The 243793-nt window shown below is 39.4% G+C and overlaps 1 protein-coding gene and 1 long non-coding RNA gene across 2 annotated transcripts; one reads left to right on the forward strand and one right to left on the reverse strand.

Moving 5' to 3' along the window:
- Positions 1 to 15958: 15958 nt before the first annotated feature.
- On the forward strand, positions 15959 to 152619 carry GDA (guanine deaminase). Its single transcript, XM_060100991.1, has 14 exons — positions 15959 to 16081; positions 71231 to 71319; positions 78718 to 78889; positions 91522 to 91609; positions 93362 to 93467; positions 94828 to 94855; positions 96002 to 96109; positions 99879 to 99986; positions 101464 to 101561; positions 107141 to 107208; positions 140163 to 140309; positions 143382 to 143512; positions 151765 to 151792; positions 152549 to 152619. The coding sequence occupies exons 1-14, from the start codon at positions 15959 to 15961 to the stop codon at positions 152617 to 152619; spliced, it is 1365 nt and encodes a 454-aa protein (XP_059956974.1).
- Positions 98167 to 224121, reverse strand: LOC132491930 (uncharacterized). The gene is made up of 5 exons (XR_009532770.1): positions 224032 to 224121; positions 220933 to 221003; positions 109087 to 109217; positions 99084 to 99190; positions 98167 to 98795 (listed from the first exon to the last, which is right to left on the reverse strand). It is a non-coding gene; the product is annotated as an uncharacterized LOC132491930 (long non-coding RNA).
- Between the last annotated feature and the right edge of the window lie 19672 nt (positions 224122 to 243793).

Below are 243793 nucleotides of genomic sequence, written 5' to 3' on the forward strand. Positions count from 1 at the left end.
TTTACATGAATTCTTTTCTATTTTAAAAATCAGTAATGTATATAGTTTAGATACTATTCGGACATCCCTTGTGTATTGTTCTTTGGGAACGTTGAGCTGAGAATGCTTGCTTTTATATTAGCCAAGTGACCTTAGCACACAAAGAAATTATTACTCATCATTTTTTTAACATCTTTATTGGAGTATATTTGCTTTACAATGTTGTATTAGTTTCTGCTGTATAATAAAGTGAGTCACCTATACCTATATCCTCATATCCCCTCCCTCTTGCGTCTTCCTCCCACCCTCCCTATCCCACCCCTCTAGGTGGTCACAAAGCACCAAGCTGATCTCCCTGTGCTATGTGGCTGCTTCCCACTCATCCATAAAAAGAAACAAAATTAGGTTATTTTTAGTGAGGTGGATGGACCTAGAGTCTGTCATACAGAGTGAAGTAAGTCAGAAAGAGAAAAACAAATACCGTATGCTAACACATATATATGGAATCTAAAAAAAAAAATGGTTCTGAAGAACCATCATTTGTTTTTAAACTCCGTGGCCTTACATCGTCCTATTTTCCATGGGTAGAATACATATTCACGTTGGTTGCAGTTTAAGGAGAGTTAAGAAAGCTCCCTTATTTTCTCTTAGACTGACTTTCTAGAAATATTCTCCCCCAAAGTGTTTTAAATTCCACTATAATCAACACTGTTGTACAATAATGCTATGAATGGGTCCAAAGTAGTCACTCTGCATAATGCAGTGCTGCTTTAATGCAAGGTTCAAGACATAAGCCCAGGGAGCCTGCTGGAAAGACTGAAGCCAATGCCAAACCCCATTACATTGGAATCTGAGCTATCACAGGACTGTGTTATCATCGTTTCATTCCATGTTTAGCAAACTGATCTCTGGTTACTCATTGAACTCTCCCTGTGTTTCTCATTTACTGCAGAAGAACCAATCAGATTCTCTCTTTACTCTTTGTCTAAAGAGTGGAAATCATTGATATAGTGGGGAGCAGGAAGACCATGAAAAAGAGAACAATAGGAGAACAAAGGGAAGGGATTCAGCAAATAGGTATAAACACCAGTTTGGGGCTGAAACAGTTTGCTCAAATAAAAGACCAAATAGGGTGATGGAAAGAATTTTGAGTTAATTGCCAGAGTTCTAAGGCTCTTAGAGAACCAGTGTTGCAGTCTTGGATATAGCAGTTAATGTTTGTTTATCTCAGTTACTTCATCTGTAAAATGCAAAGTACTATGCTTGCCTTGCCCATCTCCCTGGCTGATTGTGAAACCCAAGTTTATATTTCTGATAACTCTCTGTGAAACATACTGTGCTCTAGGAAGGCACTTGGTTTTTGTTATGGGTTTCTGAGTGTGTATAAATCATGCCTCAAAATCTATTGGGGGGCTTCCCTGGTGGCTCAGTGTTTGGGGGTCCACCTGCCGATGCAGGGGACGCGGGTTTGTGCCCCGGTCCGGGAGGATCCCACATGCTGCGGAGCGGCTGGGCCCGTGAGCCATGGCGGTTGGGCCTGCGCGTCCGGAGCCTGTGCTCCGCGGCGGGAGGGGCCACAACAGTGAGAGGCCCACATACCGCAAAAAAAAAAAAAAAATCTATTGGGAAAGTAGTTGGGTATAAAAGAGTACATAGAACTGAATTAATATTTATGAGACATATCAAGAATAGAGGAGCGTCTACTTGACAGTTTGCCTGGTTGCAATCCTGGTACTGCTATTATAGAGCTGAGGATGTCCCAGTTGACCAGCTTCCATTGGGGGAACTGTGGTTTTGGCGAAGAAGGTGGCTGGTCCAGATCACATCCAACTATGATATCCAGTAACTTGGGTTTATTGTTGGTTACTTCTCAGTTGAGTGATATTTCTCTGGAAGCACAAGATTCTACAGTTTAAGGAAGACAGTGTCAGCTAAAAAAGAATTCCTGCTCCATTTGCTTTGTTTTGTTTTTCTGTATCAGTATCCACAGTTAGCTATTCATTGGCAAGACTGACCCATTGACAGGACTGACCCATTGGCAGACTGACCCAAGACTACCCAGCATATCAAGTTCCATTTGATGTTTGAATGAGCATTATAAGAGCTATTATTGAGAGGCCCACAAGACTGAAATGATTACCATAATAGTTTTTCATAAAAATAATAAATTTTTACAATTTGAGGGGAAAATATTCCATTTTTAAGCAGTAAAAATGATAGCACAATGTGTGTTATATCTTGACTTCAGCAAGGTGCCAGACAGTATTTCATAATATTTTTGAGGGAGAATTGTAGAAGTATCATGTAAATGACAGTGTAATATGGAGAATTCAGAGCTGATTAAACCCATACATCAAAATGTATTGACTAATACAGTCAAGGTCAAGCTGGAGTGAGGTTCTGGAGGTGAGCCATTGGGCTCTGTCTTTACTCATGACCTACTCATCTCTTTTAACAGTGCCTTAGGTCATTGATTTGTTTAGCACATAACAAATCTGTGGATGGCATAAGACTTTGAGAAATAATTGACACATTGAATTAAACCAGGTCATTATCATTAAGGATAATGTAAAGCCTTTGATTTAGGTTCAGGAAGTCAACTACATTTGTATAGAATGATACTAATAATGGGCTAGAAAGATTTAAATATGTAGTATGTCTAGATAACAAAATATGTATGCTAATGGAGCAGGTGTTACCTTAGACTGAAATAATAGAAGTCTTATGTCCAGATCAATGAAGATAAGTTTCAGTGTATTTATTTCTGTACTTTAAAAAAATATTCTGACAGTTCCAGGTGTCTTCCTTGAAATGAGATATTGACCAGATAGAGGCAACAGAGACATTTATTGAGGACCTACTATGTACCAGATTATGTGCTAGATGTCATCCAAATCTCACAACATCTCTGTGAAACACTTTTAAAGAAGACGTAACAACTGAACCTCAGAGAGGTTAATAAATTGTTTGCAGTGAAGCTGAGATTTGATGTCAGGTTGATGTAACTCCAAAACTCATAGCCACACCACCACATCAGGCTCCCAGAGGGCTCTAACCTCTGAAGGGAGCAACCTGGGGGTGGGAATGAATGGAGGTAGCTACAAGTAGAGGAGAAGTGAATTAACATTTATTAGGCATCTACTATTTGCTAGACATTTTACATGCATAGTCTCAATTAATATAGTAACTCAACAAAATAGGTGTTATCACATACCCATTTTAATATGAGAAAACTGAGGATCAAATGGCTAAATACGACCTAGGCATTTTGAATGTATAGACATATTGAACCACTATGTTGTATAACAGGAACCAACATAGTGTTATAGGTCAGTTACATCAATACTTCAAAAACAAGCAAGCATGCAAACTCATAGAAAAAGAGATCAGATTTGTTATTAACAGAGGCAGGGGGTTAGGGTGGGAATTGGATGAAGGCAGTCAAAAGGTACAAATTTCCAGTTTAAAATAAATAAGTACTAGGGATATAATGTACCTGATAAATTAACACTGCTGAATGTTATCCATGAAAATTGTTGAGCATAAATCCTAAGAATTCTCACTGCAATGACAAAATACTTTTTTCTATTTCTTTAATTTTATATCTATATGAAATAATGGATGTTCACTAAACTTATTGTGGTAATCATTTCATGATGTATGTAAGTGAAATTATGTTGTATACCTTAAACTTATACAGTGTTGTATGTCAGTTATATCAAAATAAAACTGGAAGAAAAAAATAACTTACCTAAGGTCACCTAATAAATAAGTGGTAGAGTCAAGATCAGGCTACTCATCTGTTCGATTCTATGACCATGGTTTGCCATTAGTTCCCCAGTTTCAGATATAACACATGGCACCCATATTGATTTTGCCCAGTCTGTAAATCTGTGTTGTAATTAACTTTTTAGGAAAAAAAATCTCAATTTTTAAAACTTAAATTCAACTATTTTAAAAAATATTTATTTATTTATTTATTTATGGCTGCGTTGGGTCTTCGTTGCTGCACGTGGGCTTTCTCTAGTTGCGGCGAGTGGGGGCTACTCTTCGTTGCAGTGCGCGGGCTTCTCATTGCGGTGGCTTCTCGTTGTTGAGCACGGGCTCTAGGTGCGTGGGCTTCGGTAGTTGTGGCACATGGGCTTCAGTAGTTGTGGCGCACGGGCTTAGTTGCTCCACAGCATGTGGGATCTTCCAGGACCAGGGCTCAAACCCGTATCCCCTGCATTGGCAGGTGGATTTTTAACCATTGTGCCACCAGGGAAGTCCCTAAACTCAACTATTTAACTGGAAAATTGTATACAGAACCATAAATGAGAAGCCAGTTATGCCAAATCTATAAAAGGGAAACTAACACCCCTTTGCTATAAACAAGAAGAGACCATAAACATAAGAATGTTATAAGCAAAAGGATGTTGGATACTAGCTAGATATTGTTGCCTGCAGAAGGTTCTAACTCTGAGGTCCCCTTTCTCTTTGTTAGAAAGCGAAATTAGCATGGTTACTAAGCCATTTAGGTCCTGACCTGTAAAGAACTGAAGAATTCAAACAGAAGTAATTTTCTCACAATAATTATATGTAATTCAATGCTGTTTAATGCAATGTCTGAGATAGCTGAAATCATCTCTTGAACCATCTGAAGACATCTCAGCTTTCACCAGTTGTTCACATCCAATATTTTTGAATATACTCTTTACCATTCTTCTTAACTGCCTTGAAGAATAGTAGGATGATGAATCTGGTAGGGGGAAAAAAAGGCTTAGGACAATCACCACCATTTCAAATTCTGGAGGGCTGATATGTGGGAGATAGTACTTATTTCTTATTTTATCCTCAAGAAAGTCAAACAAGGACAAATTGTGTGACACTTTGAAACACAACTTTCAGTTCAATGTAATATACAATGTGAACATTAAAACTAACAAAATAAATGGCTATTGCTCAAAGGACTGAGTTCTTTGCTCATGAAAATTGATAGTGGACCATCTTCCAAGATTGATATAAAAGAAATGATTCTTTTGTTTGGGGGATTGAAGTCAAATTAAAGATCATTTAGAACTTTAAGATCATTTTCAACTCCATCGTTCTCTATGATTCCATGACGCTGCTAGGAGCTCAAAGATCACTGGACATTTAAGATCCTATAGCTGATGATCTTACCTAGACAAAGATTTTTCAACCTCAGCACTACTGACATTTTTTGACTAGAAAATTCTTTGTCCTCTGACTTGTAGGATGTTTATCAGCATTTCTGGCCTCTACCCACTAGATACTAGTAACACCTCCCCCGCCCAGTTGTGACAACCAAAAATGTCTCCAGGCATTACCAAATTTCCCTTAGGGAGCAGACCACTCTTGGTTGAGGATCACTGTTCGAGACCCACTTCCCTCTGTGCATATTTGCTCTTCTGAGATAGTAATCAGTAAGAAGTTTCTTAAATATTTATATCTTACACATACCTTTACCATTGCAATTAATGCATTTAACAAACATCTACAACATGCCAGATGCTGTGTTAAGCACTGTGGCTACAGTGGTAAAGGAGACAGAGCCAATCCACACAGAGCTCTGTGGTGGGTGGATGGGATTGCAGGGGTCGAGGGGAGAAGCGACAGACCTGTATATGGTTTATCACAGTTAACCTGTGTTACTGTCTGTTTCCACTATTATCTTGGGAGCTTCCTAAGGGTGAGAACCACGTCTTTGAAATCTTTGGGTTCCCAGGGCCTAGCTGAATGCCTGGAATATAGTAGGTGCTCGACAAACATTTGCTGACTAAATGAATGAGAGGGTAGAAGATTGGGTAAGGGCAGGAAATGGTAACATACCCAGCACATTAAACCACCACCACAACAAAATCAACCATGTTTAGTTGATTGGGGAAGGAGGAAAATTTATATAGTTTTTGTTAGGTCTTGTGGAAGATTAATATCATTGCATCTTTCCATAGTTTCATTTTTTTTAATCATAGAGTTTTACTAAAAGCCAGGAATAGAGAAATCTCAGAATGAGGGAAGTATACTTATAGGGGTATGGGTAGGGGAGAGGGAGGGGAACTTTGGCTCAGAGGATTTCCATACTTTCATTGTATATTGTTTTTATGAGCATTGTCCCTTATCCTAACACATCTAGGAATATAAAAGAAAGATGAATCAGGCATGACCGTCCACCCCTCTTTCAACACTTTACCTTAAGGTTGACAAGTAAAAATTTGACCCAGAGAAATGATCAAAGCAGTGCTTTTTGTTGTGGCTCATTTGAATTAGGCATTTTGGTGTATTTGGTCTAAGTGCAGATTTACTGAATTTCATTACCAATTTCAAGATGGCATGAGGGATAAGTAAGGATTGGGAAGATTAATGATCAAATTGACATTGCAATGCTATATGTTTTAAGTCATTAAACTATCTCTCCATTGAAATAACCACATCAATATGTCCCATATCTGGAAATGACATAATTTACATAAAGTAAGTACATGGCAAATAGAGAAATTCCTTATGGCACCAAAAATGTTAAATATCTTTCTTCTAAGTCATAATGGCTGAATCTCTGACCCAGATCTATGTATTTATGTCCTTCTAAGGGAAGAGCAGTCTGTAAATAAAAATTAAAAGAGTAGTTCACTCTGCACTTTATTTTTAAAAGGTCCCTTACACTTGTGATCCTTAGTGTGAGGACAGGAACTATTTCACACTTATTTTTATATCCCACACAACACACAGCACATTGTCTTACTCATAGGAGGCACAAAACAAAGTTTATTGAAGGAAAAAAGAAAGAATGTCGCAATATAATTATTTCATGTACCTCACGGATTCTGTCATACTTCACCAATATTTATACCTGTTATATAGTTGACCCTTGAACAATATGGGTTTGAACTGCTCAGGTCCACTTATTGTATATATATATATTTTTTTCAATAAATATATTGGAAAATTTTAATGGAGGTTTGAGACAATTTGATAAACTCTCAGATGAACCATGTAGCCTAGAAATATCAAAGAAATTAAGAAAAAGTTAAGTATGTGAAGAATGCATAAAATATATGTAGATGTTAATTGATCCTTACATAGGCATAAGGTGAATGATATTTAATATAAAACTAATAATGTGTTAGTTTTCTTAACTGTTTCATAATTTTGCTTTCAGAGAATTACATTACTGTTCACTATGCCTCCCTCTTTCATAATTGGTGAAACTGCATGCACATCAGTCTGTCATCACAGGTAAGTGATTTTTTTAAAAAAATGAAGTTTCCAATACTGTATTATGAATATGATTGTAATACTGTATGCCATAAAAATTTTATAATGATTCATTCATTAGTGTATAGGGTAGGCTATACAATCGATATGTGAAGGAATTGTATTGATTACACTAGGCTACCATATTGCTGCTGCTTTATTATCATTGCATGAATCGTTACACCTATAAATAAATATTAATTTCTTTTTCACGTTATCTTTTCATTTTTGATGTCTAGTGTTAATAATAACCTCTACAGTATTTTACATCATATAAGACAGTTTTGATATAGGTACTGACAGATGATTCATCTTGTAAACAGACAATTCAAACTTACTGTAATGATAAATACAATACTGTACTGTAAATGTATTTTTGCTTACTTATGGTTTGCTTAATAACATTTTCTTTTCTCTAGCTTACTTTATTGTAAGAATACAGTATATAACACATATAACATACCAACTATGTGTTAACTGTTTATGTTATCAGTAAGGCTTCTGGTCAACAGTGGGCTATTAGTAGTTAACTTTTGGGGGAGTCAGAAGTCAAACACAGATTTTTAACTGCTTGGGGGTCTGCACCCCTAACCCCCAAGTTGTTCAAGGCATCACATCTCACATTGCCCTCTATGGTGATTGTTGTGGGACCGGACATTGGTCCAGTTGGGGCAAATAAGGCAAAGAGCTGTCTGTTCTTGTTTTCCTGGAAATTTGGAGGAAGGTTGTTTGGTGCTTCCCTCAGTTGAGTTTGAGAGACTATGAAGTCTAGAGCTGTTGCTGCCATGTTGTAGCCATAAGGAGAGATATGCTAGAGAATTAAGTCTGTGTGAAGGAGGAATGGAGGAGGGGGGAGGGAGGGGGAGAGAGGGAGAGAGGGAGAGAGGGAGAGGAGAGGAACAACCAGGTGCTGTAGACATTGACAGAACCTTCAACCAAGCTGTGCCAGAAGCCAGTGAGATTATGTTTTTGGTTTCGTGAGACAGTATATTCTCCTTTGGCTTAAAAAGTTTGAACTGATCTTCTGCCACTTTCAACTCATAGTCTTTACTTACACATGCCCTAAACTCAAATTACATTTTCTTCATTTCACAGCATATTATAGTATTATACACACTATGGCAATTTTAATGCTGCGAGGGGGAGATGAGGGTGTCTGAGTCGGGGGTTTAGGGTATATCCTGTAACATTAATTCATCTAATATTTACTGAGTCCCTATTATATTCCATTGCACAAAGAATTCTGAAAAACAAACCAAACTTATAAAAGCAATTAGAAAAACTGCTTTTCTTAGATGTTTTTATTCTCCGATTAGGGCTAGATTTTTGTTATAAATATAATCAATGGTTTTGCATTTCATAAGGAAGAGTCTTCTGTAAATGGTAGGTTCCTTCATTTGTACATAATATTAAAAATGATCCCTTTAGAAGTATGCAGAGAGGAATTTTTGACATTTATTGTTTCCCAAATAAATTTAATTTTATGCATTCAAATAATACTATAAGAATTCCTCAGAACTCTTTTTTTTCCCTTTAAAAAGATCATTATTTTATCATTTAATTTGAGTTTCAGTTAGCCTTTAATTTCCATATCTGAAGAGGCTCTAATTGTATAGCTTTTCTAAGGATGGTAATACTTGGCTTTCTGCTGGCGTGGAGTCCAACCTTGACATGGCTTCTAGAAGCATGGACTCTATAGGCATGCAGTAGCTGTTATAATATATTGACTATCATGTCATTAGCTGGCGCCAGCATTTTCCCAACTTTGGAACCATGATTGCTCAAGCCACTTGAGTTGTGCATTGATATCCTTGAGGAAAACCAACCTTTCTCTGTGATCTCAAGAATTAACACCTAAGTAGTATTCACTTAATCCTCTAGGTCTCAGTCATTGATGTGGCATGATGGATATGTGTAAAATATACTCTTTTAGTTCAAGGCAGAAAATTAACAACTAATTCTCCAAAATGTGTGCAATCAGGTCAGTGATTCCCTATCCTAGTTTGATTTTTATCAACCTAGAGTCCCAGGATACTAAGGAGGATTATTCAACAAATTTAAAAACATATTCCTTAAGCTATTTCTAACATTTCACAAAGCCTAACAGAATTTGTCCAACTTGAGATAGATTGCATGGGCTACATGAAATGTTAGATCTGCTTTTGTTTTGAATTATGTTAACTCAGCCTACTGATACTAGACAGTTCATGTTGATCAGCAAAATTTGATTGGTAGTTAATTTGGTCTTTAATCAAAGATAGGGAAGTAATTTATTCAACAAAAATTTATGTCAAGGGCCTCCCTGGTGGCGCAGTGGTTGAGAGTCCGCCTGCCGATGCAGGGGACGTGGGTTCGTGCCCCGGTCTGGGAGGATCCCACATGCTGCGGAGCAGCATGGCCCATGAGCCATGGCCTCTGTGCCTGTGCGTCCGGAGCCTGTGCTCCACAACGGGAGAGGCCACAACAGTGAGAGGCCCGCGTACAGAAAAAAAAAAAAATTTATGTCAAGCATCTATCTTATCTTCTTGATGGATAAAGTGTTTTAAAACTTAAGATCTTAGCAGTCCTTGAGAGTAAAGAAGTATGGAGCCAGTGATAGTATGTGACCTTCCATCTTATAGATGGAGAAACCAAGCCAAAGAGGTGGAATGCCGTTCTCAAGGCACCACTGGCTAGTGGCTAAGCTGGAACAGGAGTCTATAGATATTGATTCTATCTGGTGCTTATCCTTTGATATTAAACATAGGAAAATATCTATGTTAGGGCAGAAATGTAGACAGAGTAACATCAGGTCAATAGTATTTGCTTTGAGCTTGCTGTCATGACATGGAAAGTGGCATGAGGTAATCTCTGCTCAGGTGCTATGTGATTCTAAGCATCAGCAGTGTGAGCAGGTGGAGACAGCTACTCACATGGTACTGAAAGCTTTCCAGCCAGGAAAAATATCTTCCTGCACCAGCCTGGCATAAAACCTAATTCAAGTTGAAACACAATCCTCTCATTTTCCATTCTTCATTAAAATTCAAGTGAAATATATGCCTTTTCCCAAATTTCTCCAAATTTAATTGCCGTTCTACAAAGTAGAGGTAGCTTCTCTCTAGCTTAGTTTTCCTTTCTACAAACTTCTAGGCTGTCTATTTTTTGTCTTTTCTATACTTGAACTTTTCTAAGAAAATCTCAAGGGTGCTAATGGCGATGATATATCTGCGTAGTGAGATATGAGTATTTTTTAAAATAGTCAAATCTTGAAAAATGAACATATATCAGTTTTACAAAAGTAATAAAGTAGCTACTTAAAAATACAGACTTCTTTAAAACAAATAATGTTAAAGAAATCACATAACCTCTGCATTGTTATCAACATGTGTCACTTCAGCCTTAGTCTTAAGTGCCTTTTATTATATTCATATAATTTACAATTTGATATGTAGTATATATGATAATATGCTATTTGCCAGTCATGCTAGGGAAATGTTATAATAACACTATGAAAACTAATCCTACTCCTAGAGGTGATGGAGAGAAAGAAGATTAGTATAAATTGCATATGGACAAGATAATATGTTTCATACACCGTTACATCCACAGAGCCTGGCAGAGTGCCTATCATAATATAGATTTCCAATAAATATTGGCTGAATGAACAAACAGAAGAAAATATAGAGGGACTAGTACCATATTCTCATAAAAATCGGCTCAGTGAGGTTTGAGCCATTTCTGTGTTGCCAGTAAATGCAGAAGTGAGATATTCACTGACATAACTACTGCTACACAGATAATTTTCGGGAGCCAAGGGTGCTCCTTTGATGGGTATGAAATCCTGTGTTCCCACTTAAGAAGCGGAAAAATCATGATCATTATGATTTGCCATCTATCAAGGCTTCCTACTCAGGAGCACACAGTTTTAAAAGAAATCAATTTATCCCATCTCAGATTTTTGGTGTGTGTGTGTTTTTTGCCTAAAGCATAACGAGCTTGTCAGAGTTTCCATGGTGAACGTGGGGCACCATGGAAACTGATAGATTTAGCTACACGAAAAGAATAAATAAAATAGGCAGGCATTTATTTCACTATGCAATGACAACTTCTCTGCCAGATAGGAGAGGAAAGTGGCTTCTCATTTAACCTGCCTGACCTTCACTCTCCGTGTCTCTTGAAAGTGTGAGTTATTCTCACTGGATCATTTTACTGACTTATGTTGATTGGATTGTTCTTCTCCTCGAGGTCCATCAGTCTTACTTTGGTTTTTCTTCAGGGTAGATCTGTATGTCACTGGCAACTGTTGAAAAACCATGTACAATGTGAAAACTGTAGATGACAACCCACAATGCGGTGACCAAATGAGTCATGGCAAAATTGAATGGAAATTCTTCACAGTCTACTGTGATGAGACAATGAGTGAGAATAACTGGAGTTAAAACCCAGGTCTATCCTATACTAATTGGATAGGCAAGCCAGCTGCCCTGAACCTCAGTTTCCCCATCTCTGAAATGGTTAAAATACATCCTCTTCCTACTTTATAGGGTTGTTGTGAGGTTCAAAATGAGATAGTAAAAGAGAAAGTTTTTTAAACAGTCAAGTTCTATCTAGCAGGAGAGATTGACCAGCTGTAGGTATAGTTACACTGATAAGGTGATCAAAATGTCAAAACTGGTCATGCTGTGGTCCTGTTCCTTGCTTCACACAATTAGAGGTTCAGCTTCTACTGGTCCCATCCAGTTGTTGTTGAGTTTGAGATCACGTGGCTCCATCTGAAGAACGGAAAAATGTGATCTTAAGAAATGAAGCTTTTCGGGCTTCCCTGGTGGTGCAGAGGTTGGGAGTCTGCCTGCCGATGCAGGGGATGCGGGTTCATGCCCCGGTCCGGGAGGATCCCGCATGCTGCGGAGCGGCTGGGCCCGTGAGCCGTGGCCACTGGGCCTGTGCGTCCGGAGCCTGTGCTCTGCAGCGGGAGAGGCCACAGCATTGAGAGGCCCGCGTACCGCAAAAAACAAACAAAAAAAATAACAAAAAAAAGAAATGAAGCTTTTCAACTTTTCTGCATGTTTGAAAATTCTCACAATAAAATGTTAGAAAACTAAATAAATGAAATAAAACTCTTCCTTAAGTTCTAGTCCCAGTGAATTGTTCACCATTAGCACACACCTGCTATTCTCTTCTTTTTTATTACTAAAATATAGACAATAGAGTCATCTCTTGAAATCCAGCATTTATATGTTTATTGAGCAGCTCCTACTGCTCAGATGCTGTGTTAAGCGGGTACAGAGAAAGAAGGGAAGGAAGAAAACATGGTCCTTAAGGAAACAGCAATCTTCTCAGGGAGACAGACTGATAAGGAATACTTATAGCAACCCCACAAACTCAGAGGAGGAGCACTTAACACCTGAGAGAGAGAGGAGGTGTAAAGATTTCCTGGAGGTGGGCGGGAGTGCACAATTAAGATGAGGGATTTAGCCAGGGGAGAGTGGGCAGTAAAATGAGGCAGGCGCAGTATAAAGTGGTATAAGGGCGCTGCAGGCAGAGAGATCGTGAGCAAAGCAGATGCATGGTATGTGGGATACTGGAAGAAAAGCCTGAAGAAGCAGCCAGGGCTTCAGGAAGCCTCTGTGACAAGGAGAGTCTCTTTTCTTCGGTAGGAAGTGATACGTAGGGGTAGGGCACTGAAAGTGCATACCACCGTTGGATTTCCTCTAGAGAAACTGAGTTGGTGAGGGTTGAAAGGAGCCATTATTGGCAGGGAACAGTGATCCTAGAAAATAGCAGTGAAATGCACATTGAATAATAATCTCTATGGGTCTTTCAGTTCTAATATTGCATGAATTTAAAATGGGCTACAGAAAGAGCTGATGAATACGAACAGGTATTTCCTTGAGACTTCGGAGGCACAATAAGCACCACTTGTCACATACTTTGCCCTGGTCAGAATAATTATACTAAACCAGAGGCTGGCTTGCGGTGTGCTTGAGCTGTGTTTCAAAGGTAAATATTAAAGCTCTGCACTCCTTTCTTCCTCCAAACCTCAGTAGCCTCCAGAACGTTTCCCTAGAGATAACAGGATGGCAGTCAAAATTGCAGGAGGACTAGGAATTTAACGGAGTCTCCACCGCTGAGGGTGGAGAACAGGTGAGAATAGTTGGGAAGCCAAGGTTTCTTGACATGTGGCTGAGCGGAGGGTACTGGATCCTGAGCGAGGTGCCTACACCTTGGCTGGGAATGGAAGTGAAATTGTGCCCTGCTTGGAAGAGCTGACACTTACCTGAGAAGTGCTAATGCCATGTCGCCTGGAGGCCCATGGCCATATCTTCTGTTTAAGAAGATCAGCTTTATTCAAAGCTACACAATGATTAGTCATTCCATAAGGCCACATGAAACAATGTCAATAAACATCAAAACAATTCCCCAGCAATTCCACTACCTCAACAGAATGACTGCCATTGTTTGGTACACTTTTTAAATTCTAGCCATTATGCCCTAGGCTTTTCCTGATTTTAACCATAGCATAAATGCCATTAAAAAAAAAAACAAAAAAAACTTGACATTTTATTATACATAATTCCTACAAGGTAACATATATCCTGTATTGTTTTCAATAACTGCATAATATTCTACTAAGTAACTAGATTCTAATTCACTGAACTAGACTCAATTGTTGGACATTTAGGTGGCTTTCATTAAAAATCTATTAGCTGTATTTATGCTAGGAAACCAATATATCTTTTAGAAATATTTAATTGATTCCTCTTTTACAGTGACAGCCAGACATTTTCTTCACTTTTCTTTCTGAGGTTTGTGTGTATACAAGCCTAGATCAAGAGGATGTTTTCAGTGTTCTGTCTCTTGCGACTGCAAGCAGGGAGTGTGGTCTGCATAATCAGAAGTAAGCGACAGGGAGAAAGGGCTGATGTCTCCCAGAGGCAAGTGCAAAGCTCTCAGTTTCCTAATCTCAGGGCTTCCTAATCTGAGTTCTTGGCAGGTGATCAACCAGCTTGGTGTGCCTGGGACTGAGGAGTTTCCTGCATTGTGAGACTTCCAGTGTTACAGCAAGGAAAGTCCCCGTGAGTTGGTCACCCTACACCTTGTTAAGGGGGAGGTGAAGGAACTGAGAAGGGAATGAATCATTTATATAAGCTACCCTTGTGTCATAAAAGCAGCAATTCAGAGAAAGCTTGCTCATGCACGGCAATGTGAAACCCTTATCCTTTACGTAGGAGCCAAAATAGATATTTATCTCAGGTTACTGCTCTGCTCCCAGAAAAACCATTCATTCATTCATTCAATATGTATGAAACACCAGGCCCTGTTCTAGGTATAAGACTCCTGTTCTTGTGGTGCTTCTATTACTCTGTGTGTGTGTATACTGGGGCAAGGGAAGCAGAAGTAAATGAAAAAGCATAAAATAAATGAGAATGGATATGATGAATGCAATAGCAGAAACAAAATAGTCTAATGCGATAGAAACTGCCAGGGATGGGGACGTGCTCTTAGCTTGCTGTTGGAGGGAGGTTACTCCCAAGAGCTGACATTTGAGGCCAACCAGTGATGAAAACCGCCAGAGTCACGTGAGTATCCACAGGAGGCGTTAGGGGCAGAAGGAGCAGCAGGCGCAAAGGCCCTGAGTGGAAACCGGTTTTTCTTCCTGGAGGCACTTAGTAAAGTACTTTGTGCACGTACTGTAGGGAAGGAATGCTGGCCTAGAATCAATCTTAGCAACCACCCAGTCCCAGTTCCAGTTCCATTTTCACAAACAAGGATAAGGATGCTGAGTCCCACCTGCACTGACCATAGTCTCTTGATGCCTAACCCAGGACTCTTTCCACCAAGCCATGCCACACTGCCATTTCTAGCTACTTGGCTTGAGTACTTAATTTTCTCCCCCTGTACAACTGGAAGTAAATCAAAGAGATTCATTTATTTTAGGTATGAGAAAAACTGGAATTGGAGTTGTTTGTGGGTGGACACAAGGGCCAAAACATTGGCCTCAGGTGAAGAGAGGAACTTTGGGGTCGAGATTAGCCTCCACTGGCGGGGCCCCCATAATTCTGTAAGACACGCTTTCGGAACATCAGGTTAGGACAAATTCTGCAGCCCACAGAAAATGAAAATGAAACTGGTTGGTAAAGTAGGCAGCCCTAACAGACCTGTCACCGTGGCACTGAACTTGTGCCCGTTCAGACCTTGTGGTTACTACAGGTTGAAGAGGTCCAGGGTTTGGCCACAAATAGTCCTAAGAGTTTAAAGGGCAGAGAAAGCAGATAGATGCAACTCTGGGCGTGCCAACTAAAGGAAGGTGGAGGAAGTTGGGGCCCGCCCGCGGCAAAAGCAAATTTAATGACCAGTTAAAGGTACAGGGATGGAATCCTGAATCCTCCAGCTCCTTCCTTCATCTCCCACCCCCTGGGTGGGTGACAACAACCAAGGCTTAAAAGAACCGCAGCGTGAACGGTGATTTTGGAAACTCAAAGCGTTAACGTATCAAAAACTAAAGCGGGGAGGAGAGACTGGAACCAACTCACTGGAGAAAAAATCCTATTGGCATCGAGGAGGCAGGGAGCCAGCCCCTGGGCGCGGTCTGCAGGGGGCAGGCGATCGCGCGGGGAAGCGGGGGCAGGACGAGGCCGGCGCTGGTGCCGGCTCGGCAGCTGCCCGCAGCCGCAGGGAGTCCTCGCCGCGCCTCCGCCCGGTGCGCCCTCCTTGGGCCGCGAACTCCGCACTGCGCTCCACCGCTGACATGTGTGCTGCCCGGATGCCGCCCCTGGCGCACATCTTCCGAGGGACGTTCGTCCACTCCACCTGGACCTGCCCCATGGAGGTGCTGCGGGATCACCTCCTTGGTGTGAGCGACAGCGGCAAAGTAAGCGGGTGCGGGGTCTGGCGCACCCTGACGGGCGGGCGGACAGGTGGAAGGAAGCTCGCCGCGTGAGCCGCGGAGCCCGGAGTTAGCTTCGTGTGGAGCGGGCGCCGAGGCGCTGGAGTTGAACTTGAGCGTTTTGGCTTTGGGAGAACGCCGGGAGAGCCCTGGAACTGGGTTCGTGGGCTGGACTGGGAGTAAAGTGTTCCCAGGTGCTGGGGAGCCGTGGAGTACGCACACCCACGATTGGTTCGACAGCCGTGCAGGCTGTGGTGGCAGGGAGCGAGGCTGTGCCCTGCCAAATCTTAAGAGATCATTAATAAACTAGCACCGCGCTTCATTCATTTTTGTATCTCAGGAGCCTGACACAGTGCCTGGCACCGCCTAGGCGCTCCGTAAATGTGATTGAATTTATTGTGAAAGAAATAACAGAAGGGTCATTTGACCAGTGTTGTTGAGCCCTTTCAGTGCATTGGAATAAGTAAAGAACTGAGTTAATTCACCTGATCATTCAGCAAACAATATATGAATGATTCAGACTAGACAACTTGTAATACTGGAAAGGATAGTCTGAGATAAATTACCCACCCAACCCCACCCCCCAGCTATTTGCATCAAAGCAAGCAGTTCCATTTTAAGGTTCAAAATGTCTTCTATGAGAGTATCTTTCACACTTACGTTTCCAAAATCAGGATTTCTGCAAACGACATAGGTAATTTGACTGTTCCATACACACCAGTGGTAACTCTATTGGCAGTGGCCTGGCCAGTTTCAGTGAAAGCCATTCCATTTTTAGGAGAAAAATTAAAGATAGAGATGGGTTATTTTTGAGCTTTTCCCCAGCTACCGGTTTAGTTAGCATAAGTACACATATTTGGAACTTGTCAGCTTGAAGATACTATTCCTGACTAAAGATGCTTCCGAGTCAGTGACAGTTTTGAATCGTGACTCTTACATTTGGGGATAACTAAACCCTGTTTTCTTTTGGTGCTTAAAAATCTATACTCCCTGTGTATATTCAGGGAGCCTGCTGTTGTGTTTCCAAGGTGATGAAACTCTCAGAGCTCTCCCAAATGGGGAGACTCAAGTAAACCCTGAGACTGATGAATTGTTGCCTTGGGTACTTGACCCTCAAGTTTCAGGGACGCCTTAGGCTTGGGACAAGTCCCAAGAAGCAAAGGAAGAGAGACTGCTAAACCAGGGCAAGATTGGAGGTATTTGCTTAATCACAAGGAATTGTTCAACAATTAGGTTTCTTTTTACAATTTAAATTTTCGTTTCCAAAATTTGAATTGGTAGGATAGCAGGTGAGAGAATTGACTAGGGGACTGGCTTTAACCAGTGGAGAGGAGGAAGAAAAGGAAGTAATTTATCTAAAAATTTACCTTTTCTGGGGGTTGTACAGAAGAAGAATAAAAGAGTGTCCTGAACATGAAATTAGTAGTTGAGTCAGGGAATCTGTTCATAACTAAGGAGCATATTGAAGTTATAAATTTAGAAAAATGCCATTCCCCCACAAGATAAAAGTAACTAGGAATCAGATACAAAGGTGAGTTAATCAACTGGATTAGATTTACAGTATACAATGTCCTAATCAGTGAAATGGTAACTGTTTTATCGCTCTCCTCCTAAGTGCAAGGCAGTTGATTCCTGACTGTGTGTAAAGGGTGGACATGTCATGTATATTTTAAGACTTGATTTCTTTCATTTTGAAAATGGGACTGCCTCACCTTTAGAGTTGCTGGGATAAATATATTATTAATTTAAAAATTTTCAAGGTTCTTACAGAAAATTATATTCCCATGAAGTAAATAAATATGCAGTTGATCTTTATATTTTTACTGAGCTCCCAAAGCTGTTCTCAAACCTTGGGATGAATCAAAAACATCTGGGGTGTTTGTTAAAATGCCAGTTCCTGGGTGTCATCTTCAGAGAATCTGAATCTGTAGGCCTGGAGTAGGTCCTAGGAAGTGGCATTCCAACAAAGGTCCCAGGAGATTCGGACACAGGTAGTGGATGGATTACATTTTGGGTAACCTCAGTATATAGGTTATGTGATGCAACCAGTTATGTGGGGTCTTGGGTGCTCAGTTCTCCGTTTCAAGCCCTGGGCTGGGGTAGCATCTTAGAGAGACAGGACATGATTTCCTCTGTCCTCTCTCTCCCTTCTAGACCTAATCTTTCATTTCATTTAGGCCCAGAGAATGGTAATGATGAACTGCTTTTAGTTCATTAATTAAAACTCATGCAAAATTAGGTTAATTAAAAAAAATTCTCTAGTCAATATTTTAGTATTGGGCATTTTGAATTCAGAGTTATTTTTTCTACTCAAGTGGCGTGTAGCTTTTTGAAAGAAAAACTCCAGCATGTGTAATTCATTTGCAGATAGGTAATTAATTGTGAGACACTGTGTGCTCAAAAATGACTAAATTATCTGATTCTTCCAGCAGGGTCAGGTTGACTCTAAAGATAGGTAAAGATGTCTTGGGTCTTTTAAGCACACTTAGCTGAAAGCAACAGCAAGGAAGAGAATCGTTTTGGAAGTAGTGCCCTGGGGTCGCAGGAGCAAGTCCTGTGGAGACCTGAGTTCAAGTCAGGTCTCCACCACTTACATGTTCAAAGTCCATGGGTGAGACCTTAACCTCTCTGAGCCTCAGTTTCCTCACTTGTAGAATCAGATACTTTTGCTAAGTAATTAAATGAGATAATGTATGAAAATGCCTGTCACTTAGTGGATACGCAACACATACCATGTTCATTTTGCCCCCTTCCTTCCCTCTGTGCCTAGCAAATCCTTAACCTCTTGTTCACTGTAGCATTTTTGCATATTTTCACATGGTGGCACCCATGCAGGCCAACAGGTAGAGAAGGAAGCCATGGCCTGGGATGAAATATGTGGGGGGGGGGAGGTCACTGGACCTCTGGTGTGCAGCCTCACTGCTCATGCCATTGACCCTCTGGGACACAAAGATGCATCTAGGAAGAAAGATCTAAACAGCATTTGCTGCCAGTTCCCTAGCACATCATTTTCAGTGTCTCTTTTAGTCTTCAGTGTGATTATTTCGTCTTAAAGTTGGGAAAGTTGAGACTTGAAAAATCATGCATCCAGAGATGGATTTTGAATTAACATGGCCAAAGCCCATATTCCCTCCCTCTCTCTCTCTCTCTCTCTCTCTCTCTCTCTCTCTCTCTCTAATTGGGGTATAGTTGCTTTACAATGCTGTGTCATATTCTGCTGTGGTCAACGCAGAGGACGGAGCTGAGCTCCCTGTGCTATACAGCAGGTTCCCACTAGCTATCTACTTTACACATGGTAGTGTATATATGTCAATCCTAATTTCCCAATTCATCCCACCCCCTTCCCCACCAGTGTCCACACATCCGTTTTCTACGTCTGCATCTCTGTTCCTGCCCTGCAAATTGGTTCACCTGTACCATTTTTCTAGAGTCCACATATATGCGTTAATATAAGATATTTGTTTTTCTCTTTCTAACTTACTTCACTCTGTATGACAGACTGTAGGTCCGTCCACATCTCTACAAATGACCCAATTTTGTTCCTTTTTCAAAATGGCCATCATGAAAAAATCTACAAACAATAAACGCTGGAGAGGGTGTGGAGAAAGGGGAACCCTCTCGCACTGTTGGTGGGAATGTAAATTGATACAGCTGCTGTGGAGAAGAGTGTGGCGGTTCCTTAAAAAACTAAAAATAGCACTACCATACGACCCAGCAATCCCACTACTGAGCATATACCCTGAGAAAACCATAATTCAAAAAGACACATGCACCCCAATGTTCATTGCAGCTCTATTTACAGTAGCTAGGACATGGAAGCCCATATTCTCTTTACTAGAGTAGCCCACCTCCCTGAGGCACAGTCCCTGACCTCAGTGAACTTGCACTTTTAGCAGGGGGGCTTAGAATTGTACCTGTAATAAAAGTGGATTGATTCCTGAACCAAAGACTGGGCTCATTGCTGGAGATACACTGATGAGTGAAATATGCAAACTCTGCCCTGCTCTTGTGAGGTTGATCATCTCATGATTAACAGAATCTGCTGTGACCTGACAGAAGCTGAACTAATCTGGGAGGTAGGGAAGAGCCTTCTAGGTAGAGGGAATAACCTGTGCAAAGGCCCTGGGGTAGGAAGCAATGAAAACATCAAGGTGGTTAGAATCTGAAGTTCTAGGAGAGGATAACACAGTGTAAGTCTTGAGAGGTAGGCAGGGCATAGGGAGTTGGGGGAGGGATTGTGCCATGACCAAATTTTGCATTTTTTTTTTAAAGATCATTTTAGCTTCAGGATATAAAGAATGCATTGGAGAGGAGTTGCCCCACAGGCAAGGAGATCAGATAGGATCCTGTTGCAGTAGTTTAGGTGAAATGGGATGAGGCTTAGAAGAGAGAGGCAGTGTAATGTATCAATTAAGAAATGAACTCTCAAGAGTACTTCTATCACTTATTACCTATGTGAATTTGAATAAGTTACTTAACAATTCTATTTCCAAGTTTCCTCATGTATCAAATGATTACTATAATCTACCTCACTGGGCTATTGAAAAGACTAAATGAATTAATAATTGTAAAGTGCATAGAATAATGCCTTGCAGCGTAGCACATGCCCAGTAAACATCAGCAGTTATTATCAGTGAAGGTGGAAAGAGGTGGACAGAATTGGTAACTATTTAGGCCAAATTAATTGGATTTGATGATAGGATTAGAAAGATGTTTGTGAATGTATTAAATAGTATGGTGGGATACAAATTGGTTGGTGGTAGGAAAAACTTGATGAAGGAAGCCAAAATTGAACTGGACATTAAAGAACACATAGGAGTTGAACATGCAGACGAGGGTTAAATAGCCCTGGTTAAGGGAAATAAGTCAATGTTCTGTAATTTCTAAAACTGCTAGGAGGAGCAAGAGTTGTGTTTCACCTGTGACTGCATCATCATCTTGCTTTACCAGGAGTTCTCATAGTCTGAATCACAAATCTTAGTGGTTGTGTGTCATCTTTTCCTTCTGCTTGGGCAGGTGAAGACCCATCTTCCTATAAGCTCAAGACCTCAGAATATCTTATCATTTTGAAGAGGGAATTTGGGATAAGCTATCCCTCCTGAGGCTGCTGAATCAGGGCTTCACTTTCATCAGAAACGTGTTCATGCTCAAGGATCACATTATCATCCTGTAAATTCCCATTTTCTGGAAGGCAGATTGCTTTGTTCAAAATGCTCATGGCAGACCCTGTTGGTTACCCACTCACTAGCCATAACCACTTCTTTGTTATTAACACTTTCTGAGTTTGATAGCCTGCAATATACTTGGCTCATGGATAGATCATGGTGTAAGCCAGTCATAGTAATCATAATCCTGTTTGCTGGATACTTATTTTTCCAGTTTCCTGGTAGCTAAGGGTGGCCAGCGATGACATTCCAGCATTCAGGAAGTCATCTCAGAGGCTTCTGGGAAATATTTTTTTCCCTAATAAATAGACACAGATGTGGGAAGAGAAGTCCTTCCTTTTTTGGATACTTTCCTGCGAGGAGTGGAGCTGCTGCCACCACTGTGTGAGACTATGAGGAAAAAGTTAAGAGGTTTTCAGAGGCATCAATCTAGTCCCTCTTTGAACATTATTGACTACATACGTGAATTACATCATTGAGTAGTTAACGGTCCCTGGAGCTGCCTACTACGTTGACTTCTTTTGCGAGATAATGAAATGTCTTTATTATCTACCCTTCTGTCAATTGCAGCTCAAAGCACCTCTGACAATTACGCCACTTTTTCAAAGAATCATATTATTTTTCAGAGGACTGCTAGCTGCCTTCTCCTTTTTCCATTTCTATCTTCTCCTTATTTGCCAAAAATGTCAGTGTCTTTCCAGGCACCCATATCAGTATTCAGGTCCCCCCAGTTATCCCCTGGGGTATCTTTGTGCACACCCCTTTCCAGTGTCATTGGCGCTGTCCAGCCTTCCATTGTCTCTTGCCTGAAGTATTACAGGAACCTCCTAACCGTTTTCTCTTCCCCCATTCTAATATCTCTTCCACATTACTGACAGTTACTTTCCTGGAGCATGGGTAGTGTCATGTACCTTCTCTTTTGTAACTACCTATGGCTCTCTATTGCCTCTAAGATCCACATGCCCCAGGAAGATATTTTAGACACGACATTTGGCCCTAACCTGCTTTCCTAATACTTCCTCCTGTTCCATCCTTCTCTCTTGCGAATAGCAGTAGGATTACCATGAGGCATCCACAAGCTGAGGGATATCTATCCATGCCAATTTCTCACTGTTTCCCAGCACATCATATCTTTTTACACCTCCACTTCGTTGGTGCCAATCCCTCAGCCTGGAATAGTCCTCTTTTATATAATCCCTTTTCCATTCCATCTCTGTCAAAATGAAATCTTGCTTTTCCTCCAAGGCCCAGTTCTGATGTCCCCTTCTTCCCAAAAGCTTCTCTGGCGACCATCCCCCAGTTGAAATAAATTACCTTTTGTTTTTCCATAAAATTTGCATATATATTCAAACCAGTGTTTTCCTGGTGGTTAAGAGCATGGCTTCTGGAGTCAGATTATGTGGATTCAAATCCCAGCTCTGCCACTTACTTGGAAACATTTCCTAACATATTTGAGCCTTGGTACCCTCACTTATAAAATGTGGACAACAGCACCCTGAAAAAGAGGTAAGGCAGATGAGATAGTGTGTGTAAAGCACTTGGCACATAGTAATTGCTCAATAAATACTGGCCATTGTTATTATTTTTCTCTCGCTAAAGTGATTATTTCACTTTTGCCTTTGATTATACTTAGGTTTATAGAATGTTCTCACTCACTGAACTGATTTAAAGTTCTTTGACAAATGGGAGGTGAACTGGAGAGAAGGTAACATTTATTAAGTCATAATTTGTGTCAGACACTCTGCCAGATTCTTTATACATCAACAGTTCTGAGATGAGACCACATCATCATCATCATCATCTTCCTCTTCATTATCCCTACTCTACAAATGAGCAAATGGAGGATCAGCTAGTTAGTTGACTTGACTGCAGTCACGGTGAGTAAGTGGCAAAACCAAGAACCACACCCAAGTCTGTCTGATTTCCAAGGTTCGTGCTCTTTCCAGGAGTTCCGGCTGCCTCCTGTCATGAGGAGGGCTGACACTCTATTGTCTTTAAGGCTCTTCAACATTGTCTTATTGTTTTAACACAAAGTAGGTGATCAGAAAAGTGTTTTGAAAGTGATGTGTAGTACAAAGACATTTGTGTATGACGATTAAAAAAAAAGACATTTCTAATTCCAGAGAGGTTTTTTTTTTTTTTTTTTTTTTAAGCACTATTTGACTTATTCTTCGAGGCCTTGAAGCAACACTGCTGGGCATGACTGGAGTTTGCCGCCCTTTGGGTTGTGTAAAGTTGTTTTTTAATTCCTGGAATTTCTTGGCAGTCTGGTTGATTCAGCGCTGTGGCTGTGAGGCAGCATAGGTGTTGGTGTATCTGACACATGGCTGACTGTCCGGGAGCTTCTGACAGGTGCAGAGGTGGTGGGCAGGATCTCCTGCAGGCCTATGGCATGCCCATTCACTTAATGGGCATTGATCTGACTATTTAGGGATAAAGGCCAGGTGGACATCCCTTACCTGCAAGAAGAGAATCCAGTCGGTCATGTGTTTACAATCCCCTTTTTGTAGAAAAGATTTAAGGCAGCTCTAGAGGGCACAGGCTAGTGGTGATGCTTTTATACATTTAAGGGAGAAGAGTCAGTTGTTGGCATAAAACAAAGCTAGGAATTAGATTTAAAATGCATCGTGAAATGCCCTACACTCTTATTGGCCTCTAACTTTCCTAGGTGCCAGCCATTAAAAGGACACGTGTTACCTAGTTGGCAATATCAGTACTAAAAGCAGTTGCTCAAGAGGAACACCCCTGTTCTTGATGCTGAGTTCAGATAGAAATTTCTCCTAGATGGACACTGTCTCTTATAATTATGCTTAACAACTTTCCAGTGCAAGGTAGCATTTCATAGGATTGCCTCTCTCTTTTTTTTTTTTTTTTGTGCGGAATGCGGGCCTCTTACTGTTGTGGCCTCTCCCATTGCAGAGCACAGGCTCCGGACGCGCAGGCTCAGTGGCCATGGCTCACGGGCCCAGCTGCTCCGTGGCATGTGGGATCCTCCCGGACCGGGGCACGAACCTGTGTCCCCTGCATTGGCAGGTGGACTCTCAACCACTGTGCCACCAGGGAAGCCCAGGATTGCCTCTCTTGAGCTGAAGATGTGAGGGGAAGAAGGGGGTCCATAAAACTATTCTGTAGGGCTGAAGCTGTGGGGAGGGGATAGTGGGAGGTGGTCCAGGTACCCAGGTCTTGGCCGATCTGAAATGTCCTAGAGATAGACTTCAGGATGTCAGAGGGGTGGCAGGACCCCATGTCTTCCAGGTACTCCTAAGAGTGGTCCTTTTGATGGGGTTATGATGAACACCGGGTGGAGGGGAGCCTCGTAGTTATTGGCATAAGCCTGGAGTGCAGTTTGTTTCGTGTTGCCAGTAAAATGCAGAACCACCTACCTTTACTGCTAATCCAGCTTTGTGGATGTTGAGGAGCCTCACAAGAGACTATTCAACAATTTCAAACCCATTTACATCGGTTAGAAATCCATTTCCATGGTGGCCGTGGCTGCCCTTTGTGACCACACGATGCTACACTTGAGTGCTAATCCCAGCCATCTGTCTGCCATTAATTACTATGCCGTTCTGTCCAGGCTGGAAAGGGCTTTCCTGTAGGTCAGCTCAGTGGCAACTCCACAACCCTGTGCTCTGTTTGTTCTAGAACAACTCATACAGACTGCTGTGGTCACACTGGTCTTAATATTTAGCTTCCCCTCTAGGAGAACAATGTGTTCTTCTTTCCTGGTGCATCCAAGGCACTAAGAAAACAAAATACAAGAGAAATTCTCAGTTGGTCCCTCAACTACAATGGTAGGTTTTAAAAATGAGTTCCATGGTATATTTAAATTATGATTTTAAAAGTTTGATCAATAAAGATATAAGTAGCACATTTGTTATATTAAGCAGATGTGCATTAAAATACTATAACATGAATAAAAAGGAAATAAATTTTGTGTGTAAGTCATCTTCTTACATTGCATTGGGTTTCTAGCCCATGACACTGGGTTATAAACCCGTAGACAGAAGGTACATGGATGGTGCTATTGCTTACGTTAACAACTACAATAATGTTGAACATTTATTAGACACTTGTTATGTGCTAGATTCTGTACTCAGTGCTTTGCAAAGCATAATTCTCCTGACTACTTTATGAGGTGAAACTATTACCGATTCCTGATTAGGTTCTTTCCTTACCTGGTTATTGTTCACATCAATAAGGTGAAATTACTTTTTTAGCAGCAAACAGAAACATCATTCATTGGCCAAAGAATGGAGAAGGAGGAGCTCATGCTCTAAAATCACCTTCTCCCCATTACAGGCAAGGCGAAATTCCTATAGAAAAAGGTGAAGGAGGCTACGGGGCACGGGGATCTTTTATTATCCTGACTTGTGGAAAGGGGTGGTGATATTCCAGAATGCAGCTCACGCCTATTTTCAGCCCTTGTATGGTCCTTCAGTGTCTGGGTCAGAAGTGGGTTTAACCAGTATGGCGCAGGTGGGAAGAGATCTTATTACAATGAGATGGTAATGAGCTGTAGAGAGACCTTTGTCCCAATTTTTAATTCGGCTAGCTTATGCCAGTTTCTTGTGGTTAAGCCCTCTTGTTCTAATTATGTAAAAACAACTAGAAGATACAGTCAGTTTTTGGTTTTCTGCAAGTTTGCCTGGAGTAGAGAGTTTACCAGAAGTGGGGCACTTCTTTGCCTCCTTGCCTAAGACAGGTGCACTTGTGCTTTACAGAGACAGTTTAGGTACAGATGAAGGACCCTTGACTTGATCCCCTGGGTGACAAAACTTTTCCTTATTTTATTGACAAGGAAACTGAGTGTTAATCCTAACTCTGAAATAAACATCTGATTACTATACATTGGATGACTTCTCTGTGCTAAAGCCACTGTGTAGTTCTTTGTTTTCAGATAGTCAAATGGCAAAGTTATAATAGCGTTCTGTACTTAAATTGTTAATACCAATTTAATCCCTAAGATTAAAGGTGAAGACAGATTCATCTCTTCTGATACATTTTTTAAGACTGAGCAATAGGGAATTTACTGGCAGTCCGGTGGTTAGCACTTTGCACTCTCACTGCCGAGGGCCCAGATTCATTCCCTGGTTGGGGATCTAAGATCCCACAGCTTGTAAAGCAGAAACTAATTTAAATAAATAAATAAATAATAAGATCCCACAGCCACAAGGCGTGGACAAAAAAAAAAAAAAAAAAAAGATTGAGCAATAAATGTTGATCATCTCCCTCAAAATATCTTACTTTGACATTATTTCCTACCTTCTAAAAAGCCTCACCCTTTTCCTTTATGAAAGCATTGTTTCATTGATGTTATTACATTGAATTATTGACTCTAAAGGATAAATTACATTAACTTTATTTTTTTTCTTTTTTAAAGTATCTCATATATTTTAAGCATCAAACAATATACTACATGCTGTGTTAGATATTTTATCTATTATCACATTAATACTCTACAATCATATGAGGTAGATTTTTTTTCTCTTATATTGGAGTAGAGTTGATTAACATTAACATTAACTTCTAATTGAGATCTGTTTTTCAAAATCTTTTGACTGTTGAAATTGGTGCCTTTGCTTGTGAAATGGTGATTTGTTTTTCATGAATTAGTTATTCATGCACTGTTACCTGAAACCGTTTCATAATAAATACCCTTCATGCCTTCTTTTCTCATCATGGTTCTGCTCAGGTTGGCATCACCATGAGACCTGCTTCTATAGTCACAATGCTTTTGCTCTTCTCAGCCTGTTACTGGGTTTTAAAAAATTATTTTGATAGAATGAACTTTCCTCAGTAACCTCCACCTGAAAACCCAGCTGTGCTGACCTCAATGGATCAACCAGCTATTGATTCGTGAGTTAAAAAAAACTTTGAAGGCTAAACAATTATAAGGTAATTCTAATTTAAAGTGAGTCCTTCTAGACTTACATATACTGATACAGGAATTTTAAGAACCCAAAGATTTCCCAATAGTTTAAATGGACAAAAAAGTGTATCGCATGACCATGCAACACTCTCCATTCACCCACACACTTATATACACACATATAAAACATATTTCTGGAAGGCAGTATTAAAATTAAAAACCTAAGTAACATTTAGTTTTGTAGAGTAGGAGTGGAGAGGTGGGGACGTGGAGAAGAATTTTCACATTCCACTTTATAACTTTCTGCATTATTAGTTTTTGTTTTATAATTTTCCATAAAATTCACCATTTTAAAGTGTACAGTTCAGTGTCATTTATCACATTCACAATGTTGTACAACCATCACCACTAACTAGTTCCAGAATATGTTCATCACCCCCAAAGGGAAACCCATTAACCATGAAGCAGTCACTCCCTATTCCTCCCCTTCTTCCCCTGAGCAACCACTAATTTGCTTTCTGTTTCTATAAATTTGCCTATTCTGGATACTTTATATAGATGGATACATATAATGTGTAACCTTTGTGTCTGGCTTTTTTCACTTAATGTTTTCAGGGTTCACTCATGTTGTGGCATGTGTCAGAACTCCTTTCCTTTTTATGGCTGATTAATCATTGTATAGATATACAACATTGTGTTTATTCATTCATCAGTTGATGGACATTTGAATTGTTTCCACCTTTTGCCTATTGTCAGCAGTGCTACTCTGAACATTCATGTGCAAGTTTTTAAAACCAATTTATTGTTTAAAGTTGTTTTATGGTTCCACATTGCTTAACTGTGGGATAATTCCTGGCCTAGCCTTACTAACTGATTGCCCCACCTTTCTTATTGTTTATGCCCTTGTGTCTTTGTTTATGCTCCTCCTTCACCTTCCTTCTGCTGGTTGAATGTACCTTAGAAACTAGTTTAAACGTTACTTCCTCAATGAGGTCATTGCTGACATTGCTCCCTGCCTTCTGTTTGCACGCAGAGCTGAACCTGGCTCCTTTGTGCCTCAGTTTCTGCTTGGCACCTCTTTGTGGCTCTTTATTTTGTGAGTCTCTCCTATAACCCAACCTTGAAGGCAGGGGCCATGACTTGATCACTTTTGTATTCACGACTCCTAGCACATGGTAGGTAGGCACTCAGATGAATATTTGTTAGATAAACGGTGCTTAGATTTTTTTTACTGCAGGATAACCAGGTTGGAAAAGTTCACTTTAGGATCACCAAAATGTACAGCCAACTAAAAATATCTTCCAACTAATTGTTTGAATAAGAACTCTGGGTTTTTCTAATCTGGATGTTTGATACAATGTACTTGGCCACTGGGAGCTATAATTAGTTTCATGGCCTAGTGAGTAATTAAGAACCCTGGAAGAGTAGATTCTGAATGGAACTCTGAGACCCCATAAAGTTTTCAAATGCCTTTAACTTGGACTGTGTTAAGGATCTGGAATAATGTAGATTATTTAGGCCTGCTTACTCCCTTTGGTTTTATATTATGGTTTAAGTGTTCACTTCTTCATAAAATGGTAATTTACTTGAAATGTTGCTTGTAAATTGCCACTTACAATTTACAGTCCTGGAACATGGTAGACCCTCCAAACACAATAGCTCTTATTATCCATCTCCTGCCCCTCACAGTACTTGGTGCTTTAGCACAAAATCAGCATTCAATAAATGCTTCTGAGCAAAAGAATGAACAGAATGGGCTGCTATACTCTGAGAGTACACTATTCCTTTTGACCCTCAGATAGACCTGGCTGTGTAGGCAGGAAATAGTTATCAACATGCTGATCTGATTGTAGCCAATATCTGTGAAGGTGCAACAGAAGAAGTAACATTGTTAATGCCTTCCAAGAGTGGGACAGATTTTTTCTTTGTGCTCTTTAACCTGGAAGTTGTTTCCCTCCTGCCATGTGGAGGGTGGTCTTATGTAAGCCCTAACTAGTTTTTGAAGTGCAAAACACAGGGAGAAGCTGTTCCAGCTCCCTGGGACATGAACCTTCAGCTCCAGCATGTGGACTCACTAGCCTGTGGAGTTAGTGCCCTTGGAGCTCGTAACAACTGATAATGGCTGATGAAGAGCAAAGACTTAAAGGGGTTCAGGATAAAATGGTGAGCAAAAGGAATGCAGATACTGCCTTATTTGTACTCATAGTCAATAATCAAATGAGCATGAATAAGTACATGATCTCTACAAAAGAAAAATGCAGAGTGCTATGGAAGTATGAAGCCAGAGGACCTGGCTTATTTTGAGGAGGTGTTTCAAGATGCATCCCTAGAGAAGTGACATTTGGTTGAGTCTGAAGTCTAAATGGAAGTTAACTAGGCAAAGGAAAGGAGGGGAAAGGCCGTGCAAAGACCCAGTGGGGTGGAGGAATTAGGAACCTGTGATGGAGGATGGGGGTGGAAATAGATGAAGCCAGAGAGATAAGCAGTAGCCATGGCAGTGTCTTTGTAGGCCTTTCCCTTTCTTTATTCCAAGGGCAATGGGAAGGCAATGAAGACGGTTAGAATGAAGAAGATAGATCAGATTTGCATTTTAAAAATATATAAACAGTCACACCTGTCAGAATGGCTAACATAAAAACCCCCAAAATAACAAATGTTGGCAAGGATGTGGAGAAAAGGGAAACCTAGTACACTGTTGGTGGGAATGTAAATTGGTGCAGCCACTATGGAAAACAGTATGGAGGTTCCTCAAAAAACTAGAAATAGAACTACCAGCAATTCCACCCTTAGGTCTATATCTGAAGAAAACGAAAACAGTAATTCGAAAAAAGGCATGCACCCCAATGTTCATGGCATCATTATTTATAATAGCCAAGATATGGAAGCAACCTAAGTGTCCATCAACAGATAAATGGATAAAGAAGATATATATAAATGAAAACAAACAAACCTACATATATGTGTGTATATATATATATATATATATATATATATATATATATATATATATATATGAATTGCAGGGTGGAGAACAGACTAGAGCAGAGCAGGAGTGGTTGCTGTAGGAGATGTGTTGGAAGGAATTGCAGTGAACCACGAAAGAGAGGTAGGTGGTGGTAGACTTGGAGAGAAGTAGGTCCATCTGTGAGACAATAAGGATGCAAAAAACTCAATGGGATTGGGTGACAGGTTGGATATGGGGTGGGGACAAGCCTCCCCTAGATTTCAGGCTTATACAACTGGATGGATGTGGTGGACATCATTGAGTTAGGGAACAGAGAAAGAGGTCAGACCCTGAGGTCTGTTTTGGTCATGCTGAGTTGAGGTGCCCTTGAGATATCTGAGTAGAAGATAGTTGAGTAAGGATTGAGCACCAGAAGGTGATGTCACAGAAGGCAAAAATGGGGATACTTCAAGATGGAGGGAGCAGAGCAAATGTCACATGTTACTGAGAAGTAGAGGAGGAATAATACTGGAAAAATGTCCAATGGATTTAGCAACATGAGATTATTGTTGAACTTACAAAGACTTATTCTGGTGGAGAGAGAGGGTGACAGTCATCTTGGTTTGGGTTTGAAATGGGTGAAAGATAGGGAAATACAGATAGTGATCATAGACAACTCTTCTGAGATAAGTGTGTAATATTTTTATTTATCATAAAGTGCCTCCAATAGTAATAAAATACAAATAAGTTATGTATGTTTTATTCCCCCAGTTAAGTTATTTGAGGGCTTTTCTACAAATGTTTTGTGCTTGTAAAAGTTACATAAGCACTAATATTGCCCATTTACAAATATTTGAGTGGACGCTAAAGCATTGGCAAACGTATATGTGCCAGAGTTTAGAATTAGTTACAGCCTTAATAATCATTTTACTATTTTATCTCAGAAATGTAATTTAGCACCTCAGAGTCACTGGAAATCTTGATATTCAGTCAGTATTTTTGTTTCAAAGTGTGGGATGCTACTAGTGAAGCTATTTTCATTTTATTAAGACCAAACAGGGAAGGCATAATTTTTCTATACATTTAAGGTTGTTTTGAAATTAAAACAAACAAAAGCAGGTAAGACAATCGAAGCAGATGTTTCCTGTATTTTAAATGCGCTTTGATCCTGGGGAAGCATTTTTGGACTCCTCCCTTCTCTAAGGGAATTAAGAAAACCTCACCTCCTCCCTCTCTCCTGGGTGGATGACTGTGCAAGAAAGATTTAATCCAGTTGAAAAAAACCACATATAAATGACTCACATTAGGAAGGAAAACTGCAACCCTTATGTGTATGAATGGAGGCTTAAACAATCATTCTTTTTTTCCTTCTCTGTCCAGACAATCAAGTAGGAAGGAGGAAAACAAGACTTACGCTAGATTTATGACAATTGAAATTAGAATAAGGAAAACTATCCGTGTAATCTTGACAGGATTGGATTCTTCAAAAATGCCAAATCATTGGGTACGTAGAGTGAGAAGACAGTTAAGAGGAAAATATGTGGAAAAGCAATGATGTGACAATTATGATAATATAAATACACATCAGTTTACATTTTTGTCATGTCTTTGGGCCTCCCCATCTTTGTGTCTTTCCCTGAATGCCCTAACCCCTCACTCTTCCCTACTTATAACTTATCCATCACTTCCTCCAAAACACAACCTGATTTTTCTTGTCCTCACTGATTTCTCCTTTCTATGAGTTTTCACAGCTCAGTTCATAAGGCCAATTTGGCTCTTAGAAACATGCCACTGTGCAGTGTTCTCAGTTTCCTATCTGCACATAAATTTTATTTCCTCTTCCAGAAAATAAACTTTCAAAAGGCCAGAATTATTTCTTATACATTTATCTGAATCCTTAACAGTTTGATGGGCATATGATGTACATTTAAACAATATGTGTTGCCTTGAATCATTACCAGGTAAAATGCGTTACTGAACATGACAAAAGGTAGGCCAAGGAGTATATTTTATACAACTTCCAGCCAAATCTTGGCATTTTTCCTCCTAGCCTCTGTACCTAATGATTTGTTTGCCATGCACCCTGTACCAGGCCCTTGGTGAGCACAGGTGTGACTTTCTCAGATGAATTTGGAAGGTGTTTGTAATTTAGTGGAGGTGTATGTCTGAATCCCTAAAGCTGCATGGTGGTGTACTGGTCAGTATCACTTAACCAGCCATTGAGCCCATCTTGTCCTCCAGCGTCAGCACCTCAGTATCATTTCTTGTCCTGTTTGTATATGCAGTAACTCTCACGAAGAAGGTGAAAAACAACCCACACTTAGCACATTTATAAAATGTTTCTATGTTCTTGAAAAATTGATGACCTCAGTGTTTGTAACAGTATTATTTACCATAGCCAAGATATGGAAGCAACCTAAGTGCCCATCAACAGATGAATGGATAAAGAGGATGTGGAAAAATATATACAGTGGACTATTATTTAGCTATAAAAAGAGTAAAATCTTGCCATTTGTGACAACTTGGATGGACCTGGAGGGTATTACGCCTAGTGAAGTAAGTCAAACAGAGAAAGACAAATACTGTATGTTTTCATTTATATGTGGAATCTAAAAAAGCAAAACAAAGAAATATAACAAAACAGAAACAGACTCACAGACATGAGAACAAGCTAGTAGCTGCCAGAAAAAGGGGAGTGGAGAGAGGGGGGTGAAATAGGTGAAGGGGATTAAGAGGTATAAGCTACCAGTTATAACATAAATAAGTCACAGGGATATGATCAATATGTTATAGTCAATATGTTACAGTAACTTTGGTGCATAATCTATAAAAATATTGAATCACTACTTGTACACTGCAAACTAATATAATATTGCAAGTCATCTATACTTCAGTTATTTAAAAAATGAGCAAGTGAAGATGTACTGCTATCAAAGCAGTTTCCTTTTACTAGCATTGCTGCTGCTGTAGATTATTAATTTCTCGAGGGCAAGGATTTATGTCTTACTCCTATCACATTCTCCAGGCTGGGCACATCATCTGGTAGATAGAATGTGCTCAGCAAATATTTGACGAATGAATAAGTAAGCAAATGATTAATTTCTAAAAAAGATAAAAGATTGTATAGCATTTATTGTGTGCCAGGCACTAGCCTGAGTCTTTTACATATATTAACTCATTTAATCATTACAACAACTCTGTGAATTAAGTACCATTATATCTCCATTTTGCAGATGAGGAAACTGAGTCACCAACAGTTTGAGTGCCTTGTTCAAGGTCACATAGCTGGAAACTGATGGAGTTAGGGTTTAAATCTACATGGTCTGGTTCTAAAATCTGTACTTTTAGCAGCTCTGATTTGGGAGAAATTAAATGCTGTATGGTAATCAAATATTTGGGGATATATGAAAACCTTAGGATATAGTCACCAGTCTCTGTTATAAAATTTTTGTTTGCTTTTGGCTTTTTGTCTTACCAGAGAAAACTCATAAGGCATTTTGGCAGTTTGTCAGTAAACTTTCTAAAGCAATTATGTGTCCTTTCCAAGATCACTAATTTGCTAATTCTTACTCAGGTTTTCAGGGACGCTGTTATGTCGTTACAGGTCAGAGCTTTGGAACCGGGGGCGTAGGCACTGGCCTTGGGAGTGGGGAAAAGTAAACTAGTGTCAGTGCTTGGCTCTGGCATCCTCATACAGGAGAGGGACTTGCAAGGCCAGTAGCGGGGCTTGTTCTGAATTTCTTTTATTAGCTTCAAGAGTTGAGTTTGTTGAGCTAATAAGCAGGCAGTTCGGTGAAACTCACAATATGTTGGCTGTGTGAAACCTAATGTCAGGTCTATCTAGAGCCACCACAAAGAAAAGAGAGACAAACAAGAGGGAGTATCAATCACATGGAATATTTCTGATTGGACTCAGATTTTATTTATTTTTTATTTTTATCTTTTTCACACACACACTGTATTTTATTTTTACAAGAGATAAATAAACTGGCACCAAGCATTGTAAATAGATGACCACAACAAAAACAACAATGATTGCAATTACCAAACACGGAACACACTCATACTATGTCATAATATTGACATTTAGTCCAGTAATCCTCCACTGTAACAGCTCCTTTACTTTGCAGTGAAAATTGATTTGTATATTTTTTGCCTCTGAGTCCTTGTGGGATTTTTTTTTTAATTCAAACAGAAAGTCACAAAAATTATAATCATCCTCATCAGTTCACTCAGTCCCATGTAATTAATTTTTTTTATCTTGATCTTTTGTTAGCACTTTTATGAATTCATCAGTTTTCCATTAGAGTTCTGAAAATGCTTATTCATTCAGTTCAGCAGTATAGTCAGTTACCAGAAACCTGTACTTGTCAGAGTCTTTTCCATGAATTCCTTGAAGATGAAACCCTTTTATAAGAACATATTTGCAAAAACATCAGAGTACACCCAGAACTGTCTGTAAATGACAAAAGACTTAAAAATGACCACGGTTAAAGATTTGATGAAAGTTAATAATAATGCAATTGACAAGGAAAGATTTTATTTTATTTTATTTATTTTTAATAAATTAATTTTATTTATTTATTTTTGGCTGTGTTGGGTCTTCGTTGCTGCACATGGCATTTCTCTAGTGTGGCGAGCGGGGGCTATTCTTTGTTGTGGTGCGCGGGCTCCTCATTACGGTGGCTTCTCTGTTGTGGAGCACGGGCTCTAGGCATGCAGCCTCGGTAGTTGTGGCACACAGGCTCAGTAGTTGTGGCACACGGGCTCTAGAGCACAGGCTCAGTAGTTGTGGAGCAAGGGCCCAGTTGCTCCGTGGCATGTGGGATCTTCCTGGACCAGGGCTTGAACCCGTGTCCCCTGTATTGGCAGGCGGATTCTTAACCACTGTGCCACCAGGGAAGTCCCAAGATTTTATTTTTAAAATCTACTCTTTTGGACATAGAGCCGCAATTTGACAAACCTTGGCTGCTCTGCATGCATATTCTCTAGATGGCCACCATGATTTCCATACATGTTCATATCTACTTTTAAGTAGGCTTTGTAAATCAAACCTTGGACTAATTGTCCTGATGTAACTTACTTAAAGAGCTACTCCCAGTCGCAGGTACAAAGTCTTGGGAGTTCTGTTTGGCAGAAACAAATGGAACCAAAATTTTGCTTTTCTACTTTCATCCAACTCCCTATATGTAGTCAATCTGATTAAAACAAACAAACAAACAAATAAACACCCAAAAAACAAACCTGGCTACTGAGTTCACACGGGAATTGGAAATTGTGAAACATTTGGTTTTCCAGGGGCACTAGGAAGGTCTTTGTAATTAATGTGATAGAAACAAAGAGGTTTTCAATTTCACCACATATGATAGAAAAAAATAGTAATTAAAAAAATGTATCTTCGGGTTTCCCTGGTGGCGCAGTGGTTGAGAGCCTGCCTGCCAATGCAGGGGACCACGGGTTTGTGCCCCGGTCCAGGAAGATCCCACATGCCGTGGAGCGCCTGGGCCCGTGAGCCATGGCCGCTGAGCCTGCGCATCCGGAGCCTGTGCTCTGCAACGGGAGAGGCCACAACAGTGAGAGGCCCACGTACCACTAAAAAAAAAAAAAAAAAAAAAAAAAGTATCTTCAAGCTCTGAGAGCAGGTAAAGGTCCCCTGAACCTCCAGTAGGAGGTGCTTTTGCTAATTCATACAGCTGTGTCCCAATGACCAAATGGGATGAAGAGAGATGAACTGTAAATTAAACAAACACAATGACGCATAAAGTTTTTTTCCTCCTTTAAAATTAGGGAATATGACATCAAATAGCATTCTCTGGTTGCCATAAAAATACAGCAGGAAAGTTGGATTAGAACCACAGTTTGCACTAACGAATGCTGTGCTCATGAAAACACATAATTGTCCCTGAGCTCTTGATGTGAACCAATTGCAGTAGCTTGGGTGAGGGGGCATTTGCACATATTAATTTTAAAGATAGAATACTGGTTGGCAAAAATGACTCTCCTAGTACTATATTAAAGGATACAGCAAGAAGCAAGGAATATACATAAAGACTGAAAGCAAAATAAAGCTCATTGCTGTTTTCATTGAGTACAGATTTCTTAGAACTTAATAACTGGATTTCTGTGGAACTGTATTTAAAGGAAATTTTATAGATTAAATATTGTGAAAAAATGTATTAGGCCATAAGTTGGGATACCTGAACTAGAGAAGGGATTCTGCTACTCATAGGATTGTGTGATCATGGGCTAGTCTGGATCCTTTGTGTGTCTTTCTTCCTCATCTGTGATGTGGGTTTGGGGATATGGTCCCCCAGAAAGGATTTTTATTTTCTTCTGTTGGGAGCTTGGGACCGTTGGGGTCACCGGGCACTTTGAGCTTACTGCTCATTGTTCCTCTTTCACCCTAGAGCCTCTTTTTAGTCTCTCTCTCTCTTTTTTTTTTTTTTTTAAACCTTGATACTTCCCCTGTGTCCTGCAAGCATTACCTAAAAAGTCTTATGCAGCATAGAGTTATTTGTACCTTTAGAGTATCTCACCCCTTATTTATGGAAGCAGAAATTGCTGGTGTTATTGAATACTTACTCTATGCCAGGCATTCTTTTGAGCATTTTACTTGTGCCATCTCATTTAATGCCAACAACAACTTTATGAGGAAGGTAGTATTTTTATTCTCATTTTATGAGCGAGGAGACAGAGGTCTAGTGAGATTAAGTAATGATTTGCCAATGTTACACAGCTGATAAATGCTGGAACTGGGATTTTAAAAAATACACCAAAAAAAAAAAATCCATGCACATGATAGGAAATTCCAAGTTTACAAAAGGATATATGTAGTGGCTAGCAGGTCCTGTTTCTCTTCCTGTCTCCTAGACATGACAGTGCCCCTCCCAAAAGACAACCACTATTACCAGTTTCTTATATATTTTTCTAGAGATAATGTACAACATATAGAAGCTAATATATATATTGTACGTATTCAAATACTTATATATTTTTATATATTCATTTTTTTCCCACAAATGGTGGTCCACTAAATGTTTAATGCTTTGCTGTATACTTTAAGCCCTCCATATGTTCAGGTTCTGCATCTGGGGGTACAAAGGGTCAACTCTGGGACTTGAGCATCCCTGGAGTTTGGCACCCTCACAAGTCCTGGAACCAATACCCCGTGGATACTGAGGGATGACTCTTTGACATCCTTGCATAACAGTAGATAAAGATTTGCCTCATTTTCTCACTTTTCCACAATTTTCCATTGCAGTGATGGGCCAGAATTTATTTCAGCATTCCCTATTGATGAGTATGTAAATTATTTCATCTGTTTTGTTATTACAAACAGCGTGCTGCTGGGATGTGAACTCAGATAATCTGACTCCTAATCCCTACTTCTTTGCCGACCTTCTCATGTGCTTTCTGCTAAGGAGTTTCCTCTGTACTCTGAAAATGATGATGAGAAACATTTTAAAATAGGGGAGTGACATGTCACCAGTGCTCTGTTGTTGAAAGAGACCTCTGGTGGCTGCAGGGAGGAGAGTCTAGATAGAGAGGAGTTTGGAAGCAAGGGTATTCTTTTTTCAGTAATTAACACCACTTTCCCCTTCACCATGTGGACAATGTGATCTCATATTCTTCCATCTCCAGGGACCTCCATCCTCCTTCCACTCCAGCCACCAGCATGGCCTCATGTGGAATCTTCGCAGCTCTGACCACGACCTGTCCCTTGCCTCGTTCCCAGCCCTCAATTTTCATGGGAGTGGGCCTTACCCTGTTCTCCTCTGTCTGGATTTGATAGAAAAATAGAAATAACAAAACTAGAAAGTAACATTTCTTGAATTCTTACTCCATCCCTGGCATTTCTCATTCATTACCTCTTATAATCTGAAGAATTATTAGTTTTATTTTAAAGGTGAGAAATTGAGCCTTAGGAAATTTAAGTAACTTGTCCAAGGATTTTCAGATAGTAAGAAGCAGAGCTTAGATGCAAACCCAGGTCTTCATGGTTCCTGAACCTGCACTCTCAGCCCTCAGATGATGCTATCTATGTTTTTTTCAGAGGGTTGGATGCCCTTAGTCCCCCTGTACTGGGTTAGGCTGAGGGTTAGAGTTAAGGCTGGAGCTAGGGTTCACCTTAGGATCGCCCCTCTATCTCTGATGCCCAGCCTGGATGTGGCCTGCCCCAGGCTGTTTGGGGATTGCTGGCTCCTGGGGGACATGGGGGCTGGCACGAAGCTCAGCCCTGCCCAGTTTCTCTACATTCATATTGTCAGTTTCGTGTTTAAGGATAAGCCTTTATCGGCCACTCTCTCTATTTTGAAACTCCCTCCCTCTTTTTTCTTCTTATTCTGATTCTTTTCTTTCAACCTTTCTATATTTGAGTTCCTTTGTGTGTCTACCACTTCGGTGCCAGAAATACCAAGGACCAAGAGCATCACTGTCTTTTGAGGAGGTTATACTTTAGTGGGGAGACAAATAGATGAACTCTAGATTATACTGCAGTGAGTTTAGTGCTTGTATCAATATTAGCTTCCTATGGTGTTACCACAGACTTGGTGGCTTATAACAACACACATTGATTCTCTTACATTTCTGGTCCAAAGTCTGAAATCCATTCCCCTGAGCCAAAATCAAGGCGTCAGTAGGGCCCTGCTCCCTCTGCAAGTTCTAAGGGAGAATCTATTTCCTTGCATCTTCCAGTTTCTAGAGCTACATGTCTTGCATCCTTGATTCCTGGGCCTTCCCTCCATCTTCAAAACCAGCATCTCTCTCCAGCGGTCACATTGCCTTCTGCTTCTGTGTCAAATCTCCCTCTCCCTCTGTCCACTAAGGACACTTATGATTGCATTTAGGGTCCACCCCGCTAGTCCAGAATAATCTCTCCATATCAAGATACTTAATTTAGCCACATCTGCAAAATGCCACATAAGGTAACATTCGCAGGTTCCAGGGATTAGGAACTGGATGTTTTTGGTGGCCATTATTCAGCCTACCACATTGCTGATGGCAGGTGCATGCAGACATTGCCAAAGAGCAATTTCTTTAGCTTGAGGGGTCAGGTCAAAAAAGGGCACCTGAGGAAGTGGTTGACCCTTCAGTGGAATTCTTAAGTAGATAGGAGTGAGCTTCCATTCATTCCATTCATTACTCCCCAGGCCTGTCTCCCTGACTTTACCTTTTCCAATTCCTTTCCTGGCTCCTCTCACCCTTCTAGACTTTAAAAATCAGCCACAAAACCCCAGGCTTCCCCTGTCAGCGCTTCTTACTCCATCTTCTCTTCCCCAGAAATGTCAGCCTCTTGCATGGGGTTCACATTCACCTCTGCACAGATGACTCCAATATCTATCTCCAGACCTGTGAGTTTCAGTCCTCTGCCCACACCTGCTGTTGGACAGCTCTGTCTGCAAGTCCTGCTCCCGTGCGTCATCTCCCCTCTACACCTCCAACTCACATCTCCTTTGGTTGTCATAGTTCTGTCGTTTCATCCTCATTCTCTCATTCAGAGACTTAGTATTTATATATATCCTCACTGTTTCTTCTGGATCCAGTGCACTACCAAGTTGTGTGTGTCCTTCCTTAACATTCTGCTCCCATGATACTTCTTCTCTGTCTGCTCCTTTCTACACTGGCCATTGCCTCTACCCAGCTGAACCATTCAAATGGTTGGCTAAGGGTTCTTCCTGTCTCTGAACTCTCCTCCTAACTTACCTTACGATCATTGCTCCGTTAATTTTCATCTGCGACCCTTGTTTAAAAACTTCTAGAGGAAAAATTCTAAACTCCTTTGTGTGACACATCAAGGTTCTTCAGAGGCCAGCCCTACATCACATTCATTTATTCATTCATCAGATGTTTAGTAGGCATCTCTCATGTGTTCCCCTCATGCCAGGAAGTGGAGGTATGATAACAAGTAAAAATAGACATCTCCACCTTTGTGGAATTTGTCATCTAATGGTAAAGACAGATATGAATAAAACAATAATTACGAATATGTGTGAAGTTGCAGCTGTCGTAAAACAGTAGTTCAGACTTATGTAATGTCTGTGATGTGTCTGTCACCAATCTAAGCATTTTACCTATGTTTCATTTAATCTTCACAACATGTTCATAACTATTATTCCCACATTACAGATGAGAACACAGGCACAGAGAGTTTAAGTAACTTGCCCAAATTTATACAACCGGAAAGGACTGAAGTCAGGCATCCTGCTTCTAGATTTGTGTATAGAATAACCACGATGTTGTATTTTCATAAAGAATAGGTGCCTGGTGCTTAGAGAGTTGTTAATTGGGGGTGGGATATGAATGAGGGGTGTTATGAGGAATTTGAGCTCATCAGGAAAGGCTTCCTAAGGAAGGACAGCTAAACTGAAATAGGAAAAATCAGTTGGGATTAATTGGGCAAGAGGAAAGAAAGGTGTTCCATGCAGGGGGGGGAAAAAGGCCCGATGGTGGGGAGAGCAGGCTGCTTACAGAGTCTGAAATGGGACCAGTGTGGTGGAGCAGAGAGAGAGGGGGAGGGAGGAACAAAGAGTGGGATTTGGCTGAGGTGGGATTAGGCTGGGAGGCAGGTAGATGCCAAACCACCCAGCACCCTACAGACCATGTTATGAATGTTTTTCTTGACCCTAAACACAGTGGGAAGCCATTGAGGTTTTAAGCAGGGGGTAAGAGAGATGTGACAAAGGTTTCTGGATTGTGCCCTGAAATGATGTGGTCTCATTTTCTAGAACAGAAACTCTGGAAAGGGACTCAGTTCAGGAATAAGATCATGGACTTTGTTTGGACATGTTGACTTTGAAGTGCTTTGTGAGAAATACTAATGAGATATCAAGGACAATGTCAGATATAGGAATCTGGAGTCCATATAGAAGTCTGGACTGGACCTTTAAGTTTGGGTGAGCAGATGGTGCCACACTGAAGGAAATGGTTCCTTCATTATATGAAGCATGGAAGGACGCAGCCTTATTTCATTGACCATTTGTGACAGAGAGATGAACTTGCTGAAGGAATTCTCTCCTGCTAAAGAGCACATTAAGACCTATTTGTGAGGTCTGTGTTAATCTTTTGCAGCAGATTTGAATGTGGGTTGATAATCAGCCAGAGTGGGAGGAATTAATTTTAGATTCCTTCTCTACTTTCTGCTTTTTACAACAGAATACTATTGGTAATCATTTATCCTTCAATGATAGGAACGAGTTTTTGGAAATTGTGGTTTGAGTGTATTAAAAGGAGACTGGCAGGAACAAAAGAAAGAATAAAAAAGCTCTGTGAGCAGGCTTCTTAAGATTACAATGTACCCTTAGTGTTCACATCAAAATGGATTGTATTTGTTAGCTATTGCTGCATAACAAATTACCCCAAAGCTTAGGGGCTTAAAGCAACAATTTATTATCCTTACAGATTCTTTGGGTCAGGGATTCAGGAGCAGTTTAGCTCAGGATGTCTCATGAGGTCTCAGTCAAGATGTTGGCCAGGGCTGAAGTCATCTGAAGGCTTGACTGGGGCTGAGGGATCCACTTCCAAGGTTCAAGTTCATTCACATGACAGTAAGCTGGTGCTTACAGTTGTGGACATCAATCCTTGGTTTCCCCCCATGAGAGCTTCTCCTAGGTCTTTTTAAGTATCCTCATGGCAAAACTGGAGGCTTCCTCCCATAATAATAATCCAAGAGTGAAAGAGCCAGATGGAAGCTGTCCTTTTTATCAGCTAGCCCAAGAAGTCACATAGCATCATGAGTGCTTTATTCCAAGCACATTATGAAGTTTGGTACACCTCAAGGCACCTTTTGAAGAGAGGAGTGTCGAAGAATTTGTGGACATGTTTTAAAGCTACCACATGGATGTTTAGAATCTGAACTGTGGATGGAGCCTCCATTCTCATCCTGTATAGGAACTAAATTCTGCTACAACATCCTTGACAGATGGTCACTCAGCCTCTGCTTAACACTTCCAACTATGAGGAGTTGTGCGTCAGTGAGTTCCATTTATATCCAGTTTTAATTGTTAGAAGCTTCTTCTGTTCATGAACTTGAAAACACTATTGCTGACTATTTCATTATTGAAGCTAGTTTTGCTGCTCTAGAATGGCACTTTTATGTCATGACTTTTCCATTATTTGCAATGATGGTAATCTTCTTGACTTCTCTCTTCCTCAGACAAAATACTGTCAGTTTCATTCAGAGTTTACTCTCATGTTTTGATTTCAGGGTCTTTCCACATTCTGGTCACTTTCCTATAAAAACATTTCAATTCAGTTCATCCCTCCACAACTGAAGATCAATTAGTCCTGTACCCCAAGCTAAGTGTAAAAGAACACCACAAGGTAGTCTTCACTTTGCATAATAATAAAGGACGAGAAAAAGGACACTGAAAGCTGAAATCATGCAAGTAATTTTAAGAATCAATGGGAAAAATTATGATTACTCTGAGACCTTTTAAAACTGTTAAAACATTAAAAACTTTCAGATCTAAATGCATGGGGAAATGAAATAAACAGTGAAACTAGTGTTCATTTAGTATACTGTAATTTAAAACATTAGAAACATAGATAAAGTGTTTCATTTCTTTGTTTTAAGAAAACTTAGCAAGAGTAGTTTGAACAGTGCTTGCCTTTTTCTTCTTATTATAAAACTGATAATACAGAGTAAGCATCTTTTGTTTGCCTTGCAAATTGTCATCCTGCTTTATAAATTTGGATCAGCTTCCAATATTTTATCTTTTGAGCTCTGAATGTCGTGTGAATATCTCTGAGACACATCTCAATGAATGAAGCTTTCTGCTCTGCTGCTGTTGTTTCTTTTGAGACATCTTCAATCACTATCCTCATTTGTGTCAATAAGTTCACCTCCACTAAGTTCCTGGGGCCATAGATCTAGAGTATCTTGAATGTGGGCAGTGCCAACATTCCCAACGATAAGCTGTTTTTTCCATAACTCCATTTATGTTAGATTCAAGTTTCACTGTTTGTGCTATCATTTTTCATTTCTTTGCTGCACTTTCATCTTCGTTGAGCAGTTTGCTCTTTCAATTATTCATTTTGTAAAATGCTGTGTGAGTTCATTGCTGGAAGACAAGGAGGCAACACAACTACATGCTTTTTTGTCTGTGTATTGAACTGATGCACAGTGACCAGTCACCACAGACTTTGGAAGAAGTGATGTGATTGGCTACTGATCATGATACACATCTGTTTATGTATATAATGATTTGTGGAATGGAGAGTGAGGAGCCACGTTTGCACTTCATTCAGTCACTCACAGTTAATGTACCATGGTAACTGATATTTGAACCATGTTGTTGGGGGCTGGTTTTATTTAACTGTCTCCATGAGATTTATGTATATGAGAATCATGCAAAGCGAGGACTGCCTATATTTATACAAATTTGACCTTAGAATCCGTTTCTATAGGCAACTATTCCATACCGCTGATTTTGAACTCATCATTCTTGCTCTTATTAGGTCTCATAATCTTTACCTCGTGCATTTGATTTTCCTTAAATATAAATGTTGGATTTTTACTTGTATTCCTGTTCAGCTTTGTCTTATTAGTCTTAGCCCGTGGCTATCTTTTAAAAACTTGATTGTGCTACCTAGGGAGCAAACTGTCCCTTCCAAATTGTCCTTTTCACATTTAAGCCATTGATAAGAACAGGGCTGGAGCAGAGCTCAGTGATACGTCTCTAGAGCTCTCCAGCCACGCTTCCCTCATCCTATTAATCAACCCTTTGAGTAGGAGTAGACAACCAGATATGAATTTCTCCAAATCTGCCTATTTTGAGCTTGTTCAACAAAGTTAACTTTCTGGTGCCTTTCTGAAATCAAAGCACACTGTGTCAGCAGTTGCCTCCTGAAATAACCCCTCCGGTTACCATGTCAAAAATCAACACTACTCATAATACCTTACGTTTATGGAGAACTTTTACAGTTCACAGTTACAGTTACAGTTACAGTTCTCCATTAAAAAATATTTGCCTTGATAGCATTGAAAGGAGATGTGGCAGATATTCTTACCATATTTTCAAACATGATGAGTCAGAAAGGTTAAGGGATTTGCTTTGTTCACAGAGATAGTAAATCCTGATTCTACCTAGATTTACTAGGTAGAATCTTGATTCTTTAGTTAAGTCTAGTGTATTTTTTGCCACCTCGGACTTCTCAGATGAAGTGCCTACAGTAAATACAAAAAGAGAGTTTCTGTAATGTTTTTCCTTTGTTGATTTATGAGACCAGTCTTATAATCCCCTGTCCCATAGAGTCTTGTATTGGTTTGCTAGGGTCGCCATAACAAAGCACCACAAGCTGGGTGGCTTAAACAATAGAAATTTATTGTCTTCCAGTTATGGAGGATAGAAGTCCAAGATCATAGTGTTGGCAGGGCTGGTTCTTTGTGAAAGCCATGAGGGAAGGATCTTTTCCAGGTCTCTTTTCCTTGGCTTGTTGATGGCCATTTTCTCCAGGTGTTTCTTCACATCATCTCTCTATTCACGTCTCTGTGTTGACATTTCCCCTTTTTGTATGGACACCGGTCATACTAAATTAGGGCGCACCCTAATGACTTCATTTTAACTTGATTCCTTCTGTAAAAACCTCATCTCTAAATATTCTGAGGTACTGAGCATTTAGGACTTCAACGTATGACTTTTGGGGAGACAGTTCAACTTATAGCAGGTCTCTAAGGCAGATTTTGTATTTGAAAATAATGATCAAAGGAGCAGGCTTGTGTAGCCAGTGTAGGTAGTACATGCCTGTATTTTCTTATCCATATCTATGCAGTCTGATGAGATAAACTTTACCATCAGTTGATATCCCCTTTCAGTTTCCAAAAGAGAGAGTGGGTGTTTTTCCTAAAGTCATTCTCAGTTGTCCACTTGCTGAATTTAGTCTCTGAAGATGTCTTTTGTAAGGCAGCTGCTGAAATTATTAGCTTGTTTAATGACTTCAGGATTCAGACGTGTCATTTAACCTTGGCTCTGAGATTTGTGGTGAACTTGGCTCAGTGCTTAGTTATGATTATACTCCCATCTAAGTAGATTCCTTATTCCACAAATTGGTTAAGGCGTCAAGGGATTCTTAATTTAGGGGACAAATAAATTAGAGAGTAACAATTTGTACCCCCAAAACATTCACAGCTATCAGGTGCATGTAAAGATTGTTTAGCACATTACTGACCTTTTGTAAGAAGAAGGGACAAATATAATATCCTTTTAGATTACTAGCATCAGCATCAGAATACTATAAATGTTTCACCTGTGTCACTCTGTTTTCCCATTGCCTCTACCCTCCTGTAGTTTTACTTCTTGGTCATTTGGGCGTTCCACAGAGCATTAATGCTCATACCAACGTGAGCATTTGATATGACACAGATTTTGCTGTTTAAAAAAAATTACATTTAGTGTGAGTGGAGAAATTTTTTTGCTCATATATTGGCTCACATAAAAAAAAAAACAGTTATAATGTTTCTGTAAGGTGTAATGAAGACATGGTGAACCCTTCTGTTATCTTTGACGCCTCCTATATCCCATTTTCTTCCCTTCTACTCTGGTGAAATCATTATCCTAAATTTTATGTTTATCATGTCCTTAACTTTTCCTTATACTTTAAGTATTTGCATTTCTAAACAAATATACTGTTTAAGTTTTGTAGTTAAAAATTTTAACTCCCCATCCCATTTTTTTCCCTTCTACTCTGGCAAACTCATTATCCTAAATTTTATGTTTATCATGTTCTTAACTTTTCCTTATACTTTAAGTATTTGTGTTTCTAAACAAATATACTGTTTAAGTTTTGTAGTTAAAAATTTTAAACTTTTTAAGTCATTGAGAAATTACTTAAATAGTTACAAGAGTAATATAAATAACTCTCATATAGCCTTCACCCATGTTCCCCAGTGTTAACATTTTACCATATTTGATTCACAGTTCTTCCCTACTCTCTCCAGATATATGTTTTTTCTGAGTAAGTTACACATATCCTTTTCCAGTTTAAATATTTCAGTTTGTATTTCCTAAACATAAGGATGCTGTCTTACGTAGTCATATGCAAAAATCTAGATCAGGAAATTAACATAGATATAATTCTACCACGTAATCCACAGATCCATTCAAACCTTGCCCATTGGTCCTATAATATCCTTGGTACCTTTTTTCCCCCTTCTGGTTCAGGATCCTCTCCAGAGTCACAACTGCATTTAATTGTCATGTTTCTTTAGTTGCCTTCCATCTGGAACAGGGATTCAGTCTTTCTTTCTCTTTCATGTCCCGTTAATTTTCAAGAATACAGAATAGTTTTTTCTAGGAGTATATCTCAATTTGGGTTCATCTGATGTTCCCTCATGTTATGCATTTTTTGGCAGAAATGATGCTATGTTCTTCTCAGTGCATTATACCAAGAGACACATGACCTTGATTTATCCCATTATTCTTTTTTTAACATCTTTATTGGAGTATAATTGGAGTATATACTCCAACTTATTGGAGTATAAAAGGCTTGTTGCTGTGGAACAGAGTAAACTGCTCCTTGGGCCATTGTGAAATAGCTTGGCCATCTAACAAAATAAGGTAATATATATTGCAACACAAAATCCACTCAGGCACAGTAATGGGAGATAAATCAGATAAAAATGTGAGGTCTCAATGATTTCTGAAGCTTTTGGACAGAGATGAAAATTGCCATATTAGCTCAATTCATATCAAACAGATTAATGGAAAAGATGAAGTGAGACTGCTTTTTAAAGGATAACTGTCAGCCTATAAAAGTAGAATCAAGTGAATTCATGTTACAAAGGCACCAAAGGGTAGCATGAAGGACTTAGATCTTCAGGTCCAATATTCTCATTTCACAGATGAAGAAAGAGACCAGGATATGTGACTTGTCCAGGGTCACCAGGCAAGGCAGGAGTATCTGCTGGACTTGACCGATCTTCCCTGAGATTCTTCTAGACCTCTGTGACTGCTTCTCTAACCGTATAAACCAAGAGTCAGCACACTTTCTTTTTTTTTAACATCTTTATTGGAGTATAATTGCTTTACAATGCTGTGTTAGTTTCTGCTTTATAACAAAGTGAACGAGTTATATACATACATATAACCCCATATCTCTTCCCTCTTGCATCTCCCTCCCTCCCACCCTCCCTATCCCACCCCTCTAGGTGGTCACAAAGCACTGAGCTGATCTCCCTGTGCTCTGCAGCTGCTTCCCACTAGCTAGCTATTTTACATTTGGTAGTGTATATATGTCCATGCCACTCTATCGCTTTGTCACAGCTTACCCTTCCCCCTCCCCATATCCTTTCTCTAGTAGGTCTGCATCTTTATTCCTGTCTTGCCCCTAGGTTCTTCATGACCTTTTTTTTTCTTAGATTCCATATGTATGTGTTAGCATATGGTATTTGTTTTTCTCTTTCTGACTTACTTCACTCTGTATGACAGTCTCTAGATCCATCCACCTCACTACAAATAACTCAGTTTCGTTTCTTTTTATGGCTGAGTAATATTCCATTGTATATATGTGCCACATCTTCTTTATCTATCCATCTGTTGATGGACATTTAGGTTGCTTCCGTGTCCTGGCTACTGTAAATACAGCTGCAACGAACATTGTGGTACATGATTCTTTTTTTTTTTTTTTGCAGTACGCAGGCCTCTCACTGTTGTGGCCTCTCCTGCTGTGGAGCACAGGCTCCGGACACACAGGCCCAGCAGCCACAGCTCACGGGCCCAGTGGGCTCAGCCGCTCCACGGCATGTGGGATCCTCCTGGACCGGGGCATGAACCAACGTCCCCTGCATCGGCAGGCAGACTCCCAACCACTGCACCACCAGGGAAGCCCCATGACTCTTTTTGAATTATGGTTTTCTCAGGGTATATGCCCAGTAGTGGGATTGCTGGGTCGTATGGTACTTCTATTTTTAGTTTTTTAAGGAACCTCCATACTGTTCTCCATAGTGGCTGTATCAATTTACATTCCCACCAACAGTGCAAGCGGGTTCCCTTTTCTCCACACACTCTCCAGCATTTACTGTTTGTAGATTTTTTGATGATGGCCATTCTGACTGGTGTGAGATGATATCTCATTGTAGTTTTGATTTACATTTCTCTAATGATTAATGATGTTGAGCATCCTTTCATGTGTTTGTTGGCAATCTGTGTATCTTCTTTGGAGAAATGTCTATTTAGGTCTTCTGCCCATTTTTGGATTGGGTTGTTTGTTTTTTTAATATTGAGCTGCATGAGCTGCTTGTATATTTTGGAGATTAATCCCTTGTCAGTTGCTTCATTTGCAAATATTTTCTCCCATTCTGAGGGTTGTCTTTTGGTCTTGTTTATGGTTTCCTTTGCTGTGCAAAAGCTTTTAAGTTTCATTAGGTCCCATTTGTTTATTGTTGCTTTTATTTTCATTTATCTAGGAGGTGGGTCAACATGGATCTTGCTGTGATTTGTGTCATAGAGTGTTCTGCCTATGTTTTCCTCTAAGAATTTTATAGTGTCTGGCTTTACATTTAGGTCTTTAATCCATTTTGGGTTTACTTTTTTGTATGGTGTTATCGAGTGTTCTAATTTCATTCTTTTACATGTAGCTGTCCAGTTTTCCCAGCACCATTTATTGAAGAAACTGTCTTTTCTCCGTTGTATATTCTTGCCTCCTTTATCAAAGATAAGGTGACGATATGTGTGTGGGTTTATCTCTGGGCTTTCTATCCTGTTCCATTGATCTATATTTCTGTTTTTGTGCCAGTACCATGTTGTCTTGATTACTGTAGCTTTGTAGTATAGTCTGAAGTCAGGGAGCCTGATTCCTCCAGCTCCGTTTTTCGTTCTCAAGATTGCTTTGGCTATTCAAGGTCTTTTGTGTTCCCATACAAATTGTGAAATTTTTTGTTCTAATTCTGTGAAAAATGCCATTGGTAGTTTGATAGGGATTGCATTGAATCTGTAGATTGCTTTGGGTAGTATAGTCATTTTCACAACGTTGATTCTTCCAATCCAAGAACATGGCATATCTCTCCACCTGTTGGTATCATCTTTAATTTCTTTCATCAGTGTCTTATAGTTTTCTGCATACAGGTCTTTTGTCTCCTTAGGTTGGTTTTTTCCTAGGTATTTTATTCTTTTTGTTGCAATGGTAAATGGGAGTGTTTCATTAATTTCTCTTTCAGATTTTTCATCATTAGTGTATAGTAATGCAAGAGTTTTCTGTGCATTAATTTTGTATCCTGTTACTTTACCAAATTCATTGATTATCTCTAGTAAGTTTCTGGTAGCATCTTTAAGAGTCTCTATGTATAGAGAATATACATATTCTCTATGTATATATCATCTGCAAACATTGACAGTTTTACTTCTTCTTTTCCAATTTGGATTCCTTTTATTTCTTCTTCTTCTCTGATAGCTCTGGCTAAAACATCCAAAACTATGTTGAATAATAATGGTGAGAATGGCCAGCCTTATCTTGTTCCTGATCTTAGTGGTTTCAGTTTTTCACCATTGAGAATGATGTTGGCTGTGGGTTTGTCATATGGCCTTTTTTATGTTGAGGGAAGTTCCCTCTATGCCTACTTTCTGGAGGGTTTTTATCATAAATAGGTCTTGAATTTTGTTGAAAGCTTTTTCTGCATCTCTTGACATTATCATATTGTTTTTATCCTTCAATTTATTAATATGGTTTATCACATTGATTGATTTGCATATATTGAAGAATCCTTGCCTTCATGTGATAAACCCCACTTGATCATGGTATATGGCCCTTTTAATGTGCTGTTAGATTCTGTTTGCTAGTATTTTGTTGAGGATTTTTTTTTTTGCTTTATAACAAATTTAATCAGTTATACATATACATATGTTTCTATATCCCCTCCCTTTTGCGTCTCCCTCCCACCCTCCCTATCCCACCCCTCCACGCGGTCACAAAGCACTGAGCTGATCTCCCTGTGCTATGCGGCTGCTTCCCACTAGCTATCTACCTTACGTTTGCTGGTGTATATATGTCCATGCCGCTCTTTCACTTTGTCACAGCTTACCCTTCACCCTCCCCATATCCTCAAGTCCATTCTCTAGTAGGTCTGTGTCTTTATTCCTGTCTTACCCCTATGCTCTTCATGACATTTTTTTTTCTTAAATTCCATATATATGTGTTAGCATACAGTATTTGTCTTTCTCTTTCTGACTTACTTCACTCTGTATGACAGACTCTAGGTCTATCCACCTCATTACAAATAGCTCAATTTCATTTCTTTTTATGGCTGAGTAATATTCCATTGTATATATGTGCCACATCTTCTTTATCCATTCATCCGATGATGGACACTTAGGTTGTTTCCATCTCCGGGCTATTGTAAATAGGGCTGCTATGAACATTTTGGTACATGTCTCTTTTTGAATTATGGTTTTCTCAGGGTATATGCCCAGTAGTGGGATTGCTGGGTCATATGGTAGTTCTATTTGTAGTTTTTTAAGGAACCTCCATACCGTTCTCCATAGTGGCTGTACCAATTCACATTCCCACCAGCAGTGCAAGAGCGTTCCCTTTTTTCCACACCCTTTCCAGCATTTATTGTTTCTAGATTTTTTGATGATGGCCATTCTGACTGGTGTGAGATGATATCTCATTGTAGTTTTGATTTGCATTTCTCTAATGAGTAAAGATGTGGAGCATCCTTTCATGTGTTTGTTGGCAGTCTGTATATCTTCTGTGGAGAAATGTCTATTTAGGTCTTCTGCCCATTTTTGGATTGGGTTGTTTGTTTTTTTGTTATTGAGCTGCATGAGCTGCTTATAAATTTTGGAAATTAATCCTTTGTCAGTTGCTTCATTTGCAAATATTTTCTCCCATTCTGAGGGTTGTCTTTTGGTCTTGTTTATGGTTTCCTTTGCTGTGCAAAAGCTTCTTAAGTTTCATTAGGTCCCATGTGTTTATTTTTGTCTTTATTTCCATTTCTCTAGGAGGTGGGTCAAAAAGGATCTTGCTGTGGTTTATGTCATAGAGTGTTCTGCCTATGTTTTCCTCTAAGAGTTTGATAGTGTCTGGCCTTACATTTAGGTCTTTAATCCATTTTGAGCTTATTTTTGTGTATGGTGTTAGGGAGTGATCTAATCTCATACTTTTACATGTCCCTGTCCAGTTTTCCCAGCACCACTTATTGAAGAGACTGTCATTTCTCCACTGTACATTCCTGCCTCCTTTATCAAAGATAAGGTGACCATATGTCCGTGGGTTTATCTCTGGGCTTTCTATCCTGTTCCATTGATCTATCTTTCTGTTTTTGTGCCAGTACCATACTGTCTTGATTACTGTAGCTTTGTAGTATAGTCTGAAGTCAGGGAGCCTGATTCCTCCAGCTCCGTTTTTCGTTCTCAAGATTGCTTTGGCTATTCGGGGTCTTTTGTGTTTCCATACAAATTTTGAAATTTTTTGTTCTAGTTCTGTGAAAAATGCCATTGGTAGTTTGATAGGGATTGCATTGAATCTGTAGATTGCTTTGGGTAGTATAGTCATTTTCACAACGTTGATTCTTCCAATCCAAGAACATGGCATATCTCTCCACCTGTTGGTATCATCTTTAATTTCTTTCATCAGTGTCTTATAATTTTCTGCATACAGGTCTTTTGTCTCCTTAAGTAGGTTTGTTCCTAGATATTTTATTCTTTTTGTTGCAATGGTAAATGGGAGTGTTTCCTTGATTTCACTTTCAGATTTTTCATCGTTAGTATATAGGAATGCCAGAGATTTCTGTGCATTAATTTTGTATCCTGCAACTTTACCAAATTCATTGATTAGCTCTAGTAGTTTTCTGGTAGCATCTTTAGGATTCTCTATTATAGTATCATGTCATCTGCAAACAGTGACAGCTTTACTTCTTCTTTTCCGATTTGGATTCCTTTTATTTCCTTTTCTTCTCTGATTGCTGTGGCTAAAACTTCCAAAACTAGGTTGAATAAGAGTGGTGAGAGTGGGCAACCTTGTCTTGTTCCTGATCTTAGTGGAAATGGTTTCAGTTTTTCACCATTGAGGACGATGCTGGCTGTGGGTTTGTCATATATGGCCTTTATTATGTTGAGGAAAGTTCCCTCTATGCCTACTTTCTGCAGGGTTTTTATCATAAATGGGTGTTGAATTTTGTCGAAAGCTTTCTCTGCATCTATTGAGATGATCATATGGTTTTTCTCCTTCAATTTGTTAATATGGTGTATCACGTTGATTGATTTGCGTATATTGAAGAATCCTTGCATTCCTGGAATAAACCCCACTTGATCATGGTGTATGATCCTTTTAATGTGCTGTTGGATTCTGTTGGCTAGTATTTTGTTGAGGATTTTTGCATCTATGTTCATCAGTGATATTGGCCTATAGTTTTCTTTCTTTGTGACATCCTTGTCTGGTTTTGGTATCAAGGTGATGGTGGCCTCGTAGAATGAGTTTGGGAGTGTTCCTCCCTCTGCTATATTTTGGAAGAGTTTGAGAAGGATAGGTGTTAGCTCTTCTCTAAATGCTTGATAGAATTCGCCTGTGAAGCCATCTGGTCCTGGGCTTTTGTTTGTTGGAAGATTTTTTATCACAGTTTCAATTTCAGTGCTTGTGATTGGTCTGTTCATATTTTCTATTTCTTCCTGATTCAGTCTTGGCAGGTTGTGCATTTCTAAGAATTTGTCCATTTCTTCCAGGTTGTCCATTTTATTGGCATAGAGTTGCTTATAGTAATCTCTCATGATCTTTTGTATTTCTGCAGTGTCAGTTGTTACTTCTCCTTTTTCATTTCTAATTCTATTGATTTGAGTCTTCTCCCTTTTTTTCTTGATGAGTCTGGCTAATGGTTTATCAATTTTGTTTATCTTCTCAAAGAACCAGCTTTTAGTTTTATTGATCTTTGCTATCATTTCCTTCATTTCTTTTTCATTTATTTCTGATCTGATTTTTATGATTTCTTTCCTTCTGCTAACTTTGGGATGTTTTTCTTCTTCTTTCTCTAATTGCTTTAGGTGCAAGGTTAGGTTGTTTATTCGAGATGTTTCCTGTTTCTTAAGGTGGGATTGTATTGCTATAAACTTCCCTCTTAGAACTGCTTTTGCTGCATCCCATAGGTTTTGGGTCGTCGTGTCTCCATTGTCATTTGTTTCTAGGTATTTTTTAGTTTCCTCTTTGATTTCTTCAGTGATCACTTCGTTATTAAGTAGTGTATTGTTTAGCCTCCATGTGTTTGTATTTTTTACAGCTCTTTTCCTGTAATTGATATCTAGTCTCATAGCATTGTGGTCGGAAAAGATACTTGATACAATTTCAATTTTCTTAAATTTACCAAGGCTTGATTTGTGACCCAAGATATGATGTATCCTGGAGAATGTTCCATGAGCACTTGAGAAAAATGTGTATTCTCTTTTTTTTGGATGGAATGTCCTATAAATATCAATTAAGTCCATCTTGTTTAATGTATCATTTAAAGCTTGTGTTTCCTTATTTATTTTCATTTTGGATGATCTGTCCATTGGTGAAAGTGGGGTGTTAAAGTCCCCTAGTATGATTGTGTTACTGTCGATTTTTGTTGAGGATTTTTGCATCTATGTTCATCAGTGATATTGGCCTGTAGTTTTCTTTCTTTGTGACATCTTTGTCTGGTTTTTGTATCAGGGTGATGGTGGCCTCGTAGAATGAGTTTGGGTGTGTTCCTCTCTCTGCTATATTTTGGAAGAGTTTGAAAAGGATAGGTGTTAGCTCTTCTCTAAATGTTTGATAGAATTCGCCTGTCAAGCCATCTTGTCCTGGGCTTTTGTTTGTTGGAAGATTTTTTATCACAGTTTCAATTTCAGTGCTTGTGATTGGTCTGTTCATATTTTCTATTTCTTCTTCTTCAGTCTTGGAAGGTTGTGCTTTTCTAAGAATTTGTCCATTTCTTCCAGGTTGTCCATTTTATTGGCATGTAGTTGCTTGTAGTAATCTCACATGATCCTTTGTATTTCTGCAGTTTCAGTGGTTACTTCTGCTTTTTCATTTGTAATTTGATTGATTTGAGTCTTCCTTTTTTCATTGATGAGTCTGGCTAATGGTTTATCAATTTTGTTTTTCTTCTCAAAGAACCAGCTTTTAGTTTTATTGATCTTTACTATCATTTCCTTCATTTCTTTTTCATTTGTTTCTGATCTGATCTTTATGATTTCCCTCCTTCTGCTGACTTTGGGGTTTTTTTGTTTTTCTTTCTCTAATTGCTTTAGGTGTAAGTCTGAGTTTTTTATTTGAGATGTTTCTTGTTTCTTGAGGTAGGATTGTATTTCTATAAACTTCCCTCTTAGAACTGCTTTTGCTGCATCCCATAGGTTTTGGGTTGTCATGTTTCTAGGTATTTTTTGATCTCCTCTTTGATCTCTTAAGTGATCTCTTGGTTATTTAGGAGTGTATTGTTTAGCCTCCATGTGTTTGTATTTTTTACAGATTTTCCTGTAATTGATATCTAGTCTCATAGCGTTGTGGTCGAAGAGATACCTGATACAATTTCAATTTTCTTAAATTTACCAAGGCTTGATTTGTGACCCAAGACATGAACTATCCTGGAGAATGTTACATGGGCAATTGAGAAGAAAGTGTATTCTGTTGTTTTGGATGGAATGTCCTATAAATGTCAATTAAGTCCATCTTGTTTAATATATCAATAAAAGCTTGTGTTTCCTTATTTATTTTCACTTTGGATTATCTGTCCATTGGTGAAAGTGGGGTGTTAAAGTCCCCTACTGTGATTGTGTTACTGTCCATTTCCCCTTTTATGGCTGTTAGCATTTGCCTTATGTATTGAGGTGCTCCTATGTTGGGTGCATAAATATTTACAATTGTTATATATTCTTGGATCGATCCCTTGATCAGTAGTGTCCTTCTTTGTCTCTTATAGTAGGCTTTATTTTTAACTCTCTTTTGTCTGATATGAGATCGCTACTCCAACTTTCCTTTGATTTCCATTGGCATGGAATACCTTTTTCCATCCCCTCACTTTCAGTCTGTATGTCTCCCTAGGTCTGAAGTGGGTCTCTTGTAGACTGCATATATACGGGTCTTGTTTTTGAATCCATTCAGCCAGTCTGTGTCTTTTGGTTGGTGCATTTAATCCATTTACATTTAAGGTAATTATTGACATGTATGTTCCTATTACCATTTTCTTAATTGTTTTGGGTTTGTTATTGTAGGTCTTTTCCTTCTCTTGTGTTTTCTGCCTAGAGAAGTTCCTTTAGCATTTCTTGTAAAGCTGGTTTGGTGGTGCTGAATTCTCTTAGCTTTTGCTTGTCTGTAAAGGTTTTAATTTCTCCATTGAATCTGAATGAGATCCTTGCTGGGTAGAGTAATCTTGGTTGTAGGTTTTTCCCTTTCATCACTTTAAATATGTCCTGCAACACCGTACTGGCTTTCAGAGTTTCTGCTGAGAAATCAGGTGTTAACCTTATGGGGATTCCCTTGTATGTTATTTATTCCTATCCTCTTGCTGCTTTTAATATTTTTTCTTTGTATTTAATTTTTGATAGTTTGATTAATATGTGTCTTGGCATGTTTCTCCTTGGATTTATCCTGTATGGGACTCTCTGCACTTCCTGGACTTGCTTGACTATTTCTTTTCCCATATTAGGTAAGTTTCCAACTATAATCTCTTCAAATATTTTCTCAGTCCCTTTCTTTGTCTCTTCTTCTTCTCAGACCCCTATAATTCGAATGTTGGTGCATTTAATGTTGTTCCAGACTTCTCTGAGACTGTCCTCAATTCTTTTCATTCTTTTTTCTTTATTCTGCTCTGCAATTGTTATTTCCACTATTTTATCTTGCAGGTCACTTATCTGTTCTTCTGCCTCAGTTATTCTGCTCTTGATTCCTTCTAGAGAATTTTAAAATTTCATTTACTGTGTTGTTCATCATTGTTTGTTTGCTCTTTAGTTCTTCTAGGTCTTTGTTAAACGTTTCTTGTATTTTCTACATTCTATTTCCAAGATTTTGGATCATCTTTACTATCATTACTCTGAATTCTTTTTCAGGTAGACTGCCTGTTTCCTCTCATTTGTTTGGTCTGGTGGGTTTTTACCTTGCTTCTTCATCTGCTGTGTATTTCTCTGTCTTCTCATTTTGCTTAACTAACTGTGTTTGGGGTTTCCTTTTTGCAGGCTGCAGGTTTGTAGTTCCTGTTGTTTTTGGTGTCTGCCCTCAGTGAGTAAGATTGTTACAGTGGGTTGTGGTTGGTCCCCTTCCTGGTGGAGGGGACTGGTGCCTGTGTTCTGGTGGATGAGGCTGGATCTTGTCTTTCTGTTGGTCAGGACCACATCTGGTGGTGTATTTTGGGGTGTCTGTGAACTTATTGTGATTTTAGGGAGGCTCTCAGCTAATGGGTGGGGCTGTGTTCCTGTCTTGCTGATTATTTGTTACGGGGTGTCAAGCACTATAGCTTGCTGGTCGTTGGGTGGAGCTGGGTCTTAGCATTGAGATGGAGATCTCTGTGAGAGCTTTTGCCATTTGATATTACATGGGGCTGGGGAATCTCTGGTGGTCCAATGTCCTGAGCTTGGCTCTCCCACCTCAGAGGCTCAGGCCTGACACCCAGTCAGAGCACCAAGACCCTGTCAGCCACATGGATCAGAAGAAAAGGGAGAAAAAAAAAAGAAAGAAAAATCAATAAATAAAATTCTTGAAATAAAAAATATTATTAAAGGGCTTCCCTGGTGGCGCAGTGGTTGAGAGTCCGCCTGCCGATGCAGGGGACATAGGTTCATGCCCCGGTCCGGGAAGATCCCACATGCCATGGAGCGGCTAGGCCCATGAGCCATGGCCACTGAGCCTGCGCGTCCGGAGACTGTGCTCCACAACGGGAGAGGCCACAACAGTGAGAGGCCCGCGTACTGCAATATATATATATATATATATATATATATATATATATATATATATATAATTAAAAATAAAAAAAATTAAAAGTAATTTAAAAAAAGAAAGAAGAGAGCAACCAAACCAATAAACAAATCTACCAATGATAACAAGTGTTAAATAGTATACCAAAAAAACCCAAAATGCACAGACAGAATCCTAGGACAAATGGTAAAAGCAAAGCTATATAGACAAAATCACACAAAGAAGCATACACATACACACTCACAAAAAGAAAAAAAGGAAAAATATATATATACACACAAAACGAAGAGAGCAACCAACTCAATAAACAAATCTGCCAATGATAATAAGTTGTAAATACTAAACTAAGATAAACATAAAACCAGAAACAAATTAGATGCAGAAAGCAAACCCCAAGTCTACAGTTGCTCCCAAAGTCCACCGCCTCAATTTTGGTATGATTCGTTGTCTATTCAGGTATTCCACAGATGCAGGGTACATCAAGTTGATTGTAGAGATTTAATCCGCTGCTCCTGAGGCTGCTGGGAGGAATTTCCCTTTCTGTTCTTTGTTCACACAGCTCCTGGGGTTCAGCTTTAGATTTGGCCCTGCCTCTGCATGTGGGTTGTCTGAGGGCATCTGTTCTTCACTCAGACAGGATGGGGTTAAAGTAGCAGCTGATAAGGGGGCTCTGGCTCACTCAGGCCGGGGGGAGGGTGGGGTATGGAATGTGGGGTGAGCTTGTGGCAGCAGAGGCTGGTGTGACGTTGCACCAGCCTGAGGCACACCATGTGTTCTTCCAGGGAAGTCGTCCCTGGATCACGGGACCCTGGCAGTGGTGGGGTGCACAGGCTCCTGGGAGGGGAGGTGTGGATAGTGACCTGTGCTCGCACACAGGCTTCTTGGTGGCTGCAGCAACAGCCTTAGCGTCTCATGCCCGTCTCTGGTGTCCGTGCTTTTAGCCGCGGCTCGCGCCCGTCTCTGGAGCTCCTTTAAGCAGCGCTCTTAATCCCCTCTCCTCGCGCACCAGGAAACAAAGAGGGAAGAAAAAGTCTCTTGCCTCTTCGGCAGGTCCAGACATTTTCCCGGACTCCCTCCCGGCTAGCCGTGGTGCACTAACCCCCTGCAGGCTGTGTTCACGCCACCAACCCCAGTCCTCTCCCTGCGCTCCGACAGAAGCCCGAGCCTCAGCTCCCAGCCCCGCCCGACCCGGTGGGTGAGCAGACAAGCCTCTCGGGCTGGTGAGTGCTGGTCGGCACCGCTCCTCTGTGCGGGAATCTCTCCGCTTTGCCCTCCGCTCCCCTGTTGCTGTGCTCTCCTCCGCTACTCCGAAGCTTTCCCCCTTTGCCACCCACGGTCTCCGCCCGTGAAGGGGCTTCTAGTGTGTGGAAACTTTTCCTCCTTCACGGCTCCCTCCCACTGGTGCAGGTCCCGTCCCTATTCTTTTGTCTCTGTTTTTCCTTTTTTCTTTTGCCCTACCCAGGTTCGTGGGGAGTTTCTTGCTTTTCGGGAAGATTGAGGTCTTCTGCCAGCGTTCAGTAGTTGTTCTGTAGGAGCTGTTCCACATGTAGATGTATTTTTGATGTATTTGTGGGGAGGAAGGTGATCTCCACATCTTACTCCTCTGCCATCTTGAAGGTCCCCTGTCCCATTATTCTTGATGTTAACTTTGTTCACTTGGTTAAGGTGGTATTTACTAGGTTTCTCCAACATAAAGTTACTGTTTTTCTCTGTAAGCTAAATTTTGTGAGAGATATTTTGAAATTATGTAAATATCCTGTTCCTTAACAAATTTTCACCCACTAGTTTTAACATTCATTGATGATTTTTTGCATGAATCATTTATTACAATGATGGTTGCCAAATGCTCATTTTCTAATTTTGTCATTCCATCCACATGTATTAAGTGGTATTCTACTGTAGGGAAGAACACTCTGTTATTCGTTCATTCATTTATTTAGACTCAAGGATTCCTATTTTATTTACTGGGGTTTAATTCATTATTATTATTATTATTTATTTTGATGCTCAAATTGGCCTATATTTGGGTAGCAGGAGCTTCTTCAAGAGGGTTCCTAGGTGTTTTTTACCACTTTCCAATCGCATCTTTAGCATTTCCTCACTTTTGACACTTCTATTCCAGACTTATGTTGTACTTTCTGTGCTCCACCTGTAGTGTCATTCTGGTTCTTTCTAGTGGAGAATGATACGTAGAAACCAAGATCTGAGCATTAGGGGTGCTGATTAATACAGGGTGTCATTGTTTCTAGGCCCTTTTAGCAAATAGAGCTAGGAAGGATAGACATAGACACACACACACACACACATATTTTTCTTCTTGGTCATTTGGGTGTTCCACAGATTACCAGTGTGAGCATTTCCTATAATATGGATTGTGATGTTTTTAAAAAATAACATTTACCGTAAGCAGAGCCCACGTGTATGTGCACATGCATACACCTGTGCACGTATATGTATGTGTATATCCTTCTTAGCTCTATCTGCATATGTGTGTGCATACATGCACTTACTCGTTTATTTATTGATCTACCTAAGTTAAAAGCCATGAGTTGACACAAATACCTCCAATTCAAATCCAGTGTGACAGAGTTTGTTTTAGCCTTTCCCCTTTCCATTTTTGAAACTCCTTTCTGAGAAGCCTGGCTCTCATTATTCACAATATTTTTACATACTTGCCTGTTACCCTCATGTGTAATCACCATGGTGGCTGTCTCCTTAGCCACATCTCTGCACATTTAACTTGCCTCTTTGACTCTGTACTTCTCCAGTCCCAGTGCCCTTGGCACTATTAGCCTTCTCAGTCTTGACCATCCCCTTTCCCCAACTGTCTCCATATGCCTGGCCCTAGCAGGCCCACCAACCTGGGCTGTATTAAGGGAAGGGAAGGAAGAGGAAAGACACTAAGAAATATATTATAAAGAAAAAGAAACAAAAGGGGAGAGCTGTTTTATTTATTTCTGTGTGAAATGCTGTTTTAAAAATATATAATAGTGTTTAGTAGCCCTTACGTTGAGGCTGACTGTGGTTCAAATTCTAAATTTACCACCTACCAGGTGTGTAATCTTGGGCAAGGTACTTAATATCTCTGTGCCTCAGTTTTCTCACATGTAAAATGGGGCTAGTAATAATACCTGTCTCATAGGGTTCTGGTGAGGTTTAAGTGAATTAATATGTTTAAAGTGTCTTGCACACAGTATTTTTATTATCAGACAACCTATCATTGTGAAATATGTTGTTTTTTTCTAATAAAAAATTACTAAATACCAATGAATCATTAGTGATGTCTTCAGTAGAGATAAGAAAAATTACTATGGTTACTTTTTCATCTATCAAAAAGTATATGTTTTCTACAGGAAAATAAGGCAGCCAGAATTGGTACTTTTCCAAGAGTTTTTTTTTTTTTTAATCAGGCTCTGAAGTTAAAGGAAAAATCATTAAAAGTTATCGCCAATTAGAGATATTAGTGTAAGCCACTGGGATGGTTTTCAGATTATACAGTTTTAATTGCATGCATCTTTTTAGGAGTGTGCATCAGAAGTTGGCAGTCTGTGGCCCACAGGTCAAATCTAGCCCACTGCCTGGTTTTTATATGGCCAGTGAGCTAAGTGTGGTTTTTATATTTTTTAAAAACTTGTTTATTTTTATTGAAGTACTGTTGATTTACAGTGATGTGTCAGTTTCTGGTGTACAGCAAAGTGATTCAGTTTCATATATATATATATATATATTTTTTCATATTCTTTTCCACCATGGCTTATTATATGATATTGAATATTTCCTATGCTATATAGTAGGACCTTGTTTTTTAAATCTATTTTATATGTAGTAGTTTGTATCTTCTAATCCCAAACTCCTAATTTTTCCCTCCCCCACCCCCTTTCCCCTTTAGTAACCATAAGTTTGTGTTCTATGTCTGTGAATCTGTTTCAAAAGTAAGTTCATTTGTGTCATATTTTAGATTCTACATATAAGTGATATCATATGGTATTTGTCTTTCTCTTTCTGACTTACTTCACTTAGTATGATAACCTCTAGGTCCATTCATGTTGCTGCAAATGGCATTATTTCATTCTTTTTTATGGCTGAGTAGTATTCCATTGTGCATATATACTACATCTTCTTTATCCATTCATCTGTCAGTGGACATTTAGGTTGCTTCCATGTCTTGGCTATTGTAAATAGTGCTGCAGTGAACACTGGGATGCATGTATCTTTTCTAATTATAGTTTTGTCTGGATATATGCGTAGAGGTGAAATTGCTGGATCATATGGCAACTCTGTTTTTAGTTTTGTAAGGAGGCTCCACACTGTTTCCACAGCGGCTGCACCAATTTACATTCCCAACAATTCCCAACACCCTCTCCAGCATTTGTTATTTGTAGCCTTTTTAATAATGGCCATTCTGACTGGTGTGAGGTGGTACTTCACTGTAGTTTTGACTTGTATTTCTCTAATAATTAGCAATGTTGAGCATTTTTTTCATGTGCCTATTGGTCATCTGTGTGTCTTCTTTGGAGAAATGTCTATTTAGGTCTTCTGCCCATTTTTACATTTTTAAATGGTTTTAAAAATAAGAATATTTTATGAAAAGTGAAAATTATGTAAAATACAAATTTCGTTTTCTATAAGTAAAGTTTATTGGAGCATAGCCACACCTATTTGTGTATATCTTATCTATGGCTGATCTTGCTCTACAGTGACAGGATTGAATAGTTACAACAGAGACAATATGATCCACAAAGTCTAAAATACTTAATGTATGGCCCACTCTCACCACTATTATTCAACATAGTTTTGGAAGTTTTAGCCACAGCATTCAGAGCAGAAAAAGAAATAAAAGGAATCCAAATCGGAAAAGAAGAAGTAAAGCTGTCACTGTTTGCAGATGACGTGATACTATACATAGAGTATCCTAAAGATGCCACCAGAAAACTACTAGAGCTAATCAATGAATGTGGTAAAGTAGCAGGATACAAAATTAATGCACAGAAATCTCTTGCATTCCTATACACTAATGATGAAATATCTGAAAGTGAAATTAAGAAAACACTCCCATTTACCACTGCAACAAAAAGAATAAAATATCTAGGAAAAAAACTACCTAAGGAGACAAAAGACCTGTATGCAGAAAATTATAAGACACCAATGAAAGAAATTAAAGATGATACAAATAGATGTAGAGATATACCATGTTCTTGGATTGGAAGAATCAACACTGTGAAAATGACTCTACTACCCAAAGCAATCTACAGATTCAGTGCAATCCCTATCAAATTACCAATGGCAGTTTTTACGGAACTAGAGCAAAAAATCTTAAAATTTGTATGGAGACACAAAAGACCCCGAATAGCCAAAGCAGTCTTGAGGGAAAAAAACAGAGCTGGAGGAATCAGGCTCCCTGACTTCAGACTATACTACAAAGCTACAGTAATCAAGACAATATGGTACTGGCACAAAAACAGAAACATAGATCAATGGAACAAGATAGAAAGCCCAGAGATAAACCCAGGCACCTTTGGTCAACTAATCTATGACAAAGGAGGCAAGGATATACAATGGAGAAAAGACAGTCTCTTCAATAAGTGGTGCTGGCAAAACTGGACAGCTACATGTAAAAGAAGGAAATTAGAACACTCCCTAACACCATACACAAAAATAAACTCAAAATGGAATAAAGACCTAAATGTAAGGCCAGACACTATTAAACTGTTAGAGGAAAACATAGGCAGAACACTCCATGGCATAAATCACAGCAAGATCCTTTTTGACCCACCTCCTAGAGAAATGGAAATAAAAACAAAAATAAACAAATGGGACCTAATGAAACTTAAAAGCTTTTGCACAGCAGAGGAAACCATAAACAAGACAAAAAGACAACCCTCAGAATGGGAGAAAATATTTGCAAACGAAGCAACTGACAAAGGATAAATCTCCAAAATTTACAAGCAGCTCATGCAGCTCAATATAAAAAAAAAAACCACCCTATCCAAAAATGGCCAGAAGACCTAAATAGACATTTCTCTGAAGAAGATATACAGATTGCCAACAAACACCTGAAAGAATGCTCAACATCATTAATCATTAGAGAAATGCAAATCAAAACTACAATGAGATATCATCTCACACCAGTCAGAATGGCCATCATCAAAAAATCTACAGGGCCTCCCTGGTGGCGCAGTGGTTGAGAGTCCGCCTGCTGATGCAGGGGATACGGGTTCGTGCCCCGGTCTGGGAGGATCCCATATGCCGTGGAGCGGCTGGGCCCGTGAGCCGTGGCCGCTGGGCCTGCGCGTCCGGAGCCTGCGCTCCGCAACGGGAGGGGCCACAGCAGTGAGAGGCCCGCATACCGCAAAAAAAAAAAAAAAAAATCTACAAACAATAAATGCTGGAGAGGGTGAGGAGAAAAGGGAACCCTCTTGCACTGTTGGTGGGAATGTAAATTGATACAGCCACTATGGAGAACAGTATAGAGGTTCCTTAAAAAACTAAAAATAGAACTACCATATGACCCAGCAATCCCATTACTGGGCATATACCCTGAGAAAACCATAATTCAAAAAAGAGTCATGTACCACAATGTTCATTGCAGCTTATTTACAGTAGCCAGGACACGGAAGCAACCTAAGTGTCCATCAACAGATGGTGGATAAAGAAGATGTGGCACATATATACAATGGAATATTACTCAGTCATAAAAAGAAACGAAATTGAGTTATTTGTAGTGAGGTGGATGGACCTAGAGACTGTCATACAGAGTGAAGTAAGTCAGAAAGTGAAAAACAAATACCGTATGCTAACACATATATATAGAATCTAGGGGAAAAAAAAGTCATGAAGAACCTAGGGGCAAGATGGGAATAAAGACACAGACCTACTAGAGAATGGACTTGAGGATATGGGGAGGGGAAAGGGTAAGCTGTGACAAAGCGATAGAGTGGCATGGACATACATACACTACCAAATGTAAAATAGCTAGCTAGTGGGAAGCAGCTGCAGAGCACAGGGAGATCAGCTCAGTGCTTTGTGACCACCTAGAGGGGTGGGATAGGGAGGGTGGGAGGGAGACTCAAGAGGGAAGAGATATAGGGATATATGTATATGTATAACTGGTTCACTTTGTTATAAAGCAGAAACTAACACAGCATTGTAAAGCAATTATACTCCAATAAAGATGTTAAAAAAAAAAAGAAAGTGTGCTGACTCTTTGTTTATACTGTTAGAGAAGCAGTCACAGAGGTCTGGAAGAATCTCAGGGAAGATGCGTCAAGTCCAGCAGATACTCCTGCCTTGCCTGGTGACCCTGGACAAGTCACATATCCTGTTCTGTTTCCTCATCTGTGAAATGAGAACATTGGACCTCAAGATCTAAGTCCTTCATGCTACCCTTTGGTGCCTTTGTAACATGAATTCACTCGATTCTACTTTTATAGGCTGACAGTTTATTTTAAAAAGCAGTCTCACTTTATCTTTTCTATTAATCTGTTTGATATGAATTGAGCTAATATAGCAATTTTCATCTCCATCCAGAAGCTTCAGAAATCATTGAGAGCTCACATTTTTATCTGTTTGTCTCCCATTACTGTGCCTGAGTGGATTTTGTGTTGTAATATATATTACCTTATTTTGTTAGATGGCCAAGCTATTTCACAATGGCCCAAAGAGCAGTTTATTCTGTTCCATAGCAACAAGCCTTTTGCCCACATTTGCCATCTGGTGTTTGAAGCTGTATCTTGTGGAGATTTTTTTCATTAGCTGACAGTCATTACTCATCTGCTTTTGGCTTTAGTATATTTGACATTCTCATTATTTCTCATCCTAAATAGTCTCTGTTTTAAGTAAGAGAGCACTTGGAGTTGTTTGCTTAATAGAAGGGATTCAATTTCCTCATCTGGAAAACAAGGGCGTTGAATGAGGTTCCTGCCAGTTGGCACCATCTATGATTTTATGAAACTTGGGTTTTAATGACTTATGTATGTGATTGACAGCCCACCTAGACTGTGGTCTGTGAAGAGGAAGGCCATGCCATAATAGGCTCTCTTGATGATGAATAACTGAGTAAGTGAATGAATGGCCACATAAGCCCAGGTAACATCAAGATGAGAGAGCCATTGCCCCATAAAGGCAATATCAATGGTATTTTGTAATTTTCCACATTCATTTTCCACAGTATTTTTAGAGGTTTCCTAAAAATAAATCTCAAGGCCATGACCTACAAAGCCCCTTGCTACCTCCTCCATCTGATTTTTTACTACACTTTCTTCTAGTCTTTATACTATATCCCCACTGGTCGTCCTGGTATTTCAAAACATGCCAAGCATCTAATTTAAGTTTAATTTAAATATACGTATCAGGGTCCTTGTACTGGCTCTTTCCTTTGCCTGGAATGCTCTTCCAAGAATATGCAAGTGGTTTATTCCCTTCATGCAAATCTGTGCTCAAACATCATCTCTCAGAGAGACTATCACATCCCACATCTTATTGTATCCATTTACTTTGCTTTATTTTTCATCATAGCACTCACTAATATATGCAATGTGTCTTATATTCATCTATCAATTTATTGTTCCTAGCCCCTGGAATAGTGCTTTGCACACAGGAGTCACTTAAGCAGTAATTGTTGAGTGAATACGTGAATGAGAAGAAGAAAAAAATATCTATTAAGTACTTCATTTGTGAATTAAGGTTCTCTCCAACTCCACTGTTAACGTACACACCTGTCTATAACACAACTTGTAGTTTTTTTGCCGCTATGCCTCTGCACCTATCATTATTTACCCCTTCTATCCCTTTCCCTCTAATTCTGGATACTTGTAAGTCCCAAATCCTACCCATCATTGTCTGAGTTCTGTCTTTTCTTTGAAACCTTCACTGACCAGGCCCACTATCTCTTCATCTGAACTGGTGGGACCAATGGCACTCTGTCATCATGCCCTCCCCCATCTGATTCATTATCTGTCTCTGCGTATCTTAACTCCCCAACCATAGGTCTATGAGTAGAGATTATTTTTATGTATTTCTATTTTGTTTTACTTTACATTTTCATGTATATTTTAAATGGAATTGACTTTATTGTTTTAGATAGAATAAAACATTTACTATTAACAATTTTGAATCTGCAAAGATATAAAGATGAAAGCAAAAATTACCCCCAAATTCTACTGTAAAGAGAAAATAACCACTGTGAACATTTAGACACAGCAGCCCCCTCACACACACCATATTCTTATAAAAAATTGGATACCATATATGTTATCTAGTACCTTAATTTTTTTTTGCATTTTTTTAAAAAAACCTTAAGATTATATCAAGGATAATTCAGTAAATTTGTCTTCACTGATACTTTTAATTGCTGCAATTTCATCATATTTAACCAATCCCTTATTTGACTGACTCTGAAATTATCTGCAATTTTTAGCTATTGCAAATGTTTGATGTATATTTTTGGGGTAAGCGGGATGAGAGATTTGAAGAGAGGGTAGACTTGAAATCATCATGGTGGAGGGATGGAACATGAATTGACTAGAGAAATACTCTTCACATTTGTTTTTACTAATGTGCCCCCTAAAAGAATTTTGAAAAATTCTGTTTGGTTTTGCATTTTTAGAAGTTGGTATGTATAGTTTTTATTAAATTTTAAAATGTTTAAAGCTTATAATTTCTGGCAAATTGTAAATATATACATGTTAAAATTAAGCTATGCTATTACTTTTTAAAAGATGTCTGATGGAATCAAAATATAGTGGTTTGATATCTACCTTAATCTATTTTTCAAAAAATCATGAACTAGCTCCTTATTAATGATCTGAAATGGTATACAGTTCCTTTTTCTTCTAGAATTACTAATTCTATTCTCCTTTTCTTACAGAGTTTGTGCTAATACAGTATAGTTTTACACTTCAAAGCCTTTTACTGGTCAACAATTGCAATGAAATTTGTGTGCATAAATTTAAATATTTAAAATTTCCTGGGACCACAAGGAAATTTTAAAATGTGTATTACACATTTTGAAAAGTAATTTGTTAAATGTATTAATAAAATAAAAAAGCTGTTTTTCTCTTCCAACTAGGTAATGTATCTATGGATGAGTGTTACTTGTTGGTAGAATTAAATAGGAGCAGTATCAGTTTTTTTCTTATTTTTCATTTTTATAGATGTAAGTGCTGAGAAACATTTTCACATTAATCAAGTAGATGGGAAAGGGCAGAGTTTTGTTATAGCAATTTTCCTCAATCCTTTGAACTCCTTTTGAGTTACTTGATAAAAAAATTGTGTATAAATTTATTACCAAAAAATACTTCTAATGATCTGTCAGTGGATAAGCAATTAGGCCTCCTGTCAATTTTATTGACAGTAAAGACAGGGCTGGAGAAATGTCTTAGGGGGCCAGGCACAGACATTGGCTGGAGCATCTTTGAACTTGATGACTATGGATATTCTGTCTACTGTGTGGTGTGCTTGCCCCAGTTCTGCCTGGCTCCTCAGGTGCAGCCCAGAGAAGCAGGGCTGGGTTTCATCAGGGTTGAAAGTTCAGCACATGTGTGTTAACTAAAAGATATAAGAAATATGAAAAAATAGCTGGTGGAATCCAGGCTGGACAAGGAAAGTGGTGAAAGATGGACTGGGGGAAAGCAGAGAGGAGAAAGTAAAGGGAGGGCTCTTTAAGGTGTGGCAAACAGGAAAAAGAAGAAATGGTGGTCAGTTGTGTGATTCCGTAGTTTTAGAGGTAGAACAGTTATGGGTCGTGAACATGCCCAAGGTGTGGCCATGACGTGAAGTTCATAAACTTCATTTGTTCATAAACAGATCACATGAAGATGAGTTCATGGAAGTAGGTGCTATGATCTCAAAAGGGTTGTCCATGTTTATATGATAAGGAGTGAAGGCAGGGCTTGCAGTGGAGAGATAGAGTGTGGGGCAGGCGTCAACAGATTTGAACAATGAGAGAAGGCTGGTAAAGCAGAACAACAAAGAAAGAGGAAGAATGCCTTGAAAGCTGAAAGGAGTGGGTCTTAAGGGAGCTTTCCATGTTTACAAGAAGCTGCAGGAAAAATGGTTTAGAATTGGCCATGGTGGGTATGGAAACTCATTGCCTGACCCTGATGTATGAATACCTGTCATTTGAGAAGGGTAGGGAAGGCCATGTCCTCAGGGAAGAGCCCCAGTTATCAGGAGGGAGAAACTCAGAGCAGATATTGAAGACACAGGGAAATTTGCTGTTGACGGATGGGCAGTAACAAGAGGTCACAGTGAAGTGGAGAGTGGTAGGAGCAGGTCAGGAACAAGAAAGTAGCACAGAGCTTTTTGAAGAGAATGTTACAGATCAAGATCCCTGCTGTGTATTTGAGGAGCAGGTGAATTCTAGTTTTCATGTTGACTGAAGAAAACAGAAAAGAAGGCAGGTAGATTTAGTCCAGTGGTCTCTGAGGAGTAGGGCCTTTGCCCAACTACTCAACATCAGCTTTAAGTTCATTGAAGATGTGTCTTGCTTGGTTGAAATAATTGAGGCTTACATGCTGCAGACATGCTGAATTATTATTTTAACGTATTTTTGCTTTTTATTGCCAGTATATCATTGGGATTATTTTTGCGCCTGTATTTATTATTAATTATTTATTTAATAATTACATTACAAAAGGCATTGGCTTATATTATAATTTTTATTCTCTGTATATCTGTGTTTATGTATATTGTATATTTTGTCAGGTTTTGGTATGAGGATTATGGTAGTTTTAAGAAACAGAGAGGTGTCCATTGTTTTCCATGCTCTGGAGCTCTTAGCACAGACATTTTCTGTTCTTTGTAAGCTAGAAAGAACTTTGCTATAAAATTCTCTGAATGTGTGCTATCTAATATGGCATAATAAGCACCTGAAATGCGGCTAATATGACTGAGGAACTGAATTTTTAAATTTATTATTTTTATTTTAAATTTAATTTCTCATTTAAAAATTGATACTCATCTCAGTGTTTCAGTGTTTTGGGGACAAACTGGTTATGTGAGTCTATGTTTTGTAGATTATGTAAAGTCTAAATATACAGATGAAGTATTTCTAATGAAAATTTACCAGCCAGATTGAAATGTACTTTAAATGCAAAATATACCCTGGATTTTAAAGACTAAGAAAAAGTAAAATTAATAACTTTTATTGATTTTATGTTGACATGATAATTTTTTGTCATAGCCACCTATGTTGTTAAATAAAAGATGTTATTGAAATTAATTTTACTGTTCCTTTTTACACTTTGTGTGGTTATTAGAAAATTTAAAATTATAAATGTGGCTTGCATTTGTGACAGGCATTATATTTCAATTAGACAGCATGGTTCTGAACCATGAGCTTTTCTAAAAGGTAGTAAAACTTCCTCAGTTTCTTTTTTTTAAATTTTCATATCTGCTTTTATTTATTTTAAATTAATTTTTATTGGAGTATAGTTGATTTACAATGTTGTGTTAGTTTCTACTGTACAGCAAAGTGAATCAGTTATACATATACATATATCCACTCTTTTCTAGATTCTTTTTCCATTTAGGTTATTACAGAGTATTGAGTAGAGTTCCCTGTGCTATGCAGCAGTTCCTTATTAGTTATATATAGTAGTGTGTATTTGTCAATCCCAATCTCCCAATTTATCCCTCTCCTCATTTTCTTATAGAGTTACTGGTTCATTCAGTTTTCCTATCCAGAGTAAATTTTGATCATTTATATCTTCCTCAAAAGTATTTATTTCAAATGTATGAATCTAGTACTTTACAAATATTTCCTTTCTTCCTCCCTCCCTCCCTCCCTCCCTTCCTTTCAGTAATGGTAAATGTTAAATCAGCTCTAAGATACATTGATAAAATTCTGTTTTTGTGATTTTCAATTAATTTTGTATCTGCTTTGACATTTATTGATTCAAATATATTTTTAGAATCATCCAATTACTTTTCTTTATTTGTAGGAATTACATTTTTATTTTCTCTTCTGATAAAAATTGCTGTTTTTATTTATTTTTATTTTTTTTATTTTTTTTCTTTTTGCGGTATGTGGGCCTCTCACTGTTGTGGCCTCTCCCGTTGCGGAGCACAGGCTCCGGATGCGCAGGCCCAGCGGCCATGGCTCACGGGCCCAGCCGCTCCGCGGCATATGGGATCCTCCCAGACCGGGGCACGAACCCGTATCCCCTGCATCGGCAGGCGGACTCTTAACCACTTGCGCCACCAGGGAGGCCCAAAATTGCTGTTTTTAAAAAAGGATATCAATGAATAGAGAAGTCAATATTTATTTTATTTTATTTTCTGTTCCACAAACTATTTTTCCTGCAGTATATTGCCTTCTAATTGTTTAGATAAATTTTATATAAAAGTTTTCTTTCAATATTTCATGTTCCATGAAACATTTATTTTTACAATATTGCATTTAAAAATGAAACAGGATATGTCCTGCACATATATTTCATTTTTCTTTGTCCTTTCTTGCTTTGCAATCCACTTTTACAGAGAAAGCAATCACACTGAACTTAAAAAGAATCAACAATAGATGCAATGTATCTACCATTTAAATGTTCCAGGGATGTGCTAACTTCTTAATTGAAATTACTATATTTAGCCTTCACAGTAGCTCTGTGAAGTATGTACTGATGGTATCCTCAGTTTGCAGATGAGGAAACCAGACCAAGAGGGATTGGAACCCATCCAGGGTTTCCCACCTATTGCCCACAGACTCACACTCTCCATGGGAGAGATCATTCTGTTAGTTTCTCATGCACACTACTAGAAAAATATAGCAGACCTCTTTATAGCAGATGTCTAGCATCAGAACATCAACATAGTTCATGCTAAGATTCCATTGTCAGGCAATTATTACATGCAGTTATGTTCAGTGTTAATAAATTGTCCCATGGTATACTACTACTGTGTTCTGGACTTGGGATCCTATAACAGCCTAACAAAAATCTTTCATTCATCTGCAGTGAGGTACACTTTCTATAAACAATTGTTTCCTTTAATCATTTGGGGGGTGGGGAGAAATAGATACCAATTAGCCATTTTTAATACTGTGTATCTTCAAATTAGAATTTTTGAAGTCTTACTTATATCTATAGAATGGCAGAAAAGGAGAAACTTCATACAGTTTACTTCTTTGGGCAAGCAAAGGCAAATCCCTGTCTTTTTCCCTCTGAACTCTATCCCATTTGCTGTCAAATACCTTTTAAAATTAATTTAGCTATGGTATAGTCTCTTTTAAGATTTAGATATTTAATAACAACAAATGACTATGGTTCATTAATTTGTGATTCTTTTCTTTCTTTTTTTTAAAGATAGTGTTTTTGGAAGAAGCGTCCCAACAAGAAAAGCTGGCCAAAGAATGGTGTTTCAAGCCATGTGAAATAAGAGAACTGAGCCACCAGTAAGTCAGAGCCAACATTTTTCCCTTTTACTTGATGCTGTTAAATAGTCTCAGATGATAAGAACCTGTCTTGAGAGACAGAGAGGCTTTTTTTTTTTTTTTTTTTTTTTTTTTTTTAAGGATGAGGTGGGAAAGAGAAGGTAAATAGAGAACATGGAGCTGAAAGACAGAAACTTTGAAAACTAGAGGCTGCCATCACTCATTTACTTCTTCAGCAAATATTTGTTGAGCTTATTATGTGTTGTGTAAGAATAGGATCTGGAGGTGAAAATGATCTACAGAGCCTTGGTTCTCACTGGGTTTACGGCCCATGGGAGACAGGGAGCATAAACAAGTGCACAGATATGTAAGCATGACAGTGATGCCTTCTATAAAGGAAGTAACGAGGGAGCATGATAGAGATAAACTAGTGCTGTGGAGGGGAGTTTGGGGAGGAATAACTCTGACAGTGTGCTTAGGGAAGACCTATCTCCAAAAGTAGCATTTGAGCTACAATTTTATGTTCCAGTTACTTTAGTGGTTAATATTTGTGCCAAATGTGTTTCCTGTTGATTGGTCTACTCTCTTCATAGCCTGGGTGATTTGTCTTATAGAAATGGGCATACTTCTTTTAAACTCAAAGATTTTGTCTGGTTTCAGGCCAAGTATGTTTCCAAAGTCAATGAAAGTTCCAAAGTCAACTGAAATCGTTTTCATTCTAAAAACACTTTTATAACTTGGGAAGTGGCTTTAGAGTAATGTAGTGAGAACACTGAATTAGGAATTAGAACACCTGCCACGAATCCTCACCCTACAGCTCTGTAGCTGTTAGATGGAAAGCAAGCCACTTCCCCTGTTTGACCTCGTCTCCTGGGCTGTTGGCAAAGGATTGTCCTCGATTGTGGTAGACACCTTGCCCACTGCAGGAGGACTGTGAATTGTGTTCCCCCTTAGTCTTTGAGGCAGAGGAGCTGGCCACAGTCCAGAGAGATGGGGTGACTGACCCTAAAGTTTTGTTGCATTTATACTCACATCTCCTCCTCCTTCCCTTTCTGTGCTGCCTCCCTGTTGGCTTAGAAGCATGTGGCCAATGGGCATGCAGATGAGTCCAATGGGCATGGAGGTCATTTTAGGCACCTCTGCTGTTGCCATCTGTTTCCTCTGCTAGATTTTCTTGAGAATATAGGTTGAGGAATAACTGGCATTTATAAGTCACCTTCTTGCATTGCTTTGTCATGAAAGATTAGAAGGTGGCTTGCGAGTGGATGAGATGGAGGTTGGGAGAGGGTGGGAGGATGGTGGAGTGGCTGGAGGATGGGCAGTGAGGTGAACACATCTGTGGGTCTTCATATCCTTTTGTCCCTCTTTATGAGGCTGCTTTTGGAGTTAAATCCATCTAACAAATGCATATTCCAGGAGACCTATAAGCACTACACACAGAAAAGTGAGAAGGTAAGAAAAATTGTGAACTTTGGTGGAAGACTAAAATCTTTGAAGAAAAATTATATTTAAAATGCAAAGTAATTTTTATATCAAACCTATAAGATAGGTACAGTTGTATTTCTTCAAGTCAGGATTAAAATACATGATGTCTCTGACAGACTGTTTAATAGAGTCAATGTACCTACAGGTATCTCACCACCATGTGGATTTTTTTTTAAATGAAAATTACAGCTGGAGCACTCTGAGCCGTGCTTTGATAGGAGTGGATCAGACTATGACCATGGACCAGAGAGAGGTTGACAGGGCCAGGATTAGGGTGAGGCAAGTGAGGCATTCACCTTGAGCACAGAATTTAAGGATTTGGGGGAGGGCAAAAAACTTACTAATCAAGATAAATAATACTTTAATGCAGTTTAATGCAGTATTTTTAAAAATCAAAATTAATGCAAAAACCCCACAATGAACAAAATACCAAAATTTTTAATAAGGACAAGATGTTGTTGTTTGTTTCACACCCTTGCATTTTTGTGCAATGAAAGAGTGGTTTTCAAACAGCCCAGGATTCCCAGGCCCTTGGGACCATCGCATCCCCAGCAGTGCATGTTGATGAGGGTTGCTAATAGTGTGCAAGCAGACTGAGTAACTTAGGCTGTTCTATAGAAGTTCATGTGTTTTGATTGTAGGGCTTTTTCTAGCATTTTCCACTTGGTTAAAAGACAGGTGGGTGTTCTGACAAGTGTATACAGGGGCACATATTGTTCTTTCTCTTTTTTTACCAGGTTCTGGTACAGCCTAGGCAGCACTGCAAGTTTGGGATGTGAAGTTGATGGTTTTTATCTGGGGAAAGTTGAGATTTTCTGAGGAAGTTAGGATAGTGATTAAGTAAAGTGAAAAGAGCAAAGTGGAAAAGCAGAAGGAGAAAGGAGAGCATTTTCACCTTCTCCTGCTTCAGCCTTCAAGCCCCCCTGCTTTGCCTGCAGTTTGACTTTTGATAGCAACCATTTAGCTGCAAGTGGTATCTTTTATTTTTTTTTTTGCGGTACGCGGGCCTCTCACTACTGTGGCCTCTCCCATTGCAGAGCACAGGCTCCGGACGTGCAGGCCCAGCGGCCGTGGCCCACGGGCCCAGCCGCTCTGCAGTATGTGGGATCTTCCCGGACCGGGGCACGAACCCGTGTCCCCTGCATCGGCAGGCAGACTCTCAACCACTGCGCCACCAGGGAAGCCCTGCAAATGATATCTTGAGGGGAGTTCTAAGCCTGGCTGGGCCACTAATCATCCTCAAGCTTCCTTTGATCTTTCCATAGAATGAGTAGCTGGGCCAGTGACCGCTAATCTCACGTGCAGCTCTGACCGTCCACACACTCCTGCATGTACTGCTATCTGTAGTAATCCTGGAATATAACTTTCATTATGTGAATGTTTCTATTAATAAGCATTTCATAATACTTCCTGTTTCCTAAAAAGGATTACTAGGCTTTCTGGGTGAAAGTTAAACTTCTGATACAGTAAATCCTTGCTCCCTGTCGCCTCTGAAGACTTTGTACCTGTGTTATCTCCTTGAGTTCTTTCATCTCTGGTACCTTCAGAATATGCTCAGGTTTCTCCTACATGGAAAACAAAAAGTGACTTTCACTCTTCCCCTACATTACCATTCTAACTTTCACTACCGAATAGTTTTTGCCCAGTACTTTCTCTACACCTGTCTTTCCTGTTCATGGCTCTCTCCTCAGCACCTAGGACAGTAACTAAAACATACTAGGACTGGGTAAGTACTTAGATAATAAAGGACTGCATCCATGTGAAATCAGGTGTCATTGTATGGAAATGAAAGCTCGCAGGGTCTGGACTCTTGCAGTTTTTAACACTGGTCACTGTCCTGCACTCCTTCCCCAAATTGCTGTCCTCAGCAACTCTCTGTCATAGGTGTCTATCTTCCTGACAATGATTCTGTCTAGATTGAGCACGACCTCTTCCTCAATCCTACTCTTTAAGTGGAGGCTACTGCTCAAGGTTTAGTTTCATTCTTTCTTCCACAGAAATCTCCGGCACCACCAACTTCTAGGGTTACCTAATCAGGGGAGACTGTCAAATCTGAATGCCATCTTTAACTCTGTGACCTCTTATCCCATGTGTTCAATTGCTTTTTGGAGACTTGCAGGTCATACTTTGACTGTAGGCTTAGTATGACATTGTCCCTCCCTCAAAATGGACTTTCCTTTTAAATTCTCTGTACTTTATGTCATTTATTCAGCATCACATGCTCAGAAACTTACTCTGACTCTTTCCTCTGCTAACTAGAGCTAATAAAAATCAAGTTCTTTCTCTCATATTTATCCTTTTCCTTTATTCAGAAGTGCTCTCATGCTTGAGAGATTGAAAGAGTGTCCCCACACGTGCCTGCCACCACCAGATTCAACTTCCTAAACCTGGGGTTCAATATGTCACAGTTCTGCCAAAGAAGATAAAAAACAAAGGATCAAATATTCTCATGATCCCCTCCTTCTTGGCTACAGAATAACAAATACATGTTAATTCACTAAATTGAGTATTCAAGACCCTTTCTTTTTTTTTTTTTTTTTTTTTTGCGGTATGCGGGCCTCTCACTGTTGTGGCCTCCCCCGTTGCGGAGCACAGGCTCCGGACACGCAGGCTCCGGACGCGCAGGCTCAGCGGCCATGGCTCACGGGCCCAGCCGCTCCGCAGCATATGGGATCCTCCCAGACCGGGGCACGAACCCGTATCCCCTGCATCGGCAGGCGGACTCTCAACCACTTGCGCCACCAGGGAGGCCCAAGACCCTTTCTTAAAAAATTTTTTTGTAGTTGTTTTTTAGGAAACATTTTTTATATAGTAAAGTGCACAGATCTTATATAATTTGATAAACTTTGACAAATATATATTTGTCAAACATACCAATCAAGATATAAAACATTCCTGTCATCCTAGAAAGTTCCCCTGTGCTGCTTCCAGTCACTGTCCAGCCCCTTATCAGCAGCTACTGTTTGATTTCTATCACTTAGATTAATTTTGCCTGTTTTTGAACATCACATAAATGTAATAACTCAATATGTACTCTTCTGTGTCTGGATTCTTCCATTCAAAATAATGTTTTTGAGATTCACCCATATTGTTATGTATACTAGTAGTCCAATCTTTTTCATTGCGAATAGTGTTTCATTGTATCAATAGACCAGTTTGTTTATCTATGTTCCTGTGGCATTTGGATTGTTCCCCCCCCCCGCCCTTTTGTTATTGGTGTATAATTGCTTTACAATGTTGTGTTAGTTTCTGCTGTACTAACTAATGAAGTGAATCGGCTATATGTGTATATCTGTCCTCTCCCTCTTGGACCTCCCTCCCACCCCACCCACCTTCCCACCCGTCTAGGTCATCACAGAGCACCGAGCTGAGCTTCCTGTGCTTTACAGCAGGTTCCCACTAGCTATCTATTTTACACACGGTAGTGTACATAATCTCCCTAATCTCCCAATCTCAATCATAATTTCCCAGTTCTTCCCACCCTCCCCTTCCCCCCATGTCCACATGTCCATTCTCTACATTTACGTCTCTATTCCTGCCCTGGAAGTGGGTTCATCTGTACCATTTTTCTGGATTCCACATATATGCATTAGTATACAATATTTTTTCTTCTCTTTCTGACTTACTTCACTCTGTATGACAGACTCTAGGTCCATCCACATCTCTACAAATGACCCAATTTCATTCATTTGTATGGCTGAGTAATATTCCATTGTATATATGTACCACATCTTCCTTATCCATTCATCTGTCATTGGACATTTAGGTTGTTTCCATGTCCTGGCTATTGTAAATTTGAGGTTAGTATGAATAAATCCCCCATAAAGTCTTATATGATCCTTTTTGTAAACATATGTTTTATTTCACTTGGGTAAATTACTAGGAGTGAAATTGCTCCTTCTGTCTCTCTGTGTTTGTCTCTCTTACACACACACATACACACGTACACACATCCTCTCTCACCCCTGATGTCCTCAACTAGATTATAATCTCTTTGAGGACAAGAAGATGTCTTATTTTTCTTTGGACTCAAGGTGTAGCACAGTTTCTTAAACATAGTAGATACTTGGGAAATATTATTTGATTGAACAATTCAACTACATGAAGAAGTCACACTGCCATTCCATGTTATGATGATGGGGACAGTAAAAGCCCCCAGGACTGAAGTGTTCTGAAGAGGTCAGTGACTGACGCCAAAGAGGAATCTGTATTTCCTTCTCCCTCTCTGCATGCCCCCTCGTTGTAGGCCCACTTACTGCAGCCTTCTTGAAGTGCTTGTAGGTTGCCACTGCTTTTCATTTCCAGAGTGAATGAAAAATTCAGAGTGTAGTGACGAAGAATACTGAGGCTACTGCCTGGGTTTGAGTCTAGGCTCTAGAGCTGAAGTTGAATGATTACTCTTTTCAAGCTATTTAAATTTCCTGAGCTTGAGTTTACTCTTGTGAAGATGGGGATTACAATACTACTTCTTAAGTTTGTTGTGAGCATTACATCATCATCACAACTAATTTTTTTGGTGCTTTCCGTTATCTAGGCACTGTTTTTGCAAATATTAACTCAATCCTCACAACAGCCCTACGGTGAAACTCTATCTCTGTTTTATGTAAGGGGAAACTGAGTCACAGAACAGTTAAAGAATATCCCACTGCTGGTTTATGGTGGGGCATAAATTCAAAATCAGGCAGTATCAGTCAAGAATGTGTATACTCAAACCTTATAATAAACTGCTTTCCACAAATAAGATGATGTACGTAGAATGCTGTGCCCAGTGCCCAGTACATGTCCGACTTCAGTAAACATTACCTGCTGTCACCATCATCCTTATCATCATCACCACCATTCCTAGTTCTCATTTTTAAAAAATAAAGCATTTATAGATACCCGTGGCTTTATTTGTCTTCCATTTAAGTGGTATACATTTTGAATTGGTACCATATGGGATTCTTTATTATGTCCAATTCTGAGTTCAAGTTCCTTATGTATATAAAAATGTAACTAATATTTCCTTGCGGTGATGGTGGTGGTGGTGGTGCATACTGTATTTTAACAAATATCTGCTTGGATGCAATTAGACAATAGACACCAGTGAACCAGATTATTTCTTTAGAAAAGCTTTAAGTGTCTATTAGCATTGGGCTGCCTCAATTCTGTGGGCAGTGCCTCTGAAAACTCTAAAAAACATCGTTCTAGGACTCGCTGTTATAAGAGTTAATAGAAATAGGAAAATTGATGGGTGGAACAGTGGAGTGATCAGAAACATGTGGAGCATGGTTGTCATAGCATTGCACCTGTATCTTCACTTAACTATTTATACCACTCACCCACTGACACTCTCGTCTTCTCAGATTGCCCTTCCCTAACCAGCCTCAGTTTGCTTTTGTTGCTTCTGTTTCAGAACTCAGCCCCTCCATCACATGGGACAGGACTAGATTTCTTGCAGTCAGCCAAGGTCAAGGTGACCATTGGGACTAAAATTGTGGCCATTCTGTTTCTCATCATCAGTCATCCTTAGTGACTTGTGTGTAATTCCTCATCATGGCTCTAGAAGTTTTGACCTCCTCTCTCATCTTTGCCCTCTGTCCTACAACCCCCAATTGTGAGAACAAAGTCATACGATTAAACTGTAGCTTCACACATTTCTTGTGCAACGACTGCTTTGCTTCTGCTCAGTGCTGTGCTTTTTCCTCCTTTCATGATCTCTGGTAAACTTTATACCAAGACATTCCAATTTAGGACTGTTACCTCTCCTAGCAGAGTTTCATTTTTATTTTCTGATCTCTAAATAATAGAATAATTTACATTCATCTGATTGCATTGACTCTAAACCTGGGTGGAGTAAACAGTTAAATCACTGTATAGAGAAAATGTGATTTAAAGATATGGAAAATGACTAAAGATGTTATTAAATTCTTTTCTCCTTATCTTAATTTCCAGTGAGTTCTTCATGCCTGGGCTGGTTGATACACACATCCATGCCCCTCAGTACTGTTTGGCCGGGAGTAACGTAGACCTCCCACTTTTGGAGTGGCTGACCAAGTACACATTTCCTACAGAACACAAATTCCAGAGCATCGACTTTGCTGAAGAAGTATATACCAGAGTTGTTGTAAGTATCCTGCTTATGAGTATTGGTGCATTGTGTTCAGTCATCTATAGAAACATCCATTTCTTGGGGGCAGATTTAAGTTATTAAAAATAGGCAGTTAAGGCTATAATAGACTGTACAGACTTTTTCAGTTCTTTCACAGCTCAGTGAGTTTCTGACCACTTCACCTGCATAGCTAGCCACTAGCAAAGAGACAGCTTGAATCTAAATCCTCAAATCCCCTGGGTTCTCATCACTCTCACTTCTCATTTTACTTTACTAAATTTGGGTTTAATGCATATGTGTGTCCCTTTACTCTTGCCAATCCACAGTGCTGTTCTAGGTACCATATGGAATAGCTGTGTAACCTTTAGAAAGTTCTGTGACTCATTTTCCCCATTTGTAAAAAAACAGAGATAATGATAGTACCTACTTGTTAGGATTGTTATGATAATTAAGGGAGTTAATATTTGTTAAGCTCTTAAAATAGTGCCTGACATATGTATTTGCTTTACAAAATTCCCAAGGAAATCTAAAATTAAACTTTCAAGTTATAGTGAGAAGGGTATCACATTATTTTGGTAGCTTGGAAAGGAAGGAAAATAGGATGGTCCCCTCTTGCAGGGCCTGCGGGAATGTGATGAGCATTAACCCAGTAGAGGGAGCTATGGAGCTAGTTCAGTCAGAGAACAGTGGCTGTGGTGTGTGCCAACTAAAGGCCCTGAAATGTCCTTCCTTCCACTCTATCAGGAAAATCAGTTCCCTTTATTCTACTCCAACCCTATGCCCAGTCCACTCAGCAGCCAGAAATAACTTCTGCAGCTGAGAATTAAAGCTGCAAATATCCTATCTGACCGCTAACTCTTGTTATCTAGCATACTTAGTCTGAACATTCCTGCATTTTTATTGGACCCACTGATGGTTTTTCTCTTAAAGTAATGGTGTGAGGGTGATAATATTATAAGCCTTATACAGTGACCTAGCCACCCTGCCAGGTTCCCAGATCTTGCATCATCCAAGCCTTAAAGAGTAAAAGCAAGTGCTATCATTTATATACTTGCCTTGCTTAGTTATAAATTCAGTGTAATTGTGGACTTTACATATTTAGCACGGATCCACATGACACCAGGAAAACTGAGAAGGACTAAGCCTGTGTTGGAAGTTGCTAGTGCATTGTGTTAATGAATTGTGTTAACCACATCAAATCTTTTTATTCTCAAAATTTATTTATACCTTGCATTGTTCTGAAAAGGGTTAGAGATATCTTAAAATTGCATTGTATACAAGAGAAGAAAATGAGTCATGAAATCACAGCAAAGGAAAAAAAAGGAGGAGGAAAAATAAAATAAAGCCAAGAGGTAAATGTATACCATGGGGGTCCATGCACTTGTTAGGATTTGTCACACATTTGGCTTTAACTGACCCAGAGAGGGAAATCAAAGTATTTGATGTCAGTGAGTACAAAATAGGTGTTATTCTCTACAAGTATTTTCGGCGTACACATCCTCTGTTTCTGATTATGAGCAGGCCCATAGACTTTAAGAGCTGGATGAGCTGAGAGTATAATTGACATTTGTTTAAGAAAGTTGAGATTTGTTAACTAGAACCTGTCCCTAAGGCTGAAGACTGCCTGTGGCAATGCAAAGGGGGTGCTAAGGCAGTACCCATGAACCAAGACATTTTTTGTTTTGTTTTTTATTTTCTGCCTCAGAAAACAGTCCTGGATCTATTCTTCAAGAAATGGGCAAGCCAGACCCCAGAATTTTGCACCACAGATTTTGACAGTGATTATTTAATCTGAAAGTAATTTAAAGTATATATTAGCAAACATCTCCTAAGATTGTTAAGAAAAAAATCCCAGTAAGTCAGTCCTGGAATATCACCCTTTAAACATTGCAAACTGGGTGAGAGATTGCAGTTTCAAATTGGACTTTGGACTGGAATGAACCAAAAAGACTCGAAAGTTCAGGAATCTGTATATTATATAGATTATAGTCAAGGGACTGGAGAGTGAGATTCTTGGTAAATATGCCAAGACAAACTGGTTGCAAATATTCTCCTGGATAATAGAATGAATATGCTTACTCTATGGGGTTGTCAAATTCAGCAGATAAATTCAACTAATTCCAAAGAGGTGTCAGGTCATTAAAGTACAGGTGAAAAGACAAGGATTCAGGCCACTCTTTTCCCCTGTTTTAGCTCATGGAAATTGTTAAGGGGCCTGTTGATACTGGCGCTGAAGCTCAGTAGTAGTTTGCAATCTATTTTGAGCTCAAAAGGCTTGGTCTCAAGAATTGACAATTCTTATCAAGAATTGAAAGCAGGGGAAAGGTTGGGAAGCACAGCCAATATTTTGATGTTATTCCTGATAGATTTCTTTATAAATTGGAAAGTCATCATTAATGGAAAAGCCCTCTCAAAAGCTTATGAGAAACTAGGGTGGAGCAGATGCCCGGGAACCCAAACATATAACATGCGAAGAAGAAAAGTAGCTGCATTTTAGACGGCTTACCTAGTAAGATTTTTCAGCCAAATTCTTTCCTTACTTTTTATTTTTTTTATTTTTTATTTTTTTACGGTACGCGGGCCTCTCCCTGTTGTGGCCTCTCCCATTGTGGAACACAGGCTCCGGACTCACAGGCTCAGCGGCCATGGCTCACGGGCCCAGCCGCTCCGCGGCATGTGGGATCCTCCCGGACCGGGGCACGAACCCACATCCCCTGCATGGGCAGGCGGACTCCCAACCACCACGCCACCAGGGAAGCCCCTTTCCTTACTTTTTTAACTACATAAGTCACACACATGTGGCTGAACGCAGTGGGAACCAACAGGAGTAGCTTTGGGGTTCTTTCTTCTCCCCCTCCTTCCCTCTCTTCCTTCCTTTTTTTCCCCTCCTCTATGGGCTCTCCCTGTCCTGTCCCTTAAATGTAATTTGGGCCGATTCTTGAACTTTCTATTCTTTTAGTTTGTTCCAGTCCAATTTGAAACTGCAGTTTCTCATCTAGAAGCTTTTCTGTATGAGAAGTGTTTTCCCCACTGACTCAGAGGAAGGACTTGCTGTTGGTGGCTGGGTAGTACTTCCATTGTCATTGTTGCTAATTAGCTGAAATTTTCCATTTTGATCTCCTTCTTCAAGCCCCTGTTTTAGAAAGGTGTTTAAAGTGTTGAGAATTTAGAAAATGTCAGATTACACTTCTGTTTTAATTTTGAGTTTCATTTTATTTTGCTTAGTAAATGTAACGTGTGTGGTTAATTTTCTTGGGAATTAGTTTACTGTTATTTTATGACCCAATAAAAGGTCAATTTTTATGATTATTCTACACATTTTTAAACAGACTGTGTTTTCTCTGTCAATATGACTTTTTAAAATATCTGCTAGATTAGGTTGTTAAAAGTGTTAAACAAGTCTTGTATCATTTTCCTCTATAGTCTCCCACATAATAAGACAAGAAACTTAAATAGTCTTCCCTTCAAGATGCAGCCCCCTCACCATGTCCTGTGTTACATCACGTGAAATTTTAGTTCCTTGTTTTTTTTCTTTGCCATCTACATACATTTAATTTAAAATGTTTTTTTAAATTTAATTTAATTTTTTTATACAGCAGGTTCTTATTAGTTATCAGTTTTATACACTTCAGTGTATACATATCAATCCCAATCTCCCAATTCATCACACCACCACCCCCTGGCCACTTCCCCCCCTTGGTGTCCATATGTTTGTCCTCTACTTCTTTGTCTCAATTTCTGCCCTGCAAACCAGTTCATCTGTACCATTTTTCTAGGTTCCACATATATGCGTTAATATACGATATTTGTTTTTCTCTTTCTGACTTACTTCACTCTGTATGACAGTTTCTAGATCCATCCATGTCTCAACACATGACCCAGTTTCGTTCCTTTCTATGGCTGAGTAATATTCCACTGTATATATGTACCACTTCTTCTTTATCCATTCGTCTGTTGATGGGCATTTAGGTTGCCTCCATGACCTGGCTATTGTAAATAGTGCTGCAGTGAACATTGGGGTGCATGTGTCTTTGAATTATGGTTTGCTCTGGGTATATGCCCAGTAGTGGAATTGCTGGATCATATGGTAATTTTATTTTTATTTTTTTAAGGAACCTCCATACTGTTCTCCATAATGGCTGTATCAATTTACATTCCCACCAGCAGTGCAAGAGGGTTCCCTTTTCTCCACACCCTCTCCAGCATTTGTTGCTTGTAGATTCTCTGATGATGCCCATTCTAACTGGTGTGAGGTGGTACCTCATTGTAGTTTTGATTTGCATTTCGCTAATAATTAGTGATGTTGAGCAGCTTTTCATGTGCCTCTTGGCCATCTGTATGTCTTCTTCGGAGAAATGTCTATTTAGGTCTTCTGCCCATTTTTGGATTGGGTTGTTTTTTTAATATTGAGCTGCATGAGCTGTTTATATATTTTGAAGATTAATCCTTTGTCCATTGATTCATTTGCAAATATTTTCTCCCATTTTGACGATTGTCTTTTCGTCTTGTTTATGGTTTCCTTTGCTGTGCAAAAGCTTTGGAGTTTCATTAGGTCCCATTTGTCTATTTTTGTTTTTATCTCCATTTCTCTAGGAGGTGGATCAAAAAAGATCTTGCTCTGATTTATGTCAAAGAGTGTTCTTCCTATGTTTTCCTGTAAGAGTTTTAGTGTCCTGTCTTACATTTAGGTCTCTAATCCACTTTGAGTTGATTTTTGTGTATGGTGTTAGGGAGTGTTCTAATTTCCTTCTTTTACATGTAGCTGTCCAGTTTTCCCAGCACCACTTATTGAAGAGACTGTCTTTTCTCCATTGTATATCCTTGCCTCCTTTGTCATAGATTAGTTGACCAAAGGTGCCTGGGTTTATCTCTGGGCTTTCTATCTTGTTCCATTGATCTATGTTTCTGTTTTTGTGCCGGTATCATATTGTCTTGATTACTGTAGCTTTGTAGCATAGTCTGAAGTCAGGGAGTCTGATTCCTCCAGCTCTGTTTTTTTTCCCTCAAGACTACTTTGGCTATTCAGGGTCTTTTGTGTCTCCATACACATTTTAAGATTTTTTGCTCTAGTTCTGTAAAAAATGCCATTGGTAATTTGATAGGGATTGCATTGAATCTGTAGATTGCTTTGGGTAGTATAGTCATTTTCACAATATTGATTCTTCCAATCCAAGAACATGGTATATCTCTCCATCTGTTGGTATCATCTTTAATTTCTTTCATCAGTGTCTTATAATTTTCTGCATACAGGTCTTTTGTCTCCTTAGGTAGGTTTATTCCTAGGTATTTTATTCTTTTTGTTGCAGTGGTAAATGGGAGTGTTTCCTTAATTTCTCTTTCAGATTTTTCATCATTAGTGTATAGGAATGCAAGAGATTTCTGTGCATTAATTTTGTATCCTGCAACTTTACCAAATTCATTGATTAGCTCTAGTAGTTTTCTGGTGGCATCTTTAGGATTCTCTATGTATAGTATCATGTTATCTGCAAAGAGTGACAGTTTTACTTCTTCTTTTCCAATTTGTATTCCTTTTATTTCTTTTTCTTCTCTGATTGCCGTGGCTAGGACTTCCAAAACTATGTTGAATAATAGTGGTGAGAGTGGGCATCCTTGTCTTGTTCCTGATTTAGAGGAAATTTTTCAATTTTTCACCATTGAGAATGATGTTTGCTGTGGGTTTGTTGTATATGGCCTTTATTATGTTGAGGTAGGTTCCCTCTGTGCCCACTTTCTGGAGAGTTTTTATCATAAATGGGTGTTGAATTTTGTCAAAAGCTTTTTCTGCATCTACTGAGATGATCATATGGTTTTTATTCTTCAATTTGTTAATATGGTGTATCACATTGACTGATTTGCATATATTGAAGAATCCTTGCATTATTGGGATAAATCCCACTTGATCATGTTGTATGATCCTTTTAATGTGTTGTTAGATTCTGTTTGCTAGTGTTTTGTTGAGGATTTTTGCGTCTATATTCATCAGTGATATTGGTCTGTAATTTTCTTTTTTTGTAGTATCTTTGTCTGGTTTTGGTATCAGGGTTATGGTGGCCTTATAGAATGAGTTTGGGTGTGTTTCTTCCTCCGCAATTTTTTGGAAGAGTTTGAGAAGGATGGGTGTTAAGTCTTCTCTAAATGTTTCATAGAGTTCACCTGTGAAGCCATCTGGTCCTGGACTTTTGTTTGTTGGAAGATTTTTTTTTTTGGAAGATTTTTAATCAGTTTCAATTTCATTACTTGTGATTAGTCTGTTCATATTTTCTATTTCTTCCTGGTTCAGTCTTGGAAGTTTATACCTTTCTAAGAATGTGTCCATTTCTTCCAGGTTGTCCATTTTATTGGCATAGAGTTGCTTGTAGTAGTCTCTTAGGATGCTTTATATTTCTGCAGTGTCTGTTGTAACTTCTCCTTTTTCATTTCTAATTTTATGGATTTGAATCCTCTCCCTCTTTTTCTTGATGAGTCTGGCTAATGGTTTATCAATTTTGTTTATCTTCTCAAAGAATGAGCTTTTAGTTTTATTGATCTTTGCTATTATTTTCTTTGTTTCTATATCATTTATTTCTGCTCTGATCTTTATGATTTCTTTCCTTCTGCTAACTTTGGGTTTTGCTTGTTCTCCTTTCTCTAGTTCCTTCAGGTGTAAGGTTAGATTGTTGATTTGAGATTTTTCTTGTTTCTTGAGGTAGGCTTGTATAGCTATAAACTTCCCTCTTAGAACTGCTTTTGCTTCATTGCATAGGTTTTGGATCGTCTTGTTTTCATTGTCATTTGTCTCTAGGTATTTTTTGATTTCCTCTTTGATTTCTTCAGTGATCTCTTCGTTATTTAGTAACGTATTGTTTAGCCTCCATGTGTTTGTGTTTTTTTATGGTTTTTTTCCTCGTAATTCATTTCTAATCTCATAGTGTTGTGGTCAGAAATGATGCTTGATATGATTTCAATTTTCTTAATTTACTGAGGCTTGATTTGTGACCCAAGACGTGATCTATCCTGAAGAATGTTCCATGAGCATTTGAGAAGAAAGTGTAATCTGCTGTTTTTGGATGGAATGTCCTATAAATATCAATTAAATCTATCTGGTCTATTGTGTCATTTAAAGCTTCTGTTTCCTTATTTATTTTCATTTTGGATGATCTGTCGATTGGGGTAAGTGAGGTGTTAAAAGTCCCCCACTATTATTATGTTACTGTCAATTTTCTTTTATAGCTGTTAGCAGTTGCCTTATGTATTGAGGTGCTCCTATGTTGGGTACATAAATATTTATAATTGTTATATCTTCTTGGATTGATCCCTTGATCATTATGTAGTGTCCTTCCTTGTCTCTTGTAACATTCTTTATTTTAAAGTCTATTTTATCTGATATGAGTATTGCTACTCCAGCTTTGATTTCCATTTGCATGGAATACCTTTTCCATCCCGTCACTTTCGGTCTGTATGTGTCCCTAGGTCTAAAGTGGGTCTCTTGTAGACAGCATATATATGGGTCTTGTTTTTTTTTTTTTTTTTTTTTTTTCTTTTTGCGGTATGTGGGCCTCTCACTGTTGTGGCCTCTCCCGTTGCGGAGCACAGGCTCCGGACGTGCAGGCCCAGCGGCCATGGCTCACGGGCCCAGCCGCTCCGCGGCATATGGGATCCTCCCAGACCGTGGCACGAACCCGTATCCCCTGCATCGGCAGGCGGACTCTCAACCACTTGCGCCACCAGGGAGGCCCGGGGTCTTGTTTTTATATCCATTCAGCAAGCTTGTGTCTTTTAGTTGGAGCATTTAATCCATTCACATTTAAGGTAATTATCGATATGTATGTTCCTATGACCATCTTCTTAATTGTTTTGGGTTTGTTTTTGTAGGTCATTTTCTTCTCTTGTGTTTCCTACTTAGAGAAGTTCCTTTAGCATTTGTTGTAGAGCTGTTTTGGTGGTGGTGAATTCTCTTAGCTTTTGCTTGTCTGTAAAGCTTTTGATTTCTCCATCGAATCTGAATGAGATCCTTGCTGGGTAGAGTAATCTTGGTTGTAGGTTCTTCCCTTTCATCACTTTACCATGCCACTCCCTTCTGGCTTGTAGAGTTTGTGGTGAGAAACCAGCTGTTAACCTTATGGGAGTTCCCTTGTATGTTATTTGTCATTTTTCCCATGCTGCTTTCAGTAATTTTTCTTTGTCTTTAATTTTTGCCAATTTGATTACTATGTGTCTCGGTGTGTTCCTCCTTGGGTTTATCCTGTGTGGGACTCTCTGCGCGTCCTAGACTTGGGTGGCTATTTTCTTTCCCACGTTAGGGAAGTTTTTGACTATAATCTCTTCAGATATTTTCTCGGGTCCTTTCTCTCTCTCTTCTCCTTCTGGGACCACTATAATGCGAATGGTGTTGCGTTTAATGTTGTCCCAGAGGTCTCTTAGGCTGTCTTCATTTCTTTTCCTTCTTTTTTCTTTATTCTGTTCTGCAGGAGTGAATTCCACCATTCTGTCTTCCAGGTCACTTATCCATTCTTCTGCCTCAGTTATTCTGCTATTGATTCCTTCTAGTGTATTTTTCATTTCAGTTATTGTATTGTTCATCTCTGTTTGTTTGTTCTTTAATTCTTCTAGGTCTGTGTTAAAAATTTCTTGCATCTTCTCCATCTTTGCCTCCATTCTTTTTCCAAGGTCCTGGATCATCTTCACTATCATTATTCTGATTCTTTTTCTGAAAGGTTGCCTATCTCCACTTCATTTAGTTGTTTTTTGGGGTTTTATCTTGTTTCTTCATCTGGTACATAGCCCTCTGCCTTTTCATCTTGTCTATCTTTCTGTGAATGTGGTTTTTGTTCCACAGGCTGCAGGATTGTAGTTCTTCTTGCTTCTACTGTCTGCCCTCTGGTGGATGTCTAAAATGTTTTCAATTTGGATCCTCTTTGTTTTGGATTTATTTTCTTAGATGATGATAATCTTTTCCAATAAGGTGGGTGACAAACAACCCAAATCCTTGAACTACCAAAAATGGTTTTAGTTTTTTCTGACTCTTGAATGATGCACTTCAGCTACAGAGAGAATTCTCTTTAAAATGATTTTCCCACCAGCATCCAGTGTGCTGATGTCAATCTCATTCTCATTCCCTTCTAGCTAATTTGCTGGCCTTCAGGATTTTCTTCATTGTTGAGGTTCTGAAATTTCACTTATAGATATGTTTTTGTTTTTTTCAGTCCATTTTCTTTAATATAGTATTACTTCTGTTCTGGAAAATGAATTTCCTTCTCTCTCTCTCTTTCTTGTGCATGCATGCTCATTTATTTTCTCTGCCACCCCCCCCACCCCATTTCCCATGCTCTTAGTATATTCTTCCCTCCAATCTGTTCTTTCTTTCAGCAACTCTTCTTAGAAAAATAGTGAAACTTCTGTGTATACTTTTGCACTACATTCTTAGAGAATGCCAGTGGCCCAAATTGGCAAGTTATTAATTCACTCTCACTGTTACAGTAGCCTGTTCCTCTGTCAAGGATACAATGTCCTATTCTATGCACGTAACAATGCTTATTTTAGATCATTTTATGCCTCTTGTTGCTTTAGTAAGTCTGATTCCTCATGTTTTCATTCAACAATATTTACTAGGCACACATGAGGATCCAGGCACTTTTCTGGTTGCTGGAGATTGAATTTGATGCCTCTGTCATGGTGTTAACTTTTCTCTTGGGTGTGTGATTATGGTAGCAAGCTAGCACATCCTTTTCTATAGGTGACAGGCTATATAAACATCCTTTACTTGCAGCCAGAAATATTTTTTTTTCATGTGCAAAGTGTCTTAACATTTGAAAAGATTGACATAAAAATCCAGTTTTCCTAATTCTCTTGCCCTTCATTACTAATTGACATCACTGGTGTCTCTTTTTTGTTGTTGTTTTTTTAACAGTTGGCTGAAGCCGAATAGAGGCTGCTAGGATACGGCATGTTCTTCCCTATTACTTTAAGTCCAAATTATTTTCCTTCTGCAGATGTTCACGTTTCTAATACAACCCCATTCTAGTCAAGAGTCCTCTTATTTCACAAATGAGGAAACTGATGTTGAGAATGTAAAGCAACTTTCTCAAGGTCACACAGGTCATAATATGCAAGAAGCAAGAACTCCAGTGCAGTTTTTCCTCTGCACATTAAAAAGCTTCTGCTGTGTGTGGGGGCTGGGGGCATATGGGAAATCTCTGTACCTTCCTCTCAATTTTGCTGTGAACCTAAAACTGCTCTTTAAAAATGTCTTAAAATTTTAAAAGAGAAGAAGAAGAAGAAGCTTCTGCTTAAGACAGACCCCGCTCAGGTCAATCAGTACTCTTCCAAGTGCTCAGAGAAGTCAGGCAATATCAGTTCTGATTTCTTTCTCAAAATCTTCCCACTGCCTTCTATTCCTTTGTTTCACTCTGGTCGGGATTGTCTCTGGCACTGCTATAATCTGGGCATTCCCTTTGGTTCTCCTCTGTGTTTAATTCCCATTTTCTGGACCTAAGAAGTTCTTTTTCTTTGCATTACTCTCACATTTTTAAAAACACATCTTCTAGGAGCTTACTAAGCTCTTAAAGGAGAAAAACATTCAAGATTTTGTGTATCTAATCATATCTCTATTCTATTTTCACACTTGACTGATAATTTACCAGGGTATAAAATTCTACTTTAAAATAACTTCCCTCCTTAAATCAACTATACTTCAATAAAATAAATTTTTTAAAAATTAAAAAAAACTTTCCTCCAGAATTTTAAAGCCATTGTTCTGTTTTCAGCATCACTGGTGATAACGCCAGTGCTATTGTGATTCCTGCCATTTGTCTATGACTGGTTTTCTTTCTCTGGAACCTTTCAGAATCTTCACTTTACTTGTAGACTTAGTATCTCACAATTATATGCCTTACTTGGCTTCTGTTTTTCATGCACTGAACTGAGCGTTCTATGAGGATTTTCAGTTTGGAGAGACTAGTATTATTTCTCAGACAATTTCACCCTCTCCATGTTCTTTAAAAAAAATTTTTTTTTAGAACTTTAATTCTAAATGTTAGATCTCTTAGATTGAGCATAATTTTCTTATCTTTTCATCCTTGACTTTCACCTTTCTTCTCTGAGAAATTGTCTTCTAATTTAACCTTCTGTTGACTCCCATATTTCATTTTTAACATTTTTACTTTTGGAGAGCTCTTTTTTTTTTTTTTTTTTTTTTTGCGGTATGCAGGCCTCTCACTGTTGTGACCTTTCCGGTTGAGGAGCACAGGCTCCGGATGCGCAGGCTCAGCGGCCATGGCTCATGGGCCTAGCCACTCCGTGGCATGTGGGATCTTCCTGGACCGGGGCATGAACCTGTGTCCCCTGCATCGGCAGGCGGACTCCCAACCACTGCACCACCAGGGAAGCCCATGGAGAGCTCTTATTCTCTGATTTCCACAGCATTCTGTTCTTTTTTTGTGGATACAATATCTTCTTTTATTTCTTTGAGATTGTTAATCATAGTGTTGTTTTTTTTTTAAATCAAGCTTCCTTCTGACCTACAGATTGCCTGTTTCTTCCAATATTTTATCCATATTCTTTCTTCCTTCCCCTCTCCCCTTTTTTATAGTAGCTTTCCTCCAGTGTCCGTTGAACCTTAAATGTACATTCATATTTAAGTGTGATGCTCCAAGATGCTGATTAGAAGATCTGGGTGGGGTAGCATTTGTTGACTGGTAAACTTCATTATATGATGAACAGTGAAGGTAGTAAACAGCCCTTTAAATTGTGGGTCCCAAAAGTCATTGTGAGGACATCTTCCTTCTAGAGCCATTCATCTTCTCTCAGAAGAAGTCCTTCAGTCCTGCCAGGACTGGTGGAAACAGTACATGTGGCATTTTGGGGAAGATGACCAAGGGTCCCAGAGGTCAGCCAGATGTCCACTTAAACCTCTTCTTTTCAGCCTATGCCTCACCTTGTCCTTTTGGACTTGTACCCTCTAAATACTATCCAATTTCTATAGAGGGTAAATCTGTTCTGCAAGAAGCAGGTTAGGGGTGGTTGGCTGATTTCAGCAGGAAAAAGAGTCCTGCCAAGGTTTAATTATCTGTATACAGACTTTCAGCCAATTCCCTGTTAACAACCACATGCTCCTCTCTCTTTCCAAGTTGCCTCCGGGTTCTTATACTTGTTTTTTCTTCTGAGAAGATGTTGAAATACTTCCGCTGCTCATGTCTCCTCTCTGCTTATGGTTTAATAAATGTTATACTCCTTTACTGTATTTTAGTAGAGATTTGCTGAGGAAGAGAGATGGATACATGTTATCAATCTGCTAGGATGAACTAAAAATCTGGCTGAATAACTGTATCCTGTAATCGCTAGAAAAATCTCATTTATTCACTCCCAGATGCAATAAAGTTTGCATATTCTTAAACAGTCCTAAAAAAATAAGGAATTAATTAGTATCACATTTTATAAATTCTGCAACACAGAACTGTGTGAATCTAGGAAATCGAAAGCATCAACTTCTCTAGCTAACACTTTTAAAATATAAATACTTTTACCATTTGCCTTAACTACATTTCATATTGAGATGGCATGCCTTTAAATAAAACATCTTAAAATTGAAAACTAAAATCCATTTTCATCTGTATATACCATGTGACTCTTCTGGGCACAGGCGATTCATGGTTTTTGTGATTTATTTTTAGAGGAGAACACTAAAGAATGGAACAACCACAGCTTGTTACTTTGCAACAATTCATACTGACTCATCGCTGCTCCTTGCCGAAATTACAGGTGAGGAGATGAAAGGATGATTTACGGACACGTGAAGTATGTCCAGATCATGCTGGCAGTGACTTATACTTGTGAGCAGTCCTGCCTTTTAATTGCTAGAATTTATCACTGCATTTCTTGCAAGTAATTAGGTATTTGTGTATCACTGTGGCCCTTGAACTTTTTCTGTTGTTTAAGTAATTTGATTATTTACTTTTAGTTTTTGGCTGCAGAATGATGTAAATGGGTCTGAATTTTGTGTATTAATTTAGGGCTTTTTGGAACAGGTTTACTAATTCTAGCAATAGCAACAGTTTATCTATCAGCAGATAGATCTTAGCTGTTGGCTAGACTCAGGGCACTATGCTAGATGCTGGGAACATAGTAAAACGGAAAATAGTCTCTGCCCTTGAGGAACCAGACAGGATTAACTGATTAATAGGTACGTGCACTGATTAATGACTTTAATAATAGCTGTACTGCTTTTACTAGATGCCTGGTATTGTGCAAAGAACTCTACGTGGATTAGTTCAGCTCAGTTGCAGACAGCCTTCTGGAGCAGTTATTCAGGTCCTTGTGTTACAGATGGATAAACTGATCCTCAGAGAGGTTATGTAACATGCCCAAGTCACACAGCTAGTAAGCAGAGCTGAGACTGGATTTACACTGATGATTCCAAAACTTGTACACAGTACAGTGCCTAGCACATAGCAGGTGCTCAGTAAATACTGTTGACTGATGTGCTGACACTACTGCTTGCTGGCCAAGGTAGTTTATACCAAAGACCTCAAGGGTGACACTGAAAGTAAATATTGCAAATTTTGGAGGAGACAGAATGAACCCAGAATTGGATCACCTGGGAAGATTTCATTGAAGGGATCTTTAAATTGGGTTTTGAAGGGAAGATAAAATGAGGAGAGAGGAAAATGCCTTTCAGATAGGAAAGATGACATGGGGGTATGGGGACAGGAACGTTCATAGTGGATATACAGGAGGCAAGGTACAGAGTAGCTGAATTAAAGGGAAGGATTCATGGCATGGTGGGATGGGAGAGGTTGGGCAGAGGGGATGGTTCAGTCTCTGGAGAGATTCAAATATGCATCAGACTCAAAAAAGTTTTCAGCGAGATGAGGTATGTGATGAAGGTGGTGTTTTAAGGAAGAATAATCTAATGGCCAGGTATTACAGTGAATTACAGGGGAAAGAGAGAGATAGAAAGACTTCTGAAAGACTCAAGACAGAGGTGGAGACATTGTTGAAAAAATGAACATTGCCTCATGTAGCATCAACTTTCTAGCTGAAATAGAATTCCTCTAGAACCTTTGATAAGCACGAGGTTCTTCAGTGCTGAGAACTGCTGGTAGGAGTAAGTAAAATCCCCCACAGATAATGATATTGGCACTGCTACACTTAAGAATAGCAACAGTATCTTTTCTAAGCCCATGTGCCAGCCACTTTACATACATTATTGGGTATAGTCCTCATAACCCTGCACATAGCGGAGGACACTGGGCACATCTGGGTTTAGACCTTAAGCAAATAATATCCTTCATTCTGGGAGTAATCAGAGGAGTAAGGTGCTAATGGGAGAACCTTTACTACTTACAGAATTGATCGAGTTCTTGTTATTGTTCTTAAATGGTGTGATGATCTTTTACATTCTCACTTATGTTTTTAAAACGATTTTAATTTAAGATGTTTTAAAGAGGCTTAGTAAAGGTACAGTTTGGGAAAGAAACATGACTTTAGATTCTTTTTGTGTGTGTCTCACAGATAAATTCGGGCAGCGGGCATTTGTGGGGAAAGTCTGCATGGATTTGAATGACACTGTTCCAGAATACAAGGAAACCACTGAGGAATCGATCAAGGAAACAGAGAGGTATGTTTGTCTTGATTTGTCTTATGGAGTTGGAGATGGGAAAAAGAAACCTCTTTAACCCAGGCAGAATGTGCACATATATCACTGCCTGGATTTGCCTAACTTCATGAAATTGATCTGATCCTAAGGAAAATGTTGCATGTCAGTACTATTTTTGTATATCAAATCGTATGTTAAAGCCTCTGGGAACTTGTTATAGGACTCCTAGGGCAAATCCCTTTATAAAATGAAGGATTTTTTAAAAAGTAAATGATTTACCCACTCCTTGTCCTTCGTTATAGACTGGGGCTTCTCCTGTAGCTTAAACTTATTTTACATGGGGATATGCTAGTGATACCATAGGTACTTTTTCTATATTTCTTTAATGGCTTTTCCATGGTGCCTTGAGGATTTGACAAGGAATTCTGTTGTATGACACTCAACATCAAAGAGATATAGAAGAAAATTCTTTAGGTTTAAATCTTGCCTAAGACCAAACATATCCTGATGCAAGTGTGAGAAGTCCAGCTTTTCTCCATTCCCCAGGCCTCCTTCACCTTAAGTGTGTCCTCTGTAAAGCGTGACTTAGGTGCTGCTATGTTCCCTTAGAGAGAAGGAAGCACACACTTTCCCTTTAACATTTGGCCATATGCTCAACTTTTCTATGAATCTGTGTTTGTGGGAATAGTGAACCCTGATTCACATTTTATTCTTAAAGAAAGGATTACCAGAAAGCAGGAAGCTATAGCTCACAAATATTTCCAGCCAGGGCAGAAACAGTTATTTCATAGGCCCTACAGATACCACCATCCCTGCAGATATATTTGGTAAGATCACCATCCCTGTCACTACCCATTTCACAACCATGTCTGGCCTATTCCTTCTGCTTTACTCCAACATCCATGCCCAGTAGCATTCAGCCTTTGAAAATAAATGATGCTATTGTGATTTTGTGAGCAAGCAGCTTCCACTTTAGGGAAACTGGGAGTAGAGAGCCCCATGGCTTCTAAACACCTCCAGATACACAGGACTCCATGACTCTGATATCCATGGAACATAACATACTGCAGTATTCCCCCAAACAGAGCTTAAGCTAGTAGAATGTCTTGAGTGCTGTGGGAATACTTGTGAACAGCCTGGCTGACGTTAGATGATAAAATTGCATTTCCCTGTGATTTTGCACTCCATCGCTCTGGCTGCAAATGAGAAAGCAGGGTAATTACTACTTGTTAATCCTTAATCAGTGGTGGTGAAACATGTGCAGCATTAGAAATGTTTACATGGAAATCAGGACATGTAAGGGTCATGTTTTCGTGCTTTTAAAAATTTAATTTGAAAAATGCCTAAATTTTCTAACTTCCCGTTTGTTGCTTTATTTCAGATTTGTGTCAGAAGTACTCCAAAGGAATGTAAGTAAACTTGTTCCCAGCTCGTTTTTTAATTGCCTTCCTGTTAGTTGTAGGATTTGTTATTAAGCTGTTTGGTAGAGGTTAGCCTGTATACGTTTGGCTTATTCCATGCATGCAGAAGTATTTTCCTAAAGCCTTAAATTGTTTTCATGGTGGATGCATCAACTCAGCTCAGGAAGGTCGGGCGTTTTTTACTTTCTCAGTGGTTTTCCCTCCCTCTCCTCTGGGACCTTCTAATTTCATAGGACAGGCCAGTAGGGAGGCAGGAGAGGGCTTCATGCATGTAGACAGATTGGTGGCAACTGGATGTTGTGGCATGGTTTGTTGGCTACATCACCATTGGCTCTGGCCTCTTGTACCCCCTGATCTGGTCTGAAACACAGGTGGTGTCCAGTCCTGATGCCCCAGCCAGACTGCCTTGGTCCATAGATGTGTGCATGTCGTGTGGCCTGCAGGCACTCAGCCAGGCACCCCGTTCCACAGTGCCCTGGTGTTGGTGATCCTGTGAAGACAGTGCTGTTTTCTGTCCCACCCCCAGCAGGCTGGTCTATGGCTCTGCTGCGCAGTGTCTTAGATTTGCAAACCAGACTTGAGGCCTCACCATTTTTTAAGGTCTGATTGGAAGCCACAGAAAACCTCAGTATTTCTTTCAGTCTAATCTTGGGAGACCTAGGTGCAGCTTTGTGGATCGTTATCCTTGCCGCTCTTCTATGAATCCTTCTCTACTGCTCAGCCTCAAAGGTGACATCAGAGCCATGCCTGCAACTAATTAACAGTCCTCAGGGAGGCCATGGCCAGCATACCACCCCAAGATGTCGAAAGGGGAACAGGCCACCACTTCATTCTTAATCTTCCCAGCACTCTCCCTTAAAACGTCTCCTCTGCCTCCTAATCCTCTTCATAAAAGCCACCCAGTCTAGGCCTGGTCTGAGCCTTCATGTGCCTTGCATTTGAGATGGGATCTTCTTCTACTGAACTTGGTGCTACAGAATATACCCTTCCTTGTTCTCATCCATGAGCCATTTCCATGAAACCCAGCGCTTCTATCCACTCCTGGAATGAAGGACTATCCCTAGAGATGAAGACATAAAATCATTTTGTGGTATGATATGCATTTCCTTACCAAGTGTTTTTGATTATTTCCAGTATTCTAGAGTGCAGCCCATAGTGACACCACGTTTTTCCCTTTCCTGCTCTGAGACTTTGTTGGGTGAACTTGGAAACATCGCGAAGACCCGTGATTTGCACATTCAGGTGGGCACTTTTCTCCTATTTGCCTCTGTCTAGACCTGCAAGACTTCTCTGTACCCTAAATTCTGGCAGTAATCTCGTAATCTCCAATTCTTTTACTGAGGTTATGGAGGAGGTGGGTTTCCCCTTTTCTCTTTTAGTTCTTTTGGTTGGCAATTAACGTGACATAAAGCAGATTAACAGGAGAAAATCAAATTTATTATGTGCATACAGGAAATCCACATAAGTATGAAGAATTCCAAAGACAGAAAGGCAAGGTGAGGTATATATATATTCTGGACTAAGTAGAAGGAAGCAGGGGTCTGAGGTTTCAAGGGGAAATAAGGTAATTCACTGGAAGATAAAAAGAGTTAATATTTGGTAAACAAAAGTTTGCTGAACCATTCAAAGACAATGGGACACAGACAAGTTTGTTCAAATGGGCTTTGCTAGGTCCCTCTTGTCTACCATGCCTAATACCTTACTACGGTTATCTATGGTAATAGCTCCTTCCTGGGACAGGCCTCCTATCTTAAATTCTTTTAGGTGGTAAGGAGGGAGTTCAAAGGTTCTTCCTAAGTCTTTTGGACCTTGATTGGTTTTTAACTCAAAATAATCTACATGGGCTTCCCTGGTGGCACAGTGGTTGGGAGTCTGCCTGCCGATGAGGGGGGCGCGGGTTCGTGCCCCGGTCCGGGAGGATCCCACGTGCCGCGGAGCGGCTGGGCCCGTGAGCCATGGCCGCTGGGCCTGCGCGTCTGGAGCCTGTGCTCCGCGGCGGGAGAGGCCGCAGCGGTGGGAGGCCCATGTACCGCAAATAATAATAATAATAATGTAAGGTCGGATCTTAACAAATGGCATCGCGAAACAGAGGAAAGCTTCAAGTGAGCTTTATTAGGGGGCGCTCCCGGGCGAGGTTCACTGGTCTGAGAGAAAAGGGCCAGAGAAGTCGCACCTGGGCGAGGGTTGGGCAAGATTTTATAGGGCAAGAAGGGAAAGGGGTGTGGTGAGTCTGGGGGGGCACAGGGTATTCCTTATTTGGTGGTCTCTTCGGGTATCGTGGCAATATCTGGTGCCGGTTGCATCAGTCTTGGGACCGTTAGTCCCGCCCCTCGAGGCGGGAAGGCTGGGCTGGGTGGAAAGTCCCCAGGTCAGTACCTGGAACTGGGTGGTCCGGAATGTCTCCAGGTCAGTTTCTGGAACTGGGTGGTCCGGAATGTCTCCAGGTCAGTTTCTGGAACTGGGTGGTCCGGAGAGTTTCAGTCTGATGCAACCTGTGAATCTGATTGCGTTACCCTGCCTCTGGCCAGTTGGCCTTACAAATAATAATCTACATGCCAGAGTGGCACATCTTGGGGGCGGCCTGCCTTTAGCCCCATAAGATCTCAAGATACAGCATCATAGGACATAAGGTCCCTTACAGATATCACCTAAATCTAGTTCTTTAATTTTTTAGTTAAAAAAAGTTAAGAAACCTGAAGTTCCTTTTGCCTTCAATCTTCTCTGATCTGGCTCCGAGAGATGAGGACATCTTAAGTAACCAAGCAAGATCAATGGCAAACTGGTTACCTGGTCTCTGTAGGATACATTTAATGCATTTCTTTCCTGCTCTCTTTTATTTGATACTTTCTCAGTGTTCTAGTCCTTCCTTTTTGGAGGAACCATCTATTATTTGAAAAGCAAAAAGAACCTAATTTCCACCTTACCCAAACGGATTTAAAAGCCCTTTTGTTCCAAGTTTCTTAATTTAAAATCAGGAACAAAACAGTATATCTTACTTTGTCATTAAGCGGTTGCAATTTAGGAATAAAACACTTTCTAAATCTTCCAGCTGGGTTAAAATTGGGAGCTCCCCTGCCCCCATACTGCACTAAAATTCTCCCTCTTAAGAGCTATCTTAAAACAAAGGGCATATCGGGGAAAGGCAACACATAGATCCTTTATCATTTTTTAGGGTGGAAGTTTTTTTTTTTTTTAAGTTTATCTTGTTAGGACTCATTACTATTTTCATTCCCCCCCCTTTTTTTGATGGGCTATGATATTCAATCCCACACAATTACAGGGGAGGAAAAAGTTATCCTTGACCTATTTAGGGTCCCTGGCTGGGCCTGAAAGCTAAACTGACAAAGCTAAACAGGAGAAAAGCATACAAATTTATTTCATATAAGGTTTACATGGCACAGGAGCCTTTATAAGGAAACAAAGACACAAAGAAACAGACCTGAGTATTTTTATGTTAGGTGTGGTGACAAATGTACAGTCCTGGAGGAACATAAGTTAAGGAGTACGAGGTAAGTATAGTAAACTGGGGGAAACTTAGCAAGGCCTTTTTCTTCTTGGTTCCCTTTGTCTTCAGAGATAAAGATGCTCCTTTCCTCTATGTATAGGGCAGGCGCCTCTCATTTACAAGTTTTTTGACCCGTTTCAGGGGAAAAGGGTGGGGGCAAAATCAGAGTGACCTTCCTGCTTCTGCCATTTTCTCAAACTCCTTTGGCATAAAGTATTCAGTATTCCAAGGTGGCACATTTTGGGTTCGTGTGTCCTGAATCCCAGAAACACACAACAAAATCAAGTATATACTTACTGGCGTTGTATATATGTGTATAACTGCATATACTCAAATCTACCAAAATGACACAAATCTCTTCTGATGCCCATGCCCATTTCTTCAGTGGTCTGGAGTTCCTCAAGGCCAAGGATAGAACTCATTCTGCAGGTAGAACATTCTGTTTTTAGTCCATTGCTGTTGTTTTATTTATTTGGTTATGCATACTCTACCTCAAGGAGAAAGGGAAATGGCATTGCTGTTCTTGGAAGTGGTAACTTGCTCATGAGTTATTTCCCATTAATATATGGTCATCACCAGTTGGTCAGAAATGATTTTTGTTTTAAGTGCGGGGTTGGGATGGTTACACTTACGTTGTGTCTCCAAAACACTTTATGCTGTCTCAGGTTTGTGATGCCCTGGAGAAAGGACAGTGCGGGGGCCAGGACTCACTTGTTTTGCTTGCATGTGGATTCTTATAGGCTCTTTCTTGACGACCGCAGGACTGCCTAGCTCTGTTATTTTCAAACTGTTTCCTGCAGAAGAACTCATCCTGGAAGCTGACAAAGGGGATAGAATGGGGACGGGGTCCCAGAGTCCTAACCCTGCTTCATCCTGCGTAGCAACTTGTTTATGCTGTTTACATATTGAATTTCTATGATTTTTTAAAATAAGAATAACACATCTAAAGCTAAAAGAATTTGGAAAATCACTCATCTATCCCAACCCTTTTATTTGAGAGGTGAGAAAATGGAGGCCCAAAGAAAACAATGGGCTCAACCCTAAGACACATAACTAGGGTCAGAACTTGGGCTAAAATTCAGCTTTTTAATTCAAATTTCAGCTTTCTATGAGTGAACCATGATCTGTCCTTTTGATGGCCAATGAACTCTTCTTAAACGGCCAACACCAGAAGAAGTAGGTGACCATGAGTAGCTAGGCTCTTGACTCTCTTCAAGGAGTAGTTTTTATTTTTACTTATTCTTGCTATAGTTTGGAATTCGAAAAGACTTTGTCAGAAAAACATTACATGGGTTAGGGTTAGGATATTACATGTTCATATAATTACATTTTCATAGTTTCTTTGTCATATATATCTTATATAATAAGAATTGTTTCAAATAAAATACACAAGAATCATTTTTTTTACATAGGCAAGTAGGAACCATCCATATCATTTGGGGGTAGGAAGTATAATTTCTAATGGTATTTTACATTAAAAAATTGAAAATACTTCTTTTCTTTTAGAGCCATATAAGTGAAAATCGTGATGAAGTTAAAGCTGTGAAAAACTTATACCCTGGTTATAAAAACTACACAGATGTGTATGATAAAAACAACCTTCTGACAAATAAGGTAAGTTGTACATCATGATATAATCTATATGAAGCAGGGCATATTTATCTAAATTTTAAAATCTCAGTAGTAATCTTCAGACTTCTATAATACACGTGCTTTTGCCAAACTAAAGTACAGAGTGTGCATATGCATGTGTGTGCAGAATTAAAAATGGGCCTGAAGTTTCATCCCTAATGAATAAATCATTAAATTTATTGGTAAATAAATCTAAAAGCTTCTTTGAGGTGGGAATGTCATGTGGTCCAAGGACATTTTGTCAGTATCCATTAGAATGTAAATGTGCATTCCTTTGAGTTAGAAAATGTATTTCTGAAGATCCATTCTGTAAGGACTATGAATAGGGATGTTAATTACATATGAAAGTTTAAAAATGGCTATCAGTGGGAAATTGTTTAAATCACAGAACATAATTAGAATTTTATCCAACATTCACAAAGAATGAAGTATACAGACTTACTTACAAGGAAGAGTGTTTGTACAGTATTGTTTGATATGTGTGTATACGTGCGGGTGCGTGCTCACTTAGCAAACACTGTCTGGAAGACACACATTGAACGTTAAAAGTGATTCTTCCTGAGGGAGAAAGCAGAGGACTTTTTACATTTTATTTTTAAACACTCTAAGATTGCTTTGTAAAAGAAATGAGTATTACTACATTTATAATTAAACAATTTTAAGTTAAAAAAATTAATATGAGGGCCTCCCTGGTGGCGCAGTGGTTGAGAGTCCGCCTGCCGATGCAGGGGATACGGGTTCGTGCCCCGGTCTGGAAGGATCCCATATGCCGCAGAGCGGCTGGGCCCGTGAGCCATGGCCGCTGGGCCTGCGCATCCGGAGCCTGTGCTCCGCAACGGGAGAGGCCACAACAGTGAGAGGCCCGCATACCGCAAAAAGGAAAAAAAAAAAAAAAGAAAAAAAAAATTAATACGAGTGAGGAGAGACCTCATTACAACAATATACCCCCTGGCCTTGGCATTTAATGAAATGTATGAACTGCATGGAGAGTTTAACTATTACAGCAAATAAATTCTTAGGGACTTTGTGCTCAGAGATCTGAATGTGACTGATTTGAAAGGTTAATACTCTGCATAGATCTTGTTTATGCTACATCATAATTTTCATCCTTCTCTACATATATTTCTATATAATTAATAAATTAGCCTTCAATTTGCATGTTAATTTTACTTGCATAGAGGTCAACTGGACCAACCCTCATTTATTTTATAGATTAAAAAAGAGAGAAAAAGATCCACAAATGGGTGGGACTTTCATAATCCAATGTTTTCACAGGCCTTTTCTGAGGTGTAATTTGTACACAGTGATTTTATACATACAGGTAATCATCAATGTTCTTGTGAAGATGATAACAGATAAGTCACAGCTTTTATGTGCACCTATAATATCTTGTTGTGAGTGAGGACTGACTTAAGCATTTTTGAGTGGTAGACTCCATATAGGATGCTCTTCTCTCCAGACAGTGATGGCACATGGCTGCTACCTTTCTGAAGAAGAACTGGATGTATTCAGGGAACGAGGAGCATCCATCTCGCATTGTCCCAATTCTAACTTATCGTAAGTAGGCAATTATTGATTAGTAGATTATGAACGTTTGGGTTGCAAAGTAGCAGCCAAATACCTTTGTTTTCTCAGTCATTCCTCCAGTATCTCTCTTCCGTAGTTATGTTCAATTGGGATGTGAACTAGATAGAAGGATACCTACCTATACTGTACTGGGGAGACAGCACTTAAAAGAGGCTATTTTTTGCAGAGTATGCATTTGAAGAGCACCACATCTCTTAAAATTTCTGAGTTTGCACAAAACAGAACAATAGGAAACAGAGTTCAAAACCAATAGCACTGAGAACTTAGAGCTAAGGACCGAAAGAGTGGATGTGCCAACCAGGTGTTCCAGAGAGAGTGTACTGACCTCATACTACTTTGTGTTGTACAAACTACTAGAAATGTGCACATTATCAGAAATGGTGCAATGCTACTAGAAGCCAGCACCCTTCAGTAAATGTCATGCATGCTGCTATATCTGATGAGGTGCACTTAGGAGGGGCCTTGTCCTACTGTAATTCGCCCAAACAAAATATTTATACCTGGTTCTTAACCTTTGAAAGGTTATAGATGCATAAGGGAATCAGATGAAACTTGTGGTCTGGATCTTCAGAAAAAAAAGCCCATAGACACAAAAATGCTGCATCTAATGGCAGGGAATTCAAAGATTCCATAATGCCAATCCTTGGATGCTAGGCTAAGAATTCATGCTCCGTGATTAGATACAGAAAGGATTTCTCATTTCTTGTGTTAGTTGGCCCAGAACGGAGCTAGAGGCAGGTTGGGGTGGATTATTCATATATTCATTCAATAAATTTATTAGCTTCTGCTAGATTTTTTTTAAACATCTTTATTGGAGTATAATTGCTTTACAATGGTGTGTTAGTTTCTGCTGTAAGACAAAGTGAATCAGCTATATGTATGCATATATCCCCATATCTCTTCCCTCTTGCATCTCCCTCCTTCCCACCTTCCCTATCCCACCCCTCTAGGTGGTCATAAAGCACCAAGCTGATCTCCCTGTGCTGTGCGGCTGCTTCCCACTAGCTGTTTTATGTTTGGTAGTGTATATATGTCCATGCCACTCTCTCACTTTGTCACAGCTTACCCTTCCCCCTCCCCATATCCTCAAGTCCATTCTCTAGTAGGTCTGCGTCTTTATTCCCATATTGCCTTTAGGTTCTTCATGACCTTTTTTTTTTTTTTCTTCTTAGATTCCATATATATGTGTTAGCATACGGTATTTTTTTTTTACATCTTTATTGGAGTATAATTGCTTTACAATGGTGTTAGTTTCTGTTTTATAACAAAGCGAATCAGTTATACATATACATATGTTCCCATATCTCCTCCCTCTTGCATCTCCCTCCCTCCCACCCTCCCTATCCCACCCATCCAGGTGGTCACAAAGCACCGAGCTGATCTCCATGTGCTATGTGGCTGCTTCCCACTAGCTATCTATTTTATGTTTGGTAGTGTATATATGTCCATGCCACTCTCTCACTTTGTCCCACCTTACCCTTCCCCCTCCCCATATCCTCATGTCCATTCTCTAGTAGGTCTGTGTCTTTACTCCTGTCTTACCCCTAGGTTCTTCATGACATTTTTTTATTTCTTAGATTCCATATATATGTGTTAGCATATGGTATTTGTCTTTCTCTTTCTGACTTACTTCACTCTGTATGACAGACTCTAGGTCCATCCACCTCATTACAAATAGCTCAATTTCGTTTCTTTTTATGGCTGAGTAATATTCCATTGTATACATGTGCCACATCTTTATCCATTCATCTGTCAATGGACACTTAGGTTGCTTCCATGTCCTGGCTGTTGTAAAGAGTGCTGCAATGAACATTGTGGTATGTGACTCTTTTTGAATTATAGTTTTCTCAGGGTATATGCCCAGTAGTGGGATTGCTGGGTCATATGGTAGTTCTATTTTTAGTTTTTTAAGGAACCTCCATACTGTTCTCCATAGTGGCTGTATCAATTTACATTCCCACCAACAGTGCAAGAGGGTTCCCTTTTCCCAACACCCTCTCCAGCATTTATTGTTTGTAGATTTTTTGATGATGGCCATTCTGACCAGTGTGAGATGATACCTCATTGTAGTTTTGATTTGCATTTCTCTAATGATTAAAGAGGTTGAGCATTCTTTCATGTGTTTGTTGGCAATCTGTATATCTTCTTTGGAGAAATGTCTATTTAGGTCTTCTGCCCATTTTTGGATTGGGTTGTTTTGGGTTTTTTTTATATTGAGCTGCATGAGCTGCTTGTAAATTTTGGAGATTAATCTTTTGTCAGTTACTTCATTTGCAAATATTTTCTCCCATTCTGAGGGTTGTCTTTTCATCTTGTTTATGGTTTCCTCTGCTGTGCAAAAGCTTTTAAGTTTCATTAGGTCCCATTTGTTTCTTTTTGTTTTTATTTCAATTTCTCTAGGAGGTGGGTCAAAAAGGACCTTGCTGTGATTTATGTCATGGAGTGTTCTGCCTATGTTTTCCTCTAAGAGTTTAATAGTGTCTGGCCTTACATTTAGGTCTTTAATCCATTTTCAGTTTATTTTTGTGTATGGTGTTAGAGAGTGTTCTAATTTCATTCTTTTACATGTAGCTACCCAGTTTTCCCAGCACCACTTATCAAAGAGGCTGTCTTTTCTCCACTGTATATTCTTGTCTCCTTTATCAAAGATAAGGTGACCATATGTTCGTGGGTTTATCTCTGGGCTTTCTATCCTGTTCCATTGATCTATCTTCCTGTTTCTGTGCCAGTACCATACAGTCTTGATTACTGTAGCTTTTAGTATAGTCTGAAGTCAGGGAGCCTAATTCCTCCAGCTCCGTTTTTCTTTCTCAAGATAGCTTTGGCTATTCGGGGTCTTTTGTGTTTCCATACAAATTGTGAAATTTTTTGTTCTAGTTCTGTGAAAAATGCCAGTGGTAGTTTGATAGGGATTGCATTGAATCTGTAGATTGCTTTGGGTAGTAGAGTCATTTTCACAATGTTGATTCTTCCAATCCAACAACATGGTATATCTCTCCATCTATTTGTATCATCTTTAATTTCTTTCATTGGTGTCTTATAATTTTCTGCATACAGGTCTTTTGTCTCCTTAGGTAGGTTTATTCCTAGGTATTTCATTCTTTTTGTTGCAGTGGTAAATGGGAGTGTTTTCTTAATTTCACTTTCAGATTTTTCATCATTAGTGTATAGGAATGCAAGAGATTTCTGTGCATTAATTTTGTATTCTGCTACTTTACCAAATTCATTGATTAGCTCTAGTAGTTTTCTGGTAGCATCTTTAGGATTCTCTATGTATAGTATCATGTCATCTGCAAACAGTGACAGCTTTACTTCTTTTCCAGTTCGGATTCCTCTTATTTCTTTTTCTTCTCTGATTGCTGTGGCTAAAAGTTCCAAAACTATGTTGAATAACAGTGGTGAGAGTGGACAACCTTGTCTTGTTCCTGATCTTAGAGGAAATGTTTTCAGTTTTTCACCGTTGAGGATGATGTTGGCTGTGGGTGTGTCATATATGGCCTTTATTATGTTGAGGAAAGTTCCCTCTATGCCTACTTTCTGGAGGGTTTTTATCATAAATGGGTGTTTAATTTTGTCAAAAGTTTTCTCTGCATCTATTGAGATGATCATATGGTTTTTATCCTTCAATTTGTTAATATGGTGTATTACATTGATTGTGTATATTGAAGAATCCTTGCCTTCATGGGATAAACCCCACTTGATCATGGTGTATGATCCTTTTAATGTGTGGTTGGATTCTGTTTGCCAGTATTTTGTTAAGGATTTTTGCATCTATGTTCATCAGTGATATTGGCCTGTAGTTTTTAGATTTTCATATTTTGAGGATTACTTCATATCCTTACTTGTTTTAGAGTTCTTGCAGAAGCAGAACATGATGTGAGGATTTATGTACAAGTAATTTATTTGGGAGGTGATCCTAGAAGCACCTTTATGGGGTGAGACAGAGAAGGGAAGGAAGACAGTAAAGAGCATGTCACCAAGCTAGTTACCACCATGGGTTCCTGGAATTTAATCCTTCCAGAAAACTCAGGGAGCCAGTGTACAAAGCAGACCTCAAAGACAACCTGCCCAAGGGGTGGGGGAGCTGGAGTAATTATACCTAAACTTATCAGTTATTGGTGGAGGGCTGCTGGGTGGGTACGAAGTGGCATGAAGTCCCTGCAACTTTGGACCTTCCCCAATCAAGGGCAGAGCAGGCTCTAGCCGAGTGAAAGAGCCTCCAGGCAAAGAACAGGAGGTGCCAGCAGTCAGAAGTCTAGGAACTTTGCAAATGAAAATGTTCTACATCAGTGGCAGTATGGGAAAGGCATGAGAGCCACAGCAATGTGTTTCTGGAGTGTTTGTTTTGAGAGGTTCCAGAGGCTTTTAGTTTTCAGACATAAAGTGGCCATACGTAACAGGGAATCTTGCCTGTGTACAGCTTAGTGACCATAATTATGGTCTAGTGACCAGTTAGGGGAAGGGTTTAACATCCTGTGGGTTTAGTTACACAACATCTAAATTAAAACATGACCCAGTTTTGCAAACTGAGGTTTGAAGTTAAATTTCTTTATGGCTAATATTTTGGTTTGAATGGTCACTGTTATTCTTTCTCCAACCACTTTGAGATTTATTGCATGTGCACTGGCAGTTTGAAAATGATAATTATGTGGATTTTCAAGCAGACTTTGACCTTTGCATCTTCTCAGACTTTTAAGGATTGCTTTAGTTTTTCTTTGTCTCTTTAGAAAGGTGGCACATCTACTGAGTCAGGGTCACGAGCTCTGGAATTCAGTCCAGGAACCATCTCTCCTAGTTGCTGCTGTCCTCAGAAGTAGCATTTGAACCACCAGGCCCTGACTTACAACCTGCACCCCCTCTTCCAGCTATACCCCTCTTTCTTTGATCTTGGAAGTCGCTACTCATTCAGGGCAACAAATGTTCCCAGGAAGAAGAGGAAAGGCAACACTTTATAATTTCTACTTCCTAGCATAGAAGGATGGGTTGGTTAAAAAAAAAATTAAAGACCTATAGTTGATAACACCATATTGTATAACTGAAATTTGCTAAGAGAGTAGAACTTGTATGTTCTCACAAATAAAAAAGGTAAATATGTGAGGTGATAGACGTGCTGGTCGACTCAGCGGGGGGAAATCCTCTCGCAATGTATACATATATCAAATCATCATGTTGTACACTTTAAATATCTTACAATTTTGTCATTTGTATCTTAAGCTGAAAAGATATTTAAAATTGCAAAAATTTTTGAACTAGTTGCAAGATTTAATTTCTTCATTTATTTTTCCTTACAAATGATCCCCTGCTCTCCCTTCTAATTCTTGCTGCTTTGTACCCTCCTGATATTAACCTCTGCTCAATGGTTCAAACTCCTTCATGATCCTTTTTTACTCCAGGACTCGGATGGTCTGATTTGACTAAGTGTTTGTGTCAGCATTAGAGCTGAGATGGGAATCATAATTTTCAGTGATATCACCATCATTTTTGTTAGTGCCCTTCTCTTGTTGGACCCACGTGGGTCTCCTTGTTCTGACTGTCTCCTCTCTCTACAGGCTCAGCAGTGGCCTTCTCAATGTGCCAGAGGTCCTGAAACATGGAGTGAAGATAGGGCTGGGTACAGGTTAGTAGTTTCCCATGAGGAACCATGGCAAAGTGGTTAAGTGCATAACTTTCAAATGTGACTAATTTTCAATTAATAGTTCTGTGTTTTAAAAGACTTAGTTTTATTTTCTGGTAGTCATATCCAGAGCTAATAAAATAATGAGGTTGGAAGCAGTAAGAAAGTGTATGCGAAGGGAAAAGTTTTGATGACATTAACCTCTTGAAAGCCATTAACCATGTTTACTATTCAGACATGGGGCTAAAAAGGATAAGTCCTTCTCAAGTGTTTTAGAGATTCTTTTTGAAAAGTCCTTGTTTTTTTTGTTGTTGTTGTTTTGTCCTTCCTGCTAAATTTCAATGGTTTGGATTTGTATGTTTTTGGTTTTCAATAGTTGTGTCATCACAAATACTGTCTCAAAAGAAAATTATTCAACTTTGCCAGTAGTGAGCACAAATTCAGTCTATGCCATAACGGAGAACTCTAAGATATAGATATGTTAAAAAGCACGCTTTGCTTTTAAGCAGTTTTTAACAAAATGAGATTCTAATTCCCAAAGGCAGTCTGATGTTTGCTAGGCTGAAGGACAGTCTAGGTGGCTGATGAATTAGTGATGTCTCCTTTTTTTTCACAGTACATTTGAATTGTTTTTCTTGAGTGTGTATAGTGCTGCTCACTTTAGAAGTGTCAGTCAGGCCCAAATGTTTAGGCATCCGCTGTGAACCTTTCTTTTTAATCACTGTGTGTGAATGAACTAAAAAAAAAATTTTTTTAAAAGGCTGTGGGGCACAAGGTCTTATTTTTCATTCTTGATGCATTTGTCTTCCTGATATGTAAGAGCACCAGAATGTCTGCATATTGACAATAATGGTTTTTATCATTTTCTGCAATAACTCAAGTCTCAGTTAATTTTTATACCAAGCAATATTGGTAAGACATACAATAATACAAAGTGATTTATCTATAATTTTAAAGAGGTGTGCTAGATTAGAAGTTTTTCTCAATTTTACATGAATCAGAGCAATTAAAATTCTTAAAATTTTGAATTTAAGCCTTGAATCATTGAGATTGTGTAGTACCTGGATATAGTCTCAGGTATTAAGGCAGGAAACCAGTTATTTCTAACTTCACAGAAAAGCTTTAATCAATAAGAAAAAAGTGGCCAAAAGTTTTTGTCAATTAATGGAAAATTTGGTAGAAATGCAAAAATCAGATGTACTGCTTTCAAATTTTCTAGGATTTTGGTCTCCATGATTTAAGTTCATCACATGATTTCCAGTTCTTGATTTTGGGTTGTATAGTGTTGGTCTAAAATGATTAGGTAAAGGTATGTCACTTATTAGCTGTAAGACCTTGAGCAAATTACCTTAATTTTCTAAGGCTTTGTTTCCTAATTTCTATAACAAGAACAACAATAATTATAATAATGTCTATGTTACAACCTTGTTTTGAGGCTTAAATGAAAAAAAAATGTGTGTGAGGTGGTTAGCACATACCTGGCATGTTGCAGTGGTTAACAAAGATTGGCTTAAAGGGAAAAAGTAATGTTGGTTTCTTGATTAAAGGTTTGATTAAATATGATATATTATCATATTAACTTGGAGAATGTTGTTGCATTTTACATAGTCTCTGTTGTAACAGCCATCCTATGCACCAGTATTACCTAAACATGACCTTTATGTATAAACTTGTCCTTCTGCTTTGGACTTCAGTAGATTATTTAACTTATACTGTGGACAGAGAGCAGGTCCAAGAATGGATCATTCACCATGTCTATAAGAAATAGAGGCAGATCTGGACTTTCTCAAATATTAAATAGCAGAAACCCTCATGAAGCTTCACAAAAATATTGCAAAACAAGAGAAAGAAGTATCAAAAAGAATAAGAAGATGAACATACCTCTGAAAAGCATCTACTTCAGGATCCAGAATGAGTTCAGAAAATTGCTATCATCCGTAGAGTGCAAGAAGACATGGCAGTATGAAAAGACCGTGAGTTTTGATGGAAAATTTGAAAATGAAAGAAGAAAACTGAAAAAGAAAAGAAAAAAAGAATAAGAAGCATGTAGATAGACCCTCATACACTACTGCAGGGAGATTAAATGGTACAACCGATGAAGAGGACTGTTTGGCAGTTTCTTATAAAGTTAAATATATATCAGTAATTCCATGTTGGGTATTTATCCTAGAGAAATGGACACACATATTTGCACAAATAGTTGTACAAGAATATTTATAATATCTTTATTCATAATAGCCCCAAACTGGAAATAGTCCAAACACCTTCCAATAGGAGGACAGATAGACAAATGTGGCATATTTATACAATTAAATATTATTCAGCATTCTAAAAACAGAATGCAGAATATGGATAAATCTCAAAAATATTTTGTTAAAAATGCTGGAGATGGTGTGAAGAAAAGGGAATGCTCCTACCCTATTGGTGGGAATGTAAATTAGTGCAGCCACTATGGAAAACTGGAGCTTCCTTAACTGAAAACAGAGTTGCCATATAATCCAGCAATCCTACTCCTAGGCATATATTTGGACAAAACTCTAATTCAAAAAGATACATGCACCCCTGTGTTCACAGCAGCATTATTTACAATAGCCAAGACATGGAAGCAACCTAAATGTCCATCAACAGAGGAATGGAAAAAGAAGATGTGGTATAGAAGATTTAGATGCCTAGAGGAGACAAGATGGCAGAATGGAAAGACTAGAGCTCACCTCCTCTCACGAAAACACCACAATCACAACTGATTGCTGAACAACCATTGACAAAAAAGACTTGAACCTACCAAAAAAGATATTCTGCATCCAAAGACAAAGAAGGAGCCACAACGAGATGGCAGGACGGGTGCTTTCACCATATAATAAAATCTCATACTTGCCAGGTAGGTGACCCGCAAACTGGAAAATAATTATATCGCAGAGGTTCTCCCACAGGAGTGAGAGTTCTGAGCCCCATGTCATGCTCCCCAGCCTGGGGGTCTGGCATCAGGAGGAGGAGCCCCCAGAGCATTTGGCTTTGAAGGCCAGTGGGGCTTGAATGCAGGAGCTCCACAGGACGGGGAAATTTGAGGAAGCACACAAGATTTCACAGGAACTGGAACCCAGAGCAAAGCAGTGACTCCATAAGAGGCTGGGCCAGACCTATCTTCAAGTCTTGGAGGGTCTTCTGGGGAGGTAGGGGTTGGCTGTGGCTCACTCTGGGGGCAAGGACATTGGTGGCGGATGCCCCAGAGAATACTCATAGGCATTAACTCTCCTGGAGATAGCTATTTTGGCACTGAGAACTGGCCTCACCCAACAGGTTGCAGGCTTCAGTGCTGGAATGCCTCAGGCCAAACAACAGACAGGGTGGGAACACAGCCCCACCCATCAGCAGACAGGCTGCCTAAAGTCATCCTGAGCCAAAAGCTGCCTATAAACACACCCCTTGACATAGCCCTGCCCACCAGAGGGACAAGACCCAGCTCCACCCACCAGTGGGCAGGCATCAGTTCCTCCCACCAGGAAGCCAGCAGAAGCCCCCAGACCAATCTCACCCACCACAGGGCACACACCAGAAGCAAGAAGAATTACAGTCCTGCAGCCTGATGAATGGAGACGGCAAACACAGAAAGTTAGACAAAATGAGACAGCAGAAAAATAGGAAGGAACAAGATAAAAACCCAAAAGAACAAATAAGTGAAGTTGAGATAGACAATCTACATGAAAAAGAATTCATAGTAATGATAGTAAATATGATTCAAGATCTTGGAAAAAGAATGGAGGCACAGACTGAGAGGATACAAGAAATGTTTAATAAAGAGCTAGAATCTTTAGAACAAACAGATGAACAATAAAATCACTGAAATGAAAAACATACTAGAAGGAATCAATAGCAGAATAAATTAGGCAGAAAAACGAATAAGTGAGCTGGAAGACAGATTGGTGGAAACCACTGCTGCAGAACAAAGAAAGAAGAATGAAAAGAAATGAGGACAGTCTAAGAGACCTCTGGGACAACATTAAACACACCAACATTTGCATTATAGGGGTCCCAGAAGGAGAAGAGAGAGAGAAAGGGCCTGAGAAAATACGTGAAGAGATAGTAGTCGAAAATGTCCCTAACATGGGAAGGAAACACTCACTCAAGTACAGGAAGCACAGAGTCCCATACAGGATAAACCCAAGGAGGAACACATCAAGACACATATTAATCAAACTGACAAAAATTAAAGACAAGGAGAAAACATTAAAAGCAACAAGAGAAAAGCAATAAGTAACCTTATGGGAGTTCCCTTGTATGCTGTCAGCTGATTTTTCAGCAGAAACTATGCAGGACAGAAGGCAGTGACATGATATATTTAAAGTGATGAAAGGGAAAAACCTATAACCAAGAATACTCTACCTAGCATGGCTCTCATTCAAATTTGACAGAGAAATCAAAAGCTTTACAGACAAGCAAAAGCTAACAGAATTCAGGACCACCAAACCAGCTTTACAGTAAATGCTAAAGGAACTTTTCTAGGCAGAAAAGAAAAGGCCACAACTAGAAACAAGAAAATTATGAAATGGGAAAGCTCACCAGTAAAGGCAAACATATAGTAAACATAGGAAATCATCCACACACAAATATATCAAAACCAGCAAACATGAGGAGAGTACAAGTGCAGGATATTGGAAATGCATTTGAAATTGAGACCAACAGCTTAAAACAAACTTGCATATGTATATAGACTAATCTATCAAAACCTCATGGTAACTGCAAACCAAAAATCTACAATAGATACACACACAAAAGAAAAGAGAATTCAAACACAACATTAAAGTTAGACATCAAATCACAAAACAAAAGAGGAAGGGAAGAAAAAAGATCTGCAAAAACAAACCCAAAACAATTAACAAAATGGCAATAAGAACATACATATCGATAATTACCTTAAGTGTAAATGGATTAAATGCTCCAACCAAAAGACATAGAATGGCAGAATAGATACAAAAATAAGACCCATATATATGCTATCTACAAGCAACCCACTTCAGATCTAGGGACACATACAGACTGAAAATGAGGGGATGGAAAAAGGTATCCCCTGCAAATGGAAATCAAAAGAAAGCTGGAATAGGAATACTCATATCAGACAAAATGAACTTTAAAATAAACACTGTTACAAGAGACAAAGAAGGACACTGAATAATGATAAAGGGATCAATCCAAGAAGATGTAACAATTGTAAACATATAGGCACCCAACATAGGAGCACCTCAATAATATTAAGATAAATGCTAACAGCCATAAAAGGAGAAATTGACAGTAACAGGGTAATAATGGGGGCCTTTAACACCCAACTTTCATCAATGGACAGACCATCCAGAAATAAAATCAATAAGGAAATACAGACCTTAAATGACACATGAGAGCAGATGGACTTAATTGATATTTATGAAGCATTCCATCCAAAGGCAGCAGAAAAAACACATTCTTCTGAAGTGCACATGCAACATTCTCTAGGATAGAACACCTGCTGGGCCACAATGCAAACCTCAGTAAACTTAAGAAAACTGAAATCAAGCATTTTCTCCAACCACAACACTATGAGATTAGAAATCAACTACAAGAAAAAAATGGAAAAAAACAACAACACGTGGAGGCTAAACTATATGTTACTAAACAACTGATGGATCACTGAAGAAATCAAAGAGGAAATAAAAGAATACCTAGAGACAAATGAAAATGAAAACACAACAATCCAAAACCTATGGGACACAGCAAAAGCAGTTCTAAGAGGAAAGTTTATAGCTCTACAATCTTATCTCAGGAAACAAGAAAAATCTCAATCTAAACTTATACCCAAAGAACCGAGAGAAAGAAGAACAAAGAAAATCCAAAGTTAGTAGAAGGAAAGAAGTCATAAATATCAGAGCAGAAATAAATGAAAGAGAAATGAAAAAAAGAAAAGATCAATGAACATAAAAGCTGGTTCTTTGGGGAAAATAAACAAAAGTGATAAACCTTTAGCCAGACTCATCAAGAAAAAAAGGGAGAGGGCTCAAATCAATAAAATTAGAAATGAAAAAGGTGAAGTTACAGTTGACACTACAGAAATACAAAGGATCATAAGAGACTACTACAAGCAACTATATGCCAATGAAATGGAAAACCAGAAGAAATGGACTAATTCTTAGAAAGGTACAATCTTCCAAGACTGAACCAGAAACAAATAGAAAATATGAAGAGACCAATCACAAGTACTGAAATTGAAACTGTGATGAAAAAGCTTCCAACAAACAAAAGTCCAGGACTAGATAGCTTCCAGGCGAATTCTATCAAACATTTAGAGAAGAGTTAATAACTATCCTTTTGCAGAGGAAGGAACACTCCCAAATTCATTCTAGGAAGCCACCAACACCCTGATACGAAAACCAGCCGATACCATGAGAAAAGTGAATTACAGGCCAATATCACTGATGAACATAGACTCAAAAATCCTCAACCAAATACTAGCAAACCAAATCCAACAATACATTAAAAGGATGACACACCATGATCAACTAGGATTTATCCCAGGGATGCAAGGACTTTTCAGTATCTGCAAATCAATCACTGTGATACACTACATTAACACTGAAGAATAAAAACCATATGATCATCTCAATAGATGCAGAAAAAGCTTTTGACCAAATTCAACAACCATCTATGATAAAAACTCTCCAGAAAGTGGGCATAGAGGGAACCTACCTCAACATAATAAAGGCCATATATGACAAACCCACAGCTAACATCATACTCAGTGGGGAAAAGCTGAAACCATTTCCTCTATGATCAGGAACAAGATAAGGATGTCTGCAATCACCTTTTTTTTTTTTTTGCAGTACACGGGCTTCTCACTGTTGTGGCCTCTCCCATCACGGAGCACAGGCTCCAGATGCGCAGGCCCAGTGGCCATGGCTCACGTGCCTAGCCACTTCGCAGCATGTGGGATCTTCCCGGACTGGGGCGCGAACCCGTGTCCCCTGCGTTGGCAGACGGACTCTCAACCACTGCGCCACGAGGGAAGCCCCAAGCAATCACCACTTTTATTCAACATAGTTTTAGAAGTCCTAGCCACGGCAATCAGAGAAGAAGAAAAGGAATCCAAATTGGAAAAGAAATAAAACTGTCATTGTTTTCATATGACATGATACTATACATAGAAAATCCTAAAGATGCTACAGAAAAGTACTAGAGCTCATCAATGAATTCAGTAAGGCTGCAGGATACAAAATTAATACACAGAAATCTATTGCATTTCTATACACTAACAACGAAAGGTCAGAAAGAGAAATTATGGAAACAATCCCATTTACCATCGCATAAAAAAGAATAAAATACCTAGGAATAAATGTACCTAAGGAGGTTAAAGACCTGTATTGTGAAAGCTATAAGATGCTGATGAAAGAAATAAAAGATAACACAAACAGATAGAAAGATATTCCATGTTCTTGTATTGGAAGTATCAATATTGTCAAAATGACTGTACTACCCAAGGCAATCTACAGATTCAATGCAATCCCTGTTATTACCAATGACATTTTTCACAGAAATAGAACAAAAAAATTTTTAATTTATGTGGAAACACAAAAGACAACAGAGCCAAAGCAAACCTGAGAAAGAAAAATGGAGCTGAAGGAATCAGGCTCCCTGACTTCAGACTATACTACAAAGCTACAGTAATCAAAACAGTATGGTACTGGAACAAAAACAGAAATATAGATCAATGGAACAGGATAGAAAGCCCAGAAATAAACCCATGCACCTATGGTCAATCAGTCTATTATAAAGGAGGCAAGAATATAGAATAGAGAAAAGACAGTCTCCTCAGTAAGTGTCGCTGGGAAAACTGGACAGCTACACATAAAAGAATCAAATTAGAACATTCTCTAACTCCATTCACAAAAATAAACTCAAAATGGATTAAAGACCGCAATGTAAGACCAGATACTATAAAATTCTTAGAGGAAAAACACAGGCAGAACACTCTTTGACATAAATTGTAGCAAGATCTTTTTGGATCCACCTCCTAGAGTAACGAAAATAAAACAAAAATAAACAAATGGGACCTAATGAAACTTAAAAGCTTCTGCACAGCAAACCATAAACAAATGAAAAGACAACCCATAGAATGGGAGAAAAATATTTGCAAATCAATCTCCAAAATAAACAAACAGCTCATGCAGCTCAATATCAAAAAAACCCACAACCCAATCAAAAAATGGGCAGAAGATCTAAATAGACATTTCTCCAAAGAAGACATACAGAGGGAATTCCCTGGCAGTCCAGTGGTTAGGACTGAGCGCTTTCACTGCCATGGCCCAGGTTCAATCCCTAGGTCAGGGAACCTGCAAGCTGCGTGGTACAGCTAAAAAAAAAAAACGAAAAGATAAAGACCAAAAAAGCACATGAAAAGATGCTCAACATCACTAGTTATTAGGGAAATTCAAATCAAAACTACAGTGAGGGGCTTCCCTGATGGCGCGGTGGTTGAACGTCCACCTGCTGATGCAGGGGACATGGGTTCGTGCCCCGGTCCGGAAGGATCCCACATGCCGCAGAGCGGCTTGGCCCGTGAGTCATGGCCGCTGGGCCTGCACGTCCGGAGCCTGTGTTCCGCAACGGGAGAGGCCCCGACAGTGAGAGGCCCGCATACTGCAAAAAAAACCCAAAAAAAACCCCAAAAAAACTACAGTGAGGTATCACTTTACATCAGTCAGAATGGCCATCATCAAAAAGCCTACAAACAATAAATGCTGGAGGGGGTGTGGAGAAAAGGGAACCCTCTTATACTGTTGGTGGGAATGTAAACTGGTACAGCCATTGTGGAGAAGAGTATGGAGGATCCTTAGAAAACTAAAAATAGAACTACCATATGATCCAGGGATCCTACTCCTGGGCATGTATCCACAGAATAACATACTTTGAAAAGATACATGCACCCCAATATTCATTGTAGCACTATATACAATAGCAAAGACTTAGAAGCAACCTAAATGTCCACTGACAGAGGAATGGATAAAGAAGATGTGGTACATATATATATACAAGGGAACATTATTCAGCCATTAAAATGAGTGAAATACTGCCATTGGCAGCAACATGGATGGACCTAAAGATTATCACACTAAATGAAGTAAATCAGACAGAGAAAAACAAATATCATATGATATCACTTATATGTGGAATCTAAAAAATGATACAAATGAACTTATTTACAAAACAGAAATAGACCCACAGACATAGAAACCAAACTTATGGTTACCAGGGCCTCCCTGGTGGCGCAAGTGGTTGAGAGTCCGCCTGCTGATGCAGGGGATACGGGTTCGTGCCCCGGTCTGGGAGGATCCCATATGCCGCGGAGCGGCTGGGCCCGTGAGCCATGGCCGCTGAGCCTGCGCGTCCGGAGCCTGTGCTCCGCAACGGGGGAGGCCACAACAGTGAGAGGCCCGCATACCGCAAAAAAAAATAAATAAATAAATAAACAAACTTATGGTTACCAAAGGGGATAGGGGGAGGAAGAAATTAGGAATTTGGGATTAACAGGTACACATTACTATATATAAAATAAACAAACAAGGATCTACTGTATAGCACAGGGAACTATATTCAACATCTTGTAATAATATATTCAATATCTTCTAATACCCTCCAATGGAAAAGAATCTGAAAAAGAATTATATATATATATATATATATATATATGTAACTTTTTTTTTTTTTTTTTTTTTTGCGGTACGCGGGCCTCTCACTGTCGCGGCCTCTCCCGTTGTGGAGCACAGGCTCCGACGCGCAGGCTCAGCGGCCATGGCTCACGGGCCCAGCCGCTCCGCAGCACGTGGGATCATCCCGGACCGGGGCACGAACCCGTGTCCCCTGCATCGGCAGGCGGACCCCCAACCACTGCGCCACCAGGGAAGCCCCGTAACTTTTTAATAGAGTTTTATATATGTAACTGAATCACTTTGCTTTATACCTGAAACATGTAAATCAACTATACTTCAATTTAAAAAAAATCCTTAAGCATTCCCTCCCATTACCAACAGTGTCAAGTCTAAATTCCTTAGAGAAGTACAGATATCAGGCACCACCTGGTCCTCCTGTCCTTCCCACTCATCTCTTCCTGTATCTACAGAACAGAAACAAACTCATAGACATAGAGAACAGACTTATGGTTGCCAAGGGGGAGGAAGTTTGGGGGAGGGATGGATTGGGAGTTTGGGGTTAGCAGATGCAAACTATTATATATAGGATGAATAAACAACAAGGTCCTACTGTATAGCACAGGAGACTATGTTCAATATCCTGTGATAAACCATAACGTAAAAGAATATGAAAAAGAATATATATATATAATATAGTTTATATATATATATAACTAAATTACTTTGCTCTACAGCAGAAACTAACACAACAATATAAATCAACTATACTTCAATAAAATAAATTTTAAAAAGGGGTCCAATCAAGACAGCAGAGCAGAAGGACGTGGAGCTCACCTCCCACAAATACAGCAAACACTTCTTACAGAATACCTACTGAACGCTGGCAGAAGACCTCAGATAACAGAAAACTATCTGAGAAATTTCTCCACCTTAACTGGGTAGGATGAAAGAAGAAGGAAAAAAAGGAAGCAGGCTGGGACCTGTGTCCCTGGGAGGGAGCTGAAAAAGAGGAAAGGTTCCTGCAACCCAGGAAGCCCTCTCTCTGGTGGGGGACAGAAAGCAAGCTTCAGAGGCTTGGAGGAAAGCACAACATTTGGTTTGTGGCTGGCAGAACAGAGAAAGAGCTTCCCAGAAGGTCTGTGCCACTGCCCTGCACTCCCCAGCCTGAGACGTGTCTGCTGTTGCAGGTGGGGGCTGGGGGCTGAAACTTGAGCTTTAGAGGACAGACTTAGGGAGAGACCTGGGGTTGGCTGTGGGGACACAGCCTGAATGGGCTGGAGTGTGGTACGGCCACAACCTGGGATGTACATAGAAGAAGCCCAGGCCCACCACAGAAGTGGAGCACCATTAAGGGGCACGTGAAGGGAGTGGCAGGGCCCATCATAGCAGCCTTTTTCTCCGTGCTCGCTCAGGCGGCACAGCACCGCCTCTGTGAGCTCTGGGAGCACGAAAGCCAGTGGGTTGCCCACACACAGGTGGGGCTGAAATCAGAGCTGAGCCCCAGGGGTTGCACAACTTAGGAAGCAGGGCTGAAATCTCTCCCTGTGGCTGCACAATACACGGATTTACACCACTGCCACTGGCTTTGTAAACTCAGTGCCTGTGAGTCATCAGAGTGGATGGTGGGTTCTCCCGTGGCTGGGACAGGTCTGGCCTTAGCAGCTGTGGGCTTTTTGGGTATGTTCATGTGGAGGCTGGGCCAGGCCAGGGTCTGGGCTGTCTCCATAGCTTCCATGGTGAGCCCAGGTGTGAGACTGCTGCAGTCCTGGGATCTGACTTCAGTGGATCTGTGCCTACAGATCTCTGCTGGTGGCTTTGTGATAACAATGCCTGAGGGACACCGGCAATTGCTGGCATTCCCACGGTGGAGGCAGAGCCAAGGGCAGTGCTAACCTCAGTGTACTTTGTGAGCCTGTACAATGGGTGACAGGTGACACACCAAAGCACACTCCCAGGTGGACAGCTTTGGTGAAGGAATACTCCGTGGCTCCTCTCCCAGTGGGAGTGCTCCAACCCTGCTTACCTCACACCACAGCTCAGAAATGGATAAGGGGCTTCTACTCCAACCACTAGGGAGCAGACCCTGCCCCCACAAGGCTGTGACAACCACAGAGCAAAGAGGAGGCCCCACTCAACATCCAGTACCAGCTCTGATCACCACAACACCAGTCAAACCCCCCATCAAGAGGATAATGGCCAGCAGACACTGAGGAAAGAGGCAGCAGGCATCCATATTAAAAATAGCACTTGTACCAAATATATTAAACCTACACAGGCTAATTAGGGATGCTCCCACATAAAAATAGCCCTGCAAGACCACAGTAGATAATTGTTTCTCCTAAACTCATAGAGTAAGATAAACATAAGAAAAATGAAGAAGCAGAGGAACCACTCCCAGTTAAAAGATCAAGAGAATTCCCCTGAAAGAACAATTAACCAGACCTCTCCAGCCTAACAGACACTGAATTCAAAAAGGAGAAAATCAAAATCCTGAAGGAATTTAAAAAGGCTATCAATAGAAAGGCAGATTACTGTAAAAGGGAAGTAGAAACTATAAAGAGGAACCAAGAAAAATAAGAAAACTCATTTGTTGAGATGAAAGCTGAGTCAAAGGCAATGTATAGCAGATTGAATAATGCAGTAGAACGAATAAGTGATCTGGAAGACAGAATAATGCTAATCACTCAAACAGAACAGCAGACAGAAAGCCAAATGAAACAAAAATGAAAGCAATATAAGAGACCTATGGAATTATATGAAGCATGTCAATCTATGCATAATAGGGATTCCAGAAGAAGAAGAAAGATAAAAGGGGATCGAAAGTGTATTTGAATAAATTATGTCTGGAAACTTCCCAAACCTAAAGAAGGAAACAGATATGCAGGTACAAGAAGCACAGGGCGCCCCCAACAAGATGAACTCAAACAGATTACACCAAGACATATTATAATTGAAATGGCAAAAGTTAAAGATAGGGCTTCCCCGGTGGCGCAGTGGTTGAGAGTCCGCCTGCTGATGCAGGGGACACAGGTTCATGCCCTGGTCCGGGAAGATCCCACATGCCACGGAACGGCTGGGCCCGTGAGCCATGGCCACTGAGCCTGTGCATCCAGAGCCTGTGCTCCGCAACGGGAGAGGCCACAACAGTGAGAGGCCCACGTACCACAAAAAAAAAAAAAAAAAAAAAAAAAGGTTAAAGATAAAGAGGGGGATTCTAAAGACAGCAAGAGAAAAACAGAGTTAATTATAAAGAAACCCCCATAAGACTATCAGCTAATTTCTTGACAGAAATGTTGCAGGCCAGAAGGGAGTGGCAAGATATATTCAAAGTCCTAAAAGGGAAAAATCTGCAAACTGGGTTACTCTACCCAGCAAGATTATCATTTAGAATAGAAGGAGAGAAAAAGAATTTCTCAAGACAAGCAAAAGCTAAAAAAAAAACCCCACAGCAATACTAAACCTATCCTAAAAGAAATATTGAAAGGTCTTCTCTAAATAGAAAAGAAGCAAGAATCTATAGGAAAGAGAAAATCACAACTGGAAATAAGTCACTTAAATAAGCCAGTATACAGATTAAAAAAAAATCAAAAAATGTTTGTGAAAGTGATGATAACCACAATGAACAGTAAAAAGATAAACATGGGGCTTCCCTGGTGGCTCAGTGGTTGAGAATCTGCCTGCCAATGCAGGGGACACGGGTTTGAGCCCTGGTCTGGGAAGATCCCACATACTGTGGAGCAACTGGGCCCGTGAGCCACAGTTACTGAGCCTGAGTGTCTGGAGCCTGTGCTACACAACAAGGGAGGCTGTGACAGTGAGAGGCCCGCGCACCGCGATGAAGAGTGGCCCCCGCTCGCCGCAACTAGAGAAAGCCCTCGCACAGAAACGAAGACCCAACACAGCCCAAAATAAATAAATAAATAAATAATTTTTTAAAAAAGATAAACATGAAGATGTAAAAGAGGGCATCAAAATCATAAAATGTGGAGTAGGAGAGTAAGAAAATGTAGATTCTTTTTTTTTTTAGAATGTGTTTGATCCTATATGACTATCAGTCTAAAGCAAGTATATATAGGAAGGGGTTAACATACTTGAACAACGTGGTAACAACGAATAAAAAACATACAATAGATTCACAAAAACCAAAGAAAACAGAACACAAATGTAATATAAAAGGAAATCATCAAACCATAAAAGGAAAAACAAAAAATATAAAAATAAAAGGGACAAAGAAGATATACAAAATCAACTGGAAAACAAGGTTTAAAATAGCAATGAATATCTATCAATAATTATGTTAAATGTCAGTGGATTAAATGCTCCAATCAAAAGACACAGAGTGGCAGATTAGTTAAAAAAAACAAGTGCCTACAATATGCTGCTTACAAGAGACCCACTTTAGGGCAAAGAACACACATAGATAGAAAGTGAGGGGATGGAAAAAGATATTTCATCTTTTGGGGACTGCAATACTAATATCATACAAAATAGACTTTAAAACAAAGGCCATAAAGAAAAAGAAGGACACTATATAATGATAAACGGATCAATACAAGATCAATACACTTATCAACATAATACGCACCCCACATAGGAGCACCCAACTACATAAAACAAATAGTAACAGACATAAAGGGAAAAACTGATGGGAATCCAATAATAGTATGAGACTCTAACACTCTATTCACATCAATGGACAGATCTTCTAGACAGAAAATCAATAAGGCATATTGAGATCCTAAATGATACAACAGAATAGACTTAATTGATATCTTCAGGACATTACATCCAAAAAAAAAAAAACCACAATACATATTCTTTTCAAGTGCACATGGAACATTCTCTAGGATTTACCACATACTAGGACACAAAACAAGCCACAATAAATTTAAGAGTGTAGAAATTTTTTCAAGCATCTTTTCTGACCACAATGACATGAAACTAGGAATCAACCAGAGGAAAGAAATGAGAATAAAACGATTACATGGAGACTAAACAACATGCTACTGAAAAACCAGTGGGTCAACAATGAATACAAAGAGGAAATTTAAAAATACCTTGAGGCAAATGACAATGAAAACATAACCATATAAAATCTACGGGATGCTGCAAAAGCAGTTATTAGAGGGTAGTTCATAGCAATACAGACATTCCTCAGAAAACAAGAAAAATCTCATACAACCTAACCTACCGCCTAAAAGAACTAGAAAAAGAAGAACAAAAGCTAAAGTCAACAGAAAGAAGGAAATAATAAAGATCAGAGAGGAAATAAATAAAATAGAGATTAAAAATTAGAAAAAAAAAGATCAATAAAACCAAGAGCTGGTTCTTCAAAAGGGTAAATAAAATTGACAAACCTTTGGCCAGGCTCACCAAGAAGAAAAGGGAACCCAAATAAACAAAATAAGAAATGAAAAAGGAGAAGTAAAATCCAATACCACAGAAATACAAAAAACCATAAGAGAATACTATGAATAATTATATGCCAACAAATTCAACAACCTGGAAGAATGGACTGGTTTCTAGAAACATAGAGCCCACCAAAACTGAATAAAGAAGGAATAGATAATTTGAACAGACCGATCACTAGAAGTGAAATAGAATCTGTAATTTTAAAAAACTCCCTATAATACAAAAGTCTAGGACCAGATGGCTTCACAGGCGAAATCTACCAAACATACAAAGAACTTATACCAATCTTTCTCAAACTCTTCCAAAAGATTGAAGAGGAGGGAACACTCTCAAAGACATTCTATGAAGCCACCTGATAGCAAAACCAGACAAAGACACCAGCAAAAAGAAAATTACAGGCCAATATCTTTGATGAATATAGACGCAAAAATTCTCAGCAAAATATTAGTAAACCGAATCCAACAACACATAAAAGAGATCGTACATCACAACCAAGTTGTATTTATCCCAGGGTCACAAGGATGGTTCAACATATGCAAATCAATCAAAGTGATACACCACATCTACAAAAGTAAAGACAAAAATCACAAGATGATCTCAGTAGATGCAGAAAAAGCATTTCATAAAATTCAACATCCATTCATGATAAAAACTCTTACCAAAGTGGGTAGAGAGGGAACATATCTCAACATAGTAAAAGCTATTTATGACAAACCCACAGCCAGTATAATACTCGATGGTGAAATGCTGAAAGCTTTCCCACTAAAATCTGGAACAAGACAGGATGCCCACTCTCACCACTTCTATTCAACACAGTATTGGAAGTCCTAGCCACAGCAATCAGACAAGAAAAAGAAGTAAAAGGTATCCAAATTATAAGGAAAGAGGTAAAATTGTCATTACATGCAGATGACAAGATATTATGTATAGAAAACCCTTAAGACTCCACACAAAAACTAATAGAACTGATAAATTCAGCAAGGTAGCAGGATACAAGATCAACTTAAAGAAATCAGTTGCACTTCTTCATACTCAAAATAAGAGAAACGGAATGTAAAAAAACAATCCCTTTTAAAATTCCATCAAAAAAATAAAATACTTAGGAATAAACCTGACCAAGAAGGTGAAAGACTTACATGCTGAGAATGATAAAACATTAGTAAAGGAAATTGAAGATGATTCAAAGAAATGGAAATATATCCCATGCTCTTGAATTGGAAGAATTAATATTGTTAAAATGGCCATACTACCCAAAGCAATCTACAGATTTAATGTGATCCCTATCAAATTACCCATGACATTTTTCACATAACAAATAATCCTAAAATTTATATGGAACCATAAAAGACCCAGAATTGCCAAAGCAATCCTGAGGAAGAACAACAAAAGAGGAGGCATAACCCTCCCAGACTTCAGACAATACTACAAAGTTACAGTAATCAAAACAGCACAGCATTGGCACAAAAACAGACATATGTATCAATGGAACAGAAAAGAGAGCACAGAAATAAACCCACAGACCTGCAGTCAATTAATCTTTGACAGAGGGGGCAAGAATATACAATGGAAAAAATACAGTCTCTTCACCAAGTAGTACTGGGAAAGTTGGACAGCCACATGTAACCCAATGAAGTTAGAACACACCCTTACACCATACACAAAAATAAACTCAAAATGGCTTAAAGACTTAAATATAAGACATGACACCATAAAACTTCTAGGAGAGAACATAGGCAAAACATTCTCTGACATAAGTTGTACCAATGTTTTCTTAGTCAATAGAAATAGAAAGCAAATATTAATAGAAATAAAAACAAGGCCAATAAAAATAAAAGGCAATAGGAATAAAAGCAAAATAAAAATAAAAGCAAAAATAAACAAATGGGACCTAATCAAACTTACAAGCTTTTGTACAGCAATGGAAACCATGAACACAATGAAAAGACAACCTACAGACTGGGAGAAAACATTTGCAAATGATGCTACCAACAAGGGCTTAATTTCCAAAATATATAAACAGCTCATATAACTCAACAACACACACACAAACAACCCAATCAAAAAATGGGCAGAAGACCTTAATAGACATTTCTCCAAAGAAGACATACAGATGACCAACAGGCACATGAAAAGATACTCAACATCACTAATTATTAGAAAATGCAAATCAAAACTACAATGAGGTACCACCTCACACCAGTTAGAATGGGCATCATCAGAAAATATACAAACAACAAATGCTGGAGAGGGTGTGGAGAAAAGGGAACCTTCCTTCACTATTGGTAGGGATGTAAAGTGCAGCCACTATGGAGAACAGTATGGAGGTTTCTCAAAAAACTAAAAATAGAGTTGGCATATGATACAGCAGTCCCACTCCTGGGCATATATCCAGGTAAAACTATAATTCGAAAAGATACATGCACCCCTATGTTCATAGCAGCGCTGTTTGCAATAGCCAAGACATGGAAGCAACCTAAAAGTCCATCGACAGATGAATGGATAAAGAAGATGTGGTACATATATACAATGGAATACAATTCATCCATAAAAAAGACTGAAATAATGCCATTTGGCATTGCCTAGAGATTATCATACCAAGTGAAGTAAGTCAGAAGGAGAAAGACAAATACCATATGATATCACTTATGTGTGGAATCTAAAATATGATACAAATGAACCTATCTACAAAACAGAAACAGACTCACAGACATAGAGAACAGACTTGTGGTTGCTGAGGAGGGTGGGAGGGAGAGGGATGGACTGGGAGTTTGGGGTTAGTAGATGCAAACTATTACATTTAGAATGGATAAACAACAAGGTTGTAGTGTATAGCACAGGGAACTCTATTCAATATCCTGTGATAAACCATAATAGAAAAGAATATGAAAAACAATGTGTATATATATATATATATATATATAAACTGAATTACTTTGCTGTATAGCAGAAATTAACACATTGTGAATCAACTATACTTCAATAAAATAATTTTTTTAATTAATTAATTTAAAATTAATTTTGTTAAGTAAAAAAAGCCAGGCACAAAAGAGCACACAACTGTATGGTTTGTTCCCTATGTATGAAATCCACAGATCAACAGAGCTAACCTACATTGACAGAAATCAGAAAGTGGTTGCCAAGGCTTGGGGGTGGGTGTGGGGAGGGGAATTGACTGGAAAGGGCCATAAGGGACCTTGCTGGAGTGATGGAAATGTTTAATATCTTGTTTTCTTGAAAGGTAGTTAAATGCCTATATACAATTGTTAACATTCATCAAACTGAACACAAGTTCTGTGCATTTTATAATATCTTAATTATCCTTCAGTTAAAAAACAAGAAACAAGCCATATAGAAAGCTATGAGATGTAGAGTTATTGTTCCAGAAAATTAAACCAGTGGTGTGGAGAACAAAGTTGACCAAAGATCAAAGGGGGTGCTTGAGCATGATCCACATGGAGGGCAGAGAGCACAGCACCAGCACATGGGATTTTCCTGACCAAGGTTCCAGAACTAATGGAACAGAAACAATAATAAGAGCTCTGAAGGATAAATCTTTTCTGAGGTTAAGAAAGAACCAAGTATCATATTGCAAGAACTTACCCTGTTCTAGGCTAAACCATAATTGAACTCATTATGGCAAAATATTTGAATTATAAAGAAAAAGAAAAAAAGTTCTAAAACATTGAGGCAGGGGGAAAAGTCAGTTATCAATAAAACAAAAACCAATTTGGTTGCAGTTGTTTTTGTTGGCCCACAAAATATCAAGAACAGGAGTTTGGAGACAACGTGGTTGTTATTCAAGAATATTATACTGGACCACATTCTCCCTCATGTGTGAAGGCAACAAAATTCTCAGATGTACAAAGGTTTGGAAAATATTCTCCCCATGAACCCTTTGAAGAAATTAGTTGAAAATCTTTCTCATTCAATGAGTAATGAGGCAAAATGAAGGATCATGGTATAGAGGAGTAATGGTACAACAGGATGTCAGGGAAGGCTAAAATCATTTAAAACAGGAATAAGAAAAAAATTGTAAAGGAGTTTAAAAAATGATAGTAAAAGTCAATGTATTTCAAGAGAGAATACACACAATGTTAAAAGTAATATCCTTGGGCTTCCCTGGTAGCGCAGTGGTTGAGAGTCCGCCTGCTGATGTAGGGGACATGGGTTCGTTCCCCAGTCTGGGAAGATCCCACATGCCACGGAGCGGCTAGGCCCGTGAGCCATGGCCGCTGAGCCTGCGCTCCGCAACGGGAGAGGCCACAACAGTGAGAGGCCCACGTACCGCAAAAAAAAAAAAAAAAAAAAAAAGTAATATCCTTTTAAAAAAACTATCAGACTGTGAGTCTTAAACTGCTCTAAAAACAAAGTCTTAATAAACAACAACAACAAAACATTTAAATAAATCAAAATGGCAACATAAATCAAGGTGTTTCCCTCTGTTTGGGCAGAGGTTCCTGGGACCTGAATATATGATGCTTTTTAAAAAAATTTTTTTATTGGAGTATAGTTGATTTATAATGTTGTGCTGGTTTCAGGTGTACAGCAAAGTGAATCAGTTTTACATATATCCACTTTTTCAGATTCTTTTCCCATATAGGCTATTAGAGCATTGAGTAGAGTTCCCTTTGCTATACAGTAGGTCCTTATTAGTTATCTATTTTATATATAGTACTGTGTATGTATGATGCTATTTTTGAAACTGCATGTCAGGTCCTTCCGTTTTGGTATTTTCCCTATATCATTTGAACATCTTCAATATTTTATCATAAAATTTTAAAATAATATACGGGCTACAAGAAGAACCTTCCAAGTACTAAAAATTATTCTACTTTCTGATTTTCTTAACAGAAACTGAGAAGTTGTGGTTTATGTGTAAGGTTGAGAGGATGAAGATATATTTGGCAAGTGGGAGCAAAATTATAAGTGTATAAAATTCTTTGTCTCAGAAAAAAAAAAGGACATAACAAATTAACAAAAAAACAGTAACCTGAAAAAAAAAATGCAACAAGTCTACCAAACGTAAGGTAGATAGCTAGTGGGAAGCAGCCGCATAGCACAGGGAGATCAGCTCTGTGCTTTGTGACCGCCTGGAGGGGTGGGATAGGGAGGGTGGGAGGGAGGGAGATGCAAGAGGGAAGAGATATGGGAACATATGTATAACTGATTCACTTTGTTATAAAGCAGAAACTGACACACCATTGTGAAGCAATTATACTCCAATAAAGATGTAAAAAAAAAGGACCTACAAATTCATCAAAACAACATACATGGAGCCAGGATTCCACTTGCTAGGGACAAATTCCTATCCTTCTAACTTACTTCAATTAATCCCAAAGCAACATTCTTTGATGAACTTGTAGACTCCAATCCAATGTTTACCTGCGATTTCACAATCCATTATTCCCTTCCTAATTTAAGTATCTTAGATGCCAGAGTACTCACTATAATCATTCCCTTGGAACTTCCTTGTTTCTCATGCCCCTCTTGTTTTCTTTGTATTTACTTTCGAAAAGTCCAACCCCCTTAGTTGTCTCAACTATTTCCCTTCTCAGTGTTTACAGCTGAGCAGCTGGAAAAAAATTTTCTAGTGGTTTCATTTTAAATGTTGCTCTCAAATCTTAAGTGGCCCTTAGCCCTACCCAAATAGACAATCATGTTCCTCTAATATGTCCCCATATTCCAAGACAGACTTATCTCATTTCTTCCTAAACATTTAATCCCAAATCATACTCTCCTCACTTCCAGCTAATGGCTTTATCTCATAAGTCTTTGAGAAAATAGAAACAATCAGAAGCCCTACCTACATGTTCCCCACCACCGAATTTACATACCTTCCTCCATCTGCTTCCATTTTCTCTTCTTTTCCTTGCTATAGCTGAAAAAATTTCTCTTCAAATCTAAGGCGAAAACTAAAATACTCTGAGGTGTGTTCTGTACTTTCTCCTCTCCCATGATCTCAATAAATTAATTCCACTGGTCACTAACTCTCCTGCATCATTGTTATCTCCTCCCTACCGGATCATTCCTTCAGGATACAAACATTCTCTAGTATCTCCTGATCTTTTAAGCAAAGACATGAAGAAAACCACTCTCTTAATTAGACATCCTCTTCTGGCTCCTGCCCCACCTCTCTATTCCCCTTCACAGCAAAACCTCTTCGATGAGTGGGTACCCACACTGCTACCACTTCCTAGGCACTCTTTCATTCCTCCACCCACTTCAGCCTGGCTTCTTACCACCCTCCATCGTAACGAACCTTGTCCTTTCTCCCCTGAGCTGTTACCACTGTGATCTCTTTTGCTGCCAACTCCAAAGGACACCAGTCTGTCCTTAACACACTGGACTTCTCCTTGTCCCAACAATCTTACCTTGGATTCAGTGAAACCACACTGTTTTAGGTTCTCTTCTTCCTCTCTTGCCTGCCCTTCTTCATCTTCTCTAAAAGCCCCTTCTCTTCCTGGCTATTCAAAAGCTTTCCTCAAGGCTCAGTCCTAGGCTCTCTCCTGTTTTCACTTTCTTCTTAGGAGTTATCATCTGCAACCATGGCTTTACATGATTACATATATGCAGATGACTCAGATTTTTATATCCAGCCCAGACTCCTCTTTGAATTCCAAACCTGTATTTTCAATTGCTTACTTTCTCCTTTATCTTTGACCCCTCCTCATAGAATCCCCAAACTTCATTATACCCTCAAACACATTTAAGCCTGGTTCTCTTAAATATGTCTCTGTCTCAGAGAATTCAATTTCTCAAAGTAAAACCTTGGGCATTGTTTTGGGGACCTTCTCCCTCACCCCTTCCCCATGTTTAAGCCAGTACAATATCCAGCCTCATGACTTCTTAATATCTCCTGAATCCATCCTCTTTTCCCATATTAGCTACCACCACCTGATGCAAGCTGCCATTACTTCCTGAACTCCTGCATTAGCTTCCTAATCAGTCTCATATTCATCCTGGGCCCTTCTAATCCAGTCTCCTGTCTTCAAAAGTATCGCAATGAAAATATGACCATTTCACTCCCTCCTGATTACCACCTTCAGTGGGATTTTGAATATGCAAACCTCTTTACAAGGCCACAAAGTCTTGCATGCTGTGACACCTCTCCATCTCCCAGCCTCACCTCGCACTACTCTTTCCTCCCTACAGTGCTATCTTTTAATCCCCTGCATGAATCACACTCCCTTCTGCGAAAAGACCTTTGTGCCTTCTGTTCCTCAGCCTGGAATACCCTTTACGTCTCTCTAAACATGGCTGAGTTCTCATTTTCGTCCAGGTTTAAATGTCATTGACTTAACAAGGTCTTCTCTGACCATCCTGACTAAATGAGCTTTCTGGAGGACCTTCAAGATGGTGGAGGAGTAAGACGTGGAGATCACCTTCCTCCCCACAAATACATCAAAAATATATCTACATGTGGAACAACTTCTACAGAACACCTTCTGAATGCTGGCAGAAGACCTCAGACCTCCCAAAAGGCAAGAAACTCCCCACGTACCTGGATAGGGCAAAAAAAAAAGAAACACCAGAGACAAAAGAATAGGGATGGGACCTGCACCTCTGGGAGAGAGCTGTGAAGGAGGAAAAGTTTCCACACACTAGGAAGCCCCTTCACTGGAGGAGACGGGGGGTGGGTGGGCAGGGGGAAGCTTCGGAGCCGCGGAGGAGAGCGCAGCAACAGGGGTGCGGAGGGCAAAGCAGAGAGATTCCCACACAGAGGATCAGTGCTGACCAGCACTCACCAGCACGAGGGCTTGTCTGCTCACCCACCGGGGTGGGTGGGGCTTGGGCTTTGGAGGTCAGAGCCCAGGGAGAGGACTGGGGTTGGCTGTGTGAACACAGCCTGAGGTGGGGGCTAGTGCGACACAGCTAGCCAGGAGGGAGTCGGGGAAAATGTCTGGACCTGCCTAAGAGGCAAGAGACTGTTGTTTTGGGGTGTGTGAGGAGAGGGGATTCCTTCCCTGTCTGCCCACAGAAGGCAGAGCACCCCCTAAATGAGCTCCAGAGATGGGTGCAAGCTGCGGCTATCAGCATGGACACCAGCGATGGGCATGAAATGCGAAGGCTGCTGCTGCAGCCACCAGGAATCCTGTGTGCAAGCACAGGTCACTGTCCACACCTCCCCTCCCGGGAGCCTGTGCAGCTTGCCACTGCCAGGTTCCTGTGATCCAGGGACAACTTCCCCGGGAGAACACACGGCGCGCCTCAGGCTGGTGCAACGTCATGCTGGCCTCTGCCGCCACAGGCTTGCCCCACATTCCGTCCCCCTCCCTCCCCTGGCCTGAGTGAGCCAGAGCCCCCCAGTGAGCCGCTCCTTTAACCCCCTCCTGTCTGGGTGAAGAACAGATACCAGAGGGTGACATACATGCAGAGGCGGGGCCAAATCCAAAGCTGAATGCCAGGAGCTGTGCGAACAAACAAGAGAAAGGGAACTCTCTCCCAGCAGCCTCAGGAGCAGCGGATTAAATCTCCACAGTCAACTTGATGTACCCTGCACCTGAACAATGCCAGAATAGACAACAAATCATCCCAACACTGAGGCAGTGGACTTTGGGAGCAACTGTAGACTTGGGGTTTGCTGTATGAGTCAGACTAATTTCTGATTTTTATGTTTATCTTAGTATAATTTTTAGTGCTTGTTATCATTGGTGGACTTGTTTACTGGTTTGGTTGCTCTTTTTTATTACGTTAAAACTTTTTAAATTTTAATATATTTTTATTTTAATAACTTTCTTTTCTTCTCTTCTTCTCTCTTGCACACTCCCTCTCTCTCCCTCTCTCTCTCTCTTTTCTCACTTTTCTTCTGAACCGTGTACCTAGCAGGGTCATGGTGCTCCAGCCAGGTGTCAGGCCTGGGCCTCTGAGGTGGGAGAGCTGAGTTCAGCACACTGGACCACCAGAGGCCTCACAGCTCCACATAATATCAATTGACAAGAGCTCTCCCAGAGCTCCGTCTCAATGTTAAGACCCAGCTCCACTCAACAACCAGCAAGCTCCAGTGCTGGACACTCCATGCAAAACAACTAGTAAGACAGGAACACAACACAACCCATTAGCATAGAGACTGCCTAAAATCATAATAAGGTCACAAACACCCCAAAACACACCACCGGACACAGTCCTGCCCACCAGAAAGACAAGATCCAGCCTCATTGACTGGAACACAGGCACCAGTCCCCTCCACCAGGAAGCACAGACAACCAACAGAACCAACCTTACCAACTGGGGGCAGACACCAAAAAACGGGGAACTACAAACCTGCAGCCTGCGAAAAGGAGACCCCAAACATAGTTAAGCAAAATGAGAAGACAAAGAAATACATAGAAGATGAAGGAGCAAGGTAAAAACCCACCAAACCAAACAAATGATGAGGAAATAGGCAGTCTACCTGAAAAAGAATTCAGAGTAATGATAGTAAAGATGATCAAAAATCCTGCAAATAGAATGGAGAAAATACAAGAAACGTTTAACAAGAACCTAGAAGAACTAAAGAACAAACAAACATTGTGTTGTGATGAACAACACAATAAATGAAATTTAAAATTCTCTAGAAGGAATCAATAGCTGAATAACTGAGGAAGAGAAACGGATAAGTGACCTGGAAGATAAAATAGTGGAAATAACTACCGCAGAGCAGAATAAAGAAAAAAGAATGAAAAGAATTGTGGACAGTCTCAGAGACCTCTGGGACAACACTAAATGCACCAACATTCGAATTATAGGGGTCCCAGAAAAAGAGGAGAAAAAGAAAGGGACTGAGAAAATATATGAAAAGATTACAGTTGAAAACTTCCCTAATATGGGAAAAGAAATAGTCAACTCCAGGAAGTGCAGAGAGTCCCATACAGGATAAATCCAAGGAGAAACATGCCAAGACACATATTAATCAAACTATCAAAAATTAAATACAAAGAAAAAATATTAAAAGCAGCAAGGGAAAAGCAAAAAAATAATATACAAGGGAATCCCATAAGCGTAACAGCTGATTTTTCAGCAGAAACTCTGCAAGCCAGAAGGGAGTGGCAGGACATATTTAAAGTGATGAAAAGGGAAAATCTACAACCAATATTACCCAGAAAGGATCTCATTCAGATTTGACGGAGAAATTAAAACCTTTACAGACAAGCAAAAGCTAAGAGAATTCAGCACCACCAAACCAGCTTTACAACAAATGCTAAAGGAACTTCTCTAGGCAGGAAACACAAGAGAAGGAAAAGACCTACAAAAACAAACCTAAAACAATTAAGAAAGTGGTAATAGGAACATACATATTGAAAATTACCATAAATGTAAATGGATTAAATGCTCCAACCAAAAGACACAGACTGGCTGAATGGATACAAAAACAAGACCCATATATATGCTGTCTAAAAGAGACCCACTTCAAACCTAGGGACACATACACACTGAAAATGAGGGGATGGAAAAAGATATTCTATGCAAATGGAAATCAAAAGAAAACTGAAGTAGCAATTCTCATATCAGACATAACAGACTTCAAAATAAAGACTATTACAAGAGACAAAGAAAAACACTATATAATGATCAAAAGATCAATCCAAGAAGAAGATATAACAATTGTAAATATTTACGCACCCAACATAGGAGCACCTCAATACTTAAGGCAAATGCTAACAGCCATAAAAGGGGAAATCAACAGTAACACAAACATAGTTGGGGACTTTAACACCCCACTTTCACCAATGAACAGATCATCCAAGATTAAATAAGGAAACACAAGTTTTTAATGATACATTAAACAAGATGGACTTACTTGATATTTATAGGACATTCCATCCCCAAACAACAGAATACACTTTCTTCTCAAGTGCTCATGGAACATTCTCCAGGATAGATCATATCCTGGGTCGCAAATCAAGCCTTGGCAAATTAAAGGAAATTGAAAGTGTATCAAGTATCTTTTCTGACCACAATGCTACTAGACTAGATATGAATTACAGAAAAAAATCTGTAAAAGATACAAACACATGGAGGCTAAACATTACACTAGTAAATAACCAAGTGATCACTGAATAAACCAAAGAGGAAATCAAAAAAAACCTAGGAACAAATGACAATGAAAACACGATGACCCAAAACCTATGGGATGCAGCAAAAGCAGTTCTAAGAGGGAAGTTTTTAGCAATATATCCCTACCTTAAGAGACAAGAAATATCTCAAATAAACAACCTAACCTTACACCTAAAGCAATTAGAGAAAGAAGAACAAAAGAAAACCCCAAGTTAGCAGAAGGAAAAAAATCATAAAGATCATATCAGAAATAAATGAAAAAGAAGGAAACAATAGCAAAATGACTAATGATAAGCCATTAGTCATACTCATCAAGAAAAAAAGGGAGAAGACTCAAATCAACAGAACTAGAAATGAAAAAACAGAAGTAACACCTGACACTGCAGAAATACAAAGGATCATGAGAGATTCCTACAACGAACTATATGCCAATAAAGTAGACAACCTGGAGGAAATAGACAATTTCTTAGAAGAGCACAACTTTTGGAGACTGTACCTGGAAGAAATAGAAAATATAAACAGACCAATCGCAAGCACTGAAATTGAAACTGTGATTAAAAATCTTCCAACAAACAAAAGCCCAGGACCAGATGGCTTCCTTCACAGGCAAATTCTATCAAACATTTAGAGAAGAGCTAACACCTATCCTTCTCAAACTCTTCCAAAATATAGCAGAGGGAGGAAACTCTCAAACTTATTCTACGAGGCCACCATCACCCTGATACAAAACTGGACAAAGATCACAAAAAAAGAAAAATGCAGGCCAATATCACTGATGAACATAGATGCAAAAATCCTCAACAAAATACTAGCAAACAGAATCCAGCAGCACATTAAAAGGATCATACACCATGATCAAGTGGGGTTTATCCCAGGATTGCAAGGATTCTTCAATATACGCAAATCAATCAATGTAATACACCATATTAACAAATTGAAGAAAAACCATATGATCATCTCAATAGATGCAGAAAAAGCTTTCAACAAAATTCAACACCCATTTATGATAAAAATCCTCAAGAAAGTAGGCATAGAGGGAACTTACCTCAATGTAATAAAGGCCATATATGACAAACCCACAGCCAACATGGTTCTCAATGGTGAAAAACTGAAACCATGTCCACTAAGATCAGTAACAAGACAAGGTTGCCCAGTCTCACCACTGTTATTCAACATAGTTTTGGAAGTTTTAGACACAGCAATCAGAGAAGAAAAAGAAATAAAAGGAATCCAAATCAGAAAAGGAGTAAAGCTGTCACTGTTTGCAGATGACATGATACTATACATAGAGAATCCTAAAGATGCTACCAGAAAACTACTAGAGCTAATCAATGAATTTGGTAAAGTAGCAGGATACAAAATTAATGCACAGAAATGTCTTGCATTCTATACACTAATGATGAAAACTCTGAAAAAGAAATTAAAAAAACACTCCCATTGGGCTTCCCTGGTGGCGCAGTGGTTGAGAGTCTGCCTGCCGATGCAGGGGACACAGGTTCGTGTCCCACTCCAGGAGGATCCCACATACCACGGAGCAGCTGGGCCCGTGAGCCATGGCTACTGGGCCTGCGCGTCCGGAGCCTGTGCTCCGCAACGGGAGAGGCCACAGCACGGAGAGGCCCGCGTACTGCAAAAAAAAAAACAAAACAAACAAACTCCCATTTACCATTGCAACAAAAACAATAAAATACCTAGGAATAAACCTACCTAGGCAGACAAAAGACCTGTATGCAGAAAACTATAAGACACTGATGAAAGAAATTAAAGATGATACAAACAGATGGAGAGATATATCAAGTTCTTGGATTGCAAGAATCAATATTGTGAAAATGACTATACTATCCAAAGCAATCTACAGATTCAGTGCAATCCCTATCAAATTACCAATGGCATTTTTCACAGAACTAGAACAAAAATTTTCACAATTTGTATGGAAACACAAAAGACCCAAATAGCCAAAGCAATCTTGAGAAACAAATTGAAGCTGGAGGAATCAGGCTCCCAGACTTCAGACTATACTACAAAGCTACAGTAATCAAGATAGTATGGTACTGGCACAAAAACAGAAATATAGATCAATGGAACAGGATACAAAGATAAATCCACACACATGTGGTCACCTTATCTTGGATAAAAGAGAATATACAATGGAGAGAATACGGTCTCTTCAGTAAGTGGTGCTGGGAAAAGTGGACAGCTACATGTAAAAGAAGAAAATTAGAATACTTCCTAACACTATACACAAAAATAAACTCAAAATGGATGAAGGACCTAAATGTAAGGCCAGAGAGTATAAAATTCTTAGAGGAAAACACAGGCAGAACACGCTATGACATAAATCACAGCAAGAATCTTTTTGACCCACCACCTAGAGAAATGGAAATAAAAACAAACAAATGGGACCTAATGAAACTTAAAAGCTTTTGTACAGCAAAGGAAACCATAAACAAGACCAAAAGACAACCCTCAGAATGGGAGAAAGTTTTTGCAAATGAAGCAACTGACAAGGGATTAATCTCCAAAATATACAAGCAGCTCATGCAGCTCAATATAAAAAAAGCCCAAACAACTCAATCCAAAAATGGGCAGAAGACCTAAATAGACATTTCTCCAAAAAAGATATACAGATTGCCAACAAACACATGAAAGGATGCTCAACATCACTAATCATTCAAGAAATGCAAATCAAAACCACAATGAGGTATCACCTCACATTTGTCAGAATGGACATCATCAAAAAATCTACAAACCATAAATGCTGGAGAAGGTGTGGAGAAAAGTAAACCCTCTTACACTGTTGGTGGGAATGTAAATTGATACAGCCACTATGGAGAACAGTATGGAGGGTCCTTAGAAAACTAAAATAGAACTACCGTATGACCCAGCAATCCCACTATTGGGCATATACCCTGAGAAAACCATAATTCAAAAAGAGTCATGTACCACAATGTTCATTGCAGCACTATTTACAATAGCCAGGACATGGAAGCAACCTAAGTGTTTGTCGACAGATGAATGGATAAAGAAGATGTGGGACATATATACAATGGAATATTACCCAGCCATAAAAAGAAATGAAATTGCGTTATTTGTAGTGAGGTGGATGGACCTAGAGTCTGTCATACAGTGTGAAGTAAGTCAGAAAGAGAAAAATACCGTATGCTAACACATATATATGGAATCTAAAAAAAAAAAAAAAAACGTTCTGAAGATCCTAGGGGCAGGACAGGAATAAAGACGCAGATGTAGAGAATGGACTTGAGGACATGGGGTGGGGGAAGGGTAAGCTGGGACAAAGTGAGAGAGTAGCATTGATATATATATACTACCAAGTGTAAAATAGATAGCTAGTGGGAAGCAGCTGCATGGCACAGGGAGATCAGCTCGGTGCTTTGTGACCACCTAGAGGGGTGGGATAGGGAGGGTGGGAGGGAGGCTCAAGAGGGAGGAGATATGGGGACATGTGTATGCATATAGCTGATTCACTTTGTTGTACAGCAGAAACTAATACAACATTGTATAGCAATTATACTCCAATAAAGATGTTGAAGAAAAAAAAAGAATTACTCTAGAAAATAAAATTTGTTTATTTACCTATTTGACAATAAGTAAATAAATGGGCTTTCTACCTCCATTTTCTTTATCACTAACTGAACACAGTTTATAGTTAATATTTGTTTGTTTATGTCTCTTTTCCTTCTCCTCCACTAGATAGTAAGCTCATGTGGAACCTGTAACTTTCATTTATGAGTGCTTAAATAAATCAGGCACATAGAAGGTGCTTAGTAAATTTGTCAGTAAATGGATGAATGCATAAGATGAACACACACATATAAAATTACTTCCTTTTATTTTTCTATTGCCCTGTTGCTCAAGTTTTTACTCTTATACAGTTTTCTTAGCTTCTTCTTGTAATAAATAATATCCTTATATTGATTCTGGCAAGGACGTGATAGTGCCACTCTTTTTCACTATAGTAGAGGTGGCATGGGGTTAGGGAACAGATTTTCTGAGAAAAAGCACCCATTTTCTTCCCTCCACCATTCTCCCATGCAATTTCTACCCTTTGGTCCTCATTCCCCAGCACTTATGTTATTTAACTGGATTTTCTCAGCAAATGTTAAGATAAATGATGTTATTTCTATTTTCTGAGAAAACTGAGGGTCATAAGTACTGAGTAACAATCAAAGGTCAACAAAGCAAAAAACAGTCCAAATCCACAGTTTAAAACCAGGTCGGTAAAATGTGGAAGTTCACCGTTTCTTTTTCCAGCCTATCACTCTGTCTCTTGTTACAGATAAAGTGCGGATTCTACCTACATTACATGTGCTGTAGAGGGAAGAAGAAGCCTCCCGGGCTTAGTTCACTGGGCAGGGCAGGGATCGGGAAGTTAGTATCATGCTGGAAATTCTTCGAAGAAAAGCTTGACTCTTACACATACGGTTCTGACTAAATATCGTTTATGTGGTCCAGGGTTCATTCTTTCATCTGCCCAGTATTGTTCCATGTTGGAAGCTACTTCATTAACAACATCCAGAAGAATAAAGGATGATTAAGTCATCTTATAAGTCAGCAACATAAGATGGCTCTCAAAATTTTCTGAATAAATTACATAGCATTATTTCCTAATCTATCCTTATTCTTTCTAAATGGATAGTTCTGGTTAGATACTGAGGAAAAGACTACTTTCTGTCATATTTTATAAAACCTGTTTTTATAACTGCAAGTATTTAAATCTTCCATGTTCACACCATCCTAACAGCATTGCTTTTGTTTTTCTGTTTCATTCCACTCTTCACCCACATATTTTGAAATATATATTCAATCTTTACATATTTCCATACCATGTAGTGATAGCATTTTATTCTGCTTTTATTTATTTATTTATTTTTTCTTTTTTTTTTTTCTTTTTGCGGTATGCAGGCCTCTCACTGTTGTGGCCTCTCCCGTTGCGGAGCACAGGCTCCGGATGCGCAGGCCCAGCGGCCATGGCTCACGGGCCCAGCCGCTCCGCGGCATATGGGATCCTCCCAGACTGGGGCACGAACCCGTATCCCCTGCATCGGCAGGCGGACTCTCAACCACTGCGCCACCAGGGAGGCCCTATTCTGCTTTTAGACTGAACATTTTCTTTGTTCTGGTAATAAAGAATCAGTAGACAAAGTATTTCAAAGCTTAATGTGCATTATTCCCAAATTGTATTTGTTTTCTTAGTTTGATGCTATGATAAAATGAAAGGCTAATTGATGGTTACTGTATATTAAAGTGGACAAGCTAAGTAGATGAATAAAAGTTGTCAAGGAACTGGATGATCTTCTGGCAATACTATTCTGGCTAAAGAAAAGTATTAAAAAAAAAAAAAATCATACGGCCTTCCCTGGTGGCACAGTGGTTGAGAGTCCGCCTGCCGATGCAGGGGACATGGGTTCGTACCCCGGTCCAGGAAGATCCTACATGCCGCAGAGCGGCTGGGCCCGTGAGCCATGGCTGCTGAGCCTGTGCGTCTGGAGCCTGTGCTCTGCAACGGGAGAGGCCACAACAGTGAGAGGCCCGTGTACCAAAATAATAATAATAATAATAATACAAGTTTATCTAAAGACATGTAAGACAGTTGAACATAAAATTAAACTGCAATCTAGGATTATTAATAGGCTATTATTTTTTATCTTTGCAATATATATAGGCACTAACAATTATATATGTCTTCCTAGACATGACAGAAGGAACCCTTGAAATATAAAGTGTATTTTATAAGCTATAAATGTACTTTTCCTCTAATAAAACATGTAAACTTACTTGACATTTATTTATACAAACTCATTAAATAACTTCTATATTCATTCTTGTCAAAGGTAGTATTTCAATTTAATTATTAGGGACTTATTTAAATCACTATAAAAATCTCATTCCTCATCTAATGATGCCAGTGACAAATATAAAGCTGTCTATATCAGCATTGCTCATTTATTACACCAATTTTCCAGAATATATAGGTCATTCTAAAAGCTCTCCCTGAAAAAAATATAAAGTAGCTTTTTAATTCTCAAAGTTCTCATCAGAATTAAAATAGAGTTAGGTCAAGTTTTTAGAGCACAGAGCTGTGAGATTATCTTACATTATTTTTATTTATTTGAGTTTAGGGAATATTCTGAGATGTTTTTTCTCTTAACTTTATTAAACATTTGGGCATTGTACTGGGTTGAACTGTGCTCCCCCTACCACCTCCCCAAAAAAGAGATGTCTACCAGGAACATGTAAATGTAGCCTTATTTGGAATAAAGGTCTTTGCAGATGTAATTAAGGTAAGGATCTCAAGATGAAGTCATTCTGAATTAAGGTGAATCCAATAACAAATGTCCTTATAAAAGACAGACAATGAGAGGTACATAAAGACACAGAGGGAAGAAGGCCATTTAAAGATGGAGGCAGACATTGGAGTTATACTGCCACAAGCCAAGGAACACCAGGAGCTGCCAGAAACTGGACGAAACTAGGAAAGATTCTTCCCTAGAGCCTTTGTAGGGTTGGTGGCCCTGCCAACACTTTAAGACTTCTGCCCTCCAAAACTGTGCGAGAATGAATTTCTGCTGTTTTAAACTACCACATCTGTGGTAATTTGTTGCAGCAGCCCTAGAAAACTAATAAAAGTATACATTTGATACTAACTACAGGTTTTGAATTCCTTTAAATGTTAGTCTGTGTATATTCTGTGTTTATATATAAGATCTTTTCTTTGAAGTATATTAAAGAATGAATGTCATTAAAAATAGAAAAAATCCTATACACCTAACATTCCATTTATCTCATAAAGTTACTGTTTTGGCTTTATTTTATCTACCACAGATGTGGCTGGTGGTTATTCATCTTCCATGCTTGATGCGATCAGAAGAGCAGTGATGGTTTCCAACATGCTTTCAATTAATAAGATAAATGAGAAAAGCCTCACCCTCAAAGAGGTCTTCAGACTAGCTACTCTTGGAGGCAGCCAAGGTAATGAGCATTTTATTTCTCACACGATGTACAACCATGCCAATCTGTGTCCTTCACTGCAGTGTGAAGGCTCGTGATAGTGGCATCAGCAGGCACCCCCATATTCATGACTGTTGCATCTCATATAATATAACCAAAACTTAGCAAGTACACGTTCAAGCATGTGATGGAGGCATCATTCTTTTAACAAGTTCCCTGTTTTTGGCAGAAGAGATGTTCAGTATGCAATTATCATATTAATTGTTTTAACGGATACTTGCATATGAGTTCTTTAAAATAATCAGTTTTTTTCCATTGAGTCAAGTAACATGCTCTCTATTGGCCTAATTAGTAATAATAATAATAATAACCAAGACTTATTGGGCCCTTACCATGTGATAGGCACTATGCAACATGCTTTATGGATGCTGCTATTTAATCCTCAGAACCACTATTAATTCCATTTTACCAACAAGGTACCTGAGTGAGACTTACACAACTGTCAAGCTACAGTGTGCCATGATTTGAATCCGAAAATCTGATGCGAGAGTGCAGGGTGTTACCCACTGCCTTCCACTGCAATATCTTCCTGTATAAATCTTAGCTTAGACTATGTATTTTGTTTATATACTTAAGTACACTAATTACCCAAGCCTCTTTCAAAGGAGAAAGATGGAGAAGTATAGTTGATTGATATGCAAATATTGTTCATCTCCTTTTCCCAGTTCTCATATGTAACTGTATTTTTACTGAAAAAATAGAAATTGGTTACTGTATTGCTTTCTGTCACTTTAAGTATTATAGTATAATCTGGATGGATGATAGTGAACATATCATGAAACCTTAGGTAGCTAGTGAGAAAAACACAGATCTTGAGACAGGTGTATATTTTTAATATATTTTAATATTTTTATATTTATGATATATACCCTAGATCTTATAAATGAAGTATGATGGAGGCCAGGGTATCCTGGGAAGAGAAACTTCCTGGCTCTTCTCTGAATGTTCTGGGCTATGATGAATGCCATAAAGAACATTTCAAGAAAGAAAGCAAAGGTCATGCACTTTGCATTTCCCCCAGTCTTATGATTTCATTTTCTAAAGTTCCAAGTTTTAAAAGTTCTGTTCTTTTAACAAGTGTGACACTCCCTACCCCACCCCCGTTTTCACATCTGAGTTGTCCTACCATCTGATTTTCATGGTGCAAATGACTTGTATTTAAATAGTTCTTTTTTTATTCTAGGCTCTCTGTGAGTTGTTTCATCAGGATCCTGTATGCAACCAGGGCGGCATGGGGTGCTTACCAAATCATTTCTACCTTACTGTATAGCTTTCAAATCTATTTTCTGGGCCGCTGTTATGAAATTTCTTCTCCTTAGCTTGTGTCTCTACAAGAGTCTGAGTGAATGAGATGAATGCATCCGTGTTTAAAGTTGGCATCTTCCCCGCTTTACATTCACTCTCAAGATCAAGATGTGCATAAATCACCTTCACAGAGCCAACATTTGCTCCAAAGACAGTAAAACTGCATTTCCTAAAATGCATTTGAGTTGCTTACCAGCCCAGCTAGGCCCCTCTGAAATAATGTGAATTTAGATCAATTTACAATTCACTGACAGTAGTTGTGTTGTTTTTGGTTAGTTCATACCTGAACTCCCCAGGTTCTAACAAGTAGTCCAGTTAATTTATATATATATATATAATACCATCAATTCCTGGCAAATGAACCTGGTTATCTGGCCTATTAAACACACAGTTTTATGTTGAATACAGTCAAAAACTCATGTTCGTCATGCTGTTTGTCAAGGGAAAAACGAAGTAGAGTGTAATCGATGAAGGAGGAGAAAATTTCCAGTGATTTTCTATTACGTTCAGTTCTTCCCCCCACAATCAGTGGAAGTCACCTAACCACTTTTAACGTTTCTAATTATGTTTGCACCTGTTTAAGAACTCTTTAGCTAAAAAAATCTTTTTCTTTTCTGAGAATAAAAGAGTTGCCCTTTAACCATTTAAGAACAAGCAAGATTTCTAAATCTGTGCTTAGAGCATTGCCAGAAGACTTCTGGATATCCATACCTAGAAACATAACGTAGTGGGTATTGTCTAATAGGAATATGGTGTCTAATATTTTCACATAGGACTGTATTCTGACAGTGACAGAATACAGCAAATACATGTAAAAATTCAAATAAGTAATGCTGCACTCCAGTTGACCTTTCTTTCATGCATGCTTCTATTTGGAACACTCTATCCAGATTCTGGCTTTAAGGAGCTTTAAATTCAATACCTTCATTGACCAGGAAAACCAACTACCCTCATCTTCTGAAACTAAACCATAAAAATGAGAGATGTTCTTCCTCGACATCCACTATTCATGGAATAAGAATTCTAGCTGGGAGATGGATCAAGTCAATAGACATTATTGACCTATGCCCTATTTTAGAGAACCATTCTTCTCTGGCAACGAGAAAATCTTTAAGGTTACAGAGAAATTAGTCTGCTTTCAAAAGCATTGGGACTCTTGAGTTATGAAAATCTATTTACTTTCAGAAGTGAATTTTTTCTATTCAAAGGATTTAAACTAAGGAACTTAGGATAAATATGCCTGCATTGAAAAATATGCAAAAAGATAATTTTTTTTTACTTACTTGAAGTTCATTTCACTGCCACAAAAATAGATCTTGTCAGCTATTTCATAGAACAAAAAGGGCAAGGAAAGGAGTTGGAATGTTGGAAGGAGAATAGGAGGGAAACAGAAAGATATTATGTCCATCATCATGTTTCTTAGAGAGGTGAATGGAAATCACAGACCAGTTGGACTGTGAAGGGAACTGATAGAGCTGAAACAGAGAGACAACATCAGAATTATGATCATGGTGTTGAAGAGAACTCTTTTTATTCTCAGATTTTGCTTTCCCTGTGCTTACTCTGCCTTCTGTAAGTCAAAGTCTTGTGACCTATTGGAATGCTTCACTATTACGATACTAATTTTTTTCTAGTGACACACTGGCAGATTCTGTCCTTGCAAATTGGGATATTTGCATGGTCTGATGGCTAAAAATACTAACTTTATTAATTTATTCCATCCTGTAGCCCTGGGGCTGGATAGACAGATTGGAAACTTTGAAGTGGGCAAGGAATTTGATGCCCTCCTGATCAACCCCAAAGCATCTGACTCTCCCATTGACCTGTTTTATGGGGATTTTGTTGGTGATATTTCTGAGGTACGTAAAAGGAAGTTGATCAAAAAGCATTAATTTCATGAACTAGTCAGTCACAACAGCTTCCCTATAGAAAAAAAATAGACACTGAAACATTTATTGGAATGCAGGAGAATCTTATAAGGGAAGCTAGATCCTTTTTTTTAACATATTAATTCGAGTATAATTGCTTTACATTGATGTGTTAGTTGCTGCTGTATAACAAAGTGAATCAGCTATACGTATACATATATCCCCATATCCCCTCCCTCTTGCGTCTCCCTCCCACCGTACCCATCCCACCCCTCCAGGTGGTCACAAAGCATGAGCTGATCTCCCTGTGCTATGCGGCAGCTTCCCACTACCTATCTATCCCACGCCTGGTAGTGTACACAAGTCACTGCCACTCTCTCACTTCGTCTCATCTTACCCCTCCCATCCCCGTGTCCTCAAGTCCATTCTCTACATCTGCGTCTCTGTTTCTGTCCTGCCCCTAGGTTCTTCAGAACCGTTTTTTTTTTTTTTTAGATTCCATATATATGTGTTAGCATATGGTATTTGTTTTTCTCTTTCTGACTTACTTCACTCTGTATGACCACCTCACTACTAATAACTCAATTACTAATTGAGTAATTAGTAATTACTACTAATAAACCTCACTACTAATAACCTCACTACTACTAGTAATTACTACTAATAACCTCACTGCTAATAACTCAATTTCGTTTCTTTTTATGGCTGAGTAATATTCCATTGTATACATGTGCCACATCTTCTTTATCCATTCATCTGTCGATGGATACGTAGGTTGCTACCCTGTCCTGGCTGTTTTATTTATTTATTTTTTCCTTTTTTTTTTTATTAGTTTCTGCTTTATAACAAAGTGAATCAGTCATACATATACATCTGTTTCCACATCCCTTCCCTCATGCATCTCCCTCCCTCCCACCCTCCCCATCCCACCCCTCCAGGCGGTCACAAAGCACCGAGCTGATCTCCCTGCTGGCTGTTTTAAATAGTGCTGCAGTGAACACTGTGGTACATGACTCTTTTTGAATTATGGTTTTCTCAGGGTATATGCCCAGTAGTGGGATTGCTGGGTCATATGGTAGCTCTATTTTTAGTTTTTTGAGGAACCTCCACAGTGTTCTCCGTAGTGGCTGTATCAATTTACATTCCCATCAACAGTGCAAGAGGGTTCCCTTATCTCCACACCCTCTCCACCATTTATTGTTTGTAGATTTTTTGATGATTCCCATTCTAGCGGGTGTGAGGTGATACCACATTGTAGTTTTGATTTGCGTTTCTCTAATGATTAGTGATGTGGAGCATCCTTTCAAATGTTTCTTGGCAATCTGTATATCTTCTTTGGAGGAATGTCTATTTAGGTCTTCTGCCCATTTTTGGATGGTTGTTTTTTTGATATTGAACTGCATGAGCTGCTTGTATATTTTGGAGATTAATCCTTTGTCAGTTGCTTTGTTTGCAAATATTTTCTCCCACTGTGAGGGCTGTCTTTTTGTCTTGGTTATGGTTTCCTTTGCTGTGCAAAAGCTTTTAAGTTTCATTAGGTCCCATTTGTTTATCTTTGCTTTTATTTCCATCTCTCTAGGAGGTGGGTCAAAAAGGATCTTGCTATGATTTATGTCATAGAGTATTCTGCCTGTGTTTTCCTCTAAGAGTTTTATAGTGTCCGGCCTTACATTTAGGTCTTTAATCTATTTTGAGTTTATTTTTGTGTATGGTGTTAGGGAGTGTTCTAATTTCATTCTTTTACATGTAGCTGTCCAGTTTTCCCAGCACCACTTATTGAAGAGGCTGTCTTTACTCCATTGTATATTCTCCTTTATCAGAGATAAGGTGACCATATGTGCATGGATTTATCTCTGGGATTTCTGTCCTGTTCCATTAATCTGTATTTCTGTTTTTGTGCCAGTACCATACTATCTTGATTACTGTAGCTTTGTAGTATAGTCTGAAGTCCGGGAGCCTGATTCCTCCAGCTCCGTTTTTCTTTCTCAAGATTCTGTTGGCTATTCCGGGTCTCTTGTGTTTCCATACAAATTGTGAAATTTTTTGTTCTAGTTCTGTGGAAAATGCCATTGGTAGTTTGATAGGGATTGCAATGAATCTGTAGATTGCTTTGGGTAGTATAATCATTTTCACAATGTTGGTTCTTCAAATCCAAGAACATGGGGTATCTCTCCATCTGTTTGTATCATCTTTAATTTCTTTCATCAGTGTATTATAGTTTTCTGCATACAGGTCTTTTGTCTCCTTAGGTAGGTTTATTCCTAGGTATTTTATTCTTTTTGTTGCAATGGTAAATGGGAGTGTTTCCTTAATTTCTCTCTCAGATTTTTCATCATTAGTGTATAGGAATGCAAGAGACTTCTGTGCATTAATTTTGTATCCTGCTACTTTACCAAATTCATTGATTAGCTCTAGTAGTTTTCTGGTAGCATCTTTAGGATTCTCTATGATAGTATCATGTCATCTGCAAACAGTGACAGTTTTACTTCTGTTCTGATTTGGATTCCTTTTATTTTTCTTTTCTGATTGCTATGGCTAAAACTTACAAAACTAGGTTGAATAATAGTGGTGAGAATGGGCAACCTTGTCTTGTTCCTCATCTTAGTGGACATGGTTTCAGTTTTTCGCCATTGAGAATGATGTTGGCTGTGGGTTTGTCATATATGGCCTTTATTATATTGAGGTAAGTTCCCTCTATGCCTACTTTCTGGAGGGTTTTTATCATAAATGGGTGTTGAATTTTGTTGAAAACTTTTTCTGCATCTATTATCATATGGTTTTTATCCTTCAATTTGTTAATATGGTGTATCACACTGATTGATTTGCATATATTGAGGAATCCTTGCATTCCTGGGATAAACCCCACTTGATCATGGTGTATGATCCTTTTAATATGCTGCTGGATTCTGTTTGCTAGTATTTTGTTGAGGATTTTTGCATCTGCGTTCATCAGTGATACTGGCCTGTAGTTTTCTTTTTTTGTGACATATTTGTCTGGTTTTGTATCAGGGTGTTGGTGGCCTCGTAGAATGAGTTTGGGAGTGTTCCTCCCTCTGCTATATTTTGGAAGAGTTTGAGAAGTAAGGGTGTTAGCTCTTCTCTAAATGTTTGATAGCATTTGCCTGTGAAGCCATCTGGTTCTGGGCTTTTGTTTGTTGGAAGATTTTTAATCACAGCTGCAATTTCAGTGCTTGTGATTGGTCTGTTTATATTTTCTATTTCTTCCTGGTTCAGTCTTGGAAAGTTGTGCTTTTCTAAGAAATTGTCCATTTCTTCCAGGTTGTCCAGTTTATTGGCATATAGTTGCTTGTAGTAATCTCTCATGATCCTTTGTATTTCTGCAGTGTCAGTTGTTACTTCTGCTTTTTCATTTCTAATCCTGTTGATTTGAGTTTTCTCCCTTTTTTTCTTGAAGAATCTGGCTAATGGTTTATCAATTTTGTTTATCTTCTCAAAGAACCAGGTTTTAGTTTTATTGATCTTTGCTATTGTTTCCTTCCTTTCTTTTCCATTTATTTCTGATCTGATCTTTATGATTTCTTTCCTTCTGCTAACTTTGGGATGTTTTTCTTCTTCTTTCTCTAATTGCTTTAGGTGCAAGGTTAGGTTGTTTATTCGAGATGTTTCCTGTTTCTTAAGGTGGGATTGTATTGCTATAAACTTCCCTCTTAGAACTGCTTTTGCTGCATCCCATAGGTTTTGGGTCGTCGTGTTTTCATTGTCATTTGTTTCTAGGTATTTTTTTGTTTCCTCTTTGATTTATTCAGTGATCTCTTGGTTATTTAGTAGTGTATTGTTTAGCTTCCATGTGTTTGTATTTTTTACATTTTTTTCCTTGATATCTAGTCTTATAGCGTTGTGGTTGGAGAAAATACTTGATACTATTTCAATTTTCTTAAATTTACCAAAGCTTAATTTGCGGCCCAGGATATGATCTATCCTGGAGAATGTTCCATGAGCACTTGAGAAGAAAATGTATTCTGTTTTTTTTGGATGGAATGTCATATAAATATCAATTAAGTCCATCTTGTTCAATGTGTCATTTAAAGCTTGTGTTTCCTTGTTTATTTTCATTTTGGATGAATTGTCCATTGGTGAAAGTGAGGTGTTACAGTCCCCTACTATTATTGTGTTACTGTTGATTTCCCCTTTTATGGCTGTTAGCATTTGCCTTAAGTGTTGAGGTGCTCCTCTGTTGGGTACATAAATATTTACAATTGCTGTATCTTCTTCTTGGATTGATCCCTTGATTATTATGTAGTGTTCTTCCTTGTCTCTTGTAATAGACTTTAGTTTAAAGTCTCTTTTGTCTGATATGAGAATTGCTACTCCAGCTTTCTTTTGATATCCATTTGCATGGAATATCTTTTTCCATCCCCTCACTTTCAGTGTGTATGTGTTCCTAGGTCTGAAGTGGGTCTCTCGTAGACAGCATATATACGAGTCTTGTTTTTGTATCCATTCAGCCAGTCTGTGTCTTTTGGTTGGAGCATTTAATCCATTTACATTTAAGGTAATTATCGATATGTATGTTCCTATTACCATTTTTCTTAATTGTTTTGGGTTTGTTATTGTAGGTCTTTTCCTTCTCTTGTGTTTCCTGCCTACAGAGGTTCCTTTAGCATTTGTTGTAAAGCTGGTTTGGTGGTGCTGAACTCTCTTAGCTTCTGCTTGTCTCTAAAGGTTTTAATTTCTGTGTCAAATCTGAATGAGATCCTTGCTGGGTAGAGTAATCTTGGTTGTAGGTTTTCCCCTTTCATCACTTGAAATATGTCCTGCCAGTCCCTTCTGGCTTGCAGAGTTTCTGCTGAAAAATCAGCTGTTAAGCTTATGGGTTTCCCTTGTATATTATTTGTTGCTTTTCCCTTGCTGTTTTTAATATTTTTTCTTTGTATTTAATTTTTGATAGTTTGATTAATTTGTGTCTTGGCATGTTTCTCTTTGGATTTATCCTGTATGGGACTGTCTGCACTTCCTGGACTTGATTATTTCCTTTCCCATATTAGGGAAGTTTTCAACTATAATCTCTTCAAATATTTTCTCAGTTCCTTTCTCTTTCTCTGGGACCCCTAGAATTCAAATGTTGGTGCATTTAGTGTTGTCCCAGAGGTCTCTGAGACTGTCCTCGATTCTTATTCTTTTTTCTTTACTCTGCTCTGTGGTAGTTATTTCCACTGTTTCATCTTCCAGGTCACTTATCCGTTCTTCTGCCTCAGTTATTCTGCTATTGATTCCTTCTAGAGAATTTTTAATTTCATTTATTGTGTTGTTCATCATTGTGTATTTGCTCTTTAGTTCTTCTAGTTCCTTGTTATATGTTTCTTGTACTTTCTCCATTCTATTTCCAAGATTTTGGATCATCTTTACTATCATTACTCTGAATTCTTTTTCAGGTAGACTGCCTATTTCCTCTTCATTTCTTTGGTCTCGTGGGTTTTTACTTTGCTCCTTCATCTGCTGCGTATTTCTCTGTCTTCTCATTTTGCTTAACTTACTGTATTTGGGGTCTCCTTTTCTCAGGCTACAGGTTCATAGTTCTTGTTGTTTTTGATGTCTGCCCCCAGTGGGTAAGGTTTGTTCTGTGGTTTGTGTAGGCTTCCTGGTGGAGGGCACTGGTGCCTGTGTTCTGGTGGATGAGGCTGCATCTTGTCTTTCTGGTGGGCAGGACTGTGTCCGGTGGTGTGTTTTGGGTTGTCTGTGACCTTATTATGATTTTAGGCAGCCTCTCTGCTGATGGGTGGGGTTGTGTTCCTTTCTTGCTACTTGTTTGGCATAGGGTGTCCAGCACTGGAGCTTGCTGGTTGTTGAATGGAGCTGGGTCTTAGCGGTGAGATGGTGATCTCTGGGAGAGCTCTTGCTGATTGATTATTATATGAGGCCAGGAGGTCTCTGGTGGTCCAATGTCCTGAACTCGGCTCTCCCACCTCAGAGACCCAGGCCTGACACCCGGCTGGAGCACCAGACCCTGTCAGCCACACAGCTGGAGTGCCCTCAGAGTTAGAGAAGCTGGCCTACAGTGGCTCTCCTTCTGCGCTGCACATTAGAATCACCTGCTTCTTCCTTGTTTTGCCCCAAAGGCAGTGTTCCACAGAGAAAAATAGTCCCCTTGAAAATAGTCACAGCTCTGAGATGGCTTTTTTTTTTTTTACTTTGTGCTTAGTCAGGTTTCACTTGCTCACAGGGGGTCATGTGCAGAGGCCTCGCACCCGGTTTTTCCTACTGGGGTTCCTAGTTTGGAATCTAGATCCTTTTCCGTTATTATAATTTCATGACAATAATGGTATTAAAGAAACATTTGTATTTTGAATATATTTGTATATTTGAAGGTATTTGGCTATAAGAAGCCATAATATAGCTACCACTTATTGAACACACTTGCTGTGTGCTAGATGGCATGGGATTAATACATCATTTTTGTTTAATTATCAAAACAACTATTATGAGAGCCAGATGCTATTAATATTACCATGTCGTTTATGGGGCAGTGAGGCTTAAGGGAGGCTAAATGGTTTACCTAAAAACTCATGGCTAGTAATTAGTAGACAGAGTTTGGATTCCATCCCAGGACTTTCTGACTTCTGGAGTCTGGGCTCTTGATCACAATGCTACATGGATTCTCTTAATTATAAGAAAATGTGTTTTATTACTTTGTTCCTCTTATCATGTTTTTCTATGTATAAAATAAACTAGTTCTTCTTACTTTAATAACAATTCTTTTTGAGACAGTTTTCTTTAAAAATTAACTGTTGCCATTTATAAATTGATCCATTTATGAGAGTAAATGTGATACTAAATGTAACATACTGAGGTTTTTTTTTTTTTTTTTTTTTTTTTTTTTGTGGTACGCGGGCTTCTCACTGCTGTGGCCTCTCCCGTTGCGGAGCACAGGCTCCGGATGCGCAGGCTCAGCGGCCATGGCGCACGGACCCAGCCGCTCCGCGGCATGTGGGATCCTCCCAAACCGGGGCACGAACCCGTGTCCCCTGCATTGGCAGGCGGACTCTCAACCACTGCGCCACCAGGGAAGCCCCATACTGAGGTTTTTTGAAGAAAGGTGCTGGATTATTTGAAGTTGATACCATTAGTTATTTACATATTACTTATTCTTTTACTTTTTTATTAGAGTGAGTTTCTGGGAATAGGGCTCAGACCCATTCATCCAGTCATTCTTCTTGTATTATACACCTCTTGAAATCTTTAAATTATTATATTAAATTAAATTTTTTTTTTTTTTTTGTGGTACGTGGGCTTCTCACTGTTGTGGCCTCTCCCATTGCGGAGCACAGGCTCCGGATGTGCAGGCCCAGCGGCCATGGCTCATGGGCCCAGCCGCTCTGCAGCACGTGGGACCTTCCTGGACCGGGGCACGAACCTGTGTCCCCTGCATCGGCAGGCGGACTCTCAACCACTACGCCACCAGGGAAGCCCTAAATTAAATTTTTTATTTTTGTTAACACTTTCCTCTGAAGATTTCAAGGTTCTATGTTAAGAACTTTCAGGCAATGGGAAACATTTGTTAATAGTCAGTACTTTCTTTTTTAGGCAAAAGACCATTTCTTTTTCATTAATAAAAGTAGATTTTGGGATGTTCAGTTGATGCCAGCTTAGGTGAGACAGTGATTGTTAGCCATAAAAGTCAACTCCTATGAGTAGAGTTAGGTCTTTTGGGCCATAGTTTAGCATTTTGACTTGGGATACTGGATTGTTGGTGACAAATAATGCTTCCCCTTTACGCTTCCTGCCTAACTCTGTTATTGGAATAGCCATCAGTGTATCCATTTCCGGGACCAAGTTCCAGCCAGGCTAATGTACACAACAGAGAGAAATACCTTTTAAATGGATGGATTACGTGTCTTATCTCAAGACCTTTTTCAGGTTTAAATTCAAAATATTTTCACTGTAACTCTTTGATATGGAATGCAAGACTAAAGAAATTCACATGTGGAAATGTAAACAGACATTGATTAATCAAGGTAGCATCCTTTATGTAAATATATAAATAAGTTTCGGCACTGAAATGTACAACTAACACATTTTTCTCCTCTGTGGGTTTAGCCATAATTTTGGTAATACATATATTTACGAAAGAAAAAGTCTGTGTTTAGAAAAAAATAAAAACAGATTTTTGCCATTGAGAAATAAATTTATATTTCTAGATTTTGCCAACCACTGTTGGCTGTGAATTTGCTTTTCTAAATGCACAAAATATTCTTTCTTCTTCTTATTATTATTTTTCATTTTAGGCTATTATCCAGAAGTTCCTCTATCTAGGTAGGTATATATGTCTCTATGCTAAATAAAATCTTTCTTTGTCTCTTGGGTATGCTCTCTGCATTTATTGTACCATATGTTAAGCCTTATGTGTGATCATTTGCTTTGATTCATTATATTTTTTAACATTCCTTGGCATTGAGCCCATTTATGGCACAATCTTTAAAGGCACTATTTGAAATGAATACGCTCCTCTAGAACACAGTCATAAATCCTAAACTGAGGAATGGCAGGCCAAGGAGAAGAGATGATCCTGTACCTTCTTCCTACACTCGTTCTGTGACCCCAAGTCTGCCCTAGCACATTGTATTTGTGATTGTGGTGGAGTCTTGCCACACATGCTTTTTAACATACTCACGTTCAATTCTATTCACTGAGAGAGAGAAATAAATAGTGCAGAAGATTATACTCTTCTTCCCACTCCGTTGAGTGAGCTCTGAGTTCTGAGTGAATTTGGGGTGGGAGAGACACATGTGGTATTTCTTTAAAAAGCTCAGTTCTTGCAGGCCCTTCATCTCACCATGCTGCGTATGATTCTGGGGTGTAAAGATAAGTATTTCTTTTACACTTGGGGCTGGAAAAGGAAACCACTCACTTCAGCTCAAAGAACGGTGATTGGGGGTTGATTCAATTTTATGTGAATTCTGCTTTAGGCGTGTATTTCAGACTCTAATCCTCAGATTAGGTACAGCGTCTTCTTTTGGTCATATCTACCTGTTCAGATTATAAACAATGATTCCTTGATTTTTCTTTCAGGAGATGACCGAAATATTGAAGAGGTGTATGTGGGTGGAAAGCAGGTGGTTCCCTTTTCGAGCTCAGTGTAAGACCCTCTGCATCTAAGAGTTCTCCTGGCGTAACACAGTTCTGTGTTTTCTTGTGCCCAGGCGGAGTTAGGAAGTCAAAAACCAGTACCTTGTTCTTGGGATGACTATCTCCTTCTGTGTCTAGTTACAGTATTCACTTGACAAATCATTCAAAGGAAGTTGCACTAATTCTCAACTCTCTGGTTGGGAGGATTAAAAATTTCGCCTTTTTGAGCTGTTTAGATTTACTTTAAAGCTCAAACATAAGGGAATGTTATTACTGGTGGTGTTCTTATTATGAGATTTAAATAAAATCTATTTCACATTTGGACATGTGGAGAGAAAAGATATTCTTATAAGGTTAGATATTTTGAGCTAGTAAATGTGAAAATTAGAAAACAGAAAATGAAACAATGAGTATATTTTTGAGGGAGAAAAAATTAGACTATGAACACGCGTTGGAAAATGACTTCAGATTGTGTATGAAAATTATATACTGAGCATACTAATTTAAAAAAGAGAACTTGTTGAATTTTAAAATGTGTTTCTTGATTGACCTTGTGTTCTGGAAATATGCACTTAATGGAATTTGCATTTTAGAGATATGTTATTGTTGTGCTTTGCCTTCTTTGGGGATGAAATGTCAGAAATTGAATGCCACATACTTTCTTAATATAGTTCTGTGCTTCAAAGTGTTTGACAGAAGTTGGGTATTAAAGATTTAAAGTTTCTTAGGAATATTATTCATATAACTACATGGCATAAATAGCTATACTTTTGTGTACTTTAAAATCACCTTAATGTATAATTGTGTGATGCTATTATTGCTTCATTTTTATTAGAAGAGAAACAAATTTCATACTCCACTGTTGTGTAGATTGGAGTCTTTCATATATTGGGGCAAGTGCTGGGCATCCAGGAGCTGTCAGTACTAAAAGGAAGGGTTTCATTGCAATGACCCGTTCTCCCAAAGAACTATTCCATAGTTGCTGGAAATTTCATACTCAGATATCAATCTGTTAGAACTTTAAATGAAGGGCAAATCCTACTAGATAAATATTATTAAAAATCTTTAAACCTTGCATATTGCAAGTACTCTATTTTTCAATTTTATCTTGTCTTTTTCATTCCTAATAATTTTCAGGACATTAGAATTTTAGCATAATGAGAAATATTTAGATGTCCCACTACTGTTTATATATTAATAGGACTTAATCTGTACTAGACATCTAGAAACATTAAAGAAAGCAAAGAGTGTTTTTATGCTTCCTAATAGTGTGCTTTCCCATAACCTGGAATTAAAAACAAATTATGACTTCATGATAAATCCTTAAGAAATATTGATATGAATATTATTTAAATATTATGGTTTTCTCAGTTAACTCCAAATCCTATAAACCAACAAGGAAAAGGAGTAGTTTTCTTAATATATCATAACACTCATACCTAGGTCTTAAGGCTTAGTGCTTAGGGCTGACTCCTTATTATCACCTTATAGTAAAGAACTTTATGTAATATAGCTAACTCCATATCTGCAGAATGAAGAAGAAAATTTGTTCTCTGGTACTATAAATTTTATTCTTATATACTCATGCTAATTCAGCAGTAATTTGCTCAGTCTCTGGCCCCTCACCCCTGGAGAAACACTTCTAGACTTGGGTATACCCTACACCTAAAAATAGAACAAATATTTGGTCTTATTTAAAAAGCAGAAACAAAAAATAGAGTTTGTGTTGTGAGGTATTAAGTAATTCAGTAAACCCAGTTTCCAGTCTCAGTCTCTGTATTTCTAGAATTCCTAGTTCCTGAGCCATGTCAAAGATGCCCCACCAAATCTCTTTCCATTTCTCTATAGTGCCGGTAGGTATTTTCTGCTCTATCCCCCAGTCCCTGCCAAAGGAACTTGGTTACCTAGTTTCTAACCCACATGAGTGGGCTTAGGAATCTGGAATGACATGTGCAAGATCCAGTAATAGGCAGAAGCTGTTCTTAGCTTTTGCAAGATCCTACACTTTTACCTTCCGTAAGGGTGTACATTTTGATGTTGAACATCAACTTTCATTTAGATTTAGGGCTTACATGCAGTAAATATAAATAAGTGTGGCATCAGAAGCAGGAATAATGGCCATATACAACCAATCTGTCAAATATTAAGTTTAGCCCTGATAATATGTTAAGACCTGAATATCTTTTCTAGTACGAATAGAATGTGTTGAAATGTTTACATGTACTTTGATCTCCCTGCATTACTTATAACTTATGTGTTTTATTTCCCAGAGTGCAGTGTTGCTGAATGTTGCACATGCTTTTTGCGGTACTGCAGGCATTAGCCATACACGTGCCCAGATGTTCTGCACTTTGAAATGTTGCCTTTGCTTAATGTGGGTTGACTTTCTGAATTGCGGGAAGGCAGTATTCCAAGCCAATCCTATTTGTCACTTTATGTTTGAATATTTTGCTCTCTGACAGGAAAGGAAGAATTAAAACATCTTCTCAGCCCCCTCACCCTACTCTGCACTATTTGCTTCAGGTTTCGTGACATTTTTAATGGAATACACTTTAACAGGTAAAAACATATTCAATAGTAGTGACTATCATACATTTTAAATTATTTTTGCAACCAGAACACAAAAGCAGGCTAATCAGCCAACATTAATTTAATTTTCAAAAAAGACTAAAATGTAGGATTAGAACAGGAAAGGTTGTCCTAGTAATTGTAAACTGAGACCAAGGAAACTCTGTCCCCTTACTTATTCTCCCAGCTTCTTCTGATTTGTCAAAGGTTTTAGAATCCAAGAGAATATCTTGGAATAAGCTTCCTTCATGCTAGGAGGAGGTCTTTCTAAATTAATATTATGAGCATTGAACCCCATTGCATCTCTTTTAATTTTTGTGAGAATTCTGCACGGTCAAGAAAGGAAGGCAGTGGGGAAACACCCCTGTTATGCTTAGCTGATTTGAAGTGCACCCTTGAATATCCCTGTTGGCAGCTACAGTTGAGATCTCAGAAGGGAAACAATGGCTGTGAGATCCAGCAATGTATTTTGAATCTTCATTCCCTTCCAGACTCTTCCTATTTTTAATTTTTTCACCTCAGAACCAGACATATGGAAAGCTTTAAAGACAAGCTGGAAGGCACATTGTATCAATTCTACATGTGTGCTATACATGGAAGATATCCCGAGTTGGATGCTCCTGTAGCCTGCTGGACAGAGGTGATGATGCCGGAAGCAATCACATGCTTTTGTTTTTCTTTTCTTTTAAAGAGTGTTCTGAGTTATTAAAAGGTAGACTACAAAATATGTTATGGGCAATGTCTTGAAGAAATTTTTAAACTGGTGGATTTTTGTGAATTTTTAAGTTTTTTTTTTCTTTGCAATTTCAGATCTACTTAGCCACTTTAGGTATGACTTTGGACCCTGACACTTTTTTAATGTCTCTAAAGCATGGAAAGAAGTGCAGAAATGAACAGACACGTATTAGAAACCCTGGCATTGGTCCCATGCATGTTTTCACGCCCAGTCCCTCCTTCCTTTCCCTCCTACAGTCCTGAGTGTGAGAGATCAAGAAGGTGAGGAGTTAATCTGTAAATCTGGTACAAATTGAGTGAAATGCAAGTTGAACAGGCCAATGGTGAAACTAAATGTAAATTCCAAGATGGTTTCCACAGTCCACCGGATTCAAGTGACTTGAGTAACAGCCATTATGTGGCAGTGATTGATGTGTTCACTTCCTACTCAAAAGCCTGTCAGAAAGCATTCTTTATTGAAAACCACCTTACATTGTGTTAAACTTCTGATCGCTGCTCTTAAGAATATATATACATATGTATTCATGGGAACATTTTTTCTCAATTATTTGTATGATTTGCTTATTGTTCCTGTGCTGAGCTCCTTTGTGCTTCAGACAAAAATAAACGAGATTTTGTGTTTATGTGTTTTTGTTGTTGTGAGTTCTATCAATCTGATAGAAGGGGGATTAATCTTAAAGTGGTTTCTCCTTTTAACGTGAATTTTAAGATTGAAGAGGGTCAACTGTCTGGTGATGGATGGAAACTAAAATTTTTGGTGGTGAGCATGCTGTAGTGTATACAGAAGTAGAAATATAATGTTGTACACATGAAACATATAATGTTATAAACCAATGCTAGCTCAATAAGAAAAAAAGAAATATCATAAGACTGGAAAAAAATAGAATATTTAGCTGTGGGCCAACATGTATCTTCTATCCTATAATAGTCACTATACACAACTTTTAAAAATTAAGCTATAGCTATAATGTTCAGCTCTTTAGAATCAGATTACTGTTGCCTTTGATTTAAGCAGAGTTGATATTTCTTATTTTTTCAGCCACAACCCAGAGTGAGACATGCACTTTAACATCAAGAATTAGTTCACACATACACATGTGCATGAGCATTTAAAACAAACGTCTCACAAAATGATATTTTCCCTATCTGTGATACCCTGGGCTATTTCTCATTCTGTTCTATTCTCTATAATTTTTTAAATGCTGATAGCGAATTTCCCACTTGATTTCTTGAACCTCTAATGGGTTATCACCAGCAGTGAGGAAGCAGTTTCCAGTGTCATTTGAGCTGTATACTTTAAGTCTCCATGACTTCATTCTGTGATTTGGCCATGACATGAGGGCCTGCCTTAGAATCATGAGGATTAAATAAAATAATACATAGCCAGCACTTAAGATAGCAGCTGGGGGGCTTCCCTGGTGGCGCAGTGGTTGAGAATCTGCCTGCCAATGCGGGGGATGCGGGTTCGTGCCCTGGTCCGGGAGGATCCCACATGCCGCTGAGCGGCTGGGCCCGTGAGCCATGGCCGCTGGGCCTGTGCGTCTGGAGCCTGTGCTCTGCAACGGGAGAGGCCACAACAGTGAGATGCCCGTGAACCGCAAAAAAAAAAAACAACAAAAAAAACCAAACAGATAGCAGCTGGAACAAAGTGAGTGCTCACTGTATGGTAGTAATTATTTTTAAAATGAATACAAACTGAACAGAAATAAAAATAATTTAAAATGTGTTTTTCTCAGTTTAGTTTTTAGAATTGAAATCAAGTGGTGTTAAGGATCTCTCTGTACATAAAAATATTCTGTAAGGATTAAATCTGATTTTTTCTGGCACTATTCAGCACTATGTTCATTATTTTTTATTTATAACAAGAAGCCTATGAGAGTAGTAGATTTGGTCTATAAATTCTCCCTCAATGTTCTGAGCAACTTACTAAGCATCTTTTTTTTTCTCCTAAGGAACAACTTAGTCAAAATACCCAGAAGAGAATGTTCATGTGCATTGTGTATAGCAATAAAGTCTGCCTAATTTAATTTGCACATTGTAGGCCAGAGTTCTGTAATGGGTACTTAACAGACAAAAACAAATTACTCCATGGTACTCAATTCAGGATTTAAATAAAATTATACATGAAATATATATAACTGCCATTTAGACATGAAACATATATAACTGCCAGTAGCAAAAAGGGCCTGTAGTAGGGTATTTTAAGACTCCATGAAAAGGCACTCAAAGGAACTGGGCCCACAAGCAGTTAGTTGTCACTAACAAGGAGTAGGGTTATTTTTTCAAACCCTGTTTTTAAATGGGATAAGTGAAGTATTCTCTGTTCTTTGAAATGACAGAACATTATTTTAAAGTATAATTAACTTTTTTTCACTAATTCAGACTCATCTCCTTTTACCATCAAGGCTGCCTACACTATCATTGTAAAGTTACATTACATTAAATTTGTCATACTCCTTGAATTTTTTCATGCTTCTATATTAGTAAGATCTATATTTCAGCCTGGAAAGAGAGAGAGAGGTGGCTAAAAAAGCATTCTCTAGGGCTTCCCTGATGGCACAGTGGTTTGGAGTCCTCCTGCCGCGGGAGGGGGCACGGGTTCATGCCCCGGTCCGGGAGGATCCCACGTGCCTCAGAGCGGCTGGGCCCATGGGCCATGGCCACTGGGCCTGTGCGTCCGGAGCCTGTGCTCCATAGCAGGAGGGGCCACGGCAGTGAGAGGCCCGTGTACCGCAAAAAAAAAAAAAAAAAAAAAAAAAAAAAGCATTCTCTATGGCAAAAACTTTGTAGAGAAATTTTTCAGTGGTAACTCAGAAAAAATAAAACATTTTTGCCCCAAGGTAAAAAGTGCTAAAATATGAACAGATATCATGGAACTTCTCAAGTCACTGGGGCCCTCCCCAATTGCCTAGCTTCTGCTCACCCTGTAGGGAATTAAACAAACATTTGTTTCCCTATTTGTAGAAAGAAAGCTCAAAGTCATAACAGTAAAATCTAACATAAGAGAAATAAAGGCCCTAGAAAGATTACCATTTATTCAGATGATAAGAGGTTCTCATGCACTTGATTAAAAACCTAAACTTGAAGCTTCACTGTGAAGTTAATTTCTGTCCTTTTAATCCTGGATAGTCTCCACATCACACTTTTGTTTTACTGCTGTCAAATAAAGCCACGATCCATAAATGAGTAAACCAAGGAAGAATTTTACTCTTGATTTTTTTCATGACTAAATTTGCTTCCTGGAGCACTTGAGAGACCTTAAAGAGCTTTGATGTTTTCTTTCTCTTTCTGCAAGAGTTGATTCCATCCACACCTGAGCTGGGGAATAAATGCAGAGATGTCTTTGTGCTTGGAAAGCACTTTGAAAACACTGACTGAAGCACATGAACAGATAAAGACATGAGAGGCTTTTGTTATTTCAAAGGATAACTTAAGAGGCTCAGAAAAAGCAGCACACATACTTCTTTCAATTCATGAACACTTTCCTCCTGGCTGAACTATGAAAGATGAATCAGGCTTTGAAAATTATGTATTCTGGATTAATTCATATGACCACAACAAACCCTTCAGTATCACAAACATGTCCCAGCCTGGTGCAATGGCACAGTATGCACTCAGTAAAATCTCATGGCAAAGTTTTCATAGTGTGCATGTAAAAGAGAAGCTATGGAGTTTGGGTTGTTTGTGGTTGCTGTTTTAAGCTCAGTGATAGATCTGTTGATGTCCAGGACAATTGCACAATCTCTTTTGAGTGGATTATTTACTGTAACTTATAGAGGGAAAAAGACACCATTATGAAAAAAACCTATACAATATCTTCATGTTCCCTATAAAATTAATGCCCAGGTAAGAAAGAAGTCAACATAAAGGCATATACAACCTTCATTTAATGTCATTTGTGGTACTGCAGACCATTTAACATGGCATAATTGATTCTAAAGGAAATCAGAATTGGCTCACCTCCTCTCATGAGCACACCAAAATCACAACTGCTGAACAACCATCAATAAAAAAAGACTGGAACCTACTAAAAAAAGATATTCTACATCCAAAGACATAAAGAAGAAACCACAGGAGACGCAATATGATCAAATCCCATACCACCCGGGTGGGTGACCCACAAACTGGGGAATAATTATATTGCAGAATATCTCCCACAGGACTGACAGCTCTGAGTCCCACATTAGGATCCCCAGCCGAGGGGTCCGGCATTGGGAGGAGGAGCCCCCAGAGCATTTGGCTTTGAAGGCCAGTGGGGCTTGATTATAGGAGCTCCACAGGACTGGGGGAAACAGAGACTCCACTCAAGGAGGGTGCACACAAGGTCTCGTGCACATCAGGACCCAGAGCAAAAGCAGTTACTTCATAGGAGCCTGGGCCAGACTTATCTGCTGGTCTTGCAGGGCCTGCTGGGGAGGTGGGGTCGGGGGGCGGCCGTGGATCTCTCTGGGGTCATAAAATATGGTGGCGGAAATAGCAGGGAGTGCACATCTACTTGAACTCTTCCTAGAGGCAGACATACTGCTTGGATCTTTAGCAACAAGACCTGGCCTCATGCAATGGCCTGTAGGCTCCAGTGCTGGGACGCCTCAGGCCAAACAATCAACAGGACAGGAACACAGACCCACCCATCAGCAGACAGGCTGCCTAACACTAAAGACAGTCATCAAATCACAGAGAACAAAAGAGGAAAGGGAAAAAATGACCTACAGAAACAAACAGCAATAAGAACATACATATCAATAATTACCTTAAACATAAACGGATTAAATGCTCCAATGAAAAGACACAGACTGGCTGAATAGATACAAGAACAAGACCCATATATATGCTGTCTACAAGAAACCCACTTCAGAGCTAGGGACACATACAGACTGAAAGTGAGGGGATGGAAAAGGTATTCCATGCAAATGGAAACCAAAAGAAAGCTGGAATAGCAATACACATATCAGACAAAATAGACTTTAAACACTGTTAACAAAAGACAAAGAAGGACATTACATAATGATCAAGGAATCAATCTAAGAAGAAGATATAACAATTGTAATTATACACGCACCCAACATAGGAGCACCTCAATACATAAGGCAAATGCTAACAGCCATAAAAGGAGAAACTGAGAGTAAGACAATAATAGTGAGGGACTTTAACACCCCACTTTCAAAATGGACAGATCATCCAGACAGAATATCAATAAGGAAACACAGGCCTCAAGTGACACATTAGATCAGATGGACTTAATTGATATTTACAGAGCATTCCATCCAAAAACAGCAGAATACACATTCTTTTCAATTGCACATGGAACACTCTCCAGGACAAATCACAGGCTGGGCCACAAAACAAGTCTTGGTAATTTAAGAAAATTGAAATCATATCAAGCATATTTTCCAAACACAACAGTATGAAATTAGAAATCAACTACAAGAAAAAAACACTGTAAACACACACACACACAGAAACGTGGAGGCTAAAGAACATGCTACTAAACAACCAGTGAATCATTGAAGAAATCAAAGAGAAAATCAAAAATACCTAGAGACAAATGAAAATGAAAACAGGACAATCCAAAACCTACGGGATGCAGCAAAATCAGTTCTAAGAGGAAAGTTTATAGTAATACAAGCTTGCCTCAGGAAACAAGAAAAATCTCAAATAAATGACCTAATCTTACATCTAAAGAACAAACAAAACCCAAAGTTAGTAGAAAGAAATAATAAAAAATCAGAGCAGAAATAAATGAAATAGAGATGAAGAAAACAATAGAAAAGATCAATGAAACTAAAATCTGGGTCTTTGAAAAGATAAACAAAATTGATAAACCTCTAGCCAGACTCATCAAGAAAAAAAAGGGAGAGGGCCCAAATCAATAAAATTAGAAATGAAAAAAAGTTACAACCAACACCACAGAAATACAAAGGACCATAAGAGACTACTACAAGTAACTATATGCCAATAAAATGGACAACCTAGAAGAAATGGACAAATTCTTAGAAAGGTACAATCTCCCAAGACTGAACCAGGAAGAAACAGAAAATATGAATAGACCAATCACAAGTACTGAAATTGAGTCTGTGATTTAAAAACTCCCAACAAAAGTCCAGGACCAGAGGCTTCACAGGTGAATGCTACCAAACATTTAAGAAGAATTAACACCTATCATTCTGAAACTATTCCAAAAAACTGCAGAGGAAGGAACACTTGCGAACTCATTCTATGAGGCCACCATCACTTTGATGCCAAAACCTGACAAAGATACCACAAAAAAAGAAAAATACAGGCCAATATCAGTGATGAATATAGACGCAAAAATCCTCAACAAAATACTCGCAAATCGAATCCAAGAATACATTAAAAGGATCATACACCATGATCAAGTGGGATTTATCTCAGGGTTGCGAGAATTTTTCAATATCCACAGATCAATCAGTGTGATACACCACATTAACAAATTAAAGAATAAAAACCAGGGCTTCCCTGGTGGTGCAGTGGTTGAGAGTCCGCCTGCCGATGCAGGGGACACGGGTTCCTGCCCTGGTCCTGGAGGATCCCACATGCTGCAGAGCGGCTGGGCCCGTGAGCCATGGCCGCTGAGCCTACGCGTCTGGAGCCTGTGCTTCGCAACGGGAAAGGCCACAACGGTGAGAGGCCCGCATACAGCAAAAAAAAAAAAAAAAAAAAAAAGAATAAAAACCATAAGATCATCTCAATAGATGCAGAAAAAGCCACTGATAAAATTTCACATCCATTTATGATAAAAACTCTCTAGAGTGGGAACAGAGGGAACATACCTCAACATAATAAAGGCCATATATGACAAACCTACAGCCAACATCGTTCTCAATGGTGAAAAGCTGAAAGCATTTCCTCTAAGATCAGGAACAAGACAAGGACATCCACTCTCACCAGTTTTATTCAACATAGTTTTGGAAGTCCTAGCTACAGCAATCAGAGAAGAAAAAGGAATAAAAGGAATCCAAATTGGAAAAGAAGACATAAAACTGTCACTATTTGCAGATGACATGACACTATACAGAGAAAATCCTAAAGATGTTACCAGAAAACTACTAGAGCTCATCAATGAATTTGGTAAGGTTGCAGGATACAAAATTAATATGCAGAAATCTGTTGCATTTCTATATACTAACAATGAAAGATCAGAAAGAGAAATTAAGGAAATAATCCCATTTACCACTGCATCAAAAAGAATAAAATACCTCTGAATAAATCTCCCTAAGGAGCCACTTTGAAAACTACACAATGCTGAGGAAGAAATTGAAGATGACACAAACAGATGGAAATATATACCGTGTTCTTGGATTGGAAGAGTCAATACTGTCAAAATGACTATACTACCCAAAACAATCTACAGATTTAATGCAATCCCTGTCAAACTGCCAAAGACATTTTTCACAGAACTAGAACAAAAAAATTTTTAATGTGTATGGAGACACAAACGACCCTAAGTAGCCAAAGCAATCCTGAGAAAGAAAAACAGAGCTGGAGGAATCAGGCTCCCTGACTTCAGACTATACTACAATGCTGTAGCCATCAAAACAGTATGGTGCTGGCACAAAAACAAATACCGATCAATGGAACAGGATAGAAAGCCCAGAAATAAACCCACACCCCCACCGTAAATTAATGTATGACAAAGGTGGCAAGAATACAGAATGGAGAAAAGACAGCCTCTTCAATAAGTGTTGCTGGGAAAACTGGACAGCTACATGTAAAAGAATGAAATTAGAACACTCTCTAACCCCATGCACAAAAATAAACTCAAAATGGATTAAAAACCTCAATGTAAGGCCAGATATTATAAAACTTTCAGAGGAAAACATAGGCAGAACACTCTTTGACATAAATCACAGCAATATCTTTTTGGATCCACCTCCTAGAGTAATGAAAATAAAAACAAAAATAAACAAGTAGGACCTAATAAAATGTAAAAGCTTTTGCACAGCAAAGGAAGCCAAAAACAAAATGAAAAGACAACCCACAGAATGGGAGAAAATATTTGCAAATGATGCAACTGACAAAGGATTAATTTCCCAAATATACAAACAGCACATGCAGCTCAATATCAAAAATAAATAAATAAACAACCCAATCAAAAAATAGGCAGAAGACCTAAATAGACATTTCTCCAAAGAAGATATACAGATTGCCAAAAAGCTCATGAAAAGATGCTCAACATCATTAATTATTAGAGAAATGCAAATCAAAACTGCAATGAGGTATCACCTCACACTGGTCAGAATCGCCATCATTAAAAAGTCTACAAACAATAAATGCTGGAGAGGGTGTAGAGAAAAGGGAACCCTCCTACACTGTTGGTGGGAATGTAAATTGGTACAGCCACTACGTAGAACAGAATGAAGGTTCCTTAAAAAACTAAAAATACAAAAAAAAAAAAAAACCCAAAACTAAAAATACAGCTGGGTGTATATCCAGAGAAAACCATAATTTGAAAGGATGCATGCACCCTGATGTTCACTGCAGCACTATTTACAATAGCCAGGACATGGAAACAACCTAAATGCCCATCGACAGATGAATGGATAAAGAAGGTGTGGTACGGGCCTCCCTGGTGGCGCAAGTGGTTGAGAGTCCGCCTGCCGATGCAGGGGATACGGGTTCGTGCCCCGGTCTGGGAGGATCCCATATGCCGCGGAGCGGCTGGGCCCGTGAGCCATGGCCGCTGAGCCTGCGCGTCCGGAGCCTGCGCGTCCGGAGCCTGTGCTCCGCAACGGGGGAGGCCACAACAGTGAGAGGCCCGCATACCGCCAAAAAAAAAAAAAAAAAAAAAAAAAAAAAAAAAAGAAGGTGTGGTACATATATACAATGGAATATTACTCAGCCATTGCAAAGAATGAAATAATGCCATTTGCAGCAACATGGATGGACCTAGAGATTATCATACTAAGTGAAGTAAAACAAAGAAAGACAAATATCATATGATATTGCTTATATGTGGAATCTAAAGAGATGGTATTAATGGACTGACTTACACAACAGTAACAGACTCCCAGACTTCGATAACAAACTTATTGTTACCAAAGGAGAAAGGTGTGTGTGGGGGGGGGGAATAAATTAGCAGTTTGGGATTACAAGATACACAACCCTATATATAAAATAGATAATCAACAAGGACCTACTGTATAGCACAGGGAACTCCACTCAATATTCTGTAATAACCTATATGGGAAAAGAATCTGAAAAAGAATCATTGTATGTATATGTATAACTGAGCCACTTTGCTGTACACCTGAAACTAACAACATTGTAAATCAACTATACCCCAATATAAAATAAAAATTCAATTAAAAAAAATAAGTGAATGGTGGCACATTCCTCCCAAAGAAGGACCTGCTCCCTCTGCAGAGGCAGCCACACTTTGATTCCATGGATTGGAGACCAACTGCAGGACAACCTTGGGAGCCATGAGCTGAATATGGCAGGGTCATGTGACAGAAGGAGCCTGGGTCACAAGTCAGCAGTGGAAGAGAGTGTCCCCAGTCTGGGAGTACATGGATTGAAAGAGGACGAACTGGCCCCACAGAAAATCCATGAAGTGTTAAGACACTGCCATTCAGATAGTGAAATCCAGATCTGTTAGTTTATACCTTGGCTGAGTCCTTTCAGTGCTCTCCCCTCTGCGCTACTGGACAGACCAAACACCAAGCAGGGGCAGCAGGAGGGGGGCCTCCAGGCGAGAAAGAGCCCTGTGACCTTTGCAGGCAGGATCAGGCTTCCCTGCTGCTGAAGGAAACTTAAACTTAGGAGAATGAGTCGAGTCCTCTACCACAGCGTGCATTACTCCCTGACCTGCTCATGGGCAGAGAATAGGTAGTGGCATGGCACTGCTTTGATCTCCTAGTCTTCCTGGCACCGGGTCAGAGTGGTCAGAGCTCAGGCTGGTTTCCTCTGACTGCAATCAGTGTTTCCACTTGCCCAATGCACTGGATACATAATTAAACTTTCTGTTTGTGCAGAATCATGAGCAGAGCCAAGTTAGAGACACTGTTTTATAGAACCCAACCCCCAGCCTACTGATGATCTGTCTTGTTTGCCAGGCACTTGTTTGGATTAGCAGGGAGACACTCCACAGGGTTCCTTGTGGTCAGTTGTGGCCCACAGGTATTGGCAACTGGAGAACGAGTGGTGGTCCCTTTGGAGTCATGGAAGGCCTGATGACGGCCACAAAAATGTCTGCCCAGCCTGTTCTGGAGGTGCTGTTCAGTGCTCTGGTGATGGTATATGAATGCTTGAGCCAAGGCCTGGGTCTCTGTGGGTCTCTGGAAGATTCTGGTATATGCTATCCTGATTGTTGTTATAAAAAGAGTCAACATACTTTAAGGAGCTAGTAAAAAGAGCTAACAAAAGATTTTTTGCTCGTGTTGAAGAATGTTGTAACGTCCATGAGAGGATCAGACTGATTCCACAAACCGATGGAGCCCTCAAGTCACCTGGAGAGGAGGCCAGTCCTCTGAATCACACACTGAATTTGGCAGCATTTAGTAAATATCCAAACAGGTTCACGTCTTTATTTGAGGACACTGTAGACCTTCTCCAAAAAGAACAGAAAAGCGAACCCCCTAAACTTCCATTTCATGGAGTAATGATGGCTGGACTTCAAGGACAGACAAAACCACTTGAAGATGCATTAAAATCCTGTCGCTCCCTGGTGACTGATGCCAAAAACATCTTAAAAGCATCTCAGAAGAATGCAGAGCAATTTCGGAGGGAAATCATGGATGGTCTGGATAAAAATACTAATTTTCAGGAAGGCCTGTAACTGCTTTTCCAAAGAGCTGCCAGGTGGAAGGAAAGAGTGCAAGAATTGAAGGAACAGGAAAAATATATATGAGGACTCGAATACCTGAATGAAACAAGTTTTAAACGATAAGGAGAGCCAGTCAAAATATCTAAAACTACACACAGAAAGCATTTTATGTTGGCAACTTGATATTAGACTAAAACAGTAAATCAGAAAATGGAGATCACCTAGACTATGAATCAGTTGATTTGAAGAAACTCATTGATGCTGTTTACTTAAAAAGGCTTGAAAGACAAAGTCAAGGACACATTTTTGAATTCTGTGAAGATAATCAATTGAATAAAGAGCACATGGTCAAATTAAAAGTCATCAGCTTGGGCTTCCCTGGTGGCGCAGTGGTTGAGAGTCCACCTGCCGATGCAGGGGACATGGGTTCGTGCCCCGGTCCGGGAGGATCCCACATGCTGCGGAGCAGCTGGGCCCGTGAGCCACGGCCGCCGAGCCTGCGCGTCCGGAGCCTGTGCTCCGCAACGGGAGAGGCCACAACAGTGAGAGGCCCGCATACCACAAAAAACAACAACAACAACAACAACAACAACAAAAAAGTCATCAGCTTGAGGAAGCAAATTTACAGCTTAAAAATTCACACCTTCGAAATGAAATCTAAAAGCTTCAGCTGAAACTTCAAATACTCCTTGAACTACCCCAAGAACGTAATGTAACTTCACAGAAAATCAACTGAGGAGGGAGTTTAACACTTAATAGAGAAGAAACTTCCCAAAGTGAAAGAAAACATCAGCTATCTACATCAGAAGTGTGACTCCTACAGGCAGACAGCAGCAGACTTGGAGAACGAATCAAAAAGAACCATTTCCTTCCATCAAAGATGGATTATTAATCATGAGGGAAAAAAGCACAAGGAGGTTGGTTGGTAGCTGTCGACTGAGAGAAAGTTCAATGAGCTAAGCAAAGAATATGGTCACAAGGGACAAAAATTGGCTGATGCCGAGTTTAGATCCCAGCTTTTGCCCAGTGGCTCCCCCACTGTTCCACATGCAGCCCTGGACAGAGGCCTGAGAGGGTCAGAGAATCCCCTGGACCATCAGGTCCCTGAAAAGGAGAATTAAGCTGTGAGGACTCAGGGATCTGGGTCACCTGCAGATTTGATTCAGGTTTGCAGCAGGTGATCCCCAAATATCTACAACCACAATCTGACTGTTTCCTCTCTTTGAGAAGAATTTTGATTTACCTTTTTAGTTTAACTGCTGTTATTTAATTAATGCTACATTTGTTCTTACTGCCGAAAACAGTGTTTTCCAAATATAGACAGTTTAAATATAATTCTTATGGATACTGTATTCCCACTTCAATTTTATTTCCCCTAGAATCAGATGGTGTAAGTATTTTATTTTGATTGAAATTAAAAGTCCACTATACTAAACCATAATTGAGGGAGGTCTGACATCACTGGATGAAGACATTTGAAACAATAAAGATCACTTCTATATGCTATGAGTTTTTAATAAATATAAAAGTTACTTAATATTTATTTCAATAAGTTTTAATTGGTTTTAAAAACAATGAAAAAAAAACCCACAAAAGACCTAAATAACAACACCCCCAGCTAAACTTAGCAATATTTTTATTAGTTTAATCCTAAATTTACTGGTTATTTTAGGGGAGTTAACATTTTGCAACCATTTGTTTCTCTTGTAACTTTTCTAACTTTTCCTAGCCTTTATTTTGCTTAAGATATTCTTTGCTGTTTAAATACTTCTAAATTTTATGCAGTCAAAAAAGTCTTCATTTACGAAAAAAAAAAATTGCATGTGCTCTCCTGCCAGCAGGCAGTCATTGTTGAACTGTCCCTTACAAAAGATGACAGTCCTTTCCTCCACACAGGATGCTCTACTGTGATACCCCATCCCCACCATCACAGATGATTGGCCAAGTATTTGTATTTGATCCAACCTATATCAATCCAATGATCTCTCCCTAGAATTAGAATTCAAGACCTAAATAAGCTAAGTGGGTTTGTCACTGGAACCATAATGGTATTATATTCAGAGGCTGAGTATATATTCCCATTTGGGAACAGATGTTTAAAGCCATCAATGAGCCAGATGAGTAAGCAGGTTCAGCCTGTAGAGAGAAGCAGAGCAGGGCAGACCTGTGCAGAGAAGCAAAGACAAGAGACCACATGGCCCCAGAAGACAGCAGCTGTGTTGGCCCCTTGATATCTTTTTTTCAACCTCAATTAAGGCTCCCAAAACGCCTGTGTACACTTCCTTGTCATTGTATTAAATCCTCTTTGGCTTTTTTTTTTTTTGGTAATCACACAACTTTTTTTTTTTTTTTGGCATAAACAAGAAGCATTTATTTCTTACAGTTCTGGACACTGGAAGTCCAAGATCAGAGTGCCATCATAGTCGGGTTCTGGTGAGAACCCTTCTGAGTTACAGACAGCTAATTTCTCATTGTATCTTTTTTTAACATCTTTATTGGAGTATAATTGCTTTACGATGGTGTGTTAGTTTCTCCTGTATAACAAAGTGAATCACCTATACGTATACATATATCCCCATATCTCCTCCCTCTTGCGTCTCCCTCCCACCCTCCCTATCCCACCCATCTAGGTGGTCACAAAGCTGATCTCCCTGTGCTATGCGGCTGCTTCCCACTAGCTATCTGTTTTACATTTGGTAGTATATATATGTGCATGTCACTCTCTCACTTCGTCCCAGCTTACCTTTCCCCCTCCCCGTGTCCTCAAGTCCATTCTCTACGTCTGCATCTTTATTCCTGTCCTACACCTAGGTTCATCAGAACTTTTTTTTTTTTTTAGATTCCATATATATGTGTTAGAATAGGGTATTTGTTTTTCCCTTTCTGACTTACATCACTCTGTATGACAGACACTAGGTCCATCCACCTCACTACAAATAACTCAATTTCGTTTCTTTTTATGGTTGAGTAATATTCATTGTATATATGTGCCACATCTTCTTTATCCATTCATCTGTCGATGGACACTTAGGTTGCTTCCATGTCCTGGCTATTGTAAACAGAGCTGCAACGAACAATGTGGTACATGATTCTTTTTGAATTATGGTTTTCTCAGGGTATATGCCCAGTAGTGGGATTGCTGGGTCATATGGTAGTTCTACTTTTAGGTTTTTAAGGAACCGCCATACTGTTCTCCACAGTGGCTGTATCAATTTACATTCCCACCAACAGTGCAAGAGGGTTCCCTTTTCTCCACACCCTCTCCAGCATTTATTGTTTGTAGATTTTTTGATGATGGCCATTCTGACTGGTGTGAGGGGATACTTCATTGTAGTTTTGATTTGCATTTCTCTAGTGATTAGTGATGTTGAGCATCCTTTCATGTGTTTGTTGGCAAACTGTATATCTTCTTTGGAAAAATGTCTATTTAGATCTTCTGCCCATTTTTGGATTGGGTTGTTGTATCTTTACACAGCACAAAAAGCAAGAGAGTTCTTTGGGGTCCTTTTTTTTTTTTAAAGAGTATTAATTCCATTCATGAGGTTGGCACCCTCATGACCCCTAATCATCTCCCAAAGGCCCCACCTCCTAATACCATCACACTGGAGAGTAGGATTTCAACATATGAAATTTGAGGAATGCAAAACTTCAGTCAATAACAATATGGTTGATCAGTCTGACTCAAAATATCAACTTTTTGTGGTAAATGATTACAAGGTAGCTCAAAAGTCCAGCTTTAGTATAAAAGAAGATCTAACACTGTAGCCCAGAGGTTATCTCTTTTCAATCTTTTTTTTTTGAATTTTATTTTATTTATTTACTTTTTATACAGCAGGTTCTTATTAGTCATCTGTTTTATACATATTAGTGTATATATACAACTCTTGAATAAAGACCTGCCTGCCATTACAATGGGCTTTTTAAATTCCTTCTGAGGCAACTGTTATGCTGGCACACATTTCTTAAGGCCAGTGAGGGGGTTGAGGGGTGGGGGTGGGGTGTAATCAGGGGTTTCTTCTGCCATTTTGGCAAGTTAGAGTTAACAGTCTTCACTGTTAAGGTGAAATAAGCTTCTGTTACCACAGTCAGTCGGTCTGATTACCCTATTAGTATTCTTTATGTTTCCACCTATGAAATAAGCCTCTGCACTTAAATAGCTGCCACCTCTTGCCTACTTCTCAGTTACACAACAATAGTAGCTGAATATCTCTTAACAGTTTATAAGGGGAGGGAACAAGTGACTTATGCAGTGGACTCTGCAGTCCTTGATAGGGTGGCACCAGTTGCCCAGAGGTAGGACACCCCAACCAGATATACTCCCCACTCTGAGGAGGAACAGATTTTTCTGACTTCCTCTCCTACTTTTCTTTTAAAAGTGAAAAGTAAAACTAAGATTGAGTTAACAGCAATAGCAAACAGTGTTTGCTTTGCTGGGAAGGAAGAAATTTTCCTCTACTGTTCTGGCTGGTCTAGGAATTAAATTGATATGAGAGAGATTAACAGGAGAAAATCAAACAAAAATTCAATAACATGTATACATGGGAGAGAGCCAGAAAAACTGAGTAACTCACCAAAATGCAAGAATACATACGATTATTTCAAAGTGAATGAAACTGGCTTTTTGGTACAAGATGTAAATTGGTATTTTTCGAGTACAAGTTGAGACTGCAAGCGATCCAGGAAGATGGAGATACTGTTTAAGCAGTGTACCATCTAGTGGCCAAAGCTTGAACAGATTGCTCTGTGAAACAATCAAGGTCTCCCTCCAAAAGGGCCAAGGTGCAGAGGAAAAAAGAGGCTAAATTAATTTTATCGTGATACCCAGAAGAATAGAAATTCATAATTTTAATAAAGGCTAAAACAATAAAAGAAAATTTAGAGTATTATTTTTCTAGTAGGAAGTTAGACTTTCTTTTTTCCTATACAAAGAAATTAATAAATAATTTCTTAGGTTGAACCCAGACTCTATAATAGACCATGCATAAAGAAAATTATATATATATATATATATATATTTTTTTTTTTTTTTGCGGTATGCGAGCCTCTCACTGCTGTGGCCTCTCCCGCTGCAGAGCACAGGCTTCTGATGCGCAGGCTCAGCAGCCATGACTCACGGGCCCAGCCGCTCTGTGGCATGTGGGATCTTCCTGGACCGGGGCACGAACCCGTGTCCCCTGCATCAGCAGGCAGACTCTCAACCACTGCGCCACCAGGGAAGCCGAAAATTATATTCTTGATGCAAACAAATATCATTTACTTACTGTCCTTAATGAAGACAATTTCACAAGGAAAAAAAAGGAAACAAAATCATGATATCCCAAATTGCTTGCCTGAATCACTTTAGTACTTAGAAGATAAAAGGCAAAGATTTGTCCATCAAAAGGAATCTTCCTTGTGGAAATACTGCAAAATGATGAACTTCCATGGTCATCTTGAAGTTGGCTTAGGAAGTAAGGATGTAGTAAAAACTGTTTTACACATTCACGATAATAAAATTCAAAAACACTGCCTAGAATTTGCTCAATTATTTTAGATACACGATTCAAACCATAACGTTTCTCCTAGCTTATGCAAACCAACTACCAGTTAAAGACATCAGCCTTTCAGGCAGGATTACACAGTCAAATGAAATAATCATCAGGGAAATGGGGAAATGGTGCTGTAAGGCTCCCAAGAAGGATGTTAAGAATCAAGTCTTAGAAACTTAGAATCTCAGATTTGGAAGGAAACTTTAAAGATCATCTTGTCTGAGCTAAGGACATTGGTCCACCAGAGACCTCCCGGCTCCACGTAATATCAAACAGCAAAAGCTCTCCCAGAGATCTCCATCTCAATGCTAAGACCCAGCTCCACTCAACGACCAGCAAGCTACAGTGCTGGACACCCCACGCCAAACAACTAGCAAGACAGGAACACAACCCCACCCATTAGCAGAGACGCTGCCTAAAATCATAATAAGGTCACAGACACCCCAAAACACACCACCAGATGCAGTCCTGCCCACCAGAAAGACAGGATCCAGCCTCATCCACCAAAACACAGGCACTAGTCCCCTCCACCAGGAAGCCTACACAACCCACTGAACGAACCTTAGCCACTGGGGGCAGACACCAAAAACAATGGGAACTACAAACCTGCAGCATGTGAAAAGGAGACCCCAAACACAGTAAGTGAGGCAAAATGGGAAGACAGAGAAGCACACAGAGATGAAGAAGCAAGGTAAAAACCCACCAGGCCAAACAAATGAAGAGAAAATAGGCAGGCTACCCGAAAAAGAATTCAGAGTAATGACAGTGAAGATGATCCAAAATCTTGGAAATCAAATGGAGAAACACAAGAAACGTTTAAAAAGTACCTAGAAGAACTAAAGAGCAAACAAACAATGATGAACAACAGAATAAATGAAATTTAAAATTCTCTAGAAGGAATCAATAGCAGAATAACTGAGGCAGAAGAACGGATCAGTGACCTGGAAGATAAAATAGTGGAAATAACCACTGTAGAGCAGAATAAAGAAAAAAGAATGAAAAGAATTGAGGACAGTCTCAGAGACCTCTGGGACAACATTAAACGCACCAACATTTGAATTATAGGGGTTCCAGAAGAAGAAGAGACAAAGAAAGGAACTGAGAAAATATTTGAAGAGATTACAGTTGAAAACTTCCCTAATATGTGAAAGGAAATAGTTAATCAAGTTCAGGAAGCACAGAGAGTCCCATACAGGATAAATTCAAGGAGAAACGTGCCAAGACACATACTAATCAAAATGTCAAAAATTAAATACAAAGAAAACATATTAAAAGCAGCAAGGGAAAAACAACAAATAACATACAAGGAAATCCCCATAAGGTTAACAGCTGATCTTTCAGCAGAAACTCTGCAAGCCAGAAGGGAGTGGCAGCATATATTTAAAATGATGAAAGGCAAAACCCTACAACAAAGATTACTCTACCCAGCAAGGATCTCATTTAGATTCGACGAAGAAATTACAACCTTTATAGACAAGCAAAAGCTAAGAGAATTCAGCACCACCAAACCAGCTTTACAACAAATGCTAAAGGAACTTCCCTAGGCAGGAAAAACAAGAAAAGGAAAAGACCTACAATAACAAACCCAAAACGATTAAGAAAGTGGTAATAGGAACATACATATCAATAATTAGCTTAAATGTAAATGGATTAAATGCTCCCACCAAAAGACACAGACTGGCTGAATGGATACAGAAACAAGACCCGTACATATGCTGTCTACAAGAGACCCACTTCCGACCTAGGGACACTTACAGACTGCAAGTGAGGGGATGGAAAAAGATATTCCATGCAAGTGGAAATCAAAAGAAAGCTAAGTAGCAATTCTCGTATCAGGCAAAAGAGACTTTAAAATAAACACTATTACAAGAGAAAAAGAAGGACACTATATAATAATCAAGGGATCAATCCAAGAAGAAGATATAACAATTGTAAATATTTACGCACCCAACATAGGAGCAGCTCAATACATAAGGCAAATGCTAACAGCCATGAGAGGGGAAATCAACAGTAACACAATCATAGTAGGGGACTTTAACACTCCACTTTCACCAATGGACAGATCATCCAAAATGAAAATAAATAAGGAAACACAAGCTTTAAATGATACATTAAACAAGATAGACTTAATTGATATTTATAGGACATTCCATCCAAAAACAACAGAATACACTTTCTTCTCAAGTGCTCATGGAACATTCCCCAGGATAGATCGTATCTTGGGTCACAAATCAAGCCTTGGTAAATTTAAGAAAATTGAAATCTTCTCAAGTATCTTTTCCCACCACAACACTATGAGATTAGATATCAATTACAGGAAAAAATCTGTAAAAAAAAAACAAACGCATGGAGGCTAAACGATACACTACTTAATAACCAAAACATCACTGAAGAAATAAAAAAGGAAATCAAAAAATACCTTGAAACAAATGACAAAACAAAACGACCCAAAACCGATGGGATGCAGCAAAAGCAGTTCTAAGAGGGAAGTTTACAGAAATACAATCCAACGTCAGGAAACAAGAAAAATTTCAAACAACCTAACCTTACACCTAAAGCAATTAGAGAAAGAAGGACGAAAAAGACCCAAATTTAGCAGAAGGAAAGAAATCATAAATATCAGATCTGAAATAAAGGAAACAATAGCAAAGATCAATAAAACGAAAAGCTGGTTCTTTGAGAAGATAAACAAAATTGATAAACCATTAGCCAGACTCATCAAGAAAAAAAGGGAGAAGACTCAAATCAACAGAATTAGAAATGAAAGAGAAGAAACAAATGACACTGCAGAAATACAAGGATCATGAGAGATTACCAGAAGCAACTATATGTCAATAAAATGGAAAACCTGGAAGAAATGGACACATTCTTAGAAAAGCACAACCTCCCAAGACTGAACCAGGAAGAAGTAGAAAATATGAAGAGAACATCACAGGCACTGAAATTGAGACTGTGATTAAAAACTTTACAACAAACCAAAGCCCAGGACCAGATGGCTTCACAGGCGAATTCCATCAAACATTTAGAGAAGAGCTAACACCTGTCCTTCTCAAACTCTTCCAAAATATAGCAGAAGGAGGAACACTCCCAAACTCATTCTACGAGGCCACCGTCACCCTGATACCAAAACCATAGATGTCACAAAAAAAGAAAACTACAGGCCAATATCACTGATGAACATAGATGCAAAAATCCTCAACAAAATACTAGCAAAGACAATCCAACAGCACATTAAAAGGATCATACACTATGATCAAGTGCAGTTTATCCCAGGAATGCAAGGATTCTTCAATATATGCAAATCAATCAATGTGATAAACCATATTGACAAAATGAAGCAGAAAAACCATATGATCATCTCAATAGATGCAGAAAAAGCTTTCGACAAAATTCAACACCCATTTATGATATAAACCCTCCAGGAAGCAGGCATAGAGGGAACTTACCTCAACATAATAAAGGCTATATATAACAAACCCACAGCCAACATCGTCCTCAATGGTGAAAAACTGAAACCATGTCCACTAAGACCAGGAATAAGACAAGCGTGCCCACTCTCACCATTATTATTCAACATAGTTTGGAAGTTTTAGCCACAGCATTCAGAGCAGAAAAAGAAATAAAAGGAATTCAAATTGGAAAAGAAGAAGTAAAGCTGTCACTGTTTGCAGATGACATGATACTATACATAAAGAATCCTAAAGATGTTACCAGAAAACTATTAGAGCTAATCAAGAATTTGGTAAAGTAGCAGGATACAAAATTAATGCACAGAAATCTCTTGCATTCCTATACACTAATGATGAAAAATTTGAGAAAGAAATTAAGGAAACACTCTCATTTACCATTGCAACAAAGAGAATAAAATACCTAGGAATAAACTTACCTAAGGAGACAAAAGACCTGTTTGCAGAAAACGATAAGACACTGATGAAAGAAATTAAAGATGATACAAACAGATGGAGAGATATACCATGTTCTTGGATTGGAAAAATCAACATTGTGCAAATGATTATACTACCCAAAGCAATCTACAGATTCAATGCAATCCCTATCAAACTACCACTGGCATTTTTCACAGAACTAGAACTAAAATTTCACAATTTGTATGGAAACACAAAGACCCCGAATAGCCAAAGCAATCTTGAGAAAGAAAAACGGAGCTGGAGGTATCAGGCTCCTGGACTTCAGACTCTACTACAAAGCTACAGTAATCAAGAGAGTATGGTACTGGCACAAAAACAGAAATATAGACCAATGGAACAGGATAGAAAGCCCAGAGATGAACCACGAACATATGGTCACGTTATTTTTGATAAAGCAGGCAAGAATATACAACGGAGAAAAGACAGCCTCTTTGATAAGTGGTGCTGGGACAGCTACATGTAAAAGAATGAAATTAGAACACTCCCTAACACCATACATAAAAATAAACTCAAAATGGATGAAAGACCTAAATGTAAGGCCAGACACTATAAAACTCTTAGAGGAAAACGTAGGCAGAACACTCTATGACATAAATCACAGCAAGATCCTTTTTTACCCACCTCCTAGCAAAATGGAAATAAAAACAAAAATAAACAAATGGGACCTAATGAAATTTAAAAGCTTTTGCACAGCAAAGGAAACCATAAACAAGACGAAAAGACAACCCTCAGAATGGGAGAAAATATTTGCAAATGAAGCAACTGACAAAGGATTAATCTCCAAAATTTACAAGCAGCTCATGCAGCTCAATATCAAAAAAACAAACAACCGAATCCAAAAATGGGCAGAAAACCTAAATAGACATTTTTCCAAAGAAGATATACAGATTGCCAACAAACATTTGAAAGGATACTCAACATCACTAATCATTAGAGAAGTGCAAATTAAAACTACAATGAGGTATCACCTCATACCATTCAGAATGATCATCATGAAAAAATCTACAAACAATAAACGCTGGAGAGGGTGTGGAGAAAAGGGAACCCTCTTGCACTGTTGGTGGGAATGTAAATTGATACAGCCACTACGGAGAACTGTATGGAGGTTCCTTAAAAAACTACAAATAGAACTACCATACGACCCAGCAATCCCACTACTGGGCATATACCCTGAGAAAACCATAATTCAAAAAGAGTCATGTATCACAATGTTCATTGCAGCTCTATTTACAATAACCAGGACATGGAAGCAACCTAAGTGTCCATCGACAGACAAAGGATAAAAAAGTTATGGCATGTATATACAATGGAATATTACTCAGCCATAAAAATAAACGAAATTGAGTTATTTGTAGTGAGGTGGATGGACCTAGAGTTTGTCATACAGAGTGAAGTAAATCAGAAAGAGAAAAACACATACCGTATACTAACACATACATATGGAATCTTAAGGGAAAAAAAAAGGTTCTGAAGAACCTAGGGGCTGTACAGGAATAAAGACGCAGATGTAGAGAATGGACTTGAGGACACGGGGAGGGGGAAGGGTAAGCTGGGACGAAGTGAGAGAGTGGTGTGAACTTATATATACTACCAAATGTAAAATAGATAGCTAGTGGGAAGCAGCTGCATAGCACAGGGAGATCAGCTCGCTGCTTTGTGACCAGCTAGAGGGGTGGGATAGGAAGTCTGGGAGAGAGACAAAGAGGGAGGAGATATGGGGATATATGTATATGTATAGGTGATTCACTTTGTTATAAAGCAGAAACTAACACACCATTGTAAAGCAATTATACTCCCAAAAGATGTTTAAAAAAAATAAAAAAATAAAGATCTTGTCTGGCCAGATGGCTGATGCCTGAATCCCTTCTTTAACATTTCCAACAATGAATACCCAACTTTGTTTAAGTCCTGAGAGTGATGGGGAGCTCAAGGCTATGTCTCAAAGCTCTTTCCATTCTTGAACCACCAAACTGGAAAATCCTTTCTTGAAGAGACAAAATCTTACAACCTCTTACCCTATCCCATCCCACTGTTAACCCTTACAAGAACAAGTCTACTCCATCTGCATGTGACAGTCTTCACATATTTGAAGATACCTACTATGTCCCACTGAAGCACTTTCTTCTCCAGATGAAGCATCCCCAGTACTTTATATCTCATTGTTCTTCATCTTTTCATCATTAAGACCTCTTCTCCCCGAACAATACCCAGATAGTCCATTACTCCCTTTAAATATGTTGCCATGGATTAAAGGTAAGTTTTTAAACTTGGGTGGCCAGCAAAGAAAGATACAAATCCTTAATTGTGGACCAATGTTTCTCAAAGTATGTTCCCCAGAATATAGGTTCTGGGAGACGTCTCATGAAAAAAAAAGAGTTTCTATGGCCAAAAAAATTTGGGAAATATTGCATCCTTTTTCCATATCCCCCTTTCCCTGAAGATTCACTATTTATAGTAGCACACTATTGATTTTGAGGAGTTCTTCAACATGGTTGAAAGGTGATTCTGTGGCCTAATAATTTTGTCTAGCTTTGTTTTACACATTGTTTCCAAAATTATTGGGCTCCAGAACCACCTTCCAGTCATTTTCCACCAAAAGATACCTATTAATATCCCACTAATATTTGGGGACTTTTTGTAAAAAAGTTTTTTAGATACAGGACTTTAATCCATGGGGGCTGACCACTTTTTGGTATTTGACCACATGACACTATACATGCATATTGAGCTTTATTATCTACCTACACTTTTCATTCTCTTTCAAACTGCTCTGTTACATCATATGTCTTCTCATCATCAATTTTTTTTTTTCCACTGGAGTTTTAGATCCAGCTGCTGGACTTTTCCTCAACCCCTACTGAACTGCATGGTGCTTGAGTCAGTACACCTTTTCAACCTTTTAGTCTTTGGATCCAGAATTTACTATGCATACCAGTTTTATACCATCTTCAAACTGATGAGCCTGCTTCCTTTCATCCAGAGCAGGCAGTCACCAGAGATTTTCCCATGACTTATTTCATCTTTACAACCTTGTTACTAGGTGATGATGCTTCGAAAGTGATGATAATTGAGAGTCAGGCAATATTAATCTCATTTATAAAAAAAAAATAATAAGGTGGCCAAGCTAGTTTCCAAAGGTGGACCTTAATGAACCATGCCTCCCTGTATTCATGCCTTTGTATAGTACTCTTATATACCGTCTGGGCTGGACCTTTGACTCACTTTGATCAACAAAATTCAGCAGAAGTGATGGTGTGCTCGTTCTGGGCATAAGCCTTATGGAAGCCTGGAAACTTCTGCTTTTGTGCTTTTTGGGAGCTCTGTGCCACAATTTAAGAAGTCTGCTAAAGCAGCCATTTGGAATGACCACACAGAGAGGGCACATGGAGATAAAGAAGTCCTAAGATTACATGGAGAGAGTAAGAGAGAGAGACTTAGCTTTTCCAGCATCCCAGTTGAGCCTTCCAGTCATCTCTGCCAGATGCCAAAAACATGTAAGCAAACCACCTTGGCTGTTCTAGCCCAGGTGAGCCTCCAGATGACCATAGCCCAGATGCCATCACAGAATAGGAGAACTCCCCAGCTGAGCCTCATTAACCCTCAGAATCATGAGAGAAAATAAAAAGATGGTTCTTTTAAGCCATTCTATCTGGGAATATTTTTTTACAGTCCAACAGATAACTCAAATAGGCAGGGTAATACGTACAGTGTCATGGCAGTTATCAATTTGTTGCCTGTCAACCTTAAATTCATCTTTTGTTGCCTGATCTATAAGAATGCAACTGGCCCTTTAAACATTCTTCCTTTGGCAGCTGACATAATATTAAGCTTCATCGGTAGAGGGCACTGGAGAGACATTCTAAGAGGGAGGGTTCCCCAGTTCCTCACTAGAGGAATTTCTTTCCAGAGCTAGACGCCTGTGGGGCACAACTCTCCCCACAGTTGGGACCAATTATTTTCTCCAGCTCTTGACTCAGGCTGTGGTGATGTGGCTAGCAGTCCCAGACAGTGCAGATCTACATCCCAGCCTGGGCTGCTTCCCACATGCTTTCCTCAGACCCACAGCTTATGTATATATACATATATACATATATGTGTATATATATATAGAGAGAGACACACACACACACATGTTGTGAATATTTGCTTACTTCAAGGAAGGAAGATCGGAGGGCAGACAGGTTGGTTACTGAATTTTACTTTATATGCTTCTGTATTGTTTGAATTGCTGGTAGGCAGCAGTGAACACCCTGATTTGGGCTTCAAACTGATCCAAAATTTCAAGGCCTCTCTTTGGCTTATCACTGACACATGTTTCTGTAGATTTTTGTTTTTATGATCACATATAAGCTGTTCATTAGAGATCATACACAAATCCATATTCTATTACTAAATCAGATATACATAATCCTCCATACATACTAATTTAATAGAGAGAACGCAGAGTGACACTTCCCAATGTGTCTTATACTGTGTTCCCTGAAAGGAAGGAACAATTAGAATAACTACGACCAAGGGTCTTTTGCCCAAGCTAAGTAGGCCACAGTTAAAAATTCTGATATTTCAATTGTCTAAGTTGAGCATGATTCATTATTACCCTTTGGGTCAAATTATTCAGCTGATAATGAATGTAACTAATGTCCTCCTGTCTAAGAAACAATTGACACAAAACTAAATAGTTATGTGAATGAGGTAGAATTGGAAAGTATGTTGTGGGCAAAAATGCAAATCAGAGCACATCAGATGTTTTATTCAATTGGGATATAATCCAATGCTCAACCCAAAAAGTGAATAAAGCATATTAAGTTGATTTGTCTCTGTGAATTTTAAAGTGTATGACTAGCTTTGTACATATCTCAAGTGTCATTAACAGTGTTACTCAGTCTAATTATAAGAATTTCACAGGCATCTGTTGTGACAATAACTGAAAACAATGTCAACTACTTCACTTTCCTAAGATTACTGTACCCTCAGTTCAATAAAAATGTTTTCACATTTGCTAATTCATATTTTTTTTCCAGCCATGAAGAGAAGACTTTGATACATATAGTCAGCCCTTTGTATCTGAGGATGTGGAACCCCAGGGATACAGGGGGCCAAATGTACTAGCCATTTTATATAAGCGACTTGAGCATCCATGAGTTTTGGCATCTGTGGGGGTCATGGAACCAATACCTTTAGATACAAGGGACAACTGTATACTATTTACTTATTGTAATGGAAACTGCTCAATACATTTCGAGGCTTGATAATCTCGGAAAGGATTTGTCTTTAAGGGAAAAAAGAAAATGTACCTGATCTGTGTTTTAAGACTTTGAGGACAGATGTGGGTTTGCCTAGAGATGTAGACATTTACAACTTCTGGATCAAAAAGAGACTATGACATTTGTATCGATCAGGATTCTTTGTTGTGAGCAACAGAAACTGACCTGGGCTAATTTAAGAATGGCTGCTTAAAAAATCATCGTGGAGGCTGAAGAATCAGGCTTAGAAATCAGGCACTGTCCTATGTGAGTCTGACTTGCTGGAATCACAATCAAATAGGAGCAGTCTGTTCAGGGCCCTGCTGACACCACTTTCAGTGGACAATGCCAATGCTGAACACTACTGGGTGCTTTTGCCATTGTGGAACACCACCAAGGTGAATGATGCTAACTGCCCTTCTACTTTGTTCCTGGGCATTTGATGGGCCAGCTTGGGTCATGTGCCCCTACCTCTCCAAGGGGCATAAGTAGGAAGACTTCATCCTGAGTTTCCTCAGTGAGGTTGGGGTACACCACACCGAATGAAGGATTCTTGCAAATAAAAATGGGAGTTAGATGTGGGGACAGTCTGGATAAAGTAAAAACTGCCTACAATATTTATTTCTACGGTACAGGCAAGTTCTGACTACAAGTCCCACTAAAGTTCTTATCTCCCAGAGCAATATTTTTATTCCTCATATCAAAAGCCCTGCCTCAGTTCCTGCTTTCTGCCTAAGCCTCAGAACTCCTGATCCACCAGTAGTTTTATGTCCCCCCCCACCAAAATCACTATCATTTCCTTCCATTTTATGTTAGATCTTTCTTCCCAGGTCACGAGAGACACTCCTCACTAGTGTTTGAAGAAGGATAAACAAAAATGGGAGGAGGCAGAGGCAGAAGGTCATTTGCCCAGGACGGTCCTTGTTCTCACTGTCAGAGCTGCAGCAGGAGTGATGTGTGTTCTGATACCCATTGTTAGAAATCTGAATGCATGTGTTATACAAATGGGCTAAAGGTGAGCTCTGCACATTGGCCCTGTGTTTACTTCTTCACAGCAGTTTAGGACTATTAGCCCAAAGCCCACCAGCACCAAACTCAAACATTTACACATCCAATTGCTTTAAATATAGCCCAACTAAGAATGGAGACAAGATGGCAGTGTAGAAGGACGTGAGCTCAACTTTTCTTACAAAAACACCAAAATCACAATTAACTGCTGAACAAACATTGATTTAAAAAAATGCTGGAACCTACCAAAAAAGACACCCTACAACCAGAGACAAAGAAGAAGCCATGATGAGATAGTTGGAGGGGCGCAATGCAACAAAATCAAATCCCACACCCCTCAGGTGGGCAATCCACAAACTGGTAAGTAATTATACCACAGAAGTTCTCCCACAGGAGTGAATGTTCTGAGCCCTGTGGCAGGCTCCCCAGCCCGGGGAGTCTGGAACAGGAGGAGAAGCCCCCACAGAATCAGACTTTGAAAGCCAGCAGGTTTTGATTACAGGAATTCCACAGGACTGGGGGAAACAGAGATTCTACTCTTAAAGGGCACACACAAGGTCTTGTGTACACCAGGACCCAGGGGAAAAAGCAGTGACCTCATAAGAACCTGGGCCAGACCTATCTGCTAGTATTGGAGGGTCTCCTGTGGAGGTGGGGGGCAGCTGTGGCTTACTGCAGGGACAAAGGCACTGGCAGCGGTAGTTCTGGGGAGTGCTCATTGGCATGAGCCCTCCTGGAGGCCACCATCTTCTCATCAAGACCTGGCCCCACCCAACAGCCTATAGGCTCCAGTGCTGGGATGCTTCAGGCCAAACAACCACAAGGCAGGAACACAGCCCCATGCATCAGCAGACAGGCTGCTTAAAGTCTTCCTGAGCACACAGTGGCCTGGTAAACACAATCCTTGTCACTGCCCTGCCCACCAGAGGGACAAAACCCAGCTCCACCCACCAGTGGGCAGACGCCAGTCCCTCCCACCAGGAAGCCTGCACAAGTTTCTTAGACAGCCTCGTCCACCAGGGAGCAGAGAGAAGAAGGAAGAAGAACTACAACTCTACAGCCTGTGGAATGGAAACTGCAACCACAGAAAGTCAGACAAAATGAGACAGCAAAGGAATATGTCCCCAATGAAGGAACAAGATGAAACCCCAGAAGAACAACTAAGTGAAGTGAAGACAGGCAATCTACCTGAAAAAGAATTCAGAGTAATGATAGTAAAGATGATCCAAGACCTCAGAAAAAAGAATGGAGGCACAGATTGAGAAGATAGAAGAAATGTTTAACAAAGACTTAGAAGAACTAAAGAAAAAACAGAGATGAACAATACAATAACTGAAATGAAAAATACACTAGAAGGAATCAATAGCAGAATAACTGAGGCAGAAGAATGGATAAGTGAGCTGGAAGACAGCATGGTGGAAATCACTGCCATGGAACAGAATAAAAAAGAAGAATGAAAAGAAATGAGGACAGCCTAAGAGACCTCTGGGACAACATTAAATGCACCAACATTCACATTACAGGGGTCCCAGAAGGAGAAGAGAGAGGGAAAGGACCTGAGAAAAGATTTGAAGAGATAATAGCTGACAACTTCCCTAACATGAGAAAGGAAACAGTCACCCAAGTCCAGGAAGCACAGAGAGTCCCAGTCAGGATAAACCCAAGGAGGAACATGCCTAGACACATAGTAATAAAACTGAAAAGAATTAAAGACAAAGAGAAAATATTCAAAGCAACAAGGGAAAAGCTATAAATAACATATAAAGGAATTCCCATAAGGTTATTAGCTGATGTCTCAGCAGAAACTCTGCAGGCCAGCAGGGAGTGGTATGATATATTTAAAGTGATGAAAGGGAATAACCTACAACCAAGAATACTCTACCCAGCAAGGCTCTCATTTATATTCAACAGAGAAATCAAAAGCTTTGAAAAGTTAGACATCAAATCACAAGAGAAAACAAAAAATGAGGAAGGAAAGAAAAAAGACCTACAAAAACAAATCTTAAACAATTAACAAAATGGCAATAAGAACATACACAACAATAATTACCTTAAACATAAATGGATTAAATGCTCCAACAAAGACACAGATTGGCTGAACGGACACAAAAACGAGACCCATATATATATGCTGTCTACAAGAGACCCACTTCAGATCTAGGGACACATACAGACTGAAAGTGAGAGGATGGAAAAAGATATTCCATGCAAATGGAAATCAAAAGAAAGCTAGAGTAGCAATACTCATATCAGACAAAATAGACTTCAAAATAAAGACGGTTACAAGAGACAAAGAAGGACACTACATAATGATGAAGGGAGCAATCCAATAAGAAGATATAGCAATTGTACACATATATGCACCCAATATAAGGCAAATGCTAACAGCCATAAAAGGAGAAACTGACAGTAACACAATAATAGTGGGGGACTTTAACACCCCACTTTCATCAATGGACAGATCGTCCAGGCAGAAAATCAATAAGGAAACAGAGGCCTTAAATGACACATTAGACCACATGAACTTACTTGATATTTATAGAGCATTCCATCCAAAAGCAGCAGAATACACATTCTTTTCAAGTGCACATGGAACATTCTCCAGGACAGATCATATCCTGGGCCACAAAGCAAAGCTCAGTAAATTTAAGAAAACTGAAATTATATCAAGCATCTTTTCTGACACAAAGCTATAAGATTCGAAATCAACTACAAGAAAAAAAAACTGTAAAAAAAAAAAAACATTTGGAGGCTAAACAGTATGCTACTAAGCAACCAATGGATCAATGAAAAAAATCAAAGAGAAAGTCAAAAAATACCTAGAGACAAATGAAAATGAAAGCACAATGATCCTAAATCTATGGGATGCAGCAAAAGCAGTTCTAAGACAGAAGTTTATAGTGACACAATCTTACCTCAGAAAACAAGAAAAATCTCAAAAAAACCTTACCAAGGAGGGCAGAGTCAAGATGGCATACTAGGAGGATGCACAATTCGCGCCTCCTCACAACTAGAGCACCTACCAGGCACCTGTGGGGGACCACGGACACCTAAGGGGATGGAAGGAACCCCTAGTCACCGGGTAGGACGTGGGGTGTGGGGAGAGTGAATGGGGAAGAGAAGTGGAGGCAGGATGGGACTGGCGACCCTGAGGGGTGGCTAGGGGATGGGAAGGGATCCCACATCTGAAGGGGTAACTTGGGGATCCACTGGGAGGGCAGAGGATCAAAAGGGAGCATGGCCAGGATTCCCCTGCCCACTTGGGCACCCAGGAACCTGCTGAGATCCCGGGCCTGATCCTCTGCCCACCTAGGCACCCTCCAGCTGTGCAGGTCCTGAGGGAGTGGGAAGGAGGGAAGGGGGAGCAAAAGTAAAGGCCGGACTTCTGGGACTGGAGAAGGGAGGAATTCCTACACCCAGCGGGACCCACCCATGGTTAGGGGTCCAGCGGCGATGGGGGAGACCATGGGAGAGACGGTGGGGGAGTGGCACAAAGGAATGGAAGGGAACAGGGCCAGTGCTTTCCCTGTCCACTTAGGCACCGGGAAGCCTGCTGGGCTCCCGGGCCTAATTCTCTGCCCTCAGAGCCTCCCTCCTGCCATGCAGAGCCCAAGCCCCGCACCTACCCCACACCCAGGGCCCTACCTCTACACTCGGAGACCCCCTCCAATGAGCTGGACCTAAACCCCACCCATACACCCTCACTCAGGGCCCTACCTCCAAACTCCAGAACTCCACACTCCAGAGGCCCTCCTTTCAATGTGCTGCCTCTCCCCTTCCATGCAGGTCCTAAGCAGAGGCCCCACCCCATGCTTGAATGTCACCCCGCCTTGGTCCCGCCCGAAGCTCAAACGTCACCCCCAACCTTCCTAGGTCCCACCCCACACCTCCTAAGTTCCACCCCTGCCTAAATTCCATTCACATAGCCAAGGCTTGTTTTTTTTTCTCTTTTCCTCTTTGAGATGGGGATTCTGTTTTACCTTGTTGATTCATTGTTGTTGATTCTTTTATATTTTTATTATTCCTAATAAATCTTTTATTTTTCTAATTTTATTTTATTATTTATACTTTGTTATTGTTCTCTCCTTTAGTCTTGGCCCACCCTACTTCTTTTCCTTTTTTCTGTTGTGGTTTTATTTTACCTTGTTGAAGTTGTCTCAATTAGTTTTATTTTTCCTAACATATTTTTTATCTTTCCAATTTTATTTTGTTTTTTATTCTTTGATATTGTACTTCTTTCTTTTTTCATTTTTTTTCTTTTTTTTTTTTTTTTTTTTACCGTGCCACAAGGCTTTCGGGATCCTGGTTCCCAGGCCGTAGGTGTGGCCCGAGCTCCTATGGTGGGAGCTCTGAGTCCAAACCTCTAGACTAACAGAGAACCTCAGACACCAGGGAATATCAATCAGAGTAAAGTCTCCCAGAGTTCCTCACCTCAGCCCCAAGACCCAGCTCTATCCAGCTGCCTGCAAACTCTAGTGCTGGACGTCCCAAGCCAAACAACCAGTAAGACAGGAATACAGCTCCACCTTTACAGACGAAGGAGTAAAGTAAAAACTTACAAGACCAAATAAATGAAGACGAAGTACGCAACCTACCTGAAAAAGAACTCAGAGTAATGATAGTAAAGATGATCCAAAAATCTCGGAAACAGAATGGAGAAAACACAAGAAACATTCAACAAGGATCCAGAAGAATTAAAGAGCAAACAAACAGTGATGAATAGCACAAATACTGAAATTAAAAATACTCTACAAGGAATCAATAAGAGAATAACTGAGGCAGAAAAATGGATAAGTGACCTGGAAGATAAAATGGTGGAAATAACTGTCAGAGAGCAGAAGAAAAAAAATGAAAAGAATTGAGGACAGTCTCAGAGACCTCTGGGACAACATTAAATGCACCAACATTCGAATTATAGGGGTCCCAGAAGAAGAGAAAAAGAAAGGGACTGAGAAAATACCTGAAGAGATTATAGTTGAAAACTTCCCTAACATGGGAAAGGAGAGTCATTCAAGTCCAGGAAGCACAGAGAGTACCACACAGGATAAACCCAAAGAGAAACACACCGAGACACACATTAATCAAACTATCAAAAATTAAATACAAAGAAAAAATATTAAAAGCAGCAAGGGAAAAGCAACAAATAACATACAATGGAATCCCCATAAGGTTAACAGCTGATCTTTTAGCAGAAACTCTGCAAGCCAGAAGGGAGTGGCAGCACATATTTAAAATGATGAAAAAGAAAAAACAACAACCAAGATTACTCTACCCAGCAAGGATCTATTCAGATTCGATGAAGAAATTAAAACCTTTACAGATAAGCAAAAGTTAAGATAATTCAGCACCAATAAACAAGCTTTAAAACAAATGCTAAAGGAACTTCTCTAGGCAGGAAACACAAGAGAAGGAAAAAACCTACAAAAACAAACGCGAAACAATGAAGAAAATGGTAACAGGAACATACATATCGATAATTATCTTAAATGTAAATGGATTAAATGTTCCAACCAAAAGACATAGACTGTCAGAATGGATCCAAAAACAAGACCCGTACATATGCTGTCTACAAGAGACCCACTTCAAACCGAGGGACACGTACAGACTGAAAGTGAGGGGATAGAAAAAGATATTCCATGCAAATGAAACCAAAAGAAAGCTGGAGTAGCAATTCTCATATCAGACAAAAGAGACTTTAAAATAAAGACCATTACAAGAGACAAAGAAGCACACTACATAATGATCAAGGGATCAATCCAAGAAGAAGATATAACAATTGTAAATATTTATGCACCCAACAGAGGAGCACCTCAATACATAAGGCAAATGCTAAAAGCCATAAAAGGGGAAATCAACAGTAACACACTCATAGTAGGGGACTTTAACACCCCACTTTCACCAATGAACAGATCAAACAAAATGAAAATAAATAAGGAAAAACAAGCTTTAAATGACACATTAAACAAGATGGACTTAATTGATATTTATAGGACATTCCATCCAAAAACAACAGAATACACTTTCTTCTCAAGTGCTCATGGAACATTCTCCAGGATAGACTATATCTTGGGTCACAAATCAAGTCTTGGTAAATTTAAGAAAACTGAAATGTTATCAAGTATCTTTTCCAACCAGAACACTATGAGACTAGATATCAATTACAGGAAAAAAAAATGTAAAAAATACAAACACATGGAGGCTAAACAATACACTACTAAATAATCAAGAGATCACTGTAGAAATCAAAGAGGAAATCAAAAAATACCTAGAAACAAATGACAGTGAAAACATGACGACCCAAAACCTATGGGATGCAGCAAAAACAGTTCTAAGGGGGAAGTTTATAGCAATACATTCCTACGTTAAGAAACAAGAAACATCTCAAATAAACAACCTAACCTTAAACCTAAAGCAATTAGAGAAAGAGGAACAAAAAAAACGCAGAGAGCAGAAGAAAATAAATCATAAAGATGAGATCAGAAATAAAAGAAAAAGAAATGAAGCAAACAATAGCAAAGATAAATAAAACTAAAAGCCAGTTCTTTGAGAAAATAAACAAAATTGATAAACCATTAGACAGACTCATCAAGAAAAAAAAGGAGAAGACTCAAATCAACAGAATTAAGAATGAAAAAGCAGAAGTAACAACTGACACTGCAGAAATACAAAGGATCATGAGAGATTACTACAAGCAACTATATGCCAATAAAATGGACAACCTGGAAGAAATGGACAAATTCTTACACAAGTACAACTGTCCAAGGCTGAACCAGGAAAAAGTAGAAAATATGAACAATCACAAACTTGAAATTGAGACTGTGATAAAAAATCTTCCAACAAAAAAAGCCCAGGACCAGATGGCTTCACAGGCGAATTCTATCAAACATTTAGAGAAGAGCTAAAACCTATCCCTCTCAAACTCTTCCAAAATATAGCAGAGTCATGAACACTCCCAAACTCATTCTAAGAAGTCACCATCACCCTGATACCAAAACCAGAGAAAGATGTCACAAAGAAAGAAAACTACAGGCCAATATCTCTGATGAGCATAGATGCAAAACTCCTCAACAAAATACTAGCAAGCAGAATCCAACAGCATATTAAAAGGATCATACACCATGAATAAGTGGGGTTTATCCCAGGAATGCAAGGATTCTTCAATATATGCAGTGTGATACACCATATTAACAAACTGAAGGACAAAAACCATATGATAATCTCAATAGATGCAGAAAAAGCTTCTGACAAAATTCAACACCAATTTATGATAAAACTCTCCAGAAGTAGGCATAGAGGGAACCGACCTCAACATAATGAAGGCCATATATGACAAACAACAGCCAACATTGTTCTCAATGGTGAAAAACTGGAACCATTTCCTCTATGATCAGGAACAATACAAGGGTGCCCACTCTCACCACTGTTATTCAACATAGTTTTGGAAGTCCTAGCCACGGCAATCAGAGAAGAAAAAGAAATAAAAGGAATCCAAATCAGAAAAGAAGAAGTAAAGCTGTTTGCAGATGACATGATACTATACATAGAGAATCCTAAAGATGCTACCAGAAAAATACTAGAGCTAATCAATGAATCTGGTAAAGCAGCAGGATACAAAACTAATGCACAGAAATCTCTTGCATCCTTATACACTAATGAGGAAAAGTCTGAAAGAGAAATTAAGAAAACACTCCCATTTACCATTGCAACAAAAAGAATAAAATACCTATGAATAAACCTACCTAGGGAGACAAAAGACCTGTAGGCAGAAAACTATAATACACTGATGAATAAAATTAAAGATGATACAAACAGATGGACAGATATACCATGTTCTTGGACTGGAAGAATCAACATTGTGAAACTGATTATACTACCCAAAGCAATCTACAGATTCAATGCAATCCCTATCAACAACCAATGGCATTTTTCACAGAAGTAGAACAAAAAATTTCACAATTTGTATGGAAACACAAGAGACCCCGAACAGCCAAAGCAATCTTGAGAAAGAAAAACGGAGCTGGAGGAATCAGGCTCCCAGACTTCAGACTATACTACAAAGCTACAGTAATGAAGATAGTATGGTACTGGCACAAAAACAGAAATACAGATTAATGGAACAGGACAGAAATCCCAGAGGTAAATCCACACACATATGGTCACCTTATCTCAGATAAAGGAGAATATACGATGAAGTAAGGACAGCCTCCTCAATAAGTGGTGCTGGGAAAACTGGACAGCTCCATGTAAAAGAATGAAATTAGAACACTCCCTAACCATACACAAAAATAAACTCAAAATGGATTAAAGACCTAAATGTAAGGCCGGACACTATAAAACTCTTGGAGGAAAACATAGGCAGAACACTCTATGACATAAATCACAGCAAGATCCTTTCTCACCCACCTTCTCGAGAAATAGAATTTGAAAAAAAAAAGGGGGGGACCTAATGAAAGTTAAAAGCTTTTGCACAGGAAAGGAAACCATAAACAAGACAAAAAGACACCCCTCAGAATGGGAGAAAATATTTGCAAATGAAGCAGCTGACAAAGGATTAATCTCCAAAATATACAAGTAGCTCATGCAGCTCAATATCAAAAAGCTAAACAACCCAATCCAAAAATGGGCAGAAGACCTAAATAGACATTTCTCCAAAGAAGATATACAGATTGCCAAAAAACACATGAAAAGATGCTTAACATGGGACTTCACTGGTGGCGCAGTGGTTAAGAATATGCCTGCCAATGCAGGGGACACAGGTTCGAGCCCTGCTCCGGGAAGATCCCACATGCCGCGGAGCAACTAATCCCGTGCACCACAACTACTGAGCCTGTGTTCTAGAGCCTGCGAGTCACAACTACTGAAGCCCATGTGCCACAACTACTGAAGTCCATGCAACTAGAGCCCGTGCTCTGCAACAAGGGAAGCCACCACAATGAGAAGCCCCGTGCACCACAAAGAAGAGTAGCCCCCGCTCACCACAACTAGAGAAAGCCCGCGTGTAGCAATGAAGACCCAATGCAACCATAAATAAATAAATAAATAGATAGATAGATACCAAAAAAAAAAAAGATGCTCAACATCACTAATCATTAGAGAAATGCAAATCAAAACTACAATGAGGTATCACCTCACACCGGTCAGAATGGCCATCATCAAAAAATCTACAAAAAATAAATGCTGGAGAGGGTGTGGAGAAAAGGGAACCCTCTTGCACTGTTGGTGGAAATGTAAATTGATACAGCCACTATGGAGAACAGTATGGAGTTTCCTTAAAAAACTAAAAATAGTACTACCATATGACCCAGCAATCCCACTACTGGGCATAAACCCTGAAAAAACCATAATTCAAAGAGTCATGTACCTCAACTGTTCACTTCAGCACTATTTACAATAGCCAGGACATGGAAGCAACCTAAGTGTCCATCAAGACATGAATGGATAAAGAAGATGTGGCACATATATACAATGGAATATTACTCAGCCATAAAAAGAAATGAAATTGAGTTGTTTGTAGTGAGGTGGATGGACCTAGAGACTGTCACACAGAGTGAAGTTAGTCAGAAAGAGAAAAACAAATACTGTATGTTAACACATATATATGGAATCAAAAAAAAAAGTTTCTGATGAACCTAGGGGCAGGACAGGAATAAAGATGTAGACGTAGAAAATGGACTTGAGGACATGGAGACAGGGAAGGGTAAGCTGGGATGAAGTGAAAAAGTAGCATTAACATTTATACACTTCCAAATGTAAAATAGATAGCTAGTGGGAAGCAGCTGCATAGCAGAGGGAGATCAGCTCGGTGCTTTGCAATCACCTGGAGGGGTGGGATAAGGAGGGTGGGAGGGAGATGCAAGAGGGAGGGGATTTGGGAATATACGTATGCATATAGCTGATTCACTTTGTTATACAGGAGAAACTAACACAAAAATGTAAAGCAATTATACTCCATTAAAGCTGTGGAAGGAAGGAAGGAAGGAAGGAAGGGAGGAAGGGAGGGAGGGAGGAAGGAAGGGAGGGAGGGAGGAAGGAAGACACACACAAAAAAACCTTAGCTTACACCTAAAGCAACTAGAAAAAGAACAAACAAAACCCAAAGTTAGTACAAGGAAAGAAATCATAAAGATCAGAGCAGCAACAAATGACATAGAGATGAAGAAAAGAGAAAAAGAGAAAAGATTAATGAAACTAAAAGCTGGTTCTTTGAAAAGTTAAACAAAATTGATAAACCTTTAGTCAGAGTCATCAAGAAAAAGAGAGGGCTGAAATCAATAAAATTAGAAATGAAAAAGAAGAAGTTATAATGGACACCACAGAAATACAAAGGATCATTAGAGACTACTACAAGCAACTATATCCCAAATAAAATGGACAACCTGGAAGAAATGGACAAATTCTTAGAAAGGTACAGTCTCCCAAGTCTGAACCAGAAAGAAACAGAAAATATGAACAGACCAATCACAAGCACTGAAATTGAATCTGTGATTTAAAAACTCCCAACAAACAAAAGTCCAAGACCAGATGGCTTCACAGGTGAATTCTATCAAATATTTTGAGAGGAGTTAACACCTATCCTTCTGAAACTATTCCAAAAAACTGTAGAGAAAGGACCACTCCTGAACCCACTCTATTAAGCCACAATCACCTTGATACCAAAACCCGACAAAGATACCACAAAAAAAAGAAAATTATAGGCTAATATCACTGATGAACATAGACGTAAAAATCCTCAACAAAAATTTGCACAAACCAAACCCAACAATACATTAGAAGGATCATACATCATGATCAAGTGGGATTTATCCCAGGGATGCAAGTATTTTTCAACATCCACAAATCAATCAGTGTGATATACCATGTCAACAAATTGAAGAATAAAAACCATATTATCATCTTAATAGATGCAGAAAAAGCTTTTGACCAAATTCAATATGCATTCATGATAAAATCTCTCCAGAAAGTGGGCATAGAGGGAACAAAACTCAACATAATAAAGGTCATAGATGACAAACCTACAGCTAGCATCATACTCAATACGGAAAGCTGAAAGTATTTCCTCTAAGGTCAGGAGCAAGTCAAGGATGTCCACTCTCACCACTTTTATTCAACATAGTTTTGAAAGTCCTAGCTATGGCAATCAGAGAAGAAAAATAAATAAAAGGAATTCAAATTGGAAATGAAGCAGTAAAATTGGCACTATTTGCAGATGACATAACACTATACATAAAAAATTGTAAAGATGCTACCAGAAAACTATTAGAGCTCATCAATGAATTCAGTAAAGTTGCAGGATAAAAATTAATACACAAAAATCTGTTGCATTTCTATACAATAACAACAAAAGATCAGAAGGAGAAATTAAGGAAACAATCCCATTTACCATCACATCAAAACCAATAAAATACTTAGGAATAAACCTCCCTAAGGAGGCAAAAGACCTGTACTCTGAAAACTGTTAAGATGCTGATGATAGAAATTGAAGATGACACAAAGAGACACAAAGATATACCATGTTCGTGGACTGGAAGAATCAATAGTGTCAAAATGACTATGCTACCCAAGGTGATCCACAGATTCAGTACAATCCCTATCAAATTACCAATGAGATTTTTCACAGAACTAGAACAGAAAAATTTTTAATTTGTATGGAAACACAAAGGATTCCAAATAGCCAAAACAATCCCGAGAAAGAAAAACAGACCTGGAGGAATCAGGCTCCCTGACTTCAGACTATACTACAAAGCTGCAGTCATCAAAACAGTATGGTACTGGCACAGAAACAGACATTTAGATCAGTGGAACAGGACAGAAAGCCCAGAAATAAACCCACGTACCTATGGTGAATTATTCTATGACAAAGGAGGCAAGACTATACAATGGAGAAAACATAGTCTCTTCAATAAATGGTGCTGGGAAAACTGGACAGCTACATGTTAAAAAAATGAAATTAGAACATTTTTTAATGTCATACACAAAAATAAGCTCAAAATGGATTGAAGACCTAAATGTAAGACCAGATACTATTAAACTTTTAGAGGAAAACATAGGCAGAACACACTTTGACATTAATCGCAGCAATATCTTTTCCAATCCACCTCCTACAGTAATGGAAATAAAGCAAAAATAAACAAATGGGACCTAATTAAATTCAAAAGCTTTTGCACAGCAAAGAAAATCATAAAAAAATGAAAAGACAACCCATAGAATGGGAGAAAATATTTGGAAACGAAGCGACTGACAAGGGATTAATCTCCAAAATTTACAAACAGCTCATGTGGCTCAATATAAAAAAACCCAACAACCCAATCAAAAAATGGGCCGAAGACCTAAATAGACTTTTCCCCAAACAAGATATACAGATGGCCAAGAGGCCCATGAAAGATGCTCGACCTCACTAATTATTAGAGAAATGCAAATCAAAACTACAATGAGGGCCTCCCTGGTGGTGCAGTGGTTAAGAGTCCGCCTGCCGATGCAGGGGATACGGGTTCGTGCCCCGGTCTGGGAGGATCCCATATGCCGCGGAGCGGCTGGGCCCGTGAGCCGTGGCCACTGGGCCTGCGCATCCGGAGCCTGTGCTCCGCAACAGGAGAGGCCACAACAGTGAGAGGCCCGCATACAGCAAAAAGAAAAAAAAAAAAAAAAAACTACAATGAGATATCACTTCACACCAGTCAGAAAGGCCATCATCAAAAAGTCTACAAACAATAAATGCTGGAGAGGGTGTGGAGAAAAGGTAACCCTCCTACACTGTTGGTGGGAATTTAAATTGGTATAGCCACTATGGGGAACAGTATGGAGGTTCCTTAAAAAACTAAAAATAGAACTACCATATGATTCAGCAATCCCACTCCTGGCATATATCTGGAGAAAACCATGGTTCCAAAGGATACATTCACCCCAATGTTCACTGCAGTGCTGTTTACAATAGCCAAGACATGGAAGCAACTTAAATGTCTCCATCAACAGATGAATAGATAAAGAAGGTGTGGTACATATATACAATGGAATATTACTCAGCCATTAAAAAGAATGAAATAATGCCATTTGCAGCACCATGGATGGACCTGGAGATTATCAGACTAAGTAAAGTAAGTCAGACAGAGAAAGACAAATTTCATATATATCACTTATACGCAGAATTTTTAAAAAATGATACAGATGAACTTTACAAAACAGAAAAAGACTCACAGACTTAGGGAACGAACTTATGGTTACCAGGGGGAAAGGTGCAGGGGATAGATTGGGAGGTTGGGATTGACATGTACACACTGCTATATTTAAAACAGATAACCAACAAGGGCCTACTCTATAGCACAAGGAACTCTGCTCAAGATTCTGTAATAATCTAAATAGGAAAAGAACTTGAAAAAGAATAGATACATGTATACGTATAACTGAATCACTTTGCTGTACACCTGAAACTAACAGAACATTGTTAATCAACTATACTCCAATATAAAATAAAAAAGTTTTAAAAGTCACATAGTTAAGAAAACATAAAATAAGTTTTAAAAAGTGTGTGTGTGTGTGTGTGTGTGTGTGTGTGTGTAGCCCAACTAAGCCTATTTTTGCAATCTAGAACCTGCCTGCTTTGCATACCTCATGAAACTGCACCATACACAGTGCTAACCACATAGAGGATAAAACCCACAGCTATAAAAGATTCCAAACGGTCTTGGTCTCTGCTGCCCTTCAGAGCTCTCTGACCCAGAGATCCCTGCCTTGCTGCTGAGTGACACAGCCTAGACACATAGCCCCTTCTCCAATTCCCTTCTCCCCGAGAGTTCCCTGGTCCTTTCCCCTTCTGGGTGGTGGCCCTGCACCACTGTCTCTGGAAGATCTTCTACTGTTAGGGACGTCCTCTCTCATGTAGCCCTGTCCTATAACTGCCCAACAAGCATATTTTCCAATACTACCATCTCCTGGTCTTGGCTTTTCCTTGATCAGCCCTGAAATTTTCAGACACACAATAGCACCTTACCTTATCTTATCCATTATTCAGAACTCCTCTAAGATCAGGACTAAATTTCAACTCTACCAAGGGTTAAATAGGCTTCTGTGTACTAATCTGGAATCATAACCATCAGAAATAAGTAACCAGTTGCCTTGGTTTCCCAGGACTGAGAGTGTTCCTAGGATGTGGAACTATCAGTGCTAAAACTGGAAAAGCCCTCAGCTAACCTCAATTAGTGGATCACCCTAAGAATAGCTGTTTCTATGGGAAAATACATTCTACACTCCAAACAAGTAATTTCAAATTACCTTAGTGAATACAATCTCTGGTACCAGCCTGTTGGAAACTATTTGGTTCATCTATACAGTGTGATCTGGCTTGTAAATAGGGCAGACATGGATATTTTAATATGATTTTCTGACAGCTTTCGCTGGAAGTCTTAATGTTCAGGAATATTTTATAGAGGCCAAACCTAGGGTACCAAGGATATAAGAGAATATCCATAACTTGGCTGAGTCAAAGGAATATTTTATAGTGGCTTAAGAAAAGAGCCAACAAATGGTTAGTGTCTTTCTTTAGAAATTTTTCACTAAAAGTTTAATTATTTCTGGGGACTTCCCTGGTGGCACAGTGGTTAAGAATCCACCTGCCAATGCAGGGGACATGGGTTCGATCCCTGGTCTGGGAAGATCCCACATGCCGCGGAGCAACTAAGCCTGTGCGCCACAACTACTGAGCCTGCGCTCTAGAGCCTGTGAGCCACAGCTACTGAAGCCTGCACACCTAGAGCCCGTGCTCTGCAACAAGAGAAGCCACCACAATGAGAAGCCCCGCAACGAAGAGTAGCCCCCACTCACCACAAGTAGAGAAAGCCTGCATGCAGCAGTGAAGACACAATGCAGCCAAAAATAAATAAATTAATTAAATAAATTTATTTTTTTTTAAGTTTGATTATTTCTGGTTCCTGGTCAAAATTCATTGCAAGCAGGCTGGTGAGACAATGCTGGCCAAGAGCCTGGTTGGCAGGGCAGCTGCCCTTAAAGTCTTGTGGGAAATTTTGTCACCAACAAAATTTCAACGTCAGCTCTGCAGGTGGGAAAGACTCATGGCTGGAAACTGCTAACACTAATGAAATCAAACTCAAAGCCTTCTGAGTCATGCAAATCAATTTGGGGGAAGGTTCATATTTTCAGGAATTCCTGAATCTATTTTCTTTCTGACTAGAAAAAATAAAAACAAAACCCAAAAACCCCAGCTCTATGAGCGAAGAGTACTTCTTCCCTACATTCCTACATTTAAACTCCTTGCTTAATATGTTTTTAATAGAACATAATTTGAATCTGTAGAAGCCAAGCTCATCATGATGTTTGTGTACGTTTGGGTTTTCCCTAAAAACAGAGCCTGAGAAAAGAACATGGGTATAAGAAGTTTATTGAAAAGTGACCCAGGAAGCAGAAGGAACTAGAAGTGTGAGTGTGAGAGGGAAGGGAGAAAAGCAAATATAAGGGTGCATTATCAAGGTTACTATCATGAGCAGTGTGGGCTCAGTCCTGTTGGGAACACTGAAAAGCATCCAGTTTCTGTGGATAGGGAAGCTGGGAGCAGCTTGCCTGGGCTGTTCTGGCTGGCAGTCTTTCGTAAGGTTGCCATTAGATGTCAGTTGAGGCTCTCCACAGGGCTGCTTGAGCATACCCACAGCATGGCAGCTGGCTTCTCCAAAGCAAGTGATCCAAGAGACCAAAATGGAATGTGCGGTATGTTTCATGATGTAGCCTTGATGTACTTTTGGGGATAATGTGATGGAGAGATTGCTTGTTGCTTTTCTCCCGCCACTCACTATCAGGAATTGTATTTGCTTTCCCGTTATTTGGCCATGGCTGTGCTTGTTTTGACATCCAGTAAAAGCCTTTAGCCTAGAGCAGTGGTTCTCAACCCTGTCTGTTCATTAGAATTGTCTGAAAGCGTTTAGAAATCCCAATACCTTGGCTGTACCCCAGACCAATTACATAAGGATCTCTGGGCATGGAACCCAGGCATCAGTATTTTTTCCAGGTTCCTAGGTTGACTCCAATATGCAGCCAAGGTTAAGAGCATTGATTCTCAAACTTTTTAACCTCAGAACCTTATCATTCTTCACCATTACTGGGACCCCTGAAGTGTCTTGTTTATGTGGATTTTTATCTGTAGATATTTGTTGTGTTAGAAATTAAAATATAAAAATTTTATGTATTAATTTACTTAAAAATAACAGCAGTAATAAGCCCATTATATGTTAACATAAATAACATTTTTATGAAAAATAGCTGTATTTTCAAAAATAAAAAAAATTAGAAGAGTAGCACATGTTTGCAGATCTTTTTAATGTCCAGCTTAATAGAAGACAGTAAGATTCTCAAATCTGCTTCTGTATTCAATCTGTTGAGACTTCAGTATGTCATGCAGCCCCTGGAAATTTCCTCTCTATGCTCATACAAGAACGAGAGTAAAAAAGGCAAATTTTTATGAAAACAGTTTTGACTTCATGGACCCCCTCAGGGTCGCCAAGCCACACTTCGAGAACTACTGCTCTAGAAGCCTATAGAGTATGTGACAACCCCTCCCCCCCCCCCCCCCCCCCCCGCCGCGGGTTAGTTAACAAGCCCTTTCTACCACTTCACCCTCTTTCCTCTTCACTTTCAATTACCAATCTGTTCTCTTTGCCTTTATTACTATTGGCCTCTAGAGGGTGCCCAAGCCCGTTTACTCCAATACGATCAGGTGTGCTCGTCAAGTTGAAGAACATGTTGGAGCTTATAAGATTAGGGCAGGGAGATCTTGGTGGGCTGTGAAAGAAAAAAAGTAAACATTTTGACTTCTATCACAGTCTTTCTCATGTTTCATTCATGGTGACTGTGACAGACCTCGGATGTAAGTTAAGCCAGAACCGTATACGTGGTTGGATTTGCAGGCAGTGAGTATCCTCCCTGGTGAGAGTTCAAGCGTTTGCTGGGCATGCTGCACTATCTTCCATCCCTATGCCTGCACAGTCTTTAGAGCCTTGTGCTCAGAGTGTGGTCCCAGGACCAGCAGCTGGGAGCTTCCTGAAAATGCAGAATCTCAGGCTTCTTCTGTTAGGAGAAGGATAGGGGTTTATTCATCTTTGCGGGCCTTGCACATGGCAAACCCTCAGTATATGCTGACTTGAAGTAGTTTACAGAACTAGTTAAAGAAAGGAGAAGCAGTGATTGTAGCAGGAGACAGTAAGCTGAGATGTCAGGATGGGGATCTTGGAGGAGCTATAAAGCAGTAGAAGACTCAAAACAGTTTTGGAAATAAACGTGATCTACTTCTCTCTTTTGCCTTGAGCTCATCAGGGTCTCCATCCAATACTACTGCTTACGGCTGGCCCCACAGGCCCCACCAGGTAAGGTCAAATTACCAGTTTGTCAAGATGTGGACTGATGAATATCCACCCTGTGGCAGGGTCAGGACCCAGTCCCTCTGCTCTCAGGTATCTCTCCTATACTCAGAACTGTTGCCCTTCCTTATCCTGGATTAGTTAGCTACTGCTGCATAACAAATTAGTTAAAAGTTTAATGGCCTAAAACAATAACAAACATTTATTATCTCACATACTTTCTACGGATCAGGAATCCAAGAGCAGCTTAGCTGGGTGATTTTGGTTCAGGTCTCTTCAAAATGTCTCCTTGGGCTTTCATCATCTTGACTGGTTAGAGAATCTGCTTCCAAGATTTTCACTCACATGGTTGTTGGCAGGAGGCCTCAGTTCCTCACCACATGGACAGCTTCATAAGCTGCTTGAGTATCTTCATGATACAGCAGTAAGTTTCCCTCAGAGCCAGGGATCCAAGAGAGAGTAATGCAGAAGCTGCAATGTCTCCTATGACGTAGTTTCAGAAGTCACACTCCATAATTTCTACAATATCCTATTGGTTACACAAATCAGCCCTATTCAATGTGTGAGAAGACTACACAAGGGCATGAATACAGAGAGGTGGGACCACTGAGGGCCATCTTGAGGGCTGGCGACCACATGCCCTTAGACTCCGATGTTTCACTTTCGTCATTAAGACAGACTTCTTCTCCAACACGTGTCTACATATGTAAACAGTATGCTGAACAAGCCTGGGTCATGGCACAATCAAAACACAACTTTATTTAACTCGCCTGCATTCCTGCAAGATTATTCCATGGGGGTGATTGTCCCTAGTTCCTGCCAGGACCATGCCTTCACAGCTCACTCTTAAGCAACAATTAGACCCACTGTCATTCAGAAGCCAAACCTACTCTTGATTCAGAAATTAGAATATCTAGTTCAAAGTATAAATTCGAATACTGAACTTGATTTAACTTTGAGATATTATATGTAACCTGAGTTGATAAAATCTTCATCAACTCTCAGCGAATTCTCAGGCCCATGCAAGTGGAAAACCACATGTAAAAGAATGAAGTTGAACCCCTTAACTTACACAACATACAACAATTAACTCAAATTGGATCCTAGACTGAAATGAAAGTGCTAAAACTATAAATTGTCCTTTTTCAATACTGTTTTGCCTATACTGGGTCCCCTAATTTCCATACAAATTTTAGGATCAGTTCATCAATTTCTGCAAAAAATGCAGCTAGGATTTTGATGGGGATTGCATTGAATCTGTAGATCAGTTTGGAAAGCATTGCCATCTTAACAGTAAGTCTTCCAATCTAAGAACATGGGATATGTTTACATTTATTTCCATTTATTGGGACCTATTAATACTTTAATTCCTCTCAACAATATTTTGTAGTTTTCAGTGTACAAGTCTTGCAACTTTTTGGTTAAATTTATCCCTATATATTTTACTCTTTTTGGTCCTATTGTAAATGAAGTTATTTTTTTCATATTGTTCATTGCTAATATTTAGGAATACAACTGCATTTTGCATATGGATCTCATATCCTGCAACCTTGATGAACTTGTTGATTAGGTCTAATAGTTTTGTGTGTGTGTCTATTACTCATGATTTTTAATATAAAAGATCATTTCTTTTGCAAATTGAGATAGTTTTATTTTTTCCTTTCCAAACTAGATGCCCTTTATTTCTTTCTCTTGGCTAGAACTGCAAGTACAATGTTAAAAAATTGGTGATACAGGACAGCATTGTCATGTTCCTGATCTTAGGAGGAAAACATCTACTCTTTCCCCATTGAGTGTGATGTTAACTGTAAGCTTTTCACAGATGCCTTTTATCAGGTTTAGGAGTTCCCTTGTATTTCTAGTCTGTGGAGTGTTCTTATCATGAAGTGGTGTTGAATTTTGTCAAATACTTTTTCTGTATCTATTGAGATGATTGTGTGATTTTTGTCCTTTATTATATCAATATGGTATATTACAAGATTGATTTTCAGATGTTACATCAATGTTGCATTCCTGGGGGAAAAAATCACAATTAGTCATGGTGTATAATCCTTTTTATATGTTGCTGGTTTCAGTTTGTATTTTTCTGAGCATTGCACATAGTGCCTTTGATAAATATGTGTTGAATGAATGCATGCATGTGTAAGTGAATGAATGTTTAGACAGGGAAGGCATACCTCATAGAGGCAGGCCCTAAAATACATGCACACAAATTTTGCACATGATTTTAGGAAATTAAAGGATACAAAATTAGCACCTCTAAGAGTTTGGCAGGATATATTATTGCAGGATCACCGTGTGGAAAGGAGATGGTAATACTGGAATCAAAAGACAGGGATAATGGAGGCAAGAATATAAAATGGGAAAAAAGTATCTTCAGCAAGTGGTGCTAGTAAAGTCGGACAGCTGCACATAAATCAATGAAGTTAGGACACACCCTCACACCATACACAAAAATAAACTCAAAATGGCTTAAAGACTTAAACATAAGACATGGCGCCATAAAATTCCTATCAGAGATCACAGGCAAAACATTCTCTGACATAAATCGTACCAATGTTTTCATAGGTCTGTCTCCCAAGGCAATAGAAATAAAAACAAAAATAAACAAATGGGACCTAATCAAACTTATAAGCTTTTGCACAGCAAAGGAAACCATTAAAAAAAAAAAAAAAGACAACCTATGGAATGGGGGAAAATATTTGCAAATGATGCAACAGACAAGGGCTTAATCTCCAAAATACATAAACAGCTCATACAACTCAACAACAACAAAAAAACTAAACAACCCAATCAAAAAATGGGCAGAAGACCTTAATAGACATTTCTCCAAAGAAGACATACAGATGGCCAGTAGGCATATGAAAAGATGCTCAACATCACTAATTATTAGAGAAATGTAAATCAAAACTACAGTGAGGTATCACCTCACACTGGTCAGAAGGGCCATCATTAAAAAAGTCTACAGGGCCTCCCTGGTGGCGCAAGTGGTTGAGAGTCCGCCTGCCGATGCAGGGGATACGGGTTCGTGCCCCGGTCTGGGAGGATCCCATATGCCGCGGAGCGGCTGGGCCCGTGAGCCATGGCCGCTGAGCCTGCGCGTCCGGAGCCTGCGCGTCCGGAGCCTGTGCTCCGCGACGGGGGAGGCCACAACAGTGAGAGGCCCGCATACCGCAAAAAGGAAAAAAAAAAAAAAAAAAAAAAGTCTACAAATAACAAATGCCGTAGAGGGTGTGGAGAAGAGGGAACCCTCCTACACTGTTGGTGGGAATGTAAGTTGGTGCAGCCACTATGGAAAACAGTATGGATGTTCCTCAGAAAACTAAAAATAGAACTACCATATGATCCAGCAATCCCACTCCTGGGCATATACCCAGACAAAACTGTAATTCAAAAAGATACATGCATCCGTATGTTCATAGCAGCACTATTCACAATAGCAAAGACATGGAAACAACCTAAATGTCCACTGACAGGTGAATGGATAAAGAAGATGTGGTACATATATACAATGGAATACTACTCAGCCATAAAAAAGAAAAAAATAATGCCATTTGCAGCAACATGGATGTAACTAGAGATTATCATGGTAAGTGAAGTAAGTCACAAAAAGAGAGACAGGACTTCCCTGGTGGCGCAGTGGTTAAGAATCCGCCTGCTAGTGCAAGGGACATGAGTTTGAGCCCTGGTCCGGGAAGATCCCACATGCCGCGAAGCAACTAAGCCCATGTGCCACAACTATTGAGCTGGCGCTCTAGAGCCTGCGAGCCACAACTACTGAGCCCGCGAGCCACAACTACTGAGCCCACGTGCCACAACTACTGAAGCCCACACGCCTAGAGCCTGTGCTCCGTAAGAGAAGCCACCACAATGTAAAGCCCATGCACTGCAACAAAGAGTAGCCAGCACTCACCGCAACTAGAGAAAGCCTGTGCTCAGCAACAAAGACCCAATGCAGCCAAAAATAAATGATTAAAAAAAGAGAGAGAGAAAGACAAATACCATATGATATCACTTATATGTGGAATCTAAAATATGGCACAAATGAACCTATCTACAAGACAAAAATAGACTCACAGACATAGAGAACAGACTTGTGGTTGCCAAGGGGGAGGGGGGAAGGGAGAGGGATGGACTAGGAGTTTGGGGTTAGCAGATGCAAACTATTACATTTAGAATGGATAAACAACAAGGTCTTACTGTATAGCACAGGGAACTGTATCCAATCTCCTGGGATAAACCATAATGGAAAAGAATATTAAAAAAGAATGTATATATTCTGAGTATAACTGAGTCACTTAGCTGTATAACAGAAATTAGCATAACACTGTAAATCAAGTATAGGTCAATAAAAAAATTGAAAAAAAAGATAGGGATGATAGCTTTACTTTAATAATTCCTGGATGAGAGAACTTGTATCATTATCTTATTTAGATAGGCTCTGTTTCTTCATCTATATAATGGAAGTTGGTGGGGGGAGAAAGCTTGGGGAAGGGGTATATTTGAACGAATAATCTCTCAGATACCTTTTAGTTCTAATAATCTATGATTCTCTAAAATACCATGTGAAATTCATTTTTAAGGAGAACATTTTGGGGACTCCCTGGCTGTCTGGTGGTTAGGACTCAGCACTTTCACTGCCAGGACCCAGGTTTAATCCCTGGTCAGGGAACTAAGATTCCACAAGCTGCCTGGTGCAGCCAAAGAAAAAAAAGAAAAAAAAAAGGAGAACATTTTACATGTTTTTGTAGTTCTCATTTGATGTCTCTGGAGCTTTGGGGGAGAAAAATATATCGATGATTTCAATATAGTATGATAAACGCAAAACTTATTTACAGTAGCACAGAAAATAGCTAATCGTCTTTAAGGGAGTATGATTAAGCTTAAAGGAAAGAAGCCATTTGAGCTGGGTCCTGTGAATAGGAGTTTGTCAGCTACAGAAGGCAGGGTAAAAAGAGATAGTTTTCTCTATTTCTGCTACTGTGTTTGTCTCTGAGTTTTTATTTTAAAATTTCAAGAGGTAATTTTTAAAATTTGCTTCTAAAGTGTTCTCATAAATAATTTATGAGAGAAAATCCCTTAGTCTAAGATAGAATTTTATATATAGAGAGAACTCAGTAGTGTGGTCTTATCTTATTCCTGAACTCTGAATTTTCTGGACTGAGTATGTGATTGAAGTTAATCCGAACAGGCAGCAAGACCTGTAATTTTAGGGTCTTTAAAAGATAACTGAAGTCTCATGGGTGTCAGTCAGATTGGGCCTTCAACGTAACTGCACAGTTCCTCCCAATTTTATTTCCAGTTGTTATGTCAACGCTACTCCAGCAGGGGGCAAGCTTTTAAAATTAAGCTCCTTCACAAATAAGATCCCATAACCTTTTTACTTTGGGTTCACGGACTTTAATTTTTGTGCATTTATCTCTACCATAATTTGCTTAGGGTACAGTAACAGAAGTTATTTAAAATGAGATTAATCCTTAAATCACAAAACAACAAGAAGTCAAAGAACACTTTAAAACAATGAAAATAGGTGGTAATGAGCACTTAGCTTTATGGAACCAGCAACAAAGACTGTTCAGCTATGCAGGATAAAACGAAGACAAAGCAACTACCCAGAAAGCAGAGACAAAAAGAATGCCTTTTGAAAACATTTTGGGAACATTTATGTTCAACTGAAGGTGCTTTAACTTAGTCCAAACAATTGTTTACATTTTTTGCCTTTAAACATCTTTGCGTTGATAAACAACAAATGAGCAGTCTATTAATTATGACTGCATGCATACATCATGCTGGGTTAAGTAGGTCATTAGACAAGGACTCAAGGGACCCAACTTCTATTTTTATCTCCCACACCCACCTTGCTAGTCTAATCACTTCCCTTCTTTAGGTCTCATTTTGCACTAAATAGAGACTATCATTTGCCTGCCTCAGTGTGTTGTTGAGCTAATCAAGGATAACACATATAAAAGAGCCTTTTAAAACAATTAAGCTGCATGCAAGTTAATTTTTAAAACAAGAAACACTTGTTTTTACAACTCTCCTCCTGACTGTAGAAGACCATACATTCAAAGGCAAAAAGCCTGTGTGAGTTCCAGAGCCTTACCTTTTACGGAGAGAGGCCAGCTTCACTCACAATTTTCATGTAAAAACCTTAATCATTGAGGCACAGGGTCTGATGCTAACAAAAGACTTTTTCTCATTGGAATGGTAAGCATGGGCCTCAGTGATTGTCCTAAAAGTAAATTATCTGTGGAAACTAGCTCCCACATTGCAGCACTGATTTAGATATACATATTAATTCATTTTATTTAACAAATATATATTGAGCACTTGCTCTGTGCCAGGCACTGGGTTAGACACAGGGGATCCGTCAGTGAATAAAATAGACAAAAATCTCTGTTGTGTTGGAGCTTCCATTTCTGTGTGGGGCAATAGTTACTAAGGTTTTTGTTTGCTCATTTAATAGGATATAGAAATATTTTAGGGGAAGCTGGCATTTTCATTTATCTAGAAATGATGACCAAATTTCTGGGTCCTAAAAATAAAATTAATGTTTTTGTTTAATTTCATCTTACTCTTGAGGGAAATTTCATGAAGAATTCAGTTTTATCCAGCAATCCCACTCCTGGGCATATATCGGGAGAAAACCATAACTGAAAAGGTACAGACACCCCAGTGTTCACTGCAGCACTATTTACAATAGCCAAGACATGGAAGCAACCTAAATGTCCACTGACAGATGAATGGATAAAGAAGATGTGGTACATATATACAATGGAATATTACTCAGCCATAAAAAAGAATGAAATAATGCCATTTGCGGCAACATGGATGGATGATCATACCAAGTGAAGTAAATCAGACAAGGACAAAAACCATATGATATCAGTTACATGTGGAATCTAAGATATGATACAAATGAACTTATATACAAAACAGAAATACTCACAGACATAGAAAACAAGCTTATGGTTACCAAAGGGGAAAGGGGGTGGGGGAGGGATTAATTAGGCATTTGGGATTAGCAGATACAAACTACTATATATAAAATAGATAAACAACAAGGTCCTACTGTATACCACAGGGAACTATATTCAAAATCTTGTAATAAACCATAATGGAAAAAAATATGAAAAAGAATACATATATATATGAATCACTTTGCTGTACACCAGAAACTAACATAACATTGTAAATCAACTATACTTCAATAAAAAAATTAAAAATTCAGTTTTGTTTATGGTCAATAAACAAAAAAAAAATCAGTTTTGTTTATGGTCAATACTATTTATTCAGCACCCACTGCAAACACAGTCTAACAGGTAGAAATTAAATACTTAAAGTGGTTTCTGGTTTAGTCTGTATCATTTTTCCCATATATTTTTCTCTATTTTTTCTGAAACTTCTTCCCTATCCTCTTCTTACAGAGATTTGAAAGCAAACAGCCTTGTAACGGGCATTTAATAATAACTAATATTTTTACAGTGATTTTTAGTTTACAAAAAATTTTATCATACATAGTCTCTTTTGAGACAACCAGCAATCCCACCCATAGATGCTACTTCTGCTTGGCAATTGAGGAAACTAAGATTCAGAGACAGTAAGTAACCTACTCAAAGTTGTGCAGCTAATGAGAGGCACTGCTGGGATTCAAATTCACATTTTCTGTATTCAGATCTCTAGACCTTTCCTCAAGGCAATGTCTTTCCTCTCTTTTTCTAAAGAGAAAATCAGACAATATCACCTGACTTTGGTGTTCAATACCTCCTTGTTAATAAGCATGCCCAAAGTCAGCCTGTCAAGAAAATTTTTACAGTTATTAGGCAGATGAAGGCAACTAGAATATTTTCTCCTTTAAGTTTGTGTAAATTCCTGAATCCTAGAGTCTAAAGGTTAATGAAATCAATAATTAGCACCTCTGGTACAAACTACACTCAAAGTCTACTTTGAGTGATTTACCTTCATTTCTAACTTAAGCTACAAAAACGCATTAATATAAGAAGGATAGGAATGGGAATTTCTTCCAGACACTCTACAATGAAAGCTATGTTAAGGTGAAGAACTTTTAACACTGATTTTGGCTTAATTTCTATTTAAAGGAGATATTAATATGGACTGAGGTAGCAGATATGATCTGAAAGCAAACAAAAGCATTGATAATCCATTAAAATAAAACATTAAGCAAACTACTCCAAAAGGCTAGGAATGGCCAGCTTTAGGAAAAGAGAACTAGAACAATGCATGGGCTGGTTTTGAATGTGACACAGAGCTAGGCATTTATGCCCATGGGGGGATGTGTTGCTGGGTAAGTAATTCATATTTTTCTAATTCTGAGTGACTGTGTTTTATCTTCATGTACCTATTGGTGATCACCTATGTGGTGCCCAAGGTGGACACTGGCTGATCTTCCAGTTTGTGCAAGGGACACATTGGATCACGAGGAAGAAAGTAAAAAAAAAAAAAAGAAAGAGAACAGAAAGACATGGAGTTGGTAGTACACACAGCACCCACAGGCCAAATTTATGCCACGGACTTCCTAGTCCTGGAATAAGAGGAGATGGGACTCAGAATTTCTATGTCCTTGTCCTGTTGTGCTTTCTGTCAGACTCCTGTGTGTCCTGGGTCCACCACAAGCATTTGTGGGTCCATGGTAAGAATACAAAGGAGATCCACATACCTTATGTCTAAGTATTTAAAAGTTATAAGTGGACAATCAGATAAATGGCATACCTTGACAAATGTACCTTTATAATGACCTAGAGGGCCAGGCTGGAATTTAGAATTTTCAGACTCCCCAGACCTCCTCGTTGGAATACAGTGGCATAGGGAGAGCTGGGCCCTGACACTTGCCCAATTCTCCCACCCACCCTGGCCCTGTCCTCGACTCTGAGGGACTTGGTTACCCTATGGCCAGGGGTTTTCCCACCAGTGGTGCCATTTACTCCCCCAAAGAGGGACTTGGGGATGAGGTCTGCAGAAGCCCTCAAAAGTGGCAGGAAGCCATTGGTCAAGGTGGGGAGGGGACTGCTGGATTCCAGATGGGCACAGTCGTTTGGTCCCATGGATCCCCCGCCCCATAAGCAGGGATGCCTCATGTGGCAAGCCAGAGCAGAACCGTCTAAATTATGCGTCCCAGGTCAGGGCCCCTCTTGTCTGGGTCTAAGAGTGATACTTATGTGTCCTGGTGTCCACTCCAATTTACTAATCATGCAAAATGCACAGAATGTTCTCTTTCAACTAGCCTTGGAGGCAGGAACTGATGTGCCACCACCCAAAATGTGCAACCATGCATGTATTATCCTGCTGTTTCGGGTGGACTAAATAAATAAAGCCAGTTCCCAGCATTCTGTGTGGTCAGACATCACCTAATAAAAATGTGCTTTTTAATTGTCATTTTTACTGTTTGACTTTTGCTGGTGGAGTGTTTAAACTCAGAAAGCACTAGGTCTTAATTTGTTTTCATCTATCATGGCTGGCTTCCTTTCTCCTGTCTCATTTTGAAACTTTTGGACTAGCTTCACCATTGGGTTAATGTAAAATTAATTGCATATTTCTCTGTTTGCTTTGGTAATGTGTAGCTTATTGTTTTAGACACTATCAGGTGGTAATTATGTAAAAACACACTAAGAAATACTGGTACATTTCTATTCTCCCCGACTATTTTTTAAGCTGTTTAGAACGGGGCCTAGAACCAAGACACTGATTCCCTTCAGCCCTCAGGCAGCTGGTGAGGCCTGGCGGCTAGAGCCTGGCCTAGCCTGTGACTGCTGGTTCCATTTTCTAGAAGCCTCATTCATTTACCCCAATGTGTCATCAATATCTTACCATTTTCTAAATATGCCCTGAAGTTAAAGAGGTTTGGTAGCTTTACAAAAGTTGTTTCACTTTCAATGTATCTGGGGACACATGTATTCAGGGTCACTCCAAGTTACTAATCTAAACAATACTGGTATTTCCTCCAATTTAGCAGTTTACTCACTCACCTTAATCTTCTGAAATGCTTTTCCTTCCTCCTCCTCTTAATTTCTCCCAGTCCCACTTATTCCTCAATGTCTTCCTAAGTTACTCAATCATCAAACAGTTACCAAGCTCATAGTTCCAGCTTCTCCATGAAGCCTTCCTTGACCACACTGGTCAGCCACAAACTCTCCCTCTCCCTCTTTGAGACTCAAAATGTATATTATCTCCACTATTTGTTTACACACAGCACCTTGTTATTTCACTTCTGCTTTTACATACATAGATCCAGCCTTCCCAGTGAGATTATAGATCCTTGAAAGAAAATACTAAAGTTTTGTATTTTCACTCCACCTACTGAAGTGCATTTAGCATCTATATAAAATCTGTTGACTAACTAATCATGACTACAGTAATAATAAATATCACTTACTGAGCACAGTGCTTAGAGCAGAGTCTTGAAGAGTCCAAATGAATTGGACTGAATCCTTATTAACTGTGCCACCTCGGGCTACTGACAACTGTTTCCTCATCTGTAAAATCAAGATCAGAAGGGGACTTCCCTTGTTGGATTGTTTGAGAATGAAATGTCATAATGCCTGAAAGCAGTACCTAGAATTAGTATTCAGAGAATATTAGACGACAATGATAAGAATCATAGTGTTCGAGGCATGGGGATGAATTCTTTACATGTCTTACCGATTTAATTCTTACTATAATCCTATGAAGTAAGAACTGTTACTATACCTATTTTACAGATAGGAAAACCAAGGCTTAAGGAACATAAGTTTCCAGCCCAAGGTCACAGAAGAGGATTTGAAGTCCAGGCAATCTGACTGCAGAGCCCACCTTCTTCTTTTTTTCTTTTTTTTTTTTTTTGCGGTATGCAGGCCTCTCACTGTTGTGGCCTCTCCCATTGCGGAGCACAGGCTCCGGACGCTCAGGCTCAGCGGCCATGGCTCACGGGCCCAGGCGCTCCGCGGCCACGTGGGATCCTCGCGGACCGGGGCATGAACCTGTGTCCCCTGCATCGGCAGGCGGACTCTCAACCACTGCGCCACCAAGGAAGCCCTGCAGAGCCCACCTTCTTAATCACTATAGGATGCCAATGGCAAAGACAGCAGAATCAGAAACCAATGGCATTGCCCCCTTTAAGCCACTTGCTGAAAAACATGTTGGGGAAAGTGCAAGAGTTTACATGTAAAGCAGTCCTGTGCCCTAAACTGGAATTGGGATTCAGATTTGTCTGAGCCTGTGAACAACCTGGTAGGGAGGGTCGCCAGAAGTCAACGTCAATGAGGTTTTTGGCTGAACCTGGAGTGGGAGGGGTGGCGTGACTTGGTGCCTGATGTTGAGAGACTAGGGAAGGGAACAGAGCGTGGCATTTGATTCCATACTGTCTGAAGCCTCTTGGGCAAGAGGCTGCAGACAGATGATGAAACAGATGTTTTCACAAGGGAAGCTGAGACACAGAGGTATAAGCAACCTGGCTGCAGGCCTGGTGACAGGCCGTGATGCAGAGCCGGGTGAGCGGTGTTCTCCCCACAGTTAGGGCCTGGCTGTGCTGCAGTGCAGGCTGCAAAGGGGGCTGTGCTGCCCAGGCATCCTCAGCACCAGGCAGGGCACCTTGGGGGCAGACATCTTGTCCTCACTGAGGGCTCAGGCAGGAGTGGTGGTGGAGAGGTTCCTCAAAGTGGCTTCCTGGGCAGAGCAAGAGTGGAAGAACTGGAAAGCCATGAACACCTATAAGGTACCTTCTGGGATTTATATTGAGCTACACTCCAGCATTACATAGATGAATGCAACACAGTAAAATCCAAGTTACTACCTCTTATGGGCTGAATTGTATCCCCGTAGATTGGTATGTTGAAGTCCAACTCCCAGGACCTCAAAATTTGGAGATAAGGCCTTTAAAAGAGGTGATTAAGTTAAAATGAATCTGTTAGGGTGGAACTTAATCCAACATGACTGGTGACCTTACAAGAAGAGGAAGAGACGCCAGGGGTGCATTTGCATAAAGAGGCAGCCACGTGAAGAGGCAGCAAGAAGATGGCCATCCACAAGCCAAGGAGAGAGGCCCTGAGGAAACCAACCCTGCCAGCACCTTGATCTTGGATTTCCAGCTTCCAGAACTTTGAGAAAGTAAATTTCCACTGTTTAAGCTACCCAGTCTGTGGTATTTTGTTATGGCAGCCCAAGCAAACTCATACACGATCCCTAAGACGATCAGTTTCATACCCTCAGGCTGGCAAGACCTGGAGCAACTTGAAGTAGACCCACATTTAACTCTCACCATAGGTGAGGCGGGCAGTATCACTCATTTTTACAAAGTAGGAAACCAAGATTCAGAAAAGGTAAATAGCCTGCCCAGGATCACAGAGCTCCTAAGTGATGGAGCCTGGATTCAGATCCAGGTCTTTGTGACTCCCCAATTCGTACTCTATGTGACATTGCTCTCAACCTTGATGTGTTTTACGCACATACTAATCACTAAGTGATTAGCAGGACTGGCACATCTGCTACTGCCCCGATGATGCAAAGAAAACTGGTTCTTCATTTATGAATTCACTGCAATTGACTGTGTGGTAACATAAAATCCAGAAAGATCTGCTAGCAAAGGAATAGTTGATTTTTCAAAAACACTAAAAAGAAAAAAAATCCTAAGTAATTGCTGCTCCCTGCCATAAAATGATTCTACTAAAATGATGTCGAGGGCCTCCCTGGTGGCGCAGTGGTTGAGAGTCCGCCTGCCGATGCAGGGGATACGGGTTCGTGCCCCGGTCTGGGAGGATCCCACGTGCCGCGGAGCGGCTGGGCCCGTGAGCCATGGCCTCTGGGCCTGCGCATCCGGAGCCTGTGCTCCGCAACGGGAGAGGCCACAACAGTGAGAGGCCCGCATACCGCAAAAAGAAGAAAAAAAAAAAAAAAAAAATGATGTCGAGTGGAGCCTGAGGGGATACTAGATCCACAGGCCTATCCCCAAGTATGTGTGTATTGGGCAACCAGGGGAAATAAAGGAAATGGGACAGGGAGGAGAGAAGATAGGGATTTCCCTCCATTTCTCAAAGCCTATGCTCTCATCGTTGTACCCCTAGGGCCTTACGGGGCTTGGAATACACGACTTTCAATGTATGCTTGTTGACTGACTGAACAAATGAGCAAACAAATGAATGAACTTGACCCCTTAATAAGAAGAAAAAAATCCTTAGGCCTTTTCAATGACCTAAATTTGTCAAAGTATTTTGGGCTTTTCCTAATTTACTTTCTGTTTCACTTAATCAAATAAGATGTAACTTAAAAGGGAAGTAAAGATTAGACAGAAGAATTAAGCCATAGACCAAAGCGGGGCAAAAAAGGGGCTCCTGCCTGCATATTTGAATAGTATAAATGAAAATGTGTCTCCCTGTCACCCTTTACAGTCATCTTAGAAATCGGCTTCACCCCACTGCCTCAGTGGGTAAGCTCGGATATATTTGTTTCAGGTGGATATCTTTGGCCTGTGTATGGTGAACTATAATCAGAGATGCTGATAGCTCAGAAAATGGAATACAATGGTAAATATAGGCCACAGTCATCCAAATCTTGTGAGCCGCATAGAATTTCTTCAGGCTGATGATTTTTAAGAGCTGTCTTCAGAGCTTGCTGTTATTATAATTATGTTATTAAAAATAATTATCTAATAGGCAGAGCACAGAGGATTTTTAGGGCAGTGAAACTATTCTGTATGATACTATAGAGGTGGGTACATGTCATTATACATTTGTCCAAACCCATAGAATGTACAACACCAAGAGTGAACTCTAATATAAACTCTGAACTCTAGGATAATGACGTGTCAATGTGGATTCATCAGATATTACAAATGTACCACTCTGGTGGGTGACGCTGATAATGAGGGGGTCTGTGCATGTATGGGGGCAGAGGGTATATGGAAAATCTCTGTACCTTCCTCTCAGTTTTTCTGTGAACCTAAAACTGCTCAAAAACACTAAGTCTATTAAAAAAAACTATCTGCTAAAAAAATAAATAATATAAAAGATAACCCCTCTTCCACACGCTAATCAAAAAAAAGTGGCTAGAAAGCTTATAAACAGGGGAAAACAAAGCAAGATGTCCTTAAAGTTTTTAGGTACTATTCTAAAACCAACACTTTACTTTAGTACCCTTTACTATAATAAAATGCAAAAATTCCTGTGTACTCTATTCAGATTTTGATAACATCTGAATGTTATCAACATTTGCAGGACAAAAGAAGTGTTTTTTCACCCTACCTTGGCATATTACAATTATTAGTGTGGTAGCTAAAATAATCTTGTTTTTTCTTAGATGTTATTTATCTATTAGTATGAAGAATGTAATACATTAGGGTGAGTTACTTTGTGTTGCTACCCGCCCAATGTTCACTGGGGACAGAGATGCTTCTAGCAACTCAAAAAGTTTAACAAATAGTTTTTCCTCTTTTTTCAGTAAAGCCATCGAGTTATTATTAATTTTTAACTCTATCTGGAAAAATTTTAATGAGCTTTCAATTACAATGTTTCTATTTAACTTGCAAATGGATGATACCTCCATCCTACTATCTGCTATTATTATAAACACAGCTTTGAGTCTGAACAATCCAATGCTGACTAGAGGTTTTCAGCATTAAGCCTTGGTCTCATTTCTAAAGTTTAACAAATAACACAATACATAATTCTCTGGCATGTCCAGTCCTTTTGTGTCAGGCAGTTGAAGCTCTCTCTACTCACATGACAAGCAAACAGAAAGCATACTATAATCAACCGAGCAGGCTATGATCAACTTTGCTCAGAGCTGTCCCTAAACTCCCTGTAACACCGTAGTGGTTCTCAGACAAAAATATGGCAAGGCATATTTCTCTAATGAAGAGAAAACCTCTGATTAAGAGCATCTGATGTTTCTTATTTTTTAAGTGATTATGAATTGAATTAGCACAGGGCCTAACCACAACTGTCTCTCCTGTATTATTTTCACTCGCTTCTGCTACACAAAGCCAATCATTTGTGAGGTGCTGGCCTTTATAATGTGACCATTATAATACATAATGGGACCATTATGTTAATTAATTAATTGAGCAATAATGCAGACAGCCCATTCCCATTATCCTGAAATGGGACACATTCCAGCCACGTCCGTGAAATCAGTAGATGCAGCAGTTATTTCCATGTTTCTTGCGTGTCTGCAGATAGTCAACCAAACATTAATAATGCACTTGAAAATATGAAGTCACAGCTGGTAGCTAACAGCTCTGAACTCAGGGCATCTTCACAAGCTTGGTTACTTTCTTTCTTCATTGACAGCACATGTTTAAGTTGCAAATAGTAGCAACTGAGCAGCATCTCAGCTGCCTTCCCATGACAGACGTTATCAACCATTTGGTGCCCCCATACACGCAAAGATCTAAGTAAGTTAACAGTCTGCAAAGCTTTTAGACCACTCCAGTGACAGGACTATCACTCTGTCTGACTCCAGAATCAACTCCAAACCACTTTGCTCTAATGTCAGTAATTTCTTTCTTATCCCAAGCAAGGTTATCTTGTGGCTAACATGTTCCCCCCTCTGGGAAAATGTTCTTATTAGATGGATTAATAAGGTGGCTAAGAATGAAGAAGCTTACTGCTCAAGGTGAATCTGTCCAGGAGAGTCACTCTGACCCCCCCCAAAAGCCCTGGGGGGTTAATATGTCTAGAGCATAACCAGATTAAGTGAATTTCAAAACCTTAAATAATTTCTGGTGGTATGGATGCTGTGTGCCATGGCACAGATCCCCCTTCTAGGACTGAAGGATTTATTCCTCTAGCTGTTTCTGGGAAGGATGTCAACTGACGGTCCTCAGGGCTGTTCCACCCAATGTCACATCCCTTCCTGGGGCAGCCAGCATCCAATGATTGGTTCATGCTTCCTCCTCTCAAATAAGAACAACTCTGAAAAGCCATCCCGAATTCAGTGCTCCCCGTGGGGTCCCCTAGACCTTGATTTAGACGACATTACAACACTAATGATTTCCCTTCCTAATCCCTCTTCCTTCCCGTTCCCTTCCTTCCACAAGTTTTGATCCTTAAAGCACTCCCTAATAAACAATTTGCATACTAATTTCCACCTCAGAGTCCAATTCCTGGAGAGCCAACATGCAATATCTGGCTTTCCCATTTCCTTACCTTATACGACATACTATCACTTTCCTGCAGTTGTAATTAGCCAGTGGAGGATGTGTTAATCACATATTTGTATGATTTCCACATGGAATTTCTGAGGGTGTAGATCCTGCCTACTTTACACTACTTATACTACTCTATACTCGCTGAAAATCAAATACAGTTACAAGTTAATGAATGTTCACTGAACAGAAGCAGCCAGGGTAGGGTGGGGTGGTAAGTATTATTACTCAAAATAAGTGGTAAATATTCTATTTGGGGCTAACTAGTAACTTCAAGAGACTGCAACTGAGTTAAAGTCATTTGGGTCTAGCATTATGCACAGGCAGCTACATTAAACACTGGGAAGTGCCTGCATATTGTTTCCCTTTGGGTATGTTTGGGGTTGGGGAAACTGACTTTTTGAAAAGTAGTAAAGTGAATAGTTTGTTGATTTAAAAATTCCTTATTTCAAGAAATTTTTGGAAAATGTCTTCCCATTATCTGTTTTTCACTCTGCACACAGAATTTTATATGTTAGCCTTTTGGATTTGTTTAGTTGATCCAAAGTTAGAATTAGTTAAGATAATTATTACTAGTAAGTAATGTTATTGTCAAACAAATAGACTTAGGAATAAGGTAAGCCATAATTAGTTGGTGTCATCTTACCCCTTAAGATCCAGGGGAGATAGGCTCAACCCTTTATCCCCTGTGGAAAGTCCAAGGCATTCCTCAACAATTCTACGAATTTCTGGAGGGCTTATATTCTCAGTGTCAGCTCTGACTCCAAGTTCCTATTCTGTTGAATTTTTTGAGTTTGGAGTTGATCTTTTCATCACCTCTTGTTTTCCTTATTTCGTGTTATGTCAATACAATGTAGAACCCAGTCTTTCTTCCTCCCTCCCTCCCTCTCTCTCACACACATACAGTCCACACAAGGCATCCTTGTATGTAGCCAACTTTACTAGAGTTTTGAAAAGATGAAAGTTACTTTGCAAAGACTGCAAAAACATGCATATGATATTCGTCATCCTTGCTTTTTAAAAACGTCTTCCATCCTTTTCTGCAACAATTGGCACTCCAGCCTCCCTCTCTTCATTCCTCCCTCCCTGTGTGCATACTCTCTTTTAAAAGAAGAAAAAAAATCCCCTCATTCTGTTATAGAGAATAATTCAGCCCTAAGAGACACATATTAGGTCATTTTGACTGCAAGTGACAGAAAACCCAATTCAAACTGGTTTATGCAAGAGAATCTGTTGAGTCTTATAATAAAAGTTCAGGACTAGATCTTGTTTCAGGTATGGTTGGATATGGGAACTCTGCCCTGCTTGCAGATCAGCTTTCCTTCTTTCAGTCCGACGGCTCCATTCTCCCTAGTACTGACTCTCTCTCAGATATCTTTTGCTCATTGTTGCAAGATTACTGTACTAACTTTTCACATCTTTCAGCATTCAACACCAACTTAAAGCGTGAGCCTGCCTCAATCCCAGAAGTCTCAGCAGTCTCACTGCATTGCACTGGCGCCAGTGAATCACGTGTCGATCCCTCAGCCTACTATTGTGGGTAGGGGAATGCAGTGTACTCATTGGCTTAAGCCTACTTCCTCTCATCCAACCCGGGAGCTCCAGGGGTAGGATTAGTCTGATTCAAACCACGTGGAATGGGAATTCCCTGGCGGTCCAATGGTTAGGACTACTGTCACTGCTGAGGGTCCAGCTTCGATCCCTGATTGGGGGAACTAAGATCCCACAAGCCCCACAGCTCGGCCAAAAAAAAGGAAAGAAATGTCCAAACCACATGGAAGGAGTGACTGGCTCCTCAGAAGGAAACCAGTTACGAGAGACATGGAAGGGTGAAATATCACAGAGCAACAGCCGGAAACATCAAGATCCAGTAAACGCCTGATGCACCCACACAGTCAGCTTAGGCATCCCTCTGAATATCTAAAGACTCCCTGCAGTTTTAAAATAATTACCTGCTCAATTAAGTCTGTAGACAAAGGCCATCTTTCTACTCACTGATAGTTTAGAGAAGGAGAGTTCATTTTTACAGATACTCTAAAAAGGGCTGCAGGCGCCAGAAATGTTCCATGTCTTGATGGCAGTAATTTACATGGGTGTATACAAATGTAAAACTTCATCAAGAAGTACACACAAGGTTTGTGCATTTTACCATATACGTGTTATTACACTTCAGTTAATTTTATTTTCTAATTTTATGCAAGATGACCAACAAATGTCCAGTGTGATTTGGAGTGCAATCAAGCCTCTTATCTTCGGTCTGCCTTTATACTAAGCCTTATTCACCCAAGGTGAAGACATAGCTTAGCTGAGGTCACCAGGATAGAAAATCCAATATGGGTTTGGGCTTAAGTCTTAGTTGGTATTAATACAGTTGTGTTTGTCTGAAGTCTCTTTTGGGACATATATATCCCTCAGAAACTTAATATATTTACACAAACATTTAGAGGCTGAAGATAACCTGAAAGATAATGTTTATAATTAAGACTTCTAAATATTTTCCTAAATTATTCAGGTTAACATATTCAAGGCAGAAAAATAGTTTGCCTTCTATCAGAAATAGAGTTAATCAAAGTCATTAGTCCTTAGTGAAACAACATCAGATTTTCCCTCAGAGCAGATTAAAATGGACTTTGAATCCTGTACTACCTACATGACTTTGGGCAAGTCACTTGCTTGTGCCTGAGCTTCAGTTCCACATCTGTAAAATAAGTGAGGTTCCCCTCTTCAAAGGCTGCTCTGAGAAACAGAGATGGCATGCACAAAAGGTCTTTGTGAAATGGTTAAGTCTTATTATTTGTCTGATCCCCCCCACCAACTGTTTTTGATAGGATTAATCACATTTTTTTCAGTGCCTCTTTTGAACTTATCTCCTTCGAATGGACTTTTCCTTCATAATTACTTCTAAGTTTAAGTGATTCAAGGGGTTGGTCCAGCAACCCCTTCCATTTTCCAATACATTAGAACACCTTGCTTGAATTTCATCTTACATTTTTCAGATGCTGTATCTATATGGCTTCTTATCTTTCTAGATCTTTTGCAGTTCAATCTTCTAACTCATTCTGCTTACAATATTATTCCTCTTTGAAATTTCATTGTCAACTGTGGCCAACCTGAGTAAGGACAGTTCTTGATTTCTCTTCATCTGTTTCAATCATTGTATACTTCTCTGACTGAACAAGTACGATGAATAAGGAATAACTGTTGGTACAGAGAAAGTGACAATTTTCTTTTTGAAAGGTGGGATTATTCTTACATAAGGAAAAGCTTACTGTTTTTCATAAGCTTCTGCAGAGAATTATGAGAAAGGAGATTTAATGAGAGTTGTAAGAACATTTTACCAATTAGTTCACTACCTCAGGTCTAGGTACAGAGTGTCTAGCAAGTAGAAAGCATAATTTTAGGTACTTAACTTATACTTTTATCTAATTTAATCCTTCTACAAGTTTGCTATTGTTTTCTTCCTTTTACACGTGTGTTAACTTGTCCAAGGTCACATGGTAAGTTACATGGAAGAGACATATTTGGATAGAGATCCATCTAAATCTAGTGCTTGTGCTTTTTCCAAAAGATATTCTTCAGAGGCCCTTATCTGGTAGAGTTAGGTGGATCTCCAACCAGGTAAAGATAAGACATAAGCTTTGGTAATAGAATACTGACTTGCTAGCCACATGGTTTCTGTACAGGATTCATATATTTCCTTTTAACTAGAGTGTAAATCAGGAAGGAAGGAACAAAGGAAGAAAAACGGTCACTTTACTTCTACTGAGGCCTGCTCAATAATAATGTATAAAATGCCAGTCTTAGATTGCTTCAATAGGAACTTCTATTACTTATAAAGAAGGTATCCTAGAAAGCGGGTTATTCAGTGTAAGGATGGATCACCATCCTTACAATTAACAGAATTAGCCTTAATGAAAATTACAGTGTCTAAGATCCAAGACCAGTAACTGCCACCTTCCAGGACAGTAAGAACCTGGACTCAAAAGCCTTTTGGGAAACTGTAATTTTATAATGTAATTACTTCTTTTAATATTCATTTAAGTGTAAAATTGAAAAATTTGAGAAGACCATCTCAGTATGTCCTCATGGGGGCACATCTGTATTCTAAGTCTGCAAACCCAAATGGCTAGAATGATACAGTTATCAACATTTAAACATGCTAACATGCACATGACTAATATTATTGACATGTTGAGCTATAGTCAGGTATTTGTTTATTAAATTAGCATATTGCTAGGAAAAATGTATAATTAAAAGTAGATAAGAGTGCCTTCCCCTTCCATCCTTCATCATTCTTTTGGAAAAGCAGACACCGTTAGTCACTATAAAGTCAAAGATGATCCTTATCCTAGACTCAGAGGCCCAGAAAGTATTACTGGGTCAGGGAGTTACTCAGATTTACAGTCCAAACAAGTTCCTACTCTGAGTGGCTGTGTGCATCACAGCTTTCACATCCCTGCTGTTGAACCATAGCAGCTACTACTGCATTTCTGGGACCTTTTTTTGTTGTTGTTACTGCTTCTCATCTGTGGTTCTCCAGATCCATTGCTCAAGATTAACCAAACATAACACACAAAGATCAATGTTCAGCTTTGAAATATAAAAGCATTATGTCCAAATGTTAAAAACAAGGTCACCAATAAATCATGTTGGAAAGAAGCAGAATGTCATAAACACAAGACAAGAGATTATAAATCATAATTCACAACGTGGGGCTCCACCATCCGAAGAAGTTCGGAAGAAAAAGGGCAAAACGTTCAGAGGGTTCAGAGGGAAAGGCAAAGGGGAAAGGTCACAAGCCCAGACAGACTAATTAGGTGTCATAGTAACGTTGGTTTGCTCGTTTATTGTTTTTCATCCTGGTGAACTGCGGTGCTGATAATACTCAACTTTTTGTTTGTTTGTTTGGCTGGTTTTCAAAGGTCACTATAGGAAGTGTGATATCAGCTATTTAGAGGACCCTAAATTTCATGTGCTCAGTTAAAGATGTTCCTAACATCTTAAGGGCAAAACACTGAAAATCTTATAGTAGAGAGAGTAAACTTACATTGAGTTCTTCTGGTATCCCTTGGGAATGTGGCATCATCCCGACTTCTTTCAATACAGGGTAGCAAATCACTGACACAAAGAGAAGAATGATTTACTATAAGTTAGAAAGAAGCCACAACCACAAATCTAAATGTCAGCTTTCTAGGTCAACTACAAAGCTAATAATAGTATAAAACTACTAATGACTGTACATCATATTTTCCTTGTGATGAAACGTAATTACAATATGTTAATATTTACAAATCACATTGAGGCTCACAGATGAAGTGATAAGTAAATAAATATTACATAAATAAGCGATTACACAAGCAAGTAATGCCTCTGAAACTGTGTACTGTAAATTTGAAAACACTAATTGCTTTACAGGACCCAGGCCCATAGACAACATGGGAAGTGATGTTGTTTAGAATGAAATCAACTCCTCCCTACCAAAGAAGAAAATAAGGTTCCAATCTACCTAATTTTTTATATACCACTGGAGACATTCTGAACACACAGTATCAGTTCAGGATAGTTGATCTGAGAACATGTATAAGTAAAGGGCCTGATCTTTTTCTATTATGTGTTCATGTGCAGGCAGTGCCTAAAAATAACTTTTAAATATTTTAAAATATTTGATGGCCAGTAATAGTGAGAGAGAAATATATGTGGGGGTAACTCATTCTTTGACTCATATTCAGGTGAGATGTAAATATTAAGTACTGCAAATATCCAAATGTGATTATGGAAAACTTGATTTTCATGAATTTTCTTTTTTTAAGTATAGTGTTTTAATCTTTTATAAATATGAAGGAAATGGGGAGAAATGGGGAGCAGGAAATCACATTTCTAGTTAAATATTTTTAACTCACAGCTTTGGAAACTCAAGATTCCAGATCATTTTGTAAGTTTAAAGAAAGCAAGAATCCAGTCTGCCATATTATACACAGCATTTGGGGATGTGATAAGCTTACTTTTCCCCCCATTCAACAATTCTCTACAGACTCATCTATAACAATGAAAATTGAGCAGAGAAAATTGTCTTTTTTCTCACTTGATTGCTTTAAAATGACTTATGGTAAAATACCTTAAAATTGCCCTAGAATCAAAGGGCTCTTCTTTGTAGTTCTTCACAAAAATAACTCCACAGGTATTAACTAAACCCAAAAGAGCTTTGGTTCTGGGCCCAGATCACACACTAAGAAATTTAGCCCTATTTTACTGGCTTCTTTATTTTTTTATAACATCTTTATTGGAGTATAATTGCTTTACAATGGTGTGTTAGTTTCTGCTTTATAACAAAGTGAATCAGTTACACATATACATATGTCCTCATATCTCTTCCCTCTTTACTGGCTTCTTCCTTATTTTCTGAATTTCCTACAAGGGACATATAACACTTTTATAATCAGAAAAAGATCACAAAGAAATCTAGTTCATATCCAAAACTTGCTCAGGGTCAAAAAAAATGAGAGGATAAGCTGGAGATCGTGTTGTAAGTTCTATAAGCTCCACCACCTGAGTCTGTGTATAGCCTTAACAACTATTTCTTATGTTTAGTAGCAAACATTTTGCATGATATAAACAAACACTATTACTTCTTTGCCCCTTACTGATGAGCACTGAAGCATGTGTGCACTTACATAATTTTCTTCAGCATGGAGGTTAAAAAATAAATTATCCAGCAGCTTTACAAACAATGTGAAGGCTGCATTAATAAATCTGAAGCTCTGGACAGCGTTAAGCCATCTGAGATTTTTGCTAGGGGGAGACTGACAGCCCTATCAAAGAGAGCAAGGATGAACTTCTCAACTGAAAATTATTATTTTAGGGAGTGTAAGGCGAAACAACACATTCTCATAAAAATTTGGAGAGACTGAAGCAGCAGGAGGCTGAAGATTTACCACCAGCTCTGATACTTACAAGCTCTGTGACCCTGGACCATTTACTTAACCTCTCTGAGCCTGTTTCCATTTATAAAATGATAATAGGACCTATTCGGAGTGTTATGGCAAGGATTAAACTAGTTAAAGTGCTTAGGACATCTACTAGGACATGGAAAGTGCTCAAATGTTAACTCTTATAGAAACCAGAATGGTCTTCTCCACTTATGTAACAATGGTGTAAAAATGAAAAGCAGAGTTTGAATGTTTTAAAATATATTTATTACACAGTAGACTAGGTTGGACCACTAAGTTCCCTTACCTTCACGCTAAGAGTACTATTTGGGATTCGAATCTTCAGCAGCCCCTAAAACGATGCCACCTGAGTAGTTGCTCATCCTAAGTGGCAAATGGAAATTCCCTGTGCGAAATTAGAGAACGCCTATGCTTGCGTTTAAGGCTCTAGAAGGCTGTTTCTAGAGAGAAAATCACGTTCCATTGGAGGATAAGAATCTGCCTGTAACATTAATGGTAAACCATTCCCAAATATTCACTTAGAGTGAGAGAATTGCTAATAACTTGCCCCATGTTGATTTTTCATGACTGCCCCATACAGCAGGTATTGTTTTAATCCCTGGAGAAAATTGAGGCTCAGGGAGGTTTTGCTCCCTGTTGCACAACAAGTAAACGGCAGCCTGGGCACTCTGGTGTTTAACTGTAAGTGGGGACATCCATTTATCTGAGAAAAAAAACATGTTAGTCTCACCCCTTAAAAAAAAAAAAAAAAAAGTGCTGGTGGTGGGGAGGACACCACTGAGAAAGAGAAGAACAAGGAGGAAAAATTCAGTCAGCAGTTTCTTTCCCTGGAGGACAGAGCCAACCACAATTGCCCCAGAAGCAAAGCCGGAGCTGGCAGACGCCAGGGTGAAAGGACAATCTTCCCGGGAATCTAAGGAGAAGGTGTGCCTTCAAAAGGTGTTCGCCGCGGTACTGCTCCCCTCCCCGACTCCCCACTAACCTGTGTTTCGCTAGTTTGGGTTTGCCAGCCGTCGCCAGGGAGTGGAGCAAGACTCTGTGCTATAAACAGGAGCAAGTGCCAGAGCCCCCGGCCAGCCTCTCCAAGGCCGGACTGCCAAGGAAACCTGGCGTTGTGACAGCAAGGGCAATGCCGCACGGCCAGTGGTCACCGAGGAGCCGCTCTGGGGAGGACAACCACCCCGCCCCTCAAGGCTCACCTCGGAGAAGCGTGAGGTCTCTCCCATTAGTGAGTTGTGTAGGCTCTTAAACTCCCTCCAGCCTGAGCGTTTCAGGAACCGCCGAGAAGTCAAATTGTGTGTGCGCGCGCGCTTGCGTGCGCGCACCGGTGTAAGCGTACCCGTGTGTGCGTCCACGTGGGCGCGCGCGCACAAACGCCCACAGTTCTCTAGAGAAAAGGTCTAGAGCTTTCAGCAAATTCGAAGAGCTTTTGACTCTCGTGGGAGAAACCATATTAGGGAGAAGAACATACCCCTGTCTTCCAGAAGAGAACACCGAGCTCACCACTTTTATTTCTGGAGCAAATGAGCCCAGGCTCTCAGCCCACTTTCCTCTTACAAAACCCTAAGGCACTTAAGAGAGACCACAGGGGAAAAAAATAACTCAACCCCTTTTCTAATCTAAACCTAATCCTCCTTAAACCTCGCCTGACCCGGGCTACCAGGAATGCTGCCAGTGCCAAATGATATGATGTTTATTCAGCTTAGGTTTTAGCCTGCTGCTCCTGAGCCACAAAATCAAAGGGGAATGTTCCAGCCACCACCTGCTGATGAATGGGTAAACAAGGGCCCGTCAAGAAAGAGGAGCCCCAGTGTTTGAAGACAATGCCTTTGTGTAGTTCTGGCTCAAATAAGGGCACAGCTCCTAAGGAACAGGCTTGAGACATGCATAAATGCCGTGCCAACTAGTTCAGAAGCCGGGGTGCAGCTGTTGCTAATGCACCCTTTGCCCCCTGCTACCCATCAAACCACAAGAGAGTACCCGGGACACCATGTCCCCTCTCCCAGAAGAAGCTGGCAAGGTACAATTTGTGAATCAGGTTTATGTTGGAAGAGAATTTTCCACATCATTCTCTGAGAAGCCTCAGCTCTGTAAGAGCAGTGTAGAACTCAGAAGGCATGACCTGACCCCCATTTCACCAGAGCAGTGCTTTTGATCTGTTTTAAATCTGGGGGACCTGCATGAGATTTGGGGGGTGGGGGGAGTTCTGTTGCTAAAAACAGAATGTTTGAAAAACCTTCTTGTAGTATCAAGTTTGGTACATCCTTACACAAGAGGGGTTTAAATGAAATAAGTCTTATAGATCCTGAGATCCAGCAAGCTGCTTTTGTTCTCAGTTTTCTCTGCTTCCTTCCTCTGAACAAATGTCTCCTTATTACTCTTTAAATGTGTGATTGGATCAGCATCATCCTCTCAGGAATCATAACCCTGGGAAGAGTAGCTAACATTTATTCAGGGTCTGTTGTGTGTCACGTGACGTGCTGGGAGTTTTCGTGCATTATCTTACTGGAACCATTGCAGCTCTCTGGATGGAGGATCACTCTCCTTGGCTCTCAGGTGAGGGCAGTGAAGCAGAAACACAACTACACCAATAACAACATTAACAACAGCAGCTTGCCTCCATGCACTCAGGGCTCTTAAATGATGGACCAGAACTGTAACCCAGGTAGTAACTCAAAACCTGAGTTCTGACTCTGTATAATGTCACCTCTAATGTTTAACAAGCAAGAGGTGTGTGTAAGTATGTTTGTGCATGCGTGAGCATGGGTGTGCGAGTGTGTGTAAATCAGATGTAAATTATTTTTACATCTTAAAAATAAATCTGCTCAATAGAGAAAGTCTGAAAGTAGAAATAGGAATAAAAAAATTACCCATCATTCCACCATTCCAAGACCACCAACTGATAACATTTGGGCATATTTCCTCCCAGTGTATTTTTATGTATAATTTTTAGTTCTGCACATTTAAAACAGCTGTGATTGTCTATGCATATTTTATTTTGCATTTGCCACTTGATATGACAGCAAAATATGATGATGTTTTTCATAACATTTCAAATTCTCTGCCGTTTTTACTGGCTAAATAATAGTCTTTTAGGTGGAGCAATTCAGTTTAACAAACATTTATTGAGCATATAATACCGTTCTTTTCTTCAAGGAACTAGCAGTCTAGTATAGGGAAAATAAGGCACATAGATAACTATATGGTTATAATAGCTGACACTACTGAACACAGACTGTGTTCCAGGCACTTTTCACATGAATGAACTCACTGAATTCTCTTAGCAACCTTATGAGTAGGGACAATCTCTCTACTCTTTCAATAGTTGTCAAAGACTGAGGCACATCTCGCTAACCAGATGGTATTTCTAGGTAGAATAATAGCTCCTTAAAGATGTCCACCTCCTAATCCCCAGAACAAGTTTGTGATAACTTGTTATAGCAGCCATAGGAAGTGAAAACACTAGGATTCAAACCCTGGCGGTTTGACTTCTAGAGCCATTATTCTTAACTATGGTCATATATGTTGGGCAGGGTAATTAACTGTGCTCAGGGCACTATAAGCACCTAAAGAAAGGACACTTAACAGAGCACTAGGGAAGAAGAGGAAGACAAAAACCAGGCTCTTTAAAGCTGGACAGGAGTTATAAAGGCAGTGAGCAAAGGAAGGATGAGGAATTGAATTACCATACGAAGCTCTCCATGTTTTCATAAGTGAAAAAATTCTAATATTATGTACAATAGTTTTTCCATTTCTGTTTAAAGATATGTGTGAGTATATGTTTATAATCATAAGTGAAGTTGATACACTCCCATAGTTATCTCTGGAGAGCGTGTTTGTGGGAAACGTAAGGGGAGATTTTTACTTTTTACTTACAAATTTTTGTTTTTTTTGAAAATTTCGCCAGATGTGTACTTTGGGTTAAATTTTTTTTTGTAAAATAAGTACAGTAGTATATATATATATATATATATACCATTTTTCTAAGTTGGAGAAAATAAAGTGCATCACTGGGATGCAAATCTTTGTGCATAAAGAACTGTGCTTCTGTAGAATGATTTCCTTAATACAGAAAATTCCTGGAGGTAGAATTGCTGAACCAATAAATAGAAACATTCAGATAACCTATATATATTTTAAAAATAAAATATACCAGAGATGGTACCCAGTTAGTAAACCAACCTGTGTGAGAGGAGAGGAGATATTTTTTTTTCTTTTTTATATGTTGGGGGTAGGAGTTTATTAATTAATTTATTTATTTTTGCTGTGTTGCATCTTGTTTCTGTGCGAGGGCTTTCTCTAATTGTGGCAAGCGGGGGCCACTCTTCATCGCAGTGCGCGGGCCTCTCACTATCGCGGCCTTTCTCGTTGCGGAGCTCACGCTCCAGATGTGCAGGCTCAGTAGTTGTGGCTCACGGGCCTAATTGCTCCACGGCATGTGGGATCCTCCCAGACCAGGGCTCGAACCCGTGTCCCCTGCATTAGCAGGCAGATTCTCAACCACTGCGCCACCAGGAAAGCCCCGGAGAGGAGATATGTAACAGGTGAACAGATGAGATGATAGTAGTCTACTCATATGTGAAGGTTGATACGTGGTATTCAATATATTAGTCTGCTAGTACCACAGACTAGGTGGCTTAAACAATAGAAATTTATTTTCTCACAATTTTAGAGGCTAGAAATCTAAGATCAAGGAGTTAGCAGGGCTCACTGAGGTTTCTCTCCTTGACTTACGGATGGTCTTCTTCTTGTATCTTCACGTGGCCTTTCCTCTGTGTATGTCTGTGTCCTAGTTTCCTCTTCTTACAAGGACATCAGACAGATTGGATTAGGGTCACTCTAAAAACCTCATTTTAATTTAATTACCTCTTTAAAGACCCTGTTTTCAAGGAAGATACCATGTTCTGAGGTACCGAAGATTAGTACTTCAACATATGAACTTGCTGGGCGGTGGCGGGGGGAGGACACAATTCAGCCCACAACACAAAGAAGGCTCTAGAAGAATGAATCAATACCAATGAAGAGAATTTCTGTTCACTGCGAGAAGGAAACTTTGTAATATTTTAACGTCTTCCATAATGGAACAGAGCTAGAAAATGACATGGTGGTTATGCTGATTTTAGGCTCAATCTTTATTCCCAGCCCTGCCCCAGTGCTGGCCTGGGTCAGTTGGGCTGGGCCACATGAAAACTGCACACACCCTGCTTGGACCTTTCTCTTTGGAAACTTAAACCTAAATCTGCCCTCAGCAACTGCATGACTCTTTCCCAGTACCCATTATGGTCCCACTTTGTTTCTGCAATCTATCTCCAAAGACAGCAGGATACAGTACAGCATAAATCATGAATAGGGAAAGAGTCTGGCTCCTTTCTCCTCCCAACAAAAGCTCCACTGTAATCTCTGTGTGCCCTTCACCTGTCTTTGATTCAGATCACAATCCTCTCCTATTGGAGTGAGAAAAGAGGGTGAGGGTAGTTTCTTGAGTTTTTGTTAAGATGAGAGTACATTGCCAGTAAAGAGAGTTGTAGAGTCTAAATCAGGAATCAGCAAACATTTCTGTAAAAAGCCAGATAGTAAACATTTTAATGTTGCCAGCCACAGGATTGCTACTGTGAGTACTCAACTCTGCCATTGTAGTACCAAAGCAGCCACAGACAAAACAGTAAGGAAAAGAGCGTCGTCATGTTCCAATGAAAAAAGCAGTGGACCAGCTTTAATCTATGGGCTGTGGTTTGCTATAATTCAAGAAAACTGAGAATATTTACTAGGTTGAATGAAAGTATGTAGTGAGCCCAGACTGATAAACTATGAATTGTATTAATTTCTTTTGTTGATTTACTTAATACACTATGTATATCTGGGTTTAAGTCATAGTCTGGTTCCTTCTGAACACTCTCTGTTCATTTTTTGTTATAAAGAGAGAAGCTCTGAAAATGAGTTTAATAATACATATTTCTGAACCTGAACTTTAACTTTTTAAAAAAGGTTTTGCCACAGAACGCTTAGGTTAAATCTGCCACAGAAACAACACAACCACAGGCTATAATTACAAAATAAGGCACAGAGATAAAGGTCAAGATAAGTCCCGAAGAGCTGGTGTTTCATTTTGTTATTCATTCAACCAATATTTGCGTATGTGTTATGTGCAAGGCACTAGAGCAAGTACTTCAGAAAATTCCAGGATGAAATAGACATGAACCCTATCTTCAAAGTCTGTTTAATAAAGTGACAAGAGAACACCCTGGCCATCAGTTGTTAGCTTAGGGAGAGCACGTGACCAAGTTAGAATAAACAGCTCTTCCTGTGCAATTTGAATCTAAAGTAGAATACCATGGCTGGGAGAGCACGCAACTATTTTATCAAGGAGAGAGTTCATTGCCTCATTCTGTGACTGGCTTCTTTCATTTAGCATAATGTTCTTAAGGTTCATCTCTGCTGTCACAGATGGCAGAATTTCCCTTTTTAAGGCTGAATAATATTCCATTATATGTATAACTGCCTTCAAAGACCCATCCCTTCTCTGGGTCGAGTTATTTTTTAATTAGATTAGGAACCAATTTATATTTAAATAAATAAATAAGATTAGTTAAGCAGAATGAGAGAATAGGAAAATTTTTCAAAATGATGCCCCTTCCTATTTTATTCTTGCTATATGTAAGAACATACATGTAAGCATAACAACTTAGGGATTTGTGGGGAAAGTAAAGAACAAAATATAAAAATTTCTTTGCAGAGTGCAGTTTGGATCCTTCATTTTCCCACCTCTTTAAATCTTAACTGCATAGTCCTGAGTTCCATTGAAGACCCACAGATTCCAATTCGACAGGGAGCTGTTTTCTCCTTCATGGAAAAATGTCCATTTTAATGATTGCTACCCAGGGCTGCCTTATTAACTAAAGGGGGCACAGAGACTCAACTCTCAATTGTTGGTGATTATTACAAGGTAATTCTTGCCATTTTTCCCTCCCCCAAGGGGCAGTTTAGCAGAAAATGTCCCACTATTAATTTAACCAATTGAAAAGAAAATAAAACTAACAACCAAATAAATTTGGTTTTGGTTGGTAGAAGAATTGGCTGCCTATATGGTATATCATGAAGGTTGAAGAAATGCTCATATCTGCCAGTATCTGTTTCCCACCAGTATGCCAGGGGGCAATTCTGTGGCTTGGGTTCTCCTAAATTCCAAATACGTTACCTACAAGGTATAATAAGTTATACATTAAACTGTTATTTATTTCAACCACAGCTTATTCGCCTTTAGGCTCCTTATGTTTTTGCTAAAGCAGGTGTCTACAAGCTTTTTCTGTAAAGAGTCAGATAGTAAATATTTAAGCTCTTTAGCCATTATGGTCTCTGTCACAACTACTCAAATCTGCCATTATAGAACAAAAGAAGCCATAGACAATATGTAAATGAATGTGTAGCTGTATTTCAATAAAACTTTAGTTATGGACCCAGAAATATGAATTTTATATGATTTTTACATGCTGAAAATTCTTCTTCAATCTTTGGGTTTTTTTTCCCATAGCCATTTAAAAATATAAAAACCATCCTTAGATCGGAGGCCCTATGAAAACAGATGGCAGGATGGTCGGGTCATAGTTTGCAGACTCTTATTCTAAGCAAAAACCATTTGCTATTGTAAATATGTTTCCTATGCTATTCCACTGCTCCTGCTGTTTCTTCTACTTAGAATGTTATTTTCCTGTTCCTACACTTCCATATTGTACTCATAACCTGGTTCAATTACTCTCTCCTTTCCAAAGTAACTGCTCATACTCTTAAGTGCCTTCGTCTGTACCTCTCTGATAGCCTCAATCACTTCTGATCTGCATTACTTCGTGGCACAAGATGCTTTATTGTTTTAGCCTCCATGGCACTGAACTTAACATAGAGTTAATGCTCATAAATGTTTCTTGAGTCAAGGCAGCACCATTAGGGAATTTCCTGGCAGTCCAGTGGTTAGGACTCTGCGCTTCTACTGCAGGGGGCACAGGTTCGATCTCTGGTCAGAGAACTAAGATCTGGAAAGCCACATGGCACGGCCTAAAAAAAAGGCAACACCATTAGCATTTAGGAAACAATATAAGAGTGGAATAAGAATAAAGTTGAAAGAGAAGTGAAAGGTATGCTTAACACTTGTAGAGGGTTGAATGGTGGCCCCTAAAACGATATATGCACCTTCTAATACCTGGATCCTGTGAATGTGACCTTATTTGGAAAAGGATCTTTGCAGATGCAATTAAATTAAGGCTCTTGAGATGAGATTATCCTGGATTACCCAAATGGGTCTTAAGTCCAATGACAAATGTCCTTATAAGAGAGAGAAGAAGACATACAGAAGAGAGGGCCATTGAGGACAAGGCAGAGACTGGAGTGATGTAGACACAAAGATTCCCATTGCCACCAGAAGCTTGAAGAGGCAAGGAAGGAGTCTCCCTTTGAGCCCCCAGAGGGAGTACAGCCCTGCTGACACCTCAGTTTTGGTCTTTTGGCTCCAGAACTGTGAAAAAATACATTTCTATTGTTTTAAGCCACCCAGTTTGTTCTATTTGCTATGACAAAGCTCAGAAGCTATAACAACCTCCTTCTTCAAGTTGAGTTAATATAGAAATAGCTATTATTTATTTAGCATTTATTACGTGCAGCTTTACACAGATTATTATATTAAATATTCACAGCTATCTGTTGAATTTGGCATTATCCTTATCCCTTGTACAGATGAGAAAAATGACACTCAGAGAAGTCAAGTAACCTACATAAAGAGCCACTCACCTAGTAAGTGATGGAACCAGAATTGAACCCAGCTGATCTGACTTCAGAGTTCCCTCCTCTTAATCACTGTATCATCTGTGAGAGTCTTCCTAATTATTCTTCTGATATTTCACATATGGTAAAAAAGATGGGGGAAATTTTGGTTAATTGTTTCCTTCTTTGGGGGATGAAATTCCTCAAACGATTTCTACTGTAACAGGAACCCATTCTTTTTTCTTTTTTTTCTTTTTTTTGCATTAAATAATTTTGTATTATCTCACCTGTGATAAGAAACACCAGATGATTTCAATAAAATAAAACATATATTTAAATTTTTTTACATATAATTTTTTTCTTGTTTTGCATTAAATCATTTTCTATTATCTCACACCTGTGATAAGGAACACCAGATAATTCCACTAAAATAAAATATATATTTTTAAATTTTTACATAGAATTTCTATCTTGCTAAAGGTTATATAAAAATAAATGTACATTTATCCCCCAAATTTCAAGAAAAATTTTTAGTATTTGCAATAAGCCCAGCAGCTCATTCTTGATGAGCAAGGATAGGATAGTATGCTGCTCAGGTCAGGACAATAAATCTCTCTCTCTCTCTCTCTCTCTGTTTCCTTCCTTCCCCCATTCTCTCTCTGATTTTCAGGGGGAAAAAAGTGGTTTCTGATCGCTTTTTAAAAGGTATGGCCTTCACAAAGTCTGTTTCCCTAAGCAGCCCTATTTGAATGCATTTAACAATCTTAGCTTCTAGTTTCCATTAAGGAAAATAAATACGAGGAAACACAACTCCAGGCAGCACTGGGAAGATGCCAGCAATGGAAACATTAGGCTGTTGCTGGGTGAGTCAGGGGGAGCAAAGTGCCCAGCTGCCACTGAGACCGGCCGTAGGAAAAGGCTCTGTGCATCAATGCCAGCAATACACAGTGACCCACAGTTAGGATCCACTAGGGAAGCCAGACAGCACAATGTTTAAAAGTATGAGTGCAGTTGAGTCTAGATTTGAGTGTCTTGGTATTGTCACACACCAGCTGTGTGACTGGGCCAACTGAGCTCGAGTCTTAGTTTTTTCATCTGAGAAGTGGGACGATGATAGTACCTATTTCATAGGTAATGGTCATGTAAGAAGCTGGCACATGAAAGCACCCAGTACTATCAGAGTGTTGGTGATTAAATTGTTTATATTGAAGCCTTGGAAGGACTGAAGGGTATTTTAACTCACTGCCTTTCCTTTCACCATCCTCCACCACTGGTTCTCAATTTCTCTTTTACTAGATGTTACTCTGCTACTTCATTAGCTTTTGCATAACTATCTGAAGGTTAAAAATAAGTTGAAAAGAATAAAAATAAGAATGTCCAGAGCTGACACAAACTCTCTTTTAAAAGATAATTACAAAATAAAAGATGCTTTCAGAGAAGAGAGATTTTTACATGACCAAAATTAAAATCTTTACCCTGTATACTAACCCAAATAATACAGATTATTTCATAACTCCATTATAGGAAAATCTAGTTAAGGCCATTTTCATCACTTAATTCCTCTCATCCTCCACTCCTGCTGCCTCCTAGGAGCATTCATTATCTTAAGATAATTTCACTGATTATTGAGGCATTATTCTGCTGCTTCTACTGTGAACTTTTTATTCCTAAAATCACTCCTTTGTTTCAAAGATGACACACTGGTAAGAATACCATTTTTTCCCTAGACCTGTATAAACGAGGTCCCGTAGCCCCAGCATTTGAAATTTGAAAAACCAGAATGAATGATATCATCAGTAGAGAGTAGCACATAGTAGCAGTCATTGTAACACTCATTTTGCTAATAACACTTAGCACTTCCTTACCACCGTCTTCTACTATTCTTTCTTTCAAAGCATTTTCTATCTTCTTGATATAAATTATATATGTATGCATTACTATACACATATTTTTATGGTAATGGTTATGGACTACAGTATTATACACTCTTTATGTTTGGTATTATTTGTTGATAGACTGAGACCCAGGGAAAGTGAATTAGTTGCCTAGGCTGGCATAGCAAATTCATTACAGAACCATAAACCCAGACTGCAGATTTTGATTCCTTGGAAGCCCCAAGTTTATGTATTCTTGAGATGATGGCAGAACTATATGCGTTAGCCCTTCCAACCAACTTTTAATACCATTGTGTCTTTCTTTTTTTTTTTTTTTTTTTGGCTGCGTTGGGTCTTCGTTGCTGTGCGCGGGCTTTCTCTAGTTGCAGTGAGTGGGGGCTACTCTTTGTTGTGGTGCGTGGGCTTCTCATTGCAGTGGTTTCTCTTGTTGCGGAGCACAGGGTCTAAGCGTGCGGGCTTCAGTAGTTGTGGCTCAGTAGTTGTGGCACACGGGCTTAGTTGCTCCGCGGCATGTGGGATCTTTCTGGACCACGGATCGAGCCCATGTCCCCTGCATTGGCAGGCGGATTCTTAACCACTACGCCACCAGGGAAGTCCCCCATTGTTTCTTTATATGGTTACCATAGTAACTCTGTTTCCTTAGTCAGCTTAATTCTGCCCCATCCTAAAGAACTTTACCTTGATCTGTCCTGATTTCCCCTTCCTGCAAAATTTCCCTTCATGCCTTCATTCTTTCTCTTAGCCCACTGGAATCTGATTCCAACCTCAATAACTCATTGTTATCTTCAAGATCACTAATGAACTCCTTGCCAGATATAGAGACCCTTTCTCAATCCTCTTTTTTTTTTTTTGCTGTACGCGGGCCTCTCACTGTTGTGGCATCTCCCGTTGCGGAGCACAGGCTCCAGACGCGCAGGCTCAGCGGCCATGACTCACGGGCCTAGCCGCTCCACGGCACCTGGGATCTTCCCGGACCGGGGCACGAACCTGTGTCCTCTGAATTGGCAGGCGGACTCTCAACCACTGAGCCACCAGGGAAGCCCTCAATCCTCATCTTAATTGATTCTGTATCACCTGAGATGACTGGGCATGGCATGGTCACCTCCTCAAAATTCTTTACTCCTTTTATGGGGCCATCCTCGACTCTCCTGACACACCCTGGGATGGTGCGTCCTAAGACTCCTTTTTGTTAATGAAGATTGCTTGAGCACTTACTATGGGACAGACATCATGTTAAATAGTTTACATGAGTAACTCAAGGGTCAGCCTTTTCGTCTTTCAAGAATCATCTTCCTCTAATTTATTTTTGAGGAAATGGGTTTGTGTCATGTTCTGTTCCTGAGTTAGTCTGAGCTGCTGTCTGCTTCACTTTTGTCACTCGTACCTATAATGTTGTTAAATATAACTACAGATAGTTCCCTCTTTGGTGGGTTCCAAAATTTGTAAACCAGTTATTTGGAGATTTTTTTTAAAAATTTTGTGGGGGGGAATGTGGGAAATGGTAGCCAGGTCCTTATGATAGCACTCAAAAGACAATTTCACCCGTAGCAAAATTGATCCATGATATTATAGATCCCAACCACTATTCCTAACAGTTTCTCTGTGAAAACTCATCATTTTCAAAGATTTGAAGGATGTGCGGATGAGTATGTAGAGTTTATTTTTACATGGTAAGATGTTGTCCTTCATTGCATTTGTCTAGAAGCAAAAAAAAAAAAAAAAAAAAAAAAAAAGTCCTTGTGTTCCAAGAGTGAGCTCCTTTCTTAACGGGCAACTATGTAATGAAACTTAGATGGGAGGTTGAGTGTCCCCAGTCTTGGGTCACTGCTCAGAGAAAGAAAGCTTTCAGGGATGTGGTGCTCAGTCTGTTAGAGAAAACCCCATGCTGCAGGTTTTAAAGCACCTTTCTTTCCCCCCAATTTTTCCTTATTCTTTGCTACCTCGATTGCCTGTCCTTTTTAATAATGATTCCAATATTCCCCGGGCCTGGGATAAGTATCTGTTCCTTTAGAGTAGATGAAGCAATTACTTCGTCATGGGACTGGCTTGGGATGTGAGAGGACCAGGTTTTAACACTGGTCTTCTCTCCTTCCAGCTTCTCCACCTCCTCATTCCTTACAAAGGGATGTGGACAAAAAAATGCTGCCTGCCATTTCAGTAAACAAGGGATGCGGTGGCCATACAGCCATCAGCCCTTGTAGCCACGCCTGACGGGTGCACCGAGGGGAATTCAGGATGGAGAAAAACAGGATAATGGCCCTCGATAGTTAAGATGCATATCAAGGGAATGATTTCAGTAAGTCCAGACTCTTGCATCTTTCCATACAAAGGAAAGTACTAAAATCACTAACCTGAGATGTCTGTTTTTTTGTGACTAGCAGTAATCTTTTGATGTTTGACTACATTTTTTTTTCAGCAAAAACACCTATATATCCTGGCTCCTCCCTTACCTCTTTGGAACAGACTGTCAGAGCTGAGAAGCTGATTCTCCAGGCTACGGTCCTTTTAAGGTTCCCAAATAAAACATAATTCTCAACTTTTAGGTTACGCAGTTTTTTTTAGTTGACAGGGTTCTTGCTCTTCAGCCTCTCTGGAGTCAGACTTTTAATGTAGGAGGGCAGTTTGGGAGAGACTGTGCAAAAATGGTTTGCCCCTGTTCTGGATTCTAATGGAATCCAGGTTTTCCTACATATATCATATATGTGTTTTCCAATCATTACCATTATGTAAAGCCACATTACGGAGAACAGGCATCACTATTAATTCAAAGCCATATAAAGGCCCATTCTCCTTTATGTGTTCTTGTGCCCTTTTACAACTTTCCCCCAAAGCCCAAATGTGACGACTTTTACCTGAGCATGTTGTGACTTGGTCCAGCCGTCAGCCCAGTTTAAGATTGTCTTCCTTCAACATTCCCTTCAATCTAAACTAACCATCTGCTTCCTTTCATGTTTGGAACCATCTTAGCTCTCCTTTTTGTTGGGTAATCATGAAATACCCAGGATCTTGTCCAGTTGATAATTTGCCTTTGGCTTCTTTGTCTTCTACTGATTAAGATCAGAAGCTACTGGTCTCGGTGACATTCTCTCTTCTTTGTTCTAACACCTGGTACAAGTATTGTTCACTCATTAAATCATAACCCCCTTTGGCTGAACTTGTTCAAAGAATAAAACAAATGCTTCATCTGCATATAAACCCGTTATTTCTTAGCCAGTATACGATTTAAAAGACATTTTTAAAATCACATGTATCATCTTTATCAACCTTAAAAATTAATTTCAGAATTGTATTTCATTTAGTCTTCTGTCCTCTGTAAAAATATGAACAAACAACACTGGAAGACAGCTTTTCTTCAGTTTGTTTATTGCATTATCTTTAATAGTCCCATTTTCTTATTTATTGTTAAGGCTCAAGCACAGTCAAATCATCATTAATTAAAATGCTCGGGCTTCCCTGGTGGCGCAGTGGTTGAGAGTCCGCCTGCCAATGCAGGGGACACAGGTTCGTGCCCCAGTCCGGGAAGATCCCACATGCTGCGGAGCGGCTGGGCCCGTGAGCCATGGCCGCTGAGCCTGCGCGTCCGGAGCCTGTGCTCCACAACGGGAGAGGCCACAACAGTGAGAGGCCCGCGAACCGCAAAAAAAAAAAAAAAAAAAAAAAGTGCTCAAGGCACTCACAGAAAGCATAAATAAAACAGAGTGGAGAAGGCAGCCTCAACTTAGTATTTTTCGAAATGGGTTAGCTTAAAAGGAAAGGCATGTTCTCTAGCTTGAAAATCAGAGAAGGAGATGCTTGTTCTACCCCATTAAACGCAAAAAATATGAAGCCACTGATTTTCCAAGAGAAAGGTCTTTTTCAAGCCCCTCTGAGGGTTAACTTTATGACAAAATGAAAGATTATCCTCTGCCATCTGTCACTGAAGCCCAGTCTCCATTCTATATCTAAGCCTCAGAGCAGGGAGAAAGTAAAAAAAAAATTGAGAGACATCAATGTTCTAGGAGCTATTTCACAAGTTTGTTTCTCATTTGTCTTCATCAGAAGGATTTCAAGACTGAAACATTTAATAGATCTCTCACTGGCAGCTGATGGGAAGGTCAGTGATCAAAGGCTGGAGATATTTGGAAAAGGAATGTGTTTTGCTGTGGGGATTGATGGGAAAATGAGGAGGAGAGAAAACTTGAGTTCTTGAAATGGAGACTGATTAAGCTAAAAGCCCAAGAAACCTCTCGGGGTGGGGGGGAAGGAGAACAATGGATTCCACCTCCTCTTAGAGGCAGCATGCTGTGTCCATCCAGGGAAAGGCAGGCTACCTGCCCTTCAGAGACAAGTGTGGTAGCCAAGTGGTGCTCTTGAGAAAGTCAATTGCAAGAGGCTTCTCACACTTGACGGGTTCAGCTGTGTCTGAGGAGAGCGAATGTTTGTCAGTGAAACAACCCATGTGAGGAAGTCATGGCCTTTGTGAAGAAACAGGGCATTCAAGACATGATTCCTTTGGTTCTGTCAGAATCATTTACCAGAAGTTCATTTCACTCGTCTATTTTTCTAGCCTCTATGAATCGAGGCCCTTCCACAGAATTTCAATCGAGAAATGGGACTGCGGAGATTTTTGTCTTTTCAGTTCATAGACTACTTATGAGGTCAATGAAGCTATTGATCCCACTCACATGCATTTACCACTTGCTCCCCTTCTCACCCTCCTCCCTCGAAGTTTACTGATTCGTTCCAGAAACAAAGGTGGAAGCATTGTCAGATTATATACTTGAATTTGAACTGACCCACAGTTAAGCTTGAAGCAAAATGAAAGACTCTTTTTGCTGGTGGATAGTGCAGGAAAGTCTAAACAGAGATGTCTATGGCCAGGAAGAATGCCTCATGGTGACCCTTAAGACTAGCAGATGTTCAAAGTGGGGAGAGTGTCACTGAAGAGAGTTAGTGGCTGAACCTCTAACTTCCTGCAAACTCTAAATCCATCCTTCTATTTAAGAGGAAATGAGGCCTGAATGGGAGTCCTTCTCCCCTTCTGGAATCCCCAAATGTTAAAGCTGGAAATAAGGTGAATACACACCTTTCATTTTACAGGTGCCCAGAGATAAAATGACCTGTCTGTGGTCATGAAGCTGCTTCACAACAGACCCGAAGTACCCTGTGATTTTCCCGAGACCCAGTTCACTACGGTCCAGTGATAGAGGTTCTCTCCTTGACCAAACTCTATTCAGGCTTCTCTGAACTCACTTCTGAAATAGGCCTTGACATTTGGGCTTCTGTGATTGTCTCTGCATTGTCCAGTTTTAGTAAGAAATCCTAAATCATTTTAATCAAATCTCACACTCTGTCTGATCTCCCTGGCCTACCTTTCAGCAAGAATCCTGTTAGGTTGGTTTAGCCAGAATCCTCCCTTGCCCTTAGTGATTTCTATTCACTGACCACTCCCCCGCCCCCAACTCTGCTGCTGGACTACAAATTCCCACTTTTCCTTGTTGTACTTTGAGCTGAGTCCATTGCAGTGGTCCCTACATCTATCATGATGGTCCTGAATAAAGTCTGCCTTGTCACTCTTTAACAAGTGTCATGAAAAATTTTTTTCTCTAACACTGGTCTGGGGAACCATTTATTTTCTAATCATCATACGGGGGGGGCGGATATGGATTCTCCATTCTCTGTTCTTACAATTACAAGGGGTGGGGGAAGAGGACTAAAATCCTTAACTAAAAATGAAGAATTTAAGATTTATATCAAAAATATATCTTCATTGTTGACTAAACGGTTTCTTTTTTTTTTTTTTTTTTGCAGTACGCGGGCCTCTACGCTGTTGTGGCCTCTCCCGTTGCGGAGCACAGGCTCCGGACACGCAGGCTCAGCGGCCACGGCTCACGGGCCCAGCCGCTCCGCGGCATGTGGGATCTTCCCAGACCTGGGCACGAACCCCTGTCTCCTGCATCGGCAGGCGGACTCTCAACCACTGCGCCACCAGGGAAGCCCGGTTTCTTTCTTTTAAATGAAATCCTGTCTTATTTCTAGAGGATGGCTAGATGACACATAAACTCTCAGAGGGTCTGCTCCTGATCCCATCCCCATGATTCACATTATTCTTTTTACTCTCCACTTCCACCCTCAGTTACCCTATGAAATTTCCCAATTCTAGTAATATTACTTTTGAATGCTAAGGACATGCAAATTAATTTTTTAAATTCCTGTACACATTAGCAAAATATTACTAAAACTATAATTTAAAAACCTCACCAATCTGTTTAAAGAGAAAAAAGGTGACTGAATTATCGATTATTTTTTTAAAAATTAAGTTAACATACTAGCAACAAATGAGTTTATAGATTAAAAAAATTAGATGGGGGGCTAGATAAGAATGAACTGTAATCAGCATAGGAGTTATTTTTTATTTTTCCAAAGGAATTTGCAAAATTTGTTTGCAGATGGAGCACGGTCTTTGAAACCTTTGCCGCACTATTGTCCCACTTAGCAGACACAAACCATTCTCACCTCCACCAACCCCGGACTCACACTTGGAATGATTTACCCAGCTCTAAAGAAGTATCTTCCATTTCAAGAATATGAAAATGAAGCATTTGAAAATTAAAATGTACATAAAACAATCATTTGCTAAATGCATCAACCCCTTGGGGGCTCTAATTAACAGTTGTGTTGATCTAGATGCATAAAGCTTTCCATTTGTTGTCACTTCCAAAATTCTTGTCAAAGTTGTCATCAGACTGAAGGTCTGACTCATTTTTAGCTTATCTGAGCAGGCTGCTCAGATCTGTCAGTTATAATTGTCCTTCTTACTTCTCTACTCATTTTGGTTAAAATTCTTGCCTGCACAGCCCACCAAACCTCTCCCCCGCCAGTTGTCCCAACTGTCACAACTGGATTTGGTATTTGCTAAGATTTCCAGTTGTAAATTCTCCTACTTCTTTCTGGATCTGGTTAGTCATAAAACAGCTTCTGCGCTGGATCATCCTAGAGTAGGGCGAATTTTCATCCTTTTAAGAATATTTTATGGGGCTTCCTTGGTGGCACAGTGGTTGAGTCTGCCTGCTGATGCAGGGGACACGGGTTCGTGCCCTGGTCCGGGAAGATCCCACATGCCGCGGAGCGGCTGGGCCCGTGAGCCGTGGCCGCTGAGCCTGCGCGTCCGGAGTCTGTGCTCTGCAACGGGAGAGGCCACAACAGTGAGAGGCCCGCGTACCACAAAAAAAAAAAAAAAAAAAAAAAGAATATTTTATGAATCGGTAAGGTTTCCTCTAGATAATTTATTTTCTATATATTGATAACCTTTTCATTAATAACTAATAACTCCCTGGTGGAATTGCAGGATGTTTTGGGAACTTTATTTGCTAGTTTCCAAAACCTAGTGTGCACTGTCGCTATATTGTCCTCTAAAGTAAATATGTTCTACCTACTTAACGAGAGAGGTGACACACGATCTACTCACTGTTTTTTTGCATTTGTTGTTGCTGCTTATCCTTCTCTTCCTTTTAAGTAGTTAAAAATTATAGGATGCCAAATAATGAGTTTTCATTAGAAGCATTATGAAGGGTGAAAAAATACACATACTGGCTCTTGAAGGAGATCAATTCCTGATGTAAAGAAAAACAAACATCACGATGAACCAGGCTCTGTGAAAAATGCTGGAAATACAAAGATGAAGTCATCACAGTCTTTGTATGCCAAGGGCTTTAAAGGCACCAAACTGTTTTCTTTTAGTTAGATGATGTTATATACCTGCATGAAACAAAACAAAAACAAACATAATGAAACAAACAAAAACCGTGCATGAGCCAGAGGTTGCATTAGCAAGCTGGACCATGAGGCAGTAGCACAACTTCATTCATTACTCTTGTCCCACTGTGACATGTCCAGGTAGCCCTCCTTCATCTGGTAACTATGCCACTGGAAAATGCAATCCCCAAGTCATCCTAACAGGGAAAGGGGAGGAAGGAGGCTTAAGCAGAATGCTTTCAAGGGCTAAATTGAGAAGCGGCTTACTTCGGTCCTGCCCAGTTTGTTGGTCAGATTGTGACACATGGCTAACTGCAAGGAACCTTGGGAATAACTGTCTTCCCATGTGCTGGGGAAGAGGAACTGGGGTGGTGAGCACTTAGAGCACTGTTTCTGCCATGTAACCAGAGATCATTTTCTTTGGAATCCTTCAAAATAGGTATCAACATTGAAAATAACTGCCAATATTTCTCACAAGAAGAAGAAAATGAAGGTTTTTAGGATCATCATACTTCTCAAAGAGAGCTATTGGTTTCTTTATGAATCTGTCATGTCAAGGAAACAGTATACATTAATATAATTTTTATCTGTGGGAAGATTGTTAATAAAGTCAATAACTAATATTCATGTAAAAACATATCTGGATCACAGTCAACATAATTGCTTTTTCTGCATCATATTATAATAGTTAAAGCAAGACTCCTTGGAAACATATTCTAATCTAAACTTTTTATGGAGTGGGTTGAATCATGTCTCCCAAAAAGACACGTTTAAGTCCTAATCCCTGGTACCTGGGAATTATTCGGAAATAGGGTCTTTGTGGTATAATCAAGTTAAGGCGAGGATATTCTGGATTAGGATGGGCTCTCCATCCAATGACTGTTGTTTTTATAAGAGAAAGGAGAGAGAAATTTGGACACAGAGACACAGACACAAAGGAAGAATGCAGGCCATGTGAAGTCAGAGGCAGAGATTGGAGTGATGCAGCTACAAGCCAGGGAATGTCAAGGATTGCCAACTACTACCAGAAGCCAGGAGAGAGGCATGGAATGGATTCTCCATCAGAGCCTCCAGATGGAACCAGTCTTGCTGACACCTCAATTTCAGACTTCTAGCCTCAAGAACTGTGAGAGAATAAATTTCTATTGTTTGAAGGCACCAAGTTTGTGGTCATTTGTTATGGTAGCCCTAGGAAACTTGTACATTTGATTTACAAAGAGCCTGGTCTTTAGGAGAGAGGTACCATCTTTAGGCTCCTACTGTGTACAAGGTACTGTTAGACACTGGTGATACAAAGGTGGGTATAAGGAGCTTGCAAATTAGTGGAGGTGAAAAACATGTAAATAAACATATTTGAATTCGACTGCGGGAAAACATTTTTGTCTTTTAGAATCTTCAACTAAAAAAAGCTAACAATATCAAAAATTATGTTTTACATTGTCCTTCTTATTCCTCCTCCAATAGTCAAAACATCCAGTTCATTTCAACAGATGTCTGGGCTTAATGGTGCTCTTCTAAGACATGAAGTGTATTACTGATATTGTACAATGCTATGGTATCCCATTTGTTTATCCTGAAGTTGTAACGAAACGATTATTTGATGTTTTGGTATTTGTTAAGACTTGTTTTAGAGTTTTGCTACCAGCTAAAATGTATACAGCAGTCCATAATTCTTGGAAATCATTCCATATCAGAAAAACAAGGGCAAGTGAAAACCAGTTCTTCATGAAGCAGGTTGATTTTTGATGCCAAACAAAACAGTTGTTTTGTGTTTGACATGGAACGTCCAACTTGGAATACCACCAACTAGAAATCATTTTATGAGGAACAGCAAGTGTCAGTAAACCCCTGAGTACATGCTGGGAAGTACACTCATATAAATAATGATGCTGATAATCGTCTGACTGCTTTCGGAATTATCCTTTGTGTTACATCTGCTAAATGTGAGACCAAATCATTGTTAGTTCATTACTGAAGAACCACTGTGATACTATAATGGGGTCCAGACTCCATGACTGTGTAACTCATGGCTTTTTAAGTTTTCATTATTGACCTAACTTTGCTATAGAAATGATTAACTGCTGTTTTCAAGTCCTAGGATTCTCTAACAGACTAAATAAAATGACCTCAATGAATCTCATTGGCTCAGTTTTGGTAGTACAGGTAGAAAATGCCACATTAAATTTGTCATGTTCAAATATTTATGTGCTGTCATACAGTTCCCTAAGCGAGAAAAAATAAAGAGGAATTTTTTAACAAGTTGGTTCTGGTTTGGCACATGAAGTCAAATCTAGTTCAACTCCATTCATGGGAGAATAGAGTCAGCTACAGACAATTTACGACGACAGGTAACACTGAAGTTCATTTGTAGTCACAGGTCACCAAGGAGGTGCTATAAACCTAAATTACAAGATGGCCCAGAACATAGCAGGTACTCAGGTCAAAGGATACCAAGAAGAGAAAACTGCCCAGTAGCTCATCTCTACCTTCTCTCAGAAGGTCCCCAAAGTCATTACATCTCAAAGAGAACTTTATTGCCTCGTATATGGTCATTCCGCCTACTCTGTCTACACTTGCCACTATG

Source organism: Mesoplodon densirostris, chromosome 6 (assembly GCF_025265405.1).
Source record: "Mesoplodon densirostris isolate mMesDen1 chromosome 6, mMesDen1 primary haplotype, whole genome shotgun sequence".
In the NCBI taxonomy this organism is placed as follows: domain Eukaryota; kingdom Metazoa; phylum Chordata; class Mammalia; order Artiodactyla; family Ziphiidae; genus Mesoplodon; species Mesoplodon densirostris.

What these genes read in the sequence shown, in the direction of transcription:
- GDA (XM_060100991.1), top strand. Translation starts at nt 15,959, where the DNA reads ATGTGTGCTGCCCGGATGCCGCCCCTGGCGCACATCTTCCGAGGGACG. An exon ending in GTGTGAGCGACAGCGGCAAA is followed by an intron (nt 16,082 to 71,230) that starts GTAAGCGGGTGC and finishes TTTTTTTTAAAG; the next exon opens with ATAGTGTTTTTGGAAGAAGC. An exon ending in CCCGTGATTTGCACATTCAG is followed by an intron (nt 96,110 to 99,878) that starts GTGGGCACTTTT and finishes CTTTTCTTTTAG; the next exon opens with AGCCATATAAGTGAAAATCG.